Here is a 215083-nt window from a genome sequence, read left to right as displayed (position 1 = left end):
GGTGCAGAGCCCGAGGTGCCTTGCAATATCGGGGAGGGAGGTGGAACAATACAGCCGCTTTGTGCTAGGCTTGTAGTGCGTTGCATGCGTTGGCCCATTCAGTCCCTACAACAGCCCATTGAGGGCGGTGCTGGTCCCCATTTAGCAGATGAGGAGACTGAGGTTACACAGCTGGAAGATGACAGAACCAGGATTTAAGTCCTCCTTTGTCACACTCCCAAACCTACACACTTAACTATCTTGCTGCCAGCTGCAGCAGTCACCGTTCTGCCCCCTCCCTTTTCCACCCCCTTCACACAGAGTTCTCCACAAGCCCGGTTCTGCTGTAAACAGCTTTGAAATATATCTGTAAGAAAGTGTCACCCGATAATGGTAGGCACTGAGGACTGGGCTGCCGAAGATCTGGGTTCTAACCCATCAGCCTCTGACTCCATGCATGGTCTTGGGCAAGTGACTACCCATCTCTGAACCCAGTCCCACTAACATTTCAATGAAGTAATTAACAAGTTGCATTCTTCTTTTATGTCCAAATGGCTAAGCCAGCTGAGATTGGGTTCTTCAAAGCCCTAGGTCAAGGCCTGGGTCTCATTCTTTTCTTTATTCTTCTCGGTAATCCCTGTATCTAACAGGGGGGCAGGACCAGAGTAGATATTCAGGAAATGTAAGTTGAGTAAACCAGCAGCCAGTTGGTCCCTTTTCAGAACAGCCTAACAACAGCTATTCTGACCCTTCTGGGATTTTGGATTTCTCAGCCCTGGCCACCTTCTGCCTAGCTGGCCCTCCTGACTACCTCCTACTCAGCTAGTGGGAGAACCTACCACTGCTGGCAGCAGCTCGCAATCCTCTGTGCCAGAACCACAGGCTCTGGAATCCTCAGGAAAGCAGAGTTTGGGGGTTCAGGCCCTGCAGCTCTGTCAGCCCCTCCTGGAAGTAGCTCTGAAAAGGCAATTTCCCCAACTTAGGTTTCTCCAGGTTGGGAAAGTTATTTCCTAAGGAATGAGATAGCTTCGTGAGCAACCTGAAAAACCATGAATTCCTTACTGCCCCCTCTTCCATGAAGCCTTCCTTGATTCCCAGTCACAGAGCCAGCCCACAGCACCCAGTCCACTCCTCTACTCTGTGTGGTGCTTATTTCTTCACTATGTAAGCTGCTGAAAGGCAGGAATCCCACCTCAGATATCTTTTTTTTTTTTTTTAATAGAGGCATGTTTTTGTTTTTTTTTATTTATTTGTTTGTTTTGTTTTTGTTTATACATGCACTGGGTACAGTCAGAAGCGCGGGAGGGTGAGAGAATCCACCAGAGCCAGAGCAGGGAGCAGAGCAGGCAGAAGGACCGAAGTACACTGCTGCCACCTCAGATATCTTAAAAGACCCTGTGGCCCCCACAGGTTTGAGTGAAAGTTCTCCCTTCTGGGTGTGGTGAGGAAGGCCGAGCTGTGGGGACAAGCCAGGAGGTCCATTTCCAGCACATTTCTACTCTAGTAATAAAAATAGCTACGTGCTTACTGTGTGGCTGCTTGGTACCTGACACATACTTCTTTACTATCTCTAATCTTCTCCCCAACTCTGCAAGTTTGATAGTATCAGTCTCACTTTATAGATTATGAAATAAAGACTCTGAAAAGCCAATTCCCTTGCCCAGAATCTCTCTCTCTCTCTCACACACACACACACACACACACACACACACACAGAGCACAGACCAGATCTGGGACCATTTGGCCCCAAATGTTTTTTCTGTACCACTTTCCACAGGTTCTCCTGGTTCTCTAACGGCTCCCAGCTAAACTAGCCTGTCCTCATGTGAGTGGGCATTGAGGCTGGATCCCGTGGCTACTTGCTCTTGTCTTCAGTGTAGTGTCACAAAATTCAAGCTGTGGCTTGCAGGCTCCCTTGATTAGATGTGCGCTCCCAAGTGTGTGACAATCTCTCAGTCTTTGAGAGCTTTGCAAAACCTCCACCTGGATTTGGTTCTGCAAAAGATGCAGCTCTGCTGCTTAGGGGGTGTTTTTCTCGCCCCCCCCCCATGTATTTAGTAAGCACCTGTGGTAGAGGAGTGACAGGGATGTGGGTAACAGGGCACTGGACTACAAGCCAGGAGCCCCCTGGCCACACCCAGCTGTGTACCTGACTTGCTATGAGTGTCAAACAAGTCCCATCACTTCTCTGCATCCCACTTTCCACATCAAAATGAAGAGATTTAAACAGAACCTGTGATTTTAAACTTTTTAACACTAATACCCTTTTCTCAAATCAAATCTCTCTAAACCCTAAGATTTTAAAAACAGATTAAAGTGGAACTACTCTCCTGAGGCCTCACGCTCACCCTCCTCCCTTGGCCCCCACCCCCACTGCTAGAGCTCCAGGGAGCCCTACCCTGTTGCTTCTGATAAGCAGACGTTTTACTCCCTCAGCCTCCTAAAGCAGATAAGGGGTTAGGGCCAGTGGAATGCAGCTTTGGATTCCAAAAGCCAGACACTTGCTATAAAGGTTGTTCCCTGGGAAGCAAATCAAAGACAAGTAGAGCTGGACTGAGACTTGACTCTCCAGAATGGCATTGAACAAGTCCCTTATCCTCTGGAGCCTCCTTTTCCTTATCACTGAGAGAACAATTCTCTGCAATTAAATGAGATACTATAAATATATAGTATGTAGTCCAGTTCTCAGCACTTAATATACACTGTATATTATTCTCTTGTTTTCTCCTCTCCACCCCACAAGGCAAACATAGTATAGGCAGAGAGACACCTGCTAAATCAGGCTTTTAACAGTACTATGGGTACAGTAAATGAAACTCTGTACTCACTGCCTAGAATAAAGTCAAACTCAACCTCAGTAACTAGGTATGAGGTCTTGGGCAAATGACTTAACTTCTCTGAACTGGGCTAATCCCTGGCTGACCAGAGAGCTACATCTTGCACAAAAGGGGCCCTCAGGACTTTGTATCTGCTGAAGGATTGCTCAGTTGGGGCTTGGGACATCTTTAGGGAAGCCCTGGCTTGCCCCTGTGTCAGATGATGGGTCTAACCCAGGGTGTGGTACTAGGGTGGGTCCCTGTGTGGCTCCTGATAACTCCAGCCCCACCAGTGGGAGGATTGGATAAAACGGGCCTCCTGAGTTGGTTGAGAAGGAGCTAAAGGGGCCCGGGAGACTGTGGGGAAGGACATCCTCATTGTACCCAAGGACACCCCGCCTGGGAGTCACCACACCAAGATTCTAGTCCTGCTGTTTAGCCTCTGACCTGCTGTGTAACCATGGGTAAGTCCCTGACCCTCTCTGAGCCTTAAATTCCAGTCATGCAAGAAGAGATTACTGGTTCTTCCCCCCTCACCCCCACCCTTGACTATTGGATATTCCCCCAGGTACCTCCAAAAGGAAGTGTCTAAAACAGAGCTGTCCACCTCCTCTCCAAACTTGGCTCCCGGCAGCCCTCTTCCTGCCTTGTCCCTGTCTCCACTCTCCCCTGGGCCGAGCAGGCCAGAGCATCCGCCCCAGAAGACCGCCTCTTGGCTGCTTTATGGTGGCCCTTCCTTCTCCGCCCCTCTGCCCCGGCCTCTGTGCTCCTCTGCTTCCTGTCTGCTTTGCTCAGCCTGTGACTGTCTTCCTAAAGCCAGACTCCGGCCAGGCCACTCTGCTGCCTCCTGCTCAGAAATCTCCCCTGTCCTCAGCCTACACCCCTGTTCCCTCCCTACAGTCATATACCTCATTCCTCTCCTCAGGTGCTCCAAACAGTCCCTAACTTTCCCTCCTTCCCCACCCTTCCTTCCCATCCTGAGAGAATTTTCTCCCTTTTCCTCTGCCAAGCTGAGCCCACTCATCTATAAAACTGAGCTCAAGGCCCCCCGCCCCCATCTTCCTCCAGCGAGCTGCTTCTGCCAGCCTAACTCACCACCCTGGAACTCCTGGTTCTTTTATGGAGATGCTCCTCCTTTCTGACATATACTCAGCCAGCCCTGCCTTCCAGGGCTGTAGTGCCAACTCCACAAGAAGGCACCTGTGCAAATGCCCAGTGTAGCCTGGCACACAGTAGGTGCTCCAGAGACAAATGACACCCCAGCCTCCTCCTGTCTTCCTTCACACGTTTGGTATTAGAGCGGTTATGTACTGAATGTAAAGACTTCCTTTGTGCTGGGATGAAGGAGCAAAAATTAGGCCTGTGAACCCTGCCCTGGGGCACTCTGTTTACTGGGGTGAGATAAGAGGGCACTATTACCTAAGAAAGTGGTGTGTGGTCTGGGAAGGAAGAGAAGCTGCAGTGGAGAAGGGAAGGAGGGGTACCCGATAGAGAACCCCATAGAACTTGGGAGTGGGCAGGTTATGGAGAGAGCAGGAGCCTCCCAGATGGGGCCTATACTGGGAATCAGCACTGGGGAAGCACTTCAGTGGCCACTCTGGGGTTCGGGGGTGTGCATCTGGCCAGCTATGCTACTTCTACTGTATGTGGCCTGAGAAGTCAGTGTAATAAAGAGTTACCAGTGCTTTTCTCTAGGGGTAGAATTTCAGGTTTCTTTTTTTGTGCTTATCTGTACTTTTCTAGGATTTCTGCCAGGCACAAGGCCATTTTTCACAGCACCATCTAAATGGTCACGTGCTAATTTTCAATCCAGCAGAGAGTGGTTTTCAAATCAGCTGTAAATGCCTTTCAATAAAAGTCAACTACTAGAGAAATGTTACTTAAAAAACAAGAGACACACCATATAAAATGCAAGCCCAGATTTTTATATTATTAGTTTCAAAAGGCTATGGGGGCCCAGAAGGGGCAAAATGGGGGGAGGGGGTCAAAAGTTCCAAACTTCCGGTTACAAAATAGGTGAGTCATGGGGATGGACTGTTTAGTGTGGTCAATAATATTTGTAGTCAATAATATTTGAAAGCTGGGCCTACCTGGTGGCACAGGGGTTAAAAACTATGCTGTCAAGCTACCACCAGCCACCACAGCACGTGTTCAATCTCCAGCCAGCCAAGGAGCTACCCACATGGCACAGCAGACCTCACCTGTCTCCCCTGCTGCTCCCCTCAGCAGTGTTTTTCAGTAGCTCTACCTGTTCTGCTCCCCCACTCTCTCTGGTGAATCCTCTTACCCTCTGCTCCTCTAGCTCACACCCCAGTTCTTGTATGCATAAATACATAAATCTTTAAAAAATAATAATAATATTTAAGGGCCTCCCCAGTGGCGCAGTGGTTGAGCGCTGGGTTGCGAAGCTGCCCGCAGCCTCTGCAGCGCAGGTTCAATCCCCGGCCACTGGGCCAAGGTCCCACATGGTGCGTAGACCTCTCCTGCCGCCCACTGCTCCCCTCAGCAGTGTACTTCTTCAGTCTGCCTGCTCTGCTCCCTGCTCTGGCTCTGGTGAATTCTCTCACCCTCCCGTGCTTCTGACTGTACCCAGTGCTTGCATAAATAAATAAATCTTTTTTTAAATAAATAAATAAATAACTCAGTTTTTAAAAAAATAATATTTAAAAGCTGCTAAGAGAGTAGATCTTAAAAGTTCTTACAGCAGGAAAAAAAAAAGCTGTAATGCTATGAGGTGATGGATGTTAACTAGACTTGCTGTGGGGAACGTTTTGCAATATCAAATCATGGTGTTGTACACCTGAAATGAATGTAATATCATGTATCAGTTATAATTACCTCAATAAAGAGCATGTTATAAAGTGTCTGAAGGCCTGCTTACATGTCTCTGCTTTCCTGGGTGGAGGCCAGCAAGGATCCGTGCTCCACACTAGGAGTAGCAATGGAGAGAGGAAGGCAGAGTAAGGGAGGTGGTGGGGGGATGTGACTATCTCATGAGGACTGGAACCTGGACTCTCATCTTGCTTCCCACCACCCCCACAGGGCTGAGTCAGCTGCAGACCACTGAGAAGCCTTCGCTTGCTGCCAACTGGCTGCCCCGTACCCCACTATCCACCATGCAGCCCCAGTCAGTTCTGCACAGCGGCTACTTCCACCCCCTGCTTCGGTCTTGGCAGGCAGCTAGCGCCACCCTTGGTGCCTCCAACCTCATCTACCCCATCTTTGTCACGTGAGTCCTCATGAAGGGACCAGGCCTCTGGTCTGCAGGGGGTCGGCGTAGGTGTGGGTATGACCAGGCAGGTGTCTTTTGCTGGGAGTAATAAAATTGACTGCTCAGGGCGTTAGAAGTGGCCAACTGGGGCTTCCCTGGTGGTGCAGGCGGTTGAGTGCAGCACTGTGAGGCTGTCCCCAGCCTCTGCAGTGCCGGTTCAATCCCTGCTGGCCACGGAGATACCCATATGGCGGGGCAGACCTCTCCTGTCTCACCCGCTGCTCCCCTCAGCAGTGTATTTCAGTCTGCCTGTTCTGTTCCTCACTCTGTCTCGGGTGAATACTCTCACCCTCCCACACATCCCAGTTCTTGTATAAAAATAAATAAATCTTTAAAAAAAAAAAAAAAGAAGTGGCCAACTGGGCAAAGGGCAACTGTCTTAGGAACAAAACAGACCTTGAAAGAACTCAATCTCCCCATTTAGGAAATAAGACAAATCCTTGTTTGTCATCCTGAGCTGTTGGAACAGACAGCTGCTGAGGCTGTGTTCTGTAGATTATAAAGTGCTTTGGACATGTAAGAAGGGGCAACTGGACTTACTAATCACAGCAACCACTGCCACTCATTGAGTACTTACTGTGCACAGATGCTATGCTCACCACCTTTGTGTATACCTCATTTGGTCTGTACGAGGGAGGTGTGAATGTTATCCCCTAAAATGTCATCTTCAAGATGGCAGGAACTTTGATCTGTTTTGTTTATGGTTGTATCACCAGAGCCTAGAACAGTACCTGGCACATAAGTGCTGAGTAAGGATTTGTTGAGTGCACGAATCCACCCAGGAGACAGATGAAGGGCTCAAAGAGATGTTACCACTTGGCCAAAGTTACCCAGTCAGTTAAGTGGCTGGGATAGCAAGTGAAGTTCCTCTTGACTTCAGAGTCCAAGCTCTTAACAACTTGACTCCTTCCTGTGATCATTGTTCTTTTAGTACATTTGCTCTTGTCACTGTTACTCTTGTTGTTCCCATTATTATTTCAGGCCCTGGGCTTGGCCAGGCAGGGGAACCAGACCTTGGACCCCATCCTCCTCCCACGATCTCCATTTCCATATTCCTTCCCAGCTCCCCAACCATTGTCACCCCCTCACCATTGACCCTTCCCACAACTACCAGTCCATAGCCCACCCCCGGCTCTTGCAGGGATGTTCCTGAGGACATACAGCCCATTGCCAGCCTCCCAGGAGTGGCCAGGTAGGAGGCATGGTGGGGACAACAAGGGGATGAGGGAGGGAGCGATTTCACAGGTGGAGGTGCCAGGAAGCAGAAGCTGACCAGGAAGTAGATGATCTGGAGGGGCCAACCTCAGCTCAGTAGAGTTTAGGGTCAAGGATGTGCCACAACAGAAGAGGCACATAAAGAAATCAAGAATGGACTGTCCATCATCAGAGGTGCTGTAACAGAGGCTGGTGCAGAGGACTGAGCTTGATGTGGGAGTTCAGTATGAGAACTTTAGCTGAATCCATAACTCTTCTAGCTGAGGCCTTGGGCTTTCCCATCTGTGGGTGGGCACATTTCTGCCCCTCCTTGGTTCGACATACAAGTGGCTCTTAAAAAAAGGCATGGGTCGGAAGGGTTAGGGTGGTGGGGTGGGATCCCTGACCTGGGACAGGCCTTACTCCAGCCCATGCACATGCAGGTATGGTGTGAACCGGCTGGAAGAGATGCTGAGGCCCCTGATGGAGGAGGGCCTGCGCTGCGTCCTGGTCTTTGGCGTCCCCAGCAGAGTTCCCAAGGTGAAGAATCAGAGGAAGAGTTAGAAGGGAGGGAGAGGGGAGGGAGATGAGGGTGAGCTGGGGTTCTGTACTAATCCTTGCTCCAGCCTTGTGGCCACAGGTGAATAAACCTAGCACCCGAATCCAGCACCCTTAGAGGATCAGGAAGCTGAGTAGGTGTGGGTAAATCAAGGCCCAGAGCTCCAATGGGACCAGGCCCCAGGCTCTATTTCCCAGCCTGGGTCCTTTCTCTCCCTGCCACATCCTCCTGGGACATCGGCAAAAGACTGACTGGGCCCAGACCCCACTGTCTCCCTGTAGGTATCAGTGACGAGCTATCCCCCAACCCTGATTGGATAAGTCAAGTACCCTTTGCAAAGTGGGGCCATTTTTCACTGCTTCGCCATCCTGAAGCTGTGATGGTGATAAAAGGGGAGGAAAGTAGAAAGGGCTCTCAAGGCTCCATGTAACAGACACACTCCTCTGCCCATTTCCACTGCTAGGATGAGCGGGGCTCTACAGCTGACTCTGAGGACTCCCCAGCCATTGAGGCCATTCGCCTGCTTCGAAAGACCTTCCCCGGCCTTCTGGTGGCTTGCGATGTCTGCCTGTGCCCCTATACCTCCCATGGTCACTGTGGTGAGCTCCCTCCCTTCATGGCCCTGCTGCCACCTACATTTCCACTGCCCATTCCTCCCAGGATGGGACAGGCCAGAGCCAAGATGTTCCCCACAATTCAACTCTCTTCCTACAGGGATTCTGAGTGAGAACGGGTCATTCCTGGCTGAAGAGAGCCGCCAGAGGCTGGCAGAGGTGGCACTGGCCTATGCCAAGGCAGGTAAGTGAGCCACCAGCAGGGATGAGCTCCTCTGGGTTAGGGAGGTGGCAGTGTGGATGGGAGGGTCCCAGAATTCTGAAGGCCACACTCTGTGCCTCAGGATGTCAGGTGGTGGCCCCTTCGGACATGATGGACGGACGCGTGGAAGCCATCAAGGAAGCTCTGATGGCACATGGATTTGGCAACAGGGTAGGAGCCGGGAGTGCAGGTGGGCACAGGGAGGTGAGGCGGGAGCCAGGACCAGCCCTGTCCCTGTAAATGGGTCACACAAGCAAAGACAACGCTGGGTGAGACCTTTGGGGTCCGCCTCAACCTGGAGGTGTGGTCAGCTGGAGAAATCAAGGCCCTGAGCGCCAATGGGACCAGACCCCAGGCCCTATTTTCCAGCCTGGGTCCTTTCTGTCCCTGCCACATCCTCCTGGGACATCTGCAAAGGGCTGACCCCACTGTCTTCCTGCAGGTATCAGTGATGAGCTATAGCGCCAAGTTTGCTTCCTGTTTCTATGGACCTTTCCGGTGAGTGGGGACAGCCCTGGTCCATTAATCCAAAGCTAAAAGCCCTGCTTTTAAATCCCTGACCTGCTGGCCCCAAACTGAACACCACCCCCCCACACGCCTCTGCTTCCCAGGGATGCGGCTCAGTCAAGCCCAGCTTTTGGAGACCGCCGCTGCTACCAGCTGCCACCCGGAGCACGAGGCCTGGCCCTCCGCGCTGTGGTGAGTGACCAGAGCCTGGGCATCACCTGGCCTGGCCCCCCTGCTCCCCTCACCTCCAGGGCTCTGTTCACACCCTCCGTCATCCCCTAGGACCGGGATGTACGTGAGGGAGCTGACATGATCATGGTGAAGCCGGGAATGCCCTACCTGGACATCGTGCGCGAGGTCAAAAACAAGGTAAGCAGAGTGGAGACAAGGGCACTCCAGCAGATGAAAGAGGGACCTGGGACTGAGGGGCTGCAGTCTGGCCCAGAAACCACCCCGGACTTCTGTACCAGGCTCGCGGATTGCCCTTTGAGCAGCTCTGCTCCCACAGCTCAAGGTTGGGCCAGGTTACCAGCCACAGTGACTCAGGGCCTGGGGCATAAGATGGTCACACAGATTGCATCAAGAAGAAGAGACACTCCCAGAGATATGTCCCCCTTCCACCTCAACCTCTCTGCCCACCGTGGCTTCTCTGTAGCACCCAGAACTGCCCCTGGCTGTGTACCACGTTTCTGGAGAGTTTGCCATGCTGTGGCACGGAGCCCAGGCTGGGGCGTTTGATCTCAAGGCTGCCGTCCTGGAGGCCATGACTGCCTTCCGCAGAGCAGGTAAGCAGGCAGAGTGGAGTTTTTTGACCTGTGCCACAGGCACTGATAGGCACTTTGCCCAGATAGGGAATCAAAGTCATGAGACAGCCTGGAGTCTGGCGCCTGGAAACGCCAGTGATTTAAACAGACACAGGTGGAGGGAGGGACGTGGACTGCAGAACAGAGCGCACAGGCTTGCAGGGAGCAGTGCCCTCTCTTACCTTTTGATTTTGAGACCTTGGCCAAACCACTTCTCTGAACCTGTATCCTCATCTTGGTGCATGGTTGTCATGAAAATTCAATGAGATGATTGTGTGTCTGGCTTATCGCTTGATAAATGGGAGCTGCTTTTGTTGATATAGATCACAGCGTGGGAGGAGAACTGACAGCTCATCTCTTTCCCCCACTGTGCGCTTTATACTTTGGCAAAGTGGGGCCCAGAAAGAGAAGATGACTTGCCCACAGTCACACAATGTACAGAGCTAGAACTGACAAACGCAGGGCTCGAGCTTATGCTGTGATGCCCACGAGCTGTGCCTCGTTGTGGTAGGCCCCCCCCAGGCCCCCCACATCTCCCAGGTGCACCCAGAGCCGATGCCCCACCCGCTCCCCTACTTCCTTCTCTCTCAACACAGGTGCTGACATCATCATCACCTACTACACACCTCAGCTATTGCAGTGGCTAAAAGAGTGACGGAGAACATGTACAAGACCCAAGAACTAGAACTTTTCAAAGTTCCCAGGGCCTTGGAGAAGTGAAAACCAAAGTAAATGCTGCTTTTAGAATTGTGCCCTTTTGCCCTCTTCCTGCTCACATGCTGGCAGGTGCCCCCTCCAGGGCTGGTTTCTACAGCATGCCAAACCTTACCACTTGCAGCCACATCCTCATGGGCTCTCCCAGGCCTCCCCACCCCGCCCCTGGGTCAACCCTAAGACTCACCTCTGTACCAGCTTCTTCCTGCAATGTGGCTTCACCTTGAAAACCACCAGGAGTTGGGTGCAGGCTCGGTGGTCCTGGGAGAGGGGCTTGGAGCACTGGAAGAAAAAAGTTAGATATTGGATCCTAAGAAGCTCTGGAAAGCTTAGTGCTCCCAGCAACAGAGCTGGGGCTGCTGGCACTAAGCTTTGATTGACATCTGTGGTATATCGTTGAGATTTGCTGTGATGCCACACAGACAAGTGGTTGCCAGGCTACCTGAAATTGCCCATTCTACTCTGTACTGAGCCATAAACCCAAAGAAGAATTGTTCTTTAATGCAGAAATGTTGCCTGAGGATCAAATTCAGAAGCCAAGGGAGAGGTCCTGATTGTTGGAGATGCTACCACCATAAAGGCTTTTTATTGAAGAGAAATTTTTTGAGAATGTCTGCTCTGTGCCCAGGAGTGGGCTTGTTACTGAGAATACAGCAGGACAGACCTCAGCTTATGTCTCTGTGTGGAATCTATACAAAGATGATGGGGGAGGCAGCCAGCAGTAAGAACACAGACAAATAAAGCAGTTGCAAACTGTACTAGGTGCTTGGAAGGAAAGTAAGACTCCGACTAACAAGAGGAAGGGACTGCTCTTGAGAAGGTGGCTAGGAAGCCATTCCTGAGGTTGAGGGACAAAGAGAGACACTTGTAGAGAGAAGCTCCTAGAAGCTGCAAGAATGACACAAAGTGTGCAAAGATCCTGCCGTGGGAGGAGCTTGGCCAGGCTCCTGGGAACAGATAAGGAAAGTGGGCAACAGGACTGGAGGCCGGAAAGGTAAATCCTGTACCTTGTAGGAAGCTTGGATTTAGAAAGTCATCAAAGGATCTTAACCATAGTTGTGTGGGTCAATTTCCCACACAGCTGCTATGAAAAAAATGAGGGGTGAGAAAGAAAGCAGAGCGCGAGAGCCTGGCTGGGAAGCTATTGCAGACCCCAGAGAGCAGTGACACCCTGGAACAGGTTTAGCAGCGGAGAGAGGAGGATGCAAATGTATTCAGGTTATGTTCTGGAGACAATTAGCAGATTGTGTTGATGGTTTACATCTGGGGGGATGGAGGGTAAGGGGAACAAGGATGCCTTCATGGGTTTCTGGCTCGAGCAACTAGATAAGCAGTCTCAATTCATTCTTCTGAGACTGACAGAATATAATGTTCCCCCTGATGAAGGCTAAAGCCCAGCTCAGAAGGGCACAGTTTGCAAGTCCACCTGGCCCATCTGCTGAGCAACAGGGAACCCCAGCTCTAGGGTCAAAGCAAGTTCAGTGCAGACCTTAAAGCCTACAACCCATGTTACGATTTAGAGTAATCAACTCCAGCAGCAATTCTGTCAGACCAGCCCCTCCCAGCTCGTGGTAGTCTTCCTCAGAGCTGTGACCAACTCAAGATGGCATCTCATTCTGTCTTTAGCCTTTTGCAAGCTGACCAATCAAAATCAGGGCTTGCAAAGTCACAAACTTTCACTGCCAGGGAGCCTGGGTTTGAATCAACTACCTGGGGGCCTAAAGCACTAAGGATGAGCTGTTGATGGGCCTCGGACTTAGACCAGACCAGAACCGTTAGTCATCTTAGCTTCTTGGCTTCCTGGCCCCTGAGCTCACTTCTGGTGAATGTGGAAGGGAAGTTTTTCAAACATCATTCCAAACCAGTTGCCGAGCTAATATGAGGCCTAGCTCTATTCTAGGCAGAGACAAAGACACTGCCCCTTAGGTATAAGCAGTCCTTGGGCAGCAAACAACTGTGCACGAGCCCCTTACCCCACCCTGATGGTTTGAAGAATCAATAAATGCTTCCCTGAGGCACCAACATTTGAGCTAAAGCTGAAGGATAAGCAGCCAAGCCAAGACATGTTTGGGGAAGAGAATTCCAGGCAGAGGGGACAGCCGTGCAGAGGCCCTGGGGCCCAAATGAGCTGGAAGAACATAAGGCAGGTGTGGCTGGAGCGGGGAAGGACAGAGGAAGTGGTCTCCCAAACTAGAGAGAAACCAGGGCCCCACCATGCAGTAGCTTAAAGGCCGTGGCTTAAGGAAGGCAAGAGCCTTTTCCGCCTCTATTCCAAGAGAGAGCAGGGGTATGTCTCGCTGGAACTTGCATTCTATGAAACTGTTGACAGCACAGTGGCAAAGCGCAGTTGAGACATGGCCAGGTCTGGGGTGGAGGCCGTGGGACAGAGAGATGAATGGATTTACAAGGTAGAGTAGATGTGAAGTATGAACTTGGCCTGAGCTCCTGGGTGGCTGATGCGCCATTTACCGAGGTGCGGGAAGCGTGGAAGAGGATCAAAGAGGAACGGGAGTCCTCCTGTGTTTGCACTGAAGAAGTTATATCTACCACTTACATGATTTACCCAAGGCCATTCAACACATCTGTGGCAGATTTGAGTCTAGAGCCCTAGCCACCCAAAACCTTAACCCATATTAACCCATATTGCCCTCTCCCCTAACCTCTTCCCTAACCACTGTGCCATGCCAGTAGAGAATGATGGGTCTAACATGATGCTATTAGCTCCAGTAATAGGGCAGACCAAGGGGCTGGGTTGCCTTCAGGCATCGTGGGCTGTGGAAGTAGTGCCTTCTGGAGTTAGGCCTTGTCCCCCGGGGGTGCCAGCCTGATGTCCACTCCAGCCCATGTGTTTTGTCTACAAAGGCAATAATGGCGTGGCAGGCAGCTGGCAGCATTTGAGCGGCCCTGTGCATCCTGGCTCCTCCATGTCCCTGTCTCCTGCTGGTGTTTGGCCCTGGCTGATACTAATTTTATCCCTGGGCAGAGAAGTCAACTTTCACAATTGGCAAAGCATGTTATTCTGAACTTCCAGGGGTCACAGTGCATGGGTAAGCAGCATTAAGGGCCTCTCTCTATGAGACTTGACTTTCACCCCCCTCTCAGATGTGCCAGCTTGGACAGTAGCTCATCTGTTCTTTGTGGGGGCTTCCTGAAGGCCACAACAAATAGCCAACACATTCCACCATCCTCATTTTTTATTTTACTAAGATCCCTAAAACTCTAATCTCAATGGAGATGTGGTTGAGGGACCCACCAAGCAACAGGCACTTTAGCCACCACTTTACTACCACTTCTATCACTTCCCCAGCTAGGGAAGGGGAGGATCCTGACCTCTATGACCACGTGGACTCTGTCAATTCCATACCTAAGGGCCAATGACTTGTCGCACTCATTACTCTATTGTATCAGGTGCTCTTGGTTGCAAGGGACGGAAACTCTGGACACAACCAGAGCAAAAAATGGAAATGACTGGTTTTCATAACTGGATTGTGATGAGGTTAGGTATGATTGGCCCTCAGACCGAAAATTCTCGTGTAGGGCTGTGTCTTTTCCTAGCTTCACCTCTCTCTGCTTGGTTTATTCTTAGATGGGATTCTGTCACCTGACATTAACACGATCCCTACATGGTCCTTAAGACTTACGGTCCCAGGGGCCTCCCTGGTGGCGCAAGGGATTAAGACACAACCTACTAAGCTATCCACAGCCACTGCAGCACAAGTTCGATCCCTGGCCAGGGAGCTACCCACATGGCTCAGCAGTCTTCTCCTGACTTGCCGACTGCTCCCCTCAGCAGTGTATTTCAGTGTATTTCTGCCTGTTCTGTTCCCCACTCTGTCTCTGTGAATCCTCTCACCCCCACATCTCTGGCCTGACCGCAGTTCTTATATTTATAAATAAATAGATAGATAGATAGATAGATAGATAGATAGATAGATAGATAGATAGATAAATAAATAAATAAAAGACTTACAGTCCCAGAGAAAGTCAGACCCTCCCTTTCCCATCACTCAAATCTCTGGAGGTCTCTGACCCCACCCAGGTTACGTGACTGGCCTCTTGGCTCAGTGATGAAGCAATCACACACAAGGCTGGGGAGGCCTCAGCTTTTGTACCTGTGGTCCCCTTGCCTGGAATGCTTTCTCCCCAAATCTACGGCCCTTTCCTTTTTAAGATGTTGGCTTAAGTATCACTTCCTCAATGACGTCTGCCCTGACTCAGTTTAAAGTCATCTGCCCCCTCAGGATTCAGATTCAGTGGATATAACAGAAGCCCAAATAACAGTAGCTTAAGATGGAAATCTGCTTCTCAGTAAGCAGGCCAGGCTGTCAGCCACGTGGCCTGCCAGCTCTGTCATCCTCAACACATCTTGCTTCCATCTCGTGATCAAAGATGGTGAGTCCTGTCCCCACGATCAGGTCCTCTTTTCAGCCAGTAGGAAGAGGAAAGGGCAAGCGGAGGGCATGACCCATCTTTAAAGGGCACAACAGAGACGTTGCACACATCACTTTTGTCCACATTCATCAGCACTTAGTCACTGGCCACACCCCATTCTGTGACAGAGGCTGAGAAAGAGTCTAGCAGGGCAGCATGTGCTCAGCTACAACCTGGTTCAATTACTAATGAAAATGGAGAGAATGGACAAGGGAGCAAATGGCCATCCCCATCATATGGAGTTCCTTGTAGACACAGAAACGGTGGTCAGAACATCAAAGGACGAGCTCCTTAGAGGCACTCTAGTTAAGTACTCTACAGATGGAGACAGGGATTTGTCCAAATTTGTGCAAGCCAGTGACAGACCATGGCTGGGATTCGGGTCTCCTAACTTCAGAACTGGGAGAGTACAAAAGGGTAAGGGTATGAGGGTGGTTTTAGAGGGATTTTTGCTTTTTATGTATTATCTTAGCTTCAAATGAATTTTTATATCCATGTGTCATATCTAACAAAGATATATTTGTGCTATTTGTGTAAATAAAAAATGAAAATGTGGCCAGTATATATAGGAGGAAAATGTGTTATCTCCACTAGTACCAATTGTTGAAAATGTGGAGCAAATGGAAATCTCACACGATACTGACTTCAGGAAACGTTCTTGTCCCTTCTAATAAAGCTTAACATAATACCCTCTGACCTAGTGATTCTACATCTGGGTATTTACCTGAACAGAAATGTGAATATGCACATATGTTTACCAGAAGTCATACTCAGGAATGTTCACAGAGTTAACAAAAATCCAACCCGGTAAATTTGAGATCCAACTGACTCTATTCAATGATTCCTAAGTCAGGCAGTATCCCATCACGAACAAAGGCATTTCAAGGAGTTGGTACTAGATGAAAGGTTAAAGAGAGGCAAGATAAAAGGGAGTTGTAGCCTGGCTAAGTTACTATCGGTCACTTTCCTATGGGGGATAAAATGGGTCTATCAGGTGGATTATCTTGTTAGTGTGACAGGAGATTCAGGTTTCAGGGTCAACATCCCCCAGAGATGTTGAAGCTCTAATTAGATTAGGTATGAAGTCTTGATGTGCTGATACCAGGCTTTAGCACAAGTGATTCCACTTGGGGCCTGTTGTCTTTTTTTAATGACAGCAATATTTTCCTAATATTGTAATAAAACTCTAGCTAAATCAAATGCCCATCAACAGTAAAATGTGGTCTATTTAATATGACAGACTACAGTCTTGCTCCACTTAACTTAGCGATACATTCTGAGAAATGTGACCTTAAGCAATTTTGTCATTGGACTGAGTCACAGAGAACGCCTACACAAACCTAGGTGCAGTGGCCTACACACCAAGGCTTTATATAGGGACCACTGTCATACACACTGTCCGTGGTTGACAGGACATGTCATGTGGTAAATGACTATTCCAAGTGTGAGAATGAATGACCTATGACAACACACAGTACATGGATGACTCTTACAAATAAAATCAAGCAAAAGAGGCAAGACAAAAGTGTATTCTGGTCCTCCCTGGTGGCACTAAGGGTTAAGTGTCAGCACTACGAAGCTATTACCAGCCACTGCTGCAAGAGTTCGATCCCCAGCCAGGGAGCTGACCCACATGGCACATCAGACCTCTCCTGGCTCACCCGCTGCTCCCCTCAGCAGTGTATTTCAGTAAATATGCCTGTTCTGTTCCCCACTGTCGTTGGTGAGTACTCTAGCCCCCCACACCTCTGGCCTACTCCCCAGCTCTTGTATGCATAAATAAATAAATCTTTTTTAAAAAGTGTATTCCATTTATACAGAGTTTAAAAACAAACAGAAGTATGCAATGGGAAGCCGGGATAGTGATTACTCTTTCCAGGGGTAAATGACTAGAATACGAAAGGGGCTGCAGGGCCTTGCGTGTTCTTTTTGTTGGTCTGGATACTGGTTACATGGGTATGTCGATTTGTAAACGTTCAAGGACAGGTATACTTTGCACTTTTCTCTGTGATACATTTATTTATTTTTAATTAATTAATTTATTTATACAAGCACTGGGTACAGTCAAAAGCACGGGACGGTGAGAGAATTCACCAGAGCCAGAGGGGCGAGCAGAGCAGGCAGATTGATAAGGTACACTGCTGAGGGGAGAGGCAGGTGGCAGGAGAGGTCTGCTGGCCATGTGGGACCCTCCCCCAGAGGCCCAGGGATCGAACCAGCGCTGCAGAGGCTGCGGGCAGCTTCACAACCCAGCGCTCAACCACTGCGCCGCCACCGGGGAGGCCCTCTCTGTGATACATTTAAATAAATGTTAACTTTAAAAAGTAAGTAAATGAAAATTTTAAAGTAAAGACAGAGACGTGCCCAATGGGTCCAGCCAAGGTTTACTTGCTGCTTTCAGTAAGAGAATCTCAAGGGAAAGACCCTTCTGTAAGAAAATCGGTTTCTCAAGAGAAATCACTTCAGCCAGAGTCTAATATCATACACGTGGTGTTTTCAGGAGACACGATCACCAGGCCAGAGTCCACACAGGCTAGATCAAGGGAGGAAACCTTCTGGGGATTTCTGTCATCTGACTTAGGGAAGGAAGCTACTCATTAAGGTTACCTTACCATGTTTGAGCAATTCAAAGATATTTGTTTCAGAATAGTTGGGCACTTTCATGGGTTTCCTGTGACACAAAAGGTTCATCTTTCTCTGCTGAAAAAGGTACTCAGAAAAAATGAAAAGCAGAATCTTAAAGAAAAACATTAAATCAGGGCCACAAGAAGCGGGGAGCTTCACAATCACACAGATTGTAATGGAAATAATCCCTTTGTGCAATGGGTTGAAATAGTTTATGTGAGGGGATTTTTAAACCCTTGGCCTTTCAGGAGACCCAATTTTGTTCTGTTTTGTTTTTTAAAGATTTATTTTGTTATTAATTTATGCACATAAGAACTGGGTTGTAGGCCAGAGGTGCTAGGGATGAGAAGATTCACCAGAGACACAGTGGGGAGCAGAACAAGTGGGTACAGGGGTGAAACAGGAGAGATCTGCTGCACCATGGGGGTTAGCTCCTGACCAGAACGTTCTCATGCTGCAGTGGCTGGCGACTGGCCATAGCTTGATAGCACTGAGACTAACCCCTGTGCCACCAGGGAGACCATAGACCCAGTTTTCTAATCTGAAAGGAAAGGATCTTCTCAAAGAGCTTTCCCATGAGCCCTCATTAGATACTAGCATGCTATTTACATATGGAGAAACTAAGGTTCTACGGGCAAAGTGATTTATCTTATAACGTTGCCCGGACTTTGGTTGGAAGTTAGTGCTGTCTCCCCACTTTGCACATTGGAGACAGAGAAAAGAATTTAATGGTGGACTCACAGATGGCAGAACTTGGATCAGAAACTACAGGCTTGGGCTTTAAGTAACCCTGAAAAGTGGATAATCTCAGATATCCCGAGATTCTGTGAAATGCAGGTGGGTGCCCGTTCTCCCAGTCACCCTTCCCACTCCCACTTTTAGGAATCATACTTGTGACACAGCTCGTCTCACAAGGCAAGTTTTGCTGGTGAATCCCTGAAGCCAGGCTGTTCCTAGCAGGCGTGAGACCTGTGACTTGGCACTTTGTACTTTCTCCTGGGCCTGAGTCCAGTGAGGATGAAGTGACTGTTGAATGAAGTGAACAAACCAGCCTTGGAACACAGGAGGTTGTTTTGGTATTTAAAAGGTGGGGGAGGGGAGGAAGAAAGACAATAATGTTTGTTTGCATGTTTTTGTGCTCCCAGAAAAATGTCTGATAGTCAACAAAACTGAAATGAAGCAACACTGGGGAGGGAGTGGTAAGTGGGGAGGCCCTCCTTTCCTCTCTGCACCCTCCCACCCCCAAGGTGATTGCCTTTGCTCAGTAAGTAGGCCAGAGTCCCAGCACCTTGTGGCACTTCCAATTCTCACCTGGGGTACCTGAACTTCAGTTTTCACCTGGCTGCCATTCACATCACGCTCCTCCCCTAACCTCCCCATCCAGAGTGCCCTGTCACTGTTCTGAACCCATTATGTTCTATTTCCTCCGTGGCACTTATCATTATCTGAAATTTGGTTTATTTACCTGGTCTTTGTGTGTTCTTTCATGTGATGGAGGCAGGAACCCTGTTGTTTCCCACTGCATCCTCCGTGAAGGGCAAAGTCAGGCACAGGGCAGATGCTCAAGTCCTCAGTAAACCAGGTTGGTGGAAGGAGGGAGGGGGTCAAAACAGGCCAGGGACTATGGCGCTGGTTCATTGGTGATAATGGTAATGGAAGAACTATGGGGATTACAATGATGTAAGAAAAAAAATAAATCAAAAAAAGGAAAAAGGGGTCTCCCTCCCTTGTGGCGCAAGGGTTTAAGCACCATACTATGAAGGAATCTGCAGCCTCTGCAGCCATAGTTCGATCCCCAGCCAGCCAGGGAGCAACCCACACGGCAGGCAGACCTCTCCTGTGTTGCCCTCTGCTTCCCTCAGCAGCGTATTTCAGTCAGTCTGCCTGTTCTATTCCCCACTCTGTCTCTGGTGAATCCACACACACACACACACACACACACACACACATTTCTGGCCTGTACCCTGCTCTTGTATGCATAAATAAATCTTTAAAAAAAAAAAAGGAAAAAAAACAGGTTGGGGGACCCTTAACTTTTAAAGGTCTTTTTTTTTTTTTTATAGAGGCATGCTTTATTTATTTATTTATTTATTTATTTTGTTTGTTTGTTTTGTTTATACATGCACTGGGTACAGTCAGAAACGCGGGAGGGTGAGAGAATTCACCAGAGCCAGAGCGGGGAGCAGAGCAGGCAGAAGGACCGAAGTACACTGCTGAGGGGAGCAGCGGGCGGCAGGAGAGGTCTGCGCGCCATGTGGGACCCTCCTCCGGAGGCTGGGAACAGCCGGGGATCGAACCGGTACCGCAGAGGTTGCGGGCAGCTTCGCAACCGAGTGCTCAACCGCTGCGGCACCGGGGAGGCCCATTAACTTTTTACATTGTACATCTTGTATTTTTAAATCTTTCTGAGATAAGCATGGTCACTTTTTTTCACCAACAGTAAATAAAAAGGCAGCGAGGTTACAGCAGATAACTCTACGCTCATCCAGTTGTTTGGGTTAGGTAAGTTTCCAACTGAAAGCAATGCCCTCCATGTAAGGATTGTGGGGTCTGACACCAGAGAGGGTCAACACCATGCCAAGCGCACACAGCACTCAGCCGGCCAGGCCGGGACACAAATCCCCTCCTCCCAACTCAACTAGGGAACCTCCCTGGGCTGTCCATCCAAGGGAGAAGGAGGGGGATGGGAGGCCGGCCGTGCTCTGTGAGCATGTGGGGCCTTACGAAGGGGGTGCGGACGGGATAGAAAAGGCGGGTGGGGCAGAGAAGCCCTGGGAGGGCGGGTGACTTGCGCGCCGGGAGGGAGCCTGGATGGTGGGGGGCTGGGAAGGAGCAGAGGACGCCCAGAGGGCGAGGGGCGGGCCCGGGGCGGGCCCGGGGCGGGCCCGGGGCGGGCCCGGGGCGGGCCCGGGGCGGGCCCGGGGCGACCGGCGTCTGCGCGCGTCTCCCGGGGCGTGCGCCGCGGCGGCTTCCTGCGGGAGCGGCTTCCCTGGGAAGCAGGTGGGTCTGGGCCTCGGGGACGGGCGCCAAGCGTGGGAGCGCGCTGTAGCTGAGAAGGTGACCCAGGGGTGCCAGTGCTGGCCAGCGTCCCCAGAACCCTCCCCCCGCGGGCCGCACCGCGAACGGCAGCGGGAGAGATTTTGTTTTAACTGAGCGATCTGTTGGACTTTGCTACCGTCTCCCCCGCCCACCTCCTGCCCGGTCTCTGGAGGGCGGTGAGCAGTTCTGGCCTGTAACCGAGTTCCCTGCACAGGCTTCTAGAAATCGAAAACGCAGTGGGTCGGGAGCCAGGGCGGTTGTCTGAGTCCTCGTGGTGTCAGGTGCTCCCCAGGAGACTGGGCCCTCATCTACCCACCTGCCAAATGAGAGGGTCCTTAGATGGGTCTTCCTAGGTTCCAGACTGACTGAAATTCATTTCCTTGACAAACTTCCTCTTAGGCTTCTTCCCAGAGAGCCATGATCTTTCTGCAGCAACAATTGCTCCCTGAACTCTGATCCTTAGGGTTTCAGCTGGGCAGCTTGGTTGTCTGGAAACAACTCTGTCTGGGGAAAGAAGCTGCATCCAGCCTCTGGACAACAGGCTGAGGAATTTGTACACTGTTAGTAATCCTTTCCTTGACTCTCCAGTAAAAGATGAAGCTGGGCTCAAAAGCCTTGGAGACAAGTAGGACTAGGTTGCTCTGTCCTGCCTTTTGCCCTGTGTGTTGTAAGTTCACCAATGTCAGGTTTTTATTTTTTGTTTTTGTTTTTTTAATTCAAATGTGTATAAGCCGTGAGAGCACTGGCCAGAGCCCAGAAGTTTGGGTTCTAGCCTTGGCTGTGCTGCTGACTCACTGTGATCTTGGGTAAATATCAGCCCTCCGCCGCTGTCCCTGATAAACTGGGATTTGGTCAGATGGTCTGCAAGGACCCTTCTGTCTTTTGGCGTTGTGAATAGTAGAAAGAGCCATCGTTAAAATTGTTTCCTTACCTTGATCTATAAGGCCCTGCCAGATCTGGCCCCTCTCTACCTAAAGCACCTGACTCAATGCTCTGCCTCAGGACCTTTGCACTTGCAGTCCCCAGCGCCAGGAACACTTAACCACCTGTTTCCCACATAGTCGTTCTTCAGATGGCCACTGAAATTTCACGTTGGAGAAGTTCCCCAAAGACTAGATTGGGTTCTCTTGATTTCTGTCTCTCAGTACATGCTGTTTTCCTCATGCTTAAGTGACTAATTAGTTATTTGTCTTATTATCTGTATCCTCTATTCTTTAGTGTCTATAAATGTCTCAAGGGCTGGAAATCTGACCTGATCTCCAGCATCAATCATCACATAATAGGTTCTCAGATATTTATTGTGGAATGAACAGATGATCTTTTTTAGCTCAATAATCTTGTGTTTGGTGTCATAGTGCTTCTCAGATGAGGAGACAGATACCGAGTGTGATGCAGAGTGAGTTGGCAGTGCTAGAATATGAACCTTGGACTCTGACTTCAAGGCCTGAATTTCTACCTCACCTGTTGTCCCTTATCCTAGGATCTCACACTATGGAGTTGTTTCTTGGTTGCTACCAAATGTGTCTTCTGGAAACAGAAGACCTGTAGGTCCTGGAGAGGTGTTCTTGATCAGCTGGGATCTGAGGTGACCTGGTGTGGACGTGGCTCTTCCTGCAGACCCATGGCGAACCGGCTGCGGATACAGCTCCTGACGTGGGATGTAAAGGACACACTGCTCAGGCTCCGCCGCCCTGTTGGCGAGGAATATGCTGCCAAGGCCCGTGCCCACGGGCTGGAGGTGGAGGCCGAGGCCCTGGGACAAGCCTTCCGGCAGGCATACAAAACTCAAAGCCACGGCTTCCCCAACTATGGCCTGAGCCAGGGCCTAACCTCCCGCCACTGGTGGCTAGATGTGGTCATGCAGACCTTCCGCCTGGCGGGTGTTCGGGATGCCCAGGCTGTGACCCCCATTGCTGAGCAGCTGTACCAGGACTTCAGCAGCCCCTGCACCTGGCAGGTGTTGGAGGGGGCTGAGGCCACCCTGAGAGGGTGCCGCAAGCTGGGACTGAAGCTGGCAGTGGTCTCCAACTTTGACCGGCGCCTGGAGGACATCCTGGTGGGTCTTGGCCTGCGGGAGCACTTTGACTTTGTGTTGACCTCTGAGGCTGCTGGCTGCCCCAAACCAGACCCCCGCATTTTCCACAAGGCTTTGCAGCTTGCACATGTAGAACCCGAGGTGGCAGCCCATATTGGTGATAACTACCGCTGTGATTACCAGGGGGCCCGCGCGGTAGGCATGCACAGCTTCCTGGTGATTGGTCCAGGGCCTTTGGACTCTGTAGTCAAGGATTCTGTACCCCAAGAACATATCCTCCCTTCATTGCCCCATCTCTTGCCTGCCCTTGACCACCTGGCGGGCTCACCCCTCAGGATTTGAGTCCAGAGAGAGAAGTAGCTGGACCCAGCAAATGTTGGAGGCAAGGAACCCCTTCCTTCCTGAGACTTGGCCTTTGCCCCTCCCACTGTGGCCTCTACAACACTGACTATAAAGCAGTGAGTGTGGGGCTTTCCGCCCTGCCTCCACTAACCAGCTCTTGGTCTCTTAGTTGGCTCATTCACCACACCTGTCCCTTTTCTACCCCGTGTTCCCCTCACCTCCAAGAGTCACCAACGGCCCAAGTAGCATCAAACCCAGGCACTTACAACCTTTATTTTTGCAGCAGGGCCTTTGTCATGGGGGACCCCATGTGCCAAACGGGAGCAGCTTCCTGTGAAGCAGGTGGGTCAGGGCTAGGGTTGAAACAGAGCCCTAGGGTACCTCATTGTGGCCCTGGGGGCTCAAAGGTGCTTAGTTTGAAAATCAGGGTGCTAAGTTGTACTGCAGTGACATTCCTCTAGGACCACATAGTTTAAAGATTTTAGACGAGACACCTCATTTATAGTAATAAGAAATTTGACTTGCCTCCCCGGTGGCGCAGCGGTTGAGCGTTGGGTTTCAAAGCTGCCCGCAGCCTCTGCAGCGCCGGTTCGATCCCCGGCTGCTCCCCGGCCACCAGAGGAGGGTCCCACATGGCGCGCAGACCTCCCCTGCCGCCCGCTGCTCCCTTCAGCAGTGTACTTCGGTCCTTCTGCCTGCTCTGCTCCCCGCTCTGGCTCTGGTGAATTCTCTCACCCTCCCGCGCTTCTGACTGTACCCAGTGCTTGCATAAATAAATGAATAAATAATCTTTAAAAAAAAAAAAAAAAGAAATTTGACTTAGGCCTGCTGTGTATGATACATAACCCCCAGTGGTTCCTAGTGGGTGGTGTGACCCACACTTTAAAAATGAGGAATGGGGTTCAGTGTTCAAGTAGCCTGAGGTCACAGCTAATACATGAGGGAGCTGGGGTTCCTATTTAGGAATGTCTGACTCCAGAGCCCACTGACTTGACTATTAGGCTACAAGTGGATAGAGGTCTATGTCACATGAGACAGCACAGTGCCAGTCCTGGGAGGATGTAGATCTGATCTTGAGAGACCCTGCAGTCATAGGGATTAGCATGGGGGTAGAAAGGCACAGGGGACAGAAACCAGAGCTGGAGGGGCAGGAGTGTAGGGAAGTGAGAACTGCTGGAGATTGAAGAAGTAGGTTGAGTTCCATGTCTCTTCTTGCCTTTCCCTTCTTCACACACCCCTGGCACGAGACATCACAGGTGAGGACACATAGGCACGTACACAGTGTGTTCTGGTGCCAACAGCCAGGGTGTGCTCTGGAGTAGACCCTGAATGGAGGGTGCTGTTCAGACAGGCAGAACAAGAAGAGGGCATTCCTCACAGCAGGCCCAGAACCTGGACTAAAGGCTGCTGTGGGGAGCTAAGAGGGATAGTTTGGGAGGCATGACATGGGGACCTTTGGGTGCCCAGCAGAAGAGTTTGGCTTTGACCCAGGCTTGAGGGCAGAGGCAAACTTTCGAACTTGGCTACACCTCTTCTGGATCTGTCTGCCTTATGCCTGATGCCAAGGCCAAGTGACTCGACATTAATTCCCAAGTGCCAGGCAGTGAGGACACAGGTGGTGACCCGTCTCAGAAATCATCTCAGCCAAAAGGTGCCCATATGTCTGTGGACTGGATTTAATCTATCCAGTGTTTTAAGCAAATTATTGAGCACACTTAGAGGTAGGAAGGGGAGGGTTCTGCCTCCTAATCTTTGGGCCCAGGAACCTGAAGTTGAAGACAAGACTGAGCTGTGTTCCCAGAGTAAACAAAATGTGAGAGCACAGTGAGAGACTGGAAGGGGAACTGCCCATGGTGTCCAGGCTCTTAGGGACATGCATGCTGAGTTGCCACTCCCTTATTTTCTGGGAATGTGGCTGAGGGTGAGAAGACATTAGTTGCCTAGCAAATGCATGCTTAAGATCCAAGCTGGGCACTGAAGACATGCCTGCATCCAGTGCCCACCCAGTGACCAGCAAACATGGAGTTTTTAGTCTTTTAAAACCTTTAATAATGTGCATGATCCCTACGGCCGGTCTTCTTGCTCCCTCGGCTCTTTCTGACTAGGAGCCCTTGCCCCAACTCTCCACTTTGCCAGCGGGGCTGCTAGCTGGAAGCCCTCCTCAGCAGCAGCCCTCCTTCCTGTACCATGGTGGGCACAGGCGGGAGCTCAGCTGCCAATGGTTGTGTTATCGTCAGGCTACCTAGAGATAGGACCCCCATGGTTGACCTCAGGGCTAGGCAGGAACTGGGGAATGAGTCCTTTGGCCCTGAGCAGCCTGGCAGGAGTTTGAAATTCCTTCCAGGTTGTCCTTGTATTCTAGAAAAATATTTCCTCTATGTGTCCATGTCATGAAAAGGTTTGAGAAGCACTGAATTGAGATCAAAGAGCTTCAGATACAGACTTTTCTGCCAGAGAACCACTTCTACACACTGATGGACAGGAGGCTGAAAGGCAGTGTTCCTCCAGAAGACTCTATCATATGTACCCAGTAACCTGGATACCCGGTCACCATATGTCCATCGATCCCTCCATCCATCCACCCATAAGCTCACTCACCAAATACTTATTGCATACTCACTATGCACCGGGCACCATGTTGGAATGTCAGAGACAACGTAGTGAATAAGACACCATCAGAGGGGCAGGTGCACAGTGGGATTGGAAGACTAAGGCCCAGGGAGCAGCAGGTCCCCTGCCCTGGAGACACCCAATGTTTAACAACTGCACCCAGATCTGAAACAACCCCACCCCCTCTCAAGCTGCCCATTAAGCCCAGGCAACATTCAAGAAAAAGCCACGGGATAGAAATGTGGCCTGAAAGAGTGTTAGGGAGGTCGACCAAGCTCTCTGGGGCCAAAGGTCAGCGGCCAATGGAAATGGCCTGGTCTGCCACAGCAAAGACTGGGAAGAGGGGCCCAGGGAAGGACGCGTGGTGAGTGTGCAGCACGGTGCCCGAGGCTGGCTCATAGAACAGCAGCTCCTGAGCCTGCAGGTCCAGCAGCACTCCCAGTTGGGCAGGGCAGCACAGCAGCCCCAGGGGCTCGTGTTGCCCGTCATGCGAGAAACGGAATTCCTGGTCGTAGCGAGAGAAGACCCAGGAGAAGGCGTTGTGGCCCAAACGGGAGTCATTGCCAGAACCCTTTCGGGGCAGCTGACCTAAGGCCACGCCCACCTTATAGGCACAACTGTTCTGGACGTTCACTATCCAAGCATGCAGCCCGGCCTGGAAGGAGGTGGCAGCGAGGGCATTGGGCCAGTGGTCAAAGCGCTCCGGGCCATCTGCACAGGCCTTGGACTTCTTAGCATTGAAGGTCAGGGTCCTTTGATCGTCTGACAATTGCAGGAAGGGGCTGACTGTCCTCTCATCAATACGCACATCCTCAGCACCTGCCAGAAAGAATACTGAGTCTCCCTCATGCCTCACCTGGTTCTGCCAGGTAGCAAAGGACTTCCTCACCACAGTGTGACCTCAGACAAGCCATTTACTCTCTCTGAGCCTAAGTTTCCTCATCTGTAAAATAAGGGATCAAAATAGAACATCACAGGATGGATGTGAGTTTCAAATGAGATGATGCATGTAAAGTGCCTAACTTGTAAGTATTCAGAAAACTGTGGCCATGATATTAATAGTTATTAGACCAAGTCCCTCATCTCTAAACTGATAGAAACAAGGCACAGAGAGAAGTGAGTTGCCCAAGGTCACACACCCAGTTGGTTGCAAACTCAGTATTTCTGAAGCTGACATCTCACATGGATCCTCCTGAATTCTGGTTTGGCAATTCTGTGGCCTCAAGATCAAACTTGTCCTAGGGACACCGCTCCTGGATGTTAGGATGCATCAGATATGCAGTTTCTAACTGCTAGCAAGTCAGGCACTGGTATCAGAATCTAGGGTAGACAAGCTAGGGCTTGTACTAGAATTTTAAGGAAAACATTCAGGAAGAAGGGTTAAAATTGAGAAAAATATTTGATCCATTAGCCCAACCTTTCTGTGAGTCCTGAAAAGACCACAACTGGGAGTGCAGATGCTCCCACCCAGCTTGGGGGGAACCCTGCTCAGAGAGCCCCCACATTAGGTGGGAATTCTTGGAGGGAGAAGACCATGTCATACTCAACCTCTGTGGCTCTTGAATGTGGCATGGGGACAGATCTATAAGCAGCTGAGATAACGTTTGGTAATTAAGATGGATCCAAGTAGCTCAATCCTCAGCCCAGATGCTTGCCACCTGGCCATCAATTATATCTACTAAAGCAAAGGAGGCTTCCAAGAAATAATATTGAGCTGTCCCAGAATGGCCAGATCTTGAGGCCACAGACATAGGGAGGGTATTATTTAAAGGAACAGGATTTATCCTAAATCCAATCACAGCATAGGTTGGTTCAGAAACCAGAAGGACCCAGCCTCGCAGCTTCCCCAGGCCTATCCAGAGCCTTGGCTCCACTGACTAGCCTGCACCCAGTATCACTGGCTGCTTCAGCTACCATTCCAGATACCATCCCCAGTACTACCCAACAGCAAACTACAGGCAGACAGACAGACAAATGGAAGCCCCGTTTGTGCCAAGTGGTCTGGGCTCTGGCAGTTCCTAACCTGAGAGGGACCCAAGAACGGCTGTTGCCCAGAGTTGTGTCAGTAGTGGGCTCCGAATACACTTCTCATTAAAGTTCAACTTTTCCGAATCCTGGGGATCCAAAATGCCTTCTGCTTCCTCAGTCCTAAGCAGGGGAAAAAAACAGAGATTCAGAAGGCTTCTGGAAATGTATCTGAGTTCATATAGGGTGATGGGCAGAGGACCTAAAGGGGGCTTCAGCCAAAAGGGTAGGTGGGCATTCTCCCAGGAACCTTAATTCCAACAAGGGCAATTTATACAGGGTGGTGTCAGTATTAGAACTTGGAAATGGTCCACTCTGCAGGAGAAGGTGTGGAAAAGTGTTTCTCTATAAGTTAGTGGCAACACTGGGACTAGGACCAGGGAATATTGCACCCCTGTACACAGTATTTTCACTTCACCATCCTGCTCAGAGAAAACTTCACCTCCCTCCCCACTTACTGAAGTAAAAACCACTGGTTTGGTTTGGTCAGAAGGGACAGCCACTCCTCTGCTGAGGCATCTCAAGGAAGGGACAGGCTATCAGTTATCTGTCAACCATAAATTAGTCATAGCTCCTTGCTGCTAATCACGCAGTTTGCAGGGGAGATCAGGTTTTGTTGCAGGGATATGAGGAACATAAGATTCCTAGGAGGGGGCATCCCTGGTGGTGCAAGGGGTTAAGTCTCAGCACTATGAAGCTCTCAGCAACCACTGCAGCAGGAGTTCCATCCCCGGCCAGGGAGCTGACCCACATGGTGTGGCAGACCTCTCCTGTCTCGCCCACTGCTCCCCTCAGCAATGTATTTCAGTAGATCTGCCTGTTCTGCTCCCCACTCCGTCTCTCTGGTGAGTCCTCTCATCTCCCCACCCCACCCCCTGCACCTCTGGACTACATCCCTGCTCTTGTATACATAAAATAAATCTTAAAAAAAAAAAAAGATTCCTAGGAGGGGAGAATTGCCATTTATTAAGCAGCCAGGCCATGGGCTTGTTGTTTTCTATATAGAGTCTCATTTAATCTTTGCTCTAACCTGCGAGGTAGTTGTTATCCAGTTTAACAGGAAAGAAGAGAGGTCCAGAGGAAGCACTCAGCTAAATAGGGGAGGTGAATTCAAGTCCTACCACGGGGAGAGAGGAAGGGAAGGAAAAACAGAAAGGAAGAAATCTACAAAGAGCTGATGAGACGCAACAAAAACAAAGAAAATAATCCAGTCAAAAAATGGGCAGAAGAGCTAAAAAGAAATTTCTCCAAAGAGGAAATGCAAATTGCCAACAGGCATATGAAAAAATGTTCAGCATCACTTGTCATCAGAGAAATGCAAATCAAAACTACCATGAGATACCATCTTACACCAGTGAGAATGGCGCATATTGAAAAAACTAGCAACAACAAATGTTTGCTAGGGTGTGGAGAAAAAGGAACTCTTCTGCACTGTTGGTGGGAGTGCAAACTGGTCCAACCACTATGGAGAGCTGTGTGGAGATTCCTCAACCTACTAAAGATAGAGCTTCCATATGATCCAGCAATTCCACTCCTAGGTATTTACCCAAAGGACACAGAAACATTAATTCCAAAGAGCAACTGCACCCCTATGTTTATAGCAGCACTATTTACAATAGCTAAGCTTTGGAAACAACCCAAATGCCTAAAATAGATGACTGGATCAAGAAGATGTGGTATATATACACCATGGAATATTACTCAGCAATCAAAAAAGATAAACTCATGCAATTTGCAGCAACATGGATGGAGCTGGAAGGGATCATGCTCAGCGAAATAAGCCAGAAAGAAAAAGAAAAATACCGGATGGTCTCACTCATAGCAGGAATCTAGAAAACCTAAATATGGACCCGGAAAAAGAATAACTGTAAGAAAGGAAAAAATCAAAATCAACAAACAACTATAAGCCAGAGACATACTATGGGGGGGGGGAGGAAGGAGGTATTGGGGTCAAAATAAGGGGGGTGCAATTGTATGGGGAATATAAAAATAAAAAAAATAATAACAGAAAGGAAGGAAGGGAAAGGAGGAATGCAGGCTGGAGATCAGCACCGTGCAACATAACTTTTCCCTTGCCTGAAGTAAAATCCCAAAGGGTTGCAGGACAAAGTGAAGATTCACTACCACAGAGCTCTGCATGTCTCTGAACTGGGTTCTGAGGGAACTTTCCCATCACCTCTAATCTGAACTTGGCTTTGAGATCAGCAGCAGTTCTGAGAACACAACTCTCTCCAAATCTCCTAGCTTGGTCCATAGATGAAGGAGGGGAGAGCGGGTATGGCACAGGCCTCCTGAAGGATGTCAGCTTTTTGCAAGACTGTCACCAACTCCACTGGCTTGGGAAGAAGGAGGTGAACAGAGCCTTACAAAAGCTGAGAGCAGGCTTGGTAACAAAGACTCTTTATGGTCAGGACAAGAGAGGGTCTGTTGCCTCTTCTCAAAGCACCGGAGCTGGGTAGGGAGGTTTGCCAGCCCTCAGGTGGGGAGGGAAGAGGAGCTGATGTTGGCAGTGCTAAGCCATCAGCACAGGGCAAGGCTGAGGGGAATGGAAGACACTGGCATCTAGAAAAGCAACTGGTCCAGCTGCCTGGTGGTACAAAATAGAAAACGCACGAGCCCAAAGGAGTGGGAGTGAAATGGGGAGCGAGAGTGAAATGGGGCTCAGACACTGACTGCGGGGCGCCAGCTGGGACCAGCATGCCTGGTTTATCTGCAGCAGGCCAGAATGCAGCCCAGCTGTGAACATGGATCCAAAATTGAAGCCAACAAAGATATTTCTAGACAAGTGAGTTCCCAGGGAGACACGACTCAACGACTTTTGAACACAGTACTTTGAGAGTATATACTTTGGCTTAAAGGCACAAAGAACTACAAACAAATCTTGAACTGGCAGGATTGTCCGTAGTGTTTGGATTTAGCAATTTTCAAACAAGTTTGTTTGCATTGTAGGACTGAACAAGTGAAAAAGCATATGGATGTTAGGAGCCAGGTTTCTCACTGGGAAAGTTGGATTATCTTGTTGTTCCAGAAAGCAAGAAAGTACCCAAAGAATGATGGAGATTTATCACAAAAGGATATGGAGGGCCTCTCCGGTGGCGCAAGGGGTTAAACAGCACTGTGGAAGCTATTCACAGCCCCGGAGGCCAGGGAGCTGACCCATGTGGTGCAGCAGACCTCTCCTGTCTCACCCACTGCTCCCCTCAGCAGTGTATTTCAGTCAGTCTGCCTGTTCGGCTCCCCACTCTGTCTCTGGTGAATCCTCTCACCCCCCACACCTCTGGCCTGTACCCCAGTTCTTGTATGCATAAATAAATAAATCTTTAAAAAAAAAAAAAAAAGGATATGGAGCCAGTGAGAAGGGGCTCCCCTTGGCCAAATTTGGGACAGTTTGAAGATCAAACTGAATAGTATCAATAATAATTATAGTGCATTAAATAAAATTCATTGATACTCATTGATTATTCATTGATAAGAATGAATTTACAGTGACACTAAATAAATGAATTAACAATAAGCAAATAAATAAATTTGGGCAGGAGTATTCATTATTCCTACCTGAGCTACTCTTTTATTTGTTTGTTCATTCATTCAGCATCAGTGGATGCTAAAACTATTGGGTTAAATTTTGAAGATAAACAGGCTACTTAAACAGAAAGTATTTCCCAGGTTGCTTACCACTTCAGCCAAGTGATCAAAATTAAAACCCCTGATCATGGACCAAAGGGACATCTGGTGCCCCCCCAACTACAATGGACTGAGAGCACATCACTTATAAAAATTCCTGCTAAAAAATGAATAACCTGAGGGTCCCTCTGGTTGTGCAGGGGTTAAAGTCTCAGGGCTAGCAAGCTATCCACAGCCACTGAGGCAAGAGTTTAATATCCCCAGCTACATGGCACGGCAGACCTCTCCTGTCTAGCCCGCTGCTCCCCTCAGCAGTGTATTTCAGTGGATCTGCCTGTTCTGCTCCCCAGTCTGTCTCTGGTGAATCCTCTCACCCCCCACACCTCTGGCCTACACCCCAGTTCTTATATGTATAGGTAAATCTTTAGAGGAAAAAAACATAGATTGGGTCTCCCCCGGTGGCGCAGCGGTTGAGCGCTGGGCTGGGAAGCTTCCTGCAGCCTCTGCAGCGCCAGTTCGATCCCCGGCCACCAGCGAGGGTCCACAAGGCGCGACAGACCTCTCCTGCCGTGCCAACTGCTCCCCTCAGTAGTGTATTTCTTTGTCAGTCTGTCTGCTCTGCTCTCCCCTCTGGCTCTGGTGAATTCTCTCACCCTCCCACACTTCTGACTGTACTCAGTGCTTGTTTAAATAAATAAATCTTAAAAAAAAAAAACAAAAACAAAAAACATAGATAACCTGAATCTAAACATGAGATAACATCAGTTAAACCCAAATTAAGAGGTATTCTATAAAACAACTCTCCTAGACTTTTTTTTTTTTTTAAATTTTTTTTTTTAATAGAGGCATGCTTTTATTTATTTATTTGTTTGTTTGTTTTGTTTATACATGCACTGGGTACAGTCAGAGGCACGGGAGGGTGGGAGAATTCACCAGAGCCAGAGCGGGGAGCAGAGCAGGCAGAAGGACCGAAGTACACTGCTGAGGGGAGCAGCGGGCGGCAGGAGAGGTCTACGCGCCAAGCGGGACCCTCCTCCGGTGGCTGGGGAGCAGCCGGGGATCGAACCGGCGCTGCAGAGGCCGCGGGCAGCTTCACAACCCAGCGCTCAACCGCCGCGCCACCGGGGAGGCCCTCTCCTAGACTTTTTAAAAATCTTTTTTTAGAAAAACAAAAACAAAAACAAAAAAAAACCTGCTAACACTAAAGAACAATTCCAGTTTCAAAGAGAGCAGATGGAAGGGAAAGGCAGAGGACACAGGAACATTTTTAGCACAACTGGCAACATTTGAATATGAAACTGCATGTTAGATAAGAGAATTATATCAACATTGAATTTCCTGAATTTAATCACTATGCCACACAATATTAAAAAATGTCTTTGTTTTTAGGAGGTACATGCAGAAGTATTTACGTATGAAAGGTCATGCCTTCAGCAATTTACTCTCAAACAGATCAGAAAAATATAAGTCTTTAAATATACACTTGATAATTAGGAAAAGAGAGACAGAGAAAATGAGGGGGAGAGCAAATGTGGCAAAATGTTAACAGTGAAAATTTCTAGGTGAAGGTCATGATACTATTTTTGCAAGTTTTCTACAAGTTTGAAATATTTTAAAGCAAAAAATTAAAGAGCAAAACTTTTTCCAAAAATAAAATCAGCTTGATATTGAGAAATGACTTTATCAGAGAGAAGATGAGGATACAGGGGGAGGAGACTAGAAAACATGGAACGATTTTAAGAGAGAAAAGGTTAGGACCAGCCAAGAACACATTGAAAAGAGGTGGTAAAATAAATTTAGGTACCTCCATACTGTGGAATACTTCACAGACTTCCAAAAAGCAAGGTAGGTCTAAATGTACTGGCTTTGGCTTAGAAAGATTCCAAGACAGCCTGATAAGTTACAGAATAGCAAAAATAAAATGATCCCATCTGGGTTTTAAAAAAATTTTTTAAAGGGAAAAAAAGCCGACCCCACATACTCTCTTCCTGACTATAGCCAGGGACATGGACAAGACCCCCATCTATTGCTGAAACTGATCCATGGGGTTGCACATGTATTATTATTATTATTGAAATAAATACAAAAACTAATAAGAATGGACAGTGCTCCTCAATCTCACATAGAAGTTGTCAAGAATTTAATTTCTTTATCTGGCCAACTATACCCTCTTGACCACTTTCTCAGGCTGCTGGCTTGCAGTTCTTCAGGACCACCCAGGCAGGACCTGGTGAAATGCTTTTATTATTGCATTACTAAGAAGCCAATTTTAAGTGGTAAAGCAACTTAAGTTTTGAAGACTCATCAAAGAAAGAGGAAGTGAGACAGAGAAGACAGGTGGGACAAGAATCAGGTGTAGTTCCAGATCCCAACTCTGGGGCTTAAGAAGTTCCCTTCCCCTCTTGGAGTTGCAGCATTTTCCTCTGTAGGTGGCAGTGGTAAAACCCTGCCAGAGGATGACTGCACAATTTTTAATAGGATAACACTTAAGAAAGCCTGTGGCAGTCCCCTGATTAATAAGCATGTATTTCACCCGCTTTCCCTTAGAGTCTACAGCCCCAGGCTAGGGGCAGAAAACCCCTTTCCAGCAAGTGTGGCTCCAGAAAATTCACTCAGCTGCACCCCCGGGGCTTTCTCCCTGGAGCAATGGACCCACATGCACTGGACTAGGTAGAGGCCATGGCTTCCATGACTACCCAAGCAAATTAAGGGGACCCTACTCACCTCTCAAAAATCTCTTGCTCCTTCTGCTGTGAGAAGAGAAAACAGAGTCAGAGTCAGAAGAGACGAGACACCCAGCAAGCAGTCAAGACATGAATATGGTCAGCTAGTACAGAGGGCTCCATGTGGACAGAGGCTCTAGAATAAAAAAACTCTGTTTCTTCTTTCAGACCCAGCACAAAGCAATGTGGGTTCCTCCTCACAGTGCTCTCCCACTAAGCGCTGAGAATGAATCAGTCTGCCGCCCCCCACCCCGCCCCGCCACTGCCCCATGGTGTCTGGAGTGTCTCTCAACTAGACTTCAGGACAATCACATATTTACCCAGCATTCTTCCTCCATCAAGACCACCAGCCCCTAGAAGGACTGGACTCGTTCTGAACCCTCTATTATGACAACACCAGCATTCAGGACAGAAGGTGCTTCTACTAGGAGCTGTGTGACTAAGTGAATACACAATCTAGGGCAGGCAAGGAAACTGCCCTACTTGAACTGCAATGGGACGGCTCAATTGTTCCACATTCTCATTTTTTCCCTGGCATATTTACTCAGATGTCACACTGTCCCCTTAAAACTGCATATCTATATAAAATACTCTGAAAGGATATTACCAAAATAGTAATCATGGTGTCTTCCAGGTGGTAGGAGTAAAGATGAGCTCTCTATTTTTACATTGGACCCTTTGTCTGCCCTGGAGTATAGTGTTCTCTGATCTCCCCGCTCCCCCCACCCCCACTTCCTCTAACATAGCTGCTACTGCCATGCCATTCTTTCTTTCAGACATCAGGTTCTAAGTCACTTTATCCAGTAAGCCTCCCCTGACCCACCACTCCCTTCAAGCCTGGATTGTAGGGTTCCTAGCTCCCAGAGATGTCTTCTACCATAGCACATATCCCTCCATATCCTAACAATTTATGTAATCAACTCCTCCATAAAACTGGGAGTAACTGACAGTTGTATCCTATAACTCTATTTCAAAGTGCAACACTTAGCTAGCACATAGTAGGCACTGAGAATGGTTACTGGCGCAAAAAAAAAAAAATCCACATAATATTCCCCTGCCTTATCCCTGCACCAAATTATCATTTTCCACTACCGCCTACCAAGAAACATCCTAGTGTTTCCAGATTTTGGGGGAGATGGGCCAACTGGAGTGCCCACATCCATGCCTGACTTACAATCAGCTGGAGGTCATCCAGATGGGTAAGCATGTCCACCAGGCTGGTGCGGATGGTGTCGAGCTTCTGCAGCGCCTGGGACCAGTGTGCTCGCTGCGTCAGGATACTCTGGTGGGCCCGCTCCTCTTCGCCGTGCACCTGTTCCAGCAACCGCTGCTCCTCATTCTCGCACAGATTCCTCACGAGACCCAGTCGCTGGATGACCAGTTCCCGTGCTGTACTGGCCTTGCTCTGACAAAGGGTAAAGCAAGTGGTTGGGTCCTAGTCAACCGCCAGGAAAGATTATGAGGGTTTGGGCTCACTCAGGATTTTGAGGTTGATTAGCAGTGCCTGTCATTGGCATAGTTATGGAAGAAACAGTGCTTAAGTCATCCCAGCCCTAAGATTTCCTGATTATAGTTTAGGGTAAAGAAATTTGAGATCCAGGGATCTCCCTGATGTTAAGTCAGAGCACTATGAAGCTATCTGCAACTACTGCAGCACGAGTTTGAGGCCCAGCCTGGGAGCTGACCCACATGATGCAGCAGACCTCCCCTGTCTCGCCTGCTGTTCTCCTCAGCAGTGTATTTCAGTAGATCTGTCTGTTCTGCTCCCCACTCTGTCTCTGGTGAATCCGTTCACACACATCTCTGACCTACAGCCCATTTCTTGTATGCATAAATAAATAAATCTTTTTTAAAAATCACACATGTACACACACACACAAATGAGTACATGCAAAAATTTGAATATGGTGGGTATCCATTTCCTGATTATTATATTGTACCACAGTTAGACAGATCTTACCATTGTGAAAAATTGGATGAAGGGTATAGAGGATATTGCTATTTAATAATTTCTTAAATTCTATGTGAATCTACAGTATTTCTAAACTAAAAGTTAAAAAAATACATTATCATCAAGTTGGGTAGGTTTTCCTCAGGAATTCAAAGATGATTTAGCATTAGAAAAATCTATTGATGTGTTACCACATTCATTACTGCAGGAGGACAAAACATCCTTAAAACTGACAAATGGTATAAAGAATTATCAGCAAAGGTAATAAATAATGAAAAACATTAGCAATGAGAATAGAATGTCCAAAGCCTTGCCCATCAGCTGCCCACCTAGCTATGCCTATTCCCACACACTCTGCCTTCCCTTCTGACGATGAACTGCCCATGCTCTAAAGACAACCTTGTACTTGTTTACAAAACCCCACCCCCTTCACTGTACTTGACTTGCCCCTTTCTTCTGCATCAACTTTCTCCTCTTTTGGGGGCCTCCCTGGTGGCGCAAGGGGTTAAGATGTAGGACTATGAAGCCATCGCAGCCACTGCAGCATGAGTTCGAGCCCCGGCCAGGAAGGTGACCCACCTGGCACAGCAGACCTCTCCTGTCTCGCCCGCTGCTCCCCTCAGCAGTGTTTTTCAGTTGATCCGCCTGTTCTGTTCCCCACTCTGGTGAATCCTCTCACCCCCTACACCTCTGGCCTGTATCCCGGTTCTTGTATGCATACATAAATACATCTTTAAAAAAAACTTTCTACTAGAAAATTTCTATCAGCAAACAGAGTAATTTCTCCCATCTTAAAAATCAGACAAGAAAACTACTTGATAGTTCATCATTCTCCAGTATCATCCCATTTTCAGCTCCCTTTATAGCAAAGTTCCTGTGTCAACCACCCCAAATTGCTCTTTTATTCTCTCTGACACCTGTGCCAATCAGACTTCCAACCCACCACTCTTCAAAACTCTTCTCAGATTCTCCAGTGCTGTGAGTGTTATACACCCAACGGTCCATTCTCACTGCTCAGCAACAATGGACATGAGAGATCCGTCCTGCCTCTTTGAAACCTATTCTGGGACACAACACTCTTAGCTTCACTCTATCTCACTCATTGCTCCTTCTTTGGCTACTTTGTTGTTTCCTTCTATCTTCTCAATGGTTAAATGTTGAAGGGCCCCACAGCTCAGTCCTTGGACCCCTGGCCTTTCCTATCTTTACTTATTCCTAAAAGACAGGAGGCTGAAGGACCTCTAGGAGATCCATTTTCCCATCAGTAAACAGAGCTGTTCTGCCACCTACTGCATAAGATTGTCATCAAGAATGCTCAATGCAAAGTTTCTGGGTTATTTATATTCCCGGGGCTGAGCTCCAAATAATGTGATGGTAGAAGACTGCTACCAACCTGGCCCCTTACCCCAAGAAAGCAGTTTTCAAGCAGAGTCTCTGCACCCATTGTGGTATTGGCAACATCCACTCTGCCCAGATGGTAAAACCAGGGCTCAGAGAGGTAGAAAATCATCCTTCCTGGGCATCCAACTTTGCTAGTAGCACAATGAGACTATGAGTTCGGGAAGCGCCCCGAGACTGGCCCACGCCCGTAAGGCTAGTGTCTTACCCTAGAGTAGAGGGGAATGGGAGAAAATTACCTACCACTGCTCTCTGGTTCTTCCCTGGCAGGACTTCAGCCACATATTTGGTGATGCCAGCGCTCTGTAACTGCAGCCGCTCACACTGGTCCACAATCTTGTTCTGCAATACAAAGGACACTCATGGCATCTTGATCCGTGTTAGTGTATTCACTTCATTCCAATGATTTTTTTAAAGATTTATTTATTTATGCATATAAGAGCTGGGGTATAGGCCAGAGGTGTGTGTGTGGGGGGGGGGGGCGGTGCGAGGATTCACCAGAGTGGGGAACAGAACAAGCAGATTGACCAAAGTACACTGCTGAGGGGAACAGCGGGTGAGACAGGAAGAGGTCTGCTGCACCATGTGGGTTGCTTCCTGGCCGGCTGGGGATGGAACTCGTGATGCAGAGGCTGCAGACAGCTTCATAGTTTGTGTCTTAACCCCTTGTGCCACCAGGGAGGCCCATGCCAATGATTTTTTATCTCATACCTCATCTCAGCTACCCATTCCCTTGTTCATATCCAGACTTCATCATTATTGAAAACTGTATGTCTCCCAAATCTTCATTTCATCTCACACCCTACCTTCCACTTCCCAGTCTTCTAGCATGCTAACACTAGATTCTCCATTCCAACAACTCTTCAGCTCATGCCAACAAGTTAGTCTTACCACTTCTCACTGTCCATTATCCCCTTTGGAGGCCTTGCTTCCCTCTTCATTCTAAAATCCCACGCAGCTCCCTGACTCTATACCTGTGCCTGGGCATGGCTTCTCAAAATGTTCCTTCCATTATCCCCATTCATTTAACAGGACCATAGTCATCAACCTCATACCCAGAGCAAAACCCCAGGAGTTACTGTCCTACCCCACATCTAACCCATCAATCAGTCCTTTCAATCAGCCCCATCTCCAAAGTCTCTTCTGTCTTCTCCAGCCCTTGCAGGTCACTTCCACTCCTGCTATGCAACCCAGATCACCATTCTCTCTCACAGGAACCCTAACTGGGCTTCTATTCTTGACTGCCACGGTTAGCCCCTGCTACCAGATCTTGTCTTGTCCCTGCTCCTTCCAAAGTCTTTCTTATACTCCCACTGTGAGCTCAAGCATCTCACCTTAGCCAAAAAGGACCAACCTGATGTGTTGTGCCTGCCTCTCCAGTGTTATCTCCCATCACCCTCCACACTGGTCTTCTCTCTGTTTCATAGACACACCAAACTTGTCCTGACCTAGTGCCTTTGCACCTGCTTTTTCGGTCTCCAGCTATCTTCTCCTATGTCTCCCTTCCTCCCTCCATTCAAAGGTCACTAATTCAGAAGCTTTTCCTGATCATCTCCACACCCCATCCCCTTACTTTGGGGATAAGCAAGGGATGCTTATCCTTTGCACTTATTGCTTTCTGACCATATGTTATGTCTTAGCTCACTTCATTGTGTGTCTGTCCTCCCTACCACTGAAACTTGAGCACAATGACTTTGACTTGCTCTCTGTCCCACTACCTCGAAAGCAGTTCTAACATAGAGAAGGCCCTGAATTTAATTTGCTTAATGAATGAACACCCACATCTTGACCACAGGGGTTTAGCAGTTCACAGCTCCCACAGCTGTGAGAGCATTTTAGAAATGAAGACGCTGAGGCCCACAGAGAAGTGATTTGGCTAAGATATGGCCATTCCATTTCTCCAGGCAGCCTTTCCAAGCAGCAACCCTGCCACTATTTCCACTCCTAGTTCCATCTGCCAAAAGGCAATTTGGCTTCTTTTGATGTGAAGCCTTTGTAAATTATTCCCCCAAATTCGGAGACAGTTTTGCACTTCATGAGTACAAATACAAAGTTATAGAATTGAATTGACGAGGAGGAAGCTGTGATCCAGGACTTGGGGAACTGAGACTAGCTTCTGAAAAGGTACATGGGCTAGAATGCCGAAGATTTTTCCGAGTTGTTGATCTGGTGCAGTTTTTGTCCAGGTCAGTAATCATCTTAGCCTGGGGCAAAATCTCTTTGCTGGGGAGGGAGGGGGTGGAGTGGAGGAGGGAGTAGGAAGAGAGTGCAAAAACCAAAATCTTTCAAAACTGGAGGGAGAAAGGGCAAGACATACTTCATTCCAGCAAAGATGAATATGCTTAGCGCCTCTGAAGGCCATCAGGACAACACCCCAGCAGGGTACATTCCAAAAGGCCCACTACCCAGCCCCAGCTTACCCATCCACCATTCAAACTCAGCCCTGATGCCAACTTCTTGTTTAAGGGTTTCATTAAATTCTCACCGCCATTAGCATCATTTCCTCTTTCCAACCACAGAAGCAAAAAGGCGGTTTCCTCTGGTCTAGTCAATGACTCCTCTCATCCAGGCTCTTAATCTTGGAGGAGTTAACTTACTGCCCTGTTTCGGCCTAGTTTCCTCATCTGTAAAATGCAGGCAGCACTACTGCTTCAAAGATTTGTTCTGGATGGAATGAGATGATGGATATTTAAGTGCTTTGGAACTTGCAGTGTTTCTATCCATTATGCAAGTTATTGTACTACTTTCTCCATGATTATTTTCATCATCGCTATAATGGACAGTGGTGACAGGCAGACAGTTTTCAGATGTCGCTAAATAACTCAATCTCCCCCAGCCCCAGCTCCCAGTCCAGCGAGTAGGTCAAATCCCCAACAAGAGCACTCAGGCCTAACAGCTGGGCAAAACTCCAGGGAGAGGTAGGGAGAATCAAGCCCTTTAATCAAATTGCAAGGAAATCCCCAGGGGCCAAAGCTAGGTGGAAGGAGGCAGGAAGTCCCAGGGTGACCTGGCTCCAATCTCGGTAGCTCAGGGGAGGGGCGGTGACGAGTCTCAACTGGGAGAAGGGGGGTTGGGGGGGACCAAAAGTGAAGGGTTCCAGCAGCAACTTCCCGATAACTTCTCGGCCCGCTGTTTACTAGCTAAAGGGACAGTCGCGGCCAATCCTAGAAGGTAAAAAGCACCTCAACAGGAAGCTTGAAAGGTGGACAAACAGAAAAGCTTTGGGCCATCTGGCTGAGGAGTGAGGGGCTGCATTTTACCACATCAGCTTCCACCAGAGGGGCGCTGGGCACACGTCGTAGGGACAACAGCAGTAGCAAAACCAAGCTCCGTTCTCGTCCCTCTGGGGAGAGGAGACACTGAATTGTCCCCTACGTGATTAGCACGATGACTAGACAGCACTTGACCCATTCTCTTACTTACCTCACATTTCCAATAAATGCACGTGAAAACTGCGTCCCCACCCCCTCACCCCAACCCGACTCCACCCCACCCCGGCTACAGATGAGGACACTGAAGCTCAGTTACAAGACTCAGCGGGGCTAGGAAGGCGGGATTCGAACTCAAGTCTGCCTCACTCCACACCTTGCCTTGTTCCACAGCCAGTACCACTGCGGGGCCGGAATTTTGGACTGGCCTCCGGGTCCCAGGCTCCAGGATCTCGAGACGTGGTTCCCAGCGCTCCTTCTCCCCGGGGCCCCCCACCTTCCGACACCCGCGTCCGCTCACCCGTAGCTCCTCCGCGCGCTCTTCGGCCCGGCGGGTGCGGTGCCCCCGGCAGCGGCCATCCAGCCCCACGCAGGCGGCGCACACCGGGCGTCGCTCGGAGCCACAGAACCAGCTCAGAGCCTGGCCGTGCTCCGGGCAGAGGGGTCCGGGTTCGGACCCGGGTTCGGACCCGGGTTCCGGCCCCGACCCCGACCCCGACCCAAGCCTGGGCCTGGGTCCCGCCTGCGGGTCCGGCCCGGGTCCGGGCCCCATGTTCTCGGCGGACATGGCCGAGCGCCGGGCGCCGCGCGCTCCACCTGCCGCAGGTGGCTGCTGGGCGGGGCGTCCCTGACCCCGGCACCGGCCCGGCGCTCTCTGCCGAATCGGCCCCGCGCGGCGCGCCGCGCTCCACCTGCCGCAGGTGGCCGCGGGGCGGGGCCTCCATGACCCGCCCCCCGGCCGCGACCCGCGACTCGCGACTCGGAGCCGACCATTGAGCTTCCTCCAGCACCCGCCGGGCGGCTCTGCCGGCCCCCGCCCGCGCCCACGCCCTTCCCGGTCCTGCCCGCGAGCCCGCCCAGCTCGGGGTGTTTTATGTGTTTGTTTTTTTCTGAATTCCATCGCGTTTTGTTCATATTTGTTTTTATAACAAGCATAAAACAGCAAATAGTAATGTGACTGAAGGAAATTTTGATGAGCACTTATTAAGTGCCAAGGTTCTGCTAAGCGCTTGCCCTTTTTGAGAGGCAACTGAAACAAACAGTTTTAAAAGCAAGGTTCTGGTGTCAGTCTGCCAGGCTCAAATCCCTTTTAACTGCTCACTGGCTGAATCCCCTCCTGGGGCCCGCAACTGTAAAATGGAGATAATGAGAGTACATATCTCAAAGACAAGTGCTGAGGATTAAATGAGTTAAAACACCTCAATCAGCTGGAGCACAGTCAGCAGCTACTAAATGCGAAGAAAGTACTGGAGTTAAGTGACTTGCCAGGGGTCACAGTTACTAATTGGCAGCAATAAGATTGGAACATAGGCAGGTGGATTTGTGGTTGATTTATTATTTTTAAATTACACATTAAGGCCCAATGAAAATATCAGCATTGGGCTGATTTTCCCAAAGTATTTACATCCAAATTTTCTCAATTTATATTTTTTTAAAATGGTATTGAAAAAAATGCATGTTTACTGAAGAAAACAAAATATGCAAATAAGCATATGAATGAAAAACCCATCTCTAGAAAGAACCATTGCTAATAAGCACGTGAACTGTCTTGGGACCTTTTTAACTGAGATCTGATCAATGAGTCTAAGCCCACATTGTATCCTCTGCTGGGAATCCAGTCCATTCCACCTGGACAGACCAGAGAGCACTGCTCCTCTAACCCCTAATTCCATTTTAGGAATTTTTGGCAGTGGGTTGAGGAGAGAACTCAGCCAAAAGGACAAGCGACCTTAGGTGTCAGAGAATATTCTGAGTTCAGCCGAACTGGACACATATGAAAGCAAAATCCCAAAGAGAAATATCACTACATCCCACTGCATGTTGGGGCTCAGGCACCTCTACTCTGAGGTCCCTCTAAGCAACAGCTACACAAAGGGAAGAGAATGGTTCTCTTCTCTCAGGCTCAACAGCTTCAGCCCTTGGCAGGTAAGGACAGCTGACAGGACCAAGCTATTTGCAGCTCTGGGAACTTGCTCAGGTTATTTAGTCCCTCTGTGCCTCAGTTTCTTCACCTCTAAGTGGGGGTGAGAATAGTATCTCTCTCTGAAGGCTGCTTCAAGAATTAAATAGATTTTGTTGTCTGTACAGTGCTTTGCTTGGGTGTCTGGCATACATGAGGGGTGAGTAAATGTTTTTATTATATGTGTGGAGATTAGCAGAATGTAAATTGTGTGAGGTTCTTTTGGGGGGGGGTGTGGAGGAGGTACAATATTCCTAGCATCAAAAGAAGTTTCTAGTCCCTCCCAGTGTGGGGGGTTAAGTCCTCATAATGGTATTCACCCTCTTCTGGAGGTGGGGATAGAAATGGACCCACCATAATTAGAGATTGTAGCTAGAGTTTTTTTGTTCTAAGGGCTGGGGTGTGGAAGGCTATTCAACATAATGGTAACAACAAAGGAAACGTAGGGAGGTGATATTGTGTGGAGGCTAATAAGAAGAAAAACTGTGGAGGGTGGGGAAGAAGAAGGGTTAAAGTCCTTGGGGAAAATGGGGCCCTGGAGTGGCCCTCGGAGAACTGAGGTCAGGAAATTAGTTGCAACATCTCCAGAAGAGCTTCCAGGCAGAGAGATTAGAAAGTGGAAGAGGCTAAGTGGGAATGGATTTTTGGGACCATCTGTTCCACCCTCACGGGCAGAGTTGAACTGAAACCAAAGAATCAGTCCCTTCCCTAAATGTGTATCAGGGCCTGCGTGACACTTGTCTGGAGAGGCCTAGGAGTCTCAAAAACTAAGTGGTGACTCTCAAGTTTAATTAGGTTTTAGAATCACCGGGGGTGATGGGGAGTGCGTTTGTCTAAAGGCAAACTTTCCAGTGAGATTCTCATTCACGAAATATGGGGTAGAGTCAGGAATATACATTTGTAGCAGTTGCCAGTGGCTAGGAGGCAAATGCGCTCCCCACCACCACCTCACCCCCAGAAATACTGTTCTAAGGCAATGGAGAAATTAAGGAGTGGAGACCAACATCTTAAAAAATTAATAAGGGCCTCCCTGGTGGTGCAAGGGGCTAAACACCGCACTATGGAGCAATCCATAGCCTCTGCAGCACGAGTTCGATCCCTGGCCAGCCAGGAAGCTACCCACATGGCGCAGCAGACCCTGCCCACTTCGCCCGCTGCTCCCCTCAGCAGTGTATTTCAGTCAGTCTGCCTGTTCTGTTCCCCACTCTGTCTCTGGTGAATACTCTCACCTCCCACATCTCTGGCCTGTACCCCAGCTCTTGTATGCATAAATAAATAAATCTTAAAAAAATTAATAAATAAGAAAAGGAAAAAACAGAAATATAATTCACAGTAAGGTTTTTGTTTCAGTTACATATACATATATATGTGTGAGCACTCCCTACCTCCAATCTATTTCTTACTGAGAATCTTGCTGCTCTTAGGCAATCTGGGGAGTGGGGAAGGTTGTACTTGAACTTAAGGGCTTGTCTAGATAGGACACCCTGAGCTGGGAACAGAGAAGAATGGATACCTTCCTTACATTTCAGTCATTTAACAGATTTATTTGGCACCTACCTGTGTGCCACAGGGTATTTAAGACACCGAGGATACAATGAAAAACCAAGTCTACTCTCTTGGATTAAAAAAAGCAAATGGATATGTAATATTGCATAACAAAAATCCAATTGAATTAATGTTAAAGATCTAAATTGGTTTTATTAAACAACTTAGGATTGGGCAGCTTTCCATCTAGCAGGTAGAAAGACCTTACAAAGAGTTCTACAAAACAGGTTTTTATCAACAGAAAAGAGGGTAGTACAAGGAAAGAAAGATTATTTCAGGCAAAGCCACGTCCCCTTAGGGAAAGTAGAGGGATCTTATCATGCAAATTGCGTCACTAGTTCTGACCAGGGAATTCCAGATAGATGTAAAATTCCACCTCTGAGAAAGGCTGAAGTACAATGAAATTAGATATTCAATCTTTTTTTTTAAGATTTATTTTTATTTATTTATGTATACAAGAACTGGGGTGTAGGCCAGAGGTGTTGCGGGTGAAAGGATTCACCAGAGACAGAGTGGGGAGCAGAACAGGCAAATCTACTGAAATACATTTCTGAGGGGTCCAGGAGGCAAGACAGGAGACATCTGCTCTGCCATGGGTGGTTAGTTCCCTGGCAGGGGATCAAACTCAAGCTGAAGTGGCTGGTGGTAGCTTGATAGCACTGAGACTTTAACTCCTGCGCCACCAGGGAGGCCCAGGTATTAAATCTTAGTGGGGCTTGGTATGAATGACCCCATTTGAAATCTGTTGTTTCTCTCTCTTTTTTTTTTTTTTAACAGTAATATAATATTGGTAAGTGATAAGAACTAGGGTTTTAAAAAATTAATTAATTTATTTTCTTACATCATTGTTCATTTTTGTACAGTATTTGATTTCTCCCCTCAGGTATATTCCCCATAGTTCTCCCACCACCTTAGTAGCTTTGATTCATCACCATAGTCCCCTGTGCTCTTCCCTCCCCTGTTTTGACCTTTTTCCTTCCCCTCCCCTGCTGTTTGCCTCAGTTTGCAAGTTTTGTCTTTTTCTAATCCATGTTCTGTTTCCCTATATTCAACCTATAAGTGAGACCATTTGCTATTTCTCTCTTTTTCCTTCTGACTTATTTTGCTTAGCATAATCTCTTCCAGTTCCATCCATATTGATGCAAATGGCATGAGTTTATCTTTTTTGATTGCTGGGTGGTATTCCACTATGTATGTGTACCACATCTTCTTGACCCATTCATCTATTTTGGGACATTTAGGTTGTTTCCATATCTTAGCTAGTGGATCCATTTTTAGTGTTTTGAGGAACCTCCACACAGCTTCCCATAGTGGTCTGACCAGTTTGCATTCCTACCAGCAGTCTAAGAGGGGGTGATAAGTGCTGTGAAAAAGAAATATTCAAGCATTATAGGAAAGAGACCTTGATGGAGGTGCTGACCTAGAAAGGATGACATATGTGACCTCTCTAGTAATGGCACTAGAATTTTGCCCTGAAATCCACACAGCCACTCTACACCTTTTTTTAAAAAAGATTTATTTATTTATGTATACTAGAACTGGGGTACAGGCCAGAGATGCGGGGGTTGAGAGGATTCACCAGAGACTGAGTGGGAAACAGAGCAGGCTGACTGAAGTACACTGCTGAGGGGAACAGCAGGCGAGTCAGGAGAGGTCTGCTGTGCCATGTGGGTCAGCTCCCTGGGTGGGGATCCAACTCGTGCTGCATTGGCTGGTGATAGCTTCATAGGTTGTGTCTTAACCCCTTGCACCCCTGGGAGACACCCCCCCACCACCACCTTTTAACTGGTGAATTCAAGCCATTTACATTTATGGTGATTATTAAGATATAAGCGCTTATTTCTATTCTTTCTTTTTTTAAAGATTTATTTATTTTTGCATACAAGAGCTGGGGTACAGGCCAGAAATGCGGGGGTGAGAGGATTCACCAGAGACAGAGTCAGGAACAGAACAGGCAGATTGACTGAAGTACACTGCTGAGGGAAGCAGCAGGTGAGTCAGGAGAGGTCTGCTGCACAATGTGGGTTGCTCCCTGGCCGGCTGGGGATCGAACATGTGCTGCAGAGGCTGTGGATTTCTTCATAGTGCTGTGCTTAACCCCTTGCGCCACCAGTGAGGCCCTTATTTCTATTCTTTTATTTTTTCTTTGTCTTTTTTTTTTTTTACACCTTCCTTTTATGTTTTATTTAGCTTCCATTCCCATTGTCTTGTGTGTTACTTCAATTGATTTTTGCCTGAATGAAATGTCATGGGTCACCTAATCTGTGTTCTCAATCTGGAAGTTTTTAGTATTCTGTCCTAGCCATCAGCTGTGAACAGTTTAATTACAGTGTGACTTAGAGTGTGCTGTTCTAGTGTTATTTTGCTTTGAACACTTTGTACCGCTTGGATCAGGATGTCTCATTCATTTTCCAGATTGAAATTGTTCTCAGCAATTATTTCTCTAAGTATATTTTCTATGCCTTATTCTTTCTCTTCTCCTTGGGGAACCCTCATGATATGTTATTTCTCTTTAAGTTATTCCCAAAAGGCTCTTACACCATTTTCATGTTTTATTCTTTATTTTCTTTATTTTTCTGTTTGTGATTTCTCTTTCACGGTGCTTTCAAGCTCACTAATTCCATTACTTGCATTTGTTTACTATTGAAGGCTTTGATTATATTTTTTAATCTGGTTATAGTATTTTTTTTTACATCCATTAGTTCTAGTTATAGTAATCTCACATTCTCTTGATTTTTTTAATGGTGGTGGGTAATTTTATTTTTATTTAGAAGAACTGGGGTGTAGGCCAGAGGTGTGGGGGTTGAACAGATTCACCAGAGACAGAGTGGGCAGCAGAACAGGCAGATGAACTGAAATACACTGTTAAGGGGAGTAGCAGGCGACAGGAGACACCATATATGGGTTAGCTCCCTGCCCAGAGTGATTGAACTCAGGCTGTAGCAGGATAGCACTGAGACTTAAGCCCTAGGCCACCAGGAAGGCCCACATTTTCTTGATCTTTATTGTGTTTCTGTTTTACATCACCCATTGTTTTTAATATAGTAAGCATGGTTATAACTGCTACCTAAAGCTCCTTTTCAGGCATATTGCTGAATTGAGACTTCTCTTGGGTTTTATTTTGCTCTAACATTTGTGATATATTCTTCTGTCTCTTCCTTTTTAATTTTTATGGATTGTAAGAGAGGGTTTCCTTTTCTTATCTTAGTAAATTGGCTTTTTGTGTCCCTCCCCCTCAAAAAACCTAGGTATAATCATAGGTGTTTTTTTTTACCCAGAATCCCTAGGTGTCTCCTGCTGACTTGGCCATTGTTCAGATGCCTAGGATATTAATGCTGGTAAGGGTCACAGGAAGGAAGGAAGGAACCAGGGCAGTAGGGCACCAAAAGTTTGCCTCCAGTGAGCATCAAGGGTTCAAGCTATTTTTTTTTTTTTAAAGATTTATTTATTCTTATGCATACAAGAGCTGGGGTACAGGCCAGAGGTCCGGGTGAAGGGGGTGCTCGAGAGGATTCACCAGAGACAGAGTCAGGAACAGAACAGGCAAATTGACTGAAACACACTGCTGAGGGGAGCAGTGGGAGAGTCAGGAGAGGTCTGCTGAACCATGTGGGTTGCTCCCTGGCCAGTTACCGATTGCTTCATAGTGCTGTGCTTAACCCCTTGCGCCACCAGGGAGGCCCTGGTTCAAGCTTCTTACAGTGCTATGGATACCAGAGTTGTTGGTGGGGATCCAGAGTGACTCCCTCCCCAAAGACAACTCCTCAGCCAAAATGTCTCATGTGGTCTTGTGTCTGCTCAACCTCTAGGTTATGGCTGAGCTCTGGATGTAACACTTGGTGACGCCTGTAATTGAGACAGGGCCAAAAGCCAAGAATTGTTCTTTTTTTTTTTTTTCTAGTATGAAGTTTTATCCTAGGATACTTGCTCCTATTATGAATTTCTGGGTTTTTGGACTCTAGTTAGTATTCAGTGGCTCAGTTTTGGTCCTGGGTGGGGGTACAAGGTAGGTTTTTCAAACATCACAGCCTCAGGCAGCAAATAGTAACTTCTATGTGGAGACACAGTTGATTTTATCTTCCTCTCTCCACTTTCAAGTGCTAAATCTTCTAGTTGGGAGCCTCAGACTCAAGTCAATAAACAACTCTGCACCTTACTACTAGAGCTCTCTCATAGCACACCCCTGTCCTGCACGCCAGCGCTCTGCACCCCCTTCTTCAATATAGTGCTGGGTCTCCAGAGACTGATGTGAGTGTGTACCTCTGAGTTAACAATAACAGAGGGGATCCACAGCTGTCATCCCTCCCTATTCTGGGTGGCACTGCCCTGATATCACTGCAAACACTGTTTAATTACAGTTTTTCTACCCATTTCCACCTCACTATTGCTTATGTATGCCATTGCCCTTTATCTTTCAGGGTTGTTAACTTTAGTTATTGTAATTTGGTTCTGGATGTGCGGAAGATGCAACCCCAGTGTCTTCATTTTTTGGTAGTGAATGTTTGTAAAAATCTATTGTCAATTCCTAGCCTTTCCTCTCCCTTGGGTCTGCTCTTTGGATACACCTAACTCTTTTCTGCCTGCCTGGCAGGGGCCGTGGCCATCTCTGGCCCCGCCTCACCCTGTTCCCATGCCTCCTTCCTCCTCAGACAGGATCCAATGTCTCTGGTATCAGAACTGGAAGCCAATGACACGTTTTTCAGGATTAGTGCAAGGTTGTACTGCTGTAGCTTCTCTGATGTTTTCACAATACAACTAACTTCAACTGTTAACTTGAAGAGGGACATGGCTATCTGCCAGTACACTCAGGCCATGTGGGTCCCATGTGATGAAATCCAGGCCCCCAAGGAGAAAGTCCTCTTTGATGGGACCAGACCCACCTGAGATCTGGCCTTCAGAGGCCCCTAGGAGCAGCCCACTTCACAAAACGGGACAGTATCAAACTGGGTAAGTCCAGGAGAGAATAGCCAACCAGTTAAAGAATCAAGAACTGGGAGTATACATACATATAGCAGAGTTAGAGGCACTGGTCATTTTAGGCTGAGAGGATACAATGTGAGGGGGAAGATAAGAGTACATGAAATTATGTTGCTTACACCCAAAGTATTCTATCTTGTGTTCAAATGGGCTATTTGAAGTTAATTAAAATGAAATACAGGGCCTCCCCCAGTGGTGCAGAAGTTGAACGCTGGGCTGCGAAGCTGCCCGCAGCCTCTGCAGCGCTGGTTCGTTCCCTGGCCACCAGCGAAGGTCCCACATGGCAAGCAGACCTCTCCTGCCTCGCCTGCTGCTCCCCTCAGCAGTGTATTTCATCAGTCTGCCTGTTCTGTTCCCTGTTCTGGCTCTGGTGAATTCTCTCACCCTACCGCACTTCTGACTGTACCCAGTGCTTGTATAAATAAAAAAATAAATCTTTTTAAAAAAAGAAATACAATTTAAAATTCAGTTCTTCAGTTGAACTAGCCATATTTTTTTTTTTTTTTTCTTTTTTTTGGGGGGGGGAAGTTTTAAGATTGGTCATTTATTTTTTTTTTAAATAATAAATTTTATTTTTATATTCCCCCAAACAATTGCAAACCCCCCATTCTGACCCCAATCCCTCCCCTCCCGCCCCCCACCCCCCAAAAAGTGTCTCTGGTTCATAGTTTTTTGTTGATTTTGATTTTCACTTTCTTATAGTTATTCATTTTCCTGGTCCCTTATTTAAGTTTTCTAGATTCCTGCTATGAGTGAGACCATCCGGTATTTTTCTTTTTCTTTTTGGCTTATTTCGCTGAGCATGATCCCTTCCAGCGCCATCCATGTTGCTGCAAATTGCATGTGTTTATCTTTTTTGAATGCTGAGTAATATTCCATGGTATATATGGACCACATCTTCTTGATACAGTCATCTATTTTTGGGCATTTGGGCTGTTTCCAAAGCTTAGCTATTGTAAACAGTGCTGCTATAAACATAGGGGTGCAGGTGGTCTTTGGAATTGATGTTTCTGTGTCCTTTGGGTAAATACCTAGGAGTGGAATTGCTGGATCATATGGAAGCTCTATGTTTAGTAGGTCCAGAAATCTCCACACAGCTCTCCATAGTGGTTGGACCAGTCTGCACTCCCACCAACAGTGTAGAAGAGTTCCTTTTTCTCCACACCCTCGCCAACATTTGTTGTTGCTAGTTTTTTTAATATGTGCCATTCTCACTGGTGTAAGATGGTATCACATTGTAGTTTTGATTTGCATTTCCCTGATTACAAGTGATGTTGAACATTTTTTCATATGTCTGTTGGCCATTTGCATTTCCTCTTCAGAGAAGTTTCTTTTTAGCTCTTCTGCCCATTTTTTGACTGGATTATTTTCTTTGTTGTTGCTGAGTCTCATCAGCTCTTTGCAGATTTTTGTGATCAGTCCTTTATCATTAGTGTTGTGTGCAAAAATGTTCTCCCAGTTGGTGGGGTTTCTCTTTATTTTTGTTATTGTCTCTTTTGCTGTGCAGAAGCTCTTTAATTTGATGTAGTCCCAGCTGTTTATCTTTGCCTTCACTATCACTGCTTTGGGTGATGTGTCTGTAAAGATGTCTTTGATATGCAAATCACGTAGTGTTTCGCCTATATTTCCTTCTATGTATTTTATGGTTTCAGGTCTTATGTCTAGTTCTTTAATCCATTCTGAGTTGATTTTTGTGTATGGTGTGAGGTAGTGGTCAAGCTTCATTCTTTTGCATGTAGCGACCCAGTTTTCCCAGCACTATTTATTGAACAAACTTTCTTTGCTCCATTGCATAGTCTTTGCTCCTTTGTCAAAGATTAATTGACCATAAATTAATGGGTTTATTCTGGATTTTCTATTTGATTCCATTGGTCTGTATGTCTGTTCTTTGAACTAGCCATATTTCAAGTGGTTAGCAGCCACATGTGGCTCAGGGCCAGCATATTGGACAGCACCGATATGGAATATTCCCACCATAGTGGAAAGTTCTACTGCAATGCTGTGCTACACCCTGTGTTTTACACCAGCAATACAGGTGTAATAAGACTTAGTCATTGACCTCGAGGCGTTTACGGTTAGTGAATGAGTCAAGTCAATGAAAAATTACTATGCTATGGAATGTATAGGGGCTTTAGAAGCACAAAGGAAAAACAGTCATTGGCTTCCAGATCTGATACCAGAGACACTGGATCAGGTCTGAGGAGGAAGGAGGCATGGGAACAGGGTGAGGCAGGGCCAGAGATGGCCACGGCCTCTGCCACGCAGGCAGAGAAGAGTTAGGTATATCCGAAGAGCAGACCTGAGGGAGAGGAAAGGCCAGGAATTGACAATAGATTTTTACAAACATTCACTACCAAAAAATGAAGACACTGGGCTTCACTCATTCTGAAGCTGGAGATGGAGAGCAATGAGGACAGAGAGGAAGATGGACTCTAAGCTGAGAATAAAGGTCAGCCAGAAAAAGATGGGTGATGTGATGTAAGGGAGACACCCTGGGCAAAGGGAATACCATGTACAAGGATTCAAAGGTGACAGAAAAAAACAATCCAGGGATTGCAAGTAGTTTAGCCCATTGAAGCATAGAGTGTGGGTAGAAGTGGGGTAAATCTCATGGTCCTAATGAAGGAATTTGAACATCACCTTGGAGATCAATTCTCTCTGATGTATGTACAAACTGCTCAAAAGCTTTGTAGCTTAAAATGATACTGGTTTATTTGTTCACAATTCTATTGGTTGGTAAATTGGGCTAGCTCAGGTGGGTTGTTCTGCTGATGGTTATTCCTGTGGTGGTAGTCATCTGATGGCTCACCAGGACCGGATGGTCTAAAGTGATTCTGCTCACATGTCTAGCATTTGGTGCTAGCTAGTGGATTGGTCTTTCATTTGAAATAGGCTGGCCTGGGCTTCTTCCCATAGGAACAGTGTTCCAAGAAGATGAGAACAGAAACTACAAACCCTTTTGAAGCTTAAAGTTGGAAGTTGCACAATGTCACTTCCACCACATTCTATTGGTCAAAACAAGTTACAAGGCCAGTCTTGATGGGAGAAGTTACAAAGAATTTGTGGCTATTTTTAATCTGTCACACCCTGGGATGATGTTGACATGAACCAAGATGGCGGGTAGAGAAAAACAGACAGATATTTCATTTTAGGATATTTAAGAGGCAGACTTGAGAAGCTTTGGGGATCCTTCCTTGAACAAGGAAGAGAGTGAAGTTACAAATGACTCCTAGACCCTTGATGTGGGTGATTGGTGAATGGTAGTATTCAGAATTCAGAGGGGAAAAAAAGGAATAACAGGTTTGGGGGGAAGATAATGTTTCCAATGTGAGTCATATAAAAGATGAGGTGTCTTTTAGACAGTTGGGTGGATATAGGAAGCAGGTGAATATACAAGTCTAGGGAGAAGTTTGATTATAGACACCAGTTTGGGAGCTCAGGTGCCTTAAGCCTAAAGCATCTGGGGGTGGGGGGCTGGGTGGCTGCATCCCAGAGCTGGAATTATCTTGAGTGTAGGGATCTGGTATATCAATGCCATCACAGCAATGGATTAGCTCAGTATCCCAGAGCAAAGCAATCTGACTTTCCTTATTGAAGTTCTACCAGGCTGTAGTGGGGAAGAGGGATTAAGTTTGTAGGGAGAGACTTCAGCTTTGAATTATCAGTGGTGCAAGTGGCATGGGTATAAATCCCTGCTCCAGCCTGGAAGTCTTCTAACAACAGGTCACTGACTCAGAAAATATAATTAAGGCAATGCTTTATCACCAAGGGAGTGTCAATAGGAGCTAAAGAACCCCCAACTGTGGAGGGGATTCCCCTTCTGGGTTGGTCAAAAGGCACAATGGTCAGTTCTGACATTCTGTGAAGGTAAACTTCCCTCACCATTCCTACCCCCTTTACCATAGGCACCCAGCTTTCCAAAACGCCACAAGACTTCATTGATAGCAGTTCTGCTGGAAGGTCAGCAGGAGACTCTTACTAGGATGCAAAAGAAATTCATTCATTCATTCAACAAACATTCAACAAACCCCTACTCTATACCAAGCTGTGTGCGCTGAAAATACAGAAATGAAGACTCTAATATGAAAGCAATATGACTGCGGCTGCAAAAACTGTCTTGTTGCTGTTACTAGTTTCTGGATTGTAAAAGTCTGATGAAAGAAAGTATAAAAGAATAGGGGACTGGGGCACGGGGAAGAGTCCAAAGGTGGGATCTCTGCCTGGGTAGGATCAGGGAAAACTCCAAAGCCAGCAAGCAACACCTCTCTTTGGGCGAATAACAATATAAACGATGACATCTATTAAAGGCTTTCTCTGTGGTATTACCATGGTACCTTCTTTCCTTGGATTATATAGTTTCTCTGGCAGCACTTCTATTCTCATCTCTGAGATTTCAGCTCATCAACGCATTGTTGCAGTAAGATAGCAGCAGGGAGGGGCACTCTTGGCCGGGAGACTTCAGGTGAGCGGAACCGCAGATCTGCGACTGTGGAGGACACCCGGAGGCTTTTCACTGAGACTCCCGCCCTAGCTACGCGCGCCTCGTTGCTAGGGGTGGGGGCGCGGAAGGCTGTGGAGCGTGGAGGTTACGGATGCCTCCGCCTGGGCGCCCGCGCTCGCCCACGTCCCCGCAGGTCCAGCCTGCCGGTGGGTACAGAGCCCTCGCGGGGAGGACGGGGCGCAGCAGTCGGACCGGGAGGTGGGAACCTACGCGCTCTCCTGGCCACAGCCACCCACCTGGCCCGAGGCGGGAGGGGATTCCGAGGGCGGACCTTGGACTGGGTGGTATTACCTTTCCATCTTGGGTACTCTTCCTGACGCAGACGTCAAAAACGGACTTTTACCATCCCCCAAGGACAGGGCGAGGGACGTTTGTGATCTGAAGAGACAGAGAGGAAAAACTGCACAGAGCATGTCCCCAAAACGTGGGTCAACCTTGGGAGTCTGGCCTGGTCCTGACTTCCTAGGCAAGGCTCTGGGCAAGACCCTTTTATTCTTGGGGCCTCCTCGGTTTCCTTTATCTGTATCATTAGCCAACCAAATCAAATTATCTCCCACTTGTTTCTGTGTTTTTGTTTGTTTGAATTTTTGTTCAGATACTTGATTTTCTAGAATGTGGGTTAGAATGTACAGAGGGAGATCTGGGGAGAGGGAGGGAGATAGGAAATAAGCATTCACATCAACAGTGGACCAGAACCCCAGGGAAATAAGGTAAGGTAACCCAGCTCTGCCCCTGTGTGACCTTTAGCAAGTCACAACTCTCGAGTCTCAGACTCTTCGTGGAAGATAACACTTGGATCTCTCCAAGTGTTGCTGGAGTCTATCAAGGAATATTGCACTGGAGAATAAAGAGAGAATTCTTTGAATTAAGTTTAAAATGCTTACTAGGTACAAACTGAGGAAGAAATAGGTCCCGCGACTCAGATTTAGGCCTGGTTCCAAGTGGTACCAATAAGGACACCCAAAGCCATAAATGGATTTACTCTTCTTAAGTTTCTCCAAGCCTGAAATCAGGAATAGGGTGGGTAACTGCCTGAAGGATTTGTTGAGCAGTTTTAAAGGACCCTTATGTTGTTGCATCCATAAAATCTTGCCAAACAGACTCTTCACCTTAGCATGGCATTCATCATTCAACAGATACTTGCTTTCTATCTGTTCTCCCGACTATGCTTAAAGCACAGATACAAAAACAAACAAAACATTATTCCTCCTCTCAAGTATATTACATGTTGACAAATATAAACACTGGAAGATAACAGAATAGTATTTGCATTTCTTAATCTACTATAATAAATACAACATGAATATTATCCAAGTACAGACACTTTGTTCTGCAGATTTTAAATCGCCTTGCTATATAACAAATGAATTCTTAGCCTTACTGTGATCATTCGCTCTGGTCAGAAGAAATAATTGGCTTTGGTTTAGTATCTTTCAGACTCCTAGTCTGAAAGTATATGTATATGTTCTCTAGTATATGTTCTCTCTGGTATCTGTTATGTATGCTTAATATGTGTGATAGGAAGTGTTAGTGAGGGTGAAATTGCTACTTTTAGTAGTGCTATCACTGTTAATCTAGCAATTATGCTAGTAGCCATCTGATAATCAACAGTTTGTCAGGTTGGACTGGGGACTTTCTATACGCTAGCTTCTACAGAGATATATTATGCTATGTTGGTCAAGAGCTCAGTCCCTGGCGTCAGACTGCTTGGGTTTAGTTTCAGCCTTGCCACCTATTTGCACTTATTTGTAAACTTGTGCAAGTTATTTAATATCTGTCTCTTCTCATCTGCAAAATGAGGATAGTAGCAGTGTCTATCTCCAAGGCTTGTGGAATACATTAACTGTTAACAAATATAAAGCACTTAAGACAGTTTGTGGCACATCTTAAGTGCTATTTTTAATCTTCACAGAAGCCCAGTGATAGTTACATCTCATTTTACATATAAAAAACTGAGTTTAGAGAGAGGTTCAGCAATTCACCCAAAGCCACAGCAAAACTAATTCAGAATGAGTCCTAGTTCTAATGCTAGTGCACTTAAATGTTATTCTTACTATTTTGTGTTGCTTTTAATTCTTGGAATAAGGCTCACTGGCAATCAATGATTAGAATTTACTTTTATTTTATTTATTTGAAGTCTTAAAATAGTTGTTAAAATTAAAAAACCCCACAAAACAAACTCTGCATTTCTTCTTTATAGATATTTATAATGAAAATTCTGGACAATAATCAGGAAGGCTACCTAGTTATAATTTTGAGCAAATGTTTCTGCCTTCATTCTCCAGATACTTGAGTAAGGGTTTATATGTGATGATTTTGAAAAGCTCTTCCATCTTATGAGTCATAAATATTAAAGTATTTTAAATTGGAGAAATTGCCATTGACACAAAAAACAGTGAACTCTGAAATAAGCAGTGAACTCTTCATCCTTCTTTTTGATGAAAAGTACTATGAATAAAATGAAAATGTATAATGATACATTTAAATATATCACATTTTGCATATTTAAAAATGATGTATAATTAACATTATGTTATACTTTCCATAATTGTTGGAAATGTCAAGTTATGTAATCTTGGAATTTTGTAAGCTCTTTGTGGGGCAAAACCACACTTAACAATTTCTTTAATTAAACAAGATTTCATTTACCTTGTAAGTCACTGTACAGTGCAAACATCTGCTTAGATAGAGAAGAGATTAATTTAAGCGTCTTTTTAGTAATTAACAGAGATTAGGAAGTGGCTGTCTCAACTGTTTTCCAAAGGATAAACATTACAAAGCATTGAAAACAGCGGTTCACCAAGTAGATCCTATAAGGGTAAGTAATTCTAAAAATTATCTTTTGCTTACATGTCCTGTGAATACTCTTCAGATGGGAACTACGACTCTCTGAAGATATCAGTTAAGAATCCAGTCAGTTTTAGTCAAATCCGATCCGTTTATAGCATCTGCAGTTTCTAGTGACCTAGATCTATGGATGGCATCTGTCCTTAGACGACAGCATTGAAAAATGTGTTAGACAGGCATATACAAAGCCCCACAACCTCTGTCTGCAAGTAATATGTCCTAAGCTTTTTTGAAATCTGTCCTGGAATTTTTCGCTAGCACATTTTATACTTTTTTTTAAAAAAGATTTGTTTATTTATGCATACAAGAACTGGGGTACAGGCAAGAGATGTGGGGGTGAGAGGATCCACCAGAGACAGAGTGGGGAACAGAACAGGCAGACTGACTGAAATACACTGCTAAGGGGAGCAGCGGGCAAGACAGGAGAGGTCTGCCTCACCATGTGGGTTTCTCCCTGGCCGGGGATTGAACTCGTGCTGCAGAGGCTGTGGATTGCTTCATAGTGCGGTGCTTAACCCCTTGTGCCACCAGGGAGACCCAGCACATTTTATACTTTAATATAGAGAATCCTAGAACGCCTAATGTGGAAGGGACCTTAGCTTCACTACTTCACAACCAATGATTTTGTCATGCTCTGTGAGCCACTTGAGGTACAAGGGTGAATATGGTGGTATCTTTCCTCTTAGGAAACATGCGGTCTACCAAAAATCATTTAATATAATGTCCTCATTTACAAATGGGGAGGCTGAGGTGCACAGAGGAGAATGGAGAAACTCAAAGACAAAGGTGGCTGGTTCTACAGTCCCAGGCTCTCAATGCCACTCTGTTCTTCCTACTGGGCTGTGCTTTTGTGCTAGTTACCTATTCTTGTCAGGATGTCAATTCTGGCAGCTTCATAATGTAGACTGTTCTGGAAAGTTACCTTTTAATGATAATGGGATAACTGAGAATATTTACTTGGTGAGTCTTAGCTGCCATTCTCCCTATAGGGTTTTTCTAGAACTAGCCTGATTATGCTCATAAGAAGCTTATTTTCTAGAACTTCTTTAAACAGAACCCTAGAAGAGGTGGGGACTGAGTGCTCCCACCTCAGTTACTGAAGGGTAACTGAACAATTTTTGCTTGAACACTTGTTTTTTAATTCTTTTGGCTATATTAAAATTAGTTTTACTTTTGCTTTTGTTTATTTGTCTTATCGCTTTATAACTAATACTCAGGGGCCTCTCCGGTGGCGCAGCAGTTGAGCACTGGGTTGCGAAGCTGCCCACAGCCTCTGCAGCACCAGTGCGATCCCCTGCCACCGGGCAAGGTCCCACATGGCGCGCAGACCTCTCCTGCCGCCTGCTGCTCCCCTCAGCAGTGTACTTCCTCTGTCTGCCTGTTCTGCTCCCCGCTCTGGCTCTGGTGAATTCTCTCACCCTACCATGCTTCTGACTGTACCCAGTGCTTGTATAAATAAATAAATAAATAAATCTTTAAAAAATATATATAACTAATACTCAGGATGCAATTCAGGGTTATAGGAGTGAGGCAGGGAAGGAAGAAAAGCAAATGTGTACAGTTAGTATTTCTTTAAAAAAAAAAAAAAAGGATCTATTTTTAGCATAACCAAACTACAGTTGTGCCTATAAGATTAACAGTTTGTGGTCTTCTCTTCATCATACAAGGAACACAACTTCCCGCAGCCAAGGAATGCTGCTACTCAAGTGCCATCTGAACCAAGTTCCTCAGGAGGTTTCCTGTAGGTTTTATCCTGTGATGGGAAAACTGCAAAGCAAACTCAAACACCGCACTTACAAATACAGGTACAGCAATCCAACCACGGGATCCCAAATTTTATCATGCCCTGTTCTTCACTAGAGAGAGGTTCCAGCACAAGTACTGATGACCCTCCTTGAACAGTCAATTTGGTCTGTTTTCTTTGGGGTAAGAATCACCCTACTAATTAGTGTCTGCAGCCACACAGAGAGGGGCCCTCCAATTCTGGAAATAATTTCTACTGTGAGCAAAGACTCCTGATTTCTTGACTTCAAGGTTCCCCTTATCAGATTCCTGTTATTCAGCATCCAGAGCATGTTCAAGGCTTACTGCCACCACTTCCGGCAATGTCAGCGGGTCGCTTTTCTCTACTCCTTTTCCACCTGTCTCTTTAGCCCCCTCCAATCCTTCCCCTTGCACTCCTCTGTAATCGCACGCCTCTGGGCCTCTCATTTCCCATCCTCTTTTAGCAGGCCTGATGGAATTATAGAAGAGAGAATTCAAACTAAAGCTTTTCAAGAGTATAGTCCAGCCCACGTGGATCCTGTCTCTGTTGTTGCTGCTCTGAACACAGACCTTTGTGTCTCCGGAGGAAAAGATAAGGTGGGGTTTGCAGTGCTTCCAAGGAAACAAACTTATTTCAGGGAAGGACAACTATTTTGCAAGGCAGTGAGGTGGTCCCGGTTTTGCATTTCTGGCAGTGGTGTTGAGCAGTATTGAATAGTGTGAAAACATGGGCTTTACAGTTAGAGACTGAGTTTAAATCCCTGCTCTGCCACTTCCTATTACTTTTGGCATGTCTTTTATTTCCTTTAGTTTCATTCTCCTTATCTTTTTAATGGGGATAACAATGCCACCCTCATAGGACACTTGTGAGCATTGTGTGGCAAGATCCTTAGCACTATGCCAAAACTACCCACAGGCTTTTTATATATGACAAGATTATTGTAGCTGATCCAGTTTTATACCTACACACAGACACAGAAGGTAGTCATAAGCAAATAGAGCCTTCTAGTCTTTTTTGTTGTTTTTGTTTTTGCACTTCTTTTGCCAAAATGTCTGCATTGGTGTGCATTGTGATTCTTAAGTTTTTGTTCCTCCTTCTGTTGTCATTTTGAATCTGGTTGCTTTCTCTCCCTCATGTTTGGATCTCTTATAGCACTCACAGCTCGGATATTGGTAACAAAATTGTAGTAAATTCTTTTGTAGTAAAGAAATGTCTCTCATTTTCATCCTCATTTAGAGTCTTCAATTCCATTTTATACTGTTTTTCATTGATCCAAAGATGTGTACATTTTTACATTTCAATACCTTTGAAATCAGGATGCAGCCACAAAGTGATGAGAAAACATGGTAAATTTAATTGGTGGCATTTTGTCTTAAAATTGACATCATCTTAGTTATATGGAATTGTATTTGTATCTGTGATCCTCTCCTGTGAGTACACAGAAGGATTTAACTCAGTCCAGTGCTAACATGCTCCTTACTCTCCAGCAATGATTTATGGGCAGAGAATGCTTTTGAAACTTTGTTTAGGCAGAGAAATGCTTACCACAAAATATTAAAGTATATACTACACCTGGGGAAAGGATGGAAAAATTTTAACAGTGATTTTTCTCTGGAAGAAGGGATTCTGGATGAGGTTTTTATTTTTTTTTGTGGGATCCTCGCCGGTGATCAGGGATCAAACCGGCGCTGCAGAGGCTGCGGGCAGCTTTGCAACCCAGCGCTCAACCGCTGCGCCACCAGGGGAGGCCCTGGATGAGGTTTTTAATATTAAAAAAGGAATGATCTGGGCCTCCCTGGTGGCGCGTGGAGTTAAGTCGCAGCACTATGAAGCTATTGGCAGCCACCGCAGCTCGAGTTCAACCCCCTCCTCCCCCGTCCCCATCCCCAGCCAGATAGCTGACCCACATGGTGAGCAGACCTATCCGGTCTGGCCTGCTGCTCCCCTCAGCAGTGTATTTCAGTCATTCTGCCTGTTCTGCTCCCCACTCTGTCTCTGGTAAAACCTCTCACACACAACCCCACACCTCTGGCCTAAACCCCAGCTCTTGTATGTATAAATAAATAAAATCTTAAAAAATCTTAGAAAAAGTAAGGAATGATCTGCTTCACAACAGTGTGACTATACTTAACACTGCTGAACTATTCAGCTGCAAATGATTAAGATGGTAAATTATAAAAACACTGAAATAAAATTACATTACAGTAATGGGGAACAAAATTGAATCCCATGTAGACTTCTTGAGTGTTTATAACTGGAGCCTGAACCCGAATCAATCCCCGCTGGGGAGTGTTATCCCAAACCCATCAGTATGGCTCAGAGGAGCGGCCCACTGGGGAGAGACAGAGAAACAATGGAGGAAAGAAAAGCCACTCAAAGTAGGGGACACTGAGAAGGACACAACAACAAAACCCTAAAGCTTGGTGCAGTTCCCTTGACAGATGAAATTAGGTAGAGAATGAAGTGAAAGGCTTGCTATGTGAGTTAAGCCAAAGTTCAGTTGGCCTAAGATATCCTAATGCCTCTCCCTGCAGACAGTGGTGGCCTGTAACTGGAAGACTGGGGATGTGGTGAAACGGTTCAAAGGACACGAAAGTGAAATCACCAAGGTAAATGTCAAGTGATTATTAGCATGGAGGGAATTTGGGACTGAAGAAAGGGCTAGCTCAGCGCTCTCGGTAAGAGAGTGAAAAGACATTCTTACACTGCGAGGGCAAACCATTCACTTCACTTGCCACAGGGGTGCGAGACCCAACTTGTTGCTATGAAGCCCTCAATAGCTCAGGTAGTGAATAGAGAACAGCTGAGAATAACTCTATGCAGCCTGTCCTCACCTAGCAGAGATATAGATTGAAGGTTTACTGTGTGTTTACCAAAGCCAGGAAAATGACCAAAGTCCCTCTGCTCAGGAACCTTCTAATCTAGTGGGGGAGATTTTAAAAAGTCAACATCAGTTAAATAAAAATTTGTTAGAGCATTACAGAGTGGAGTGACCTTCCAGTAAACGGATAGGGAGCATCAGTGCACGTATAACCCCCGTCTCTAAAGCCCACCTGAACCAGCCAAAAATTAAAAGACAAACTTCCTCCTGTGAAACTGGGCACCAACCACAATCCAATAACACAGAATGTGACACTGAACTGGCAGAGCGCGTTTGGAACCGGACAGATCAGCGGGCTCTAGCATGCTTTCCCCAGGCCTTTTCCCCATTTCAAAGTCCAGTCAAAGCGCTTTGTTCCCTTGAGCAGATCGCCTGTGTTCCCAAATCCAGCCAGTTCTTCAGCGCCTCCCGCGACAGGACTGTCGTGATGTGGGACTTGTTGGGGTCCCCACAGCCCTGGCAGCACTTCTCTGGCCACAGCATGGTGGTCACCGGGTTGGCGGTGAGTCCAGGTAAGCAAAGCAGATCTCTTCCCCGTGCCACGGCGATTTCTGGAAAGGACTTTTAGAAGATGGCCCACCTCATGTGCCATATTTTTGCTATTGTTCCCCAAGACTCGTCACAGCTATGCTCTGGCTCGCGGGACAACACCCTGCTTCTGTGGGATGTGGGGACCGGCCAGTGTGTGGAGAGAGCTTCAGTCTCCAGGAACCTGGTACGAGTTCAAGTTTGTTCAGAGAGCAGAGCTGGGCAGCAGAAGGGGGCCTGGCGTGAGGGAGAGGGCCCGGGAGGGAGACCCAGAGACCCACAACCAGTCACTTGTAGCTTGGGTCCTCATTACCGCTCACCTCTCAGGGTTCTTGGATAGGTGATTGTTTTGCAAACATCCCAGGCCAGGTAGTTTCATTGTTGGTTCTCACAGATGAGAAGATAATTTTGGAGGCTTCGGTAGATTTTTACAGGCCTTTAATGCCGAATTGGGGGAAAGACCAGCTTTCTCCTCGGCATTTCTCTGGCTGCCTCCCCTCTGTGTAGCTGTCGTCCTGCTGCAGAGTGCCAACACCCTTATATCCCTTCACCCCTCGCCACAGGTGTCCCTATTTACATGTGCACATGCCCCACACTCTTTGGACCCAGGTGTCCGTAATTACAGGTGTGCATGCAAGACCACAGATGCCGGTCATAGATGCTAATGGCGGGGCAGGGTGGCGGGAGGTGGGGGTCGTGAAAAAAGCCTTATTTTTAACTCATTTACCCTACAGTGATCTCTTAAGATCTTCTGCTGCCCAGAATGATTCCGCTTGCTTATATTGAATTTTAAATGGTGTCCTTGTTTATTCCTTCAAAATCTAGTTCCAGTAGATGCCCCCATCCATGGCATACCCCTTGGTGCATGCTTGAAACCATGGACAGTAGCAAAGCCTATGTGTAGCATGTTTCCTGTATGTACACATGTATGATAGTTTCATTTGGAAATTAGAAACAGTGATATTAACAAAGTAATAATAAAATAAGACAGTTACAACAATATACTACAGATAATTGAAATCATGGAAAATGAGACCACAGATGATGGGGGACTAGTGTATTCCAGCATTTCTATGGATCAGACACTGCTTGGAGCAGGCCTAGTGACCTGGGACACAGACTTGGCCCTCAGAAGCTCACCACTTAGTGTGTGTTCTGGCTATGTAACATCATGCAGAAAAATAAGCATGCCCTTTTGTCTATGTGCCATGTGCTCTGTTTATAGAGGAATGTTTTCTGGTAGTGTACTGGCATCTGAACCCCACCTCCTTTTGGGTCAGGCATATCTGGGTTCAAATCATGGATCCTTCACTGTTTAGCTCTGTTACTCTGAGAAAGTTACAGAGTCTTATTTATAAAGTGGGGAGCACTATATCAATGGATGCAATAGATGTTCCTCAGTGGTCATCACTGTCTAGTTTGAAGACCACTGTCAATGGCAAGGTGCTTGCCATACATGCTGCATGTTTGTGAAGGTTGCATAGGGAATTCTGTTCCCTTGGGTTGTTTCTGAAAACTGTTTCATGCCGGTCCAGCAGAGGGCTGCAGGGATAAAGAGAAACAGCACCCTTCCTGAATGCTATGAGGCCCACACCAGGGTTTCAGCGGTTCCCCCTGAGAAGGGCTGCCCTCCTTAGCAGCCACCCAGCCTGCAGCTCTCTAGCACGTCTGGGTTTGAAGCACTCTGAGTGCCCACATGCATTTTGGGTCTTACAAGTGGCCCAGCTGCTGTTATCACTGCTGCCATCACTGCTGCTAGCCTGGGAAATACAAGTAGGGCATCTCCTAGATGGTGGCCATCTGCAAAACATAAAACCCCTAAGGTCAAACCTTTTCATTCAGTGTCCATGAGAAAGGCAGAGATGCCATTTAGCACAGCTGAGAGGGGCTCCAGCCGAGGAGTGACTCGGTTAGAGAAGTTCTGAAGATGCTGCCTCTTCCAGGTCACTCATCTGTGCTGGGTCCCCGGGGAACCGTACATACTGCAGACCTCTGAAGACAAAACCCTCAGGTGGGCTTACTGAGCGGCAGTGAAGGTGTTTCTGGTGAAGGTTTGTGGCTTCTGTGCTTCCTCAACCCCGTCCCCTCTGCTTCTCTGCATGGCTGTGCCCTTCCACCTCTGTCTCCTGCTGGTGCCGGACCTCTCTGATCTGGCCCCATGGATCACCTGGGTAGAGATTGAATGCCAGGGGGTAAGGCCAGGAAAAAGCCTTTGTTCTGGATGGTTTTAAAGTGGCTTATTTTGCCTGCTGCACTGTGTGGACCTGTTCAGGTTCAGCTCAGGGTCGGTCACTTGCTCGACCCAACCCTTCAAGCTGCCAGGTCCAACATGCCCCTCCCTACCCCAACACCCCCACTGCTCAGTCTCAGCCCTCAAGTGAAGCCCTCCCTGGGGAAGCAGGGTTAGAATCACCCTCAGGAGCTCACATGAAGTAAATCATTCTCAGGCTAGAAAGCAGGACTAGAAACTGGATCTCTGAAGAGATTCTACTTAGAAAATGGTAATAATGAGACAAGCAATAAAACTGAATACTTCCCCCAGTGTACTCCATGGTACAGGTTGCACAAGGTCTATAAATCTTTTATATCTGATTCTGGAACCATGACTGTCTCTTCTGAATCATGAGTGTCTTTTTTTTTTAATCAAATCATAGGCACAGAAATGTACTCTTTTCTGTTAAAATCAGTATCCCAAAGGACCAATTAACAATTAAGATGTTAGGCCTAAATTCCTTTTAACTGGATCTGAAAATAGAAAAAACTCATGTGTCATCCAGTTTGGCTATTTCTTACCAGCTTTGGAGTCTCTAAAACTGATCTGGTCCATGCAATTACTTTTAGCTAAATAATGACATTCTAGTCTGGCTGGCTGAAGCAGCAAAGAGCCAAAACTTTCATGTAACAGGTGCATTATTTCAGATATATTTACTACAAACTCATTTCCTGCTGTGATTTCTTTCAGATTATGGGATAGTCGGGGGCTACAGGTAGCTCATATATTTCCCACAAAGCAGCATATTCAGACCTACTGTGAGGTCAGTGAAGATGGACAAAAGTGTGTCTCCTGCAGCAGCGGCTTTGGAGGGGAAGGCTGTGAAGCTACGGTAAGAGATTGGAGTTAAGTATCTGTTATTGAGCAAATTACTTATGCTGACCTCATGCCTATACTGAGCTACATAGGCAGGCTTCCTAATGGCTCAGGCCTATTCAGGTGCATACTGTGAGGGATCTTTTGCATTCCAGATACTTCTTTCAAGCAACATCTATTAGTCCAGGGCTTTCTGAATTGGTGGTAGAAAAGAAAATGGAATGAGAGTGAGGCTAGGAAGGCACTAAATTCAACCTGCCTGCTTATGTCCCCACCCCCAGTAGAGCTTAGAAAAGGCAAACTGCTTGAAGAACCAAGTGTATTTCCATTATTCATGTGACCCCAGTAAAGAGGGTTAAGCTTCTTGGGCAGTTTGGAGCTCTACTGTTGGTTGAGGTTTCCACCCTATCCTTTACCTATATACTTTTCCTGGCAATTAATTTTAGGACAGATTGCCAAAGCATCCCCAAAGTATCTTAGATTCCTAATCATAAAATATCAGTTAAAAGGGTTATCTAGGGCCTCCCTGGTGGCACAGTGGTTGCGCGCTGGGTTGCGAAGCTGCCCACAGCCTCTGCAGAGCCGGTTCCATTCCCGGCCACTGGGTGAGGGTCCCACATGGCGCGCAGACCTCTCCTGCCTCCTGCTGCTCCCCTCAGCAGTGTACTTCGTCTGTCTGCCTGCTCTGCTCCCCGCTCTGGCTCTGGTGAATTCTCTCACTCTCCTGCGCTTCTGACTATACCCAGTGCTTGTATAAATAAATAAATAAATCTTAAAAAAAAATAAAAGGGTTATCTAGTATTTATTTTTTTTAAAGGTTTATTTATTTATTATTTTTTTTTTATACAAGCATTGGTACAGTCAGAAGCGCGGGAGGTTGAGAATTCACCAGAGCCAGAGCAGAGAGCAGAAAAGGCAGACCGATGAAGCACACTGCTTGGGGGAGCAGCGGGCAGCAGGAGAGGTCTGCGCGCCATGTGGGACCCTCACCCGGCAGCCGGGGATCGAACTGGTGCTGCAGAGGCTGCGGGCAGCTTCGCAGCCCAGAGCTCAACTGCCTCGCCACTGGGGAGGCCCTTATCTAGTATTTAAATGGAGCAGTTGCATCTCCCATTTTATTAAACATTTGTTATTTGCCAGGTACTAGACTGAGCATGTTACATGCATGATCTCATTTAATCCTTAAAGCAACCTGTGTGTTAGATACTATTATAATTTCCATTTTATAGGTGAGGAGATAGAGACATGGCCAGCTGAAATCTGTTGCACAAAACCACACCTCCAGGAAGTGGTAGATCATGGTGTTAATTTCCAGGCTGTTGATGTAGCATCTCTTCTCCAAGCAAACCATCCCCAGCTCCTACAACTGTTCCTTGGATGATATGGTGTTCAGTGATTTCATTATTTTTTGGATACAAATCAGTTTGCTCTCCTCCCTGAACATTATTCTCAAGATGTGGTCTGATCTCAAACCTTAGTGGTACTGGGAGGACTGTCACCTCTCTTGTAGCCTCCATGTATCAAGGTCCAACATCTAGGCATGAAATCTGAGTATTGTGAGAAGGTGCTACTAACTATGGGGTGCACACAGTCCCCACAGAGGCCAAAAGGCTGACATAAGGCAGTTCTTGAATGACATAGAAGACAGGCAGCCCCACACTGTCCCTACCCATGAAGAAGGCAGCAACCCTTTCAGCGCGTCCTTATCCAGGGCTGTCTGAAACATAGTTGATGTTAAAATAATGTTTGGATGGATAGATGGGATGGATGAAGTTAAAGGCAGCTACGTGAGCGGAAGGAATAGGTGAATCATGAGCGGGTGGGGAGGTGGATATCAATAAATGAAGCATGTATGAAGCTAGAGAAATATATATGTACAAGTTGGCCCATGTCATTACTTTGCAGTTGTGGGATCTACGGCAGACACGGAACAGAATATGTGAGTATAAGGGGCATTTCCAGACCATTGCATCATGTGTCTTTCTACCAAGAACACTGGCCTTGATGCCTCTAATTGCTACTTCATCACATGACTGCAAGGTGAAGATTTGGAACCAAGACACTGGCGGTAAGGACCTGGTGCTCAAAGATCATTAACTTCTAAAGGTTCCTTAAAACACTTTCCATTTTATTGCTCCACATCTACAAAGCCATCTTGTCCTGCCCCTAGCGAGACACCTAGTGATTAAGAGATAATACCAAGGTCTCCCTGGTGGTGCAAGGGGTTAAGCACTGCACTATGAAGCAATCCACAGCTTCTGCAGCACAAGTTCCATCTCCGACCAGCCAGGGAGAAACCACATGGTGAAGCACTCTCCTGTCTCGCCCGCTGCTCCCCTCAGCAGTGTATTTCAGTCAGTCTGCCTGTTCTGTTCCCCACTCTGTCTCTGGTGAATCCTCTCACCTCCCACATCTCTGGACTGTACCCCAGCTCTTGTATGCATAAATAAATAAATCTTAAAAAAAAAAAGAAATAACACCAAGACGCCGGAATCTCTGTTCAACCTCTGAAGAGAAGCCCTCACCGTATATCCTCCAGAGCCACGTTGTATGTACAGACTCAATTTCCGAGAATGCAAATATATTGACTCTTAAAGTCTTTCTATCCAAAGTTGCTTATCAGGTTTTTATCTATGATGCTCAAAATGTCTGGGAAAAGAGAAAAAGAATGGGCTGTTTTTGAGTTCATTTCAAATGCGAGCTTAAGTTCTTGGCAAGGGTAAGGTTGAGTATGGGGTGGTGTTAGAAAGACTGCAACCTACCATGCCTCTCCTTAAGGCTTGATATCTTAGTGAGGTGGGGGCACTTCAAAGCACCAGAGGAAAAGAAGTTTTAAGGAACAAAACTCCCCAAAGTCCTCGATGAGGTGGGACACTGGATTCAGCTCCTGCTGTTGGACTGTTAAATATATGCTCATCGTGGAGAAGTTCCATCACAGATATTGGCAAATGCTATGAGTGAAGCTTATTGGTTTTTCTCTTCCAGAAAACCTCTATGCTATTCTTTCCTGGACAGGGGGTTCAGGCAGACACAGGAATAACATTCATTTAGAGACTCTCAAACCGAATCCCTCCTACAGTAATCTTCCAGAATCTCAGCTCCCAGGAGGGAGGGTATAATAATCTCTCAGATACCAGATGTAGGGTCATGTTACTGGCACACAACCAGCCTGTTCATGGTGAGGACAGCCCTGCTCTACTCTCCCCATAGTAGCCTCTCCAGCTGCCTGGGGGTAACAGTCGGGACGGGAAGGGGGGGCAGTGAGGCAAGCAGATATTTTAGTCAATGATCATAAACCTGAGGCCAGAGAGTTTGACGATGCCACCCTGCCACCAGGTGCATGCCAACAGTTCTTAGACAAGCAGCCACTGAGATGCAGAAGTGGGGAGACTGAATCACTTGGAAGCCCCCAGACTGCCTTCAGGTTCCTCACCCCCCCTTATCCTTTGCATTGATGGCAGCAGGATCCCGGAAGCCAGCATCTGACGATCAGTGTCCTTACCTGCTTTTCTCTGCCCTGGCCTCTGCTTTGTTCCCTGGGTGGGTAATTGTTGAGTAGCTTGGTAACATATTCTCGCAGCAGAGGCCCAGTTGTCAGACACACACTCGGTGGCGCATATATACTGTTCCCTGGAACTGAAGTTGGCCTGACCCGAGCTCTGCCGTGTCTGAACATGCCAGTGCACGTTCTCTGAAGCACGCGGTGCCTTTTATCTGGGTTAGATAGAAATAGCTCAGGTTTTACTTACATGGATTTCTCCAAAGACATCTTGGCCTAACTTGCTGGCTCTCCCTTCCTCCCCCAGCCTGCCTTTTCACCTTGTCTCTGGATGGCTCGGGACCTTTGACTTCGCTGGCTGTTGGCGACCCCGTCTCCTTGCTGTGTGCCAGCTTCCACAGAGGAATTCACTTGCTCAGAGTGGACCACAGCCGAGGGCTGGAACTGCGGCACGTGGCAGCCTTCTGAGGCCAAGAAATGTTCCCTGGACAGTAGTAAACCACGGCCCCTCCTTTCTCAGTGTGCTTTGTGCTTTCCATGCCTGGCTTTCCATGTTACGTTGTGGGAGGCTGATGTGGCTGGTGTTCTTCGGGTCACTTAGGGGGTACATCGGTGTTAGAAGTCAGTTCAAGTCCAGTGCTTCAAAACCAGCTTTGAAGTTTAGAAACATGGGGTGAACATAAGGTTCTCAATCTATGTTTATGGCTCAAAATAATGACTTGTAAGTGCAGTGAAGGCCTCTGTCTGAGAGAGTCAGAACCCAGGGCCCGAGTCTGTTGAACTGACCTTGTCCATGTGGCCGCAAAAGAAAAAAAATGCAGGGGTGGGAGAGAGAGACTGTTTGGTCACCTCAAAATTGTTGAAAGACTAGTGCAGCTCCACAGAGGACGTAGACTTTATACTTGAGCGTCACTGCAGTCACTGCTCCTCAGCAATAGGAGGAATCCTTTATGGCCAGAGAGCAAGAGCCTTGGCTTCTACTCTCAGGAGCAGCACAGTGGGAGTAGCAAATCCCTGCCTGCTCTTGGTGCCCGCCTGGGCCAGGGCTCGAACCAGTTCTAATGAAGAAACACTTATCCAAAACCCGGATGGCCTCCCTTACACTCCCAGCCCACATGCTAAGGAGTTGGTAATAGCACACGCTGGTTCGGTGAGCTTTTATACTTTATATAAATGGAATCATACTGTACTGTGGTATGTGGGAAGACAGCCACGGATTTCTCCCAGCCACATTGTGTGACCCTTTGCAACCTGACCTCTCGTCAATAGGTAGGGTCTAGATTCCCCTAGAATCTGCTCTGATCTTTGACTTCACTTGATTGACAGAATGCAGAGGCATAATCAGTGAGCAACTTCTAAGGCCTTGTGGCTTCACTTCCACCCTCTTGGAATGCTGCCCTGCGGTCTTGTCAGGGAGGTGACCTAGGCCACATGGGGAGAACCAAGCACCACCAGTAAGCAAGCCCCCCTTGGACCTTCCAACCTAGACAAATCTGAATACTGCTATAGATGAAATCAGAAGATGAACTACATAGCCACCCCACACAATCCAGGGAAATAATAAATTGCTGCTGTTTTAAGATAGTGGGTTTTGGGGTTGTTATGCACCATTTAAATTGTTAATAAATTTCAGTAAAACCATTCTCATTTTTGGTTAGGCTCCTTTCGCTCGATTTTTTTTTTAAGATTTATTTATTTACATAAGAACTGGGGTACAGGTCAGAGGTGCAGGAGAGCGAGAGGACTCACCAGAGACAAAGTGGGAAGCAGAACAGGCAGACTGAAATACACTGCTGAGGGGAACAGCGGGCGAGACAGGAGAGGACTGCTGCGCCATGTGGGTAGTTCCCTGGCCGGCCGGGAATCGAACCAGCACTGCAGAGGCTGCAGACAGCCCCATAGAGCTGCGTTCAACCCCCTACACCACCAGGGAGGCCCCTCAATATGTTTTGAGTTTGGTTCACACTACTGCATAGAGGTGAGCAGCATCCCTCATGCAGACCGATGCTTCCACCAAGGCCTCTACTCAGTGCTGCGTTGTCCTGGTGGTATGGGCACAAGAATGAAGAGAGAGGGCCTCCCCGGTGGCGCGCAGCGGTTGAGCGCTGGGTTGCGAAGCTGCCCGCAGCCTCTGCAGCGCCAGTTCGATCCCCGGCTGCTCCCCGGCCACCGGAGGAGGGTCCCACATGGCGCGCAGACCTCTCCTGCCGCCCGCTGCTCCCCTCAGCAGTGTACTTCCGTCCTTCTGCCTGCTCTGCTCCCCGCTCTGGCTCTGGTGAATTCTCTCACCCTCCTGTGCTTCTGACTGTACCCAGTGCTTGTAGAAATAAATAAAAATAAATCTAAAAAAAAAAAAAAAGAATGAAGAGAGAGGAGCTGGGAGGAGTCATTTGTATAATAATGTATGGAATAAGTGACGAAAAATAAAAAATCACAGAAGATTCCAGATATTCCCCCAAGGGTGTGATAGGCAGCTTGCCACCTAGTCAAGGTCTTGCCCACAGAAAATCAAAAAGCCCAGATCTGGGGACATGAGGATTGGCATTAACTAGCACTGCATGTCCAGATGCCTGGCTCTCCCAGTTCATCCAGAAATGGTCTTTCGCAAACTGACTAACTTCACCTGACTAATATCCGTGCAGATATTGAAGTGAGGCTGCATGGACTGTTGTCCTTCATTTATCCAAAGTGAAAAACACAGGTAACAAAACAGAACCATGGAACATTGGCCCATGTTAGTAAAACATATATCTGCATATATTTCTGTACATTCATAGATAAAATTCTGGAAAAAATAGAGCAAAATTATATGCAGTGTTATCTGTAGGTATTGAATTTAAAGATAATTTTAATTCATGCTTTCATATTGTTTATTTAGGCAAGGAGGGTGAATCAGTTTCCTTAAAAACTTAATTTTTAGTTGTTTTCACAGTCACATGAGGGCAAAAGGCTGCATGGTGAAGGCTCCCTTCACTCTGGCGCCCTCCAGAGGTAACCTGTGTTAGCAGCACCTCGCATTTCCTTTCAGAGACATTTTAATGCATCTACCAGCCAGTTTGTGGTTTCCTTCACTGCTTTTCCAATCAAAAAGCAAGACTACTTTCATTCTGAAGAAAAGGTTAGAGAAGACTTAGGATGTAGAGATATAAGTGAAAAAAATACAAACAGTACGTTGAGTAGGACATATTTCATAATAATTTACAATAATTTATATTTAAAACAACTGTGAAGAGGGCCTCCCTGGGGGCGCAAGGGGTTAAAACGCAGCACTATGAAGCTATCCCCAGCCACTGCAGCACGAATTCAATCCCCAGCCAGGGAGCTACCCACATGGCACAGCTGACCTCTCCTGACTTGCTTGCTTCTCCCCTCAGCAGTGTATTTCAATCCATCCTCCTGTTCTGCTCCCCACTCTGTATCTGGTGAATTCTCTCACCCCTCCACACCTCTGGCCTGTACCCCAGTTCTTGTATGTATGGAAAAATAAATACTAAAAAAAATAAAACAACTGTGAAGACACTGAAAACTATGATCCAGATGTACCAGTGGTTATTGTATGTGTAGGATTTGGGGTGATAGTTTAAGGTGTGCACTCTACCCCCAAGCTCTGCCAGGTTCAATCTACCCCCATCTCACCACTAGTCCTTGAGGGACTGACTTCTCTCTGGGTCCTAGTGCCCTCATCAGTGCCATGGAAATGATGCAGTGACACTTAGGGCTGTCATCAGGAACATATAAAGTTCAGGTGGTGCCCCTAGAAGAAAGCCTAAGCATCTTTTTTAAGTGTCCATCATTATATTCATCTGCCTCTCCTAATTTTTTTTATTTTGGACACATCTTATAATAAAAGTTGCAGAAGGAGCTCCCATGAGAGAAGGGAATCACAGCTGGAGAGAGGAGCACAGAGAAGAGACCGTGGCCATAAAGAAAAGTGAGAGAACTTGAGCCCAAGGATGAGCAGAAATGAGACGCTGCAGCCCCAGAACAGGGGGGAGGTGGGTATGTCTCTGGCTTCCGCTAAAAATTCTTTGAGAAGTCCCTTAGCGAGTGTTGCCAGCAGAGCCTCACAAAATGGATGGACACTGGCCTAGAAGCCTCATAATGGCAAACTAGGTGCAGGGCAGCAGGGGGCAGGGGAGGGCAGGAAACTAGAAGCCACCAAGTCCCCAGCCCCCAGCGAATCTTGATGCTTTCTCTCGGGGTGCTCTCTGGCATTCTAGCGTGGCCTCGCCTCTTCCGTAGTCATTGGTCCTCTCCTAGCTGTCTCCCTCTCCTAGTCATCCTCTTATAGGCGAGCTCTAGGCTCAGGTGTGCCCACTTAGGCATGCACGCACCATACTCCAGGTGTCCACAATCGAGCATGCGTGCCCCAGCCCCCCACGCCCAAGTGCCTCCTGCATTAGCACAACCAAGAACGCAGGTGATAGCCATAGAGGCTGTGGTGTTAAAAGCCTGGTTATATCACTTACCCTACAGTCTTCTCCTCCTGGAGGCTCCCTGGACCTCCCTTGGACAAATAAGCCTCAGCCAACTCCTTGCCACGGTCTTCCTGGCAAGCCTCCTCCTGACAAAGCCTTCAGAATAAGCATGAGGATGTCCCTGATTGTGCCCAGCTTGATCCAAGGGTCTTCTGGAGCCAGTTACTGAGGCCCTGGTGGCTGAAGAGGGGGGAGTTGAAAGATCAGACGCTTCATGCACAGCCCGGCCAGAGAAAGCTGACCGATTTATTTTATTTTATTTTTTAATTTTTTAAAAATAAATTTTATTTTTATATTCCCCATACAATTGCAACCCCCTTATTTTGACCCCAATCCCTCCCCTCCCCACCTCCCACCCCCCATAGAGTGTCTCTGGTTCATAGTTGTTTGTTGATTTTGATTTTCACTTTCTTATAGTTATTCTTTTTCCTGGTCCCTTATTTAAGTTTTCTAGATTCCTGCTATGAGTGAGACCATCCGGTATTTTTCTTTTTCTTTCTGGCTTATTTCACTGAGCATGATCCCTTCCAGCTCCATCCATGTTGCTGCAAATTGCATGAGTTTATCTTTTTTGAATGCTGAGTAATATTCCATGGTGTATATGTACCACATCTTCTTAATCCAGTGCCCGATTTATTTTAAACACAGGAAGCGTCCTTTGGGTAGACCCCAGGAGTGGAATTGCCGGGTCATATGGTAGCTCCATTTTTAGTAGACTGAGGAACTTCCAGACAGCTTTCCATAGTGGTTGGACCAGTTTGCACTCCCACCAGCAGTGTAGGAGAGTTCCTTTTTCACCACATCCTCACCAACATTTGTTGTTGCTTATTTTTTTGATATGTGCCATTCTTACTGGTGAAGGTGGTATCTCAGTGTGGTTTTAATTTGCATTTCCCTGATTATAAGGAGTGTTGAACACTTTTCATATGCCTGTTGGCCACTTGCATTTTCTCTTTGGAGAAATGTCTTTTAGGGCCTCCCTGGTGGCGCAAGGGGTTAAGTACCGCACTATGAAGCAAATCCGCAGCCTCTGCAGCACGAGTTCATTCCCCGGCCACATGGTGCAGCAGACCTCTCCTGACTCGCCTACTGCTCCCCTCAGCAGTGTACTTCCGTCAATCTGTCTGTTCTGTTCCCCACTCTGTCTCTGGTGAATTCTCTCACCCTCACACACCTCAGGCCTGTACCCCAGCTCTTGCATGCTGTAGGGTAAAGAAAATATCAGGCTTTTCTGCCCTTCCGCCATCAGGATAGATGATGGATCCTTGTCCTGAATGCATGCCTGATGGCGGGCCCCTGGAATAGGGTGTGGGCATAGGTAGATGGGATTCGGCTGAGCTAAGACTGTGCTTTTTAAGGGCGGCATCACCGGGACGCCATCAGAAGCTGAGAAAGAAGCCGAAGAGAAGCAAAGAAGCAGAAGCAGAGAAGGCCAGAGAGCCCAGATAGAGTGAGGATTTGCTGGGGGCTGGGAGGACTGCCAGCCTCCCAGCCCACCAGCACCCCTGCCTGCCATATGCCTGGTGAATCCCAATAAAAGACCTGCAAAAACCCACTAAGGACTCTGACTCCTCCTTTACCCGGTCTGCATGGGATCAGAAAACCTGCACTGTGGTCCATTCCTGACCTTTACATATGCATAAATAAATAAATCTTAAAAAAAAAAAAGAAATCTCTTTTAAGTTCTTCTGCCCATTTTTTGACTGGATTGTTTATTTTGTTTTTGTTGAGTCGTGTGAGTTCTTTGTATATCCTTGTGATCGGTCCCTTATCAGTTGGCTGGAGTGCAGACTTTTTCCCAATCAGTGGGGTGTCTCTGTTTTGGTTATTGTCTCTTTTGCTGTGCAGAAGCTTTCAGTTTGATGAAATCCCAGGTGTTTATCTTTTCCTTGACTTTCTTTGCTTTGGGTGATGAGTTTTTAAAAAGAGCACCTGTACCCCTATGTTTATTGCAGCACTATTTATAATAGGTAAAACCTGGAAACAACCCACATGCCCAAAAATAGATGACTGGATCAAGAAGATGAGGTACATATACACAATGGAATATTACTCAGCAATCAAAAAAGATAAACTCATGTCATTCGCAGCAACATGGATGGAGCTAGAAGGAATTATGCTCAGTGAAATAAGCCAGAAGGAAAAAGAAAAATATCGGATGGTTTCACTTATAGCAGGATTATAGGGGAACCAAATAAGACATCAGTGTAAAAAAAAATAATAACAATACAAAAACACAACAAAGCAAAAATGGACAATTATAAATCAGAGATATCCTGCAGGGGGGTGGCGGGAGAGGGATCAGAGGAGCTCAGGGGACTGAGGTGATGGTGCATGGGTGCACTAGTGAAGGAAACTCTATGGGGATTACACCTGAGGGGGGTGGGGAGAAGCACATATTGTTTAAAAATGAACAATGATTTAAAAAAATATAAAAAAATTATATTAAAAAATAATTAGAAAAAAATTAAACACAGGAAGCAGTACAGGAGGTGGGTCCTTCATCCTTCAGCTGGAGCCTGTCCTCTGCAAACACAGAAGGGGTACAGAGAGGAGAGAGGGCTGCTCAAGACCTTGTACACACTGTCCCAGAGGAAGGCAGGGGAGGGGACGCAGAAGATGAGCAGTTGGAGGCTCAGGATTCCAGCCTCAGTGCTGATGTTTCCTGTCCAATATATGGGCAAAGTCCTTTTTTTTCTCTGACTTCTGAATTTATTTGTGACCTGCTCCCCAAAGGGTGCCTCCACTTCTGCTGCCTGAATATCTCAGAACTTTGGTGTCATTGGTCTCAGACACCACTTGGCCATCAGTCCTGTGGATAGTGGTCTTGTGGCTGGTTTGCATGGAGTTGCTGCTGCCCAGGGCATCATGGAGAATGAAGTCTTCCCCATCTTCTGGCAGGCAGCAGGTGCAGCCTCCAGTTTGACCTTGCTCTTCAGCAGGGCCTTGTACTCCCAGGTCTGGCACTGCCCTTCTCCCTGGGCCTGTGCCAGCTCCAACTCCAGCTGCAGTGGGACCCTGTGTGCATGCATTGCAGGCCTCCTCCCTCAGACTATTCTCCAAGCGGGCCTTCAGTCTTCTCATGGATTCCAGTTGATCTCCAAGGACTGGAACGTGCATCTCAGTTCCTTGAGGGTCGTCACAGCCGCTCCTAGCTCATGCTCTGTGAGGTGACTGTGTGTGGTGCTCTCAGTCTGCTAGGACCAATATTTGTCCAGTTCCTCTGAGCCTGCTTCCTCATATTGGACCCGGATGCCTGCTGAGGTTCTGAGCTTTGGGGCATTTTCCTCCACAGTCAAATTGTAACAGTCTTTGGCTTCAGTCCCTGTTACAAAACCAGAGTTGGTAATCTGGGTTTGTAGACCCTTTTACTTCCTCCTTGTGCTTCTTTTTTTTTTTTTAAGAGTTATTTATGCATACAAGAACTGGGGTGCAGGCCAGAGGGGTGGGGGTCGGGGAGGTCAGAGGATTCACCAGAGACAAAGTGGGGAGCAGAACACGCAGATCTACTGAAATACACTGCTGAGGGGAGCAGCGGGCGAGGCAGGAGAGGTCTGCTGCGCCAAGTGGGTCATCTCCTGGCCGGGGTCAGCTCCTGGCCGGGGCCACAGTGGCTGGCAATAGCTTGATAGTGCTGAGACTTTAACCCCTGTGCCACCAGAGAGGCCCTCCTCATGCTTCTTCATGAAGAGCAGCTCCTCCTTGAGAGTTGGCCCCTATCTCCAATTGCAGTTGAGAGACATGAGTGTCATCAGTGACCTTGCAGAGCCCAAGGATGTCCTGCTACACAGGCACGTGGCTGCCGCGTCTTGTATTTGACTCTGAAGTTATTACTAGCAAGACAGGCTTTGTCCACCTGCAGAGACACCTGGCATTGTCCATAGAATCTGTCAAGATCTAGCCCTCTGCTCCTCCATGGTCTTGAAGTAATACCCTCAGTCCCTGACCTGGGGGACCCTTTTTTCCAGGTGTTCCCGATTTTGCTCTCAAAGCTCCTCACCCACTCCAGGTAGGAAAACAGGTGGCCATTCAGGTAGTCCATGGCCTCTTTTTCACCTTGGGTGCTCCCCATGCCCACCGATACCCTGGCCATCTCAGGCCCCCAGATTCTCAACCACTGCAGAAGCTGGTGGACACAGAGATCTAGGAAACTGGGTCCCTGTACCTACAAAGATGCTGGTTCACACAAGCAGCTGGGCGGCTAGGTGGCTGCACTGAGCCCAGGTACCGGTGGTGAAGCTCACGCTGCTGAGCAGTCAGGCGAGAAACCATGGCTCTGGTTGGGCCCACAGAAGAAGAAATCTGGGATAAATTCTTTTTTTTTTAAATATTTTATTTATTTATGCATGCAAGAGCTGGGATACAGGCCAGACATACAGTGGGTGAAAGGATCCACCAGAGATAGAGCGGGGAACAGAACAGGCAGACTGACCGAAATACACTGCTGAGGGGAGCAGTGGGCGAGACAGGAGAGGTCTGCTGTGCCATGTGGGTTTCTCCCTGGCCAGCCGGGGATCGAACCTGCGCTGCAGAAGCTGTGGACTGCCTCACAGTGCGGTGCTCAACCCCGTGGGCCACCAGGGAGGCCCTAAATTCTTAATTTTACCAAAATTGGATTGCCAGATGTGGCCACTTGCAGAGGAAGTATGAGCACGGCTTTATATTTGAAAGGATATCCAGACCGTGTCCTTCCTGGGACCTCTGATGTGAGCAAGAGCTGGGGAATGTTGCCATTTCAGTTCTCCTAACATCAGTCCATGGCACATTCTACAAAGAAAATAAAACAACAAGGTAGTTCATAACCCTAATCCACCCTTCTAGAATCTTCACACTCTGAAGACATAAACTTTGGTTAAATTTGGTACCAAATCTGTCTTGATTTTATGGTGCTTATTCTGTTTGGTGTCATGTATTCATAATAAAAGAATATTAATTCACTTGATTACCGGGTGCCCACTGGGAGAGTTACTTAACACGTGTTAAATGCATCCTATTACCTCCCCCAATATGAAAAACTCTGAAACACACCTGGCCCCTAGGGTTTTGCATGACCTTGTGAAACAAATTCATATGCTGCCTAAGTGGATCTGCCCGGGGTGCCTGTGCCAGGCGGGGTGCGCCAGCCCTCTCCGGGCTCTCTTGTTGTCAGAGAGCTGAAGATGAATGCACATACTGGGGAGAGTTCTCTTAAATCAGGGCCCCTCCCAGCTTTAAAGTATTTCCGAATCTCTTTGAGATCTTGTGAAAATGCAGACTCTGATTCAGTGGGGCTGGCATGGGCTGGTATTTCTAACCATCTCTAGGAGTTGCCTGTGCCCTGGGCTGTCCTAAACTCTGGACAACTGGGTTGGCATCACACTGCACCCCCCAGGGAGATTTGGCCCCTGCCCTCAGCAGAAGCTGGGGGAGGTATTTGCCATCACCTGATGCAAACTTACCTCCTGCCTTTTCTCTGTCCTCAGCCACCGCCTGCAGCTACTTCTTTCTCCCCAAACCTGTCCTTCCCACCTGCGCCTTCACTGCAGGCCTTGGCTGGGTTCCCAGTCTCCTGACTCTTCACTCACCCGGGTCCAAGATGCTGCTTCTATGAGGTGCTTTTCTGGCTGACTGGCCTCTCTACCTCCCAAGTTGGAACTAAATTAGTTAAACTCTCAAATTCCTGAGATGCCTCACTATCTCTCCTGGGTATCTCTTGAGGAAAATTTTCCACTGTTTGAAAAGCACTCCCTGGCCTTGACCACCTGGAGCCATCTTGATAGTGGATCTGATCGCTAGGTGATTAGTCACCTGGAAAAGGATCAGGTTTATTTTTATCTCAATGCTGACCAGGCCCAAAGGGTGTGATCCTGTATCTTTAAATCATGTAGAATGTTGTAAACCAATGCTACCTCAATTGAAAAAAATCAGGGCCTCGGGCCTCCCCTGGTGGCGCAGCGGTTGAGCGCTGGGTTGCAAAGCTGCCCTCAGCCTCTGCAGCGCTGGTTCTACCCCCAGCCGCTGGGCGAGGGTCCCACATGGCGCGCAGACCTCTCCTGCCTCGCCCGCTGCTCCCCTCAGCAGTGTATTTCGTCAGTCTGCCTGTTCTGCTCCCCGCTCTGGTTCTGGTGAATTCTCTCACCCTCCTGCGCTTCTGACTGTACCCAGTGCTTGTATAAATAAATAAATAAATCTTAAAAAAAAAATCAGGGCCTCCCTGGTGGTGCAAGGGTTCAAGTCTCAGCACTATCAAGCTATCACCAGCCACTGCAGCAAGTTTGATCCCCAGCCAGGGAGCTAACCCACAAGGCGCAGCAGACCTCTCCTGTCTTGCCTGCTGCTTCCCTCAGCAGTGTATTTCAGTCAATCTACCTGTTCTGCTCCCTACTCTGTCTCGGGTGAATCCTCTCACCCCTTGTACCTCTAGCCCGTACCCGAGCTCTTACATGCATAAATAAATCTTTTTTTAAAAAATGGGGAGCCTTCCTGGTGGCGCAAGGGGTAAAGACGCAACCTATGAAGCTATCCGAAGCCACTGCAGCATGAGTTCTATCCCCCACCAGGGAGCTACCCACATGGCACAGCAAACCTCTCCTCGCTCACCCAATGCTCCCCTCAGCAGTGTATTTCAGTCAGTCTGCCTGTTCTGCTCCCCACTCTGTCTCTGGTGAGTCCTCTCATCCCCCCCACACCTCTGGCCTGTACCCTAGTTCTTTATACATAAATTAATAAATCTTTTAAAAACTAAAATAAGAAAACTGCTATTGCTACTTTAAAGAATAGTGGCATTTTAAAAAAATATTCACTATCTGACTTTTTTTGAAGATTTATTTATTTATACATACAAGAACCAGGGTAGAGGCCAGATGTGTAGGAGGGTGAGAGGACTCACCAGAGACAGAGCTGGGAACAGAAAAGGCAGACTGACTGAAATACATTGCTGAGGGGAGCAGCAGGTGAGACAGGAGAGGTCTGCCTCGCCATGTGGGTATCTCCCTGGCTGGCCAGCTGGAATCGAACCTGCACTGCAGAGGCTACGGACAGCTTCACAGCACTGTGCTCAACCACCTGCGCCAGCAGGGAGGCCCAAGAATAGTGGCATTTTTAACTACTATTATTTTGATAGGTCAGTCTGATTGGAAAAAATCAGCATCTTATTTCAATTTGAATTTAAATGTATAAATGTCTCTAACAATAAATAAGGTTGAATAACACCTATCTATTCCATTTGCATTTCTTTTTCTAATTATGAGACTAGTTCTAAGGAGACATTGACTGCTGTGGCCTAGTGTGAAGCACTGTGTGATAATTGCTCTGTGCATTATTTGACTTAACCTGTAAATCAAGTAGATCAAATTATTATGCCCATTTTCTAATTTGCTCAAGTCTCCACTACTGTAAGTGAAGTCTAGGTTCTGAGCCAGGACTGACTTGATTGAGACCCTAGCTTCTTCATGCTGATGCTTAAATGTTTCTCCCTGATTGCTTTTCTGTTGGATTATTACCTTTTTTCCTTAGTTTTTGCATGAGTCCTTTGTCTTTTGGTTGTAGGGTCAGCAGATAGAGGGTGAGAACAGGGACAGGTTGACCCAAGTGGATCCAAGGCCTGCACAGATGAATGGATTTCGACTCCCTTAGAGAAAAAGCAAGAGTGACTCAGGGGAGGAAGATAAAGCCAAAGCTCCCAACTGTCCTCTATAAGCCCACAGTCCAATTATCAGAAGGAAGAGGAAAACCTGACACAGACAGGCTGCCAAGAGCAGCCAGCTGACCCATGCAAATGAGCCCCGCCCACAACTGCCTGGAAACCAGGCCCGGGGCACAGAACGGGCGGGTAGGCTGCACTCAGCAAGGGAGGAGGCTCCCAGAGTACAGGTAAGGAGCCTGCGAGGGGCAGGGAGGGTAGTCACAGGGCTCAGGATCCTGAGAGGCAGCATGGCAGGGATGGACACTGGCCTGGGAGGCAGGGTTTCTGGAATCATCTTTCAGGTTCAGCCATTCTTTATTTGTTTGTTTGTTTTGTTCACACATGCGCTGGGTACAGTCAGAAGCCGGGAGGGTGAGAGAATTCACCAGAGCCAGAGCGGGGAGCAGAGCAGGCAGAGTGACGAAGTACACTGCTGAGGGGAGCAGCGGGCGGCAGGAGAGGTCTGCACGCCATGTGGGACCCTCCTCAGGTGGCCGGGGAGCAGCCGGGGATCGACTGGCGCCGCAGAGGTCGCGGGCAGCTTCGCAACCCAGCGCTCAACCGCTGCGCCACCGGGAAGCCCAGGTTCAGCCATTCTTTAAACCTTGATAGGCCACTGCATTCTTTGGAGACTTGACTTCCCCATCTACAAAATGGGCAGAAAAATATAAAAATGGGGATAGAAGACACCTGCTGTGCTTTGTTGGGCACATCACAGACATTATTCCTTTTTCACAGCAGTCCTGGAAGGTGGGATTATTAAGCTATTTTATAGAGGAAAATGAAGCTCAGAGAGGTTCAGCCATTTGTCCCAGACTTCACAGCATGTACGTTCGGTTACAACGCACACATTCTTTTCCTCATCCTACCTCCTTCACAGTGTGCGTCTGAAAGAATTAATTGACCTTATGCAAATGGAAAAAATTGTAAAAGGCAGGTGGCATTTTTAGATGGCAACCATGACCCCCAGATCCTAACAAGGATGGGGGTCCTTTGTAAATTGTGAAGTGCTGTAACAATGTTAGTTCTTTGTCTATTGAGGTTGAAAATGTTGGGATGATGCTACAATGAGTCTGTGACTCACTGGCTTGGTTCAGAGACCAAGGTGATGCTTTTGGGGTGGTGTGTAGGTGTCCTGGGGGTGAGTGGTGGGTGGATGCACAGCCAGTCTCTCCTGGAGGGGTTGGACTCTGACCAGCAGATTCTGAAACAATAGTGGATTCCTGAGGGCCCACGGCAGATAAGATCCAGGGACAAGTGTCATCAGCTCTTCTGAACAGCACTCTACAGCTTCTGCCATGGCAGTTGAGAAATGCACGTCTGCCTTGGCGGGAAAGGGAGAAGCTTTAAAGGCAGTAATACAGGCTTACGAAGTTAGGCTTTTTAGATAAGAGACTTAAAAAAAAGCTATAATCTTACCCTCTCCCACCCCCCACATAACCCCCTCATGACATTTTGGTGTTTGTTTTTCCAGCTTTTTTCCCATTGCATACAGATATAATGTAGTATGATTTTATTACTCGTTCTTTCCACTTAATGATATTATATCACAGACATACTTCCATATTAATGTGATAGAGAGAATGTCTCTCTGTATATATAGAACAGAATTTATTTCATCATTCTCCAACTATTGGCTAATTAGCTCATTTTCAATATCTCACGCTGGAGCAATGCTTTGACTGGTATCTTGGTAATCGAATCTTTGCTCAAGACCTTGATTATTCCCTGGACTGGTTTCCAGGAAGGGCCCGCTGAATCAGGGCTGTGTACCAATGAACACTTGTGATCAGGACACTCTGGAATTCAGGGGCTTAGCAACACTCAGTGCAGAAGATTTTCCATGGCCTTGAATTGAACCTTCTCTCTCAAATCCATTTGCAGGGGTAATGCCAACTTCCTCAGAAAATTCTTCACTGGCTGCCAGGCTCTATCTCTACCCTTTGATGTACTACTTTTAGTTTCCTTTCCAGGGGAAGAAATTGAGGCACAGAGAGTTTAAACAATTCAACTGGAATCACAGCCCCAGTAAGCAATGGAGCTGGGGTCACAAGCCTCGACAACCTGGTTCCAGAATCTTTCTTGTCCCTTGCTTCTTGGCAAGTGCTTTTGATTCCATCTCCAGAGATGTTTTTTCACCCCATTCCTTTTACCTCTGTCACTGTCCCGGCCTGGTCTTCCATTTCCACTCTGTCTCTCTCTGTCTGTTCTCTGCTGTCTTGGAATGGTGTCTCTAGAATGGAAATAGGATCAGGTCAACTTTGAGATGCGTGCTCATCCCTAGGTTAAAATCCAGATGCATTGCTGTTTCCTGGGCGCTGCTTCCCCACTCTTCTTCATCCAAATCCACTTTCTCACTGGCCCCACCCAGGACATGGTAGTCACCCTGGCCTTTTTCATTCCCTGAATCCAGCAGAGCTTTATCTCCCCTTAGGCTGTGGCCTGGGGGCGCTTTCTCAACTCTGCATGGCCGGATGGACTGTCTGCTCTGTCAGCGTCAGCTTTATTATCACCTCTTAGGAGAACTCTTCCTTGGTGGCCTCCTCTGAAGCAGCCAGCCCCCTAAGCCCACTTTGCTTTCAGCCCATTATAGCTTTCATTAAAATTATGGATTGATTGATTGACCATCACTCATTAAGGGTCTCTTTCCCTCACTAAATTCTTTTTTTCAAAAAAGATATATTTATTTATGCATACAAGAACTGGGTACAGGCCAGAGGTGTAGAGGGTGAAAGGATTCACCATAGACAGAGTAGGGAATAGAACAGGCAGACTGACAGAAATACACTGCTGAGAGGAGCAGCGGGCAAGACAGGAGAGGTCTGCTGCGCCATGTGGGTAGCTCCCTGGCCAGCTGGACATAGAACATGTGCTGCAGAGTCTGTGGACAGCTTCACAGTGCTGTGCTTAACCCCTTGCGCCACCAGGGAAACCCCCCTCACTAGATTCTAAATGTCATGGGGTAAAAGACCAAGTCTATGTTGTTCATTTTTATTTACCCAGTGCCTCACATGACACCTGGCACAGAGTGAGCCTACAGCAGCTCAGTAACTGCTGTAGGTAGCTAGATGGTTCACAGAAGAAGGCACGGGTAAGGACCCATGGTTAGCTACTCTGGCTTGGGCCAGAGCTTTTCCAGCCTCTTGCACGTCTTTATTTCCTTGTCCCTACACAGAGGAGCGACAGATCTAGCAGAAAACAGGAAGCTCTGGCTAAGAGAGTGTAAACAGGTTTTGCATCAGGTATCAATTGTCAGGGTTGATAGTGTCCTATCAGGGCCCCAACAGCTCCCCATCCCCCCCTTGCACAGTTCCCGGGTTCCTACCACAGGAGATTATGGCCTTGTGGACTCTCCCAAGAGAAGGCAAACACTGTCTAACAACCAACTCTGGCAGGGGGACTGAATGGATGAGTGAACAGTGGTGGCTGGGAGTCCCGGTGTCCCCATGGAATAGCTGGGTCACCTTAGGTGAAACTCACTTCTTGTCACCCATTTGCAAATTGAATGGTTAGGACAGAGGAGTGTTTTTAAAACTTTCCTCCCCCAGCACTTCTACTCTTTAGCTTATTCAAATGAGCAATGTGAGACCAGGTGAGCGTTTCTGATTGAAATGGGGAAGCAAGGAGAGTCCCGCCCCTTCCCAACTCCCTAAGACCTCAGAGTTCAGTGCCTGCCAGGCTGATTGTGTTCTAAGAACAAAGGCAGCAGGGCGTGCATGTTCTGATTACAGCTACTTGGCCACATTAAAAGAGAAAAAGGGGTAGGTGAGGACTTGCTGTAGCTGATACTCAGTTTTACCCTGTGCTGTAGGTGAATTTCATAGCAACTGAAGGGCAGGGCGGGCAACCCCTTTGTGCCACAAGGAGGTTTCAGCCATTTTAGAAAATAAATGAGGGCCCAGGAGAGAGGAAACCCAGAGGGCTCACTTACACTCTCCACATTCTAGAAAAAGGAAATCATCACTCCTGCCTTTGCAGACTGGGATTCCGGTTGTTGAAGGCACCACCCCCAACCTTGCAGATCCTGGGCTCCTAGGCATGGCCTGCCATGCCCTGCGGGAACTCCAGTCCCCCACCACCACCAGCGCAGCTCTCTGGCCCCACTTCAGGCAGGTGTGCTCCAGAGGCTGCAGCCTGGGCCACCTGGCAGCGCCAGGTGCTGCGTGTGCGCTGCCATGGAGACAGCCCCAGGGTTGGTGGCGAGAAGGCAGTCTCCCAAAGCTTTGTGGATTCAGGAGAGAAGGGACTGGTACCTCGGGCCCTGCAGGGTAGTCTACCTGACCAAGGAAGCCCAGGTGGGTGCCTTCGGGGTTCCAGGGACAAAGGGAGGGAGGAAGAGCCAGGGGCCCAGAGTATTGGGAGGAGGCTCTGGAAGGGCTGATCTGGGGACCGGGGCAGGCAGTCTCTCCAAGCTTCCAGGTCAAGGGGAAAAGTCTTGGTGAGGCCTCCTGGCCACCCAGTGCAGTACACAAAGATTAGGCCAACGGGCTCTTGAGGGTTGGCTCTGTTGCCCAATGGGAGGAGGGAAGGAGGGCCTGGCATTTGTCCTCAGAGGAGGGACAGACCAGGGAATTCACAAAGCCCATCTGTGCATTAGTCAGGAATTTGAGGTATCAGAGAAGGAAACTCTGGCCACTAGCACAAACCTGACCTTGGCTCCCTCCTCATTCCTGAAGTTCAAGCCACCAAGGACAATCACATGGAGCCTAAGCAGCATTTATATCCATCGCCGAAGCGGGGATACAGTCTCCTATGGCACCTCGTTAAACAGGAGGGTAGCTCAGGCCTTCACCCTGAGCACCAGACTACAGCATAGGAATTGGGTAACATGGGACAAATCCCTTAATCTTTTTGAACCTGAGATTTTTCATTCGTGAAACATGGGTGACACACGTTCCAACAACCCACAGAACACTTAGCATGGTACCACAAACAGGGACAGAGCTTAATGGGTGTTCCTCTGCTCCTTTTCCCTTTCTTCTAGTGGGCCTCCTGGCAGGCCTCCTGGCATCTGGTCTGAGGATGGCTGAGCAGCGGAGCCGGGAGCCTGAGGCCGAGTGCCCTGTCTGCTGGAACCCTTTCAACAACACATTCCACACCCCCAAAGTGCTGGACTGCTGCCACTCCTTCTGTGTGGAATGCCTGGCCCACCTTAGCCTAGTGACGCCTGCCCGGCGCCGGTTGCTATGTCCACTCTGTCGCCAGCCCACAGTGCTGGCCTCTGGGCAGCCTGTCACTGACTTGCCCACGGACACTGCCATGCTCACCCTGCTGCGCCTGGAGCCCCACCATGTCATCCTGGAGGGCCATCAGCTCTGTCTCAAGGACCAGCCCAAGAGCCGCTACTTCCTACGCCAGCCACGGGTCTACACACTGGACCTAGGCCCTGAGCCCGGGAGGCAGGTGGGGCCCCCACAGAACACAGCCCCTGCCACCAGGCCTGTGCCCATCCCCAGCCACTACTCCTTGAGAGAATGTTTCCGCAACCCTCAGTTCCGGATCTTTGCCTACCTGATGGCCGTCATCCTCAGCGTCACTCTGCTGCTCATCTTCTCCATCTTTTGGGCCAAGCAGTTCCTTTGGGGTGTGGGGTGAGCACTCTGTCCCAGGACAAAGAAGCAAATCATTCTTGCCTGCTGCTGCTGGGTATGGGGCTGTGGAGCCTCATTTGGGGATGTCTTCCGTTGTAGTATTGCTCATTTTTATAATCCAGGGACCGGTTAGGCCATGTGTTTGCTTCTGGGAACAGAAAATCCTACTGTAATGTCTACTCAAAGCTAAAGAGAAAAGACGTGCAGACACCTCTGGGTATGGGCCTCGAGGTCACGGAAGGGTGACTACAGAGCTAAGCAGCAAGCTGTGCCAAAGGGCTGGACGATGGCATCTAGGAACCCGAGTGGCCCAATCAGCAAGTTGCTTTTCTTACTGGAGCTGCTTCAGATTCAGTTCCTTTTCCCCCTCTTTATGATGTTGCTAAAAAACTTAAATTCTATGAACAAAATGTCTCTGTTTTCTCTTTGGCTATCTTGCCACCAGTTCCAGTAAAAATGGCCTGCATTCATAATTGTACTCAACTTACTCATCAACAACTGTTTATTTGGTGGTGCTGTCAGAACTAGGAAGACAGGGTTGGATTATCCAGGGGTAACAGAGGACCCTTGCCAGGGAGGGTACGCTCATTCTCTTCTTGAATAAGACAACCACTTGCCACTATGTGATTTATGGAGTGTTGAACATAGGCTTAAAGGTGAAAGCAGGCAGGATCAGTGGCTAAAAGAAATGTGGAATTTGGAGGGAAGGCTTTCATTCTCCCAGTGGTGCTGAGGCCGTGACAGACTGGGTAGAGGGTAGAGCTCTAACTTGCTCTTTCAAGCACTATAATTCTGGCTTCAAGATGAACGGGAGAAACCCTGGAGAAGAGCCAAAGCCTTAGCTCCCATCCTAGGCTGTGCAGGCAGGGACCCTGGTTATCTTTGTCCATGGCAGAATCTAGGAGCCCAGGAGAACGAGGGCACATTTGGGTGCTTGGGCTGCTGTGGGACTGTCAATGCTGCTGCTTGTAACGCCTCGATTTCTGCTTCCCTAGTTTTAATATTGCCTGGTGGCTTGGGTTGTGGAATAATCTGAGTTTTGATAAATACCATCATTATGAAAAGATGTTGCTTTGGATTTGTAGAATAAGCTTTCAGAGTACAGAAATTGAGTTTTATTTGCTCTAAGTATCATTTTGTGAGTTCAATGGAACTAGCTTCCACAAATTTCCCTCAGGGATCTTAATGTACAAGAAATCCCAACTAGCCAAGTCATATTTCACGTTTAGTAAAATCAAAAGTCTTAAGCTCCAACGTGAAGGAAAAAATTCTCCATTACAAAATTGGAAAGCTGCCTATTCATCCCTCTGGGGACTAGCACCTACCTCCCCATTTGCGCCATCAAAGGTAATTACACTAAAGCTGGGACTCAACCTCTCTCCACTGACTTCATTTCTTTACACCTTTGCTTCTTAACCCGTGGCAGCTAAGTTAAGCAATGATCTCACTATGTCCTCGGAGCCGAGGACAAGTTACAGCTCCTTAGGATGGGGACAAAGGAAGAGCTGGGGAAAGATTAGGAAGGACTATTTGCCTGTCCAGTAGGGACTTCTGCCAAGTTCACTCTCATTCCCATTTCACAGAAGAAACTGAGGCTCCAAAAGTTTACCTTGTTCAGGTCATCCACCTAGTAGTTGGTGGAGGTCTGGTGCCAAAATGGGGCTTGCACGCTTGGAGTGGCTACTACACCGTCTGAGGAAGCCATAGGGTTTGAGGTTTTTTTAGAGAGAATATACTTAACATTACAGTGTCTTCCATATATCATATTCAGTGGTTCTAGCTTTGGGGCAGTGTCATCCTTCTGGGGGGCATTTGGAAATAAGTGAAATAGATTTTGGTGCGCCAATGAAGGGGTGGACTGGGTATCAGGTCAGCAATCACTACTGAGAGATCGAGAATGGTTAAGATATGATGCTGCAGTGCTTCAGATAGTTCCACACAAAATATCATCAATCCTTGAATGCAGAAAGATTCCTGTAGAATAGCACTATGGACTATTAAATTCATGAGATAGATGCAGGGAAATTAACTCCTGTGGCATGAAGTTAGATGCAGCAACTTGTCAAAAGGGTGGACAGTAAAGCAGCTCAGGCTATGCACAGGACACACCACACAGGCCGACTGGTCTTTTTGGCTAGTGTTGCCAACACACTCAGTAAAGGCCTAGGAAATCTCTCAACAGGTCACAGCCCAGGCTCCCTCACTTAAGGGCTCCCTCATTTACTAACTGGTAACCTTGAGCAAGTTACCTAGCTTTTGCCAGTCTCAAATTTTATCTCTACAAGGGGATAATTGTGTAACTCCTAAGATTGCGAGTTTAACCAGAATGCCTGAATGGACCTAGTGTCTAGGGAGAGACTAGTGACTAGCATCCTGCTCAGTGGTGGCTCTGATCTTATCTCACCATTATCTGAAATGACACACCTGGTTTATGCGTAGCTGCCTTCTCAACACTTCTAGTATATACGCCACGACACTTAGATGAAATGTTAAAAAAAAAGTAAAATTGAAACTTGAAAAACAGAGGGCCTCCCCGGTGGCGCAGCGGTTGAGCGTTGGGTTGCGAAGCTGCCCGCGGCCTCTGCAGCGCCGGTTCGATCCCCGGCTTCTCCCCGGCCACCGGAGGGTCCCACATGGCGCGCAGACCTCTCCTGCCGCCCACTGCTCCCCTCAGCAGTGTACTTCGGTCCTTCTGCCTGCTCTGCTCCTCGCTCTGGCTCTGGTGAATTCTCTCACCCTCCCGCGCTTCTGACTGTACCCAGTGCTTGTATAAACAAACAAACAAACAAACAAACAAATAAAACATGCCTCTATTTAAAAAAAAAAAACAAAACTTGAAAAACAAAACTTTTGTGAGCACACTGTATCCTAATTGTGTGCTAATATGCTGTGTTCATCACTGTCCTACACATATACAAAGTATATTGAAAAATAATTTCTTTTCATAGCCAACTGTTGAGGAAAATAAAGTCTATTAATACCTAAGCAGGGAAATGCCCAAAAGAGGGTAGAGTGAAGAATTCAGAAGCTTTAACAAATAAACAGTATGATATACTGAAATCAAATTACACAGAACATCTAACCATGTATCACACATTCTGAAGTTTGCAGAAGAGAGCTGGACAAAGCTACTCTCGGCCTCTGTGAACAAATGAAGTATTTCAAACATTCAAGGAGAAGCCGTATCTGAGTCCTTCTTGAATTCTCTAAATCCTTTCTTTGATTCCTGTACTTATGGGTGCATTTACTGGGTACTTTGACACTTCAGTGGTTATACATTTCTGGTGGAAAGAGGAGAAGGTCATTGCTGCCTTGCTGATGATTACAGTGATATAAGTCACTCTATACAGTTCACTGGTTCTCAGGCCCACAATGCAAGAGTTTTCTGTTTGTTAAGAAATGAACAGAGTGCTTACTAAGAACATGGAAAACGGACTGAGTCATATTTGAGATCATTTGTTTTATCTCAAACCAAAAAAAAGGGAACCTCTCTGGACTAATGGCTGGATTCAGAAAATTCTTTTAAAGGATTATACCAGGGTTTTACTCTGCAGCAACTGTGTAATAAAGAAAAAAAAGTTGATGTCAGGCATACCAAGTAATGATTTTTTTTGAAGTTACTGCAACATGAAGGGTAAATTCTTTAAATAACCAACAGAGAGGAGACTGTACATAGACATGTTTGCTTTCTAAAACTTTCATTGAAACTTGACAGATGGCCTAGCTCTGGGGTAACACCAACGATGTCAAGCAAAATGGAAGACATTTTCTGACAAGGTGAATGTTCAGTTCTGAGCGTCCTGATGCAGTCATGAGCATTCCAAGTGAACACAAAAGAAAGAGGTAAATTTTTCTTTACTGCATAATCTTGAGCATAGCTGTGGTCTATTGCTTCACCTCCCATTATCATGAGGAAAATTCTCGCTCTGCTAGGTACTGTTGAACCAGTGTGTGCTGAGATGTGCCTCTTTACTTGAGGGCTTCCGGCTATAGTCCAGCTGCCTTGCTCTGTGGCTGACATATAGTCCAGAAAATCTACCATGTAAGTCAAGTTTCAAGGATTAGAAATGGAGTCAGTCACAATCCTGAGTGCTGTGAGGGAGGCAACAGGGCACTGAAACAAAAGATTAATAAAAACAATGTCTACACAGTTCGTGGCAGGGCTTAAAGATGGAAATTAAAATTTCAACCATGAAAAGGGTTCATCAATACCCAGGGACATGGCTGCCTGCCTGGAGTGGGGGCTGACATGGAAATCCAATTCTATCGAGGGTCTATACATGGTAATTGGCAAAAAACATGATAGAACAAAAACACTTCAATTCCTTTGTCTTAAAAATGGCTCGTAAGGGAGAGCTTAAGATTAGAGTCCACTGTCAATGGTCCTGCCTATTCAGCCATCCAGAGTTTGAAGGTCCTGTCATATGAGCAAGTGGCTATAAGCTGCCCATCAGAAGAAATGTCTAGGCCCATCACTTTGCCTTCATGGCCAGCAAGAGTCTTCAGTGGGGACCAGCCTGGGTGGGTCCAGATCTTGGCTGTGTTATCGTAGGCACCAGTGAGCAAGAAGTTCCCATGGATAGCTACAAGAGAAAACAATAGGAGTTGCTTAAGGAATTCAAAACAGCAAACAAAAGCCCCCAAATTTGCTAGAACATACTATTTTGAAAAAGGTCTTTTTTCATTCAGAAAGACCTAACACTCCAATCTATACTCCTACTAGGTCTCCAGGAAAAGTGGACAACTACAAACTTGGGGAACAAATTATATTAAGGTCTTTTGGTTCCTTCCCTGATAGAAACCTGTTCAGAATAATATTAAGGATTCAGTGCTTATAACTTTCATCAAGAAAAATGTTAAAGGAAAACATTCAGGGAAGTCTTCTTTACTTCTTAGCAAGTAGCAGCATGCTCTGTCTAAAAGTATGGAAAGAAATTATAATTTGCTTCTTCAATAGTGTCCAAATTCTCTCCTGTTCCACTTCCAGATTAAGCTGAAGCCTGATCTGCATGTCATGGAAATACGATTGGCCCATCTCATGATTAGCCCTAAAACAGGAAGGATGCTTACGCTCAAACTTGACACCAGTCACTAAGTTCTGATGGGCAGGGATGGTATACACACAGCGCCGCTGTCGAAGGTCCCACACTTTGCAGGTATTGTCACCACTCCCAGTTGCGATGTGGTAGCTATGGGTCAGACATACACTGAAGTTAAAGACAAAGAGTACTTCCAACCAAGAACCTCTCCACCCCTCTGTCAGTGAACTTATTTTACCCATTAGGGGAGAAATGTATTCCATAGATTTCCTTCAAGTGGCCTTCTAGGAACATGATACAACGTCCTGTGCGCAGGTCCCAAACTCGACCAAATGCATCCAGTCCCCTGGTAAAATAATTCACAAATGGACCTTCTGAATCACTTTATCTCGGAAATAGGCATATATAAGAAACAGGACTACTAGTTGCCCTGCGAGTAGTGGAAGAAGCCTTACCCAGTGCCAGCCAAAGAGCCATCTTGATGGAAGGCAATGTCATACACACCCATGCTGTGGCCTTCCTGATGCAGGATCTCCTCCTGAGCCTCCAAATCCCATAAGCGCCACGAGCGGTCATAGCTGAAAAACCAAACTAACAATTAACCCACAGATATCCATTCAGTTCCTGCAATGTACAAGGCACATGAAATAGCTACAGCTTAAGTTATGCTTCTGGAACTATACATACAACTGTATTAATGAAAAACTCCTTTCTGAGATAAATAATATCTCAACAACTAAGCCCACGTGTCTTAGGTGCTAACTGAGGAACCAGGGGACTCCTAAACCTAAACCTACCTTGGTGGTTATTTTAAGCCTTCCCCAAGGAAAGCCCAGCAAAAATTCTGTCACCCATCTTTAAAGACACATCACCCAAAGCAGTGATAGTGAAGCCAAAGGTAAACAGCTGGGACTACATCAAATTAAAGAGCTTCTGCACAGCAAAAGAGACAGTAATCAAAACAAAGAGACACGCTTGGAGAAAATCTCCCACTGATTGGGAGAAAATTTTTGCACACAACACTAATGATAAAGGACTGATAACAAACAAAAACCTACAAAGAGCTAACGAGACCCAACAAAAACAAAGAAAATAATCCAGTCAAAAAATGGGCAGAAGAGCTAAAAAGAAATTTCTCCAAAGAGGAAATGCAAATGGCCAATAGGCATATGAAAAAATGTTCAACATCACTTGCAATCAGGGAAATGCAAATCAAAACAATGAGATACCATCTTACACCAGTGAGAATGGCACATATTAAAAAAACTAGCAACAACAAATGTTGGCGAGGGTGTGGAGAAAAAGGAACTCTCCTGCACTGCTGGTGGGAGTGCAAACTGGTCCAACCACTATGGAAAGCTGTGTGGAGATTCCTCAGCCTGCTAAAGATGGAGCTTCCATATGCTCCAGCAATTCCACTCCTAGGTATTTACCCAAAGGACACAGAAACATTAATTCAAAAGGGCACCTGCACCCCTATGTTTATAGCAGCACTGTTTACAATAGTTAAGCTATGGAAACAACCCAAATGCCCAAAAATAGATGACTGGATCAAGAAGAAGTGGTACATACACACCATGGAATATTACTCAGCAATCAAAAAAGATAAACTCATGTCATTTGCAGCAACATGGATGGAGCTGGAAGGGATCATGCTCAGTGAAATAAGCCAGAAAGAAAAAGAAAAATACCAGATGGTCTCATCATAGCAGGAATTTAGAAAACCTAAATAAGGGACCAGGAAAAAGACTAATTATAATAAAGTAAAAATCAAAATCAACAATCAACTATAAACCAAAGACATACTACCGGGGGTGGGGGTGGGGGAGGAGGGAGTAGGATCAAACAAGGGGGGTGGGAATTGTATGGGGACTATAACCAAGATAGAAAATGCATACATTGTGTAAAAATGAAAAATGATGTAAAAAATACATAAAATAAAAAAAAATTAAAAAAAAATTCTGTTACCTTCTTCCTTCCTCAATCCCATCATGTCCTTTCATCCACTGAGCATTTACACATTTACTGGGCTCTGAAGTGGATGCTGGGAATACAAAAGTCATTCATAAACAGCTTGATCATCAGGAACAGATCTTAAAAACAAAACTACATCTTTATAAGATCAAGCAATTTTCCACTAGGGTGCCAAAGCAATTAAATAGGGTAAGGAAAGTCTCTCTAATAGGTGGTGGTAGAATTGTCTAGCAAGTGGAAATAAAAACTAAACAAACAAACAAAAAAACCCTCAAGAAAAAAAATGGGTTAAACATGAATACTATACAAAAGAGGACATACAAATGGTCAGGAAACAAATGACAAAGTCCCCAGCACCAAATGTCATGAAGATCATGAAGATTTAAATGATGAGATCCCAGTATACACCTGCTAGATTGAGCAAAATGGTAATGCTGAACACTGTCAAGGAAGTGAATAACCCAGAATTCTAGAAATATGAAAGCAGTACAACCACCTCAGAAGACCACTTGAAAGTTAAATAAACATTTACCCTATGGCATAGCAACTGTATTCCTAGGTATTGATTCAAAAGAAAGTAAAAACATGACCACAAAAAGCATTATAAAAGAACATATATAGCAGCTTTATTCTGACCAGCCCACACCTAGAAACTACGTGTCTGAGTAGGTAAATGGATTAACAAAACAAATCATGGCATTCATGTAAAAATAAACTTAAAAAAAATGTTAACAATGAATGAATGTCTTTACTAAAAGTAAAAAAAAAAAGAGACAAAACACAGCAGTTATAAAACTGAATACTCCTCAGCAATAAGAAGGAGCTACCAAAGCACGCAACAACATGAACAAATCTTAAAAACGTTATGCCGAGTAAAAGAAACCAGACACAAATGAGTTCACACGGCAAGCACAGTTAATTCATGGTAACAGACATTCAATCTATGGTAGCTTTAGAAGGGGGAGGTGACTAAGAAAGGGTATGAGAGCGCCTCCCAGGGAGAGGGACACGTTCTGGTGACAAGGATGTGGGTCACGAGTGTATGCATTTATCTGTCAAGACTAAGTGAAATCAATTCATTCCACTGCTTCTAAGTTGTACCTCAAACAGAAAGTTCTTTAAGAGTCTGGCCTCATTGAAGTGTCAGAAACAGAGGGGAATCTGATTCGTAAACAGAGAAATTATAATACGATGTGTAGCAAAGCACATATACACCTCCAGTACTGGTCAAGAAAGGGAAGAGTAAAAACTAGTCTTCTGGCCATTAGTGACTTTGAAATGTCAGATGAACTGCAATTTAGATGCAAATGCTCTTAGCCCTAACTGCATCATATATTCTCTTTTGATTTGGATTTACTGCAGTCTAAGTAAAGACATGTACTCAAAAATTTTATATGGCAGCTAAACCAAAAAGGTTAACAAGATGCCATTGGTCTGCACCAATAGAACAACAAAATGGCTTACCAGGTGGTACCCAAGAAACGTCCCGATGGATGCCACATTACACGGGCTACACGCACTGTATGGCCTTCTATATCTGCCACGGGCTCATCACTGAAAAGGAATCAAACATATTTGAGTAAACTAGTCTACAGTTAAATATACATTCACCAAATTTATTAGCTGTTGTGCATAGATGAACCCACTCTGTGATTTGAGAGATCATATTATAACTTGAAATTTGTTAGAATTTAGGTCTCATACTAATTTAAGTCACTTCAAAAATTGAATGCATTTTTAAGGCTTTATCTTCAGGATTAGAGAAAAAAACAAAAGATACTTTAACCTGACAAGCAAAAGTCTCTCTGCACCAAAGCAGTATGGGGATTCTAAAAAGAAAAGGTATTTTGATAGAGGTGGAAGGTTACAGAAATAAACAGTTTGGGGACAAGAGGATTACAGCTGAATCTTGCTCAAATTTTAATGTGCTCAAGGAGCTACACAGATAAAGGAACGCCTAAGTAGACAGAGGCTTAGTTTCCTTTCAATGGCCATTATATTCTACAACCCAGCAACAGGAGATCTGAAACACCAATGAAAGGAAATAAACATGAACCCTAAAGAGGGCAATTAAAAAGGGAACTTTGTCAATGTGCACACAGAGCACTAATCAAAGCCCGAGGGGAACAAATATTGCTAAGTATTACCAAAGCCAAATAAAATTTACTGTGCTCACAGGTAAAATCCTGTCTGGCTAAGAGAAGAGACTAATGAGCCATTTACAAAATCCTGGAATAAAAGCCTCAGGTGCTTTCCCAAAGAAAGACAACTAAGCCATTGAATTCAGATGTCTTTTAGTCAGCAAGGTGCTTCCAAAAATTTCTTGGAAAACAATAACCATAAAGACACTGGAAAAAAAAAAACAACAAAACCTTTTGTAGCTGGAAAATGTAGTCTGGATCAAAGATGCTGCTGTTGGGAGGGGGACATTTCTTTCCTGGCAATAATACCGCCCAAAGAGACCTCGTTTTGCTTCCTCTGTGGCTGTTTGCTAAGAACCAACATGCTGCCAAGAACATAATCTTTAGTCCATCTACCATAGAATGCTTTTCTCCAATGTCAATCTATTGCGTAGGAGGTACAATGGATCTTTTCAGAACAACTGTAGCTGGGAAACATGCAAAAATCAAGATCCAAAGTTAACAAGTAAGAAAAACCTGGCATGACTCCTCTGGTGAGAAAACAACGAAGAAAGAAATCCTCCATTCTATTTTCACACTAAGTTACCTTGACTCATAGAGCATCTCTGGGGTTAAATGCCAGTTTTTCAGGTCCCAAGGGCCATCCAATTCATTTTTTACTTTAGTGACTATAGTCTGGAAACAAAGCAGTTATATATTCACCTGTCAAGGCTCCAAAGCTTCACAGAACCATCAGCAGCACACGAGGCCAGGTTGACATCTTTTTGGTCCAAGGATACAGTGGATTTGGGATGGAAGACAATTGCTCCTACATTTGTGTTATGGCCTGAAAGAGTGTTAAGTGATGAAAGTTAAAGGGTTCCGACCCCTTATAACCTAACTGCAAAACAGACTATGATGGATAATGGAGATACAAATGAGGGGCTATGTAAACGCAGAATATTAGTGATTATTCAACTACTGAAAAACACGAATCTAATTTAAACTAATAATTATGTATTATTTTAAAAGGCCAAACACAAAAAAAACTGTTTTTGGTATATAGACTGCAAAATAGCAGAGCATGCTGGAATTGAGAGAATAGTATGTAAATGAGGTCTTCTCTTCTAGCTTTGTGGTCAGAGAAACCAAATCCAATTAAATGGAATCAATAACTATATGGATTCTCAGTGTCAGACAGTTTACTGCTTGATAGAGTTCACACTAGGAAGAAGACTAAACTATAAACAAGACTGTCTGTAACTCACCTCGAAGAGTGTGAAGGAGGTTGCAATCAGGAACAGACCAGAGCTTGCAAAGCCCACTCCTATCAAATACAAAGGAAAGCATCTCAGCCAGGGTTGGTCTGGGAAGGAAAAGGTACCTTGGTAACATTACTAAAGGACAATCTCTTCTTACCCCCAATAAAATTTACAGTGGCAGACAGAAAAATAAAAATCAGAGGCACATCATCTGGAGGGTTATTTCCAGATCTCAGGCACAGAGACCTGCATTGGATTAATTAATACAGCACAAGTTGCTATTCTCCTTAACTTCTGACCAATTTGTGAGGAAGGGAAGAAAATTAAGCTAGTTTATAAGATTAAAAACAACGATACTACATTCTTAAACATGAACACTGTGTTGTTTACAAAGTATGTGTTTTGAAAAGATTTTTTTAAAAGATTTATTTATTTATACAAGCCCTGGGCACAGTCAGAAGCATGGGAGGTTAAGAGAATTCACCAGAGCCAGAGCGGGGAACAGAACAGGCAGACTGACGAAATAGACTGCTGGGGGGAGCAGTGGGTGTGGCAGGAGAGGTCTGTCACGCCATGTGGGACCCTCGCCGGTAGCCAGGGATCGAACTGGCGCTGCAAGACTGTGGGCAGGTTTGCAGCCCAGCGCTCAACCGCTGCACCACCAGAGGAGGCCCGAAAAGATTTTTTATTTTGGAAATATTTTAACAAATTATGCTTTTATCATAACAAATGATGCTTATAATAGACCTGGTGAGGTCCATAAGGCAGGAATGATCATTTCTATTTTATAATGAATGTAACTGAAATTTGGAGAGTGGGTGGATTTGTGTACATCCTTGCTCTCTCCTGACCCACAGTCTCAATTTCTGCCTGGTTCAGCACCCCATGCACACTGTGCAAGGAGGTTCACTGCGTCAATCCCACAAAAATAACTAAATAACAAAACAACAAACTGATCACATCCTTAAGTTTTCTGGATGTGTGGTGACAAGTAGAAAACAAAATAAAGATAAAAATAATGATTCATGTTTACTGAGTCCCTGCCATTTACCAGGCATTATCATAGCAAAATGCTTTACAAACATTTTCCTTTACAGTTGAAGGAAGTGGAAGTTTACAGAGATTAAACATCTTGCTGAGGCACATAACTGAAAAAGAGAAGCTATACCGAGGTGTGGGTAGTCTGCAAGCTCGCTATGGGATCTGCTCCAAAACACTAGAGTCAAGCCTGCTACATGTCATAGATTTCTGGGCCCTTTATACAATCAGAAGTATTCACAAAGACTTTACTGTATAACACCAGCACAGAGCAGTAGTATCTCTAGTTTGGTGTGACCCTGAGAAGCAGAGGAAGAGGACATAAAAACAGACATTTAACACAAAAGCTGATTATTTTCCCCCTGAACCTATTACCCATTTAGGGAAAAAAGTCAGTGTAAAATGTGACTTACCAACAAGCTGTGGCCAGCATTTTGGAGTTGGGACTAAAATGGCAGTAGGAGATAGGTCGGTCGTCCCCAATCTGACTGCAGAAATTATTTAAAGACTTAAAAAAAAAAAAAAGGCAAATGCCGATCATCAATATGTTAATCCAAGTTTCCTGGCTTTTCCACCATAAAAAAAGCTTAGTTTTAACCCAATCCAAGATTCTCACTAGGAGACACTTATATTGCTGAAAGGATGGAGTTAAAGCTTATCTGGAAATTTGTGTGCTGCCTTCCTCACGCTTAATATCACTAGCTTCTGTGTCAACTAAACATAAACAGGAAAACCAGGGACAAATTTAAAGTACGGTTTTGACATAGTAAAAAGGAGAATTAAAGGCAGAACCATTGGCTTCTGTTGAGTACAAAGCACAGTCAGTTCCTGACACGTTTACTGTGGCTCCTCCCAAACAGCAACCGAACAAGCAGGGAGAAATGATTCTAGCTGTCTTTACCTTCCTAAAGGTACATGATGCCAAAGCATAAAATCTGATAAACACTTATGAAACTGTAAGAGACTGGAAAATTGCAAATAGCATTTTACCCGGAGAGATTTGTGCAGCTCTTGCACCTGAGAGGTCCTTGTTGTCTCAGGAATCTCTTTGTGAAGACGGGCCTCCTCCAAGCGTTTCATCGCCCTGTGACAGAAACAACATCATGACCACGAGCAAGTGGGTTGGAACTATGAGTCCAATGTGTCTCTGCCAGTCTATCTCACTTATCATATAGAGCAGGTCCTCAGCCCTTGCAAGGAAACAAGAGAAAAACGCTTCTTTTTTCTTGAGGCTCTCCTTACCTGGGTAATGAATAATTAGCAATCCACAGTCTAGCAACCTTCAGGCTGTTCGGTCCTTCATGATACCAAGTTTGATGATACTGAAAGTTAAATAAAGAACAAATACATTAAGTCTAAAGCCTTCCTACTCCACCCCTCCCTTTCAATTTTCCAGTGCAACTGCCCAGAAAGAAGGTGAATTCATTCTGTAATAAGATGAAATCAGGTTTTCTACTGTTTTCTTTCTATTAGGTGGTTTCTGGTTCCTTGTCAAAAGTTACACCGCTAATATTACAGCTTTTTCCTGAATGGAAAATTCACTCATCTCCATTCATACCTACACAAGAACCACATATTACTGCCAGCAACTATTTCTAAATCAGAGACATCACACCCCCATCCCCGATCCTATCAAAGCAAAGCAAGGAGAATCAGCCCCTCATTTTCTTCATGTTTATACTATAAAGCCAAAGATATACTTTACCTCTTCTTTGGACTTCTTAGATTTCTCATCATCTTTTTTGGTCTTTTTTAAGGCATCAGTACCAACCACTGAGAGGATATTTCTTAACCTATAACAGAAAAGATTAAAATTTAATCAGCGTTGAGATGAGACAGTATAAAAGTACATCTAAAACAGGAAACTTCTCTTCCTTTCTTATCATCAAAGCCCCAAGCAAGTGTCTTCCTTCATTTAAGAGTCAAAATGTCATGCCTAAACTTCCACTGTCATTCCTTTCCCTCAATCCTCTGTATGTGAAGATTCCCTAAATTGAACTATAAGCAATTATCCTGCTCAACGTTGAATCAACTAGCACCTGGACAGCTACCATTCGCTCTGCCAGGAGAGCAAACCTTCACTCTATGCCACAATGTGTTGTATGGTGACCCAGGTGCTAGGTACGTAACAGCTAAGAAACAGTCTTGATTTCAAGTAGCCCAGCCAGGGTGGTGGTGGTAAAGAGATAAAAAGTATTAAGGAACTACAGTACAGAATATTTAGTATGACAGTGGTAGTAGAAGATGGGGTGGGGGAACATAAAAGGAGGGCCCAACGTAGGCTTGGGATCAGAGAAGGCTTATGGAGGTGTTATCTAAACCAAGTCCTGAAAGAGTCAGGTGAACATTTCAAGAGTGGGGAAGGACAGCTGAGGCAACTCATGCAACAAACATAAAGCCCTAGAGGTAAGAAGAGCATGTTAAGTTTAGAATCACAAGTACTTTACTTATGACTGGAGCAGAGTATAAAAAAAGAATTGGTAAGGGGATGACTAGAAATGTAAGAGGGATCAGGTCACAAAGAGCTCCTGATGCTATCCAAGTATGACACTGTAGGATTATTAGCAAGCAATTAACTCAGCAGGTTTGGGGCTATCCCAACAGTCTAGATGTAAAAGCAAAAGAAGAAAGAGAAAACAGGATACACTGTAGGTACACTGCAGAAATAGAATAGACTAATGGGTGAATTATAAAGGAGTTGGGTGAATTACAAAGGAGTTGAGGCAGGTTTTCAACTGAAAATTATGTTTGGGTATCAAAGTTTACAAGAATAGGAGAGGGTAGGGAGAAGTTCCATTTAGACAGGTCAAGTCTGAAGTCTAAGGGATGTGTAGCTGCAGAGCTCTGGGAGTCCCCAGAAGGTTTATGGTAAACAATGACCCATGGGAGCTGATCTGACCACTCCAGGTAAGTGTGGTTCTTTAACCACAGTATATAAAGGTGAGGCAGAGGAAAAGAGGCTTCAAGGTGAGAAGAATTAACGAGACAGGAAGAAAATTAGGGGTACTTGGTTTTATGAGAGCCAAGGAAAGAGAGAAGTTTAAAAATGGAGTGGCTGGCAGTGAATTGGGGCTATTCTTAGGAAAAATGAGTTAATGACCTTAATAAAGGCCATTTCAATGTGGCAGGGATCAATCATTTTGCAGTGAGTTGAAGGGTAAATGAGAGGTAAATGTAACTAACTCTTCCAAGAAGCCTAATGATGAAGAAGAGAGACTGAAAGTGGATAAAAAGACAAGAGGTGGTTCTCATAATTGCATATGACTAGTCTGACACTAAACTGTGCAACCTTAAAAGCACAAGAGGAGCCTTATCTGAAGACAATCCCCCTCTTCAAAAGCCAAAAAACATTTACCATTTCATGTCACTGATGAAGAAAGCATCTGATATCTAAATTTTCAAAGTTCAAGAACAAATGTTCACTCAACAAAATATCCTGTACTGGAAATGGTAGGGAGAGGAACAAAAGATGTTCGAAGTCTCTTACAGCCTACAAAGAAAAATGCTTACTGGAGTAAAAACTGGCATAAGACTCGGACTATGGGCCAAAATATATATATACACTTAATAAAATACTCTGTTAACATTATCTGAGATGTTCTATTAAATGTTTTAGCTACAAATAACTGACATTTGGAACTAGAACTCTGTGATGAAAAAATAAAAAATATTTAGAAAGGGCACCTTTCTCTTCTTTCAGCAGGACCCTCTCCAAAAAGTGTGATGGGCTCCCCCAAGGCTCTGAGGCAAGCCTTGACCTCTGAGTCGTCTGTGGAAACATTGATTTGCCGGGCTCGCTTCCTTCTCTCAAACTCTGCTAGTACTTCAGCCTGTCGCTCGCTGATGTGCTCTTCAATTTCAAACACTTCTCCTATTAAAAAAAAAAAAGCCACAACCACCAGGCAATATTAACATAATACCAGATCTTCAGATAGGGCAAGAGAAAATTTAATAGATATGGAGTCTTTATATGCCCCCAAAGAAAGTTAATCATGTAATCTATTAATATTAGACACTTTAGAGGTATAGTTTGTTTCAGTTTACTAAATGACACAGCTTTAAAAGGCAGGAAAAGGATTCAAGCCATCCTGTCTCATTTAGCAACCTTATATAAACACATGGCTTAGACGATGAGAAACTAAGAGTATATAGAGCATCTTTAGCAAGTTCTTCTATTCAGAAGCTCAAGTAGAAACATGATCTTAACAATTGCCAAAACTATTCTCTAAATAGTCCCAGTATAGGGACACTTACATAAATAATTACTGTGCAAATTATGTTTATTTAATTATAAGGCTTTTTGGATATTCTAGCAAGCAATTTATTTTTATTTTTTTTAAAGATTTATTTCTTATTTATTTATGCATACAAGAACTGGGGTATAGGCCAGAGATGCAGGATAATTCACCAGAGACAGAGTGGGGAGCAGAACAGGCAGAATGAAACACACTGAGGGGAGCAGCAGGTAAGACAGGAGAGGTCTGCTGTGCCATGTTGGTTAACTCCCTGGCCAGAGATCAAACTCATGCTGCATTGACTGGTGTTAGCTTGATAGTGCTGAGACTTAACCCCTGCGTCACCAGGGAGGCTCCTCCAGCAAGTAATTTAAAAATATACCAAAACAAAACCAAACCATCTTGGTGTTAGGTTCAGATATAAGCATTTGGATGAAAAATGGCAAGAACAGTGATGATACAGTAATGTTTAAAACATCACAAATGATTTTAACAGTTACTAAAGTGTATGTATAGAGAAAAATTGCGTAGGAAGATCAATGAGAAACTTCACAGAAATCCTTCCTACAGAGGTCTTTTCACTTTATAGCCTTCTGTAATGTTTGAATTTCTTATGACAAACGTGTATAATTTTATTTTAAAAATTAATGAACACTAGTCATTGACATGGAAAGGTACCTTTAACAGTATATTCAGTGAAAACTGCAGGTTACAAAACAATTTGTATATCATGGCTTCATTTATGGGAAAAATAAGTACTTTTAGAGCATCATGAAAGTCTCAGAAAAATAAAGATTAAATTAAGGGCCTCCTCTGGTGGCTCAGCGGTTGAGCACTGGGCTGCAAAGCAGCCTGCAGCCTCTGCAGCACCGGTTTGATCCCCGGCCACCAGGCGAGGGTCCCACATGGTGCGCAGACCTCTCCTGCCACCCCCTGCTCCCCTCAGCAGTGTACTTCGTCAGTCTGCCTGTTCTGTTCCCCGATTTGGCTCTGGTGAATTCTCTTACCCTCCCGCACTTCTGACTGTACCCAGTGCTTGTATAAATAAATAAATAAATGAATGAATGAATGAATGAATCTTAAAAAAAAAAGATTAAATTAAGAAGGTACAGGATATGCCACTTCATACTGTTCTACACTGATTTCTTTCAAAATAAAAACTATTACTTTTATAACTTAAAACAGATATTTTATAATGGGCGGAAAATGGGAAAACTAAAAAAAGGAAGAATATTATAAGCCATAGAGTCCAAATCAATGCTAGATCTACTCTCAATCTCCAGAAGACAAATGGAATCAAATTTGAAGCCAAATACACACCCAAATGACTACCACTAATGGAAAAAAAAGCTGTTTGTGTTTTTTTTTTAAAGATTTATTTATTTATTTATACAAGCACTGGGTACAGCCAGAAGCGCGGGAGGTTGAGAGAATTCACCAGAGCCAGAGCTGGGAGCAGAACAGACAGACTGATGAAGAAATGCACTGCTGAGGGGAGCAGAGGGCGTGGCAGGAGAGGTCTGCAGCCATATGGGACCCTCACCTGCGGCCAGAGATGGAACCGGTGCTGCAGAGGCTGCGGGCAGCTTCACAGCCCAGCACTCAACCTCTGCGCCACCAGGGGAGGCCCTGTTTTCAAAAGGTTTTAAGAAAAAGACTAGGCGAGTCTAAGCAAGGTAGGGAAAGTATAGCCTTACAGAATACAAGTTTAAAAATGGAATAATTTTGATGCTTCTAAGTTTAGATAGTCAATACAGAAATTTGAGCACTGAGGGTAAAGAGGGGTTCACACTTTGCATCTTACCAGAGGTTATGTTAATATTCCCAGCTTCAATTCCTGCTTTAAGTCCTTCTTTTCCTAAAATCCCAGACTCTCCTTTGGCAAGACGCTCCCTCTCCTTCTCCTCCAAACTTCCATAATAGATATGCGGTTTCTTCACAAGAGGAGCGACTAAGTCATCTGGTGCCTTAGTTTTGGTTGCCTGCTAAATCAAAGACCTGAATTAATCTAAGACTTCATCTTAGCAGTTTACTAAGCTTTCCTGAAGGATGAAGCTTATTCTTAACTTCAATCCTATTTCTCCACAAAGAAAAGGACAAGTTGGATGCCAGTTAAGATGCGTGTGCACAGATTTGGGGTGGTGGTGTTGGTTCATTCTCTCACTCCCTTAACTTTTGCAGACAGAAAGAGGCTGATAACACGAATTAACTCCTCTGGGTAATATTTCTACCAAAGGTTAACTCTGAAACATGTTTACTTCATTCAAATAAAAGTGCAATCTCTTCTTGAGTTTTATGAAACGGCCAGGGTTATGGCTCATCACGGGGGAATGATGAAGGATAACTGAAATAACCAACTAAAGGGGAACAAGTTGCAAAGTTACTGCTCCATACATTTCAGACGATTCCAGATGAGAAACAGCAGATAAGCACTTAGGAGGCCTCCTTACATTTAGAAGGTCTGACATAGACCTAAATCATGGACCAAGACCCTTCTCTCTTTCAGAGGTGTTCCTGGACTCGTGGGAAGAGGTGGTTACCGCTCGGGGTCGTGTGGAGAAGTGCAAATGAGCTAAAGCACAAGAAAGCCCTCAGGGATTCGGAAAACGCTGCTCGATGAAGACAAGACCGAGTCTCGCCTTCCTCCAGTCCTCCACCGCCTTGCCCCGCTTCCTAACGGCCCCTCCCGCAGGGACGCCCCCCCCGCCCCGCGTTCCCTGCCAGCGTGGGCTGCGATCTGTACCGTGGAGGAGGCTCGTGAGGAAGCCATGCCGGGCTCCCGCGCCGCCAAGCCCCGGCGATAGCGGAGCTCTACGTCCCAGACCGTCCACCGCGCGCCCAGAAAAGCGGAACTGCGTCACCGGCCGGAAGTGAGCCGAGAGCGGACGCAGCGCCCTGGGCGTCGTGGAGCATGATGGGAATCGTAGTAGGGACGCGTCTGGGCGCTCGGAGAGGACTCGAGAGCCTCGGGGCCAAGCGCGAAGTTCTGCGAGGAGCAAAGCCCGGAGCCATCTGGGAAGTGTAGTCCGGCTCGCGGAGCCGACGATCCCGGGTGGGCGCCGAGGTTCCGGGGAGGAGTTGAGCAAGATCGAGAAGAGGTAGGTGCGTGGAGTTCGCGCGGCCCCAGGCTGAACCCTGGAGCAAATCGAGGGCTCCGGGCCTGCGGTGGCTCCCAGCCCCGAGATCTTTACGTGCCAGGTAGTGGGGCGGAGGGTCATGTTGCCATGGAAACCCTCGCCCGGGACGGGGTGAGCGCCTCTCTGGAGCTGTGGAAGGGGCGCTGTTCCCCTTGCCCGGTGTGGGCAGGTTCTCCCGGAAGCGTCCCCTGAGCTGGCAGCATTTTCTTGGCTTGGGCTGGCCCGAGACTGAGCTCCAAGTACCTTCTAGAGCGCCAAAGTAAAATAAAGACCCGGCAGAGAGCCAAGGCCTGCTTGTGTTGTTGTCTTTGTGTTTGATTCAGGGTGAGGTGAGGGATGTGAAGGCGTCAGGTAAATTGCACGCAGGCATCAATACTGACAAGCATGTCTGCCCGTCCCAGTGTTGCGCTGGGTGCTGGGACATAAGCAGTTAACCAGAATTTTGCCCTATGTTGGGGGTGGAGATGATGAAAACAGTGATGCTTTCCCCAGCTGGATAGAGGCCCCTTTCCTCCCCCAAGGACAGTGATAATAATTACGGATGTTGCCGTTTATTAAATGACAAGGTACGTACAAGGAACTTACTTGGCAGTACCTCATTCAGCCTGTACTGCAAAGTACAGCTACAGACGAGGAAATGAAGATCTAGGGTAAGACGAAGCTAATTGGCCAAAATCAATGGTGGTTGAGCTTAGATTATGTTTTCTGGCCCTTCTCCTCCAAAGCCAGCGCGTTATCCGGTGCTCATTACTGGCCCCTAGTGGCGAGTTCTTCAGCCGACCAAAAAAGTTAAAATTTAGCGGTTTTTTCTTTTCTTTTTTAAAAAAACATTTATTTATTTATGCACACAAGAGCTGGGGTACATGCCAGAAATGCGGGGGTGAGAGGATTCACCAGAGACAGAGTGGGGAACAGGACAGGTAGATCTACTGAAATACACTGCTGAGGGGAGCAGCAGGCAGGACAGGAGGGGTCTGCTGCCCCATGTCAGTTGCTCCCTGGCCCACTGGGGATTGAACTTGTGCTGCAGAGGCTTCGGATTGCTTCATACTGCGGTGCTTAACCCTTTGCACCACCCTAGCATTTTTTTCTTTTAAGCATCCTTTTTCTCCTATACTCCCTGGGAATTTTGGCTTCCTCTACCATACGTCTACACTGGCATCAAGGTAGACTCTGAAATGGTATAAAGCAATTTCAAATGTAGTGTGTCTGTTGTGTGTTCATAACATCGCCAGTACCCATTCCAAGCATCATTGAAGAAAAAATTTCTTCCAATTACGTACTTCACAGTCCTAGTTACATCTAGATACCTGTACTAATTTGTCTGCACATGTTTTAGAACTTTCACTCACATCATTCTCGTTATTATTTTCACCATGTAAGCTGTGTATAATTTTTATAGATTGATAGTTCTTAACCAAATCCACCAGCTTCCCCTTCATCTATAAAATAGGGATGGGTTTAGCAACTTCACAGGATTCTTGTGTTAAAATTGAAAAGTAAGGGCCTCCCCGGTGGCGCAGCGGTTGAGCGCTGGGTTGTGAAGCTGCCCTCAGGCTCTGCAGCACCGGTTCAATCCCCAGCTGCTCCCTGGCCACCGGGTGAGGGTCCCACATGGCGCGCAGACCTCTCCTGCCGCCCGCTGCTCCCCTCAGCAGTGTACTTCGGTCCTTCTGCCTGCTCTGCTCCCCGCCTTGGCTCTGGTGAATTCTCTCACCCTCCCGCGCTTCTGACTGTACCCAGTGCATGTATAAACAAACAAACAAATAAATAAATAAATAAAAATTCATGCCTCTTTAAAATAAATAAAATAAATAAATAAATCTTTAAAAAAAAGATTTAAAAAAAAATTGAAAAGTAAGGAATGGGAAAGGAAAAGCATGCATAGTGCACAAGGAAAGCTCACTTCCCTTTACTTAGATCTCTTATTTTATTCAGCAAGATATTTGCTGACTCTTACCATCTGTAGTACCCCCTACACCTGTGGAGAACATTAAGAGGTTGCCCTCAACAGATTTTTTTTTAAAGATTTATTTATTTATGCATACAAGAGCTGGGGTACAGGCCAGAGCTGCAGGGAGTGAGATGATTCACCCAAGATAGACTGGGGAACAGAACAGGCAGACTGAGTGAAACACACTGCTGAGGGGAGCAGCGGGCGCGACAGGAGAGGTCTGCTGCACCATGTGGTTTGCTCTTTGGCCGGCCAGGGATCAAATTCTTGCTGCAGAGGCTTTGGATTGCTTCATAGTGAGGTGCTTAACCCCTTGCACCACCAGGGAGGCCCTGCCCTCAACAGATTATAAACCGAGTTGGAAGTTCTATTTTCTTCTCAGAATGAAGGTTTTTGTTTACATAGGCATTGTCTTGGTTAAGATTCTGGAGTGCTCTCAAGAACCTGTGAGCTGGTGCTTCACAAATCAATTAAAATACCACCCCAGGAAATCTTCCATGTCCCTGCCCTCCCACACTCAACCCAGGCTGGATTCATCAGAGTTCCTTTTTTTTTTTTTTTTAAAGATTTTGTGCATAAAAGAACCGGGGTACAGGCCAGAGGTGTGTGTGTGGGGGATACTGAGAGGACTCACCAGAGACAGTGGGGAGCAGAACAGGCAGATTGACTGCTGTGGGGAGCAGCGGAGAGGTCCTCTGGCTGCACCATGTGGGTAGCTCCCTGACCGGCCAGGGATGGACAGCTTCACAGTGTGGTGTTTAACTGCTTGTGCCACCAGGGAGGGCCCTCATCAGAGTTCTTACTACACTATATTGAAGTTTTCTGTTTACTTGTTTTCCCCACAGACGGTATTGTGCCCTTTGACCCTGTAGGTGGTGCAGAAGAAGTGCTTAGTGAATGACCTGTCCATTCAGGAAAGACAAGCCTGAGAACCCTGTGAATTGGTGAGTTAGAGGGAGTTTTCATGAGATTTTGTCCTGATTTTATCATTTGGGAGTGATTGTTAATCTCACAATTCTCTTATAGAGTTGATCAAAGTTAAGTGCATCCATACTCTCCCAGTAACTTAACTGAATTAAGATATTTTAGTTCAGTTATTTTAATTTTATCCTCTTGTAGAATATTTCTTTGTGACTGGAGCATGAAATTAAAATGATTGTTGCTTAGAATTCTTTTATAGGCAGCTAGCTACTTTAAGGTCTTGAAGAATAAGTTTTTTTGGATTATAGAGTTGTAGCTCTCCATCATGCAGTGTGATAATCATACGCACTGTATGTGAATCCAGATGAGTCTTTTGAATCACCATTCATTTTAACGTGCATACTTACAAATTGACCTTATATTTGTGGCTGAGATTTGTCCTCTATTTTTTCACCCTCTATCACTTTTAACAGCTAGTAGTTCACTGGATCTAGCCTTTAGGGGTGATTTCAGTATGCTGCGACGGAAACCAACACGCCTGGAGCTGAAGCTTGATGATATTGAGGAGTTCGAGAGCATTCGAAAGGATCTGGAGGTAAGCTTTCAAACCCTTAGGAATATTTTAAATACTAACTCTAACTTTTGATCTCCAGAATCTTTGTATACAAAACAGCGTATTTGAAATCTCTATTTAGCTGCTCTATAGGTATCTCAGACTTAACCCACTATTAGCTTCCTTTGACTGTTATAACAAATTACCACAAACTTGGTGGTCTAATATCGTAGAAATTTATTCTTTCACAGTTCTTAGACCAGAAATTAATCTCACTGGTCCAAGATCAAGGTGTTAACAGACCATTCTCCTTTCCGTGGTTCTAGGGAGAATCTCTTCCTTGCCTCTCCAGTTTTTGGGAGCTGCATCCCTCTAATATCTGCCTCTGTGATCAGATTGTCTTCTTTTCTGTCTGTGAAATCTGCTCCCTCCTCTTATACAAATACATGTGATGACCCCAGATAATCCAGAATAATGACCCCATCGCAGGATCCTTAATTTTGTCATACCTGCAAAGAGCCTTTTCCCACATAAAGCTACATTTATAGGTTCTAGAGATTATGGCCTGGTAGCTTTGGGGCTCATTATTCAACCTATTACACATATCAGTACAAAAAATTTCCTCAAGCCAGTTCCACCCTAGTGTTCCCCATCTCAGTATCAATGCAGTTGTTTAATCCAGAAACCTAGAAGTCATTCTTGAGTTCTTCTCCTTCACCCTAAACCCTTTGATTCTACCTCCAGAATATTTCCACAATCTACCCATACCACTTCATCTTCACTGTTACAACCCTAGTCTAACCCTAACTGTCATCTCTTTGTATAATTTCAGTAGCTCCTAAGTGTTCTTTTTCTTTCCATTTTTGTCTCTTTAATCCACTGTTCATCATCAGGTGTCTACAATGATCTGGAAAAATTTTGAGATCATGCCATCCATGCCCTTTTAAAGCATTTCAGTGGTTTCCTGTACTTAGAGTAAAATCTGAACTCCTTATTGTAGCTTACAAGATTTTGTGTGTTCTGGCCCCTCTTTTCCTTGCCCTCTGTACCCCAAATGCACCTACTTTCCTCCATGCTGTTTGTTATTTCCCTGCCTAGAGTTTTCCCCTTTTCTTCATGTCTCAGTTCATAGGTCACTTCCTTGGTCTGCAGGGCCTCTTACTGCCCTAAGTTAGGGTCTCACTCCTCTCCTTGCTGCTTCCATCTCATTTTGGTTTCTCAAAGCACTTTATCTCATAGCATTTACTATAATTTACAATGATTTCCATATTGTGAAACCTCTTACTTTAGGAGCCTGATTATAGAAATTTTGTGTCTTCTTTACCTTTGAGTTCTTCACCAGCAACTAGTACATAGTAGGAGCTAAATATATGTATTTTTAGCATAGTCCACAGTATTAGAGGTATATTAATAAACCTTAAATTCTTCAGTGACCTTCAGAATAAAGTCCAAATTCCTTAGAATGGCATAAACATCCCTTTATAACCTGGTCCTTGCTTATCATTCCACTTTATCTTCCACTGCTGAGTTTTCTTTACCTTTAATCTGAGCTTCTCTGTACACTATGTCCCCCATGCCTGGAATGCCTTTTTCCTTTCTTTAGCAGATTAACTTCTACTCTCCTTTCAACTTGGCTTCGTCCAGAAGTTTTCCTTGACGACCTGTCTCCCACTGCGTTAGGTTCAACTCTCCTTGGGCTGATCACTGTTACAGTTGTCTGTTTTTCTGTTTTCTCACACTGGGCCATATGCTCCTGCATCTGTTCCTGCAGTTCCAGGCCTATAGGAGGTGTGCAATACCAGTCTGTTTTCATTTGCTAGCCCAATAGATATTTTGTACTCTATGGCAGAGGACATTACCTGTCCATGAACATGGTGGTTTGTTTTGCAGATGCTTCTTGTTAAGACAAGTAACTTACATTTCCCCCACTCTTCCTCACCCTAGGAGACTTTAATTTTCTCTAAGGCATCATAATTTTTGCTTTTCAAAAACTCATTGATAATATCTTATTAAGGATGACTTCAAGTATGGTTTAAACTTCAGTTGTAATGAGTCTCAAAGCACTAGCATACTGAATTTTGACACTGCAAAATCAACTCATTATTGAGTTAGTCTTTCTACTAAAGGCAGTTATCCAGTGGGTTTGACCCGTTTTAGAGCAACTTGGGAGAGGAAAGGCAGTCTTCCCCTGAACAATGAGAGCAGTAGAGAACTGGTATTCCATTTTATTACTGAAATTGGTTCAATTACATTATGAAGACTCTAGATTCTGAAACAATCAGCAGTTGTTCACAGTGGGATCTATTTGGATACTTTGAGAGTTTCTCATTTATAAAATTATAGTATTATTTGCCTTTAAGAACTTGTTTTCACCAAGTTATTTGGGTACAACTTTCTCATGTTACTTATTGGTAATATACACCAGAGAGTAACTTTGGAAGGCCATTGCATGCATGTGCACACAAACGTGAATTAACACTTTATTGGGGCCTCGCAAGGGTTAAGACACAACCTATGGAGCTATCCGCAGCCACTGCAGCATGAGTTCGATTCCCGGCCAGCCAGGGAGCAACCCACATGGCGCTGCAGACCTCTCCTGACTCGCCTACTGCTCCCCTCAGCAGTGTACTTTGGTCATTCTGCCTGTTCTGTTCCCCACTCTATCTCTACTGAATCCTCTCACCACCATCCCCACCTCTGGCCTGTACCCAGTTCTTGTATGCATAAGTAAATAAATCTTAAAAAAAAAAACCACTTTATTGAATTCACTGTACTACTTTGACATTGACATGTAAGTGCTGACAATTCAACAGTAAATGGTAAAGAGTACAGCAGGTTGCCGCAGTGCTGTGGAGCTGTCTGCAGCCTCTGCAATGCCAGTTCAATTCCCGGCCGGCCGGGGAGTTACCCACATGGCTCGGCAGACTGCTCCTGTCTCGCCTGCTGCTCCCCTCAGCAGTGCTTTCGGTCTGCCTGCCTGTTCTGCTCCCTGCTCTGTCTCTGGTGAATCCTCTCACCCTCCTGTGCCTCTAGCCTGTACTCCAGCTCTTGTATAAATAAAAAAATTAAAAAAAAGAATGGCAGCGACTCCAGTGGTTAGTTGAGCCATTCTTCTAGTAAGAAACTCTAGATAAAACATCTGTACACAGTCATAGAGAAAGTTATTATCATCTAATATCTTTACAGCCAGGTAATATAGTTATGAGGTAAGTGTTAGTGTCTCTAAAAATAATTGAACTGAGAAGTAGACTTTGTGAATTCTATATTCACCTGTCATTTAAGGGCTGAACCTTTGATCTGAATACAAAATGAAATCCCCTAGCTCAGGCCATTTGATAAGATAGCACACACCTTTTATTTTTGTGTTACTTTTAACCTCATAGTGTCAATCAGGCTGTAAATTTCTAGTGGTTGTTTCACCAGTCACTTTATTTTTCTATCCTCTATTTGCTGAAACACTGCCCTCTTTCCCTTGTCTGCTAACTCTTGTTTCTTTCCAGCTGCAGCTGTTAGAGATCTGAACATCCATCATTACAGACTCAACTCCCTGCCTCCTCATGTCTCTTAGCTGTTTGGGTTTCTCTGTCATAGCCCTGGTCACTCTATGTTGCAATTATCTGTTTACCTATTTCCTTGTTAGAGTGTGACATCCTGGAGTGTAGGGGTTACATCTTTTATCACCCTGTCCCTGTACCTTCACTCTGCCCCTAACCATCTAAACCTAGGATTTCGGTTTATTGTCCCAAAGACCTCAACACTGTCCTTTTTCCTGCACCAAGTACTTGGTGGTCAGGCCCCTCCCTCCTGAATTGCTCTCAAATAGGTCAAATATTTGTTAATGGAAAGAATGTTGCCTTAATCCAAAAACTCTTATGCTTTCAGACCCGTAAGAAACAAAAAGAAGATGTGGAAGTTGTAGGAGGCAGCGATGGGGAAGGTGCTGTGGGTCTTGGCAACGACCCCAAGAGTCGGGAGCAAATGATTCATGATCGAATTGGTTACAAACCCCAACCCAAGCCCAACAGTCGTTCATCTCAATTTGGAAGTTTTGAATTTTAGAGGTGGATGACCTTGAGTGCCAGAGTCCTGGAATGGATAGAATGAAGTACAAACAAGATTTAGAGAACTGGGTGCTTATAGTTAAGCAGACTGTTTTACCTCCTGCATAGAAATACTTCTGCATGAGATTACTGAAGCTTAACTTTCATCCTAAGCTGAAATCCAAACTCTTGGTTTGTTTCTGGAAAATTTGACTCTATAAAACTTGGCTGATTTTTGTTTTTAAAAATAAATATATTTTTGGAACAGTGTGCAGCATCTTTAATGAAGAGTAATAGAACTGGTAACTAGACTTTAAAAGACCCTCATCACCCATTTTCATTTAACTCATTTATTCAACAAGCCTACTATGTGCAGGTACTGTTCTAGGTATTTATTAACGTTGGTGAACAAAACCAAAGACCCCTCTACTGTGGAGACTGATCTTAGTGATGTTGTGTGGACCTGATCAAGTTGTTGGTTTCTAGAATCTTTTTACTGAGTCACTTTGTAATTCCTGTGGGTATAATTTTGGGAGGACAGGCAGTAGAGGGAAATAATAACAGAAATGTTCCAAACAGTATAATCATTTCAGTTTTCCTTCTTTTACTAAGAATGTTCTCCATTCACAGTCAATCTGAGAAACAGAACAGCTTAGGGGATAATATGGGATAATAAAGGAAACCATGCCCTGTCATTGCCATTTAATTCAACTATAGGCAACTATTATCTGTGGTAGAAAGAACCTCTAGAAACACTGATCGTTAAAAAAGACACCTTTTAGGATTTTACACAGCCTTTTTGGGGTATTTTAAATCTGGGTAATAAGAATGTGGCAGAGTAAGGGACAGAAGAATTTTCCTTCAACAATTCTTACAAAATCTTTATTCTAGTTTTATCTAGGACCTTCAATTCTGGTTAACTTTACACTCTTAAAAATACAACCAGAGTGAGGCTTCATATAGGAAAATTTTGTTATCTTGAAGCCTGCAAAAATCAATATGGAGGACAAGTCAGCCTGTACCAACAGGCAGAGAAACACGAGACACTACTCCTGCACTCCCTCCTCCCCACCCCCACTCCAGGACCCACCACACAGAGGACTCCGTAAGACATTGTGCTAAGTGCTTTATGTAGATTATCTCATTTAATCCTATGAGAAGTCGATCCTAATTTTACAGAAGGTTAAACTGATGCTCAGCTATTAAGGACTAGAGTTGAGACTTGAACCCATGCTTCTAAACTCCTTGCTATGCTGCTTGCATAGTCTTCCACTGTTGGGTCTGAGGATGGTGGGATATCAGGGATTGAATGTTAAGGTGGAGGTTGTGGTTCTCAGGAAATTTCCATGCTGTTTTATTGGCAAAGAATGAGAAAATGGCCACATTAATAGACAACTTATTGCAGATGCACACATTTTTGGACACGACTGTTCATTTCTGGATTGTCCAAACTCAGGAGGATGGTCAAGTGCTTGTGAAGAGATACTAAACCAAGATTGTACCTTTCTCTTTGCTGAAAGCTGGAGTAATGATCATCATCAGAAAATATATTTAGTATGGCCTGATTGCCTTTCATGTGCTGAGCGCTTTACATACATAGCTCCTAATTCAAAATGATAGTATTACCTTTTTATAAATGAGAAAACTAAGGCTTAGGGGTTAAAATAACCTGCCTAAGGTCACACTGCTAGAAGATGGTAGAGCCAGGATTGAAACCCTGGTGCTTGACTCCAAAGTCCATCCTCACACTAACCCAAGACTAGGAGTGGTGCTGAATGGTGAGGTGCCTATCTGCAGGCCGTAGGAAGGGCAGGCAACAGCAGCGTTCTAGTGTTATCAAAGGGATAGGCAGGGCCATCGCACATGAGGCTTGGCGGTGAAGTTCCCGGAGGCTCATCTTATTGCTTGATGGCATAAACCGAGGGAGGGGACTATGATATAACAAGTTAGTTTTTAATGTCAGGTATCCTTGGTGTCTGGAGATATTTGCAGCCATGAAGACACCAGCTTCTGTGCAAAAGGACATGCAGATCTGGCATGTGCTAGATTATCACTGTAAGTAGAGTAGAATGAGTGAGATGAAAAAACAAAGGGCCCGTACCTCCTAAAAGACTGACATCTCCAAAACTGGTGCTAATGGTCTGACTCTATGTGGACAACAAAGAAAGTAGCTTATTCTAAGAACACTCTGGTGGAAAGACGTGCATAGAATCACAAAATCAAAATATTTATTTTGTTCTTTCCTCATGACACTGTTAATACAATCCTACTACAGCAATACTGCTCTCCAGGAGCTTACAATCTAAAACAGTCAACATTAAATGTAGACCCAGTGATTAAGGCATTATATCAAAAGCAGACTTTGTATCTTTATATGTATCTTCTGAAAGCAGCAGCAGGAGAGGGCAGGATCAAAATTAAATGACATGAGAGTGTACCCCCTGCCCCCACCCCTTCTAGCTCCTTGTGGCTAGAACCTAACCAGTGCCCCACAGCCTGAAAGGGGAATTCCAGACACTCCTCCAGAGAAGCAGTGAAGAAATCTTAATCTCTAATCTCCTGGTGGACACAGAGGATCCCTGTCTGTGGCAATGGGGATTCAGTATTCCTCCAGCATAGGCTGGAAACAGCACCTAAAATTCTGTAACTCTGTGGATGATACTAGGGGAGCCCTTTACCCAGCCTTATAGACATTCCAGGGGGACAGTTGCTAAAAGTCTCCATCACGTTTTAAAACTCTGGGTGGTATCCATCCCCACTATATGACAATGTCCCCTGCATCAGGAGGGTTAGAGAGAATTAACAAACTCGGTACATGGGTTGAAAGACTGAAAGGGGAAGGGAGATCTGAATAAGGGGACAGAGAAGTGGGGAAACTGGTTTCCAACAGAGGTGAACAGCAAGGGAGGAAAAGATAAATTTGGCTCCAAAAGGAACAAAGTGAGGCACTGAATTCAGAATGAACCAGGATACAGAAATGAAAGTCAATGAGATCACTGTACTACACAATCCAAGAGCCGAAGAAAGATGCAATTTAGAATTTTTTTCCTTCACTAACTTCTCCCATTGGCAACCTTGGTTATATGTCAGCAAGAGTTTACGAATCTCTGGAATTTAAGTCTTTCATGAGACGATCTTGAATGCCTGAAGACCTATCCCAAACTGATGTTTCTCTCTGTGTCAAAGTCAAAACACTTTGTCTTAACTGGCCTTGATTTCTCTTTACCTGACCAGTGAGGTCTCCTCTTCCTGAAAGGGTATTTCATAGCAGCTCATGCCAAGATTTCTAGAGCACCAGGGTCAGTCACTACTTAACATTGATTCTTACTTGATTTTTCATGGTTTTATTATTCCTTGGCTTCAGAGACAATAATAGGCTATTAACATTTTAGTTTTGGACTCTGTCAGTACCTGTCACTCACTCTGCTCATGCAAAGTATCGGCACTACAAGGGGTTGGAATGAGAGAAAAGCACAAACTCTAAATGATGATTCTTAGATTTTAACCTCAATCCAGTAGGCTCATAACTCCGTCGTGGTTCAAAGCCATGCAAGTACACATTCCTTTCTCGTCAATATTTAACTGGCACTTACAGAAAGCACAAACTTCCAAACCACAGCAGAGGCCAACAGGATAGCTGTGTTGTGCCTCCTCTGCCCTGAGGCACAGTTGGAGTCTAGCACCAAGGAGGGCAGGATTTAACAGACCAGCACAGGAGTCACTATATAGAGGTAGTTTGGACTGGAACAAGACTGGTGTAGCCTAATGACCGAACAGAAGAAAAACCCAATGTGACTCTTTCGACAAGAGATTTTGGCCACTTGTGATCTAATTAAGCCACCAAGAGTCACAAAGATGGTCGGAGAGTATGAGGATCTGCCTGGTGTGGGCATGGGTATTAGGAGCTGAGGAGAACCTGGCCATCAGCAGCCACACCCTAAGCCTCTCCAAAGAGAGGCTGAGATTATGCCGTTCTGGCAGATTTACATCTCGGATCAAAGGTCTTTCTCAACCTTCAAGCTACTTCTAAGGAACCACAGATCTTTAAAAATAAAGACTAGTGATTTCATACATGCTGAAAAAGCCACTTGGGCTATATAATGTTTTGTGCATGTGCCCTTGGGCATACATATACACAGCTAGAGCTGAATAAATGTTTGTGGAATGATTAAGTGTTGACCAGCAGCATTTGGTACATGAGTTAAGCCCAGATATACCACCGACCAATCAGCAACCCAAATTTCCATGCCCAATACCAGGTAGCTCGCCCACTAGTGTACGCCCTCAGTTTAAAGCAGAGATTCTCAAAATGTGGAGCATCACCTGGGAACCTGTTAGAAATACCAATTTTGGGCGCTGTGGGTTGGTTGAGGCCTAAGGACTAGTATTTAAGAAACCTCCAGGTGATTCTGATACATGCTAAAATTTGAAAAACACTGGTCTAGAGGCAGACACATAAAAACAGGAGTTAACAATTCAAACTGTTTTGCTTCATTCAGCTGTGACAAACCAAAGTACCAAGTCAAAGTAAAATGCCAATGGTTTTATTTAAAAATATCTATTATTTCTATTTTTTCAAAATGATTGTCATTATTTTAATTGACAAGACCATTCTAATCAACATGTTAAGTGGGAACACAGTTGACGAGTCAGCCACCCAAGAATGGGCACTTCTAAAGCTCCAGTCCTGTATTTAGTTCAAACCATGCCCTGCACACTACAAGGATTTCAGTCAACACATCATACCTAGGGAAAGGCACAAGGTACTTCCCACTCATTGAGTCCAAAGACTGGAACTTATTTTTTAATGTTAAGTTGGGTTCTGGGTTTAGCTGGGCAAGAACTTCTCTCATCTGCCATCAATCCTAGCTGAAGTTAACTCTTTCCATCACTTAACCCAGGAAAACCCCACCAAATTCACATATGGTCTGTTAAAAAAATAAAAACAAAAGACTAAAAGGAAGTAGGCGATGAAATCATTGACTTGAAAGCTACCTGGATTAAACAAGAACATATAACTTGGATCTAAGATGATGGGGTAGGAGAGGACATTCTCATGGGTGGCTTCACCTCAAGAAAAATGGGAATCTCAGTTCATTAGGAGAAAAAAAACAAACAGTAAAAGAGGTTACCACTTTTAGCCAGAGACTGTACGCTAAACCTCTGTTGAGTAGGTGTACGTGAGGATGTGTGTACACAAGGAGACAAGAAACATGTCTTCCAGTCTTGAACTGCTTCCCACTGCAATCGATAAGGCCACACCATAGAGTCTGACATTAATGACAATGCTCCGTGATATCCACTACCACTGCCTTCTTCCAGCTGAAGAGAAAGTAGCCTGTGCCAGCCCCCGCCGCCACAGCAATGCAGAGGTAGCCATTGTAGGTCATGAAGATGAGCATGAGGAAGTAGCTGATGACCACCTGGATGATATGCAGCACTGTCTGCAGGAGGTGGGGGAAGCTCAGCATCTGCTGCCTGGGGAGCAAATAAGGACACAATAATCAGGGACCCCTAGAAAGGCTCGGGTTCAGAGTTCAGCTCTGCAGACAGAGAGGGCAAACAGTTGTAGCCACCAATTCAGTTTGAACTAGACTCAAGCTTCCCTGAAAAACACATGGGTATTTCTGTGTAACGTGTATGTTTACTGGTCTCTGGAAATAAAACACAACAGGGATGTCAGATTTCTAGGCATAGGCCAGATATGGTTATATGTCAGCAGGAGGGACCATTTTGGGGAGGAGACAAGAGGAAAGAGGAGCAACCCACTGACTGACCTTCACCTTAGATCCTGAAAGGGAAGCCCTAACTAAACCTTCCCACGTTGATATGCCTGAATGTTTCCAGGGCTTCCATCTTTGCAAAGCTCACATTCTGCAAAAATGGAGACAGAATTAAGGATTGGGTTGTTAGTAGAAGCTACTTAATTAGGGATCAGGAGACCTGGCTACTAAATCTCCTCTGTTACTTACTATTAATAGTTCTATCACCTTAGTTAAGTTACAAGCCATTTGGGCCTCAATAAACTCATTAGTACAATGAGAATAAATAATACTGAGCTTACTTGAAAGGAGGCTATTGGTCTACAGGATTCCTTGAGCTACAATTTAGTTTTTAGACCTACCTTTCTCTTAAAACTGAATCTCAAAAATTATTTGCCCATGTGTGGCAAAAACCAATTGTCATCCAAGTGTTTTCTTAGAACACAGACATTTGTACAATCTGATCTTATAAACAAAAAGGGACTAGCACTAAGTGCAACTTCTACCAGAAAGAAATCAACTGGACCCTGCCATTCTTTTATACCCTTACTTGAATTCCTCTGAATTTAATTTTTATTATCTGGGAAAATATTTTAAAATATGGATTCCTTACTTTCTTCCAAAGTGATCAGTACTTATAATTCAGACAAACATTCCTATTGCCGAAAGATACCTATCAGTCCACTGATCTGCTCTTGACCCACAACCCCAAGCCTCCAAAGACAGTTTTGATCAAGATCATATGATACCACTAATTCAAGAAGAGGGCTGTTGCTAAAAATAGTTGCTTTGCTGTTTAATCGAAATCTCCAGAACTTCCATCTGAAACTGTTCAGTCTTCTTACCCGACAGTTTTGTGTGTCTCCATAAGGATGGTTCCATTTGGTCCTGGGACAGGCATAGAATTGTAGCGAATGCTGACTTGTGACTTGCGCAGCAGCCTCTCTCGAGCTATCTTGAGTCCTTCATAGTACATTGCTAGTAAAAACACTGCCACAAAAGCTCCAGCCATTTCTAAGTAGGGAAGGGAAAGATGGTACTGTCAAACACATGCAAAACCACTAGCTAGCATGCTGTCCAAACTAGAAAGACAACATAGAAAAAGCGCTATGCTCAATTTCTAAATACATATATTGTTCTGTACTTGCACAAATCGAACTACTAGAACAGTGTTAGTAAAAACCATCGCCTCCACCGAAGAACACACTCATTTTCTGATTAAAATACATAAAATCACCTGAACAGTAATAACCTTTGTGTTTGGCTTCTTAAGTTATGTCATTAAAAATGTCATTAAATGAGCATGCTTCATTGAAATATACAATGTAAAATATGCAAGAGGGAAACAAAACACTTATTTTTAAATGCTGACTCTATTTCTTGAATAGACATTTCAAACGTAAATCTTTGACACCAAAGTACTGGTAATGAGGTATATGTATGCAAATTGCTTATTTAGCACACTACCTGAACTAAATGCTCTTGTCTTCCACAAACTGATTTTGTGAATCCAAAGGTATACCTGGTAGCTAAAAGTAGTCCAACTGACTTTTAAGCTTAGGCAATTTAAATTAAAGGCACACCAAGTCAACATTAAGACACAAAGAAATGGGTGATTCGCTTCCCCCAAACTAGGACTGACCCTGATTCATGGGGTATGCCAAGAATCAGGAAAGATATAGACCATGGCTTAGTGCGCAAGGAATAGCATGGATTGGGTGGTTTTCACTGTCTGGGTTCCTCTCCTAGCTCTGACATGGTGGTTTAGGACTAATCATTTTACTGTTTTAGGTTTCACCTATCTATACAATGGAAGGATATTAGGATTAATCCATAGTTACTTTGTGGTATTTATGTATAAAATGCTTCTCATATCATTTGAACTTGTCTATAGCTTTTTTTTTTTTAATGTCCAGGACCAATAACTGGAAAAGGCTGAAAGGAAATGGATTGCGAAAGATATCTATTTGGTGTCTGAATTATTTTTCATAAACATTAAAACATATAAAGGTCATTTAAAGAAAGTTTAATGAAGACCAAAATAAGCACTGTGCATCCTTGCCTTCTAAAGAGGAAGCAGGAAACAAGTTATCAATTCGCTGATTTAGTAATTATGGCAGAAGAGGCGGTGGATCTCCATAATCTGTGTCACTGTACTCTTGTGACTGTCATCTTTAAAGGTCACCTCTGTTGTCTTTCTATGTTGTCTTACTCACCTCCAGCTGTGTTGATCACCAAACCAGAGAACAACAGCTCCACATTCTTATAGCCAAAGTAGAAGGTCATAGGCTGTCAAAAAAAACCAATCAGTAAGAAGTGATTGAAGATTCTCAATGAAAATTTCAGGCAAAGTAGCTTAGGACTTTTAAAAGTCAATGTGGATGACAAGAGACATTCACGGAAGTAGGAGACTTTCTTCCTCACTTTAGCCATCATCCCCGCAGGCACTCTCCACAGCTTGTCTTCTTTGTCCCCACCACCAACTTTTGCCACTATCCCTTTCCTCCACAGAGCCCAAAGACCAGAACTTAACTCAGAAAAGGGTCAATTTTGAAGGAAAGAAATAGAGAAGAACCCTCCTAACCTTGGTTCTGGTGTGGCTCCATAATGAACCTGCTACATGAACTTGGGAAATCATTTGACTTGCCCGAGTCTACCCGAGCTTTTCCTCCTCGGTAACTGTCCTTTAAAGATAATACCCTTGGACCTCCCAGGTGGCGCAGCGGTTGAGCGCTGGGTTGCGAAGCTGCCCGCAGCCTCTGCAGCGTCGGTTCAATCCCTGGCTGCTCCCCGGCCACCAGAGGAGGGTCCCGCATGGCGCGCAGACCTCTCCTGCTGCCCGCTGCTCCCCTCAGCAGTGTACTTTGGTCCTTCTGCCTGCCCTGCTCCCCCCTCTGGCTCTGGTGAATTCTCTCACCCTCCTGCGCTTCTGACTGTACCCAGTGCTTGTATAAATAAATAAATAAATCTTTAAAAAAATAAATAAATAAAGATAATACCCTAAAATCCAACTACTTCTATTACCCAAATGGGTGGGAGGGGGCCGTGGCTGCCTCTTCTGTGGCACTCACCATCATCATGTGGCCACCTCCCCCACCATGGGAGTGGGAGGGTGTCGTGGTCCCGCCGTGGGAGTGGGAGGATGACGTGGTCGAGTGAAAGTGCGAAGGTGGCATGGTGTGGTCCATCGAGTGCATCCCCATATGGTGGGAATGGTTCATTTTGCCAGGAAAAGTTGAGTCCACAGAAGATTCTTTAAGAAAAACAATAATATATGATAACTTAAGGAAATGAAAACTGTTTTCTTGGTAAATACTTTTTACATGGATTTCATTCAGTGAAGGAACCCTCTTCTAGCATCAGAGTTATTTTCCAGAATTTACAGGTGAGAGAAGTAACTGCTAATAGGGACCCCCTTTGGAGAGTGAGGCAAAGGGGATTTGCAACTAGGGTTTTAGAAACCTAACCTTTCTTTATTCTGCAGAATCATTTCTTTAATAGAGGTGTTCAGTATTTGATTGAATACAAATCTCCACACCACACATTTGCTGAGGGGTTAATATACAAAATTTACAAAGTTCTACACAATCAAGAAGAAACCAACAACCCATTTAAAAATGGGCAAAGAATTTAAATAGTCATTTTTCTAAAGAAGGCATTCAGTTGACCTACAGATATATGAAAGGATGTTCAACATTATGTATAAGGGAAATACAAATTAAAGCGACTTTGAGACACCACCTAATTCCTGCTGAGAATGGTCCATATAAAAAGGAATGGAATTAACAAATGTTGGCAAGGTTACAGTGAAAAAGGAACTCTCATCCACTGTTGGTGGGTAAGCAAATTAATGCAGCCCCTGTGGAAAATGACATGGAGACGTCTTAAGAAAATAAAAATGGAAATTCCTATGATCCAGCAATACCTCTAGTAAGTATTGATGCAAATAATATGAACTCTAAAACAGAAATATATATCTTTGCCTATGTATATAGCAGCACAGTTCACAATTGCCAAGTCATGGAACCAACCCAAGTGCCCTTCAACAGATGAATGGACAGAAATTGTGGACTATATACTCAAAGGAGAAATACACAGCTGTGAAGAAAGAAAAAATGGTAGCATTTGGGGCAAAATTGATGGCTCTCAAGGTGATTTTGTTTAGTGAAATAAGTAAAAAAAAATGAAAGATGGTCACTGGATGGTTTCACTCTTCCATGGAATATAAATCCCACAATCACAGACAAAGAATAATAGGAATAAGTACTGAACCCAGCAAAAAGAACATAATGATTACCAGAGGGAACGGGAAGGGGGTGGGGGAGGAAGAATGGGGGAGAGAGGCAAATGAGCACAGCTGGTTTGGTAGAGGATGAAAAAAATTAAATCTGAGATAAGACTTCTTGGTTGCAGGAAACAGGTAATTTGTAATAATGACAAATGGATGTCACTAATGAAATTTAACTGTTATAAGGCTTTTTAATCATAAATGTCAGTAGATAAAAAAGCAAGTACATCAGAAAATTCACCTAATTGGATGGTCTGTGTTTAATCAGGACATTAAGAATGAATTTTCACATATAGAACAACCAGACTTCAGCTAATTTAAATTTGAAGGAAAGGTCTATTGATGCCCTAGGCAAAGAGTGTTCAGAATTTAGATACATTTCTATCCTAGCAGGGCATGAGAGTTAAGAACACTGAAAACAAGGTATCAATTGGATATTCAATATTAAATTAAGTCTAGACAGACTTGTCACTGGTTTGCCGCAAGTAAAAGTCCATCCAGGACATACACCAAGGGGCAAAACCTCCCTCCTGTAGCTGGAGTTGGAGTGGGGTGTAGGAAATTGAGAAAAGGAGAGAGGAAAGTGCTGGTGGATTCTTTCTGTCCCTTAACTCCAGTTTGTGAAAAAGTATGCTTTAGAATTCCGAGCATGTATTCATGCTAATGAGCCTAAGTGTGCCTGTCATTATTCATTCAATCAGTAAGTATTTATCAGGCTATTACTATGTGACAAACTGAGTTCAGTACTAGTAATTCAACAGTAAATACAAACATAAGTATCCCTAAGACTAATGGAGAGAAAAGCAACAATGATATCACGGTGAGATTAGTGCTATGAAAGAAACAGAGTACTGTGACAGCATTACTAAGGAGGGAGAAGAGGAATCCTGAATTTTATCTAAAAAATTTATTCATAGAAGAACTGGGGTATAGACCAGAGGATCAGGGGGCAGGAGCTGAGAGGATTCAGAGACAGAGTGAGGAGCAGGACAGGTAGATCTACTGAAACCCACTGCTAAAGGGACCAGCAGGTGAGAGAGGAGAGGTCTGCTGCACCATGTGGGTTAGCTCCCTGGTGGGGGATTGAACACAGGCCGTCATGGTGACAACATTATAGCATTGAGACTTAAATCCTATGCCACCAGGGAGGCCCAGAAAAGGAATACTTTAAATATGAAATTTATAGACTCAGAGTCAAGTATGCTCAATTCAAAAGCATGCTTATTCAGCCATCTATTTTTTCCTCTTCAATTACATCCCATGATTTTATGACATCAAGCTCAATAAATAGATTCGCACTTTCAGCAAAGAACAAGGTAAAGCATCAGTTAGGATAATCAAAGTTCAATGCCAGACACAATATTACTTTACAATTATAGAGCTTAACAATTTAGTATTATTACTATTTATTGCCACAAAGGTTCTAGAAGTATAAAGAAATATATAATGAGATCTCTGTCCATGAGGTTTTTATAATAAACAGTGAAAAAAACCAAAAAAGCCAACACATACCAGAATAACCACCAAAAGAGCAATCAGTTTCAATGACAGCACAAATGGTAAGAGGGCACCACTTCTGAGACAAAGAATCACAGTAGAATGGAGAGATCACTGGTATCTGAGTGATTATAAATTATGATTTTTAACCAAGCAAATGATGTGAAACAAGAAGACAGATAACATTCTCAAAAACAGAGGTATAAATCACAAATTTTGTTCTCTTCCAATAGGTCTGGAAAAAGATCACAACATAAGAAAACCATAAAGGATAATTTCATTCCATATTAACATGAATCCCAGCCATTGATTTAGTGGATATCTGCAGAGTTCCTTTGGGTATAAGAGGCTGAGGGAGATGTAGAGATGAAACAGACTGTTTTGTATGTTAATTTCCACCAGTCTTTCCTAAAGGAGCATCAAGGCTAAAAGCTGGAAGAGAAAAATGAAGCCATAATTTTCATTTGGGGAAATAAGAGGACATGTAATAGATTATTTAAAAGCAAGAAGCAAGTACCAAAAACTACTTAAGATTTGTACCCTTGATTTCCTTGAAGAACTTTTACATATTCTTCCCATTATGATTTTTTTGAAGATGCACAAATTCCTAATTATTTAGGTGCCTTATTAACAATTAGAGACACCTGACCAACGAAGATACGCAATCATGACAGTGACCTAATAATTCTGAAGTCCAAATCTCAAGAATGCCTTTCAAAGTATGCACTTGTTTTGAAGTGTCACCTTTGTACAATGTATTTTACTTTCAAACCACTAGGAAATAGAGTAGAAACAGAATCTACTTCCTTTCATTGGCAGTGGACCAAGGATTTCTTGTAATGGAATCCTAAGCAAAGTCTGCCCAATGGTAAATGAACAAGAAGGTACAAATCTGGTGGGAATTAATATACAAACATACACTGTAGACACAAACTTAAATCAATACTGGCAAATCCTTATGTTCACTTAAGTCTTGTTTTAGAAAAAATCCATGGGAACAATTATGTTAAACTCAAATTATGTCAAATGAGGAAAAACTTAGAAATTCATTAAAGCACAATAAATAAGAAATAATTATATTCTTTCTCCTTCTACTTTTCAAACTAATGTGTTCTAGGTATCTAGATAACTCATCTTCTAAGTCAATCAAACACACCTAACCCACCATTCTCTTTAAAATAGGAATTCTACTTACAGAAGGTAAATTCACAGTTGTTTTAGTCTGTTTTCTTTGATAGCTTTAATTTAAGAAGATCCACAGAGTATTTTCCAGAATAAAAATGGGTACTGAAGAACAAATAAAACCACCACCACAGCAATGCAGTTTGTTGTCTCAATTTGATGGCTTACTCATGAGCTATGCTGTTTTGTCTTTGGTTTATTCCAGTTTCTAAGTCCACTGCCAACTTAAACAACTTGCTCTCCAAGAACTTTTTTCTCTAATTTAGCTCCACCCCACTGTTTCTTTCTAAGAAATGGGTTCAAGGTCCACAAAACAGCCAATATTGCAATTACAGTGAACAGAACTTGGGGAAGAGCTAGTAAGCACATGTGACAAGATGGAACCTTAGCATAATCTTTGAACATATTGAATCACAGGATTTCTGCCTTTAAAACAATCTACATCCATGTTAACTCCTATTCTTGTTTAAAATCTCCACCACTTATTTTTCTTATCCTATTCTTCTATTTCAAACTTACATGTTATTAACAAACCAGAATGTTAACTAAAAATTTTGAATTAATAACTCAATGATAGAACTGAAAAATAAAAAATCTTAGGATTCCTAAATTTCAATCTATGATAAAATCCACCTACCATATTTTATCGACCAAATAGTTTTTAACTAGGTGGAAAGATTTTAAATACTGTACTTTCATAATTTTTGCCAATTCATGCAAACTAGTTTTCTCTAACAGAATTCAAGAGTAACTCACACTCGAGAAACAAGCAGGTTTTGAATTAGGGATTAGTTCAACCTCAGAGTTGGGTAACAGGTCAAGGAATTTGAAAGGTGTTCTGATGACATGACCTGGGAAAGTTACACAGCCTCTCTGGAGCTGATTTCTAGCCAGAACTTGGAGAGCTGCTGGGAGGGTTAAAAGAGAAAACTGACATAAAGCATCTAGCAAAGTGCCTGATAAAGCATAGTTATAACCATTATGTGGAAATAAGGGGATCAAAGTCCTTAGGTTGGGAAAATTTCAACCAATGAACTTTGTGGGAGAAGACATTCATCAAAAGTATTAGCTTTTGGGGGCCTCCCTAGTGGCACTGGGGTCAAAGTCTCAGCGTTATCAAGCTATCACTAGCCACTGTGGGATGAGTTCGATCCCAGCCAGGGAGCTAACCCACATGGCACAGCAGACCTCTCCTGTCTTGCCTGCTCCCCTGAGCAGTGTATTTCAGTAGATCTGCCTGTTCTGCTCCCCACTCTGTTTCTGGTGAATCCTCTAACCACCCCCCACCCCCACGCACACACCCCTCTGGCCTATATCCCAGTTGTTGTATGTATAAATAAATACATCTTTAAAAAAAAAAAAAAAAAGCTTTCTGTTAGCTCCTGTCCTACAAAGTATTTTAGCCAAAACCACTTTCAAGCCCTTTTCTGTTTATCCTGTCTCTTACTCAGATCACATGGCAGCTATCAGCTCTTAGAACCATAATGGCTTCTGGCATATAAAACTTCTTGGATTTTTATGGAAATACAAGAAAAATAGTCCAGGAATTGACTACAGAAAAAAAAAAAGGCATGAATTTCTGTGGGCCTTAGTTGATATAAATAGTTAAGTTTCTTTCTCAGGAAGGTTTTACACTACTCAGTTTCTCAACAATATTTATCTTATATTCTGCTGGGTACTTGAAGTTTGCTATGTGTCAACTTATATCTATTGCCCCGGAATACTATTAAGTAGGGGGAATAAGATGACACATTGATTGTTATATAACTGCATTTCTTTCTGCTTCCTCTTTCCCCTACTTACTAAGTATAGTGCAATATTTTATAAGTAGGTTTCAAAACTTCCTTATATTCAAGGGTCCTCTTCTTTTTCAGTCTTTCCTCATCAAAAAGAAGTTTCCTCTATCCCTGCCCACCCCTACACCAACACAGATACATAAAGTTGAAGAGGGTCACATTATTTGCAAACTTTAGTATCTCTGGCAAAAAACAAAAACAAAAACAAAAACATAAATTTATGGACAGAAGTTAAAAAATTAGCAAGAAGGCTAAATCCTGATGACCTTCCTGAGTCTTAACACTGACCTTATTTTTAATAGGTTTAGTTTAAACTTCAAATTCTCTTATTTTCTTGGTATTGCATAAGGTGGGCAAGAAACAATGATCCATAGGACTATGGAGATTAGACCCCATGAAGCACCACAAAGAAGTGGCCTTACATCTGCCATGGTCTTTCTTGTCCAGCTCAGGGAGATGTAATCTGGAGCCTGAACGATTCCTTTAGAGACTGCCTGTGGTCTACCCTGATTTCTATGATAAGCAAGATAAGGAAGAAAGCTTTTATTCTGAAAAAGATTAGGATCCTGTTTCTCCTCTTTCGCTTTATAAAAACATTAAACCGGTGGCGCAGCGGTTGAGCGCTGGGTTGCGAGGCTGCCTGCGTCCTCTGCGGCGCTGGTTCGGTCCCCGGCTGCTCCCCGGCCACCGGAGGAGGGTCCCGCATGGCGCGCAGACGTCTCCTGCCGCCCGCTGCTCCCCTCAGCAGTGTACTTCGGTCCTTCTGCCTGGTCTGCTCCCCGCTCTGGTTCTGGTGAATTCTCTCGCCCTCCCGCGCTTCTGACTGTACCCAGTGCTTGTATAAATAAATAAATAAATCTTAAAAAAAAAAAAACAAAAAACAAACATTAAACCAACAGAAATCTATCTAGTTGCTCTTCTGCTTTCTACAGTCATTACTTAGGATTGGTGATTTATAAGCTCAGATATGGAAAATTCAAGGTCAAAGACTACCATAAACAGGGATTTGTGCTTCTGGATTATGTTCACATGATGAAGCAACCAGTTTAACTGAACCAATCCTAACTTGTATTTAGTGTCCCAGATACTATTAAAGCAGGGAAATGAAAAGACACATTCCACACTGATAACCTATATGGGGGGGGTCAGTAGATATTCTGAGAAATACAGTGTGATTAATCAATTGGGAGTTGACCCTTGAAGGCTACAGCACTGTTCCACTCATCCTCTAGGCCCTGGTCTTACATTCCTATTCCAAACTGACTGGCAGAAAGGTGGCCATAATTATATGAACACAGCGACACTGCCCTTTAGACACAATAGCTGCCTTTCCTTGGTCTATATATCCTTAAGACATGGTGATCATAAGGATACTTAATTTTACTAATTTCAAAGAGTATTAGGCTAAGTAATTCATGGATTTACAGGGTTTCTCAGCCTGAACTGGCAAAATTTATGGCCTCCAAAGTTCTGCCATATCACTATGCTAAAAACAGGAAGTAAAATGATACACTAGAAACAGAGACAAAATAGGTAAAGTCAATAAGAAATGTAAAAGACCTTAAAATTATACACACACACACATGCAGTTTCCAGTTTCTCAAGGTTAAGTTTGGCAAGTGATAGAAGTTGGCAGCACAGCAATTACAGATTTATAAAGACAGTTCAAACTTGAATAATTGCCTTCAAAACCCACCACTACCATCACCACCACCACTACAAAAAATTAAAAATTCAAATGTCTAAAGAAGTCTTAGATTTTAAAAAATATACTTTAAAAAATACTTCACTAAAACACAGACTTTCATCTTCCCATCTAACTATTTGCCTTAGTTGATATTAAAAATAATTCCAAGAAATCATCTATAACCAGTTCTCACTTGCTTTTTCTTCATGGCAATGGTTGGTCTGAGATGAAAAAGATGTTGGTAGAACTGGAAAAGAGTAATTATTTGCAGACTTCAATATTAGTTTCTCATTTTTTCAACACATATTAAAGTGAGCTGAAAACACTTTTCATGGAAAGAAACCAAACATAAAATCTACATAAGTCATAGCAGAGTCTATGTGGTTGAATTACTCATACATCAGGCTAATGGGCTGCATCAAAAGTAACCAACTGCCAGAGACATAAAGGGGAAAACTACTTCAAACAATTATACTTAATATTTAAAGAGCCCTTTTTATGAGTGACCAATGATCTAGGCAAACAAGAAAAGCTGCATGGATTGACAAGTTTTTAGAATAAAAGAGTAGCTATGAATTAGTGAGAGTAGCTCTTGGCTAAGAACTACTTAGTTCTTGGCTAAGAATATCTATGTTAGCATAAAGGATGATGAAAGTCAAGAGCTACTCTGAGAATCTTATTCTAACTATCTAAAAAAGACAGAAAACAGACTTGTGATTTGATTCTAACCAGAAAAAGAAAGTCTGTTTCCAGGTACTGGTTCAAGTTCATTTCCTTCTATTACACATTTCACCTTTCCACATCTCCATTCTACCTTTTTAAGCTCCTCAGGCAGAGCAAAGGAGATGAGAAACTGTTAGGGCAACGCAGACCATAGAGGAACTAATGGCATGCTGAATTCTACAGCCATGGAGGGTTATCATTTTCAAGAGAAAGTGCTAAAGACACACTTGAACAAATCATTTTATATTTTAGAGTTTCATTTCCCTTAATTGTAACAACACAGTATTATTAAGTTCCACCCAGAACTAAAACTTAATTCTACAGTTTTTCAGATCAGTTTCTAGAAGAATAGAATGTTCTCTATCCCTATCCTTACCACAGGATTGTAAATTCTGTAGGAACACTGTCTTAATTATCCAAATCTCCTGCATTTTCTAATAGGCTGAACACTGACTACAATAAATGCTTGTTGAAATAAATTGCTTTTTTCTTCATTTCTCCCTTGGCATCTTAGACATACAATAGATGAATTAATTTCCTCAATGTGTTAAGGACACACTGGACAAACCTCAGGGTCCACTCTACTACCTTAGTGAGTCTGAAATGCTATGTAATAATTGACGGGTAGGCTTAGAAATTATTCAACAGCTCTAGATCAAGAAGTAGCAAAATGTAGTTGATGTACAGAATATAGACAAGTTGAATTGCTTTAAGAGTTGGAAGGAAGAGTATTATGAATCCATCTAGTTCTATTTATTCACTTCATAGAGGCCTAGGGTATGAAATAACAAAGCTCTTGGGAGAATCTAACATTCACATTTTCTGGCCTAATCTGCCTGAATACTTTTGTATAATATGTTTTGTGACAAATGTGAGGCAATTGTAAACAAAACTCTTGTTTCTAAATGTTGAGAAAGGAAGAGAATACACTGTCAGCTTTTGACCTTTAAGTGGCTTGAAGTGCCAACCCAGCCCCTTTATATAAACTATGTCTCTTGGGCACTAAATCTTGCCAAGTGTCACATGAAAGGACAGTAAACAGAGCAAAAGATATGATCAGGGCCTCCCTGGTAGTGCAAAAGGTTAAATCTCAGCACTATGAAGCTATCAGCAACCACTGAAGCACAAGTTTGATCCAGTCAGGGAGTATAGCCCACATGGCACAGCAGACCTCTCCTGTCTCACCTGCAGTACATTTCAGCAGATCTGCCTATTCTGCTCCCCACTGCCTATTCTGCTCCCCACTCTGTCTCTGGAATCCTCTCACATTCCAGCACCTCTGGCCTACATCCTAGCTTTTGTATGAATAAATAAATAAAATGAATCTTAAAAAAAAAAAAAAGAGATCAACTTGAAAACATATTTACTCTGTACATCTATCAAATAATTACAAGTGACATGAACTAATGACATGGTGAACAACAATGGCACTTCCTTTCTATAAATCCAATTCTACTATCTTATTCTAGTCTCACAATATCTTTTTCAAGGCACAGAGAGTTTAAGCAACCTGCTCAATGTTATCCTAGAGAAGACCTTGGCTAAACACTCCCAGCCTAGGGTTTCTTGTCTGTTAAACCTGCCTTTTTATTTACACAATGCCAGAATTTTGTATCCCAAAAAGTCACAATTCTGGTCACTCTTCCTAATCCCAAGAAAATTAGAAAATTCATTCAGCCTGCTCCTGATTTCTACTATCAGCAGCCCTATTACTACCAACATGGCTTTCCTAACAGTACCCCATCCTCTACTCAGCCTCTACGACACATCAATGACAAATTCAGCTACCTAAGGCAAGGCTCTAGTTAGTGCTCAAAAATCTCATGCTACTAACCTTAAATATCAACCTCCTTGTGTTTTAATTTTTTAAGATTTAATTTTTATTTATTTACACATACAAGAACTAGGGCATAGGTCAGAAGTGTGGGGAATGAGAGGATTCAACAGAGACAGAGTGGGGAGCAGAACAGGAAGATTGAATGAAATACACTGCTGAGGGGAGGCAGTGGGCCAGACAGGAGAGATCTGCTGCGCCATGTGGGTCACCTCCCTGGCCAGGGATTGAACTTGTGCTGTGGTGGCTGCCAACAGCTTCATAGTGCTGACACTTAGCCCCCTGTGCCACCTGGGAGGCCCTCAACCTCCTTGTTTTGAAATCACAGATATCTAAAATGCCCAACCTACCTTTCTGCCTACTTTGTGCTTCAGCCAAACCAGTCCAATAGACAAAGTTTCTACTGCTCATGAGACAGACCCTATTTTTCTTTCCAGTATGTTGGCTCTCATTGTTTCTTTAGTCTGGAATCCCATCCTTACAATCTCTAATGCAACAAATCCTCCTCACCTTCCAAGGTCTAGTACTAAGACTTCTAAACAATCATAGTATATTGTGCCTTTCCTAATAACTCCAACTGAGACTGGGTCTCAAAAAGACCCTGACATGTTTTTATGCTCTTTTCAATCTGTGCTGTGTTAGTCCTCATCTTGATAGAAGTTACTGAGAAAAGGTAGAAGGAGTTGAATGGAGGTATTTCTCTAAAATTCCTTCTCATTGTCATCAACTGCAGACATTTACTGAGCTCCTCTTGTATAGTACTTTTTGACCCTGATAACTGACCCAGGCTCTAAACATTAGACCTGGAAAAGAGAGGGATGAGTCTTTCTTCATTGCTATGCAGGCTACCTGAAATTAAAATCTGAGTGCCCTGTCTCTTAATTTGCGTTGTAGAATCTCACTGAGGATTGGAAAAAGGGGATTTCAATAAAATCTAAAAGACAATTAGAAGGATCTTAGATGTCATTTCATGATTCTCCTCAGGAATATCACTAAATCTATGAGGTGTTTCTTGAAGTAACAGAAATTTCTTTTCTAAATTTCCCTACCGGCCTTCTCATATAAATTTCAATTTACAGCTTTCAAGATACAAGATAAAAGACCCCATTTATACATAGTAAACTCCTTAAGGAGTTTACTCCTTAAGGCAAGTAATGTTCTAATTTCTTTTTTTTTAATGAGTTATTTATTTATGCATACAAGAACTGGGGTACAGGCCAGAAGTGCGGGGGGTGAGAGGATTCACCAGAGATAGAGTGGGAAACAGAACAGGCAGATTGAATGAAATACACTGCTGAGGGGAGCAGCGGGCGAGTCAAGAGAGGTCTGCTGCGCCATGTGAGTAGCTCCCTGGCCAGGTATCGAACTTGTGCTATGGTGGCTGCGCTGAGCTTCATAGGTTGTGTCATAACCCCTTGCGCCACCAGGGAGGCCCCTGTTATAATTTCTACCTCCTTATTGCATTTGGGAGAATAACAAATATTTATTTATTCAAAAAGTATTTAATTCTTACAAAACTCATCAAGATTTCAATTTCTACTTAAAAGGAGTCAGGTACAAAAAACCACAAGTTTCTTACATTTTGTGGAGCTTACTCTAGAAGAAACCTTCATTAAATATATAAACAAATATGTATAGGTATGTAATTACAAACTGTGGTGAGTGATATGAAGGAAGTAAACATGGTGCTGAGGTACAGAATCAAGATCTAATTTGTTCTTGGATGGAGGAGGACAGGAAGGGAGAAGCTCCTTCTAAGGAGGTAACATGTAAACAGACTGACAAATTATTGGAGGTGGGTAGATGGGCAGGGGACATAAGAATCAAGGGTATTCAAGTATGAATATGACATATTGAGTGAGAGGAAGAGAGAGAAGCAGACGGGATTCAGTGAAGAATACCTTGCAAGTCATTTTAAGGAGACTAAATTTTTTATTCCAAAGGCAACCAGAAGTTATTTAGATTTAATAATCAGAGGAATGATACAATCAGATTTACATTTTACAAGAGTACTCTGTTGTTTAGAAAAACTAGTTTGTTCTTCCCTAACAATATTTACTGCTCAAGTTTTTCTGTGAGACATTCACAGGAAAAACAAAAAAAATCCTTACATAGCCATAGGCTATAATCCTTTAATTTGCCAGAATCCAGAAAGGCTTCTATTAAAACTTTACAAGGAATTGGGAGAACCTTCTAATTTCTGGGTTATAAAATGACTTGAGGGACAAAACTTAAGAATACTCTACCACAACTAGTATGAGAAGTTTATTCCTTATCCTAAAAGTTTTTACAGTAACATGCCATACTTTTCAGGAAAGAATTAAGCTTATTTAATATTATTAGACTATAAGTTTAGAGTCAGTATTCTAATGCTGGTTCTGCTCAGTTCCAGCTGAGTGTCCTGGTGACATTCTTATTAAAGGACCACTCAGGTCTTTAGGTTGGCAGCAGGTGCTATGTGCAAAGGTTGCTAAAGGGGCTGTGTCCAGATTTCAATAGTTTTTATGTCAAAAAATAGCTTTTGATTCAATTTGGTAATCGACCAATAAATAAAAAGTAAGATAAAGGTCGACTAAGCTCCCCACAGGACGAGGAAAGCACTGTAAGACACACAGCAAGTACTGAAAAATTTTCATTGGACGGCACAATCTGTACTGTCAATGGAAATCTTCAACAGTGATATAAGCAAACCCCATTTTCTACTCATACATACCTCTTCAAAACATCAACAATAGATCCAGCATTTATGTATCTCCAGTTTTTAATGCCTGTTTTAGGGACAGTGCAAATCACACAAGACAGAATCCAAGGCCTGGACTCTGGTGCATCCAATTCCAACACTTTTGGGTAAAACACCTATGTCAGAGTCTCTCAATCTTGGCATTACTGACATTTGGAGTGGAATAATTTTTTGTTGTATGAGTTGTCGTCTGTATTGTAGGAGGTTTAACAGTATCTCTAGCCTTTACTCACTAAATGCCAGTAACACTATTCCAGGTGTGACAATCAAATGTCTCTAGACATTGCCAAAAGTCTGCTGGGGACAAGATCACCCTACTCTTTGAGAATCACTTTCGATCTCTCTGCATTACAGTATCTCATCTGAAACTTAGGGATTCATGAAGAAAATATCCTCAGGGTTATCTTCATGATTCAAATAAGATAATGAATGGAAAAATATTGAGGGAATTTCTTATATTTGTTACATATAATATATGTAAAAGCATTATTTGCACTCTGTGAATGAAAGTGATGGTGATGATGATGCTCTGTGGGTGCTAAATAAGGTGGCTGAAGGAAACTACTAATATCTCATTTACAGAATGCACTCTTAAGGGTTAGGCTGAGGCTCTGTGCAGTCTTTTTTTTATTTTTTTAAATCTTTTATTTATTTATTTATTTTTTAATAGAGGCATGTTTTATTTATTTATTTTGTTTGTTTGTTTGTTTTGTTTATACATGCACTGGGTACAGTCAGAAGCGCGGGAGGGTGAGAGAATTCACCAGAGCCAGAGCGGGGAGCAGAGCAGGCAGAAGGACCGAAGTACACTGCTGAGGGGAGCAGCGGGCGGCAGGAGAGGTCTGCGCGCCATGTGGGATCCTCCCCCGGTGGCCGGGAAGCAGCCGGGGATCGAACCGGCGCCGCAGAGGCCGCGGGCAGCTTCGCAACCCAGCGCTCAACCGCTGTGCCACCGGGGAGGCCCGCTCTGTGCAGTCTTGTACACCTTCTAGGTGTGTATTCAATAAATACTTTATGATTGAGTGATTATAAGCCTAGGTCCAAGAGTAACTACATTGTCTTTTATGGCATGCTTTCAGGTACACTTTTTCTGCTGAGCCACAATAGTGCAATATATTTCCAAACCTAACTGCACTTTGAAGATAGGACTGGATTAAACAAGAGTGTCTATTCATTCTATAGAATGAAAATTGCTGCACCTCCCCCTGCAGTGACCTTTAGGGCTAACCATCGCGCAGGGGGAGAACAAAACACCCTGAAGCAGGGGAAGTACAGCGAGGTTCCCTGAAAAGACAGAAGCATATCAAAAGATAATGACCACCAGGAACCACTAGAAAAATGCTAAAAAACCATATCCCGTCTTTCTAGAACTACAAACTTTAATCCCTTATTGTCTTTCTAAACTTCCTTCTTTCTTCTATAAAGGTCATTGCTTGTTAATTAAAAAATCATATGAAATCCTTAAAACAAGGCTGACTCAAATGAAACATTACTAAACCCTGTAATAATTAAAATATAGTAGTTAATAAAAAATGCGATTATATAGTTTAAAAACAAAACTAATGGTCTATCTACTTAGGAATGAGGCTGAGTCCAGATGTAGATCACCGCCCTGTTGGTGATAGGCTGAGCCCATGAGCAAGCTGATTTCATTGATATTCATTGTTCCTGTGCTTTTGGAAAACATATATATACTGGTCACAAACTCAAAGAAAATTACACTCAGATTTTCACTCTTGAAGTGTGTCTGTTTGTCATTTCTTTCACCGACGCCCTGACCACCCTGCACGCTTCTCTCAACCCTGAGGTGGCCTCATCGTCTACTGCTGTGCTGGTCTGCGGCAAAAATCAAGGTACAGAAAGTTAACTGACTGGGCCTCCCTGGTGGCACAGTGGGTTGAGCACAGCACTGTGAAGCCGTCCGCAGCCTCTGCAGCGCAGGTTCGATTCCTGGCCAGCCAGGGAAGATTCCCACATGGCACGGCAGACCTCTCCTGTCGCGTCCGCTGCTCCCCTCAACAGTGTATTTTGTCAGTCTGCCTGTTCTGCTCCCTGCTCTGTCTCTGGTGAATCCTCTCACCCTCCTGTGCCTCTGGCCTGTACCCCAGTTCTTGTGTATAAAAAAAAAATAAAAAGTTAACTAGTCAAGGTCATGTGGCAGTCAGTCTAGTAGTGGCCAGAAATTAAAGTCCAGATTCTGACCTCAAGTCCAGAGCTATTTCTACCACTTGTTTCATACTATTTTTATCTAACTAACTTGTGACCCTGTCTCCACACAAAGTTTTCTATTTTGTCTTCCAGGAACAACCCAGAAAGGCTGAGATAAGGAAACAGAGTTGTAGTTTTGAGGGAGACTTAGAAAGACATGTAGACCTATTTCAATTGGGTGGGCATCCCCTACATGTTCCGGCTTGACTAATGTCAAGTTACACAAGTTCCCTGTCAAGTCTATGAATTCTATGCCCATCAAGTTGTCCAGGAGGAAGTAAATCTAGTAGTTACCTACCTCCTGAGTAGTTGTGTCTTGTGATGTTTCACACGATGCTAACACATACAATTTGTGCTAAAACTATTACCTGCAGTATTCTTGGTTCCATCTGTATGTGGTATTAAGTTAGGTGAGAACAGACTTCCAGCACATTTCAGCACTCTGCTAAAATTTACTAAAGCTCCAAATGCCTTTCTACTATTCTTTCTATAGTCAGTATTATTATAGTTATATTTTTAGCATCAGAAACAACTTTTAAGAAGAATTCATAGGGCTTCCCCTGGTGGCACAGTGGTTGAGCGCTGGGCTGCGAAGCTGCCCGCAGCCTCTGCAGTGCCAGTTCGATCCCCGGCCACTGGAGAGGGTCCCACATGGCGTGACAGACCTCTCCTGCCCCGCCCGCTGCTCCCCTCAGCAGTGTGCTGCATCAGTCTGCCTGTTCTGTTCCCCGTTCTGGCTCTGGTGAATTCTCTCACCCTCCCACGCTTCTGACTGTACCCAGCACTTGTATAAATAAATAAATAAATCTTTTAAAAAAAATTCATAAAAATGTCACCACTTATTCTACTTTAAAATACCAGATCACCTGATTATTATGCCTCTATGTAAACGTTCAAAAGCTAAATGTTGTCACAAAGTTCAAACAGTCTTCTGGATAATTTTCAGGCAACACATGGGTGGAAGAACACTTACCATTCATCATTATTATAATGTGAAAGAACATAGGACTAGAATCAGGAAACTGCTTTTAGCCTAGGTTTTTCCACTGTTAGGTTAATTTAATCTTCATGGCCACAGTTTTCTTAGTGAAGAGACAAAATAACTCACTTTAGGCCCATGTCAATTAGAAAAGTTTACATTTGTATAATACTGTTTCAATGAGAAACAGATGGATACTGGTCTCCCTCAATGCACTCTGAATATTAATTGATAAGCTCTAGACTTATCTAACTCAAGGTTTTTTTTTTTTTTAAGTGTGGTCCAAGGACTGCCTGATTTAGAATCATCTAAGATGTTTAACAAAAAATAAGAAAATCATGCCCCCTTCCCTGCCTTCCAGACCAGTGGATTTCTGTCAGAAATGGGACCTCAGAATCTAGATCTTTACCAACCTACATAGGTAATTCTTACTCGTGCTAAATTTGTGCACCACAGTTCTGAATGTTAGTAGTAGTCCAGTCTCACCGAAAATCTACACATACCAATATCTGATAACCCAAATAACCTTTGAGCCATTAATACCAAATGGCTTATCTTTGGGATTTGAGGGGTTTTTTTATACCCACCATGAATGAATCTCTGAGTTCTAACAATAGATGAAGGGAAATTTTTTATTTTGATTGGTTGTGAAACTCAGGAATTGAACTACTAGGAAGACAGAACTTGAATAGGAAGGGCACTGTTTTGCTGACTTTCGCCCATCCCAAACAGAAAGACACAAGGAGGAAGCTGTGGGCAGGAAAGATATTCCTTCCACCCCACAACCCAGTCCATTTTTTTTTTTTTTTTTGGATGGGGCCAAGGGGAGCTGTACTCATTTTCTAACTGGTAATACTGTCCCTACTGGTTGTGGGCCCTTGGGCAAATTACTTAATCTCTGTTTCTCAACTCTAAAATCAGGATAATAAAAGTAGTTTACCTCATAGGATTACTATGGGAGTTCACTAAAGTGACAGCATCATGGCTGAGAGGGTGAAGTTAGTTTCCTTTAAAATAGGGGTGACAATAGCACTCACCTTGTGACAGTGTGCAGTTGAAACATTTACTCAGCAGACCACCTCAAATCAGAGGTTCCCATGAACTCCTCTCCATAGGTTTCATTAACTTGCTAGAGTGGCTCAGAGAACTTGGGGAACCCACTTATTCACTAGATTAAGGATTTGCTACAAAATAGAGGAATCAATAGCCTGAAGAGCTACAGGGCAAGGTCCTGAACAAAGGCACTTCAGTAGGCAGGCAGCACGTGGAAGCCCTCTGCTGCCCCAACCTGGAAGCTCTGAAGCTCTCCACAGTCCTCTTGGGTTTTTATGGAGGCTTCATACATAGGCACAGCTGATTACAACACTGGCCATCGGTGATGGAAGCTCCCTTCCCCTTTCTGGATGGAGTGGTGTGTGCGTGTGCACGCATGCGCTCTAATCAGGAAGTTGGTTTCACGGACAACCATCCCCCACACCTTTCTAGGGGCTCTCTAAAAGTCACCTCATTAACAAAAGACTCCTTGCCTGCTCTCATCACTTAAATTCAGAGGATTTTGAAGTTCTGTGCCAGAGTGGGATGAAAACCAAATACATCTTATTATAAATCACAGTATCACACTTTTCTTATTTTTACTTTTGTATAGTTATTTCATCAGGATTTGGGGAAGTAGAAGAAATGTGCTCAAAACATCATCTTGAGGGGCCTCCCCTGGTGGCGCAGGCGGTTGGGCACTGCACTGTGGGGTTGTCCGCAGCCTCTGCAGCGTGGGTTTGATCCCGGCCTGCCAGCGAGAATCCCATATGGCGCGGCAGACCTCTCCTATCTCACCTGCTGCTCCCCTCAGCAGTGTATTTCATCAGTCTGCCTGTTCTGTTCCCCACTCTTTCTCTGGTGAATCCTCTCACCCTCCCGCGAATCAGGCCTGTGGGTACAGTTCTTGTATAAATAAATAAATCTTTTAAAAAAAAAAAAAACCCACCATCTTGAACTGGTCATAAACATTATTTGTTCTTGTCCATGTTTTCTTTTCTACACTCTAGTTTCTTAAAACTAAGTAAGGGGTTGTAATTTACTCCATGATTTTAAGCTATACCTTGCAGCCTGTGGTATTTCTGAAACCACAGCAAAGAAAACTCTTCTCATGGTTAGTTTCTAGAAAGTTTGTGGGCCTTTTACAAGTTGGCCAAATAACAGGCAGAAAGATGGCAAGTGAAGCATCTAGTTTGAGCCACTCAGCAGTATTTTTCCCCAGGCATGCAGCCCTGAGGAAAGCTTCTATTTGGAAAGACAGGACCTCCCTGGGTGAGCTGCATGTCAGGCTTAGAAGTCTTTCATCTATAACTAGAAGAATTATGGAGATACCATCCTCCACGAGACTGGTTATCCTGAGTTTATTAGAGCCATGCCATAGACTCTCCGAGTGCATAAACTATGGCCTATAAACAAATTTCTGTATTCTAAAATCTGAAAAGTCAACACCAATCAAACTGTCTCTTCAACTACATTCATTTATAAACAATCTTCTAATATTTACTCGCTTTGATTTTTATGATTTCATACACATAAAATAACATTTGTGGGGGAAAGAGGCCTTTGAATTGCTTATTCCTAGGTTACTCCCCTGAGTATGCCTACTTCACAGTTATTGGTTATGTACAGCGAAATAAATAAGGTTCCAATTTTTAAAAAAGACTTATTTATGCATAGAAGAACTGGGGTACAGGTCAGAGGTGTGGGGGGTGAGAGGATTCACCAGAGACAGAGTGGGAAGCAAAACAGGTGGATTGACTCAAACACACTGTTGAGGGGAGCAGTGGGCAGTCAGGAAAAGTCTGCTGCGCCATGTGGCTGGCTGGGGATCTAACATGTGCTGCAGAGGCTGCGGGCAGCTTCATAGCTTGCGTCTTAACCCCTTGCACCACCAGGGAGGCCCAAGGTTCCAATTTTTTAATTGCAGTACAAAGAATGGCAATGGGAACCTCATAGGTTACCAGAGCTATAGGAATCTTTAATTGTTGGTTTGCTATTTGAGCCAGCAATTCTACTTCTAAATATCAATCCTATAGATAAACTGGCACATATGTGAAATGTATATACAGTTATCACAGGACTGTCTGTAACAAATAATATTGAAAATACAACCTAAATGTCCATTGATAGGGCGCTGATGAAATTATCATATTTTCATAAAATGGGATATTTCCTAATCATAAATAAGTATGAGAAAGCTCTGTATGTACTGCAAGGCGTATTACAAAATGAGATAAACAAGGTGCGCTCTGAGTGTTTTGGTATGATTCATATAAAAATGTAAATGTTTTATAGACAGTATGAGAGAAAGAACTGGACTGGGTATTTATACTAACATTTGTAAAAAAATGTAAGTAGGGGCCTCCCTGGTGGCGTAGGGGTTAAAGTCTCAGTGATATCAAGCTATTGTCAGCCACTGCGGCCTGAGTTCGATTCCCAGGCAGTGAGCTGACCCACACATGGCACAGACCTTTCCAGTCTCACCTGGTGCTCCCCTCAGCAGTGTATTTCAGTAGATCCGCCTGTTCTGTTCCCCATTTTGTCTCTTGTGAATCCTCTCACTCCCCCACACCTCTGGCCTAGAGACCAGTTCTTGCATGCCTAAGAAAAAATTTTTTAAATAGGGAAAAAGTATATACCTATTGTTTATAAACACCTCTAGTATCACTGAGGGGGAAGCACAAGAAGTGGTAACACTGATCCCTAAGAGGGAAAATGGTTACATGTGAGTAACAGCAGCTGGAACATTTTTCATAATTATCCTTGTGTACCTTCTGAATTGTGAACCATTAACTTCTTTTTTTTTTTTTTAAAGATTTTTATTTTTATTTATTTATTTTATTTATACAAGCACTGGGTACAGTTAGAAGCGCGGGAGGGTGAGAGAATTCACCAGAGCCAGAGCGGGGAGCAGAACAGGCAGAAGGACCAAAGTACACTGCTGAGGGGAGCAGCGGGCGGCAGGAGAGGTCTGTGCGCCATGTGGGACCCCCGCTCCGGTGGCCGGGGAGCAGCCGGGGAGCAGCCGGGGATCGAACCGGCGCCCCAGAGGCTGCGGGCAGCTTCGCAACCCAGTGCTCAACCGCTGCGCGGGGTGGCCCGAACCATTAACTTCTTATTCAAAAACAATATAAAGCCTAACTCCTCTATTTGATCAATGGGGAAACTGAGACCTATAATATTTAATTTTTATGCTAATATACTTTTTAGTGAACTGTACCCACCACATCCTCTTTTCACACAAGGCTTCTACAGCACAAGCTAAAGGCTTTCCCCAATCCTCCCATTTCTCCAAATGGTTTGCTAGGAAGCAGCTAGATAGGAGGGGCTCCTGGGCTTTACATAGCCTGTTTTCACGGCAAATAACACAGAAGCTCCTGTTTCCCTCGCCCACTCTCACCTTTCTATACAAAGAAGATCAAGTGTACAACTACATTCTTCACAAAATCCTTTAAAAAAGCTTTTATTTGCTTGGTCCGAATAGGACAACTCAAATTTGATATGTCCAGCAAACAAACTGAAAAGGTCTTTGAGTTATGCAATGATAGAAGGGCCTAAGTCCAACCGGGAGTGATCTCCCGGCAACTATACTCTACTTCTCTGATACCCTTTGTTGCTGGCTAAGCCACATCCTGGAATACAGTAATCATGAGATACACCCTTCTGTACTCCTCTCATTGGAGAAATGCTGCATTTCCAATGTGCTAAGCACGAGTGCTTCAGAATGATCTGCGAAAAGATTTCACAGTGTTTTATACATGGCATGACACAGTATTGAGAAAGCACTGGACCAGGCATTAATGGCTCTAAGTTTTAAATCCAATTTAGTCATATTAGTGCTGTGACATTTAGCAAATCACCCAAACCAAACAAGTGCTACAGTTTTTGTTGACAAAATGGATATAAAAATATCTATCCTGCCAATATCACAGAGCTGTGATAAATAAAATATGTCAATATACTTCCTAATTCCAAGGTATAGTAAGTTTGAAGTATTACTCAAACTAGTTAGCTAGTTTCATCATTAGATGACAAAATTGATCTCTGAAAGGAAATGTCCAGGTCACACACAGGGCTCACTTTTATGTCACTGAAAGCATACATCCATTTATAGTTTGATTTAAAGGACACCATCTAGTCAAAGTCACATAATGCCTAAGGATTGTTTTAACTGCCTTCTTGTTATAATCAAAGGCAAAGGTCCTCCTTGTTTAAACTTTCCTTTAGTTATGTTAATATACAATTGGCTTGGCTGTTAAGAATACTGGAAAACAATTTTAACTAGGAAATAAGTCTAACTTTTCCTTTTTTTACTCCTCCTCCCTCTAATTAATAACAGATGATTTAATGAAGATGCATTAAAAAGGGGCCTCTCTGGTGGCGCAAGGGTTTAAGACGCAACCTACGAAGTATCCACAGCCAGTGCAGTACGAGTTCGATCCCAAGCCAGGGTGCTAACCACAGGGCACAGCAGACCTCTCCAGTCTCTCCCGCTGCTCCCCTCAACAGTATATGTCAATAGATCTGTCTATTCTTTTCCCCACTCTGTCTCTGGTGAATCATCTCACCCTCCACACCTCTGGCCTGTACCCCAGTTCTTGTATGCATAAATAAATAAATCTTAAAAAAAAAAAGAAAATGCATTAAAAAACGTAAATGAAAATGAGAGAAGTTGATGGCGGTGCTTAAAAATTGGGTTAGGACACTATGGAGAGCTGTGTGGAGATTTCTGGACCTACTAAACATAGAGCTTCCATATGATCCAGCAATTCCACTCCTAGGTATTTACCCAAAGGACACAGAAACATCAATTCCAAAGAGCACCTGCACTCCTATGTTTATAGCAGCACTGTTTACAATAGCTAAGCTTTGGAAACAACCCAAATGCCCAAAAGTAGATGACTGGATCAAGAAGATGTGGTCCATATATACCATGGAATATTACTCAGCATTCAAAAAAGATAAACACATGCAATTTGCAGCAACATGGATGGCGCTGGAAGGGATCATGCTCAGCGAAATAAGCCAAAAAGAAAAAGAAAAATACCGGATGGTCTCACTCATAGCAGGAATCTAGAAAACTTAAATAAGGGACCAGGAAAATGAATATAAGAAAGTGAAAATCAAAATCAACAAAAAACTATGAACCAGAGACACTTTTTGGGGGGTGGGGGGCGGGAGGGGAAGGATTGGGGTCAGAATGGGGCGTTTGCAATTGTATGGGGGAATATAAAAATAAAATTTAAGATTAAAAAAAAAAAAAAATTGGGTTAGGAATCAGAAGACCAGAGTTCTGGATCTGGTTTTTGGGGCTCACTATCAGTGTGACCTTGAGAAATTCAGTCTCTTCATTCATTCATTTAATATTTAAGCGAGTACTTACTGAGTGATGGTACTATGGTGAACCCCTATGCTCAAGAATCTCAGTCTGGAAGCACAGGAATACATACAAATAACTAAAACCCAGTATGAAAATGCACTGATATATATTATATACAGGGCTGTCTAGGAGCTGATAAAAAGCCTAAATTAGAGAAGCTGGGGTAAGGTGGAGGCCTGCCGGTGCATAGTGAGCAGGTGCATTCCTTTGCCTTTTCCTTAATAAACTGAGAGACTATGTCCAGGGTTCTCTAAACTGTTTCAAAATTATATCAACACTTGACATAGTTCTATATACCTCTATTACTCATTTATGGAAAGACATAGCCTGCCGAAAAAAGGTCCTCTAACATCTCACTGGTTGCCAGAGGCTTGCAATCTTAATGTGTTCCCTCCAAATCAATCTCTCCATTTTCTTATATTTACTTTTGCTATGCAGGTTTCCATCTCATTATGCTGCATTGCACAATGCCCTCAGTCTACAAAAGCAGGTTGTATACAAAACCTAGAGCCTTTGTGTAAAGGAAAAGAGGTTAGGGTGGACCCTTCTCAACCCTTTCCTTCTCTGCAGGACTTTGCATTCCTACGGATGGGCCCCTCCTCTGCTTGGGGATGTTACCTAAATCATGAAATGATATAACTCAAAGCAATGGAACTTCAAAAGCATTTCCTTCCCAGCTCCCACTATAAGCTTTCTTTTGGCATGAAATGCTCATTTTAAATGTACTAAGCATCGGACTTTCGATGAGTTCTTACATTTGGCCACAAGCTACAGAAAACTTTTGATTTTTTTTATGGTGTTATTATGTTAAAAGCTGCACATGGAAGTGCAGACATCAGCAACCTGCTCTCTCACCTCCTTCCCTTTTCCTCAATTGTGCCTGGTTCACCAACTCTAAATGGTGGAGTTATCTGGGTGCTGCCTGGTCACTGACTCATCTGACATCTTACATTAATTGAGGCCATTTTGTCACTGTCAACACTAGCTTTCCAACCATAATTATCTTCTCTTTTGCAGCACTTAACCTGGTGAGGAAGGTGCAAAGAGAAATCAACAGTAGAGTCAAGCTGGAACAAGGAGAGGAGGAACAGACTGAAGGATCAGAAACTTCAGAGTATAGTTTAAATTGTTACCTTTAGAGCAGTCATTTAATTTTATTCATTCAGTCTAGAACTTTCATTTTTCTTAATTAAAAATTGAGACTATAATACAAAGACAAAGTGGATTGAGGTTGGCAGATTATTATCAGTGCCTCAAGGAGTGCTTACCATGCCTTACTACATTCAGTCCCTGCCACGCCACATTCTAAGGACTATTAGAAAAATGAAGTGGCTTAGACGGAATACGGTTTGGAAAAAATTTACTTCTTAATTCACCTACTCCTAAGCCGTCTGAATATTTGTTTTTACATCAGTTACGTCATTTAGACCAAAAAATTCCATTCCTCCTGCCTTCCTGTGACTGTGAATGTACCTCTCTTTTTCTCCTTTTCCTAATAAACCTGACCTTTTAAAGGTATTTGATAAATATGGCCCTGGTCTCCTTTTCAGTTTTAATTCACAACTTCTCTATGCGTAATGTTGCCTTATATTCTTAGCACACTATCCATAGGACTCTCTTAACCAATTTATCTGGTCACACGCTAGCTAGGCTACTCTGCAATGAGGGGAGCAACACTTTGCTCTCCCTCTCAGTGAAGACGTGTGCTTATCAAGGAAGTCAGTTGTGCTTGTTTCCAAATCAATTTTTGTCAGTTGTGCTTATTACAGCAAATATATAGCTGTGTAAAGTGCTAAAATAATGAAGCATAAATGAGAAGAGGAAAACGACAGCAGCAGCTAACATTGAGTGCTTATTCCTGCCAGTCACTGCTCTAAGTACTTCACATGAATTAACTCATGTAATCTTCACAAGAACCCTAGGAACAGGATATATTATTGTCTATTTTATAAAGGAAGAAACTGAGCAACTTGCCAAGGCTTGTACAACAATAAACGGTAAAGCAATTTGGCTCCAGAACTTAAGTATATAATATTATACTATGCAGTTTCTCTCATCTTTGTTTTTTTGAAAACCAAGTTGAAATCTTTGGTAAAACTAGATTAAGAGGAGTCACACAGATACACACAACTACTTAACTCTGCCTTGTAAGGTTAAAGTAGCCTCAGATAATATGTAAACAAATGAGTGTGGCTATGTTCCCATAATACTTTATTTACAAAAACTGACAGCAAACTAGAGTACAAGATTTGACCCCCATGCTATAGTGTGCAGATCCCTGAGACCCACACTCCAAGAAAAGCCTTATGTTAAAAGAATGGCAAAAAGGATGCCTACGTTTTTAGTTAAAATAAAATGTCTGTCTTGTTTCTTTATATTTCAGATATGTGTGAAATCATACTGTATTTGTCTTTGTCTGACCCATTTCCATGCTGTTGCAAATATCAAAATTTCAAATTAGACACAAAGAACAGACTGGTGGTAACCAGCAGGGTACCGGGCAGGGGAGCTGGCATGGTATAACATATAAAGGGAATCAATTGTATCATGATGGATGGAAACTAGATTTTTGGTGATCATGCTGATGGAGGATAAGAACAGAAAAACTGGAAAGAAGATGCAAGGTCAAGAACCTAACTCATACAAGCAGGTGGGGATAAAGGGGATTAGTGTAAGCCATTAAGCCAGGTATAGAAACCAAGATCCTTAGGCATCAAGGCCCAGATCAGGAGGGGCAACACATCCACCCACAAGATGAGTCCCTCCCTACCAAAAGAAGATGATAAAATCACCTGGGCTATGCAGGTGCTTCCTGTCACCAACTCTCTCCCTCTGCAGGGCAGCAGCATTCCTGCCTGCCTGACCTGTGCCATGCCCGGCTTCCCTTCACTGACCTCTCTCAGCAGAGGCAGCTCTCTTCAAGCCCACCCGCCTGCAACCATGCAGGCCTCTCTTAGCAAACCTGACCCTTTCCGGGCAGTTCTTCCTGCCTGCTTGTGTCTAAGGGGGAGCTCTGGTGAAACCTTTCCCAGAGTGAATCCCCAAGGACCCGGCACTCCAAACCCACTAACTCCAAAAACAATCTCAATGCTACAGTGTATACAGATGTTGAATTATAAGCTGTATACCTGAAAGTTATGAAATGTTGAAAACCGAGTATACCATAATAAAAATGGTGAAATTTAAAAAAAGGAAATGAAAAAAGTGCTTAAGGTTGGTACTTAACTAATATCTGCATGAGCCCCTGCTTTAACTTACTTTTTTAGTTAACAAACTATTGGCATTAATTGCATCAGATAAGAGATACTCTTGTAAAAAATTTGTGCCCTTTTTCCTGTCTGCTTTTGCCAAAGCCACCTCCTCAACCTGGAAGCCTTACTTTTCCACTTCCACTTGGATTCCCATTCATCTGGCTAATCTTCAGGGAGTCAAAACATTTTATAAATACATCTAAAAGCTGTATACTTATGCAAAACAAAGAAAAATGCTTAATTTAAACTTGAAATCAAGGCTTGCCTCACATACTTTTGCATTCCCAGGGTACTTAGAAATGCTGGAGTATAATCCACTCCTTTTACAAAGTATTTGTATTTAGGAGGCTTTGGCCTATGCTAAGGGCGAGTCAGTAGGGCGTTTCCTGACTCCCAGCTCAATATTCTAATTTAGGAAGACAGTGGCTTTGTAGGTAGACCCAATCTGCAAGTTTAAAGCCTTGAAAGAAAGACTAGGAGGTCAACACTCACCATCATTCCCTTCCTCATACCACTAGTCAGAACCAGCAGTTGTGTTCCCGTAAAGGTGATCTTGGTATGCCGATTTATGGTGTCCTAATACCAACAGGACTGATCCAGATTTTAGGAATCCTCCTTATCTAAAATGGCTACTTAAACCTCCCCATTCAAGAATACAAGATAAGTGCTTAAATGATCCCTTAGCATTTTTAAAAAGCACCACTCACATGTTTCACTGCTAGAGTGAAAATGACTAGTATTGGGAAGAGTTAGAATGAGCTTTTTTCCCCCGAGGGGTAGCCAAGTTCACATTCTAAACAGAGCTACTGCAACAGGTTCCAGTTCTGGTGCTTAGATTCCAGTTGCATCATTTTACACTATCAGCATCAGAGCTTTAACTATTTTAATCCATAAAATAAACACAGGAAATAGACATCAGGCCTATCCTTCAGAGGAATACTTTACTTACAAAAATCTGAGCTATGTATAAAATTTCAAGCTATCCTACTCCCCTTTACCCCTCCCCTAGAACTTTAAACAATCATTAAATCATCTTCAATTAACACAAGAGACTAAGCAACCCATGTAGTTCACAGCTAATACAGCGTTTTTACCTTCCTGGCAGATACTTACAAAAGCCAAGAGCCACTGCTGAGAGTAAATTAAGAACTTAAGGAACAAGGATGGATTCCATTACTCAATATAATAAAGAATGAGAACCCAATATGAGCAAGAAGGCATAGACTCGGTGACACAGGAGACATCAAGATGAATTAAAACTGTCCTTACCCTTGAGGAGCTTACAATTTAGTCAAAGAACACAAACTAAAATAACAAGAGGTGTTATAGGGCAACCCCAATGTGAAATAGGTTGGCCTGACTGTGGGTCCTTCACCCGCGTGCTTAAAAGGGACTTATAATGAGACTAAACTGCAGGCACACACAAAAAGGTTAATAAAGGGCTTTTTTACAAAAAGGGGAAATGAAGAAATGAATAACTCTGGGAGATAAATTGATGAAAGCGTCCTTCCAGTTCCACTGAGATGGAATCCCAACAGCAAGCTGAAAGCAAGGACCAAGGCCCACATGTCTGGTTATATACCAACTCTGGCTGATTAACTCCACTCTCAGTTCCCAGCAACCCTCCCTTCGGTGATGATGACATTATGGAATTTGTAGTCCTTGGTGTCTTGGATCTCTTTGGTCTAGGGTGGGGGTGGGGTCCATAAAACCTATTTGTGGAGTTTGTTCAGGACATCCTTTCCCCCCAACAGAAGGACAAGGGAAGTGCCAAGGGTATGGTAATCTCAGAGGGAGCCATCAATCACTTCAATTTCACGCTTACAGATTAAAACATTCAGGTAAGGGACACCTGTTGTAACAAACTGATTGACAGACATCCTTAGTGAAAGACCTCCAGTGAGATCTATGGAAAGAGTAAGATATTGTCTGCTTATCCATACCTTGGCTAAGTCACATCTACCTGGAAACTCTTCCAAGAATTATACCAGGTTACCACAGAAATACTTACATAAGATACACACAGGGAGGAAACTGGAAGCAGGGCAGTAGGTAGCAACTGATGTTTACTTAGGTCTGTGGCAGGAAGCCTAAGCAAAACCCAGGACAAAGCCAAGGCTGGGGAATTTTCCTCCTTTCCATCACCCACTAGAATGCCCCAGCTCTCCTGCATCTCACCTGCATAGGTGGACTCGGGAGAGAAGACTACTCTTAAGATATATGCCACTGTAGACATAATCACACTGTAGGAGCACATGGCCTGAAGGAGGCCATCACCCTTCACCCATCAGCTGCTCACTCAGTCCTCAATTAAAAGACCAGGAATCCGGGCCCTGTTCGCCCTTTACTCTCTCTGACTTCGGACTAACCACTCAAGTGCTTAGTTCCTTCGTTTCCCTATCTGTGAACTCTGGGACTGTGAGGAGACTGAGATTGAATCTGATGACCTCGGAGATCTAAAAGTCAACATGCAAACACCAAACAAATGGCCCGTCGAATAAAAATATACATAAACGAGAAAATGAGCGGTCGTGGCTTTGGGACCGCTTTATAGCCCGGGAAACCCACACACCAAGGACCCTGTCCCAAGGTCACTCCAGGTGTGTCACCGTAGTGGACGGGCGGAACGCTCAAGTCCCTGGAATGCCATTCCTGGGCCCTTTCTCCTTTCGCCGCGCAGAGAAGAGCAGCTTAGAGGGTCCTCCTCCCAGAGGGGAAAGGACGATGCCCACGTCAGGGTCGCGAGAGGGGACGGGGGAAGCCTTACCTTCGCAGATGGAGTCTGGCCCCCGGCGCCCGCCTCTCAGAACCTTAACCCGTCACCCCCACCAGACTCTGCGGAGCCCCCTCCACTTCTGCCCGGCTTGACGTGTCCACCGCCGCCACCTAGGCCGCCGCTTCCCGCCCCTGCCCCGCCTCCGGCATCTCCAGCCAATCCCGAAGCAGGATTTCCGAGCCCCTGCAGGTTTCGCCGCCTCTGCTGGCCAGAGGGGCCTTACGTCATGCGACGCGCGTGCCGCGAGGTCCTCCCCTTTCCCTTCCCCCCCACCTTCTCACCAGCGGGGGCTGCTCCCGGCCCTGGCGCCTTGAGGGAGTTTGTCCTGCCGGAAAGCAGCCCGCCGGCGCGGCCTTTCACGACGCCAGGGTGAAAGGCCGTGGAAACACCGGGACTTCCTTCCCGCAGCCGGGCGGAACCCTGCGCGATGTTCGGTGCGGGCGACGAGGACGACACTGATTTTCTCTCGCCCAGTGGCGGGTGAGTGTCCCAGAAGCTTGGGCCAGAGAGCCGGGCAAATAATCGGAGGGGGCTCCATCTATTCCCGACCTCTTCGCAACTTCCGGGTCCGGATCCTTACTGCATTCCGGGGCTCTCTACCTCTCGGGGTCCGGGCAGAGCTCCAAAGTGTTGAGTCTGACCCTGGATTCTGGACCTGGCATCTCCCTTACACACACACTGGGACCCTGGTGTTCGCCTTTTGCTTTCTGGGTCAGTTTCTCCCGTGAAGTGGGGGTGATTGCTAATAGGAATCTCGCTCAGAGTTTTTATAGGAGTTTTTATTGTAGTCACTGGCATCGATATAAGACTTTTCTCATTAGACAAGGTGGTAACACTATAGAATTGGCCCTGGTGGGTCACTTTCAGCATCTTGCAAGGCCCAGATCGAAAACTGTTTAGTGATTTCCCTTCTCCTACAACCTCAGGCAGAATAACTTGCTTTCTCTTCCTTATTTCAACAGCTAAGCACATTTTCCTCTATCCATGCACACCGACTGTGAGGCTTGGTAGGACAGAAATTGCTTATGTTCATCTCTGTCTAGCGCCTGGCACTGTACCTGGCACCTAGTGAGTGCTCAGGAGGAGATTGTTGAATGAATAACCACTATGAAGTTGTTGCATGGAAGTTGCACTCTAATGCCCAGCTTGAAAAACTGAGATCGCTATCCCTTGCCCCCAATCATATAGAGCGCCTTGGGATTCAAGTCTTAAGTAAGTAGGACTTTGTTTTATTCAGTGATCAGCTTAGCCTTTTCCCTTGTATTGTTAGTCGACAGCTAGACTCCCTCAGTCTTGTGAGCTGCCAAGCTCTGATCCTTGAAGAATCTTTCAGTTAACATTTGTTTAAGAATGATGAATAGACCAACATAGGCCCATCAGTCAGCCAACGTCTAAGATTTACAAAGATGACTAAGCTACTGCCTGCCCTCAGGTTGCTTCCAGTCCTGCTGGACAGTTCAATACATGAATGATCATAAAATGATACTGGTTCTCTTTTGGTCTAACATGGGATCTTTTACACTGTGATTGATTCTAGGTTACCTACCTTTAAGTCCTTTTCACTTTTATCACCCTGATGCACCCCTGCCCCCCACTTGAGAAGGCCTATGCCCACTTAGTTCTCCTTTGGGTTCTTTCAGTTGCTGAGTTATTTTAGAGTTAAGTCATGCTTTAGTTCCTTTTTTTCCTATTCCTCCCAAAATATTCACTAAAAGGTCCACACAGGCTAGCCTGCTGCTGCTGACTGCGCCTTTTGAGTTCATATTTTTCCATCTAAATTTGTTATGTATATGGGTGTGCCTTTTAAAAGTTTCCAAGATGGACTTAAAATTCACATTCTCTACTAGGTCAAAATATCAATATTTGGAGGAAGATTGTAAAAGAATGTTATGATTCCCAATTTCCATGCAATCCACTGAACTGGAAATACAGTGTAGATACTGACAGTCATGTACTGTTTTCTAGATTCCTGATCTGAGATAAGCTCTTGGTGGCTCAACTCTGCTGCTCTGCTTTAGCACTCATCAAAGATCTACACTTTAGCTCTAGGCGTGTGACTGTGCTCCTTGTCATAGACAACCGCTAACTGAATGATAAAAGGCTTAGTAGACAAGGTTATACAGATAATTTTTGACCCCAATAATAACCAGGAAAACCAAATTTAAGATTGAGAATATAGAAAGCTTCACTAACATTCTCTGATCCAGCTTCTCCTTTGGTTTTCTTTAAGGAGGTAGAATGTATGACAGTGAACACTGCATCTGCTTTTCAGTTCCTCTTTTACAACTGTAATATTCTGTAAATATACTTGTTTATTAATTTTTAAATATCTTGACTTAGACATATAAATAATATGACTTACTAAATTCCATTTAGGATAGTCAGACTTGGTGGGACTCCCTGGTGGTGCAAGGGGTTGAGATATAACCTATGAAGCTGACCGCAGCCACTGCAGCACGAGTTCAATCCCTGGCCAGGGAGCTACCCGCATGGCACAGCAGACCTCTCCTGGCTCGCCTGCTGCTCCCTTCAGCAGTGTGTCAGTCTGTTTTGTCCCCCACTCTGTCTCTGGTAAATCTTCTCACCCTCCGCACCTCTGGCCTGTACCCCAGCTCTTGTATGCATAAATAAATCTTTAGGATAGTCAGACTCACAGGAGGTGGGAATATTAGTGCCTAGGATGGCTGTCAAATGATTGATAATCTGTCTTCCAAGTTACTGGGATTAAAGTCCCAAAAAAGTTGTTGCAAAATTTCAGTATTTACTTCACCTAAACTAAGTATGCTTTTGGAAAAGAGGCACTCAGAGCTAAATTAGACTTTGAGTTCATTTATTAAACCCATTACATACCAGACCTTGGCAAAATATACAGTCAAGTGGTGATTATAATAATTGGTTACTATGTTATGTGATAAATAGTCATGTAACTTTATTAATTTATGTGGAGTACAATTCCATATAGCAGCTGCTTGTTAATAGATCTCATATTACAGTTTGCAGTTATATTTTACTTAATGTGTATTCTGTATGTTAGAATACATATAAGCTCCTTGAAAATAGAACCTTGTTTTGCTTATGAGGTTTATACCCAGCACTTAGCACACGTCTGACATTTATTTCTTGAGTGAATTGAAGTACAGATTTTTATGAAAACTCCTAGGAAGATCTCCTAGACTTTGAGATTAGGGAAGCTTCCAGAAAAGAGGAAGAACAAGAAGAATGTTTCAAGGAGAGGAAACAGCATATCTAAAGCCTGGAGATTCAAAAGATCTTGCCTAATTTGAGACACTAAAATTTCCTCATTGTGCAGAAAAGGCCAGATAGGAAGCTGAGGAAGTTTGGAGGAGCAAGGTCTTGAAGGACCTTGTGAAACGGTCTTGTAGAGTTTAGATTTTTCTCTTGATAATATTGATGCATCATTGAGGGTTTTAAGGAGGAAAGAAACTTGGTCAAATTTGTTTTTTAGAAAGGTCACCATGGGTATAGTGGGAAGAAAGGATAAGAAGTGGCAAGACCACAGGATGGAGGCATGTAGGGAGATTGTTGCAGTCATTCAGATATGATGGTCTCCTGAGAGGGGAAGTTGCAAAAAGGATGGGGAGAAGTAAATGGGTCTGAGAAGTATTTAGCAAGTAAATTAAAATGGATTTAGGAATTGGTCATAGACATCAGGGGGGAAAGTCAAAGTGTTGCCCAGACTTCAGTTTGAGTTGTGGATGTTTGCAGCAAGGAGTTAATACACTAGACCTGAGACTGTTCTGAGAAAGTCCTGCCTGCAAGGTTGGCACTTGACTGGCATCTGGGAACCTGATTGGTCAAATTTCACACACTGACTGATATAAAGCCTTCTGTAAGTGATAAGAGTGGCTCACCCTGTCTAAACTATTTCTACAAACAATATGGTTTATACTGAATAGCTGCTTTTCCTTTGGGAGAATTTTGGTACATGCTGGAAGATTTCAATGTGACTAGCCCCTAAGAAAGAAAAAACCTTGGGTATTGAATCTCCAGGAGGTTCCCTGACAGATCATACTTCACACATTACAACTCATTGCTGGCCGAATTAATTATGTCCTGTGAAGCTCCATTGAAGAGGACTCTTGGAAGCTTCTTTCTGGTTTCCTCTGAACTTTGGCCCATGGTCCGATTTTCCCTTTGCCAATTTTGCTGTCATCCTTTCATTGTAATACGTACAAACTATGTGCTGTAATGAGTACAACTGTATGCTGAGTCCAGTGAGTCTTGTAGTGAGTCATTGAACCTAGGGACCAGATACAATATGTTATTCACCGAAAAGAGGAAACACAAGAGTAAGAACAGGTTCTCACCTGCGAGTAGAGGATATGCTAGTTTGGACATTGCAGTTGTGTTGTCTGTGGGACATCTGTGATGCCTAGTCCACAGGAGCAAGACAGGCTGAGAAGACAGATTTGAGCATCAGTTTTTGGATAGCACTTGATACCAAGGTAAATAATTAAGATTGCCAAGGAAGAGAGAATATGATATTTTGGGGACATGGACATTTAAAAGACAAAGGGAGGTCCCGGGAAGTTAAATAAGGAGCCAGATAGATGGGAATCCAGAAAGGGATTAGAATTTACTGATGTCTTATTTGGACTAGCCCCTCTTCCCATCTCGGTAGGTGTTCCTAAGGTATTTCAAGGAAAGAGTTTGTTTGAAGATGAACAAAGTAGTTATTTGTTTGGCATCAAGGCCAAATAAGATAAGGACTATTTAGTAACAAAAGGCTATTGTAGGTGACTTTAGCTAGAGAAGTTTCAGTGGAATGGTTGGGGCATAGGATTCATTGCAAAGGAAATGCAAGAATGCTTCTGCCCCATTAGCTGAAATGATAGATAAGACCATGTATGATGGAGTAAGTTTATAGTACAGTTTTATTTCAGTTTAGTAAACTAGTAAAAGGTAAGAAACTATAACTAACTAGAGGCAAGAATTTATGGTTTAAAGAAACTATAGACAGCACCTGGACCAGTCACTTCAATTTCTAGATGCTGAAATTGAGGTCCATAAGGGAAATACCTTGACCGGAGCCCTATGGAAGGACAAGGTTAACTGGTGCTGTTCAGATCAGAAAGTCAATTGTGATTTCTTTTTTTTTTTTTTAAGATTTATTTTTATTTATTTGTTTATTTATACAAACCCTGGGTACAGTCAGAAGCGCGGGAGGGTGAGAGAATTCACCAGAGCCAGAGTGGGGAGCAGAGCAGGCGGAAGGACCGAAGCGCACTGCTGAGGGGAGCAGCGGGCGGCAGGAGAGGTCTATGTGCCATGCCGGATCTCCTCTGGTGGCCAGGGAGCAGCCGGGGATGGAACCGGAGCTGCAGAGGCTGCGGGCAGCTTCGCAACCCAGCGCTCAACCGCTGCGCCACCAGGGAGGCCCAATTGTGATTTCAAAGACACATAGCTGCTACCTCCAATATTGAATGGTGGGAGATATGGTCAAGGAGGCATTTGTTCAAGGTTAAAGAGAACAGCTTTTATGATGATTCCAGGTTTGAGATATGTCAAATGAAATGTCATTTTCTTCTTCTATTAACAGTGCCAGATTGGCTTCTCTTTTTGGATTGGATCAGGCAGCCGCTGGCCATGGAAATGAATTCTTCCAGTACACAGCCCCAAAGCAGCCTAAAAAAGGCCAGGGAACAGCACCATCAGGTAAGTTAAGAGGTAAGACTAAGGTTGTTATCAAGTTATTAGAGTTGAATAGTTGTAATAGATATCATGTGGCCCATAAAACCTAAAATATTTACAACTTGTAAAATATTTACAACTTGGTCCTTTACAGAAAATGTTTGCAATCCCCTGCTCTAATTTTTCCTGTCACTTTTGACATTTTTGCTCTGGGTTGCTGATCCTGTTCTCCAAGTCATTGCCTGGGCAAATTTCTAGTAGACTATGCCTTTACATTTCCCTGGTATACCACAAAGAAGCATCAGCAGTGTGCTTCTTTGTGGATTTTAAATGGTTAAGTTAGTGGGTGTGGAAAAAATAAATAACCTCGTGAAATTTAACCTTTTTTTTTAAATGAGACCATGAAATCATTCTCCTTTTAAAGGGGAATTATAGAGGCATTTCAACTTAGAAATTACAGTCTTGTGTAAGCATTCACAAATAAAAAGTAAAGTACCAATATGACTTTTTCTTTCAAGATACACTTATTTAAGAAGTCCTCATGGGGCCTCCCTGGTGGCACAAGGGGTTCAGCATAGCACTGTGAAGCTGTCTGCAGCCTCTACAGCATGAGTTCAATCCCTGGCCAGCCAGGGTGCTACCCACATGGCGCAACAGACCTCTCCTGTCTTGCCCACTGATCCCCTCAACAGTGTATTTCAGTCAGTCTGTCTGTTCTGTTCCCCACTCTGTCTCTGATGAATCTCTCACCACCCGTACCTCTGGCCTGTACCCCAGTTCATGTATGCATAAATAAATAAATCTTTTTTTTTTTTTAAAAAAAGAATTCCTCATGGGGAAGATGGCTGTAACATAGTTCTTGAATCTAAATATAAAAGCAAAATAATATACATAAAAGAAAAGTTTATGGATAATATTAATAATGAAAAGATATCCTATGAACCCCTAAATACAAGCAGGTATGGACAGACCACTAACAGCCACAAGGCTTGTGTGGCATTAGCATTTGCATGGGAGAAGACAGGGAGGCCATAGTGTATCTGATTCTGAAAATGAGAGAATTGCAAAAAAGCCACAGGTGTTCATGGAAAACATGACAAGCCAAGCTGAAGTGTGTTTTGTCCACTTCAGTTGTGTATAAGTACAAGAGGTTGATGAGGACTGGAGCAGTCTTATTCCTATGAGCTTTTGAAACTCACCTATTTAGGCAACCTTCCAAATCAGATCCCTGGGAGGTTGAAAAGTGCTGGGAGTGAAATTAAAATTGAAGAGCATAGGGATATTAAAAGTGAAGGAGAATAGATCCTGATAAAAGTAGGGGTAGAAATAGATTCAGGAAGTCTCAGGAGGAAGGCGCCACATTTTCTTAACTCAGAGGGGAGAACGCTGTAAAACTCAGTCATCCCCACTTTCTCTCCAAGCATGGAGATAACAATAAAATCCACAACTCTGCAAAATTTCTTATTTGATTAAAAAAAGTTCAGGAAAGCAATTTTCACATCAAGATGAGCAATAGGAAAGCATCAAAGTCAAACTTCTTATAGCTATAAGGACAATGAGTGCAAGGAACAGAACAATATCCCTACAATGAGAGCTCTAGCTCATTGAGAATGTTTCTTACTGAATAGAGAAAAACTATAACCAATAGCTATTTGTTATATTAATATCAAGAAAATAATATATGAAATGAGAATTAGAATTTCCCAGAAATGAGAGGCAAAATTAGCAATGTATGAAAATTATTTCAGAAATGAAGACTAAGCTAGAAAGAACTCAGGAATGGACAAAACAGACTGTGCCTTAGAAAACAGTAGGTTAACAGGAAGAATTTTTTTTTTTACTAAAGCTATAAAAAAAAATGAAAAGAAAGTGACAAATATTGAAGTTGGGAAAGAAGATTCATTATCAGAAAAATAGATTTTCCTGAAACTGAAAACAAAAGCAGGAGGAAATGAACAAATACTAAAAGATATAATTCAAGAAAACTTTGCATGGGAAAAAAATTAGAAATTGCATATTAAAAGAAGTTCTCATGAGTTGGAATTCAAGAATGAGCAATACTGATTTCAAAAAGATCATAATGCTGTGTCAATCAGAGGATCACATGATTGTGGGCATCTGACTCTCTTATCCCACTGGCATATCCTTGAACACCCTTGCCTTTCCAGGGGATAAGATAGGGAGCAGAGTTGTGCACTGGGACACATTAAGTAACCTGAGGGAGGATGCTAGGCTAACCTCAGGGAGATAACAGTTTTTCTCAGTGTCCCAGACTTGTCCTGATAACCAAACTCTGGCCTTGGTTACTTTTGTTCTGCCATCAGTGACTTCCCAGGAGAAAAGTTTTATTGTACGGGCTCACCTCAGAAATACTGCAGTTTGGTTTGAGACTTCTGCCACCAAGAGAATATTGTGAGTCACACAGTTCTTTTTTGTTTCCCAGTACGTACTAAGTTATGTTACACTACCTGTAGTCTATAAGTATGTAGTAGCTATGTTTTAAAAGAAACCAATGTCCGTACCTTATTATAAAATGCTTTATAGCTGTAAATGTTAACTATCATCTGAGCTGTTGGAAAAATGGTGCTGATAGGCACTCCACACAGGGTTGCCACAAACCTTTAATTTGTAAAGAACACAGTAACTGAAACATGATAAAGTGAAGTATAATAAAGTGAGGTATGCTCATAGTATTATATACAACTGGAAAATACAGATTAAGTTAAAAACTATGTTGTAACAACCCAACTAAAATATGGACAAAAGACATAAATAGACATTTCTCCAAAAAATGGGCCATTTAGATGGCCCACAGACACATATAAAAATGTTCACCATCACTTATTACAAGGGAAATGCAACTCAAAACTACTGTGAGATATCACCTCACCCCAATGAGAAAGGCCTGTGTCAAAAAGAATTAAAACAGCATACATTGGCGAAAAGGTTGAGAAAAAGGAACCCTCATCCACTGTTGATGGCAATGTAATTTGGTGTAGCCTATACTAATATGGAGATACCTTAAAAAATAAAAAATGTAAACACCATATCCTATGGCAAAACCATTGCTAGGTATTTACCCAAAGAATATGAAAAGATTTAAGTCCTCCTAGGTTCATAGTGTTATAGGGCAGTCCCGATACAAAACGGGTTGCCTGACTGTGGGTCCTCACCCGCGCACTTAAAAGGACTTATCAATACTCTACTGCAGGCACACACGAAAGGTTAATAAAAGGTTTATTTACAAGGGAAGGGCAAATGAGGAAATGTACAACTCAGGGAGAAAAGTGGGAGACAAAGTTTTAAATGTGTCCTACCCGATCCGCTGATCTGGAATCCCAAATGGCGCTCTGAGAGCTGGCCGCGAGCCAGGAGCCATGAAGCCAGGAGGCGAGCGAAAGAGCGAGCCCCGCAAAGCCCACGTGTTTGGTTTTTATACCAAATCTGGCTGCTTAACTCCACCCTCAGGTCCCAGCCACCTTCCCTTTGGTGGTGACGGGATTTGTCTTTCCCAATGTCCTGATGGCTTTGGTCTGGAGTGGGGGTGGGGTCCACAAAGCCTGCATGGAATTAGCTCAGGACATCCTTTCCCCCTAACAATTGTAGCATTATCCGCAATAGTCAAGTTATGGAACCAACCTAAGTGCCCTGCGACAGACAATTGATAAAGAAATTATGGAATATATACTCAGTGGAATACTACTCAGCTATTAAAAATGATAAGACAATGCCTTTGGAACAAAATGGATGGATCTTCCAAGTGAAATAAGTCAAAAAATGAAAGACAGGTACCACACGGTCTCACTTATATGTGGAATATAAATAACCAAAGAATACCTACTGGCAAAGCACAGCAAAAACTATTCTTAGACTGAAAAATATACTGGTTACCAGAGGGAGTGGGGGGAGGTAGGAGGGGATGGGGAAGGAAGGACATAGGAGATTGTGTGGAAATTTTGGTGAAGGGTGAGTGAAGCATCCACACATATAGAGGTATGAAAATGTACCCCCCCAAATTAAATAGACATGTAAATGACTTACAGGTTAATAATACAATAAAATAAAAACTATGTTGTAGGTCTTACAAAATGATAAAACTAAGATCACTAGGCTAGGCAAATAAACCATAGAAATGGGCACGTCTTTACAACAACAAAACAAATGGCCAATAGAAATCTATTGAAAATGTTAAATTTCTGCTTTCCTGTATTTAGTAAATGCAAATGGACAAAAAAAAAAAAAAAAACAAACCCAGTGAGATGACTTTCCCCTTTTCCCTACTGCCCCTATCAAATACTCATGAAGATTTCAAAAGGTAGTTGTGGTCTTGTCCTCAGGGGTGTAACAGCAGGCATACTCACCGCAGGTGGGAATGTAAACAGGAATGACATTTCTCAAGGGCATTTGGACAGGACCATTCAAGCTTTTTATGCCCCTTTATTCCATAATCCCATTTTTAGAAATTTATTCTAAGAAATTAGAGTCACACATAAAAATGTGTGTTTTTAAGAGATGCTCACTGTGGTGTTATTGATAATAAACTAAAAGCCGTCTAAGCGGTGGAACCTTAGAGTAGAAAAGTTTAGGCTGGAAGGTCTCACAAAGACAGACATCAGAGGTTGGGGTAGTGATGATTAATGAATTTTGGACTAAACTTGGCTGTGGAAGTTTCCAGGAATCTAGGTAGTGTCAGAAAAGATCAGCCACAGGTAGGGGCATAGTATTATCTATTGATCTTAGAAGACCAACCCAATCTGACCCCAGTGCAATAATTTCCACAATAATTCCTTCAAAAAACATTATAAAAGAACACCCTTGCCCTGGCAAATGCAGTTCTTATTCCTTAAGACTGCCCTTCTGTGTCTATGCAGGCATCTCTTTCCTTTTTTCCTTTCCTCAGTAAACTAGCTGTGTGCTGATGAATGGGAACTGCTGAATTCTTTCTCAGAGGGACCCAAGAACCCCATGCCCCAAACCCTGTCACCCAAATTCCATCATAAGGAAGTGACAGACAGAAGGAAATTGGATGCATTGGTAGTTATAGACACTAAAGAACATTTTTAAGATTAGTTTGTTTTGGAGACTGTTTTGAAGAGTATAAGGAAATGCTTATAGTAAAATAGAATAAGAGATTGTCAGATTACAGGAAAGATAAAAGAACTGCAAAGTTTCTATGATAGGGAAAGGACTAGCAGTGAATACAGCAAATTGCTAACATTTGTTTTTGGATGGTGAGCGTATGGTCATTTTTTTTTTTTTTTAAAGATTTATTTATTTATTTATACAAGCACTGGGTACAGTCAGAAGCGTGGAAGGGTGAGAGAATTCACCAGAGCCAGAACGGGGAGCAGAGCAGGCAGAAGGACCAAAGTACACTGCTGAGGGGAGCAGCGGGTGGCAGGAGAGGTCTGGGCACCAATGTGGGACCCTCCTCCAGTGGCCGGGGAGCAGCCGGGGATCAAACCGGCGCTGCAGAGGCTGCGGGCAGCTTCGCAACCTAGCGCTCAACTGCTGCGCCACCGAAAAGGCCCACGTATGGTCATTTTTTTAAGTTTTCTACCATGTATATTTAGTCTGTTATCTGAAAAAAATAATACTTTAAACAAAATTCAACTGAGTATTTAATATTTCATTGGTTTTCTTCAACCATTTGCAGATCTGCAACATCATTCCTATATAGCAGATAGCAAGGAGCTCTGAGAAGCTGTACGAAGTGGAAGCATTGTAGGCAGAAGGGGCAGGGAATGAGAAAGACACACTAGGCAAAAGAGCAGGCTGATTATTGCAAGGTTCCTTTCCTTTAGGCTAGGGCAGGGTCTATTAGGCATTTTACTCACTGCTGATAAGGCAATACCTGATTGGTTTATCATTCCATTTGTGGGAGAGCCAAAACTGTAATTAAGGTACATCTCAGTTTGGTGAGGAGGGGTGGGGGTAAGATCTTAGTATGAAAAACTCTATTTGGGGGCCTGTTTTGTTATTTTTAACAATACTAAAAAAAAAAAGATACTTTTGAAATAAGATTTTGGTTGTTCAGTTTCCTCATCCCCAGGCCAGGTCATATTGATTGGTGGCTGTAATGACCGATAACACTTAAGAAATTGTTTATCACTAAGGCACAAGAAGAATTTTGAAGCTGGTTTAATGGTGAGAAATCCGTTTGAAGCACAAAGTGAATGACAGCTTTCTTTCCTTCTTCATCTTCAGGAAATCAGGCTACACCGAAAACCACACCCACCACAACAGGCACTTCCACAGTACTGGTTGCAACAGCAGTCCATGCTTATCGATAGTAAGTAGCAGAGAAGGAATGCTTTGTGAGGTTGGGGGTGGGTTAATAAGCTCATATCCTTTTTTCTGTAAGCCTCTGTTCTTTGCAAAATAACTACTTAGTCCTTTCATAGACAAGTATCAGTAATGCTTTTTAGCATTTCAGTTTTTCACAGTTCTGCACATAAGATTTTGAGGAACCATATCTTCTCTTGCTAGGAAGTTCTTGTCTTCTCAATTCCTCCCTTTTTAAGTACTCAAAGAAAGCTACTCCCCTGAGATATCTTGACAATAGATGTTTAAAGAATAAAGAAGTTGTATAAGAGCTTTAAATTATAAACTGCTCACCTTTGTCCCCTTCTGAAGACTAAATGACCTGCTTCCCTTCTTCTATATGGCAGAAAAGAAAGCTGGTTCTGTTTTAATTTAAGGAAGTATTAATATGTGTTGTTTTTCTTGCTTCTCAAGCACAAATGGTCAATATTTAAAGCAGGGCAAGTTTGGTGCTGCAGTCCTGGGGAATCACACAGCCAGAGAGGTAAGAATTGGCCTATTGTCTCACGTATATTCAAGTGTCGCAAATCATATTGATGAGCTGGTTTTTATTTGGCTTGCTCCTCCCATGTCAGAGGATTAAAATGATTGCATTTAATGTGAATTTAAATACTAGTTATATAGCAACACTTAGAGCTGCTTTTTACTATTGTGCATTAAAACATCCAGGGACTCAAAATCCCTACGTTTGATATTTGTGGTAAGGACTTCACTTAAGAATCTGGAGAATTTTAGAGTAAGTCATTTAGCAAGCACAATTCTTAGGTAATGAATGACACTTACTGTACTACTGAAAGCATAACATCTCTGTGCCTGCCTTAATGACCAGTGTTTATCTTTGAAAGTTTGATTATAAGATAAGCAGTTAATCACACAGTGTAATGTGGTTTGGGTCAAAAAGATGTGGCTAGAAGCACCAAAGACTGATTTCCTTATATGGAAATAGTGCTTCAAATTCTGTTCCAGAAGGTTTGGAACATTATTGGAATCAATAAAAGAAATTATAGAATTTCAGAGTCCAGAGAGCATGAAGTTCATGTTCCTCAGAAACTCTTGAGTCATGGAAATAAGATTGTAACAGGGTAGTCCCCAGGAAAGGGGAAGGTTACAGGTTCCCTGCCCCACCAAAGGGAGGGTGGAGCTGAGCAGGGAAAGAAGAAACTGCAGAGGAAGGTAGGAAGCAGGAGGCAGAGCCAGAAGGAGACCTGGAGGAAGCATATGGAGCCAAGAGACACATGAAGAAACTGCACTTGCCTTTTGGTCATTGACTGGTTAACACAGATGTGGATGAGAGACCCGTGGGGAGATCAATGGCAGTTTTTGTCTTGATTTTGATTTTTCTCTTTTCACTCCAGACTTGTCTGGTTGTTTCTCATCCTTTTCTGTGGGTCCCCACTGGAAGATGTTTTGGACTTGTGGCAGGCTTTGGGGCCTTGCTCTGGGCCAATCCCATTTGGATGGACTTTTGCCCACAAGGGAATGGGTAACTTTGGGTGCTTGATTTAGAAACTATATTCTTTGCTTTTCCTGTATTGTTTCCTAATTGTATTAAAGTTCCTTCCAATTACAGTATCATATGTTTTGTGTTGATGCGGCAGATGGCAGAACCTAGAGCAGGCAGGTTTGCGGGGCCTGGGGTGCCCCTGTCCCTGCCCTGTAACAGATTTGGTGCCCCATGTTGGGTGCCAAACTGTTACAGGGCAGCCCCGATATAAAACTGTGTTGCCTGACTGTGGGTCCTCACCCATGTCCTTAAAAAGGACTTATTAATGTTCTACTGCAGGCACACACAAAAGGTTAATAAAAGGTTTTTTACAAGGGGAGGGGAAATGAGGAAATGTACAACTCAGGGAGAAAAGAGGGAAATAAAGTCTTAAATGCGACCTACCCTTTCCGCTGCCCTGGAATCCCAATGGCACTCTGAGAGCTGGCTGCGAGCTACGAGCCGTGAAGCCAAGAGGAGGGAGAGAGACCCCCAAGACCCTCGTGTCTGGTTGTATACCAAACCTGGCTGCTTAACTCCACCCTCAGGTCCCAGCAACCTTCCCTTTGGTGGTGACGGGATTTGTCTTTCCCAATGTCTTGATGGCTTGGGTCTGAAGTGGGGGTGGAGTCCACAAAGCCTGTATGGAATTAGCTCAGGACATCCTTTCCCCCAACAAGATGATCGTCCAGGCTGTAATATAGTAGACAGCACTCATTTGTATTCAGAGAAACAAAAAACTGAATTATGAAAAATTGGAAACATATAAAAACAGTAAGACAGAATAATGAACCTTCAAATATCCATTAACTAGCTTCTCTTACTTAATGTGAACCCCAGCCTGTATTCTTCTCCTACTCAGATTATTTTGATTAAACTCTAGGACACCATCCTACCTGTAACTATTTCAGAGTGTATTTCTAAAAGATAATTTTTTTAATATAGCCAGTATGCTGTGATCACATCTGAAAAACCCCCACAATACTTCTTTAACCTTATTTATGACTAGTGTTCCAATTTCCCTGGTTATTTAAACTTTTTTTTTTTCCACAATTGGTATCAATCAGTACCATGCAATTGCTCACTCTGTCCCTAAAATCTTTCATTTTCCTTTCAGCAGTAAATTAATGTTATCTCTCATGTTGTTCTCCTTTCTGTTGGTCGGAGTGTGCCGGGTTTGTGACGGGGAAGGGTAACAGGGTTCTGAGCTTCCCTCTCTTTTCATCCTATTTTGTGGCTACTTTCCTTTTTGGGCAGTTTACCAGAGTCGCCCGTTTATCTTGTGTGTCCCGGTTCTCGCAGGGACCTGCAGCTTTTCCTCCCTATTAACTGTTTTTATGGGAGGACTTACTTGTAAGGTTTCTCTGCTGCCGTGTTGATCCTCCTCCTGTCTCTCATTTTGTTATGTTAGCAATTATCAGTGGTTATTGTCCAGATTTATTTTTGGTTCATTAAGATTTTACAAATCTGGTATTGGAACTTGTACAATTGTAAAAATTATATTCATTGGACAGTTGTGGAAATGGGGCCTAGATGAACTAAAATTTCATTGAGAGAAGAGCCAGTGAGCTGAGTATTTCCTACCCTTGAACTTGCTAATGCGTAGGAGTAGATTGAGCATCAGGTATGGCGCAAGCAGAGACTTCTGGGGGAGAAACCTAGAGGAGCTTCAAACAGAAGTTTGGTTTTCCCCCAGGGGACATTTACCTGCAAAATTCACCCCCTCATGGTGTAGAAATTCAGAGACTGTGCCAGAAAAGCAAAGAGAAAGTTTTGTAGTCTTCATTACTTTCCCACAATTGGTGTTCCACTTCTTTACATCTTTGCCAACATTTCATTATACACCACCACCATCCCCCACCCCCCCACCCCCGCTTTTTTAATTGTTGCCAACCTAGTAGGTGTGAAGTGGTACCTTAGTGTGGTTTTAATTTCCATTACCCTAATGACTAATGGTATTGAGCACCTTTTCAAGTGCTTGTTGGCCATTTGTATATCTCTTACTTACCTCTTATTTATTTACCAACAAAAGACATTGCTAATTACAATTAAAGACTAAGGCTAAAATGAGAAGAGATTAAAAATGGATAGTGAAAAAATACCAATTTAAGTCCAAGCTTGAAGGGATGAACTGAGTTTTGACTTTTATGCCTATGTGGAGCACAACCCGCAACATCTTATTGCTGAGTTTACACTGCCTTTTAACTTTCTATTCTCTTTTTTTTCTGCTCATCTTTGCTTGAGTACAGTATCGGATTCTTCTCTATATCAGTCAACAACAGCCAGTTACTGTTGCCAAGATTCATCTGAACTTTGAACTAATGGTAAGAATTCCTATATTTGAATCTTTTCCTCTTTTGAGAAAGGTTTATTGTGGGAATTAGATCTGCTGCTTCAGCCCTGGGTGTCCATGTGGCTGTCTTAACAGAGCCTCTCAAAAAAGTCTTTGACTACCTTCCTGGAATGTGGACTAAGAGGGTATTGGTGGAGGGTGGAAGGGAATCTTTCTTTGACTCCACTCCAGGAGGGCCTTTCTCTGTGAGTTTAGGCAGATCTACCTGCTGTGCTGCCTGTAGTTAAATCACCCTAACATCTCTCTCCCCAGGTTCGGCCCAATAACTATAGCACCTTTTATGATGACCAGAGACAGAACTGGTCCATTATGTTTGAGTCAGAAAAGGCCGCTGTGGAATTCAATAAACAGGTAATACCATCTTAATCTTCTTGGAAAAGCTGAATATGTGTCTGGATTTCCATGATTTTGGGGAAATATATGGAAAACTCAAAGAGCTATATTTTGTTAGTGACAAGTATAAAAAACCCACTAAATTGGTCACTTGAACCTCTTGTATTTCAGGGAAATAATAGTAATACTGAAATTGCTTGGGAATGAGACTAACAGAAAAAAAGTATAAACTTAAAATACCACTCCATAAATTCTCTTATAGAATAAATGAAACTGTCTTTGAAAAATGGTGTTCTAAAAATATTTTAAAAAGTTATGTGATCATTTTAGAAAATTTAGAAAAGCATTAAAAAATCATAATCTTTCTACCCTACCAGGGTTAACATGCTTCTTTTTTTCTATGCGGAAATGCCTTTTGACATTTTTTAGAAGCTCCTTTTTCTTTCCTAAACAATGAAGCTGTAAATCAGTATGGTAATGCTAGTTAACATTTATTGTGTACTTGCTGTTACCTGCCAGGTGCTGTGCCAAATCTATTTATATTAACTCTATCTTCATAACCACCCTAGCAGATATACAAAGATTTTGTTTCTGTTTTGTAATAGCCGTCTGTAAAGTTCACAGATTTTAAGTTATTTGGCTGAAGTCACAAGTTAATAAGTGGCAGGGCCCCATTTGAATCCAGACAGTCTGACTCCACAGCCCTACTCTTATGCACCTTGATTCCTAGCAAAGATTACTGACTTTGGAAATGCTTACTTCTAAATTTGTAATCTGTTTTGTTAGTGGATGCAACTGTTTGATAAATATTATTAGCAATAGTGGAGTAAATACTTACTGAGCTTAAACTAAGTGTATGTGGCTTTGATTTTGTCTTGCAGGTATGCATTGCCAAGTGTAACAGCACTCCTTCCCTGGACGTAGTGCTCTCACAGGACCTCATTGTAACAGAAGGCCCTGCTGTCGAAGTTGGAGATTCTTTGGAAGTAGCTTATACCAGCTGGTTCCTTCAGAATCACGTGCTGGGCCAGGTTAGAAAATGTACTCTGCACATTCTTTCATAATTTAAGTGGCATAAGAGCTATTCAAATGTAAGGTATTGCTTGAATGCCTGCTGTTGTTCAACAGAAATCTTTTAGGAGCCCTGCTTTAGTCACTAGACTGCTTTGGGTCTATACTCATGAAATGCTAATGTATAAGATCTGCTTGGTACCTTTTGTTTCTTTTATTTATCGAAAATGGAAACTAGTTTCCCAAGTATTACTTTTGGAAACTGTGTATGTCTTGCTAAACTTGTATATATTCTTGTGGAATTATACTTTTTAGACCTTCGTCACAGTTGATTCTCTGTTTTTCATAGGGTAGATACTAAATAGGTTGGGTTAATTGTGTTTTAATATGACTAAGCATTCAAAGGTAGTGTGATGATAGAAAGAACTTAGGGTATGAGTCAAAAAAATGTGGGTTCAGGACCTCCCTGGTGGCGCAGGGGTTAAAAACAGTGCTATCAAGCCATCGCCAGCCACTGCAGCATGAGAGTGAGTGTGATAACTCCCTTTAGCCTCAACATGGTCCTGTCTTTTCAGGTTTTTTAAGAACTATTTTCCTAGTGTGTTTGACATTCTTTATGCCAGAGGTACTATGCTGGTATGTAGAAAATGACAATCATAATGATTATTAATATTATTTTTGAAATTGACTGATCTTATTTACTTTGATCCAATTGCAGGTTTTTGATTCTACTGCTAACAAAGATAAGTTGCTTCGTCTGAAATTAGGATCAGGAAAAGTCATCAAGGTAGATGCTTAAAGGTGTTCTTATTTGTTTATTGGTTGTAATAAACTTAATTTAGATTAAACTTTGTAAAAATTTCTAACCTGGATATCTTTGGTTTGGTTAAAAGATTGGAGGAGAAAAATGCATTTGGGAGACTTTTGCCTATCAGATAATAATAAATTGAAGATGGGTACATTTCTTTTCTCTAGCCCCTACCCTTGGATTTTCTCCTTGTGACTATAATGAAATTATTAGATCCTTCCTATAGCCTATTAGAGGAAGAGGTGATACAGATTCTTCTAGAAGTCTTATCACAGTGGGTGCTTCTCACCTGATTAGTATACAGTGAACCAGCATTTCCCAAACTTTGTGGGAGGCATAACAGGAGGAAAATTGGGATTGGAGACCAAGGACCTGGGTTCAGGTTGTGAATTTTTTCTTTATCAACTGTGTATCTTGTAAAATATAGAGCATTTTATTGTATGAGCACACGTTGATGCATACTGAAGTACTCATTCATCCATGTGGCATAAAGGTTTTCACTGTGCCTTTGGTTATAACTCATTTTTCCCAGATTCATTTGGAGGCTTTTTTCTATTGCCCATAGCAATTAAGGCTAGTTGTAGTGTTGAGTCCTGACTTAACAAGTTACTGTGATCTTGGGCTAGTTATCTAATCTCCCCAACCTCAGTTTTCTCATCCCTAAAGTCGGGGTGATGCTGTTAACCTTATGAGGTTATTTTGGGATTAAGCAACATAATGCAAGTAAAACATTTGCCATTTAGAAAAATGTGTTTAGAAAATGGTAGTTCATTTCATTTTAATGCCATTCTTCTATTCCCCCCGCCCTGATTTTCTTATATTATCTAAGATAAGTATATTTCAACCACCCCTATTTATGCCTTTTTTTACAATGAATTTAAATGCAGTATTCTAGATAATATAATTAATGGAAGTGAGAGAGTTGAATTTGATCTCCCTCCATTGGTACAAACCTGAAAGTGTATGAATGAAACCTGATGATCCTGTACTTTTGTTTGTCTTATAAAGAGTGTGTGTCTGATGAGCTTTCCCCTTCTCTGATTCCTAAAGGGCTGGGAGGATGGAATGCTAGGCATGAAAAAAGGAGGGAAGCGGCTGCTTATCATCCCTCCAGCCTGTGCTGTTGGCTCTGAGGGAGTAATAGGATGGACTCCATCAACAGACTCAGTCCTGGTGTTTGAGGTGGAGATTAAGCGGGTGAGTGAAATTGTGCTGTGTTGTATTGATGAGTCCTTTTAGTTAGTTTAGTATAATGAATAAATAAATATATTACAACCAGGTTTGAAGACATATTTGTTGGCTTGTTTGTTTTTAAGTAGAAGTGTTATAGTTGGAAAGAACAACAGCTTTGGAATCTAAGGTCCAAGGTTTATGTCCTTCCTGGCTCTGTTCAGAGTCTTTAGTGGTTGTGACCAAGCAAATTCTGCAAAATGGTGTTTCCTGCCAAATGTACATACCTTTTGACATAGTAATTCCATGGCTACAAATTTATTCTATCACTATATTCATGTTAAGTATACAAATAAATCAATAAGGTAGGTAGGTAGATAGACAGATAGGCATGCAGGCAGACATAGTTTCTCCCTCTGTCACATTATTTTTATTTTTTTAAAGATTTATTTATTTACTTATTTATTTATTTATATAAGCACTGGGTACAGTCAGAAGCATGGGAGAGTAACAATTCACCAGAGCCAGAGCAGGGAACAGAACAGGCAGATTGATGAAATACACTGCTGAGGGGAGCAGCAGGTGCGTGGCAGGAGCGGTCTGCGCGCCATGTGGGACTCTCGCTGGCGGCCAGGGATCGAACCGGCGCTGCAGAGGCTGTGGGCAGCTTTGCAGCCCAGTGCTCAACTGCTGCGCCACCGGGGAGGCCCATGCCACGTTATTTTTAATATTAGAAAGCTGGAAACATCCTAAGTGTCCATCAATAAGAAACTGTTAAATTATGATTTTTTTCATAGAGTATACTTTTATGTAGCTCTTAGAGAATATCCAAAACCTAGTAAGGGAAAGACGTTAAGTTACAAAACAATGTAGATAGTAGTCTCATGTGTATATCTGTATACAAACACATATACACACATCCATATACATGAACTTGTACAAACATGTACATAAAATACGTAGAGAGACACTTATAAATACACATTTATGCCTATGCATTTATAAAAATTTCTGGAAATATTCAAAGAAATGATTCAAAGCATTTTCTTTGAAGAATGGAGATGGAGTTTAGAAGCTTTGACTTTTTTATACTCTACATTCATATACCATTTAAAAACTATCATAAATATATATAATTTCCATAAGAAAAATTATAACTGTGGTTAATTAACATTACATACCACCCCACAGATAATGTATGTATGAAATAGTATACCCACACTTCCAACATTGTCATTGCCGATTAAACTTAATACAGTGGGGCCTCCCTGGTGGCGCAGAGGTTAAATCTCAGCACAATGAAGCTATCAGCAACCACTGCAGCATGAGTTAGATCACCAGGCAGGAAGCTTCCCACATCGTGGAGCAGACCTCTCTTGTCTTGCCTGTTGCTCCCTTCAGCAGTGTATTTCGTCAGTCTGCCTGTTCTGTTCCCCGCTCTGGCTCTGGTGAATTCTCTCATCCTCCTGCGCTTCTGACTGTACCCAGTGCTTGTATAAATAAATAAATCTTTAAAAATAAATAAATAAAAGATTTATTTATTTATGCATACAAGAGCTGGGATACAGGCCAGAGATGCGGAGGGCGAGAGGATTCACCAGAGACAGAGTGGGGAACAGACCAGGCAGACTGACTAAAATACACTGCTGAGGGGAGCAGCAGACGAGACAGAGGAGAGGTCTGCCTCACCATGTGGATTGCTCCCTGGCTGGCCAGGCATCGAACTCAGAGGCTCTGAGCACTTGGCCTTGACTGTCAGGATTCTGAAAAGAGAAGAAAGTCACAAAAAAAAAAAAAAAAAAAAATCACTGTAATCAGGTTCCTTACCTTCAATAAGCTCTACCCCTTTGGATCTTGGTTTAAAGATCCAAAGCCTCTGATCTGTGCTCAGAGGCTACGGATTTTTTCATAGTGCTCTGCTTAACCCCTTGCGCCACCAGGGAGGCCCTATCTACTTTTTGATTTGCCTGCAATGAACAAGTAATAACTTGTGTAATGAAGAGTATGTAAAATGAAAGGCAGATTGAGCGGAGGGTGCCTTTTGGTAGCCCATTCCCCTGTGCTTCATCTTTCCCAGGTGAAGTTAACTAAAGAGTGTGCCTCTGAAGGACACAGTGTCAGTTCCCAGAATTCTGCGGCCCCTTCTCCGGTCCCTAGTGCTGACGGCCTCTCTGCTGATCCTGCTGTGTCACCTTCCACATCGGTGCCTTTTAAATCAGGGTAAGATGCTGACTCATGTCAGGCTCTTTTATTACCCATAAAAAGATTCCTAGAGGATTTCAAAAATACAATATAGTTAGAAACTCATTTTAAATAACTGGGAAATATGGAATGAAAGAAATGAGGAAAATATTTTTATTAGATTTTTCTGACTAGAGAATTAATGCTCATAGACTATAAAACTTCTAACTCAGTTATTAAGAATACTTGCCACACTCTGGAAGAAAGTTGAGCAGAGGGCATAAATACAAATATATATCCAAGGGAAAACACATGAATAATAAGCATTTGGGTGGAAAATTGTTAATTCTCACTAGTATTCAAGGATTATACAACTTAGGAAGAGTTAAAATACTGTTCCACAGCCATTATGGCAAACTGTTAAAAGACGATTTAAAAGTTTGTTCAGTATAACCTGGATTCATGGTTATGGATTGTTTTCATCTCAGGGTGTATATTCTTTGCTTTCAGCGAGCCAGCTCTTCGTACCAAATCTAATTCCCTCAGTGAACAGCTTACAGTAAGTACAGTGAGTATGTGAGTCTGTCTTCCTCACCCCCAGTTTTTTAAAATGGTTTCATAAGCCTCAGGTATGGTAGGTTAGAGGGGGGAAAATCTGGGAACTAATGGGTTGGCTAGAAATCAGTCTTTATTCATTTCCCCTTCCTTGAAAGTCACCACAAATTAGCTTCCTGGGTACAGGCCTTTATTCTTATAATGTGGCCTTGAGAAAATTGTCTAACTTATCTGAAACATCACTAGAGTGAAACTGATGATTAATTTCTCCCCACCCATAGTTATTTGTTTGCATTCAACCCAAAGAAGAAATTACTAAACAAATAATTGATCTGCTGTGTGTAAAAAGTGATCTTTAAGCCCAGAAGATTAAGGTAAAGAATAAAAAAAAAATTGAAAATCATTTATAATCTCAGATCTTCAAACAACCACAAAAATGACCTATTACTGGTTCTGTTGTACTCTCTAGATATTGTTATTCATTTCTAAGCTTCAATTAACTTCTGACAGACTAGTTTCCAACATTTTTTTTATTTTGTTTTTTTTTCCATTGAGGCAAAATTCATATAAAATTAACCATCTTTTGTCCTTTTACACTTAGGTTTTTATTTTTTTGTTGGCACAGTTGAGTCAGGATAGCAAGATACACATTGAGAATACTCACTCCTACCCTGTCCCTGTCCACCCTCTTCATTTCATTCCCCCTTAGGTGCAACCACATTTATTCATTTCTTATGTATATTCTTTCAGTGTTTTTTTTATGCAAATGTAAGCAAACAGGAAGGTCTATTTTATTTTCCCCCTTTCATACACACAGTAGTGTGCTATGTAATAATGTAACTTGTATATTTACATGCTGCAATATATATAACAATATCTTTACATGTTAGCATGTAGAAAACTTAGCTTCCTGGGCCTCCCTGGTAGCCTAGGGGTTAAGTCTCAGGGCTATCACTGCTGTAGCCTGAGTTCAATCCGCAGCCAGGTCACTGACCGTTATGTGACACAGCAGACCTCTCCTGTCTCGCTTGCGGCTTCCCTTCCCTTAGCTGTGTATTTCAGTAAACCCTTCTGTTCTACTCCCACTCTGTCTCTGGTGAATCATCTCACCCCCCTGTACCTCTGGCCTATACCCCAGTTCTTCTATGCAAAAATAACATTTAAAAAAAGAAGCAAGCAAGCTTAGCTTCCTTATATATTTTTTATCTCTGGATCACAACATTTCATTGCGTCCTTTTCATAAACTCAACTGTTTTTTTTTTTCTTTTTTTTCTTTTTTTCTTTTAAACTCAACTGTTTTTGATGTGTGTCTCCATTAGGGAAAAACAAGCACCCACTCCCAGTATATGTACTTCGAGTAGATAAAGTACTCTCAATCCCTGTAAATAAGCTTAATGACTTATGATTGCCTAGAAGTAATTTAAAAGTAGAGGTTGTGATTCTTGCTAAACCAAATAGATCATGGACTACCTCAGAGGTATGTGTTCTCTGTTCTGAGGGTGGACTTTTTTTTTTTTCCCTTATATATTTGTTGAAGTGGTGAGACCACATTTCTATACAATTTAAAAAAGAAACCTTCTGGAGTTCAGATGTTGAAGACTGCACTTTGGACCAGTTAGTGGATGCCTAGGCTTCTGCACAGAAGCTAGTGTTACAGAGTAGCAGTAACTCTGACTACTTAGTCAGAGTTAAGTGAACCTGAATTTAAAGCAAAGATCTCCTTTTTCTCTCTCCAAATCTTTTTTGAATGTTGTTGAGAAAGGTACTATCATCTAAACTGTTTCCCTCCTTTAATCTGTACTTTAGTTTTTCATCTGTAAAATGAGAATACTTATACCTGGTAGGGAGACTTGACTGAAATGAAGTAGCTTATAGGAAGCCACTTTGTCCCTTTCCAAACATATAGGGAATTACTTTTACTACTATTGTTGTGACCCATGTATGCTTGTAGGAAAGAAATCTTTAATTCTCATTTTCTAGAATATATGGCAGAGGATTTAAACCAAGATCCAAAGGGGTAGAGCTGATTGAAGGTAAGGAACCTGATTACAGTGATTTTTTTTTTTTTTTTTTTTGTGACTTTCTTCTCTTTTCAGAATCCTGACACAGTCAAGGCCAAGTTGATCTCTCGGATGGCCAAAATGGGTCAGCCCATGTTACCCATTCTCCCACCACAGCTGGATTCCAATGATTCAGAAACTGAAGTATGTCCCTTTGCTGTATTAGAATAAACAGTGCATATGTTGCTATCTTCTGTACCTTTGGTTGAAATTAATTTTTCTGCCTCTGATCCAGAATCACAATAAAGAGAACTTATATTCAAAATGATACAGTTGGGTGGGAATTGTTACTTAGAGCCTATATTAAACTTTACAGATTGGTGGTGTTGGTACATGTATTTCTCCTGTAACTAGGAGATAAGGAGGCAATTCCATACATCAGCCACAAGAACTGGGAAGTTTGAAGTTGATTTTAGATACTGACAACAGTATCTAAAAATTCCTTTTCAGGCAACATGGTGCTCAATTCATATTTATTTATTGACTGTTTAGATCCTTTTGGGAAATATTGATATTCCCACTGATATTACTAAAGATTACACTGACAGAGCATATGGACTTTGTATGTGGTGTGATTTTTTTTTTTGAAGTACAGGAATTTTGTTATAATCAAATCTGTATGTTTCTTAAACTTTTTCATCTTTACAGCTAAAACAATTCATCAGGAATTTGGTATATGATATGAGTAGCTTAATTATGAGTTAATTTTTTCCCCATAGGTTTGCTCTTTATTAAATAGAACTACCCTTTAGCAACTTAATTAGAGCACATTGATTTTTAAGATTCTTTCACTTTGATGTAAAAAAAGCAAATGTGATGTTCTTGAGAAAGATAGGCTTTATTTTTCACAATTTTGTTTTATTTCTTCTTGGAATAATCCAAAGTAGATTAATTTAAAAATTTTAAACAGGATAGGATTTCTGGGACCTGTTGTCACAGTATTTTTTATCTGGCTTCTGAAAATGAGATTTAGATAAGATAATAATTCTTATAAAAAAATATAAGTCCTTCTTATTCATTATAGAATCATTTAAATTATAAATAAAAACATTTAATAAAAAGATCAGTTTCACAGAAATGCATAGTACATTTCTAAAGATATCAAGAAACAAGGGGAATTTCTAAAGTATAAATATCAGAGGTTTTTTTTATTTTTTAAGATTTATTTATTTATGCGTGCAAGAGCTGGGGTACAGGCCAGAGATGTGGGAGGTGAGAGGATTCACCAGAGACAGAGCGGGGAACAGAACAGGCAGACTGACTGAAATACACTGCTGAGGGGAGCAGTGGACGAGGCAGGAGAGGTCTGCTGCACCATGTGGGTTGCTCCCTGGCTGGCCGGGGATCGAACTCGTACTGCAGAGGCTGCAGATTGCTTCATAGTGCGGTGTTTAACCCACCACCAGGGAGGCCCATATCAGAGATTTTAGTCCTTGAACTGTAGCATAGCAGATTATAATCAATGTATATTGTGCCTAGAGATTTTCTTTTCCTTTCATGAATTGGGAAGATGTTTGTAGAATAACTTTGTTTAGAATTACAGTAGGGAGCACAGCTCATTGATTTTCTTAAAAAAGAAAAAAAGAATAGGGGGAAAACACCAAAACTAGATTATCCAAAAACAGCGTGGTTATAAGGCACAGGGAATCCTACTCTTACCCGATTTTCATTGAAAACCTGGAGATTATTGTACCTGGGGCACTTGAAGATTATTTGTACCTGGAATATCTGTAGATTATTTGTACCTGGAGTACCTGGAGATTATTTAGCAGAGGAGGAAAGTCTAGATGATTTCTGGGGATTCTCTGCAAGAGAGTTCTCTTCTGTGGGAACAGATTAGGTTCATTTTAAGGTAGCTACCGAGCTGGAAAATGACACATTCTGAAGAACAGTGTAGCTGCTTCAGACAACAAAGCATCAACAACTTACAATCCTTAAGGAAATCAACTATTTCATAAGAAATTTCATTTGCTATGATTTGCAGGGAAGAGGGGGCTTAATCTGTTACAAAATGAATTGGTCTCTGCCCATAACCCTCCCCCTAAACTCTTGCCTTTCTGCTTGCCTTTTCTTCCTCCTCTTTGCCTAAATCACTGTAAGCAGATTTAGGGTGGACATGCAACCTCAGGCTTTGATTAAGGACTGATATACCTAGTAACCAAAAGTGATGCTTGGGCCTGTTTCAGGATATGAATGCTCTTCGAGGAGCCGGGCAGCCCCTAGCTACTCCGTCTCTCCAGCCCTCTCTTCAGCCAGTCCATCCAGTTTTACCACAGATGACTTCACAAGGTAAGTGGAACTCTTTGAGCCTCTGGGGCCTTGAATTGAGTCAGCACCAACGATACCATCACTGTTCCTTCAATTGTTAAGCAGCATTGTTTTAGTATTGAGAACTGAACTAGTGTGCAAAACTTGTCCATTTGGCCCTGGGTGGGGCATTTTCAGATGTGGAGATATAGCTGGTCTGCTCGCTGTAGTGCATTGTCAGTTTTGGAAATCTGCACTCAGCTAATGAGACCTCTCCCTGTGTGTAGTTCTGTACTTCCTGTCAGCTCATGGGATCACAGGACTTAGTCAGATGAACCCCAGAATACCCCATTTCCTCCCACTGACCCATTGTGAGGTCTCCAGTAGAGTTGGTTTTAGGAGACTGAGGAAATTGGTCAAGTTTGGAGTGTGTTGAAGCGAAGATGCTGGTCCAGACTCTTACCAGAAGCAAGGAATGGGTAATAGGGACAACTTTTTGCTTTGTCTTAGCACCTCAGCCACCTGTTTCTGGGCTCCAAACACCCTCTGCTGCCTTAATGGCCATCGCACCTCTCGATTCCCACCCAGCTGTATCTGGAAATACCCAGTCCTTTCAGGTAACCTTTTAAAACCATATCTGTTATAAAGCTATAATTTATTGTAGTTCTAGGCTGTCTCTTCTTTCTGTACAATTCATAGAATACCAATTTCCCACATTCAAAGTTTATAATTTTTCCCCTTCCTAAAACATCCCTTCTCCATCTTTTTAACCAAGCAAAGAATTTTCTGCCTTATAGGCTGTTGTAAAGACTGAATGCAGGGGGCCTCCCCGGTGGCGCAGTGGTTGAGCCCTGGGTTGCGAAGCTGCCCGCGGCCTTTGCAGCGCCGGTTCGATCCCCGGCTGCTCCCCAGCCACTGGAGGAGGGTCCCACATGGCACGCAGACTTCTCCTGCCGCCCGCTGCTCCCCTCAGCAGTGTACTTCGGTCCTTCTCCCTGCTCTGCTCCCTGCTCTGGCTCTGGTGAAATCTCTCACCTTCCCGTGCTTCTGACTATACCCAGTGCTTGTATAAAATAAATAAAAATAAATCTTTAAAAAAAAAAAAAAGACTGAATGCAGGAACAAGCAAAGCACCTGGTGTAAGACTTGGCACACAGAAAAGGCCCAATCAGTGCTTATCTCCTCTTCTCACACTTGTCTAGTTGAGGGGTATAGTCACGTTTTCTGTATACTTCTGTGTTCACAGAGCTGATGGGCTAAGATTCTGCACTAAAATCAGCAGAAGAGTTCTGGGTTGAGATGGAGACTCTGGAAAATACAGCTGGGCTTTGCTCTCTAGTTACAGGTTTTCCTACTATCCGAAAGTTGAGTGTTCCTATTTGGTATGATTTAGTAGGTTGGTTATTTTTGTTTTACAGCTGAGGTGAGCAAGGTTCAAAGGGTATTGAGAGCTCTTGGTCACCCATATATGCATACAAGAATCTAGCAGAGAAAGGTATCCTTTAGCAACAGGCAGCTTTAGTTTGAAAACTCAGTAAACACTTTCCTTTTACCTCAGCGGAAACTAAGCAGAGTTTGCTTAGTATTAAAATTTCTTAATACCTGCTTAATTAAGTCATTCCACCAGAGGACTGTGTAGTGACCTGAGACACCTTTCCCTCGCTTTTTGAGTAGGACTTCAGTGACCAGGTACCACTGGGTTACGCAGGTAACTCTCCTACTGCTTTTCTTAGTACTGAGCTCCAGTTGCATTCATTTCCAACTTCAATAAGTTTGAGTCTCCTTTTGAGTATCCACTTTATTCATCCAAGACAAAACAGAAAAGATGTGACTGTTTTATAAACCAGCTATAACTTGGCATTTTCTCAGCCCTATGCAGGTTTGCCAGCTTATGCTTATCCCCAGGCATCTGCAGTCACCTCGCAGCTGCAGCCCGTGCGGCCCTTGTACCCTGCGTCTCTCTCTCAGGCACCTCATTTTCAAGGTAGGAAGCAATCCCCTCAGCTTCTCATCTTCCACTCTTGCTATGCTCTCCTTCCTCCCCTCTGTTTTTCATTTATATTCCAATAGTTCTGTACCCTATTTTTCTTTTTTAAACAGCTTTGTGGAAATATCACACATATCATATGATCCACTCATCCTAAGTGTACAAATAAGGACTTTTAGTAAGTTTATAGACTTGCACAATCTTCACCACAGTCCAACTTTAGAACACTTGTTATTCCCCTCAAACCACTCATGCCACTTTCTGTGTTGTTTCTTGAATTTTCTCCTGCCAAGTTTTTTAGTCTTCTGTCAGCATGGTTAGAGTTTATAGAAGATAATAAATGAGGGCCTCCCTGGTGGCTCAAGGGGTTAAGCATTGCACTATAAGGCAGTTTGCAGCTTCTGCAGCAAGAGTTCGAAGAACCCTGGCCAGCCAGGGAGCAGCCCACATGGCACAGCAGACCTTTCCTGTCTCACCTGCTGCAGTGTATTTCAGTCAGTCTGCCTGTTCTATTCCCCACTCTGTCTCTGGTGAATCCTCTCACCCTCCATATCTCTGGCCTGTACCCCAGCTCTTGTATGCATAAATAAATCTTTTTTAAAAAAAGATAATAAATGAGTGAAACGTGGGAGGAAATTAGGAAAAAGCAAGATGACTGTTGGTGGGTGTTCAGTGTCGTAACTGAAAGCTGTTTTTAAAAATTTTGTTTCATTATGAAAATAATGTGTTATAAAAAAAGTAAAATATTATAAAAGGGTATAAAGTGAGAAGTTACTGTCCTCCATCATGGAAACCCCTGACCATAGGAAGCTGTTGTAAACAGTTCACAAATCTTGTGTGCAAGTACAAGTAGTTATCTTGTGTAAAAAACCAAAACAAAATAAATATAAGCAGCTGGGGTAGAGCCCCGCCTTATTATTCTGAAATTTGTCTTTTGCTCATTTATCCTTCCTGGTGTTAGGACAGTGGTAGGAATAGCAACTATACCCTACTATATAATTTGTGGTTCCTTGAATGAGCGTTCCTTGAATGTAGCCTTTGTCTGGAAGCCCTGTTTCTCTTCCATGGGGGAAACCATCAGATCTGCCATCTGTCTCCTCTGCGAAGCCTTTCCTGATTGTGTCCATACCGCCCTCTCACCTCCCAGCCACCTAACTGGTATTTGTGTCACCAAAGAGTAAATCTTGCTTTTCTCTGTGCTCCTCTTGTATCTTGTCCATTTTTTGCACTTTAAACACTCTTTTGTAATGATCTGTTACTATATGGGTTTCCCCACCAGACGGAGCTGGCCAAGAGCAGAAAACTGTTTTATTCTTTGCTGTATTCCTGGCATCTGGTATAATGCCTGGCATGTAGTTGGATAAATGGGAAGCAATCGAGCTGCTAGTGCCAAGGCAGGCCAAAGTGGGCACAGTGGTGCCCTTGGACCAGACTGTAGCCCTTGCTATATCTTGCGAAGCACAGCTAGTTATTACCAATTTTGCAAGCCCTTTTATCTCCTTTTCCACATTGTCTCCTGACTGTGAATCACCCATAGCACTTCCTACTATCTGAAAGTGTTGATTTCCTTCTTTCCTCTTCTGAAAGAGCTATTGGCATTTCCCCATGCAGTATTCTCTGCTCCAGTTTCCTAAGTTTCTTTTTGACTTATGTCTGTTTAGGATCTGGTGACATGGCTTCATTTCTCATGACTGAAGCCCGGCAACATAACACTGAAATTCGAATGGCAGTAAGCAAAGTGGCTGATAAAATGGATCATCTCATGACTAAGGTGACGGAGTGAAGGGTCCGGAATAGGTGGAAAGTGGGGGTTCTGACGGGGTACAAAATGGGACAGCCGAGGTTATAGATCTGTTTTTCCTTGGCTTCCCGTGTTCACAGTGTTTAATAGTTACTTCTCTAAAAGGATAGTTACTATCTTGGGATCCAGTTAGTGGAAAAGTTGAGCTTTCTATAGAGAATCTCAAAAACTCATCATCCCCTTCAAAAAGAGTGGTCAAATACTGGGTAAATTCTGTTTCTCCACTTAAAGATTTCTCATCAGGTCTTTTGGGCATCACTTTCATAGGTTGACGAGTTACAGAAGCACAGTACTGGCAATTCCCTGCTCATTCCTAGCATGTCAGTTACCATGGAAACAAGCATGATTATGAGCAACATCCAGCGAATTATTCAGGTGAGGGGTGTGGGAACAGAGCACTCAGTCTGGAAGTCTGCCCAGGCTCCTTCCCCAAATGCACTGCCCTTCAAACATTTACTCCAGAAGCAGAGAGTGTGTGATAAACATGACACTGAGTTAAGAAATTCTGGACAATCTGTTATTGCTTAATTTGGCTCAAGTGACTCTCACTGTGTAGTCAGGACACTTTTTTGGACCATATTTTAGAATTTTGCTTCATTTTAAAGCGTTAATATGCTGAGTCCATTGAACATAATGATTTGTAGCCATGAAGTATTATTTGATGTGTTGGTGTAAGTATTCTCTGCATGTGGTCCTTTATTAGTTTAGTCTAGTTTTTCATCTAAAACAAAATTGTGTCACCTGTTGATTCCACTTTACCTGGCACGCCTCTCTTAAATTTGTGTATTTTGAATTTAGGAAAATGAAAGATTAAAGCAAGAAATCCTTGAGAAGAGCAGTCGGATAGAAGAACAAAATGACAAGATTAGTGAACTAATTGAACGAAATCAGAGGTAATGACAGGTACGGGGCACTGGCTCGGATGGACAAAATGCCCAAGTTAATGGACATGTTTGTTTAGGGCACTTTATTTGTATTGTGTTGCTTTTTTCCCGACTATCACGTGAATGATTGCTTTTCTGAGAGACATTTCAGTAAAAACTCGGTAGGCTGTGATGTAAGGCAGACCTGTGTTTGATTTCTGGCTTGCTGTACTTTTTGTGTACTTTGCATTTTTTTTTATTTATTCCTTCTGGCCCTAGTTTTCTTATCTGTAAAAGTGGTATTAATACTTAAAAATCTGTGGTGCCAACTGTTCTCTCTTCTGTGTGTATGATTTTATCAACCAGAATGTCTAATTGTCATGTAAATCCCAATTTTGTAATTCTTTATATTCTTCCAAAGATTTGGAGGGCCCAGAGGAACATATCACAGTATATAGAAGTTTACTTTAAAAATTATATCTCAGCTCTGGTGTCTCTTTCCACATTTTGGGGTGGCAATGGGGGAAGGAAGCCACCTTGCAGTCTTCCTAATTTTCTCTTTTCTCATTCCTTTTCACCACCCACCCTTCAATTCCACTCCTCTTCACCGAAATTCAAAGCCTTCACCTCTGTTCCAAGATTTTCTTCCAGACACAATTAGCACAAATCTAAGGAAAGTAAATGCTTTCAGACTTTTTGCTGAAGGTGTAGAGCCATGTTGTAAGGACAGAATGTGTGGGGTTGTGCCTGCTTTACATGCTGTGCTTGATCAGTAGTTTCCCCTATTTATCTCACAGATATGTTGAGCAGAGCAACCTTATGATGGAGAAGAGGAACAACTCACTTCAAACAGCCACAGAAAACACACAGGCAAGAGTATTGCATGCTGAGCAAGAGAAGGTAAAGTCTCTGGGGAGAGAAGAGCCCAGGCCAGGATGTATAGAGCTGAGGAGGGCTCGTCGGTGTGTACTCACCAACCTACTTCTTAGCAGACTTTTTGCCATCGTGAGGAAAAGAAACTAGAAATCTTCCAGCAGATTTTGAGACATCTGCCATCCAGGTTTCCATTTTATTGTATGCTTTGCATTGAGTTGACCCCAAAACTTTCACAGATCTTAGTAATTTAATTAAAGTAAAAACTACACAACTTACTAGAAACTGAAGTTACTCTGTTGACAGAATCACCAGAAAACTCCTTCTATGCAATGTATGTATTTAGTGAAAACAAATATTTTTAGTGAAATCTGAGATTGTTTATAGTTTGCTTCTTCATCTGTGTTTAGTTCCCTTCTTCATCTGTGTCTGCTAAAGCATTTTGAAGTACCTCTGTGTGACTTCAGTCAGTTCAGAACTAGGAATTTTGACCTATAATCCTTGCCTGTAGTCCTCTAAGGAAGACTGAAGTGTCCTGGTTGGAATCGATTAATTCTGAAGCCCACTCCTGTTCTTACTCCGGTGACACCTTTTATCCAGAATGGATTCCTTCTTGTTTGAGCTACTGCCCCTTAGCTAGAAGGAGATCTTGACCCTTTCATCTGAGCTTTGTTCAAAGGTTAAGAAATCATTAACGGGCCTCCCTGGTGGTGCAGCGGTTGAGCCCTGGGTTGCGAAGCTGCCCACAGCCTCTGCAGCGCTGGTTCGATCCCCAGCTGCTCCCCAGCCGCCAGAGGAGGATCCCACATGGCGCAGAGACCTCTCCTGCTGCCCGCTGCTCCTCTCAGCAGTGTACTTCGGTCCTTCTGCCTGCTCTGCTCCCCGCTCTGGCTCTGGTGAATTCTCTCACACTCCTGCACTTCTGACTGTACCCAGTGCTTATATAAATAAATCTTAAAAAAAAAAAAAAGAAATCATTAACATTTTGAGTTTTTCTTGAAAACATGAAAAGCTGACCAGAATATTTATAATATGTGGAGTTTACTCACTTTATCATATTCTGACAATATGATGATGTCTTCCTTATGTCTTATGCTCTTGTTCTTTGTGTTGTCTTAGCCAGCATATCCAGGGGTATCTGTGAGCCCTTATCCTCTGGCAGCAGTACTCTGTGCTGCACAGCCCTGCCCACCTCTAGCCCTGCCTCTGTCCCCTGCTTCTGTCCTGCTGCTCTTTTCACCATTGCTTGCTGTGACTGCCCCAATAGCAGCCTGTGACATTGCCCTAGAGTTATCCCACCAGTCCCCTCTAAATGTCCTTCTGTTTCTCCTTTCTCTGTTCTTTAACAGGGTCAACAGATGTATTGTTCAGCATGGCAGTCACTATTCAGGTCTAAAATGACCAAATTTTTAGGTCAAACTCACTTGGGGAGCTTGATTAAAAATGTTTTCTTAAATTCCCCCTCCAGAGATTCTACTTCAGGGTATCTAGCTGAGGGGCCCTAAAACAATTTTTAAAAAGCTTCCCTTGATTCTGATATGCCGCCTGGGAGAAGTTCAGCTCTCCTCAGTGGTTTCTTGTTACAATCTCTGGCAGAGGTACCTGGACACCTGTTTTTCAGTAAATTCACCATGTGACTCTCGTAGATCAGTGGCATCTGTGTGTGTGTTCTGTTTAAACTTCATTGGTATAAATAAGCAGGAGGTCAGTTTGACCTGCAGGTCAGTGCTTGCTCACCGCTGAATTAACTTACTGATCCACTGAAATGTTTCATTTTGTTTAACTCCAGAATAGCTTATATAGTACATTGAACCCTGCAGATGCGCTCTCTTAAATGGCCAAAACAGTAGTAATAACAACAACAGTTAACAACTGACATCGGTCAAATACTCATGAGGCCTTAAGCACTGGGCTTTCTTTACCACATCTGTTTGGGGAATCTGCTGAGTGTCACTGTTTTGAAGGGTCAGGTACTGAGTACCGCATACTTCACGTGGTCACCTTTTTTATTTTGAAGATATTTATTTTACTTATTTACAAGAACTGGGGTGTTGGTCAGAGGTGCAGCGGGTAAGAGGATTCACCAGAGACAGAGTGGGGAGCAGAACAGGTGGATCTACTGACATACACTGCTGAGGGGAGCACCCGGCAAGACAGAAGAGGTCTGCTGCAACATGTGGGTCAGCTCCCTGGCCAGAGATTGAACTCATGCCACAGTGGCTTGCGATAGCTTGATAGCCTGAGACTTTAACCCCTGCTCCACCAGGGAGGCCCTGTATACAATTTTTAATTGCTTTATTTCCCTTACCTTTAGGAGATCCAAAGTATTTGATTTTTTTTAAAGATTTATTTATTTATGCATACAAGAATTGGGGTGCAGGCCAGAGGTGTGGGGGGTAAAAGGATTCACCAGAGACAGAGGTGGGAACAGAACAGGCAGATTGACTGAAATACACTGCTGAGGGGAGCAGTGGGCAAGTCAGGAGAGGTGTGTTGCTCCACGTGGGTAGCTCTCTGGCCGGGGATTGAACTCATGCTGCAGTGGCTGCAGATAGCTTCACAGGTTACGTCTTAACCCCTTGCACCACCAGGGAGTCCCCAAAGTTTTGATTTTAAATGAAAGCTATAAAACTGATGAAGTTTTTGAATAAGTATTAAACTGAGATTGGCACAGTGAGTACTGTAAGGAACAAGTGATAATAGACAACTGTAAAAATCCATGTAAAGTATCATAGAGATAGTAGCACAGTGTACCTGTCTGTGAAATTAACTCCATAAAGATGTTGCTGTCCAAAAGTCAAAAATGGTCATCAGCAGGGCAACCATTCACTGCCTTTCCTGTCATCTGATTTCTCATTTCTGTTTTGAACATGGTATTTGTCACTTGTTTACCATTCCTTTTTGTTGGCCATCCTTTTAATTATCATCATCACCAACACCGGTAATGCCCAGAATATCACTCTGGGGTTTTCCAAAGTCATCAGTTAGATTTCATCAGATGTTATTTGGGAATGTTTAACTGCTATTTGGCTATTACAGGGCACCAAGTACAACATATTGAGCAGTCAAAGAAGTTGAAGTGTTCTCTTCTTTTATTAGCTTTGTTCTTCCAGGAACCCCCAAAGCTGTCCTCATGTGACCCATCTTTACATTACAAGACTAATAATGGTACAGTACTACTAGGGAGAAATTATAGGCTCAGAAGTTGACTGCTGTTGAAGGCATCCAATCTATACTTTAAAAATATCCCTCTCTTATTAGAAAATACATGTTTATTGTAATAAAGTTAGAAAATGGTAGGAATACCATTTCTCATGCATCAGCTTGGTAAAAATCCAGAACTTGGCAACCACTGGTGAAGCTGGTAGGACTATAGAATGGTTCATGGAGGGGATTTGATGATGTGCAAAATCAGTCACATTTACTAGCTGAAAAGCATCTGGAAACCTGCAGGCACACCTGCACACAAATGACATGACGCGTGTCCAGGATTATGCATCGGTGTCATGTTGTGTAATGGGAACAGGCTGGAAACTATCCAAGTGTCCTGCACTATAAGAATAAACTATGGAACGTTCACATGGTAGGATGCCACAGTACTTTAAAACAGGAAGATCTGCATGTACAAAGAGAGAGTGTATAAAACTCGCCACCTTTTCTATGTGAAAGGGAGAAGTAAGAATCTCATTGGTGTTTATATAATCACTGTAAAGATGAAAAAGTATCACATGGTCACCCCTGTAGGGCATGAGGAGAGGAGTTAGTAGGGATAGGAATAGGGCCAAGACTTCTCATTGTTTACTTCTTTATATCTTTTAAATTTTTGAACAAAAACATTATCTTTTCCCAAAAAATCATGTGCGAGGGCCTCCCCGGTGGCGCAGCGGTTGAGCGCTGGGTTGCGAAGCTGCCCGCAGCCTCTGCAGCGCCAGTTCGATCCCCGGCCACCAGCGAGGATCCCACATGGCGCGCAGACCTCTCCTGCCGCCTGCTGCTCCCCTCAGCAGTGTATTTCGTCATTCTGCCTGTTCTGCTCCCCTCTCTGGCTCTGGTGAATTCTCTCACCCTGCCGTGCTTCTGACTGTACCCAGTGCTTATATAAATAAATAAATCTTTAAAAAAAAAAAAAAAAAGCTTGAGAAAATAAAATAAATCAATAAATTAAAATAATAAAAAATTTAAAAAAAAAATCATGTGCGAAACAGAAGTATATATAAACTGCAATCAAAAGAAAATGTGTGTGTGTATGTGTGTTTATCTCACCCATAGCTCTTTTAGCTAAGTTAGCTATTGCTAGAAATACAGATATCACTCAAACTCTTTTTCCACAAGTGTTTGTTTTGCAAACATGGAATTTATGTATGATTTGAAAATGTTCTTTTAGCAATAGGGTGTGACTGTATCCCATACCACTAAATATTTTTTCACATCACCTTAATAGCTACACACAGAAGGTTTATCATAATTTCCATAAGCCCATTTTTAGCATTTTATTTTTCTGTTCTTTTGCAACTATGGATTGTACTATCTCTTATATCCTCATAGCACAACTTTGGTCATCTTACATAAATTTCCCTAAGGATGAAGTTCTGCAAGGGAATTACTGATTAAAGACTTTGCACATTTCAAAAGTTTGGTTTAATGCAGGTTGAAAGTGGCCCTAGTTCCCTTCCACCCAGGTCTTAGTGTAGAGTACTTGAGGTTGTGTCTTCCCTTAGAGACAGAACACAGGTGTTTAAAGTGACATCATACTTTGCTGCTATCCAGGCGAAGGTGACGGAAGAGTTAGCAGCAGCCACTGCACAAGTGTCTCATCTGCAGCTGAAAATGACAGCTCACCAGAGGAAAGAAACAGAGCTGCAGGTGCAGCTGACAGAGAGCTTGAAGGAGACAGACCTCGTCAGGGGCCAGCTCGCCAAACTGCAGGCAGAGGTCTCAGGTATGTCACCTGTGAAGGGGGCTGGGAGCTTTGCCATTTAAAGTAAGGAATTAAGGTATTTCCTTTCTCTTAATCCACATGGCCTAATCCTCATAAGGTACACAAAGGACTGAGCCAAAAATTAATGTGGACTAGGATAAACCTATATGATTGTTTGACATAAAGGACAATAAAAGATCTGACTATTCATTTAGAGTTGATGGGTGGCCATAGATTGCTTTATTTGGACTGGTGTTGCTGTCAGTATCTTTGGTACTTATGGTTGGCTTCATAGGCTGGGAGGAGTTCATGTGTTCCTCTAATACATGACACAGTGGAACTTGAAGCAGATACTTCCTGTAGTCCTGGCCGCTTTCTTAGAGTCTGGGTTGTAGCTCTGGAGGCTGGCACTCAAGGCCCCTCCTGCTTGACTTATCTCCATACTGTTTCCCAGTTCACCCTGAATGGGTGGTGTGTTGACCAATACCACACAGGCTACTCCCGCTTCAGCACGTCCTGTAGTGCTTCTCTTGCTTTTTATCCATGCTATTCTCTGAGCTTGGCCGCGCCCCTCATCACCAGTATTTGCCTCCGGTTTTTCCAAAGTCTGCCTCTTTGAGAAACTTTCCTGGTTTTGTTCTAGAACATTTGATCTTCTTAAAGTCCTTTAACTCTGGCTGCAGTATTATGGCCATATGGCAGTTAGCCACTGACCAGCACCATTTAGAATGCAACCTCTCTAGAATGCAAGCTCCTGAGGGCAAGGATGGTGTCTTGCCATCTTTGTAAAATCCTTTCCTCCAAATCTGTGCTAGGTAAGTGCCTGGCACAAAGGTGGTGCTCAAGACACTGTGACTCAAATAGAAGCTTCGTGCAGACCAGCCTATTGATTCATGCGTGTTAGTGCACAGACACAAATGTGCTAGAGCAGCAGCAGAGTTGGGAATAGAAGCAAAGTTCACTTGCCTGTTCGAGCAAAAACACACTGATGTCAACTGATAAAGTGGTAGCTTGAGGACAGATCCCTTGCCTTTCAGAGGAGCATCTGGCTCGTGTGAGCAATGATCTTAGATCTGAAAGTCATATGGGTGTTCCCTTTTCTCCTTTTATGGCGCCCTGTGTGACAATTATCTCAAGAAGAACCAAACATTTTCCAAAAAATTTTCGATTCATGGCACTTGTTTAAAAAAGTTCCCCTTAGCTTTATTTGAGAGAAGGAATGTTGAAAGTAAATGGTGGCAGTGTCCCAGCTGCCAAGAAAGTTGAGAATATCTTACCCCAGCAATGAGAAAGGGCCTGGACCAGTTCTAAATAAAGATCAGTCCACTGTGTTGGGATGGTGATGAAAGGGATTTGTGGGTGGTGACACATCTCAAAGGTGGTCTCTGACTGCTTGGAACATTTTATCCCGTTTTGTATGTGTAGATGCTAACACATAATGACTTTCTATGGGAAAAATGCAGGTAGGTGGGGTGACAGTTTATGGCTTGATAAACCTATTGCTGGTCAGTGAGATGTGAAAGAAGTTAAAAGTGCTCTTGTAGCAGGACTGGGAGGCGGCGAGTTGCAGCTTTGCAGGAGCTGCTGGGATGCCATGCTACCCACTGCAGCTAAGTCTGTTTGCTGTTAAATCCCAGAGCTTCAGGAAACCTCTGAGCAAGCACAGTCCAAATTCAAAAGTGAAAAGCAAAGCCGAAAACAGCTGGAACTCAAGGTGACAGCCCTGGAGGAGGAGCTGACTGACCTTCGGACCGAGAAGGAGTCTCTGGAAAAGGTAAGTTCTATAATCAAAGTTACTTGCTAGACCCAAGTTGCCAGGATTAGCTTAATAAGCTTTTAAAGATTAAAATAGTTTGTGTTCATTGTAAACGATACAATCAAGACAGAAATTATAAAATAAAATTTATCTTTTCTCCCTCTGTAATTCATTGTTTATATTTGTACTTCTAAACACATGTATAAATATCCTTCCAGATTGTTTTCTGTGTATAAAACACAAATACATATGCTGATGTCATTTCTTACAATATAGTGGGATCATGTTTATTGCTTTTTTTTAAATGTCATGGGCATTGTACTAGTAAGAATGAGATTTTTTTTTTAGCTACTGCATACTGTGCTTTTTAGCTACAGTCGGCTGTGAGGCTGCACCATGATTTAAATCCTATCAGTGGATACTTACGCTTCTCCTGTTTCATTATTTCAACTTTGCGGCTGTGAACATTTTTGTACTATGTACTAATTTTGCAAATTCATTTAAGCATTTTCATAATTGCTTGAATTGGAATTCAGTATTTACTAATATTGCCAGATTGTCCTCAAAGGAGAACATACTAGCTCACACTTCCAGCATGATGTAAGCCAGTCCATTTCTGCACACTTTTTCCAGTCTGCACGTTCGTCAGTTTTTCTAATCTTTGTAGTTTGAGAGTGAAATAGCCTATCTTGTTTTACTGTGTATTTTTTGTTAGTGGTAAAATTTTTATGTATTCAATATCTACTAGTTTTTATTCTGTGATTTCTCTTTAATATCCTTTGTCTTCTTTCCTATTGTAATATTGGTTTGATTTGATTTGGAAACACTAAGGGTATAAATCCTCAGTCAGCTGAAATAGCTTTCTAGTTTGCTGTCTTTTACCTTTATTTCCATCAATAGCATATTTTGTTTTAGAATTTTACTATCGGAGATGTACTAGCCTCATTGAACCAGGTGGAATGTTTCGTTTGCTATTCTGGAACAGTTTAAATATAAAAAGAGCAAATTATTTCTGAGGTTTCAATAACACTGTATAGTAAAGTCCTTTTGGCCAGTAGCAGCAGCTTCAACCCCAGACCCCTGAGGTGGTTCTTTCAAGAGAAAAGTTTCTTGTATGATTTTACCAGGTTTTTAAAAGCCAGTTCCTTCTGATTTTCAGCTCTTTTCAGTTTTTCATCTTTACTGATACCATTAAAGTGACATCATTATAATACACAATCTATATGAACATGGTCTGTTGCTTCCTTAAAGAGAGGATAATCTGTGGACTTTGCGATTTGAAAGTCTCTCTGTGAGACTGCCAGGTCCCCATCCAAAGAGAGTCGACACATTTCCTACCAGTAAGATGTGAAAGCGTCCTGCTTCCCTCTACCCCCCACCATTGGGGTGTTCCCCATCGCTCAGTGGCATGGCAGACAAGGTTCTTCTTGTCACAGTTTTTCTCACACAATAGCCAAGAATATAGGGAAAACTTAAACTAAAAATAGTTTACAGAAATGAAGTAAGGACCCTGTGAGGTCAGTACCGCCACCCCTGTTTATACCCCATTAAACAGCTTAAGCTCATGATGGTTCTTCTGTTCCCAAGAACCTTTCAGAACGGAAAAAGAAGTCAGCGCAGGAGCGCTGCCAGGCTGAGGAGGAGATAGATGAGATTCGTAAGTCACATCAGGAGGAACTCGACAAGCTGCGACAGCTCTTGAAAAAGACTCGCGTGACCACAGACCAAGCAGCTGCAGAGCAGGTAATGGGAAACTGCGGCACTTTGGAATAAAGGAAAAGCATGAATGCTCAGAGAGAAAAGCTTCTAGTTTCTCCCTCATCTTTTAGGATGACATTTCTTATAGTTGATGCTCTCACTTTGGAGAAAAGTGCAAGAAAGCAATCCAGAAATCAAAGAGCCAGAAATCAAATAAAGAACTTCTTTCTCTTTTAGTGAAATTTATAAGAAAAACATGGGGGGAAAATCTTTATAAAAAAGTTGCAAACATGGTAAGACCGAAGTCCTCAACCATGGGACACCACCTGTCGGGCACATTGTGTCCTGGAAGGGGTCTGTTTAGATGGTCAGGAAGGGAAGCCAGGGGTAGTTGCTGATACTGCTTGGTATCTCATCCATTGGACAGCCCCTTTTTCATTGTAACTTCATGAATTCATGTTTGTGTCCATTTAATTAGAGTGAATCGATGTCCTTGATTTGCTCCACCTCTGGGGAATTTTAACAAAAATAAATTTTGGAATTTCTCAAATGGTTAGGGCCCAGACCCTGGAAAGTAGGATGGTGGTAGGACCCTGCCCTCCAAGGACCAGTCACACCTTTGTCTGGCTACAGTGACTTTGGAAATTCTAACAACCAGGGGCCTCTTCTTACTTCCATTAAAAAATATTTACCTAAAAAATAGTCTTTCAGTGCTTCCTTATCAAGTCTGGGCTGTTAGCTTTTTTCTTTGGCCTTATGAGATAAGCTACCCTAGATGTGCCTGGATCCCCCAGAATCTGATCATTACTTTCTCCTGGCAGCTCTCGCTAGTGCAGGCAGAGCTGCAGACCCAGTGGGAAGCAAAATGTGAGCATCTGCTGGCCTCTGCCAAGGATGAGCACTTGCAACAGTACCAGGAAGTGTGTGCCCAGAGGGATGCCCATCAACAGAAACTGCTCCAGCTTCAGACAAAGGTAGGTGTTTTCCTGGGCCAGAAAGCTGAGGTGGCCCATTTAATCTGAGACCAGCAGATTATTTGAGTCTTGTGAGTCCTTTTGAGCCCTAAAGAAGTTGATAGCTTAAAAATACCACACTCGCCCAACGCCCAATGTTCCAGTTTATCAGCAATCTTTCACATGCTAATTTGGACAACAGATCAGTGACCTAGAACAAGAGAAAGCAGCAGCAGTGTTCTGGAGCACATTTTCCATTATTAATCTTTCATATATTAAGTAAATATTTGCTGAGTGCCAGTATGTTCCAGAAACTATATTAGGGAAAGGGCTTACAAAGAACTTGGCCTTCAACAACCTCACAGTCAAGAAAGGGAGACAAAGATAAGCATTAAATGCTGTGGGGTGCAGAAGAGAAGTACTTCAGATTCCAGGGAATCCTTGAGAGGAGGAGACATTTGAGCAGAGACAAGGAGGACAATCACTTTGGTAACCTGGAGATGTGGCCTGAACTTCCTGGCTCTGAGGGTGGAATGGGACTCAGGGCATGGAGGGATCATCTGGCATAAAAAACGAGAGAAGGAGGAATGGATGAGGGTCCTGGCATAAAAGTCCTGGAGGTCAGTTTCTTTCCTCAAAGTGTCTAGTTGAAAGCCTTTGACACAGATGGTGAAGACAGCTTGCTAGGTGGCTGCTAATGTCCAGTGTGCGTGTCTGTGATTAAAATTATAACTCCTTCCCTTTCCTTTATATTCATGACCTGATTCGGGACAAGGCAGCTGACCTTGTTAGGAAAGAGGAAGTGATGTGAGTCGAAACAGAGTGAGGTGGAAATAAAAGCCTGGGGTAGGCATGGAGAAGGGGGATGCCAAAGACCTCCTTGAGGTGAACTCTTAGTGCTTGGACGGTTCTCCTCTCGGCTTTCCTGATTTTCAGCCGGTAGGTCCAGGTTCCCAAGGCCATAACCACGGTCTGTTTTTCAGTGTTCAGCCCTCCAGGCCCAAGTCACAACCCTGACAGAGCAAAATGAACAGCACATCAAGCTCTTGGAGAAGAAAAAGTCCCAGGGATCTGGGGTTGAAGCTGCTACTACTGACCCCTCAGAGAAGGTGAGCTGTGATGCACAGGGCCCAGCCACAGAGCAGCAGCATTCGCAAAGAATGTGGCCAGATATCATGTTGATAGGTTTTTCCTTAAGTCTACCGGTGCACCACTTCTGTGGCTCAAGTAAAAGTTAACCCTTGGGAGCCTATCACTTTGGTGGCAAATCCAGAGGGTTTGGACATACAGGGAAGGGCCTCTGAATCTCAGGAGTGGAGTGGGAGGTCCAACATTCTCCTAGCCCGTGGGGGTGCTCCGTGGTGGTCTGGGTGGGAGGGAACATCTCCAGGCAGTTTGGGGCACACAGACGACAGCTTGCTTGCCCTTGAGAGCAATTCTGTCAAAGTACTGCTCACAACCAGCTGTGTCTTGCCATAGAGTTCCAACAGGGCTTCAGCTTTGCCTTCCAGATCCCTCTCAGGAATTTATGTGCATCCCTCAATGACTTGATTTTGGCAGCATACATCTTGATGTTTTTCTCCCCTTGTGTTTTTACGCAGGTGAAGAAGATCATGAACCAGGTGTTTCAGTCCCTGCGGGGAGAGTTTGAGCTGGAGGAGTCTTATGATGGTAGGACGGTGCTGGGGACCATCATGAATACAATCAAGGTACAGCTGATGATTCCATCGGAATGGGTGTGTTGTTAATTTATTCGAGGCTGTTCATTAGTGATGAGGATGCTAGGGAAGACTTATCTGGGTTGATGTGGGCAGCCTCCTACAAGAGGAGGAAGCAAAGTCGTTTTGAACTGGATGACCAGTTGTATTAAGGACTGAAGGCCTAGGAATGCCTGCTGTCTTCCTGTCAGTGAGTTTTTCCTTCTCCTTGGCTTTTAAACAGATGGTGACTCTTCAGCTGTTAAACCAACGTGATCAAGAGAAAGAAGAGGGTAGCAATGAAGAGGAAGAAGAGAAGCAGTCTCCGAGACGCCCCCAGGAGCAGTCAGCCTCTGCCAATTCTGGGCTGTCTCCCGTACCCCCAAATGGGGAGAGGCAGGAGTCACCTGTGGTGCCATCTGAGCAAGAAGTCAAAGAAACTGTGTCATTGCCTCCTCAGACCCTCCCTTCTCCCCAGGTTGATGTACACAGAAGGAAAGAGGAGCCCTCAGAAGCAGAGGTGCTCTCACAGACAAAAGATGACCCACCTGAACTGGCTTGTGTCCTTTTACACAAATTTCCAGGGCCCCCAGCTTCAATTCCCCCTCAGCCTCCAGGCCCTGTAACCATTGACTCTGAGTGTGAGGAGACTCTAGCTGCCAGCCCAGTGGCACCTAAGCCCGACAGCCCATTGGGAAATGCCTGTGATGGGGAGCAAGAAAGTGCCACAAGACTCTCCTTGACTTCAGACCCCAACAGGGAGGACCCACAAGCCTTAGGACCAGAAAGTCCAGGAGGAGAGCCTCAGCCTCCAGAGCTCCAGGAAGACAAGGACGCCACTAGCTCTGCTGGTCCTTGCAAGGAGCTGTCGAGCACAGAGGTGGTGTCTACAGCTGCGGGAATAAACCTTGGACCCAGCCACTGTTCTAGGCATTCCAGGTATGCTCCCCTGGGTAGTTGTAGGGACAAGGCATCTGTATGTAGAGGTTGTCTGGCTTTTCTAGAGCTGGCATCTCACTCCTCAGAAACTCATTCATTCATTCATTCATTCGTGCATTTATTAAGTAACTCTAGGCTCTGTGGAAGGCGAGGCAGAATTGGTTCTTCAGTTTGAGTCTCATGGGAAAGAAACATTTTTAAAAGTATGATAATTTTTTTTTTTTAAATGTGTTAGCAGAATAAGGAGGTAGTTATTCTGCTTTATACAGAGTAGATAGGGAAGGATTCTGCAGAGGTAACTTTTTAACATTTAACTGAAGGGTGGAACAGAAACTACTATTGCTGAGAGCAAGAGCAGCATATGCAAAGGCCCTGAGGTGGAAGGGAGCACGACACAATCACGGAACTAAAAGAAGGCAGAGTAAGTAGGAGAGTAGTGTTCAACCGAAGTTAGAAAACAACGCGGGGTCAGTCGTTAGGTTTTATGTCCCTGTTAGAAGTTTGGACTTTACAGTGAGAAACTACTAAAGGGATTTAAGCAGAAGAGTATTTTTTCTTTTTAATTTTGCATGGAGGCGTCATGTTGGTTTATAATATGTATGTGATTGAGTGGTATAAGATCATACCTCTTCAGACGTATGTTACCTCACCACGCCCACCATCAAGGCATCCATTGGCCTCTACTATGGTCCATTGGGCCCCCTTCATACTTTGCTCTCTACCTTCCCTCTCCCTTCTGGTAGCCTCACTTTTATAGTCAGAGTTCTAGACTGTTTTTGGTTTGCTTTTGTGTGACCTTTGTTTTCTCTGTGTTCCACATATGAGTGAAACCATCCATTATTTGTCTTTCTGAGCGTTTAGGTTGTTTCCATAACTTGGCTATTATGAATAGTGCCGCATTGAACGTATCTCCCTTTGAATTGGTATTTTGCATTCTTTGGGTAACTGGGAGAATTGCTGGATAATGTGGTGTATATACTTTTACTGTTTTAAGAAACTTATGTACTATTTTGAATAGGGGCTGGGCCGTCTGTGTTCCCACCAACAGTGTACGAGTTCTCCTTTTTCTCTGCATCCTTCCAACATTTGTTGTTTCTAGACTTTGACATGAACCATTCTCATAGGTGTGATTTTGATTAGTATTTCCCAATAACAAGTGATGAGTATTTTTTCATGTCTGTTGGCTATCTGTATGTCTTTGGAGCAGTGTCTATTTAGCTCTTAAGCAGGAGGGTTTAAAAGATCACTCTGGCGACAGGTTGTGGAGGAGGACAAGAACATTAGGAGCCAGTGTGGGAAGGGAGGAATTCCTTAGTGGTTACCATAGCTGTTGGATTCTTATCCCCAGAGCCTGTGGGCACTGAGGCCTAGAGCCAAAACAACATTTTCTATGACTTGATTTTCTGGATTTTTCTTTCAGTCTTTCTGGGGATGAAGAGGAGGAGCTGTTTAAAGGGGCAACTCTGAAAGTCCCAAAGCCCAAATCACTGCCTGAGGAGGAAGATGAAGATGAGGTGGTAAGGAATTCCCAGGCACTGCCAAGTCCTCACACCACCTCCTGGGGGCCCTTTGCCGCTGGCTCCCAGAGGAGAACTGGAGTCTGTTGGTGGCCCACTCCCTGGGCTCTGTGTGCGGGGCCCTGTGGGAGCGCGCTTGGGGCTAGGAGGGGGCGGCTCTGCAAGCACAGTGGGGATGGTCAGGTCCCACTTTATTCTTGAAATGAACTATGAGCCCTCTCTGTGCAGGAGCCATTGCCACTTTAAGAGAGTGGGCCGCTTAGTCCTACATTAAATTGCTTAAGCCTCAGGTTTCCACACAGCTGTAGGGTATTTATATTTTAGAATTGTAGACTTTGAAGCTCTCACCTGGTGCGCTTACTCCCGGAGTCAAGGGGTAAGTTAGTGGCAGGGCTAGGACTCAGATTCCCCTGTCCTGAGCACTGCCTGCTTCCTCAGGCTCTCCAGCCTGCTGCCTTATACGGTCATCACCACGTTCCTGGGCAGAACCGGGCCAAGTTCTGAGCACATAGCCTAGCTTTGAACAGCTCGAGCAAAGGCCGTGGCGGGTGGGTCACTGATGGAACCTGGATAAGCACCCCTTTCTTGCATCTGCTGTCCCTGTTGTGCTAAACTAAGGCTTTTCTGGGTTTGCTAGGACATTTTGACTGCTCTGATGGGAATTTCACTGGATGGAGGGCACAGACTAGCTTCAGGCTGTCTCATGCAGGGACAGTGTAGGGGCAGGACAGGACACAGAGCAGGTTTTCCAGGATCCAGAAGACCGGGTAAGGAGTCAGAGCCCTCAGTGGCTTTTTGCAGGCTTTTATTGGGGTTTACCAGGTACACAGCTGGAAGGGGTACTGGCAGACCTCCCAGCCCCCAGCAAGTCTTCACTCTGTCTGGGCTCTCCAGTGTGTTTTTTCTCTCTCTCTCTCTCTCTCTCTCTCTCTCTCTCTCTCTCTCTCTCTCTCTCTCTCTTCTCTCTCTCTCTCTCTCTCTCTCTCTCTCTCTCTCTCTCTCCCTCTCTCCCTCTCTCCTCTCTCTCTCTCTCTCCTCTCTCTCTCTCTCTCTCTCTCTCTCTCTCTCTCTCTCTCTCTCTCTCTCTCTCTCTCTCTCTCTCTCTCTCTCTCTCTCTCTCTCTCTCTCTCTCTCCTCTCTCTCGACTTCCGCTGCTGCTGGCATCCCTGTGACACCGCCCTTAAAAGTCCAGTCTCTCAGCCCAGGTGTACCCACTTCAGGTGCCCGCCATCAGGCATGCATTCAGGACCACAGGGTTCCCTCATCTATCCTAATGGTGGGAGGGCAGAAAAGCCTGATACCTTTTACCTACCCTACAGACAGATAAGAGATGAATGGGGGCAAATTTGTGTATCAACTAGAGTGGGTTTGCCTCTTGCCAAAACCTTAGGGAAATGGATGTGCCAGAGCTGGGATCTGGCTGGCAGGAACCAGAACCCTTCCCTCTTCTCCAATTCCGTTAGCCTTTCTTTCCAAGAATTAAATTTTCATTTTAGAATTCCGAATATGAAGTCTATACTAAAAAAACGATGTAGACAAAAACCAGATATCCCAATGACTGCCCTAAATGTAGTTTGAATTTTTTAATTAGTATTATATTATTCGTATTAATACTAATGCCATCAAGTTCTATTTCTTGGGTACTCTGAAACCTATTTCACAGACATCCTCATTTAATCATCCACTAATCCAGTGAGGTGGGTACTTTTACCCTTTTAGCCTCAGGAAAATAAAACATGCCCAAGGTTATATAGCTGGTCCAAGATAACAGACTGGTGAATGTAGAAGCCAGAACAAAACAAGCCGGAACCACATTTTTAAATCCCATAGTTTCAGAGTTTGGAGATCACGGCATTGGTGCCAGGAGAGGCATCATCTGTAGTTGGTGTTGGGGATGGGATTAGCCCCAGGACCTGACCACACCATGTGGCCTTTCCTTTGGCCCTGTTAAGACTGACCCTGGACCAACACTCGCTCGCAGAGCAGAGGGTACTGCAGCAGATAGTACTCACTGTATGCTTGTCTCCAGCGTCAGTTCCTGCTACCCCAATGGGGCCTAGTCGCTGTGATCCAGAGGAAAAGGCCAGGAGCTCATATCATGGAAAGGGACGGTCTTCTCTGTGGCCCATTCGTGCTCTTATTCCCCTACCTGGTCAGAGGGAGCGACAGGTGGGGGCCTAGTGAGACCAGGGCTAGGGGCGGCTGGGCTATCTTCCTCTCTTGGGATTCTCTTGTTAATTTGGCCTAACCCCTGCATTTGACCCCCTTTCATAAGATGGGTTCAAGTCCAGAGCCACTCAGGCCACATGGTGTTTTTTCAAATGTGACTGTATTGTTCGCCTCCTCTCACCTTCCTGAAATCTGTGTTCCCCTAGTCCTGCTTTTCTTCTGTTCCTTTCTCCCACTCTGCCTCTCCCGTGACCCTCGCTGTGCAGACAGTGTGTTAACTGCATGAGAACCTGTCAAATCAGTACATGTGCTTCACAAATAAATGACCAAAATAGCCAAACAAAGTCGGTCTATTTGTCTATGTTCAAAGACTGCCAGTTTCTGCTTACCCAGGAAGCTGGGTCTGCGCCTCGGGGTCAGGCCTTGTAGTAAAGGCCTAACCACAACCGCCTTTGTGATCTGGAGCCCAGAACAGACGTTGGCTCACTTCACCTCAGAGGAGGGAAGTCCGTCTGGTGCAGGACTAGTAAGGACTGACTACTCTTTCCTGTTTTGTCAGAGCATGAAGGGACGCCCGCCCCCAGCACCCCTTTTTGGAGATGATGATGATGACGATGACATTGACTGGCTGGGATGAAGACCCAGGAAACTGGTGCAGAGGTTTCTCTACCAACCTTGCTTAAACATGATTTTGCACAGCAATCACTGGGTCTAGGAAGCCATGGGGTGAGGTGAAGGTGAGCACTGAGGACAGCATTTCAGAGATATTGAGTTAGCCACCTTCTGAACCCTGGCCTGGCCTGGCAAAGAGGAGCATGAGCCTCTCCAGAATGCCGGGGTTGTCAGCAGCCAACCATGGACTTGCCACAGGCACATTTGGGAGGAAGGGCGGGTAGATTCTCCAGTCGGTCACCTACAAGTCACTTGTCCTCATCCATGCTTTTTCTTCTGTTCACTAACTCTCAGACTCATCTGGGGAGCCCTCTGCCTCCCAGTGTTCACCTGTCCAAACATCAGGACCTGTTAGCTGGGGTGAGGTCTCCATGTAGAACCAAGGGTGGGTACACCACCTAAACCCCAGTGCTGTAGCAGTCCTGGGACATGTAATTTTCTCTGCCTTAAATCTGATACAAAAGGTCAATATTTGAAACTAACAAAATTAAAATAAATGTCTGCAATGAAACTGGACTCAAGCTCATGGGGGGCAAACTGTACTTGCTTCTAAGGGCTGTTTGTGCTTCTCTCTGGGAAGCTAAGGGCAGGAACTGGAACTATTCAGGTCAGTTAATATGTACGAAAGCACTTTGGTACCTAACCCTGGAACTTTCAGGCTAAGTCTCCAGCTCATCCTAGTACCTCAAGGCTGCAGGCCTTGTGGTCATCTGAGGACCTGCTCCTGGCTGGCTTGCTCCTATACCCTAGGAAGCCACGCAGAGAGGGTGGGGGGATCCCCACCTTTCATCATCATCCCTTATGGCCCTGAGGGATTTTCACCACTTCCAGAACACTTTCCAGTTCCTCTGAAGTCGGGGCCAGGACTAAAGAAGAGAACAATAGTGAGACAGTATTTGTGGTTATTTTACTTACTCCAGGATCTTCCAAAGACCATACAACCAGTTTTTAAAAAGCAGAATAATTTTAATAGAAATGTTTCCTGATTTAAATGTGCATAAGCTAGGAACCCAGAGTCCATGTCATCTGACCAGCCGTCGTCTGGCTTGCTGGTGGCTTTGAGCCCATTTCCCATAAGGGGGCAGGGAGGCAGTAATACCATTTATTAAACTTTGTGTTTAACTAATAGACACTTCAGTTCAGCACTTTATGGACCGTTTCATCTCCAGGAACCCTTTGCAGAAGACCCGATTATCCCCATCTTACAGAAGAGAAACTGAGGCTTAGAGAAGTCAAGTAACATGTCCAAGGTTACATGGCTAGTAAGCAACAGAACAAGAACCCCAGTCCTGACCATGATACCCCATTCTGGGCAGAAGCCCAGAGGCCACCCTGCCTATTCCTTCGCCTGACTGACCATCATCACTGGGCTGGGGGTTAGGGAGGTAGGGAAGGAACCAGGTTTCCCCAGCTCTGCCCCAGAATCCCTGAACAATGACTGCCCTATTATGGTAAAACACATAGAGCACAGGCCTCTTGGGCTCCACAATCTGTGTTCACAACCTGCTCCACTGGCCACTGTGTGGCTTAGCCAGTTACCCTAACTCTCAGCCACACCCCCTCACCTGAGTTGGTAAGAGCAGACATGGGACTACTTGTTATCTGGGTGACTATTTCTGTGCCTCAGCCTCTTCACCCTTAAGGCAATGACAGCAACAGTTTCTACCTTGTGAGGATTCAATGAGCTAATATTGTAAAGTGCTTAGAACACTGCCCGGCATGTAGTGAGCACTATGTAGGTGTTAAAAAGAAATTCTAAGTAGGGAAAATACCATCTTTGTGACTTGACTCTGAAGAATGGTGAAATACCCACTGAGACTCACCATATAATCAGTCTCTCTAGAGTTTTTTTTTTTTTTAAGCCCTCCATGCTCTAAAAGCCTCATGTATTTGCGTGTTTAAAGAGACCGCAGGAAGAGGTTGCCTAATGCCCAGGGAGCTGCCCTCTCAGGGAGGGAGCCGAAGCCGGGCAGGACCTACAAAGGGACATGTGTGACTCAGCAGCCCAGCACTAGACACTGGAAACCTTACATCCCTTATGACACGGAGCAGTTTCCCGTTCCCTGAAGAACTGGAATATGGGGAGAAGGTATTCATCAACCCTATGCTTCCTGTGACACTTTACTATAGAATTAAAAAGTGGTTTTGACAGACTTGCTTCTGCCCTCAGAAGAGCAGGCCCTGATAACTGAGCCAACAGATGCTGATATGCCACGTGACGATTCCTTTCTTTAGAGTGGCACCAGTTCAGTATGTTACGTGAACAGGGTGACTACTGACCAGGCCAGCATTGTGGGGTGTCTGCCTGTGGGCACAGCCTTTCAGGGCTGGGCTTCCCTGCACACAGAACTGTTTGTCTTCACAGCAGATGAACAGACTCAGCCCTTAGCCAAACAGCCAGTTTCGTTCATTCCAGTTGTTACAAGGGTGATGCGTGCTGCTGTTGGAGTAAGGACAAACAGAATGGGCACGCACACAACTGGTTAATGTCCCCTAAAAATATATACTTTTCAAATATATTCCTTGTAGTTCCCAGAGCTCAAGGACACCTGTCCTCTACAGCAGAAGGCACCTGTGCATAGCTAATCCACAGCAGCAATTTCCTCCTCCTTGGGCTCTCGTTTCCTTTCCTATAAAGCAGAGGCTCAAATATCTAGAGAGTCCTATCTGGAGAGCTACGAATGTAACACTTTGGTTTGACTGCTATTACGTCTTCAGCCACTCTTCTCCAAGGGTCTCAGCATTTGAAGTGAATGAGTAGTTTTCCCACCAGATCCTTAGTAGGAGCAGTAATCATAAAAAGCAGGCGCTGAGTGTAGAATATTCAGTGCAGTTCTCTGTTCTGAGAGGGTGTTAAGGCCGTGAAGCGCTCCCCACACACCAGAAGGCACAGGCCTCTCCTGCAGACTGTGGAGCCCGATGGGAAGCACTCAGTCTCCAGAGGGACAGTCAGGAGCTGCAAACTGCTCCTCTGTCCTGACTCTCACTTTTCCACCAACAAAGGGAAAGAGGCCCCAGCAGTTGCCGCCATCCCTCATGAGTAAAATGAAATCATTTAGTTAAAAATTTAGTAGTAATGTGCAAAACTGCCAACCAGGAGTTCAATGGGGAAAGTGAAAAATCTTAGTTTGGCAACATGACCCACAGAAGAGGTCATCTTCCTGTGTTCCAAGACAGAAGGGCGATGGAAAAGGAGCCAGCTTGGCCTCTGTCCCACAAAGACCAGAGGTCTGGAAGTCCAGTGGAAGAGGCTCCTCTAAATAAGGCACAAATGAGAGCAGAGGATTCCAGGTTCCATACTCTTCATCACCCAGAATTCATCTGTCTTGAAAATCTTTGGAAATTCTAAATTTTGAATTGCAGATAGTCATCGTAGACTCAGCAACCCTGTCCCCCCATGTTCCGTTCTCTTCATCCTCCCTCTGGTCTCAGCAGCCTTAAGGAGGCTGAGGAGAGGCAGCTGCAGTGGCCTCTGAACTCTAGGGAACAAGCGACAGCTTCGGCTGAAAGTTTCCAGGAGCTGGGAGCGCAGTGACGAACAGCCATCGGACAAGGAGACGGGCTGGAAGTACAACATCTGGAAGAGGAGGATCCAGCCTCTCCAGCCCTCGATGCCTGCACAGCCCTCACCAGCTAATCTGTACCGAGAAATGGGTAGGCTAGGTAGTAACCCACAGCTGAGCCCAGGACCACGCCGAAGAAAATCCAGGTGTTGTAAGTCATAACAGCCAACATAATGAAGTAGCTGATGACCACCTGAGCGACATGGATCAGCGACTGGCCAAAGTGACACAAAAACCACCTGGATAAAAAGGAGAACCAAGTTAATGTTGGTGATGAGCTGGAGGCTGGGAGTTGTTAGGGAGTAGAAAGCTGCAGAGTTATAGGACCAGCTTATTTAAAAGTTACATGCTTAACCAAGGAGAGATTTCAGTTATGCCAGAAACCATCAACAGAGAGAAGGGACTTGGACAAGGCGCCTAGGGTAATCCCTTTTGGCTATGAGTCAAGTTCCTAGCTCTGCCACTTAACTAACTGTGGCCTAGCACAAATGTCTCCCCCTCTCTAAATTCTATTTCCTCATCAGTAAAAACAGGGATAAGAATAGCTTCCTGGCACTGTAGTTTCAATATGAGATACTCGTGTAGGGTGGCTGGTGACAGAGCAGGCGGGCTTATTTAGCACAGGTGAGGCTAGAGCTGGGGAGGGCAGCAGGGGACCCCTATCAGAAAGGCAGGGAAGAGGGGAGGGGGCTCCTCCACCAAGTTGCATCATTGCTGACAACAGTCTTAGTTACATAGGGACAGAGCCCAGCCTGGATCTGGAAGCCCCATGAGTTTGGGGAGAACTAGGTGTTCACCAGACTTCTGATAATCTGAGCCCCCAGGTGGCTGTTCACACAGAAAGACCAGAGTTCAGATTCACCTTACTGCTTACTAAAGTGTATGTACTTGGTAAGGTCCTGGTCCTCAACTTCCTTTCTGTGAAGTGGGGCTAATGCCCTCTGAGCCCAGCCCACCCCTCAGTGTGAATGCGAGTGTTCTGTCTGTTCCACACCTTATGCCTGTTACCTGAGGCGGGTGCCACTAGCTGAGGCTGAGTCTGAGGCCACAAGATCCTGTTGCGACTCATGGATGACCTGGGGGCTGGCAGACGTGGACATGCTCACCAGAGTCTGACGCAGCAGCTTGGCTTTACCGACCTTGATCCCTTCATACAACACAGCCAGGAGCAGGATGACCAACACGGAGAGGGCAATGCCTGTCAAGAAAAGTTGAGCTGCAGAGACCTGGCCTGGCAAGCACTGCTCCTCTCCAGAAGCTTCCTGTGACCTGGCACAGGAGGCAAAGAGCACCTCCACCCATGCCCTCTGAATCCACTCCCAGGGCCCTCTGGCTTTTTCTTCCCCATCCTTGTTAGGTTCAGCTTTACAGTTGCTCCCCTGCCAACCCTTTCTTGGTGGATGGCTTTGAAATCAGGTAGAGAAGCCACTGGCTGAGGATGAAGGAGACACACACCCCTCACCCCAGCAGGCAACACAAATCTGTTGAGACTTCTTGCTAAGAAGAGTATGTATATAGCAGAGTCTTGTTTATATGCATAAGCACAGAAGTGCCTGGAAGGAAGGCAATGCAGCAAAATAGTTCTAGTCATCTCAGCAAATTAGCACACGGGAGGTATTTACTTCCTTTTCACCTTATTTCCTAAAGTTTCTTCTGTATGTGTTGCTTTTATAACATGGAAAACCCCAGTAAGTTAATTTATAGAAACCATTAAATGCTTGCTAGTGCTGCTGTGGAAAATTAACTGCTGTTTGCTACTTTTATTCTATAAATGGAAGAATAGCAATCGGTTCAGCTATCATATTTTATTGGCCTTGTAGGGAAAACCTCAGTGACTGTCTTAACCAGTAAAGATGAAAGTGGTGCTGTGACTGCCAAAGCGAGGTCTTAAAAATCCCCTGCATTTACACCTTGTTCTCCTGGGACACTCCCTTGCTCTTGGATGCCAGGCTCCCTGTCGTGAGGCGACCCAGGCCTAGGAGACACCACAAGTAGGAGTTCAGCCAACAACTTCCACTGAGGTCCTAGCAACCACCAGCAGCAGCTAGGAGACATGAGTGTAGAGTCAAAATGACTCCAGTTCCAGCCACTGTCTGACTTGACCTGCATGAAAAAATGAGTGAGGACTGCTTAGCTGAGCCCAGTTGGCTCAGAACCTTCATAAAACAAAGGCTGTTGTTTCAGGCCACTAGGTTTACCCTACAGTAAATTACTGGCATGGCACCCACTGTAGGGATGGCCCAATGATGGACATTTGGGCCAATACCAGTCTCTTTTTAAGATGCAGTTATTTAAGCTGAAATAACTCAATGCCCAACTCTGCCTCTTCAAGTCAAAGAAAAACTCTTCTCTTTGAAATTAGTTTCTCATTTGAGGTCTCAGCAGCTACTAGAACCCTCAGTGAGGGAAGGGCCAGGAGGCTACAGGTTGCTTTGACCTAGTTCTGACTCTGATGTTTCCTTGCTGTGTGGCCCCGGACTAGTCTCTTCTCTCTGGGCTTCAGTTCCTTCCTCTGTAATAGAGGAAAAAGCTTCATCTGGCCTTTGTGAGGATCAGAGGGATAATGCAGCCCTTTACAAATGGAATTTTTTAAATGCAAAGTTCCTGATCAAAGTTAAACGAGGAGTAGGCCACCTACAATGCTAACAGGGCAAAACCCAGGCTTTCCACTGCCTTGCAGCTTTTTATTTTTTTAAAAGATTTATTTATTTATGCATACAAGAACTGGGGTACAGACCAGAGGTGTGGGAGTGAGAGGATTCACCAGAGACAGAGTGGGGAACAGAACAGGCAGATTAACTGAAGTACACTGCTGAGGGGAACAGCGGGCGAATCAGGAGAGGTCTGCTGCGCCATGTGAGTTGCTCCCTGGCCGGGGATCGAACTGGTGCTGCAGTGGCTGCGGATAGCTTCATAGGTTACGTCTTAACTCCTTGCACCACCAGGGAGGCCCTGCCTTGCAGCTATTAACCTGGGCTTCCCAATTCTTACCTGCAGGACTGTGGACACTCCAGAAATCAAACAGAAGCACCACCTCATCTGAGAAGATGAAATGCATCTAAAAGAGAAGGAGTCTGCATCACAGGGAGCTTAGGGCAGTGGAAGTCACCATCCCTGATGTTCTCCACAGCTTTCTGGAAAGGCTCAGAACAATGTCCCAAGTGGATCAACAGCAGAGCTGTAACTGAGCTGGCCCTGATCTGGGAGAAGGGACATGGGAGGTGTGCCCACCTTCATTGGGCAGGCCAGGCTTAGGATGTCAAGGTGCTCTGGGGTCATATGGAGATGTCCTCTGTGCCCTCCAAACCCAGTGAGGAAGCATTAGACTGAGGAACTCAACTGCCTTGTTTTACCCATTGGGCTCCAGCCATTCTGCTGCGGCTCCGGGGCAGGCTTCCCCATGGGGAGACCATGTGGAGCAGGCGGGAGTCGGCTCAGCCTGGTGAGACCTGGCAGCCCCAACAGTGTTTATCATGGATGGGCCCGGGGAAGCCGTGTTCAGTTCACTCCACACCTGCTCACTCATTTACCAAACATTTGCTGAGTCCAATTCTGTGCCCAGCATTAAGGACAAAGGTGAATATTGCTGCCCTTGAGCTCAAAGCCTTGAAGAAAGATTGAAGGCAGAAGCAGTGCCCACACAGCATCTGCCTGCCGGGGGCGTCTCACAGGTGATCTCACTTGACAGTGGGACAGGGACAGAGGGCCCATCTCACAGGAAGGAAACTGGGGAGACTAGGGTCAGAAAAGTGAAGTCATCTGTCCCAAGTCTCAACACTAGTTAAGTAGGCAGCGCTGGAGTTCACGTCTGCATCTGCTGGGATGCCCTGTCTGTGAGTCCAGCGTGCTGCCTTCTCCATCACCAGGAAAGCCTGCTTGGGAATGGGGGTGAGGATTTAAATTCCCACAGCAGGCTTAATGACCGTGCTTAGCAAGATTAAAGTCAGTCTGTTCACCCTCTCAGGAGGGAAACGCCTCTCTCATCCCCAGGTAGGCCCTCGGTTGGCATAGGTGGTTCTGCTCAGAGTCAGGGCTCACCCAGCTGAGACACCGGCTGAACTGGGATGAGGGGGTAGCAGCCTTGGCCTTCTAAGGCAGTGGCCAAACATCAGTTACTCAAATATCAGGATGAGAAGTGTCCTTAGATTTGTTGAGATAGAGCTGCCATGCAGCATGACATGTGACCCAGAATGATCCAATATTTGTAATATATTGTCAAAGGATTCCCACAATAAGGCAAGTTACCATCTATCACCACATGTAGTTACATTTTCTTGCTAGCCATGAAAACTTAAGATCTAATCTCTTAGCAACTTTTATATGTACATCACAGTATTAACTATAGTCACAGTACAGCATGTCACATCCCCAGGACTCATTTTCCTCAGAGTTTCCAGTCCCTGGCTTCCCACACTTTTGCCAGGAAACACTGGCAAATAAAATCTTCCTTGTAAATCCACCTTGTAGGTTCAGCTCTGACTGTGAAAAACTCTGATCTAGTCCAACCTCAACTTTCTCTGACACCCCCTACCCCAACCCTGCATCTCATTTCCAGATGGGAAAAGGAAGGAAAGAGATTTATCCAAGACTTCATAGGAAAATGTAAACGTAGGCAGTCATTTAGAAAGCATGTTGAATTTAATATTGCAAATGCCTTTTTAAAATCCCCAATATGAAAGCGCTCCTTGCTCAAGGTAAAAAGCTGAAATAGTAAGAAAAAGTAAAAATTTTGAGTCCTACTCCCTAGAGATGTTCCTTATTGAGACAGCAAACAAGAGTATCTGCTGACATGGCAAAGGTTCACAAAAGACTGATGTGCATAAACAAACTGGCACAAAGAACTCCCCACGGGCAGAAGCCCCCAGCACCATGGAGTTGCACAATTACGCCTCTCCAAGTTCACTTGATAATGCAGTTGGCACGACAGAAATGTCCCCAAGGCTAATTCATCAGAGAGGCTACAGAACTGGGTCCCTTCTATCATCCTTGCACCAGGGCCAGCTAGTTCAGGGGCGCCAAATAACTTTTACCATGAACCTGAACACCCATGGTGAAACTAACTCAACCAACAGACATTTACTTTTGTTGTGCTGGGCATGTGCACACACTTGAGACAGACGAATGACAGTCCTTGGCTCCCGTGGAGCTAACGGTCCACTAGGGGAGAGATCATTACAACACGGTGTATGTAGTAGGGGAGTGGGAGGCACTCAGGGGGGTCTCATGCCGGGTGCAGGGAATCAAGGCCCCTGGGAGATATCTCACCCAGCCAGGAAGCAGGTGGTTAGGACTCCTTCCCCAGGAGGCCCAGAAGGCAGCCAGGGGTAGACTGACATCCACTATATTCCAAACTGAAAGCACCCAATCAGAGGTCAGGCTCTACCTCACTGGATAGTGAGGAGCCCAGGAGGGACAGACTCACCTAATCTTGACTTTTCACTGGAGCAAGGGATTCCAGTCAGCACACCCTGATTTGAGGCTGCAGTTTTCAACTAAATGGCCTGTGGTTAGATAGGCAAGGGGCGGGGATCTAATCTGGAGTCCCCCTTGAGGAAAAGTCAGCTTCCAGCAGCTGAGTTTAATTTATCTGTGTTCTTCGGGCCCCACCCTGGGTAGGGAAGGGTTGTGGAGGAAAGTAAGCAACCCCTCCGACTGGTTCTCTTATCTTCTCATTTGGGGAGATTACCCTTTGGTTTATAAATGAGGGAATTTTTCCTCAAAGAGTTTAGAGGGGTCTTAAGGTCTCTGCCCTGCCACTCGCAGGCTGGGGAACATTTTCCAAGCTCTTCCCATCTGTTTTTCCCTTAGAAAACCGGCAGGAGGTAACGGTGGGCACTTAACAAAAGACCTGTACTGGTTTCCTGCATCCTGAATTCTCTAACATTCTTCATAGAGCAAAGAAAATCACACGAGTTCTTCAAAGACCAAAGTGCCTTACAAACGGTCATTCTCCCCAGCCCAGGTGAACTGTGCCAAGAAAAGTAGCCCATCTGGAACGCTATTTCTGCTCCCAAGTGTAAGGAGGGTGTTCTCCCATCGCTCCCCTCCCCACCACGAACTTTTCAGAGGAGGAACAGGAAAGTAAAAGTGCGCTCTCGGGCTCCCCGGGCGCCTTCCCGGAATCTCCTCCAAGGCACTGCGCCCACGGCAGGGGATCCCCGGACTCGTGTCTCCACCCACCTCGCCCCCACCCTCACCTGCGCCAGCGCAGGTGTTCACGACTACAGGTCGGGCCGGACTGACTCCCAGCAGGAGGAGCCAATGAAAACCTCAAAGCCACCGCCGCTTCCCATCCCGCGTCTCCCCAACCCTGCTCCCACTGCAGGCAGCACTGCCCCACACAAGCCTTCGCCAGCCCCGGGTGCCAAGGGCGGCCGTCCACCCGCGTGCGTCTCTCTCGGTGGCGCCGGGACTCACCGCCATGGCCAGCGCTGGGGCGGGATCCCAAGTCGCGTCCGCTCGCTCAGGGCTCCGGGCTCGGAGTCCGCCCCGCCGCCGCCGGCGATCGCGACCCGGGCCGCGCGGTCACGTGGTCGGGGCGAGGCGGGCGAGCGCGCGCGGGCGCCTGGGAGTTGTGGTCCCGACGGCGCGTCCCCATCCCGGCGGCCGCGCGCGACCTGTCCGCGCGCGCTGCCGCGGAGCCTCGGGTGCCCGACCCCGGCCCGAGTCACTGGCACAGCGGGGTGACCTCCTGCCGCCCGTGTGGGCCCTCCCTGATTTACACTTGTCTTCGCAATTATCATAAAAATGTTTATTGCTCCTTGTAATAAGCTTCAACACATTGACTCGAAAATTCCAACCTCTGGACACAAGAGCAACAAATTCAGAGCAAATTACAAAAATTATCCAAGTTTTCTCATGTATTGACAAAACCAATACAGAGTGTCATTTTATTTTTTTTTATTTATTTTTTTTTAAAGATTTATTTTTATTTTTATTTATACAAGCACTGGGTAAGTCAGAAGCGCAGGAGGGTGAGAGAATTCACCAGAGCCAGAGCGGGGAGCAGAGCAGGCAGAAAGACCGAAGTACACTGCTGAGGGGAGCAGCGGGCGGCAGGAGAGGTCTGCGCGCCATGTGGGACCCTCCTTGGTGGCCAGGCAGCAGACGGGGAGCAGCCGGGGATCGAACTGGCGTCGCAGAGGCGCGGGCAGCTTCCCAACCCAGCGCTCAACCACTGCGCCACCGGGGAGGCCCCAGAGTGTCATTTTAATTTGTATTTATTTCTTTGATTTACAAGGGCGGTAACTTGTTGGTTGGGAGACTTTCTGGGGGCATAAGAGACTAACAGTATTTAATTTTTAGATATACTTTGTAGCCTGTGAGAAGGGGGCTCTGTTGTAGGGTGGCTCTAGAACCTGAGCGTTACCAGTGTTCAAATCCCGAGCTAGCACGGCTTGGCTGTGGGACCTCAGGCATATAGCTTTGCATTTCTGAGCTGGTTTCTTGATGACACAGCTTCTAAGAACTCCCATCTGAATGATAGTGGGAGTAACAGGAATGTCAAAGATGGGGTCAGCCCTCAGCAGAAGGCTGTGAGGTCTGAGAGGGAGAGCAGGGAGGGAGGTGGGCTGCTCCGGGATGTACTAGGCCAGGGAGGAAGCCACAGGAAAAGAGCTACAGGATGTTCTAGAAGCATTCTGAGCCTTAAGACCTTCAAAGAGATTTGATAAGTTGGGTGTAATATTTTGTTTGTGTCTCACCTTGGAAGCAGGGGTAAGAAGATATGACCTTCACATGAACAGACTCCTGTGTACCCACCTGCTCCACTCCCCCATCCTCCAGGGAAAGATTTGCAACACAGCTTTATTCATCTGACTGTTTTTGTTGGCCTGATCATGATTGGATGACCTTCAGTTAGTTCAGACTTCCTCATATGTGTTATGAAGCCCTAAAGTTTCGTCACTTTTCTTTCTGAGCCTCCAGACTCCCCTCTTTCACCTCCCCCAGGCAGAGAACTGAGTGCAGACCACAATCCCCTCTAAGATCGCCCCTACAGTCAGCCAAGTTGTGTTCTATGGCAAGAGATTCCTTCCAGATTCTGAGTTTTGAGAACCCATGGGCACGCTTCCTCCCACGGAACAACAGTCCTTGCCCTTGTCACACACCTAAGAATCCCTGGACAGAACCCCCACTCAGGAAAGTGTGTTGCTTCATTGTTGCAAAGATCTGCCAGGGGCCCTTTACTTTGAGTGCTCAGCTCATCCACAATTGGTTGGCGGAGGGGACATCCAACTAGTCAGTTCTCCTTTTGAGGCCCAGTTGAGGAAGCTGAGGTCTTAGGAAAAGCCCTGTGCACAAAATGTTATTGCTGCAGAATATCGGGCCTTGATAGGTAGATATTCAGTGTGACACCCTAGGACACCACTGCCCCTCTCTCTGGGCCCCTGCGAGGAGTGGAATGGTTGACCTCCAACTGCCTCTTCACGGCCCAGTGAGCTGCAGCTAGAGGTGAGTTTAAGGTTGGAGCTGAACACCTGATGGCTTGCACTTTTGCAAGTTTTCTATGGCATTCCATGCAGCTGACCTCCACGTTCTCTCTCACGCCCATTAGCCTCCATTTAGGCAGAGTGGTATCTGTGTATGTGCTGGGTGTGGCCCAGAGAGGGTGCACACGGAGGTGGGTCAAGAGTGTGGAGACGGATTTACATCTCCTGTGTGGTGTGTCTGTGGTGATCTTCGAGCAGGTAAGGCTGGAGAAAGCACCTTCAGGCCACCAACAACCTGAAGCCCATGTTTAAAGTCAGGACTTTTTCTGGGATAAAGAATAATCACCAAATATTTTTTAAGGCATCCTTTTCCCCTTGCAGTCTCCTCTTTCCCAAAAGGCGCTCTCCCAGCAAGGCCTGCCCTGACTGCCCGATTTAAAGCTGCAATCTCCTTGGAGCCCTTGTCCTGCTCACTTTTCTTTCCCACAGTACACATCCCCTTGCAGAGTCCCAGTCCTCTGGCTTTTCACTATTCCTCTCCCCCACTCAAGTGGAAGCTCAGCGAAAACAGGGATTTCTGTGATTTTGCTTAGGAAGGCATCCCTAAAACCAAACACCTCACCAGGCACACTGTCATTAAACATGTTTTGAGTGAATGAGTCCCAGCAGGAAGACACTGGGTGCTTCCTTGCTTCAGAGGAAGGAAGTGACACAGCAGCAGCAGCAGCAGCCGCCTCTGACGGTGCAGGCTTGGGATGAAGTGAGAAAAAATTTTCTAGAGAAGCACAGGAAAAGAACTACATGGCCCGCCCCCCAGACGGAGTGATACCTCAGCCTAGGAGAGGGAGTGAGAACTGAGGGGCTCAGAGCAAGGGGCCCAGCTTTCAGTCAGTTCACAGGCCCCAGCAGGCAGCTTCTGAGGCTCAATCATAAAATTATTTGGAAAGATGAAAAGGTTCTGGAGGGTTTTTTGCCAGCAATGTGAATATATTTAACACTATACTTAAAACATTGTATTTAACTGCATTCTTTAAAAATGGTTAAGACAGTAAATTTTATGTTCTTGCTAGTGGAGCCTTCCGTGGACAGTTTCTCGATGAAACTGCATGAGATTCCATGGAAAGGCGGTCTGATCAAGTCCTGCCTGAATTCCTGTCCCACAAGATCTTGAGCAAAATAACACGGTTGTTTTAAATTGCTAAGTCTGGGGGTAAACTGTTAAACATTAATAGAGAACAGGAACTCTTAGAATTCAGCTGATTTCTTCATCTCCCATCCCCGCCAGTTCATTCTGGAGGTGAGGTGAGGACTGAGGAGTATCCTTAACATTTTCTTATTCTGAAGCTTTTTTCGTTGACCATTTGTTTGTTAATGTCTCCTGCCTTCATACAGAGAGGCTTCGAGACCACTCACAAAGAGATAGGCACTAAGATAAATAAGAGAGACAGGGAAGATCAGGGAAGAACAGCAATGGGGTTGCTCAGAAGAGCCTGCAGGGATAGTGGGGTTAGCATCAGCTACACAGGGGTGCTCACTCACTGGCAGCTACAATAGGTTGTGAGTGGGGATACCAGGCCCCCAGGGGCCTGTCCCTGAACCCTCAAGGTGGCATCAGAAAATGAGCTAGGGGGAGTCACATATGGGCAAAGTTGTTCATTATGTCCGGGACTTCACCCCCTGGGAGGCTGGGAGCTTGGGTTCTGGGCTCTATTCTTCCTGGGCTGCCAGGGATAGCTCCCTCTCTGCGCTGCCACCTCCAGGCCTGTGAGGTTTCTCTTTGCTCCTGAATGTGAGCCTGCTCATCTAGCGTCCGGGAACACCCACAGGGCAGCTTCTTGGGGGTTCTTGCCCGTTTCCTCAGCTCAGGGAATCAGCACAGTGCTGCTTTTCTTTTTCCCTGCTGTGGCGTTGTAGGGTAAGAAAAGTATCAGGTTTTTCTGCCCTCCCACCATCAGGATTGATGACGGATCCTTGCGGTCCTGAATACATGCCTGATGGTGGACACCTGGAATAGGGTGTGGGCAGATGTAGATGGGATTCATCTGGGCTAATAAGGGCAGCGTCACAGGGACGCCAGCAGGAGCAGAACCACGAGCGGAGCAGAGAACAAGGCCACCAGAGAATGGTGGAGAGCCCAGAAAGAGTGAAGACTTGCAGGGGGCTGGGAGGCCTGCCAGCCTCCTGGCCCCCCAGCACCCCTGCCTGGCATGTACCTGGTAAATCCCAATAAAGCCTGAAAAGCCACTGAGGGCTCCAGGACTTCTTCACCGGTCTGCTCGGGTCATAGAGATCCTGCTGTGCCAGTCCTGCCCCTACATGCATTTCCCATGCTGTACTCCCTGGTCTCTGTCCCCCCACGTTCCAGAAGTAAACCCAAGGAATACACAGGATGCCCTTAAGTGCCTCTATGGCTGCTATAACAAATTCCCACAAATTTGGGGACTTCAAACAACATATTTGTTCTCTTATAGTTCTGGAAGTCAGAAATCTGAACTAGTTTTACTGGAATGAAGTCTTCCAGTGGCTTTAGGGGAAAGTCCGTTCCTTGCCATTTCCGGCTTCTAGAGCTGTGTATGCCCTGCATTCCTCAGCTTGTCGGGTCTTCCTCGATCTTCAGAGCTGCAGTGGGGCAGCCTCAAATCTCTCAGTCCTCACACTGCCTTCTTCCTACTGTATTGCCTCGCTCGGCTTCTCTCACCGAAGGACACTTGCAACTACATTTTGAGCCTATTCAGCTAATCGGGAGTTATCTCCCCATCTCAAGATCGTTAATTTTATCACATGTGCAGCTCCATCTGCCATAAAAGGCAACATTCCAGGTTCCAGGAATTGAGACCTGGATATATTTTAGGAGATTCAACTCATCACAGGAGCCCTCAACATTGACAACAGACCTGCCTGTCCAGATGAGCCTTGAGCTAGACCAGAGCCAGCCACAGACTACAGAGAAATGAAAAGGGTTTTCTGTGGTGTCTCTGGGAAGGGAGGTTCTGTGCAGCCCGGTGGTTCTTGAAGCAGGGGTGCGGAGGGCAGCATCTTTAGGCGTTCTTAGCACAGGTTCCCTGCCAGACTTCACAGAGAACACCCTTACTTGGGCGTTTTCACAGGCTCCTTCACACCAGGTGTAAAGTGGCTGCTCCAGCAGCCACACCTGCCTCCTGCAGGAACCAGAGGGGCCCCAAGAATTCCCATCACAGCTGCGCAGATCTCTGAAGGCCGGTCCCTGAGACTCCCTCATTTCTAAGGCTAAGTTCAGGGAACCAGTGCTCTCTCTTTATCCCATCCAGCTGATGACAAATGCAGACAATTCACAAATGCTTTTTAAGAATTGTGGTAAAATACGCACAACAAAATCTGCCAACTTAACCATTTTTAAGTGTTTAGTACATTCACATTGTTGTGCAACTGATCCCCAGTACTTATTCATCTTGCAAAACCGAAACGAACCTCTCCATCCGTTAAACAGTCAGTTTCTGTGCCCCCTCCCTTAGCCCTGGACACCCTCGTGGTGTTTTTTCTTTCCTGTGAGTTTGTCTTCTCTGGCTACCCCTGGACTTGGGATCATGCAGTATTTGTCTTTCCATGACTGGCTTATTTCACTCAACATAATGTCCTTAAGATTTCATCCCTGTGTCAGAATTTCCTTCCTTTTGGGGACTGCATGGTATTCCATTGCTGGAGATACCCCTTGTTCTTGATCCAGTCCTCAGTCAGTGGCTGATGGTCTACCTTTTGGCTATTGTGATGTGCTACTCTGCAATGACTGTGTAAGCACACAGGCTTTGTAAAGGTGATTGTTTATCAAGACTCTTGAGTCCCTCCATCCTCTCCCCCACAACTGCCAGTTCTTATGCCATCCTCCAGCCCTCGGCACCTGCCCCCTGCTTAGGTGTTGCATCCTCACTGTGTCCCTGACAACCAACACCTGACCCTGACTTTACATACGTCCTAATCTTAGGAGAAGGCTAAGCCAGGCAGGTTTCATTTCGTCCATGGAAATATCCCTCTACAGCACGTTTAATTCCCCTTTGGTAAGAAAGGTATCAATTTTCATCCCATGTCACCTTTAAACAGGCCCAATGCGCATCTTATTAAGCTCGTTCATTTGTTGTGTATATTTTGGCCCTTAGTGTACCCTGGGTCAAACAGTCACCTGATATCAGAGGACCCAACTGGGAAAACATTCTGATTTGTTTACCGCATCTCTTGGATTGTGGTCAAGTACTCATGTGAACCAGATGTAACTGCTGCCATTTGACCATTTTAACCTCCCAAAATGGCATTTTCCTGCAGGTCAACCCAGAGCCAAGCTGGTTGTAGTCTCCAGGACCCATGATCCACAGGGGAAGGAAGTTAGATATAAGTCACCTGGCTGGGGCGCAGTAGCCTGGGGAAGCGGCTGGCTATGCACTGAGTGTAAAAGTTGTTTTTCTGGTGGTAGTGGAGGGGGGGAGGGGCAGGACCTTAAGAAGTCTGAGTTGGTCACAGTTCAGGGGCAGTGGTTAGGGATCCAGCTGCCCGCTAGGACAACACCTTTGAGCAGCCTCATCCCCTTGGTTCATCCATGGGTAGGTAATGAAGTCAGTTTTGGAGATGTTGGGTTCAGAATGGGGTCCTTGGGTTAACTCTGGGCAGTTTCATCAGAGCTCCCCTTTCAGCAGCACCAGGGAGTTTCCTAAGCCAGTTTCTCCACAAGACAGAGGCCTTAGTTAAATCCAAGAGGGCAGGTTTAATGTAAAACAGAGGGACGGGTAAAGAATTCTTGCACAGACAAGCGGGCAGGAAGGGCTGCCCCGAAAGGGACAGGTTTGCTAAGAGAGGTTGCGTAGTCACAGGCAGTCAGCCTTGGGAGGCGCTGCCTCTGCTGCTTTGCAAAAGGAGAAAGTGGGCGGTGAGGAGCACCTGCATAGGTACGGGGGTGGGGGGGGTGGGCAGGAGGCCTGCTGCTCCCTCTCCGCAGAAGGAAAAGGTTGGCAAAGAGAAACACCTGCATAGGCACAGGGTGGAAGGACTGCTGTGCCTTGCCAGTGCAGAAATTGCAGACATCGTCTTCTCTTTGGGAAGGACTCATTTTATGGAATTGTTAGCTTTTGTTAATTTTTAAAAAACTACGCAGAAATTGGAAAGGACCAGAGCTTCTCTAGTGGCCCTCAGTCTCCATTTCCCCAGCCTCTGGTCTGTGCTCTCTATATCCTTCTCCATAGCTGTCTGCTATTTGCTCTGAGTCGTTGCCTATGGATTTTTCATTTCTATAGCTGATTTAACTCATCACTTCTACCCACACTGCCAGCTCCCGGCACTGAGTGAGCCAGGTTTCTGGCCTAGTGATGCCTCCTTTCCCACTTTTCTACCCTTAACCTAACCTCCACCAGTAAGAGGGATGCCAGGAGCTACTCAGAGGCCCAGACATGGGTCAACCCTGTTCTGAGCCGCCTCCATCCTGAGACACG

At 44.5% G+C, this 215083-nt stretch overlaps 10 protein-coding genes across 22 annotated transcripts in view; 6 read left to right on the top strand and 4 right to left on the bottom strand.

The window, feature by feature from the left end:
• The window catches only part of ALAD (aminolevulinate dehydratase), a 17211-nt gene extending 364 nt beyond the window's left edge, over positions 1 to 16847 (top strand). Inside the window, exons 2-12 of the mRNA XM_037492652.2 lie at positions 5838 to 6024; positions 7208 to 7258; positions 7704 to 7800; positions 8283 to 8418; positions 8534 to 8617; positions 8718 to 8806; positions 9078 to 9133; positions 9247 to 9334; positions 9425 to 9511; positions 9798 to 9927; positions 10542 to 16847. Of these exons, the coding sequence (XP_037348549.1) occupies positions 5912 to 6024; positions 7208 to 7258; positions 7704 to 7800; positions 8283 to 8418; positions 8534 to 8617; positions 8718 to 8806; positions 9078 to 9133; positions 9247 to 9334; positions 9425 to 9511; positions 9798 to 9927; positions 10542 to 10600 (990 nt within the window). The 5' untranslated portion in view covers positions 5838 to 5911 and the 3' untranslated portion in view covers positions 10601 to 16847. The remainder of the gene's footprint in view (positions 1 to 5837; positions 6025 to 7207; positions 7259 to 7703; positions 7801 to 8282; positions 8419 to 8533; positions 8618 to 8717; positions 8807 to 9077; positions 9134 to 9246; positions 9335 to 9424; positions 9512 to 9797; positions 9928 to 10541) is intronic.
• A 3821-nt stretch (positions 16848 to 20668) lies between these two features.
• Positions 20669 to 23834, top strand: HDHD3 (haloacid dehalogenase like hydrolase domain containing 3). Its single transcript, XM_037492266.2, has 2 exons — positions 20669 to 20715; positions 22235 to 23834. Exon 2 carries the CDS (start codon positions 22376 to 22378, stop codon positions 23129 to 23131), a length of 756 nt encoding a protein of 251 aa, XP_037348163.1. The 5' UTR covers positions 20669 to 20715; positions 22235 to 22375; the 3' UTR covers positions 23132 to 23834.
• Positions 23835 to 23962: 128 nt separating this feature from the next.
• On the bottom strand, positions 23963 to 41458 carry BSPRY (B-box and SPRY domain containing). Its single transcript, XM_037493178.1, has 6 exons — positions 41192 to 41458; positions 37706 to 37804; positions 35288 to 35518; positions 34115 to 34140; positions 27765 to 27889; positions 23963 to 26560 (listed from the first exon to the last, which is right to left on the bottom strand). The coding sequence occupies exons 1-6, from the start codon at positions 41456 to 41458 to the stop codon at positions 26034 to 26036; spliced, it is 1275 nt and encodes a 424-aa protein (XP_037349075.1). The 3' UTR covers positions 23963 to 26033.
• Positions 41459 to 53937: 12479 nt separating this feature from the next.
• WDR31 (WD repeat domain 31) lies at positions 53938 to 70573 on the top strand. Of its 4 annotated transcripts, none has more exons than XM_037493395.2 (11): positions 53938 to 54019; positions 56592 to 56691; positions 58388 to 58525; positions 58952 to 59081; positions 61020 to 61094; positions 61734 to 61878; positions 61981 to 62081; positions 63838 to 63905; positions 64857 to 64998; positions 66888 to 67050; positions 68789 to 70573. In XM_037493395.2, the coding sequence occupies exons 3-11, from the start codon at positions 58413 to 58415 to the stop codon at positions 68947 to 68949; spliced, it is 1098 nt and encodes a 365-aa protein (XP_037349292.1). In that variant the 5' UTR covers positions 53938 to 54019; positions 56592 to 56691; positions 58388 to 58412; the 3' UTR covers positions 68950 to 70573. The 4 variants fall into 4 exon arrangements, with proteins under 4 accessions (XP_037349292.1, XP_037349287.1, XP_037349290.1 ...); XM_037493390.2 differs by having other exon boundaries at positions 58949 to 59081; positions 68789 to 70572; XM_037493393.2 differs by lacking the exon at positions 53938 to 54019 and adding an exon at positions 54026 to 54071 and having other exon boundaries at positions 58949 to 59081; positions 68789 to 70572.
• Positions 70574 to 72450: 1877 nt separating this feature from the next.
• On the top strand, positions 72451 to 86719 carry RNF183 (ring finger protein 183). 2 transcript variants are annotated; one of them, XM_054689384.1, is made up of 2 exons: positions 72451 to 72476; positions 85607 to 86719. In XM_054689384.1, the coding sequence occupies exon 2, from the start codon at positions 85645 to 85647 to the stop codon at positions 86215 to 86217; it is 573 nt and encodes a 190-aa protein (XP_054545359.1). In that variant the 5' UTR covers positions 72451 to 72476; positions 85607 to 85644; the 3' UTR covers positions 86218 to 86719. The 2 variants fall into 2 exon arrangements, with proteins under 2 accessions (XP_054545359.1, XP_037348696.1); XM_037492799.1 differs by lacking the exon at positions 72451 to 72476 and adding an exon at positions 80780 to 80810.
• Positions 86720 to 89024: 2305 nt separating this feature from the next.
• On the bottom strand, positions 89025 to 104737 carry PRPF4 (pre-mRNA processing factor 4). Of its 3 annotated transcripts, none has more exons than XM_037493447.2 (14): positions 104625 to 104737; positions 103686 to 103866; positions 101331 to 101517; positions 99352 to 99439; positions 98889 to 98968; positions 98637 to 98730; positions 98060 to 98154; positions 96615 to 96673; positions 96070 to 96193; positions 94691 to 94780; positions 91708 to 91830; positions 91491 to 91598; positions 91284 to 91402; positions 89025 to 90796 (listed from the first exon to the last, which is right to left on the bottom strand). In XM_037493447.2, the coding sequence occupies exons 1-14, from the start codon at positions 104649 to 104651 to the stop codon at positions 90603 to 90605; spliced, it is 1569 nt and encodes a 522-aa protein (XP_037349344.1). In that variant the 5' UTR covers positions 104652 to 104737; the 3' UTR covers positions 89025 to 90602. The 3 variants fall into 3 exon arrangements, with proteins under 3 accessions (XP_037349344.1, XP_037349345.1, XP_037349346.1); XM_037493448.2 differs by having other exon boundaries at positions 103686 to 103863; XM_037493449.2 differs by lacking the exon at positions 104625 to 104737 and adding an exon at positions 104332 to 104548.
• Positions 104738 to 104792: 55 nt separating this feature from the next.
• On the top strand, positions 104793 to 112738 carry CDC26 (cell division cycle 26). Of its 2 annotated transcripts, none has more exons than XM_037494349.2 (4): positions 104793 to 104979; positions 107845 to 107916; positions 108367 to 108488; positions 112329 to 112738. In XM_037494349.2, the coding sequence occupies exons 3-4, from the start codon at positions 108408 to 108410 to the stop codon at positions 112503 to 112505; spliced, it is 258 nt and encodes an 85-aa protein (XP_037350246.1). In that variant the 5' UTR covers positions 104793 to 104979; positions 107845 to 107916; positions 108367 to 108407; the 3' UTR covers positions 112506 to 112738. The 2 variants fall into 2 exon arrangements, with proteins under 2 accessions (XP_037350246.1, XP_037350245.1); XM_037494348.2 differs by having other exon boundaries at positions 107818 to 107916.
• Positions 112739 to 113595: 857 nt separating this feature from the next.
• Positions 113596 to 149926, bottom strand: SLC31A1 (solute carrier family 31 member 1). 3 transcript variants are annotated; one of them, XM_054689458.1, is made up of 5 exons: positions 149903 to 149926; positions 121320 to 121501; positions 120465 to 120537; positions 119094 to 119262; positions 113596 to 117964 (listed from the first exon to the last, which is right to left on the bottom strand). In XM_054689458.1, exons 2-5 carry the CDS (start codon positions 121467 to 121469, stop codon positions 117763 to 117765), a joined length of 594 nt encoding a protein of 197 aa, XP_054545433.1. In that variant the 5' UTR covers positions 121470 to 121501; positions 149903 to 149926; the 3' UTR covers positions 113596 to 117762. The 3 variants fall into 3 exon arrangements, with proteins under 3 accessions (XP_054545433.1, XP_037348188.1, XP_037348189.1); XM_037492291.2 differs by lacking the exon at positions 149903 to 149926 and adding an exon at positions 149613 to 149714; XM_037492292.2 differs by lacking the exon at positions 149903 to 149926 and adding an exon at positions 125229 to 125757.
• A 28-nt stretch (positions 149927 to 149954) lies between these two features.
• FKBP15 (FKBP prolyl isomerase family member 15) lies at positions 149955 to 199390 on the top strand. Of its 4 annotated transcripts, none has more exons than XM_037494955.2 (28): positions 149955 to 150101; positions 155182 to 155297; positions 161481 to 161565; positions 162012 to 162081; positions 165330 to 165404; positions 165686 to 165784; positions 166648 to 166797; positions 167496 to 167564; positions 168636 to 168782; positions 170833 to 170975; positions 171447 to 171504; positions 173588 to 173695; positions 175738 to 175840; positions 176309 to 176415; positions 177668 to 177782; positions 179447 to 179556; positions 179854 to 179961; positions 180385 to 180479; positions 181247 to 181349; positions 186090 to 186261; positions 187878 to 188014; positions 189584 to 189739; positions 190516 to 190668; positions 191631 to 191756; positions 192249 to 192356; positions 192589 to 193283; positions 194704 to 194800; positions 197529 to 199390. In XM_037494955.2, the coding sequence occupies exons 1-28, from the start codon at positions 150049 to 150051 to the stop codon at positions 197604 to 197606; spliced, it is 3636 nt and encodes a 1211-aa protein (XP_037350852.1). In that variant the 5' UTR covers positions 149955 to 150048; the 3' UTR covers positions 197607 to 199390. The 4 variants fall into 4 exon arrangements, with proteins under 4 accessions (XP_037350852.1, XP_054545431.1, XP_054545432.1 ...); XM_054689456.1 differs by having other exon boundaries at positions 155182 to 155309; positions 171447 to 171495; XM_054689457.1 differs by having other exon boundaries at positions 155182 to 155309; positions 181247 to 181319.
• On the bottom strand, positions 198050 to 207705 carry SLC31A2 (solute carrier family 31 member 2). Its single transcript, XM_037494958.2, has 4 exons — positions 207622 to 207705; positions 204196 to 204262; positions 202213 to 202402; positions 198050 to 201443 (listed from the first exon to the last, which is right to left on the bottom strand). The coding sequence occupies exons 1-4, from the start codon at positions 207625 to 207627 to the stop codon at positions 201275 to 201277; spliced, it is 432 nt and encodes a 143-aa protein (XP_037350855.1). The 5' UTR covers positions 207628 to 207705; the 3' UTR covers positions 198050 to 201274.
• Positions 207706 to 215083: the final 7378 nt, after the last annotated feature.

This window comes from Talpa occidentalis, unplaced genomic scaffold, assembly GCF_014898055.3.
Source record: "Talpa occidentalis isolate TD23 unplaced genomic scaffold, MPIMG_talOcc4v2.1 talOcc4.7, whole genome shotgun sequence".
Lineage (NCBI taxonomy): Eukaryota > Metazoa > Chordata > Mammalia > Eulipotyphla > Talpidae > Talpa > Talpa occidentalis.
The sequence above is the reverse complement of the archived record's forward strand: the minus strand, read 5'-3'. Positions and strand labels throughout refer to the sequence as shown.

Excerpts from the sequence above, each read along its gene's own strand:
- RNF183 (XM_054689384.1), top strand. The coding sequence starts at position 85,645 with ATGGCTGAGCAGCGGAGCCGGGAGCCTGAGGCCGAGTGCCCTGTCTGC.
- SLC31A1 (XM_054689458.1), bottom strand. The coding sequence starts at position 121,469 with ATGAACCATTCCCACCATATGGGGATGCACTCGATGGACCACACCATG. Across the intron at positions 120,538-121,319 it reads GAGGTGGCCACATGATGATG|CCTATGACCTTCTACTTTGG; the intron begins GTGAGTGCCACA and ends TTTTTTTGACAG. Across the intron at positions 119,263-120,464 it reads GGTGATCAACACAGCTGGAG|AAATGGCTGGAGCTTTTGTG; the intron begins GTGAGTAAGACA and ends TTCCCTACTTAG.
- BSPRY (XM_037493178.1), bottom strand. The coding sequence starts at position 41,458 with ATGTCCGCCGAGAACATGGGGCCCGGACCCGGGCCGGACCCGCAGGCG. Across the intron at positions 35,519-37,705 it reads GGAAGAACCAGAGAGCAGTG|AGCAAGGCCAGTACAGCACG; the intron begins GTAGGTAATTTT and ends ACCCTTTGTCAG. Across the intron at positions 27,890-34,114 it reads GAGCAAGAGATTTTTGAGAG|GACTGAGGAAGCAGAAGGCA; the intron begins GTGAGTAGGGTC and ends TCCCCTGCTTAG.
- WDR31 (XM_037493390.2), top strand. The coding sequence starts at position 58,413 with ATGCTGCTACTCAAGTGCCATCTGAACCAAGTTCCTCAGGAGGTTTCC. Across the intron at positions 59,082-61,019 it reads TCTCCGGAGGAAAAGATAAG|ACAGTGGTGGCCTGTAACTG; the intron begins GTGGGGTTTGCA and ends CTCTCCCTGCAG. Across the intron at positions 64,999-66,887 it reads GGGAAGGCTGTGAAGCTACG|TTGTGGGATCTACGGCAGAC; the intron begins GTAAGAGATTGG and ends ATTACTTTGCAG.
- CDC26 (XM_037494349.2), top strand. The coding sequence starts at position 108,408 with ATGCTGCGACGGAAACCAACACGCCTGGAGCTGAAGCTTGATGATATT. Across the intron at positions 108,489-112,328 it reads GCATTCGAAAGGATCTGGAG|ACCCGTAAGAAACAAAAAGA; the intron begins GTAAGCTTTCAA and ends TTATGCTTTCAG.
- HDHD3 (XM_037492266.2), top strand. The coding sequence starts at position 22,376 with ATGGCGAACCGGCTGCGGATACAGCTCCTGACGTGGGATGTAAAGGAC.
- SLC31A2 (XM_037494958.2), bottom strand. Across the intron at positions 202,403-204,195 it reads GAGTGTCCACAGTCCTGCAG|GCATTGCCCTCTCCGTGTTG; the intron begins GTAAGAATTGGG and ends TTTTCTTGACAG. Across the intron at positions 201,444-202,212 it reads GCTAGTGGCACCCGCCTCAG|GTGGTTTTTGTGTCACTTTG; the intron begins GTAACAGGCATA and ends CTTTTTATCCAG.
- PRPF4 (XM_037493447.2), bottom strand. The coding sequence starts at position 104,651 with ATGGCTTCCTCACGAGCCTCCTCCACG. Across the intron at positions 94,781-96,069 it reads AAGCTTTGGAGCCTTGACAG|TGATGAGCCCGTGGCAGATA; the intron begins GTGAATATATAA and ends ATTCCTTTTCAG. Across the intron at positions 91,599-91,707 it reads GGCTCTTTGGCTGGCACTGG|GGGACTGGATGCATTTGGTC; the intron begins GTAAGGCTTCTT and ends TTATTTTACCAG.
- FKBP15 (XM_054689455.1), top strand. The coding sequence starts at position 150,049 with ATGTTCGGTGCGGGCGACGAGGACGACACTGATTTTCTCTCGCCCAGT. Across the intron at positions 165,785-166,647 it reads CTGTGGAATTCAATAAACAG|GTATGCATTGCCAAGTGTAA; the intron begins GTAATACCATCT and ends TTTGTCTTGCAG. Across the intron at positions 179,962-180,384 it reads ACATCCAGCGAATTATTCAG|GAAAATGAAAGATTAAAGCA; the intron begins GTGAGGGGTGTG and ends TTTTGAATTTAG.